Source organism: Anolis carolinensis, chromosome 4 (genome assembly GCF_035594765.1).
Source record: "Anolis carolinensis isolate JA03-04 chromosome 4, rAnoCar3.1.pri, whole genome shotgun sequence".
Taxonomy (NCBI): domain Eukaryota; kingdom Metazoa; phylum Chordata; class Lepidosauria; order Squamata; family Dactyloidae; genus Anolis; species Anolis carolinensis.
In genome coordinates, this window is record NC_085844.1 from 71,397,092 (window position 1) to 71,685,449 (window position 288,358).

General features: G+C 38.9%; 2 protein-coding genes and 2 long non-coding RNA genes across 12 annotated transcripts; 3 read left to right on the top strand and 1 right to left on the bottom strand.

The window, feature by feature from the left end:
- Nucleotides 1-13,068: 13,068 nt before the first annotated feature.
- znf236 (zinc finger protein 236) lies at nt 13,069-71,254 on the top strand. 7 transcript variants are annotated; one of them, XM_062980603.1, is made up of 33 exons: nt 13,070-13,176; nt 19,575-19,710; nt 20,450-20,614; nt 21,388-21,566; nt 25,401-25,525; nt 26,429-26,601; nt 27,807-27,944; nt 28,814-28,885; nt 29,193-29,357; nt 30,324-30,555; nt 31,514-31,786; nt 33,401-33,604; nt 35,358-35,502; nt 37,047-37,307; nt 38,087-38,337; nt 39,041-39,142; nt 43,622-43,773; nt 44,922-45,022; nt 46,166-46,317; nt 46,993-47,205; nt 47,536-47,806; nt 49,185-49,288; nt 49,872-50,237; nt 51,314-51,459; nt 52,914-53,157; nt 54,447-54,626; nt 55,331-55,489; nt 56,886-57,064; nt 59,278-59,409; nt 65,411-65,584; nt 65,903-66,032; nt 67,074-67,250; nt 69,480-71,254. In XM_062980603.1, the coding sequence occupies exons 2-33, from the start codon at nt 19,684-19,686 to the stop codon at nt 69,602-69,604; spliced, it is 5,517 nt and encodes a 1,838-aa protein (XP_062836673.1). In that variant the 5' UTR covers nt 13,070-13,176; nt 19,575-19,683; the 3' UTR covers nt 69,605-71,254. The 7 variants fall into 7 exon arrangements, with proteins under 7 accessions (XP_062836678.1, XP_062836679.1, XP_062836673.1 ...); XM_062980606.1 differs by having other exon boundaries at nt 30,324-30,549; XM_062980604.1 differs by lacking the exon at nt 13,070-13,176 and adding an exon at nt 13,257-13,560.
- A 5,255-nt stretch (nt 71,255-76,509) lies between these two features.
- On the bottom strand, nt 76,510-233,308 carry mbp (myelin basic protein). 3 transcript variants are annotated; one of them, XM_008108754.3, is made up of 10 exons: nt 233,011-233,272; nt 187,216-187,285; nt 165,767-165,860; nt 117,512-117,942; nt 98,629-98,760; nt 95,543-95,653; nt 91,182-91,217; nt 86,386-86,418; nt 83,080-83,187; nt 76,510-78,291 (listed from the first exon to the last, which is right to left on the bottom strand). In XM_008108754.3, exons 2-10 carry the CDS (start codon nt 187,261-187,263, stop codon nt 78,235-78,237), a joined length of 1,050 nt encoding a protein of 349 aa, XP_008106961.1. In that variant the 5' UTR covers nt 187,264-187,285; nt 233,011-233,272; the 3' UTR covers nt 76,510-78,234. The 3 variants fall into 3 exon arrangements, with proteins under 3 accessions (XP_008106961.1, XP_008106962.1, XP_008106963.1); XM_008108755.3 differs by lacking the exon at nt 83,080-83,187 and having other exon boundaries at nt 233,011-233,308; XM_008108756.3 differs by lacking the exon at nt 98,629-98,760 and having other exon boundaries at nt 233,011-233,229.
- On the top strand, nt 96,651-106,006 carry LOC134298950 (uncharacterized). The gene is made up of 3 exons (XR_010006082.1): nt 96,651-96,793; nt 105,441-105,487; nt 105,685-106,006. It is a non-coding gene; the product is annotated as an uncharacterized LOC134298950 (long non-coding RNA).
- On the top strand, nt 151,613-185,933 carry LOC134298949 (uncharacterized). The gene is made up of 5 exons (XR_010006081.1): nt 151,613-151,740; nt 153,592-153,671; nt 156,360-156,481; nt 159,180-169,903; nt 185,092-185,933. It is a non-coding gene; the product is annotated as an uncharacterized LOC134298949 (long non-coding RNA).
- Nucleotides 233,309-288,358: the final 55,050 nt, after the last annotated feature.

The window sequence follows — 288,358 nt, forward strand, 5'->3', positions numbered from 1 at the left end:
ATTATTATTGTTATTACATTTATTATTTTACCCTATTATTATTAAAAGGATACATAAGGGCATTTACATTAAAGCAGATGAGAATAATAATTTAATCAGAGTCGGAAAGTCTTATCTTAGAGTTTTATGTAAATATTCAAAAACATTTAACCTAACCTACAATTAATGTAATTTTATTGGTATCTATTTTTATTTCTGAAATTTACCACTCTCAGCTTATACTGCAATCAATGTTTTCCCAGTTTTCTTGTGGTAAAATTAGGTGCCTCGGCTTATATTTGGGTCGGCTTATATTTGAGTATATACTGTAGTTTCATTTATACATCTTTACAATTACAAATGGCCCTTTGACTACAACCATAAGGCTGATGTGGCCCTTGGTGAAAATTTATTTGACACCCCTGCTCCACACCATGAGATTGTTGCTATTGGGATTGTCCTGCTGATAACTTGCACTTCAAAATTTTTTAGTATACCACTGCTGATGAATTGTAAAAGGCGAATGCTTGAAACAAATCCAACATGGCCATGGCAAAACCTTTTTTTGACTGCCTCCTTTTGCAGCTGACAATCAAAGTCCATGAGACATTCCATACAATCGTGGCTGGAACCTTGTCTTTCCAAGCCTTGCTCTGGAGTACACAGGCTTGCTGCATCTATTTGAATGCTAGTGCTTATACAGAGTTTTCAGCAGAGTTCAGAAAAGTCCCCCCCCCCCCCTTTTGGACTACAGGTCCTAGAATTCCTTAAGTAATACAAGGCATTCTGAATGTTGTTACTGAAAAATATAATTTTCCAAACTCTGATTAAACTTAATCTTTTTCTTCTTCTTTTCCATTACAATGACTTGCTCTCATTGTATTATTCTGTGATCTGATGCACTTCATGCGCATCTTTCCCAATGAAGAGTAGTCTTTGTCAGTTGTCGCTTGGGTGGTGGTAAAGTTTGCTTGTCTTCAGTGGGTCTAGTGAGGCTTCAACACCCTCCTTTACCATTGCCTTCTTCACCTTCATTGTGTTGGACATAATGGGACAAAAGGGGGCTAAGAGTTCAGCCTGGGAAGCATGCTGTCAAGAGGATCCAGGATTTATTTAGCAGTCTCTTTTGAGTGGGTTGTGTTGCATCTGCCAAGTGGTGGCCCGAAGGCTAAACTTAAATGAACTGTGACTAAGAGCTGGTGACATTGCCCAGTCCCTCTATGTGTGTCACCTCTGCACAGGATTTATAGCCAGTCTTTCCCCTAGATCCTCTTATTAATTTCCACATCTTTTCTAGGACTTGTTTGGGGTAATATTATGCACCTTGTTTAAGTGCACTTGAGATGTGGCTCTGGCATCTCATACTGGCATCTACCACTTGGTATCTACCTATGCTCAGACATTCCCTGTTTTGGCACCATATAGCTTTTCCTCAAAGCCAGAGATGAAACACCCCTTTGGTGGGTAACTCCATGTATTTTTGTATTTATGTATGTTTGTGCATGCACAACCTGGCTGTGGGATGATGGGAACTGTAGTTTAAAAAGTAAATTTCCAAAGGACTGGTATGCATACATACATATGAACATAGACATGCATAATAATAATAATAATAATAATAATAATAATAATAATAATAATAATAATAACAATAATAATAATAATAATCACCACCACCACCACCACCATCATCATCATCATCATCTGCATCCTGCTCTCTCTCCCACAATATAAAACTAACAAAATACATAATAGATATATAAACAATTCAAAAATTAAAGAAATGAAGAATAACGCACAAAATACATGAAAGATTATACAGAACATGATAATGTAACATCACCCATAAATAAAATAAAGTACATAATACTTACACAATGCTACCATCACATACAAACATCTGAAGCATGGAATTTATTTTATCAGATTGTTGCCTGCTTTTCTTAATTCACCTTTCAAATAGGCTTGAAAATCTTCCTAGGCACTTTTAGAGATTTATAATTAAAAGTATTTGTAAAATGGTGTTATGATTATGGCAAGCACAATATTATTCAAAGTGTTGGTCTGTGGGCCATTGCCAGATTGCAAATCATCAGCTTAGTGGTCGTTAGAGAGTTTGAAAGGAATAAAACAATGGTAACCAATGGCACAAATATGGATACTAGATTCTGATGGCTTGGGGTGGGGAGAATGCAAGATCATCAACCCATTAGATTGCCTGAAAAACACAGGACCGGTGGACTGAATTTCAAGTAACCTATTCCCAGGCAATAAATGAATAGCTAAAGGGTTATTGAGTGAACACCAGTGTTATGGGAGGGCTGGAAAGGCCTTTGGGTGGTCATAAACTGCAGTTAGTCTGCTCATATAATTCAGTTTAAAACAGAAAACCTGGGATAATATGCTAGAATATAGGGCTTGTCTGGAAGGGCCCTGTGACTTGCCTAAGTGGGTTTTCATAGCTGAGAGGGATTTGAATCCTTACTCTTGCAGACTTTAGCCCAACACTCAAACTGCTTACATTTTTTGGGCTCTATACTTCTATTCAAAACCAGGTTTGTGAAGTCAGGATGAATGGATCAACATAGATTTAAGATTTTGGAGAATAAAATGGTGATATTAACACAGAGAGCAAAACTGTGAAACATTTTAAAATAGAATTACCTATTTCTGTTCATTCCCATACTATCAAAAACTTTAAATACACGAACACAAACTTTTGAAAACATAACTTTAATTAATGCCTAGAAATACCAAAGAAAAACAATGACGGAAAATAAAAACATTGTTGCATTTATTTTCAACTATTATTTCAAACAGCAGGTGTTATTTCATTTTTCTTTTGTTTCCTCCTCATCACAATTGTTCATCAGCTATTAATGTTCTGAAAGTTAAGAATAGGCATAGAAACCGATGATTTATTTGCGTATTTCTATTGAATGTTGACTATTGCGGAAGTTACCAGTTGCTTTTAGCAACATTTTCTGTAAGAAACGTTTCTAGCAGTTGGATGCCACCTCCTGGGAAACAGAAAAAGTGCATGTACTTCAAATCTTGAGCTTTTATTCTATGTGAAACTTCTATGAAGTGTATGACAAGTGCCTGTTATGAACAGTGCAATTTTGAAAAAGCTAACTGGCACAAAATCCTTCTCCTTCCTCAAGTGTTTCACTAATTTCTTTCTTCCGAAAGATCCCATGGTAGTAATGATCTGAGGACCATCAAATCATTGTTTTTCTATCATTCACAATGTAACAGTTTCAGAAGCTCTCTTTAATCATGAAGAGCATAAAGGAAAGTTTCACATAATTAACAATAAGCAGATCTAAGGTTGTTAGATTGGGTGAAAGCTTTTGAAACATTCTGGTCTAGGAGCAGAATGACCAAGCTTATTATGATCATAGAACCATACAGCGGGAAGGGACCACAGGCACCATCTAGGGTGGATCTACACTGCCAAATAAAGTTCTAACTGCATTATTTGACAGCATAGATCCAGTTCTACAATGTAGCAAAAATACTTCCAAAAGATAGCAATCCAACCTCAGTTTAAAGACTTACAAAGAAAGAGAGTCCACCATCTTAAACCTTAAAGAAGATTGGGGATAACTAATCCACACAAAGAGGCTCTGGCAATGAGGCCCTGTGTGTTTGATTAAACAGGTCTTTAAATGTCATACTTCTCTCTGCTATCATAGGGCTTGTTTCCACACAAAATTAGGCAAGTGTAAATGTTTCTTAGTCTCAGTACTAAACCAAGGAATATCATGTTGATACTTCTCTTAACACTGTCAAAAATATGGATATTCATGCACACATCCTAACTTTCTGTTCCATGCATTTCTGAGAGAATATCACTTCAATCTGAAAATCAGTGATAAATTAAATATAATTATATATTATTTTGAAATCCAATTCATGTGATGTTGATGACTGGTGGTGATTGTGTGCTGTCAAGCCATTTCCAGCTTACAGAGACCCCCAAGGTGAACCTATCACTGGGCTTTCTTAGGGCCCTTCCACACAGCCATATAACCCAGAATATCAAGGCAGATAATCCACAAACTCCGCTTTGAACTGGAATATCTGAATCCATACTGCCATATAATCCAGTTCAATTAGATTTTTATACAGCTGTGTGGATAGGGCCTTAGTGTATTTGTTCAAAGAGGGGTTATCTTTGCCCTCTTCTGAGAAAGAGGACTTCATCACATTAGGAAATACTCCATTTCTGAGACTGATTGAAGACGATTTCCAAACCATCACATGCTGTTTACCCCATCCCGTTGGTAATCCATTGGAATCAGTCTGCTAAACACTGCAGAAACTGAATAATTCTAGATGATATTTTAATTGTACTACAAGCAATCCCCAAGTTACGAACAAGATAGCTTCTGTACATTTTTTCTTAAGTTTAATTTGTAAGTCACAACAGATACGCTTTAAAATGTAACTCCAGCCACTCCCAGCCGGCCCCGGCCCCTCCTCGCGCCGTAGCATCCCTATCTTGCCATTGTCCGCACCGGGCTCCATAGGAGGAGGAGGAGGAGCCGCCAAAATTCTGTTCGCCTACACATGAAAATTACCTAGGGCCAGCCCTGCTTGCCCAATGGGTTTTCCAGACTGAAGGGAAATTCAAACTCTGGTTTTCAGATCCTAGGAGCCATTTACACTGACCACGTAATGAAATTTCAAACCACTATTGAATAAAGTTGTTTCGTTGTGCAAATAATTGCACAGGAACTCCTGGAACCAGTTTGAGGCCTTTATAGTGATTGATTACATAAACCACAGAGCACTGATGCGCTTTTGTGTTTGTTGTCTAGCTGCTGCAGTTTGAAGCTAGCTAGCTTCAAACTGCATTAAAGATCAGTGTAGATGGGGTCCTACACTATCTGAACCATACTAGCTCATATTAAGAAAACTGTATGATTATTCACAAATAATATAACTTTGTAAACTATTTATTATTACCAGCTCACACAGAAAAAAATGCCATACAAGAAGCACCTACATGTTGGAGCATACTTTAAAATAATAATAAGATAATGCTTGGCAAAAAAAATAGTAAAGGTAAAGGTTTCCCCTGACGTTAAGTCTAGTCATGTCCGATTCTGGGGGTTGATGCTCATCTCCATTTCTAAGCCAAAGAGCCAGCATTGTCCATAGACACCTTCAAGGTCATGTGGCCGGCATGACTGCATGGAGCGCTGTTAACTTCCCGCCAGAGCGGCACCTATTGATCTACTCACATTTGCATGTTTTTGAACTGCTAGGTTGGCAGAAGCTGGGGCTAACAGCGGGCGCTCACCTCGCTCCCCAGATTCAAACCACCGGACTTTTGGTCTGCAAGTTCAGCAGTGGTTTGACCTGCTGCACCATCAGGGGCCCTATCAAAAAAATAAAATATCTTATTTTATTTTTCTGTTAGGAGTGACTTGAGAAACTGTAAGTCGCTTCTGGTGTGAGAGAACTAGCTGTCTGTGAGGACGTTGCTCAGGGGACGCCTGGATGTTTGATGTTTTATCATCCTGTGCGAGGCTTCTCTCATGTCCCCACATGGGGAATTAGAGCTGACAGAAGGGAGCTCACCCTGCTCCCTGGATTCAAACTGCTGACCTTTTGGTCAGCAGTCTTGCCAGCACAAGGGTTTAACCAATTGCGCCATTGGCAGCTCCGGATATCTTATTTAAAATATGTGAATATTGTCTCTAGTTTATGGGGAGTTATTGCCTTTTACGTGAGCAGACAATAAAAGATTGCTAGTACGGCTTAAGAAACTATTTGCAAATGTGCTCTTTCTCATTACAATCGATTGCTCTTTAAAGACATATGTATAAAAAGTCATGAAGTAGATCACAAAGGAGGAATAATTTTGTTTCTGAGGCAATGAAGGACTTTTAAATCTCTGTATTGGTTGATTGAAAATGAGTGCAAAAAACATTTGTAATCTCATTTATACTGGACAGTTTAAACTCTATGAACACCGTTGCTTTAAAATTATATTTCTGCCGATATATTCCTTCTTAAACCCTAACATTCTAGTCTGAAGTTGTATTTCAGCATCCTTCTTTGAGATTTTTTTTAATCTGGAAGGAGAGAATAAATATTTTAAATACATAATAAAATTAAGTTATGATAAATAACATTGCATACTGTGTACTGAACAACAATTTCTAACCCTATGCAAATAGGATTAAAGGGCAGGACTTTGAGGGATGTTTTAATCTTTGTAAGTATGTTTTGAGAACTGAGTACTATGTGCACTTACAGGAATCAAAGTTTTCCTACAAATAGTCCTGAGCTTTATTATCTGAAATAATTTTTGTAACAAAACCTACAGAAAAGAAAATTGTGAAAAGAAGCCTTCAGGGGAAGAAATGACGGATATAATGAAACAGCTCTTTATTGACATGGAGGAAAGTAAACAGCTAGCAAGAAAAAAACTGTACGTATGAAAATGGGAAGCTCTATTGTTTATTCAGAGGTATGAAAAGAAATAGGTCAGTTAGTTTGTTTCCATGGTGACTATTATTGAAATAAGACAAACTGACATCAAAGCTGATTTATTTTCTATTCACTCCTTCCTCTTAAAATCATTTTCATTTGAGATCTTTACTGGATGCAAACAGAGTCTTTGCATGAGCATTCACAGAAAGGGTTTCTTGTTCCTTATTAATAGGAAGAATGTATGGTCCATTAAAACAGTTCCAAGTTTTGTAAATCAATAATATTCTGAATTTACTCCAAAATAATTAATACAGACTGCACAAAAGAAAGCTTGAAAGCTTTCCTTTATATGCATATAAATATAAGGCCCAATTTTGGTCTGTGGTTTGTTAAATGCACGTTATTTGTTTCGCTAAATAAAAATGAGACTTACACCCTATGCTTTTGGAATTGTTCATTCTAGTTGCTAAATACTAGCTCCTGTGAGGAGGGGGAAACTTAATCTCAGATTAGACTAATGAGCCAAATATTAGCTCACTCGGCACATACAGCGAACACTTTGAAGCCAGGAAATCCCTGAAATAATTGTTTTTCTTTTCTACTGCTTTTACCTAAGAAATCTTAATGCATACCACATCTGATTTTAGACAATCTGCATTTTTATAGACACAGAAACAAAATACTATGACAATGTTTTCAGGGATGTTGGGAATTAAAGGTAAAGGTAAAGATTTCCCCTGACGTTAAGTCCAGTCATGTCTGACTTTGGGGGTTGGTGCTTATCTCCACTTCTAAGCCGAAGAGCCGGCATTGTCCGTAGACACCTCCAAGGCCATGTGGCCGGCATGACTGCATGGAGCGGCGTTACCTTCCCGCTGGAACGGTACCTATTGATCTACTCACAACTCTAGGTTGGCAGGAGCTGGAGCTAACAGTGGCCGCTCCCGCGGTTTGAACCTGGGACCTTTCAGTCTCCAGCTCAGTGCTTTAACGCACTTCGCCACCGGGGCTCCTATATTGGGCATTACGGAAGCCTAATTTTCATTTAATTTTTGAAATGACATAGTGTCTCTACCTCTTCCAGGCTGAATGCATACACAAAATGAAGGCTATTCCTTTGGCATACTATTAAGCAATGCAATATGGTATGCCTGCTGTCCTGAGTCTAAAAGATGAGCCACTTGTTAAACTAGCTGATTTCTATTTTCCACTCTCTGAATAGGTATTTGCCTACTAAAGTTCTTTGTTACAAGTAACCACATGAAAGTAAATGGTAGAGATTAATGGTTTTGAAATATATTTAACTCTTAAAGGGTTTTGTGGATTCACATAGAGTATTTGCTCTCTTAAAAATACATAAATAACACCAGCCGTGTTTTCTTAGAGATCGTTTTCCTTTGCTGAGCTTTGGGCACTTTTTCTATTCATCAGTAGTTCAGCCAGTCTACTTGTGGCTGATGACATCAGCACAGTCCCATTAAGTGAATTACAGCCTTGTCTTCTCTCCAGAGCCATCCCTAATCCTGTGCCCTACGTTTCCTGAGTTAAATAGACTAAAATAGAAAATTACTGGTTGCTGCCTACATCCTTTCAATTCACTGGTGATGTGAGGTTGCTGCATGTATTGTGTTGTGGTTCGACTACTGGATCCTTGCACCTTCCCCTTTTCCAAAGAAGATGGAAGAATCCACCATTTAATTAATGATGAGCAAAAGTACAAGAGAAGTATGATAAACATGTAATTCTACTGACATAAAGAGGCCAACATCTTATCCGTATATCCCGATTCCCAAAGCTTTCCTTGAAGAAGCTCTTAAGATCTCCACTGATACTGAAGGTAGAATAATCAGCATTTCCCACCTCTTTTTGTTATTTACAATCCTTCTGTCAGTAAGCTTTAAAAATAAAAAATAAAACTTGGAATAGAGAATGGAACAGCTTCAAAGGGAAAAGGAATGTGTAGATCTAAAGAAAGGCTAGAAAGGACAACCTGATCTGGGCAGTTCAGTTCCTGGTACAGATTGAGAAGTTAGTTTAAAATGTATCCAGAAAAGGAATGAATAATGACTTACAAAAATAAAGAATTTCAAGAATTTTAGTTTTAAATAAGGAACTCCAAGGCTTCCTTCTCTTTGTAGATTCCAGGTTGGGTGCCTAGTAGAAGGTCTACTGTCAGGAAGGACAAATTTAAACTAATCAGCAACTAGGATCCTAAATTCCACTAAATAAAGATGTTTTTGTTGTGTGCCTTCAAGTTATTTGGCACTCTAACATGAGCCTTTCACAGGGCTTTCTTGGCAAGATTACTTCAGAGGAGATCTGCCATTGCCTTCCTCTGTGGCTGGAAGAATACTACTACTACTACTACTACTAATAATAATAATAATAATAATTGTTATTTTTCTATCCCGCCACCATCTCTCCGAAGGGACTCGGGGCGGCTAACATGGGGCAGAGCCCAACACAGAACAAAGAATAACAAATTAAAACACATATCAATAACTAAAAACAATAGTACAACAATCAAGTAAAACAATTAGTTAAAAACATACCATATCATAAAACATAAGAATGACCAAATAAGTTAAGGCAATAATATCAACATCACCACTATGGATAAAAGGGTTGAGAGCAAAAAAACCCCCATAATTTCGAAGGGCTGTGATGCATCCAAGGTCACTCAATGGACTTTGATGGCTGGGCAAGGATTTGAGCTCTAGTCTCCAAGAGTTCTAGTCCAACACTCCAACCATTAAACAACACTGTTTCTTATTATTTCTTAATTATTGATAAATGAATCTCCCAAATTAGCAGCTCAACATTCAAAAAATATTTTGTGTATGTATAGCCTCTGGACAAAGTGTGAACCACAGATTGTTCGTGGCTCCTGGAACTGCTTTTGTGTTCCACTCCTCGGTAAAATTAGTTTTGCTTTCCTCCAGAATGCCATCAAATGCATTTTGAGGAGCAGAAGGAAAACAATTGTTGCAAAGAAAATAAAAATAAAATAATATTGTCCAAATGCTTTAAAATGTTCACTGAAAGTGTATGGTACATTTCCAATATTGGCCCAAAAGAGGCATGTTTTGAAACTCAATATACAGTTGGCCCTCTGCATCCATGGATTTGACCATCCATTGCATAAAAATATGCCCTCCCCAAAACCAACTTTGATTTTGCCATTTTACATCATTGCATGTAATGAGACTTAGGCAATTTCCACAGCTGAATAAAATCCCACATTTTCTGCTTTGAACTGGAATATATGGCAGTGTGGACTTTGATAACCCAGTTCAAAGCAGATATTGTGGGATTTTCTGCCTTTATAATCTGGGTTATATGACTGTGTGGAAGGGCCCTTAGTGCCTAGCCTATATATTTTGGTATTCATGGTGGTTACTGGAACCAAACTCCAGGGCTCACAGTGTGGTCAAAATACTATCATGCCCCCTAGACGCATTTGAAGGTTCCTCCTCCTCCTCTTCTTGGCACAAGCAGCTATAGACTTCCAAGGTCTCCTAGGGGACTAATGCTGTTCCCCTTTTTGGCTCTGCAGAAAAATTTACCGTATGGGAAACAGCAAATAGACAATGACAAAAGGTGATGGTTGAGGGCAGGAAACAATCCTAAGCAATCCTAATGTCATATTGAAATGTATTTCTCTTCCGAACAGTCATTAATATCATTTCACTGTCATATAAAATAAAAAATTGTGCAATCCAGCTAATACTCTTAATCCTTAATGTGATTGTATGCATCAAATAAAATTAGACAGCAGTGATAAATTTTGGTATAAAAGTCAATGCAGATTGTGGGTATTTAAGATTTCTATTTTCTATGTATACTGCTATGAAATGTTTTTCTGTGTGTGGATGTAGTTACTTTGGTGAAGCATGCTCATGTGACGATCCTGTGGAGGTCCGGAGTGGTGGAAATTTTCTGTTACATGCACTTCCTTGGTCAATCAGTGACTATTATGTTCAGGAGGCACATCTGGTACTGGAAAGCCGAGCAAAAGTACTGCTCAAAGAAGTACTGAATGTCCTTAAAATGTTGGATGTAACTCCTGGTTACACTAATGTAAGACACCTTAGAGATTATGGGGGTTATAACTGTCCTTTTAACAAACACATACTTTAAATGTCTTATACACACTCTCTCACACACACGGCAAAAAAGAAATACCGTAACTCTCCTAGCCACATCCATTATCTTTATAAAGTAAGACAGGGTGCATCTACATCAGGTATCCTCAAACTGCAGCCCTCCACCTGCTTGGTTCTCCAACTCCCAGAATTTCTGACCATTGAACAAGCTGGCATGAGCTTTTGGGAGTTGAAGGTCCAAATAGCTATAGGGCCACAGTTTGAGGATGGCTGATCTACACTGTAGAATTACTGCAGTTTGACACCATTTTAACAGCCATGGCTCAGTACTATGGAATCTCAGGAGTTCTACAATGCCAACTTTGGGCCCTTCGAGACAGGCCCTTTATTCCAGGATCTGACTCCAGGTTTTCTGCTTTAAACTGGATTAAGTGAGTCTGCACTGCCAGATAATCTGGGATAAACAGAAAACCTGGGATCAGATCCTGGGATATAGGGCCTGTCTGGAAGGGCCCTTGGTCCTGATGCCTAACCAAACTACAAATCCCAGGATCCTATAGCACTGGCTCATGGTTGTTAAAGTGATGCCAAACTGCACGAATTGTAGCGTACGCAGTCCGAAGGGAACTCATGAGCTCTCAGGGTCCTTCCACACAGCCATATACCCTAGAATACCAAGGCAGAAAATCCCCCAATATCTGCTTTGAACTGGGCTGAGTTCACATTGTCATATATACCAGTCCAAAGCAAATAGTGTGGGATTTTATTCAGCTGTGTGGAAGGGGCCTATAAGGGTCCTTCCAGACACGCCCTATATCCTAGGATCCGATCCCAGGCAAATATCCATCTTTCCTTCCTGCCAACACAACCAAAGTTTTGTCAAATGCTTTCATGGCTGGAATTACTGGGTTGCTGTGAGTTTTCTGGGTTATATGGCCATGCTCCAGAAGCATTATCTCCTGGTGTTTCTCCCACATCTATGGCAGGCATCCTCAGAGGTGTGAGGTCTGTTGGAAACTAGGCAAGTGGGGTTTATATCCCTGTGGAAAGTCCAGGTTGGGAGAAACAACTCTTGTCTGTTTGAGGGTAGTGTGAATGTTGCAATTGGCCACCTTGCTTAGCATTGAATAGCCTTGTAGCTTCCAAGCTTGGCTGCTTCCTGCCTGGGAAGACCCTTTGTTGGGAGGTATTAACTGCCCCTGTTTGTTTCCTGTCTGGAATGTCATGGTTTGCAAATATATTACAGTAGAGTGTCACTTATCCAAAGCCTATTAAACATAAAAATAAGTTATGATTTTACAAATTAAGCACCAAAACATCATATTATACAACAAATTTGACAGAAAAAGTAGTTCATTACACATTAATGCTATGTAGAAATTACTGTATTTACGAATTTAGCACCAAAATATCACAATGCATTGAAAACATGGACTACAAAAATGCGTTGGATAATCCAGAATGTTCGATAAGCGAGACTCTACTGTATACGGTATGTATGTTAACTAGAAAAACAAATGCATGAAGCCAATTGGCTGAGTTTTCATGGATCCGGGAATCAGTTTGCAACTGTTGCTGTCTTGCTGCTGGAGAACTGGTTTGAACAGGTTTCTGTGTGTGTGTGTGAGAGAGAGAGAGTCTACTGAGTACTGGCTGGAAAGAAGATGGCTCTGTACTCAGAGAGACCCGACTATTTCTGAGGCCTTGTTTACTGCTGATCTTCACGGAAGCAGATTTATAGACTAAGAAAGGACTGCTTATGACGGATTTCAGTAAGCAATCAGAGGGACTATTGTAAATACCATTTTCTGTTGATCTCTTAGACTTAGTAAAAGTCCCTGTGTTATTTGTTCTGCAAAGCCGAGTGGTGCATCATTCTGCAAGGTGACTCTGGGTTCATGAGCACACCTAAAAACTTCTACCTATCATCCACAACCCCCATCATGGAATTCCCGTTTTCTGAGTGTTGTTCAACAAAATCTGGCTATCAGTGTGAAAAACCCCTCTAAAATCAGGAAAGTAAATAAAGAACAGCACTCTGAAAACGGGGGAATTCCAGACATGAAATAATCAGGGCCAGCTAATCACCTCCCAACAAAGGATTTCCCCAGCCAAGCTTTGAAGCTGCAAAGCTATTCAATGCTCATCAAGGTGATTAACTGCAACATTTACACTTGCCTCGAACAGTTCTTTCTCCCACCCTGGACTTTCTACAGTTATATAAACCCCACCTGCCTAGTTTCCAACAGACCTCACAACCTCTGGGGATGCCTGCCATAGATGTGAGAGAAACGTCATGAGATAATGCTTTTGAAACATGGCCATTCAGCCCGGAAAACTCACAGCAACCCAGCAATGAAAGTTACAAGAACATTACGGCCTACTCTCCACGCTGGCGTCAAATGGGAAGCCAGGTTCTCAGGTCCTTCTCGGTGAGTGAGCCTCTTTCCATGCTTTGGCCCCGCCCACAGGCCGGCGGAGAGGCGGAGCCTTCCCTCCCGACGCCTGGTCACGTGGCACCCCCTGGCCCCTCCCCCTTTCCCCGAGTCCGTCCCCGTCTTCCGCCCTCCCAGCCGCGCTTCCGGCGGTAGGTACTGTCCGTCCCCTCTTCCTTCCTCCGCCGCCAACCGCGCTTCCGGCGGTAGGTAAAAAAATCTTTATTTGATGGGAAACGCTGCTGGGGGGAGGGAGGGTTGGCGGGTGGCTGGTGAGGGGAGCGGAGGAAGGTGGCGGTTGTGTGGATGTGTCCTAAAAAGAGATGGAGTAAACAATAACACAACACGGGGGGAGGGAAGGGAGCGCCACAGTCGTCGCGACTTCCTCCTGAGGCGCTGATGTTGAGGAGCCGCTGAGGAGGGTGAGGCGCCTGGCTTCCAAGCCAAGGAGGGGACGCAGCATAATTAAACAGGCCTCCCCTTCCTCGCCAGCAGCCCTGTGCCAATGGCCTGGCTCCAGCCAGGATCCGGCCGGATTGGTTGACAGAGTGGACAGCGAAGCTCCTGAAAGCGCTGGAAACCTGCCCAAGGTGGGAACCCACACCCCACTGACTTCCCATCCCTTTCAGGATATTGTTGGAGTATCCCTTATAGCAGGCATGGGCAAACTTCGGCCCTCCGGGTGTTTGTACTTCAACTCCCACAGTTCCTAACAGCCGGTAGGCTGTTAGGAACTGTGGGAGTTGAAGTACAAACACCCGGAGGGCCGAAGTTTGCCCATGCCTGTCTTCCAGGGGCCAGGAGTGTTTGAGATTTTGGAATATTTCCCTATACACGAGCCATGGGTAAACTTTGGCCCTCCGGCTGTTTTGGACTTCAACTCCCACAGCCTACTGGCTGTTTTTGAGCTGAAATCCTCTGAACAGACAGCAAAACAAGCACCACAGGGGTGCTGACTCTTCTTTATGCTATCAAAAGATATACAGTAGAGTCTCACTTATCCAACATAAATGGGCTGGCAGAATGTTGGATAAGCAAATATGTTGGCTAATAAGGAGGGATTAAGGAAAAGCCTATTAAAACATCAGATTAGGTTATGATTACAAATTAAGCACCAAAACATCATATTATACAACAAATTTGACAGAAAAAGTAGTTCAATACATAGTAATGTTATGCTGTAATTACTGTATTTACAAATTTAGTACCAAAATATCACGATATATTGAAAACATTGACTACAAAATGCGTTGGATAATCCAGAATGTTGGATAAGCGAGTATTGGATAAGTGAGACTCTACTGTAAATCTTCGTGACCGCGTCATCCCCTATGAACCTACGTGATCTCTGAGATCTTCCGGGGAGGCCCTCCTCTCGCTTCTGCCTTCCTCACAGTTATGTTTGGTGGGGACGAGAGAGAGGGCCTTCTTGGCTGTGGCCCCACGGCTCTGGAACTCCCTCCCTAGGGAGATTAGGTTGACGCCCTCCCTACCATCCTTTAAGAAACAATTGAAAACCTGGATGTTTGGGCTGGCCTTTGGAGAGACAGCTATTGGATGTCTCATTATAATTCTATTCTGAATATTATTAGGTTCCTTTAATCGGGGTATTTTAATCTAATGATTTTATCTTATATTGCTGCTATAATTCCCCTCCCCTTTGAAGTTGACTGAATTGCATTGGTGGTTGTTTGATATTATTACTGTTGTATAAACCTTTGTTTTAACTTCTGTTTTGTCATCTTCTTGTGTTTTAAACTGTGCATATTGTTAATGTATTTGCACTGTTACTTTTGTAACATTGTGAGCCGCCCCAAGTCCCCACGGGGAGATGGTGGCGGGGTATAAATAAAGTTTTATTATAATTGTAATTATTATTATATATTATTTACCATATTTGTATCATGTCTTTCTCAACCCCGAAGGGAGCTCAACGCGGCTTTACAAAGACAATAATTCAGTGCCTCATATATACATACATCAATGAATAAACAAAAACATTAAAACCAACCAATTAAAACATAACATTAAAACAAGAATTAAAATGACATAATCTAGATCACATTCCAATACCAGTCCGGATCATCATTAAATTAATTTATAGTCTGTTATTGCACTGCTCCCATTATTGACCAAAAGCCTGATCCCAAAGCCATGTTTTTAGTTTTTTCTGAAGGCCAGGAAGGAGGAGGCCGATCTAATTTCACTGGGGAGGGAGTTCTGTAGACAAGGGGCCACCACTGAGAAAACCCTGTCGCTGTGCCCCACCAGTTGTTCTTGGAGGGGGATAAAACCGATGGCAGGGCCTCCTCTATCATACACACACACACACACACATATACAGTAGAGTCTCGCTTATCCATCCTTTGCTTATCCAATGTTCTGTATTATCCAACGCAGTCTGACTTTTAGTAGTCAGTGTTCTTGTAGTCAATGTTTTAATACATGGCGATGTTTGGGTGTTAAATTCATAAATACAGTAATTGCTACATAATGTTATCATGTATTGAACTGCTTTTTCTGTCGATTTGTTGTAAAACATGATGTTTTGCTGCTTGATTTGTAAAATCACAACATAATTTTATGTTTAATAGGCTTTTCCTTAATCCCTCATTATCCAACATTTTCACTTATCCAACGTTCTGCTGGCCCGTTTATGTTGGATAAGCGAAACTCTACTGTATATATACTTGGCTGGAGCTACACTTAAAAATGTACCTCTTCTGACTTAGATACAAATTCAACTTACAGACAACCTACAGAACCTATCTTGTTTGTAACTTTGGGACTGGCAGTAATATGTTTTCTCTAGAAATCTCTAGGTCCTCCAAAATAACTATCATCTTTATCACACTAGAGCATGGATCCAGTTTAAATCCATTTTCTGCCTCCTGAAGAATTCTGGAGTTTGTAGTTTAGTGAGGCCAAGGACCTGGTTGAGCAGTTGAAAGGCCCTCCCTTTAAAGTACAAACCCACAGAATTCTGCAGGAAGCAGAAACTGGATTTAAAGTGGATCCATGCTCTAGTGTGATGAGGTCTCATGGTCAACTTTGACAGAGGACCTAGACATTTCTTGAGAAATGTTTGCTCAGGTTAAAAAAAAAGAAAAGTTTTTTCATCCTTACTTTTTCCACTTTCTCCAATTATCTTGGAGACAGAACCCAAGCATAAACATGAAATACACTTAATACAGAGCCTTTGGCTTTGTATAAGTTGAGTATTCCTAACATGAAATGGTCGGAACCAGAGATTTTCTGTATTTTGATTTTTACTCCCAGATTTTGCAAGATTTACATATACATAATGAAATAGCTTGGAGATGGGACCCACGTCTAAATACAAAATTCATGTTTCATATACATGGTCTCTAGCTTCATATGGGTTGACTATAACATACAGTGGTGCACAACCTGTGGCCCTTCAGTTGTTTGGGGTTCCAACTCCCAGAAGCCCTATCCAGCTTGTGCAGTGGTCAGGAGTTCTGAAGTCCAAAACACCTGAGGGCCGGAGGTTGTGCACCACTGCCACAGAGGGAATGGTGGGGACCAGAAGTGTTTATGTTTTTGGAATATTTGCACGTACATAATGAAATATCTTGGAGATGAGATTCAAGTCAAAAATTCAAACTTCATTTATGTTTTATATACGCGGCCTCTGGTTTTATACAGATTGACTTTTTTTTTACATAAAATGCTTGGGACCAGAAATGTTTGGTATTTTCCTTCCATGAAATAGTATGACTAGAAATATTCCGTATTTTGATTTTTTTTCCAGGTTTTGGAATATTTGATATACATAATGAGATATCTTTGAGATGGGACGCAAGTCTAAATAAGAAATTCATTTCTGACTGATAGTAGCATTATGCACAATATTTTAAGCAGTTTTGTCCATGAAATAAAGTTTGTGCATATTGAATAGTCAGAATGCAAATGTGTCACTGTCTTGGCCATCCATGTGGACCATTTTGGATTATTTTGGATTTTTAATATTCCAAATAAGGGATGCTCAATCTGTATTTGGATGAGAGATCATTGAGACCTCACCCACTTGGCAGCTCTCATCCCAAACAGGTTATACAGGTTGATTATTCCTTATATGAAATGCTTGGAAGCAGAAGTGTTCCATATTTCATGTTTTCACTCTCAGTCTTAAGCATTTCTGATACGAGATACCTGTAGTTACCTCTGAACATGGGTTTCTAAGAACTCCCCCTTAAAATCAATTATTTTCCCCACTCAGTGTAATTAGCACAGCACAGTTCTCATTGCCCCCCCCCATTCTAACCCTAATGAAATTGCTGGTAAGGTCACATTTTTCAGCTACATGCTTAGTGGTAATTCACCTGTTCTTCTGTTTCCAAGATAGAGGAACAAAGGTGAGAAAGTAAAAGTGAACTTGTACGATTGGATCGGAAGAAACCTGCCTCTAACTCTTTCATTCCACTCTAGAAACTGTTGAATTGAAGCTTCCATCAACAGCATAGCCAGTCGTGATGGATAATAGAAGCTGCAGTCCAGTAAAGGCAAACCTCCTCTGAACAAATATTGCCAAATCTTGTGATACATGTGCCATAGGGTTGCCATAAATCAGACATGACTTGAAGGCACACAACAGCAGCAACTTTATGGGCAGCTAAGAAGGTTTATAGATATCCCACAATGGCAAGGCCTTGTGTTCAAAACTCCATCACTATCACTATCAGCATCTTTGGTAAATATCTTTCTAACTGATGTTGGATTGCATCTGCCATCATTCCTCAAGGTGACTTTTCTTTACAACTACTATTTATTGTCTAAATGAGGGGAAATCGTGTGGTCCTTTTCTTGTTCTTGGACTAAGTGTTCCAGCATTCTTCACTTGAGTATGCTAGACCTACAGTCAGAAAACCTTAGAAGAACCATACAATCCCAACTCTTGAATTTCTATGTAAAGTAGACCCCTTTGCAGTTAATGTAAAATTAGTAACTACATCACATTCATTTTAAAGTAGTTTGGTTAGGACTACTGTAAGATTATGATGTGTTTGGAATTCATAGCTGAGAGTTACTACTTCTCTTGTGAATATTTTAAACTTCTTAAATAATTTGTATCAAATCACAGAATATTGTTAGATGAGTGGTCTAGAATGCAGAAGTGTTCAAGTGAAGTAAGCTGAAGATAATAAATAGTGCACAACTTCAAACATCAACACTAAATCATTTGCCATCTGAAAATCTGGAAAAATGAAAGCTGAAAAACATACATTTTGCAATAAGCCTGGAAGATTGCGAGTTTAGCATCCATTACCCATATTTTCAAAATCCAAAATTGTCTGCACGGATTGCTGAGGATGTGGCATCTTTGCCTTCTGATGGTTCCATGTACACAAACGTTGTTTCATGCCCAGAATGATTAAACCTATTCTGTATAAACTTACCGTAAAGCTATGTGCATAACGTGCGTATGAAATGAATGTTGTGTTTAGAGTTGTATTCTGTCTCTAATATATTTCATTATGTATATGCAAATATTCAAAAATACAAAACATCTGGTCCCAAACATTTTGTGTAAAGAACTTAACCTGTCCTTAGACAGAGTCCTTCTGCAACTGTTTCCTCAACTCACTCCATGACAGGGGGAGCACTAAAGTCGTTATTTCTCAGTGCTCAGAACTGCACCGTCTTGGAATTCTTTTTGTTGGAACACTGCCTGGTTTAGGAAGTAAGTTTTTGAGATTACATTTGGTCATTATCCACCATAAATGTGAATCTCAAAAAAGAGCAGGATGCCAGCCATATGTATTTAGATGGCATGAGAAGCAGCAATTTGCAGCTGTTCCTTTAATATAGAGCAGCCTTTTGTAACCTTTTTTCACTGGAGGAATCATTCTCAAATTTCTCAACTCTCAGGGACCTCTGTATAAAAATTAGTATATCTCTAGTTTTAAAAAAAATCATAATCTTTCATGCAACCTTAAGCAACCTCTCATGGAAACCTAAGTTCAGGAAAGTATGGTTGAGAGCACTTGATAAAGGATATATTTATAATTTTGTTTAGATAAAATCATGTTTTTTATATTTTAAATTTAATCAATATGCCAAATTATTGAGGTTGCATCTACACTCTAGAATGAATTCAGCTTGACACCATTTAAGCTGCCATAGCTCAATCCTCTGGAATCGTGGAAGTTGTAATTTTACAATTTAATTTCTCTGCCAATGAGTTCTGTAGTCTCGGCAAACTACAAATCCCAGGATTCCATTACATCGACACAGTGCTGTCAAACTGCATTAATTTCTACAATGTGGATACACCCTGAGTTGTTTTTGAGAGAACATACTTCTCCAGATGAGCTGCCAAATACAGTGTTCTATATGAATGTAAAAGTGACAAATTAAGCACTCTTAACTTTAGAAATAGGTATTGTATATACCGGTATTAAACAATATAGTTCAATTTTCTATCATGTTAAAACTTTTGGGAGATCTACATCTCTTGAAATCATGCATGTGTAATAGACACATAACAATATGCATATGTATCATCTTGATATTTTGAAATCAACATGTATCATTTGGGACAGATATATTTCAATTAAAAACTTTCATGCTTATTTTGTAGATGGTGCTCTAACACTGAATAGAGAGAACAATAACTCTATCCACCAAGTACTCATAAGTGTAGAATTTGTTTTCTGTTGTCTTTAAAAGGCACACACTTTCAGCGCCACATGAGGGATCATGAGCAAAATGACAAGGTATGTATCTCAATAACTTTGTGACAAAATGATTATAGTCAAAGATTTGCCCAAATCTCTAGTTCATTTCCATGTGTATCAAATTTCAGAATTTGGTAAATTAAATTTTGAGGAGGTTGTAATACACATATTTATCTTTTTTCTCTGGCCTTATGTCTCTATAAAGATAGTGAATAACTCATATTTTGTGTATCTGTATCAATGATTCCATTGGTTACACCATGATTGCGGGGACATGAGAGGATGGTAACACATCCAGGCGTCCCCTGGATAATGTCTCTGTAGACATCCAATTATCTCACACCAGAAATGACTTGCAGTATATTCTCAAGTCGCTTTTGACCTGATTAAAAAAAACTTGCATGATTCACTGCATATATACATGTATTGATGAGATTATGGAACATTACCATGGAAGCTTAAACATTGTTCAGAAAATGTTGTTGACTTAGGAAATATATTCATTGTTCATAGAACAGTATTGTAATCCTACAAATGTTGTATCTTTTTTTTGTAAAATCTGTATTGTAATTAAAAATCTGGAATTATTGGAAGGGAGTAATATTTTCCAAGGAAATGTTCCAGGTTTGCCATTCTGTCTTAAAGCCAAAATGTGTCAATCACAGTTCCAATTCCAGAAATACCCAAGGACAGTGCATTGTCAGAAAGGCTTCATATGACAGAGCAAATCATTCCCTTCTCACTGGAAGTATTAAACCAGTCATCTGTTTTGTTTTAGCCTCATCGATGTGACCAGTGTCCGATGTCATTTAATGTTGAGTTCAACCTCACACTGCATAAATGTACCCACAATGGAGAAGAGCCTACTTGTCCTGTATGCAACAAAAAATTTTCCAGGGTGGCAAGTCTTAAAGCCCATATTATGCTTCATGAAAAGGAAGAGGTAATTGTATTTAATTTTGAATAACCTATAGGACCCATAGGTTTGAGGAGATTGTTTTTCCAGTGTTTTCAGATTTTTTCTTCAGTTCTGTGAAAAGATTGCTTGCATGAAAATGAAAGTTTGATAGTTGGTGTGGGGTGGAGGCTGCTGTTCCTGGTGAAGACACATGTCACTTATTCTCTCTCTCTCTCTCTCTCTCTCTCTCTCTCTCTCTCTCTCTCTCTCTCTCTCCCCCCCCCCCCCCCCCACTGTAAAGCGTGGTAGAATAAATATTTTACTCGTTGACAAGCTAGAATACATGTTATGCATATTTGAAATTTGCATTGGAATAGGAAGTGACCAAACTGTTTTCTCTGGCCTCAAAAGCAGGTGATTCAGAGAAGCATCATCTAACTTTTTAAAACAGGACAAGGCTAATGGGCCCCGTGCATCATGTGGACACTATGGAGTTCATTCGCACCCGAAGCATCTTATTTGGCCTATCTAAATGAACCCTAATTAAGCCAATAATTGTCATTTTGTAGAAAACAAAGCCAGTCATGGCTTAGTGTCATGAAGTAGCCCCAGATTATGAAATGCTAAGTTTACTATGTACAATACAGAGAGCTATTTGGATTCAGAAGGGTTTAAGATATGCCCTTAAGAATGGCTTTGGTATTCTTTTTTTCTATATTTAAAAATGTGTGTATCCATGCCTTTATACATAAAACATTAACTATATTTCTTTATGCAGTGGCAGGAAAGAGTCAAACAACTTTCTGCTCTCTTCACAGAATCTTATCTGTTCAGAATGTGGAGATGAATTTACTTTGCATAGCCAGTTGGTGCTGCATATGGAAGAACATCGTCAGGAGTTGTCCGGAAGCAAAACCCATACCTGTAAAACCTGTAAGAAAGAGGTTGAAACTTCTTCCCAGCTAAGGGAACATATGAAAACGCATTATAAAATAAGGTGAGAATTCCTGTAGATTTAAATATTCACACAAGTGGGTTGAGGGCTCTGAAAAATGCTTGCAATTTTCAGAAACATTTTGGGATAATATTGAACAGGTAATGGCTCGAGAGCAGTACCTGTGAAAAAAAATCTTGGAGTCTTTGTGGACAGCAAGTTAAACATGAGCCAACAATGTCATGTTGTGGTCATGGTACTCCTCTATTCTGCCTTGGTCAGACCACACCTGGAATACTGTGTCCAATTCTGGGCACCGCAGTTGAAGGGAGATGTTGACAAGCTGGAAGGTGTCCTTAGGAGGACAATTAAAATGATCAAGTGTCCCGAGAAAAAGCCCTATGAGGAGTGGCTTAAAGAGCTGGGCATGTTTAGCCTGCAGAATAGGAGGCTGAGAGGAGACATAATGACCATGTATAAATATGTGAGGGGAAGTCATAGGCAGGAGGGAGCAAGGTTGTTTTCTGCTGCCCTGGAGGCTAGGATGCAGAATAATGGCCTCTAATTACAGGAAGGGAGATTCCACCTGAACATTAGGAAGAACTTCCTAACTGTGAGAACTGTTCAGCAGTGGAACTCTCTGCCCCAGAGTGTGGTGGAGGTTCCTTCTTTGGAGGCTTTTAAGCAGAGACTGGATGGCCATCTGTCAGGGGTGCTTTGAATGCGGTTTTCCTGCTTCTTGGCAGGGGTTGGACTGGATGGCCCACAAGGTCTCTTCCAACTCTATGATTCTAGGTATGAGCAAAATCAGATTTCACACTTAAATTGGATAGTGTTATTATGTGACATAGTCTTCTGCCTTGGCAGAGTTCTTGCCAATCATAATAATTAACAGTGAACTCAACAAAGTTTTCAACACAATTTACTTCTGATATGTTATGTACAGCACACCAATTTATGTGACTGAGATTCAGCATAAGTCTCTTCTTTACAAGTAATACCCTTGAAACAGACAATATCGGTATTGAATCCATATACTCAATACCTTGTTTCATGTACTCTATCTTTAACATATTTTTTCTTCCTCTGTGTGTAAGAAAATTGGCTCAGTGTCCGTTTATACTTCCATGAAGTTTTTCTGTGTCAGCATTTCTGTCTCGAGCTGAATCACATCACATGCATTTCAGCAGAAGCTGCATCTTTATTAAAGACATTGTACTGATTCATCATATGAATTTTAATTTTCTTATCTGCTGATCTCTTAATTTGCTTTGCATGTGTTTTGTTTTTTTGATAAAGCACATCTGTAGAAAGTGTCGTTGCAATCCTCCAGTGTGAGAGAAGGGAGAATATTTCTTTTAAGTTGATGTCTACCATCTGGAATTTACAAAGGCATTTGATTAAATTTGTGTACGGTATTTGAAAGTCTGCTTCTTGATTAGTTAGGGATCCTTTCTAATTAATGAGAATTTTGGTTTTTTATTACTCTTACTTCAATCCACATAACTCTGTAGGGGAAGATAAATATGGGAGGGGAAGTCATAGGCAGGAGGGAGCAAGGTTGTTTTCTGCTGCCCTGGAGGCTAGGATGCAGAATAATGGCCTCTAATTACAGGAAGGGAGATTCCACCTGAACATTAGGAAGAACTTCCTAACTGTGAGAACTGTTCAGCAGTGGAACTCTCTGCCCCAGAGTGTGGTGGAGGTTCCTTCTTTGGAGGCTTTTAAGCAGAGACTGGATGGCCATCTGTCAGGGGTGCTTTGAATGCGGTTTTCCTGCTTCTTGGCAGGGGTTGGACTGGATGGCCCACAAGGTCTCTTCCAACTCTATGATTCTAGGTATGAGCAAAATCAGATTTCACACTTAAATTGGATAGTGTTATTATGTGACATAGTCTTCTGCCTTGGCAGAGTTCTTGCCAATCATAATAATTAACAGTGAACTCAACAAAGTTTTCAACACAATTTACTTCTGATATGTTATGTACAGCACACCAATTTATGTGACTGAGATTCAGCATAAGTCTCTTCTTTACAAGTAATACCCTTGAAACAGACAATATCGGTATTGAATCCATATACTCAATACCTTGTTTCATGTACTCTATCTTTAACATATTTTTTCTTCCTCTGTGTGTAAGAAAATTGGCTCAGTGTCCGTTTATACTTCCATGAAGTTTTTCTGTGTCAGCATTTCTGTCTCGAGCTGAATCACATCACATGCATTTCAGCAGAAGCTGCATCTTTATTAAAGACATTGTACTGATTCATCATATGAATTTTAATTTTCTTATCTGCTGATCTCTTAATTTGCTTTGCATGTGTTTTGTTTTTTTGATAAAGCACATCTGTAGAAAGTGTCGTTGCAATCCTCCAGTGTGAGAGAAGGGAGAATATTTCTTTTAAGTTGATGTCTACCATCTGGAATTTACAAAGGCATTTGATTAAATTTGTGTACGGTATTTGAAAGTCTGCTTCTTGATTAGTTAGGGATCCTTTCTAATTAATGAGAATTTTGGTTTTTTATTACTCTTACTTCAATCCACATAACTCTGTAGGGGAAGATAAATATGGGAGGGGAAGTCATAGGCAGGAGGGAGCAAGGTTGTTTTCTGCTGCCCTGGAGGCTAGGATGCAGAACAATGGCCTCTAATTACAGGAAGGGAGATTCCACCTGAACATTAGGAAGAACTTCCTAACTGTGAGAACTGTTCAGCAGTGGAACTCTCTGCCCCAGAGTGTGGTGGAGGTTCCTTCTTTGGAGGCTTTTAAGCAGAGGCTGGATGGCCATCTGTCGGGGGTGCTCTGAATGCGATTTCCTGCTTCTTGACAGGGGGTTGGACTGGATGGCCCATGAGGTCTCTTCCAACTCTACTATTCTACGATTCTATGAATGAATAAATAAAGGAATAAAGGAAGAAAGCTGTTATTCTGTAAACACCTCAGAAGACCATGGACTGCTGTGTTTTTTGACATCAATAGCAGGTCTCCTAATGGCTTGCTATTGGTGTCAGTATTATTGGTGACATGAACTCGTCGTGTTTATTAAGCTCGAGTCCATAGACTTGGGTATATGTCATATATGGAATGCAGTATGTGTTTTCTGATGAACATTCTAATCTTAATTACATCATCTAATATTTTATTCTAATAAACAAGATGAATTCATGTGAAATAAAGAGTTTGTAAAAATTAGGAGGCCTGCTATTGATGCCAAAAGTGTTCACCTTTTTAAAAAACTAAACTACATTGCTAAAATTGGGGTGCACATTAGGTTTGATGGTACATTAGAATCGTGCACATAAATACACCTGCATGAAAAAGAACCCAGAACCCTGGAGGTTGCACAGGGAGCCTCAGGGCTCTGTGGTGCCCAGAGAAGGAGAAGCACCTGCCTGGTGATCAAGTCTTTGCTGCTGTGTTTAGTCATGAATTCTACCTTACAGGTAGCCCTCGGGGTCTCTCCCCCCCCCCCCAGGCTCAGTCCCAATGCAGTTCCCAACTGGCTTCATTCATGAGGCCTCCAAAATCTTCCCCTCAGTTTTGTAGGCCTTGTGAATGAGGCCAGTTGGGAATTATGCGAGGCTGGCGAGTTTGCCAATTGCCTCAATCATGCTTCCCAAATGGCCTCATTTATGCTGCCTGCGTTCCTGATCTGCTATGTCTGCGCTGTTGGGCGCGTAACGTTTGAGGACAAATCCATTTTTTGTAATGTGCACCTTCAAAATTGAAGTGTGCATTACATTTAATGGCTCATTATACTCGAATAAATATGGTTATTTCAATCTGTAGTTCTTGATAAATCCAAAACCTATTTAAGGTGAGATACCTTATATGAGGTGATGACTGAAGACTGAAATTTGTAGTAACATTTCCCTGTTTCATATATATCCACAGGGTATCGAATTCAAGGTCATACAACAGAAATATTGACAGAAGTGGGTTTACATATTCTTGTCCACATTGTGGAAAGACTTTCCAGAAACCTAGTCAATTAACGCGACACGTACGAATACACACAGGTAAAATGAATAAACCAAAAGACAGTTTGCTGATGCTACACCAGTCTGGGAGTTTTACACTGGGTTTTCAGGTTACACTGATCTATTACAATGTCATACAAGGAGCTGATACTTCCATTTTGAATATCCAGATATATTGTTCATGTTGGTTGTGATGCATATTGGCATAGATGTCATACAGTAATATCTAGGACAGAGCTTTCCAAATTGTGTGTTGCGACATGCTAGATGTTGACTGCAGTGTCTAGGTGAGTCATGCGAAGAAACAAAAAGTTTATGTAATATAAGCAATAAATCATATTTAAAAAAATAATAAATGAAGCTTTTCATTAGATATGTTGTATCCTCATACATTTCGTTATTACAATTTATTGTCTGTATCCTTTCTAAGGGGTTAATTTAACTTTGTTTGCCAGTAAAATTGAATTACCATGTTGCTAAATGATGCATGTCTAAAAAGTGTGTCAGTGACATTAAACGTTTGGAAAGTTTTGATCTAGAAAGTGGAAGCATTTTCTCTGTTTGTGTGTTCCAGTGTGTGTGTATGAGCTCAATTGTAATCTCCAAACAGTATTCTATACAGTCTCTTGTTGATACTAAAAATGTGTTGCATTTAGTCTATTTTGTTCATTTAGAAAATAAGTTGCTTAAATGTGACAGCTCTATATAAATTGCTGAATTTTAATGAATCACAAAACACATTTAAACATAAAACATAGCTTCATAGAATAAAATATATCAGTGAAATGCAAAACCTGAATACATGAAGGTAACTTTTCTCAATTTTGCACCCTTTAGCCCCAATTAAATACGTTTTGTAGAGAGAAAAAAGGGGGAATGTTCATTATTTCTGTGTTGGTTGTTACTATAAACAACTTTTCTCTTTGTATTTAACACTTTTAGGTGAAAGGCCATTTAAATGTAGTGAATGTGGAAAAGCATTTAATCAGAAGGGAGCTTTACAAACCCATATGATTAAACACACTGGTGAAAAACCCCATGCCTGTGCCTTTTGCCCTGCAGCCTTTTCACAGAAAGGCAACCTTCAATCACATGTTCAGAGAGTACATTCAGAAGTAAGTAAAGTCTTCATTTCTGGGACAACATATTTTCTGTTAATAAGTGTTTCCACATCTTGTGAATAATTCATATTATGGTATAATGCCAGATGGAATAAAGACTGTTTTCTTGAGGAAATCAATAAATCTTATACAGCAATTTCATAGTTGGAATAAAGGGACTTTTTGTCTGAATTAAGTTTTGGTTAGTTTGTCTTTATCCATTCTATTACTGACTACAGTGGGCAATTTAAAACCAAAACAGCTTCCTTGGATTGAGGTAGTAGAGAGAAATAAGACTTGAGTGTGAGCAGTGCACTGATAATTTCTCATTTCCTCTACAACTGTGGTAGTATGCAATGAGGACGGACCACTGTGGGAAGTCTGAATTTCAAACTATAATCAAGGGTTTGATGAATGGCCTTTGTGGTCCCTTACAACTCTAAGATTTTATAATTCTGTAAGTAGCTTGAAAAATAAGATGAATTATTTCTGATTTGGAAGATGTGGCTCGCCATATTTTCTGAGCTAGTTTGGCATGAGCTGGGGATAAAGCACTCACTACTACTTAAATATAGAAAATTTCATCAAGTCCTAGAATTATAGAGCTGGAATAGACAAAGACCCCTTCTATACTGCTATATGATCCAGGTTATCAAAGCAGGTAATCCACCTTATCTGCTTTGAACTGGATTATATGAGTCTACACTGCCATATAATCCAGTTCAAAGCAGATAATCCAGATTTTACATGGTAGTGTAAAAAGGGGCCCAAAAGGACTGTCCAGTCCAATATATAGTCAAAGAAGTCCCAACAGAAGGTTATGCTGCCCCTATTTAGAAACCTCCAGAGGAGACTCCAGTGCACTCCAAGTCAAAAACATTCTGGTCATATTTGGATTTGTGATGTACCTCTTTTTATATATTATACTATTATGGTCCCCTAGGGGCACCAGCTCAGTATCTCAACATTTTAATATATGTTTTGTTCTTAATAACAACATTTAATTTATTTAGATCCAGTTGTTGAACAAAAAATCCCCTTTGGATTGCGTGAGAGGCTTGTGCATATGGCTGGGAATTTTCAGACCTTTTTGCCTTTGCAATTTTGACTCTTTGGCTAAAAAATAAAATTATGTAATTAAGTTGGTTTTGGATACAATGTTATCGTTTTAGAGTACAAAATATCAAAACTGAACATCTGTTTTTCTCTTGTTCTTAAAGGTGAAGAATGGCCCAACATATAACTGTACAGAGTGCAGTTGCATCTTCAAAAGTTTAGGCAGCTTAAATACTCATATCAGCAAGATGCATATGAGTAGTACACAGAACATAACAAGCTCTGCTACAGAAACATCAACGGTAACATTTGCACTCTTATTTTTTTGCTGGGAGGAAATTGGAATATTGTTGTTTCCTTGTATATTGTTTCTCCCCTTACTTTCCCTGTGAGAGAGATTGAGAATGAGATTGGGATTGATATTGGGACCTATAATCTCTATTTTATCTTGTGGTGTACTGTAGTCCTTTCTGAGTTATGCCGATACTAGGGTGAACCTATCACAGGTTTTCTCTGTAAGATTTATTTAGCTGGGATTTATTTTTGCCTTCCTCCGAGACTGTGATTTTCCCAAAGAGGGTTTACATGGCCAAGAAGGGATTCTAACATTAGTCTCCAGAGTCACAGTCCAAGGCTCAAATCAGCATGCCATGGTGGCTCAATCTATTTTAACTTGGTAGAGTAAAAACTCACTGTGCAATTATTTCCTTTAGTCCTATTGATATTATTGGCTTGATGAGAACATTCTTTTCAGTGCCTCTTTTCCTTTTATTTTGGACATACCTTGCAAAATACATCTTTCTCATCAGATCCTATATTTTTAAAAGATGCTCTGGCACAACCGGTGGCTGGTCTGGAGTGAGTAGGGGATGGATGATCAGAAAAACGTCAGAAGCACATGTCTAAGTGTACACATACAGTCATGGGCATTTTCTTTCTGATTTACTTCTGTCTATCTCTCCCTTTGTGAGCCCGCAAATTTTACCGATTGTAAAATTTTCTTCTAGTGGAGGATAAAAATGCTATTTTGTTATACAATTCTAATAGTCTGTCCTTTTGAAAGAGATAATCTAAAATTATAAGTCTTCTAATATTGATGCTGGTTTATCCTAATATGAGCCTTCTGTAATTATCTCTGCAATATCTTATACTTCTGTGTTTTTCTCCATAGGATAGTGTGGCTCAGCCTCTGACATTATCAACAGTTAATTTGCTGCAGCCTGTTGATAATAAATGGAAGAATGTGAGTATTTTAATTCTTAATTTGCTGCAGTCTGTTATGGACATGGTATGAATACATACAACTTTCCACGTCTTTGTATTGTGATAAGGAGATTTTATTATTTCAGAGATATTTTAGAAAACTTTATGCTGGTTTTGCTAGTTTGAGATCCTATTGGGATACTGTAAATAAATACTGTAAATAAAGGAGTTATTGCTAAAAAAACCCCCCAATTTAATGTAAAAGAAATCAACAATTACATTTCAAATATTTCACTCCTTTACAAGTGATACCTGTACATTCATGGCAATGTTTCTTTTATCTATAGACAGAAAATCCAGTAACCTCAGTTGCAGGACATCAAAGTCAGCAGTCCGTCACTGATGTTATTCAACAGCTTCTTGAATTGTCAGAGCCAGTGGAAAATAATCAGTCCCAGCCTCCTAGTCAGCAACTCAGTATGGCTATGGGCATCAACAGAGATATTTTACAGGTAAAATAACCAATTTTAGACACATTACCTTTGATCATAAAGTGCTCTAAGATTTCAGTGAGGAAAGTCAAACAATACTCTAGGCTTCTCAACATTAATAGATGGGCCAGTTAATTTCTCTGACATATTTCCCAAATTGCTGCTAATTTCAGAGTTTCTTGACTATTTAAGAGCTTAATGTAGCAGCGTGTGGAATACCTGTACTCTTCAGAAGGGAAAAATACTAAATACAAGTTGAGAGCAGATTGCCTTTGACTGCTTTCTGCCTTAACCAAGTTTGTGATTGCCTTTCGGGGTGCTGTTCTTGAGAGACTTACTTGCCAATGTGTGTAAAGGCCCTCTAGGTTTGAACATCCTTGTCAAAAGGGTAATAGCAAGCCTTTATTGTGCTGTACTTCCTGTGTTATTATTTTAAAGTTTAATATGAAGAACTAAGAAAATAGAAATGCATAATAAGTACACAGCCAGCCCTCCACATTAGCTGAGGTTTGGTGGCACAGGATTCCCATGAAAGTGAATGGCAATGAACAAAGAAATCACTTTTTTTACCTGAGAAAACACTTATGTAGGCATTTCTTGATATTCCAGCATATCTCTGTGATCAACTTCCACTTGAAAAATATTCAAATTAATTTTAAATTGCCTTGATTTATAACTGGGCAATATCTTTGTGAGATCCAAATCAAATGCCATAAGAGCATGCAAAGCTTTAATATCCCCCCCCAAAAAAAGTTTATATTTGTGGCATTTTTCTTGGCCCTGATAAAGTCACTGCCCAAATGAGTTTTGTTTTTGTTGTCATTGTTGTTTTCATTCTTATTTAACTAGACTCTTGAAGATTAAATTGATCCAAATAATATTTTCTTGAAAAGTTGGGGTTTTTATACTCTTACCTAATTTTAAACAAGGCTAATTAGAAGCATTCATGAATCTTGCTCTTAGTTTAATTCATTATGTTTGTCTTAGCAAGCCTTGGAAAATAGCGGACTCTCTTCAATCCCCGTTTCAGCAAATGCTGACAGCCGTGAAAGTAAGACTTCTCCAACTCAGGATGAAAATGCAGTTGCTCAGAATCTGTCCAACCATCAGATTGTCTCTGGTAACAAAGAACATGTTAAGGAGCAAGAAAATCCAGATAAAATGGAAAAAAGAGAGAAAAGAATTCTGAAGAAAAAGTCTCAATTTTTACCTGGTAATAGTAAAATTATTCACACTATACAGCAATTGTATACTTACTGTTTTAATTGCTCCTTTTGCTGCTTGTTGCCATTTAGTAATGCAGAAATTGGATGTTCTCTCTATTCACTATGAATCAAGTTACTGGTATTTTGAGAAAAAAGACTGGAATTAGCTTAGGATAACATGTGAAATTTGAAAATATCCAGCTAGCTCCGTGGAATGTAATCAGTCCCGGTAACTATTGAGAAAATAATCCATTTTTTTAAATGATGGATTTAGGAATTGTCGGGGCTTCAGGGAACTTTGAGGGTTTTAAAATAGATTCCCACTGGATTCACTTTCTCCATTCTGATATATGTTAGATGTTCTAAAAGAATGTAATAGAATCATTTGTGAAACTTTCCTTTCTAGAGAAATTCCGTGATTTATAGGAACTAGAGACAAAGCAGCTGTATTCTTGCTCAGTGTAAGAAATGTGTTCTTGCTCAATACCTGTTTGGACAGTGATTAATTGAGTAATCTAGTGTTGTGACTACAACTGACTTTCTTTACACAGGACTGTTCCTGGGGTTATTTGGGGTGCTAATTCAGAAAATTGCACTGGATAGACTGCATCAGCTCTAGTTTCTTAGATAAGGTTATAATTATTTCCTATGGGCAAGCAGATGGTGATTGGTAAATACCATATGTACTGTATCTCAAAAACTAGAGCTGATAAGGAAAAACAGTTGCCATTTTTGGAATCAGCCGGTCAAATATACCCAGAACCAAGTCTAACATTTGAGGCATCAAAATGTGTGTTAGCCAATGTTATGTTTAAATCCATGGTAGGGGGTAACTGAGGTGAAATTGCTAAGTTTTTTTGCTGTTTCTTGTTTCAAATTTTGATTTTTTTTTCATGCTTGAGACTGTTGTACTGATAGAATTTTATGCTTACAGAATATTATTACAGTATATTTTCCAAAATTATATTTCAGGTTCCATACGTGAAGAGAATGGAATACGGTGGCACATTTGTCCATACTGCAATAAAGAATTTAAAAAACCCAGTGATTTGGTCCGACACATTCGTATTCATACACATGAAAAGCCATTTAAATGTCCACAGTGTTTCCGGGCTTTTGCTGTGAAGAGCACTCTCACCGCACACATAAAAACACACACCGGCATTAAGGCTTTCAAGTGTCAGTACTGTATGAAGTGCTTTTCTACCTCAGGAAGTTTAAAAGTGCATATTCGGTTACATACAGGTAGGATTTCACAATTATACTTTCAATATTGCATGCTGATTTAGGAACAAGAAAATGTAAATTAGATTATTGAAATGTGTAATATCTTACTCAGGTTGCAATGTTCAACATACTTCCTGGGGCAGGTAGTGAGCCAAACCAAAGATAGAAGTCAACAAGAAAGGGAAAGAAGGAAAAAACAATTGAAAACATGAATATCAGTAATGTTAGAGGCAAGGTGAAGCAGCATAAAACTGAAAAACTGGAGCTATGTTGAATGGATATTTGAGGTTTCATAAATTTAAACTATGGGCTGTGTGCAGAGGAAAGAGAAAGGGTTTCTCCACCACACATTGGTTTTACCCCCTTTTTTGCTAATGGTTATATACTAAATTACATTTTAAAGAGTTGAGAACACGACTCGTGTTCCCTAGACTTTTGTGCTGCCACTCTTTTCTCCTCTTATTTAGTTGTGAGGATAATTTTGGAAGGCTTTGCTTCTACTGTTGATGCAAATATCAAAATGATTTTAATTTTAGCAAGGGTTTGTTTCAGAGAAGCTAGCTTCTGTATCAATGGTGTACAGTTGACTATTGAATCTAACTATGATTACGATTAATCACAGTTTGAGCTCAATGGCATGGCAAGTTATGATTAATCAAACCTAGAAGTAGATATCTGTGAACTCTTCCATTAAGGAAATTTAGAAAGGTTTGCGCCATGGTGTCAAGCAATGGCTTATTCATATTTTGCTAAATCTCATTAAGTATGATACCCAAATGTAGCCATTGTGCAATTAGGCAGTAGTTAAAAATACAAATGAATATTTTTTTAATATTATAAATGTTCAGACATCACCAGTTCTTAATCTTCAGAGTGGAAATATCTATATATTGATACATTTACATTTTCCTAGAAAGCTTAAATTGTATACAGAACCAGATATTATATGAATTATATGAAACCATGCACAGCTAGATCTGGATATGATAATACATTATCATTATCACCAGTTATCATTGTACATAGCACTTTAAAAATAAAAGAACAACAAAACAGTTAATTGTCCTCGGGTTTGCAATCTAATTATTCCATGGCGTAAAATTAACTGGGATTTGCAGTATGAGAAGAGATTAAGGCCAGTAGGTGCTGCTGCTTCTTTTCTCCTTCCAAGACCAGGACAGTGGCAGTTGGGGTGGAGGGAGGGCCTTTCATTTGCTTCTGGATGGGCATGACATAGCTGTGCTAGCTTCTTCTCTCCCTCTGAAGCCAGGCAATGGCAGTGGAGATGAAGGGGCAGTTCTTTTATTTGCTTCTGGGACTAGGCATGATGGAGCTGTGCTTGGTTCTTTTCCACTGAGACAAGGGCAGTGGCAGTTAGGATGGGTGGAGGACCTTTCATCTGCACCTGAGAATAGGAATGATGAAATACATTGAGGGATAAAAGATAAGAAAAAGGAAATATGTGAATCCGTGTGTGTATGTGATTTTAAATTTGTTTAGAATTTGCTTAGATCTGGAAATTTTCTCAAGTTATGTGTGGAGACCTTCATAGGACAGAATTTCTAAATGATTCCTTTTTGTGTATTTTTTGAATTACGGAGAACTAAATAATAAACATTTTCATATTTTTAGGAATTAGGCCTTTTGCTTGCCCACACTGTGATAAAAAGTTCCGAACTTCAGGTCACAGAAAGACGCACATTGCCTCTCACTTTAAACACACGGAATTAAGAAAAATGAGACATCAGCGTAAACCTGCAAAAATCCGAATAGGGAAGACCAGTGTTCCGGTACCTGATATTCCTTTACAAGAACCTATCCTCATTACTGATTTAGGTAAATCAATACAATGTCGAAAGAAATGGTTGAAAAAAATAATTTTAAATTATATTTTGTGGTATCTTATTAGATGTGTTTGATTAGGTGAGCTTGTTTTTTCATAGTACAATCATTTGACCCATTCTTCCAGTAGCAAGGTACTTTGGATAGATGTAGATGCTAATGCAAAGTCATGACCAATGAATGTCAGTATTAGCACAAACTCAGTATGTGGTCTTGTACACATAATAAAGTTCATGTTAAGTCTGCCAGAATGCAGTGGGCATGCATTTAATTTTGTGATCAGATATGTATTTCTAGGTATACAGGCAATCCTCAAGTTATGAACAAAATAGGTTTTGTAGGTTTGCTCTTAAGCTGAATGTTTCTGTAAGTCGGAAAAGGTACATTTTTAAGTGTAACTCCAGCCAAATATATAGGTAGAGATGTAGATAGCTTTGGATACTGGATAGCATAGGGAAGGGTGTACCCCCCTGTGGTGTTTGTTTTGCTGCTTGTACCCCTGTTTAGAAGATTTCACTTCACTTCTGGTCCTTGAGATAATTGGATTTTGAATAATGTGGCTTGTTATGGAAACAAGGATTGATGATAAAAATTCAACTGGGATACTTTTTTGCTATGATAACTCTTTCAGTGAATTTCCCTTCCTAGAGGTAGATCTCTCACTTCCTGTTGTCTCATCCTCATTTGTAGCTATAATTAATTTGTAAGTTGGATGTTTGTAACTTGGGGAGTGTCTCTATACTGTAAAAAAGATGGTCAATGCTAGGATGTTAGAATTTCATGTAAGTTGATGTATGTGAGGGGGAAAAGATGACACAAGATGATGCTTAGAACATGAACTGTTAACCTTTCAAGAAATTATGATTAACACTTACTGTGCCTAACAGTTATCTGATGTTTTAAGTAAGCACAGTGTTAACCATGATTTCTCTCATCTTTAATATATTAAAATAATAGTTTTTATGGGCACAATGTAACTCATCCACTGTTCCCAAAGTGTTTTTCTGAGATGGACAAAGAAGTAATTTCTGAGTCTAAGAATGAAGTGGTTAAAATGTCACCATTCAGGCACATACTGTGGAGTTAGTGGTCTATCCAAATTTGATTGGCAGTATGGTGAATATAGTGCTAATACAGTAAAATTTCCTTTCCTTCAATTGAGTTAATCTAGATTCTGAAACTTCATTATATGGCAGTGTAGATGGAGCCAAAGATCTCCCAGCCTCCTTGAGCTACTTAATTGTTCATGCTTAGAGTTGGAGCAGCTAAAAAGCTACAAAAGCTTTGCACCATGTTTGATCAGTTGATCATATTGCATAGACCCTTTTCCTCCCCGTTTGTATTCTCTCTCAACAAATCAGAGTTATAATCTGGGGTTTATTTCTCTTGTTCGTTTGGAGGGAGTAAACCAGAAAAGTGAAGCTATCCACTTCAAGACCACATATTTCACCAACTAGAGAGTGAAATTCTTGTTTTCTTTAGCTGCTTCTGCCTCAACCAGAAGCAATCAGATGCTCATTCAAGACAAGTTGGGATTTTCATGTCATGCAATGATACCAGAGTTTGTGTGTATATGTGTGTGTATGTTGAGAATTTTCTGTGCATTAAATAATGGCATGTTTAAGAGAAATTCTTCCTGATGTTTGGAGCAAGAATGTGCTACGCATTGTTACGTTTTTAAGAACTGTTTTAGAACTTTCTGAATTGGTACCTATTGTTCCATCCTTTTCTTTCTTTCTCTCATTAGGTCTTATCCAGCCAATCTCAAGGAATAGCCAGTTCTTCCAAAATTATTTCAGTAACAATTTTGTGAATGAAGCAGACAGGCCATACAAATGCTATTACTGTCATAGAGCTTATAAAAAATCGTGCCATCTTAAGCAACATATCCGGTAAATTCTAGCAAAAAAAGAATTTTTAAAACAATGAATAATTCCTTCTTTGTCTAGTCATATCTTGCTTTAAGTTATCTTGCCGTACTTATTCATTATTTCATTTGCTTTCAAAGTCATACAACTTTCAGTGGAAATGGTTCTTCAAGAAATTCTGTTGTAAGTTTACAACAATGTTCCCTCTGATTCTGAATCATGTTGAAGATTATGCTGAAGTACTGTGTAGCTTATGGCTGTCCAGCAATATAATAAATACAGAGTTGTGGCTCAGGATGATTTAGATTTTAGTCAAAACTTCAGGCTTCATTAAAGCTCTGTTTACTGATACTGGGCCACCACATGCCTTCCCAGGATAAGATATATCCAATTTTTAGAAGCCTCGTGTGTCTCTGATTTATATTTAGAATAATTGTAACACAAATGCCTCTTCCCCAAATTACCATTTGCTATTTTGCACTGAAGTCCCTTTTTGAACCCCATTATCCTCTGCAGAAGTGCAGTTAATTTTAGGAAGCAATAATTTCCAAGGATAGAGAGGAGTATGTCAGGCGAGCCCAAAGAATTCTAAATATGCTGACTGGGCATGCCAGTAGATGGTTTAAAAAGAGGAAGACCATGGGTTGGAGCAGGGGTCCTCAAACTTTTAAAGCAGAGGGCCGGTCCACAACCCTTTAGACTGTTGAGGGGCCGGATTATAATTTGAAAAAAATACGAATAAATTCCTATGCACACTGCATATGTCTTATTTGTAGTGCAAAACAACAACAATAAAAGAACAATGCAATATTTAAAAATGAAATCAATTTTAACCAACATAAACCTATCAGGATTTCAATGGAGAGTGTGGGCCTGCTGCTGGCCAATGAGATAGTCCAGTTAATTAGGATTGTTGTTGTTGTTGTTGTTGTGTGCCTTCAAGTCATGTCAGACTTTGGCCGAGCCGAAGTCTAAAATTAATTAATTAATTATTTACTAAATTTATTTACTACATTTATATCCCACCCTTCTCACCCCGAAGGGGACTCAGAGCAGCTGTATGGACATACAATATATTATATTATTAGCATAGCACAATATTAGCGTTATATAATACTATATTGAACTATACCGCTATACTGTAATATTATATGTACTATATAACATAGAATTGATATTATTGTATGGTATTATTATTAGTATTATATTATATAACATTATAATATTTTTATCAATATTATATGCATATGCAATATATTATATTATTAAAACTGATATAAAATATTATATTATAAAACTGAGGGTGGGGGCCAGGTAAAGGACCTTGGAGGGCCGCATCCGGCCCCCGGGCCTTAGTTTGGGGACCCCTGGGTTGGAGTATCAGGAACAGTGAATATGATTATGCTGTGTTGCTAAAATTTGTTACTGTTCCTACTTGTAAATTTGTATTATTTAGTCAGTTATTAATGGCAATTTTTTTGGACAGTATAGCAGATTCCCTGGCATATATTTACTTTTTCTTCTGTCATCCTTTTATTTCTTTTTGTGTTTGTTTGTTTGCTTTGAAGATCGCATACTGGTGAGAAGCCATTCAAATGTTCCCAATGTGGAAGAGGTTTTGTGTCTGCTGGAGTGCTGAAAGCTCATATTCGAACCCATACTGGATTAAAAGCTTTCAAGTGTCTCATATGCAATGGTGCTTTCACAACTGGTGGGAGTCTGCGGAGGCATATGGGTATCCATAATGACCTTCGACCGTATATGTGTCCATATTGTCAAAAAACATTCAAAACCTCATTAAACTGCAAAAAACACATGAAAACACACAGGTATGTGCCATTTAATATTCCAAATCTTTTCCCCAGGATTCATCACGTAAATGTTTTGTTTATGGCAGGCTTTGATCAAACCACACTCATTTGGGAACTCTAAACAAATCTATCAATGAGTTCAAAGTCAGTCTTTGGATATTAGAGCATTAATGGCAGTGACCTGATAGTGTTTCAACTGTTTAAAAAACTTCTTAAAAAACAAAAAGCATTGGACTTAGAAAAAGTTATGAGAAAAATGCTGAAAAGTTTTTGAAATTTTCCTACTTTTAATTATAAGAACTCTGGTTTTCCATGGCTGAAATGAATCCCTGTCCTCATTTCTGCTGAAAGCTCAGGTAGTTAGGATGTTACAGACTATTCACAAGCATTCAGGTTGATATAAGTCCTTAGATATGCATTCAAAGTTGACTAATTGTTGCAAGGAGGGCAAATTCTTCTGTTGCTTTGCATTGTTGTTTGTTGTGTCATTTCTAGTTATTTTTTGACTTACGGAGACAAAAACAGGAACCTATCATGGTGTTTTCTCAGCAAGACCTGTTCAGATGAGGTCTTCCATTGCCTTTGTCTAAGGCTAAGATAATGTGACTTGCCCAAGGTCACCACTTACGTTTCTGTGGCTGAGTGGGGATTCAGACTACGGTCTGATGAAATCCTAATCCAACACTCAAACCATTATATCCCATATTGCTTGGGTTTTAGATATGCAAAGCTAAAGCAGCTCCTGGGTTCATCTCACGTCTTGACAGTGCAAGAGACATCTCTCCCTCCTCTTTCAGGTATGAGCTTGCACAACAGCTGCAGCAGCATCAGCAGGCTGCTTCAATTGATGATACAACAGTAGATCAACAGAGCATTCATGTTTCCACTCAGATGCAAGTGGAGATTGAAAGTGAAGACCTACAACAAGCTGAAGGAGTTACAACAGACCAAGAAGCTATTTTAGACTTAGACCAGCAACAAGTTGTAGACACAGAAGAATCTGAACTGAGGCCGCAGTTAGCTAATCAACCATTAGGTCAAGATGAAGGTAAATATTCTAACCATAGGTTTTGGGATTTCCCATTGAGTTCCATTGAAATGAGTGAAGTTTAAGATTGTCAAAGCAATTGAGCAGAAGAATTCAGAATTTGTTCTTTGCTTCCCCATTCCACACCCCCGGCTTGTTAGAGTGCAAAATACTAGACTTGGGTGACAGTAGACAGGAAGAATAGGAAGAGCCATTGTTTTTACTTGAGTATAAAAGCAGAAGGAGTTGGAAATATTCAAGGAACCTGATGTGAAAAAGAGACTGTACCTCAGAATGTATTATTAAAAAGGTTTTATTCTACAAATGTACTACTGTTTTAGCCTAGAAATATTTGAATGGCTCTCTTCAAGGGCTGTTAAAATGAGGGAAGACAATACATAAATATTAATAATTATAAGTGAGACATAGACCAAAGAGGTACAAAGGTTATGTGTGTACTCATGCTTGGTATTAACTTCCACATAAAATAAACTCAAGAAGAAATACTATACTGAATGAGATGAAATTGCAAACATGTGAAAGGATGCTATATACTTACATAGCAATTTGAAGCCCTAGAAAGGTATTTTAAAAGTGTTGCATTGCCAATCAGATTTTTAAAATTGTTCTTTAAATCATTTTTCATATTTATTAAATTTTAGTATTTATTGTATTTGATGAACTATTTCATTTGCCTTGTGTGCTCTTGTATTTCTAATTTCAGACAGATTTGTGACATCCCAGCATACACTCCAAGAGAATATAAATCAGTTTGAACAGCAAGCAATAGCACAACAGTCATTTGATCAACAAGTTTTATCGCAAGGTTAGTAAAAATATTAATAAAAATTTATATTGCTGTGACATTGACGTATAGGCGTACACTGGTTGCCATCCTATAGTGTAATGTCATAAGTAGAAAGTATTGAAGTCAATTATATTTCCGTGCCCCAATCTGTAATAACCATGGGCTCAGGATCTATGCTCAAGATTCATTGGGTTTTTTTTCTGGTTGCAAAAGAAACCAGAATTCTTTTGGAACGAGAGTGCGAAGAAGCATAGCAGGCTGCCAGATTACGGGGCATTTGTGAAACCCATCATGCCATTTTCCTCTGTCTCCAGCAGAGATAGAGTCCTTGGAATACAAGTTTGAATCTAGCTTTCTATGCTTAGATTCAGTGTTTTCCACCATTGGTGCAGCTTACTTCCTCCTTAACAACAAAACATACTTTTTTAGAAAACATTTCTTTTTTATCGTAGGGTATTCGTCTCATAGAAATGTAAGTTACTCAATAATGCTAGAAAAAGCATGGTTTAATTCTATATTGTACAAGATATTTGTTCTGCCTGGAATGCCCTCTGCAAATTTCCCATACTTTGAAGTTTGCTTGGAGTTCTTGGAGCCTTTCAAATATTTAGAATTTCAGGTAGGTATAAAAATGCAAACATGGGTTTAAAATATCAGACTCTCTTCCTTTGTCTTCATATTTGCTTCACACATCCGAGGACACATCTTCACTGACTGTTTAATGTATCTTCAAACTGCAGTGGCTAGACAACAAAATGATGTGAAAGAAAGCCCTTAATGTGCATTAGTGCTCTGGTTTGTGTAACCTTTGGGGACTCAAACTGGTTCCAGGATTTCCTATATATTCATCTGCACTTCCTTCAGTAGTGGTTTAAAACTACATTAAATGGTCAGTATAGATGGAGCTGTAGGTTTCTCTCTTTTTTACAGTGAGGGAGGAAAGTGAAAGCTGCCAACATTCCTCATTTAGTCTTTACAGACAAGAATTTTTATGTTCCTGGTTGATTTAATGTGAAAGTTGTATGTGATATCTTATTGGCTCATGTTACCACCTCATTTGCTTTCCAGGAGGGCAGAAATATATAGGAGTGGTTCTCAACCTTTGGATCCCCAGGTATTTTGGCCTACAACGTGCAGAAATCCCAACTGTTAGGATTTCTGGGAGGCCAAAACATCTGGGGTTCCACAGGTTGTGAACCACTGTTTTATAGAAAGCTTCCACTGTAGCAGAGGTGTCGAACTTATGGCCCTCCAGATGTTTCAGACATAAGTTTGACACCACTGCACTATAGGGAGAATGTGACTTACCTCTTAACCAGAATATCCCGAGAGCCATTCTCTTTGATACCCTTCAGCCTTAGAATATTCATTCATTCTTGCATTTGTGTATTTGTTTAAAAAAAAGCCCTGATATCAGAGTGGTCTACAATAAAATCAGTTTGAACAGTTTGAAACGGCTTTAAACAAAATAAATACAACATGCCTTTCCAACTTTTTTTCTGTGGAGGAACCCTTCAAATAATTTTCAGGTCCCAGGAAATCCCTGCATAAAAATGATTATTTTTTAAGCAGAAAACAAATATTTATTCTTTTTGAGTCGCAGTCTCTCAGGGAACTTCTAGCAACCTGTTGTGGTTCCCCATGGTTCCTGATTTAATGATAAAAAACTTACTGAAATCATTGAACACTTAAGTCAGTCCCATTATTTGATATTCGCCCACGTGGGTGTTACAGATGTCAACACTAATGAAATACGATCTTTTTCTTTCTTCAATTTGTTCTCATTTTAAAAACTTGTCCACATATCAAAGTTGGTCAGTGTTATCAAAGATAGATATTAAGGATCAAGAATTCTGTTATTGAACATCAGTTTGTATTAATGATTACTGAAATATAATTGTGGTAGGATGTCATCAACATGAGGTATATTATCGTGACTTTCTTTTTCTCATCTGTATGCATGTGTGTGTGTGTGTGTGTGTACACATCCATATGCATACAAACAAATTCTTAATGTTTTTCCTGTTCCTGTTAATGTATTGGTTTGTGGCCAATTTCTACATTTCCTATTATTTTATTAATACTTTGGACTCTAAATTTTCTGATTTTGCTTAAATGTAAATCATGAAAGCTTTGGGAAGATGCTTGTTTTAGAGCAAAATCTTTGACAGAGCAATTTTTATTTGAATCATCCTTCTCTTTAAGCAATATTAAAATTAAATTAAAAGTAAGGCTTTTTCTTCTTTGGTTTCATCTCTTCACATTTTTCAGTTTTTAGTGTGAGAGATGACGTGATCTAATGCCTTTTCTGATGCATCTGTCTTTTTCTTGCCTTATTGCATGGTTTGTAGGGTAGGAGGAGGAACTGGAATTAAATAAACTTTGGCACTACTGTCAGTATTTCTTTGAGCTGTGCTATATTTTGGCTGAAATTCTAGCTTGCGTTTCATGTTCTATCTTGATTTCATATTCCTATTTTGATTTTGTTATTCACTTCCTATGAGTGAGTGAACAAATCAGAATGTTGGTGTTTATTATTTATTTATTTATATTTGCATGATTGAGGTTAACTGTAGAGTCACATTATTTTAAACCTTGCAGCCATGGTTAATGGATTCTAAACACTATAGTGTAGTCTGTCCTGTTTTATTTGGAAACCTTTAATCTTAGTGTGCTCACTTGCAGCTCCCTGGCTTGTTCCCCTGGTTTTACAAAGGGAGGAGTAGAGAGCCTTAAAATGAAATGCATATGGGTATTTTAAATTCATTAAACCATTACTTATGTAGTTTTCAAGCAGCTTTTGTAATTAGTAAACCCTTCAAATTAACTTGAGCACTCTGGAATTGAAAGGAGTCTTTTCTCTTTATCTCTTTCCGGCCTTTATATGTTGTGGTGCGTAAGCCAAGGGGGCTTCTTTGTTAGTTTGTATAGTTGCAGTGATTATTTAAATATTATACAGAAGTAGGAATATGAATGAGTTGTGGATAATCATTATGTGATAAACTCACATCAGGACAAACATTTTATATGGCCTGCTATTCTTCTGGCTTCGTTGTATAGGCAATTCCCAAGTTATGAACAGTGCTTTTTTTTCTTAGCTAGGGCAAGTGTTTTATCACTGTACGGGCAGTCACCAAGTTACAAACAAGATAGGTTCTGTAGGTTTGTTCTTAAGTTGAATGTGTATGTAAAGTACATCTTAAAAGTGTAACTCCATCCAAATGTATATATTTCTAAGCTTTGGATACTATAGGGAAGGGATAACACACCTGTGGTGTTTTATTTTATTTTGTTTTTTGCTGTGTGTGCCCCTGTTCAGAAGATATCACCCCATTTTCTGTCTCTGAGAGAATTTGATTTTGAAAAAATCAGCTTGTTGTGGAAACAAGAATGGAGCTAAAACCTCAGCTGAGACACCTTTTCCCCATGATAATTCTTTCAGGAGTGAATTGTCCTTTCTAGGGGCAGATTTCTCACCCTTCGTGCTGTCTCACCCCCATTCCTAACTATGAGTCATTTGTAAGTTGGATGTTTGCAACTCAGGCATTGCATGTATATGCCTGTGATACCAATGTAAAGAAAGGGGTTGGGTCAACTTCTTAGACGCATGCATGGATTAAATAAATTTAGAATTTGAATGGCTTCAAAACTTCAAATGTGTTCTGTGGAGAACATTCTTAAAATGGCAGATCAAGGGTAAGTGATTTAACTCTGGATATTTAATAAATACCTGGAATTTTTATGGTTTTGTAGCTTTCTTCCAGATGAAGAGGAAAGAGTAACTTCCCTAAGTTACTGATACATTTTTAATTATTATGTATTGTTGAACCTTATATATTACTAGATTGCTATAGCAACATACAAGATTAGGTTTTATAAATTCCAGAAAACTGTTGTTCTACTCTCATGGTAGAAGTGTCAAGACCCCTCCAACCCTGCATTTCAAGGAGGAGGGGAATTTTAGAGTGTACCAGAGCTGCAAAGGATTGCACAGCTTGTGCCAGTCTAGATCTGTCAAAGATATGGGGGACATTTTTTAGATCCCTGCTGGTTAAGCAAAGGTGATACAGTAGAGTCTCACTTATCCAACATAAATGGGTCAGCAGACTGTTGGATAAGCAAAAATGTTGGATAATAAGGAGGGATTAGGGAAAAGCTTATTAACCATCAAATTACATTATGGTTTTACAAATAAAGCAGCAAAACATCATGTTTTACAATTGACAGAAAAAGCAGTTCAATAGATGGTAATGTTATGTAGTAATTACTGTATTTACGAATTTAGCACCAAAACATTGCAACGTATTGAAAATATTGACTACAAAAACATTGACTACTAAAAGGCAGACTGCGTTGGATAATACAGAACGTTGGATAAGTGAAGGTTGGATACTACTGGACTCTTAAGTGAACTTCTTTAATTTTGCAGAAAATATATTGCAAGTCAGAAATCTCAGGATAAAAATATATAAAGGCTTCTGATTTTTCTTGTGACAGGTTTTACAGTTAATGATGGCTACAGTCAGACAAATCAATTTCCCGCAGTACAGCAGCTCCAGGATTCTAGCACACTTGAATCCCAAGCTCTGTCAACAAGTTACCATCAGCCAAATCTTCTTCAGGTTCCTGCACCGGATGCCATTAATGTAGTAAGTATTCACTTAAAAGTTTTAATTCACTGTTTCTTCTTAAATCTAATTTATTTTGCTTTGTGAAAGCCACACTTCTTTTTTTGTTTTGTTACTATCTTCTTCTTTTTTTGCAACTTCCTCCCTGGTGGTTAGTCTGTCTTATTGAATACTTTCTATGTTGCCTTTATGCAAAGCTTCCCAGCACTTAAAACCAAAACAAAATAGCATGATAAATTACAAAAATCAGAAATATCAGCATTTGACTCCACTACACTAAATACACTGAAGTAACAACATTGAGGCCGGACAGAAGATGTTTCTTAGGTTGCCTCCCATCTTATCTCAGATCAGAAGATGTGGGTGAGGAAACTGCAAGAGTCTCTCTAAATATGACCTGAGTACATGGGCCCATTAGTGAAATATGCACTGTTTCTTTAGACATTGGGATCCTAGGCTGTATATGTCTTTATGGGTTAGCAGTAATACTTTGAATTGTACTTGGAAAGTAATCAATGGCATCATCTACACAGCCATTATAATGCAGATTGGACTGTATTATGTGATCAGTAAAGATGCATATAATCCAGTTTTACTGCATTGATCTGGATTATATGACTGTACACTGATCATATAATGCAGTTCAATCTGCATTATAATGGCAGCGTAGATGACTTTCCAAGCACACTTCAAAATATTACTGCTATTGTAACCCATAAAGGCATATACAGCCAGCAGTAAGAAAGGTTGTCCTGAACAGTCTAACAGCTGTATTTTTGGACCAATTGCGGTTTCCAAACTGCTTTGAGAAGAACAACATACACAATTCATTTCAGTAGACCATCCTACATTTTTCCAGAACCTTGATGTGAGCAAGCTATTTTGGTCCGAGAAAGATCTATACTAATGATACAGAATTAGTATTTAGACAAAAAATGGTGGCTGAGCAGCAACGTTAAAAGACAAATGTCTCTCATTATTCTGACACATCTAATCAGTTAAATGGGCCCCATTTACTACCTGTGAACAGAGCCATGAAAAGAACCATTAAAAAAACTATTAGGTTTTGTTTCTATGCAGTCCAATTTGTTCTGTCTTTTCATAGATATTTAGATAATCCAGTCTTTAATGTTGACCTCATAAATATAAGACTATTGGTTGATTCCTAGACTACCCGCCTAATTCACGATCAGTCCAATGAACTTGAGTTGCATACTGAACGCTCCCAGTTTCTGGAAGACAATGAAGATCAAAGCAAGCGTTCCTACAGGTCTGTTGAGCTTCAGCTTATCCATTTTTATCCATAGGAAAAGGTCATTGCCTTGAGTATCTCATTATTTGCAACAAAAGTAGGGTTGATTTGCTTTAGAATTAGAAGAAAGGCAAGCTGACCAGGATTTTTGTTTTGATCTAATTATTATGCCTGGAAGCGGTAATTCTAGCAAGCATTCCTAAGGCCAAAATTAGATTTTACCTCCTTTTTCTAAAAGTGAGATGAGTATGACTACAGAACAAGATATATATTGACTAGGTGTAGAAATCACTATTCTTTGCTAAGCTTTATTCCTTACTCAGTTGACCTGTTTTGATTTCTAACTTTTTGGTTTTTCTGGATTTTTGCCATTCAAAGACATATAGATCTGCTACTTTTAGCAGTAGATGTAAAAGTAATTGAGTGAAGTAGACAAGAATAGTCTGTTTTGAATGGGCACGTGGCTCATAAAAGCACTGGAAGACAGAATGTAGGAAGCTGTTTTTATTTATAATATTGCACATGCATCATACAGCATGAAGGATTTTCCAGTTGAATAATGATAATAATGAAACTTTATTTCTAGACCGCCCTCTCTCCCCAGAGAGACTCAGGGCAGTTAACATACATATAAACGGCAAACATTCAATGCCACAATTTCTTCATTAATATCAAAAATATAAAATGATAATAACATACACATTATAATAAAAATTCCAAATTAGAAAAAACAATAAATTTAAACATGACAGTCAGTAAAAACATTATTGCAAGGACCAAGCGTATACCTGGACCAATTTAAGTGACCAAGTTGCTGAAAATGTTCAGTCCTTGTTCTAGTTTCATTTAGACCATAGCTGCTATGGGGTGGCAGTTATGTTAGTTGAATGTGAGACATGACTTGTAAAGTCTATATTAGACTTAAATATAAAAAAATTATAATATATATTAGGATATATTAGATATTTTTATATAAGCATATGACTATAATGTCAATCCATTTGTAAAATATATATTTGTCACTGGGAAACCTTTAAGACAAAATGCAATATAGGGATACCAGATTTTACTACCACTATGTCAAAAGCAGTAACAAACCTTTTTTGTTAAGTAATCATAAAATCTCTCCTGTTTTATTCAAAATTATTTTTCTTTCAATAGGTGTGAGTATTGTAATAAAGGTTTCAAGAAATCCAGCCACTTGAAGCAGCATGTACGATCGCACACTGGGGAGAAGCCTTATAAATGTCAATTGTGTGGCCGAGGATTCGTGTCTTCTGGAGTTCTTAAATCTCATGAGAAGACACATACAGGTGATAAAACATTGGTAATACTTGTTTTTTTCTGAAAAATCATTTCAGCCTTATAATAGTTCTGTATCCTAGACATTCTTACTTGAATGTAATAGTGCTTTGGTTACTTTGCTGGATAATACTGTATAGTTCCTAGTATCTGTTTTGAACAATACTCAACCTAAAGCTTTTGAGGACTCTGAAGCAAATATCAGAAAAAGGGAATCTCTGGCCTTGGGGCCTAATTTGGCTCATGTAGGGTTAGAATCCAACTTAGCTGACATGCCCCCCTTCTGAATCTACCAATGCTGTTTTTCTTCCCCTTTTAAATGAGTAAATAAACTGTGGGTCCCCACCCCAAGAGGAGTTCCCTTAGCTCAGTATTGGGATCACAAAAAATTGGCATCTGTAAAAGGTTTCTGAACACCATCCATTTACACAAATATGTTAGCAACAACAGGCAGTGTTGCAGAAAATGCTTCAGCTGTACTCCACAAAAAAGGAAAATAAGTATGTTTAGCAAGCCTTACAAATGCTGATTTATTCTCAGTAAATGTTTGCTCTTTATACCTATTTGTGTACATGGGTCACTTTAAAAGTTCTCAGGGGAAGGGAGGGTTGCATGTTGAAAACATTTAAGAAGCCCTGATCTATACCACTAAAAACCTGTATTTTTAATTCACTTTTTTACTGCAGGGGTTAAAGCATTTAGTTGTAGCATTTGCAACACATATTTCACTACGAATGGAAGTCTTACTAGACACATGGCAACACATATGAGTGTCAAACCATACAAGTGCCCATTTTGTGATGAAAGTTTCAGAACGACAGTTCACTGCAAGAAGCATATGAAAAAGCATCAAACTATGTCTTCATCAGCAACATCAGCTGGAGAATCGGCAGGAGGAGGTGAGCAATGCTTGCTGGATAGACTCTAATAATAAATTTTCTTAGATGGTTATTTGTCATCGTAATAAGCTTATTATGTCTTCAACATTAGCTATGCTGCCAATATGGGAAGTAGATATAAACTATGTTGTGTCTGTAGATGGATGGAACATGTGGAGTGTCTTTGAAAACCTAAATATTTCTCATTTCAACACTGAAATATTTGTGTGCTTTTAAAAACATTTTAAAATAGTGACTTTAAAAAATCAATATTGAGGATGTTTGTTTGCTGTGCTCAACAGGCTTCTAGTAGTACTCCATGAAATAAAATTTATTTTTTTAAATATGCAGAAGAAGAAGAAGAAAACTCTGAAAGGTCTGCTTCTAGAAAATCTAGGCCTGGTGTCATCACTTTCACAGAGGAAGAAACAGCTGAACTTGCAAAAATCAGACCTCAAGAAAGTGCAACTGTCTCTGAAAAGGTTCTTGTCCAGTCTGCTGCAGAAAAAGACCGAATTAGTGAAATCAAAGACAAACAAGCAGAAATGGAAGCTGAGCCAAAGTATGCCAATTGCTGTACTTATTGCCCAAAAAGCTTTAAGAAGCCTAGTGACTTAGTAAGGTAAGATGTTCTATCCAAAGCTGAAGAATCCATGTGAATAATGTTACTTTTACAGCTCAGTTTTGGTCATAGTGGACAGAGTCCGAAGAACCATGTAGTTGTATGCTTGTAGCTTATTGCTTCAATATCCTTTAGCCAAAATGATTGGGGCCAGAAGTGTTTTGTATTTTGGATGTTTTGGGTTTTGGAATACTTGAGATTAATGAAACATAAATTGGTGTTTCATGTATACCTCAAGTCTAAACACCAAATTAATGTACGTGTCATATAAATAGCTTGAAGATAATTTTATACACAGTATTTTAATAATTTTGTGCAGAAACTAAGTTTGTGAATGTTGAACTATCAGAAAGCAAAGGTATCACTATCTCAAATTTGGAGTATTTAAGATTTTGAAATTCTGTATAAGAGATACTTAACCTGTGATCCATTGGGTGCTAGTAAATGAACATTGGACCTTCTTTTAAAAGTCAAGAGAACTTTTGAAAGGTAAGGAGGTATCTCTTCAAATTTAAAATATCCAGAATTTCTTAGTACCTAAGAGTCTTGTAGAAAGCTCTTCTCAGTGGAAATTGATGGTTTGCTTCTACAGAAGGCCTCAAATTCATCAAGTATGAGCACAGTCAGCTGAGATTTTAGTGTTAGTAATCTCTCTCTCTCTCTCTGTCACAATTACACCCACATCCCTAGTGATTATGAAGCTTGTAACATTTCCAAAACTTTAGTTTGACATTAATTTGTTATGTTGTGGATTGGATCTTCCTATTTTTTTAGTGTCAGTTGCAGGAAGCAGAGATCATAGGTATAATATTTATTTATTTATTTTATTTACAACATTTATACCCGAGAATTTTGCAGTGTCTGAAAATGAATGAGTTGTTTCTGATTATAAGCATCTTCTATTTTATATCTCTTTGCTATGTTAAAGTAATATAATAGCTGTAATTCTTTGCATTGCATCTGTTTGTTGCATTGCTGGGAGACCAGAGGTCCCCTTTATGCCTCCCAGATTTGCTGTGGATGGATGGAGGACCCCCCAGAGCAGAACTGGGAGTTGAAAAAAGGAAGAGAAGTCTAGTTTAATGAATTGGAGGTAATTGATGCAAAGTTTGATGCTGTTTTGCAAGAGGTTTATTTATAAAACATAACATACCTTACCTTGAAAGTCTGCCTGGAAAACTGAAAACATTTTCACAATTGTTGCTTTTTGTTGTTGGTATGTGTGTATATTTTTGTTTCCACAGAAATGTACACTTCGCTTTTTTACAATATTCTAAAACTTTGCTATTTAAAAAGTTTGTAAGACACTCTAATTGGTATGTTTGGTTTCTTTAAATTCATAAAACCTATAGTAATTGAAGAACAATTTTTTGGCTAGGCACGTGCGTATCCACACAGGAGAAAAACCTTTCAAATGTGATGAATGTGGAAAGAGTTTTACTGTAAAATCTACTCTGGATTGTCATGTAAAAACACATACAGGTATGTAAAATTGTCTGCACTCCCATCTTTGTTACAAAAGGAATACAAGACAGAAAAATAAAGCATGAAATGGTACAGTACTTTTAAATTTCCGTCTAATCATTTGACAAGGTTGTTTAAGATTTAATGATTTAATACAACAGTTTACTTTCTGTTCCCTTTTGTAACAATAGTGGGATATAAATTAAATAGCTTTTTAATCTTTCAAGTTGTGATGTGAAATTTCTCTGCTTAAAATCATTGAATGTGATACCTTTTCCCCTTTGGTTTGTCTGATGGGTGTTTCTTTAAACAGAGTAACTAAAATATGCTTAGGATAATCATCTCACTTTATTATGGTCTCATTATGAAATAACAATTTGTAATGGATTTTTAAAAATATATTTTATTTGTCCTCTGGTGACCTCTATTGTAAGAGGGTGGGGAAAAAGCACAGGAGGCATATGCCAATTTACTCCTTATATAAGAAGGTGGTCTCTTCCAAGCAAGCTTTTAATCGAGTGCTGTAAGTATTGGGAATCATCTAGTGATTATTAACTGAAAAAAGATAACCCAGTGTCATTCTGCTTTGTTTAACCTCCAGGCCAGAAACTCTTCAGTTGCCACGTATGCAGCAATTCATTTTCTACAAAAGGTAGCCTGAAAGTACATATGCGTTTACATACTGGAGCAAAACCCTTTAAATGTCCTCACTGTGACTTAAGGTTTCGAACTTCTGGACGCAGGAAGACACATATACAATGCCATTTTAAACCAGAGGCCAAGAAGGTCAGGAAGTCTGTGTCTCGTACACCAACTGAGGGACTACAGCCAGTAAATCTTCTGAATTCATCCTCAGCTGATCCTAATGTTTTCATCATGAATAACTCTGTTCTGACAGGCCAGTTCGATCAAAATTTGCTTCAACAAGGTCTTGTTGGTCAGGCTATTCTTCCTGCTTCTATGTCAGGTAAAAATATTGCTTTTTATTTCAGGTTCAGTATACAGAAAAATATATCATCTGAGGAAGACATGTCATGTGCATCAAAAAAGAGATCATATGTCAAATTGTTTCTTGCAGCTGCTTCTTATGGGAATAGTTTCTTTTAATGGGAGGAAAGGGACAGAGTTCAGCTGAAAATGGCATAGGAGAAGAATATTTTCTTTTAAAAATTCTTCTAGATTCCTGAAATATGGAATACAAGATTTGGGTGACATCAAATCTGTTTGAGACTTTCTAAGAAAGGACTGTGTTAAGTAATTTATGGTGTCTTTTGAATATTAATTCTCCTATTACCCAGTTGCAATTTCTAGGCCACATTTTAAGATCATAGTCAGTCCCATTACTTGTGTTTTGATATGAGAATTGCACTGAATTATAATATGTTCCGTCTTGCTTCTGTGATTATTAGCATTTTGTCAGACTGTCAAAAAGATAACCAACAAGTTTAGAATAATTAATAATTTCAAATCACAAATTACATGATAAGATTAGAAATAAATTGAAGGAATAAATACAAATAAATCAATCGCAAGATTATTGAAAACTGTAAATTCCAACAGAGCTTTTCAATAATAAGATCCTAATACAGACTTTTATGACTTACTCATTTGCAAACGTGAAATCAACTTAAGTGCAGATTTTTAATAAAGGCACGAGGTTAGACTTGGAAAATTATAAAGTATTTCATCTATATCACACACTGATCTAGAAGCATTATTTCATCTATGGTACTATTGTTTTATTACTATCTGTCTATACACAATGTAATCATATTTTGCATATTCACTTAAAAGTAAGCCCCAGTGTTCACTGGAATAAATTCCCAGGCGGGTTTGGATTGCAGCATCAATGTGAGTTTGTTAACAGTTTAACCAAGGGTCAGTACAATAATGTTTACCGATTTGATGAATAAAATATATAACATTGTCTATATGGTTATAGGATTGTTTTTGTTTAGTCAAAAAACCTAGATATTGTTAGCATATCTCCTTGAAAATACAATAAGAAAAATAAGTTTACAATACAATTTTTCTCTTGAATAGCTGGAGGCGATTTAACTGTATCCTTAACAGACGGTAGTTTGGCAACTCTTGAAGGAATACAGTTACAGCTTGCTGCCAATTTGGTTGGACCAAATGTTCAAATTTCTGGAATAGATCCTACCACCATTAACAACATTACGTTACAGGTCAGTTTATCCTCTGTTATTTTTCATAAACTATTCATAAAGTACCTCTTAACAGAAAACTGTCCCCATTTCTAGAGCACCTGTGTCTTCATTTTACAATCTGTCACTTAATGAGTAAACAATACCTGTATGAATTTTTTCCTGTTGTTCCCAGCAAGTACTGAGTAGTAGTAATGTGAAAATTCTCAAAGTCTAAATATTAGATTTTTGGTGTGTTTGTGTGCACTGTACTTATTCATAATAGTTAGAATCAAACCTTGTTGTAGGTACCAAAGGATTTGCCTTTACACTAGATAAAACAGCATGCCGTTATTGTTTAGTTTTAATTTTGTTTTCAGTTTTGGGAAAACTCCCCCCTTTTTAAATTTATTATCAATTAGCTTGGGGACCCGGCGGTGCCCGGGTCTTTTGAGAAACCTATGTGGCAAGTTTGGTCCAGATCCGAAGTCGGCTGGGTTCAGTGCTGTCTGTATAAGGGTGAACTACAACTCCCAGAGGCCAAGGATAATCACCCCGAAACCCTGTCTGTATGCTTAGTTAGGCATGATGAGGCAGTGTGCCAAGTTTGGTCCAGATCCGTAGTCGGCTGGGTTCAGTGCTGTCTGTATAAGGGTGAACTACAACTCCCAGAGCCAAAGGACAATTACCCCGAAACCCTGCCTGTATGTTCAGTTGGGCATGATGAGGCAGTGTACCAAGTTTGGTCCAGATCTGATATAGATTTGAAAGAAGACTAGAGGGGTCTTTGTATAACCTCTTTATAATCTTATCGTTCCCATTGCAGCATATATTTTCAGTATGTGCACACTATGGTGACAGGTCAGGAGTAACACAACATTCATTTACCATCTTTCACATATCAAGAGTAGTTTCCATAGGAGATGGAACTTCAACTAATAGGTCTTATTATTGCTCTTGCTAAAACAAAACTGAGAGCCAGCAGCTCTCCAGCTGAAGCAGCTATGCAGAGGAGTGTCCAGCACAGTGTAGTGGTTTGAGGGTTAAATTAGGACTCTGGGGCACTAAGAATTAAATGCCCACTTGCCGTGGAAACATGCTGGGCTCCTTTGGGCAAGTCACATTCTTTTAGAGGAAGGCAAAGACAAACCCTGTATGAACAAATCTTGGCAGTCAAATCCTGTTATAGGTTCGTGCTAGAGCTGTGATGTCAGGAGTAACTTGAAGGCATACGGTGACAAAAATTGGTGAATTAAGTGATTCATTTGATACTTAGCCAATACCATAAACATAAAGACAGTGCAGCATTTTAATAATACATGAAAAATATCCAGCTTTTGCTGCATCTAGTAGATTATTGTTGATGATAGACTTGCATGGACTTTGGTTGTTGTTCCATACAAACTAGTCTGCTTGAAATATTTGTTTATGATAAATATGTGTTGCAGCATGTGAATTGTATCATAAACATGTGTTTTATGGTTCTTTCTTTTCAGATCGATCCCAGTCTTTTACAGCAAACATTACAACAGAGTAATGTACTTACGCAGCAGCTAACTGGGGATCCCAGTTTGGCCTCTCAGAATGCCTCCCTCCAGACAGTAGATAGTTCTGTGCCTGCAAATGTGGTCATACAACCTTTGTCAAGCTTATCCTTACAGCCTACTGTTACCTCTTCAGCTAATATGACAATAGGATCCATGTCTGAACAGGAATCTGTATTGACAACTAGTGCTGCTGGTAGGTAAAATAAAGAAATGTTCCCTTGCAGTTGAATAGAGTTTCATGAACTCAACAGTATGAAAAGAAATGATTGCTACTTAAGTTAAATTATAATTTTAATAATTATTATAATGATGCACTTATACCGATTTGCATATACTACAAATATCTATTTGCAAAGATGTAACATAAATTTAGACTAGATATGCTCATTAGCCAAGGAACCCTTTTTATCTTTTAAATACTGCAATATTAGTTTAAATTATTTAAATGCCAACATAGCATTTTTGAAAAAAAAGGAGGATTAGCACACTGGAATGGCTAACTTCATTAGCCATTTGGAGGAAAATGCGTCAAATTCCTGGTGGCCACAAACATCACATATACACACATCCCCATCATCAGACAAATGACAGTCTCTCCCATATGGATTTAATATATTGGTGCTTAATCCTCAAAAATCTTCTGCAGTTTTACTGAGAGAAAATATAATACGCATCTGTTTTAAGATATCACTCCTTTTCCAGGATTATGACCTTTGTTTTACAAACAAATTTTATTTGGCAGACAATATCCATTGGTTTAAAACAAAACAAAAATCAACTAAAGAATATCAAGACTCAGTAGATGTCAGATCTCTTTTGCTTTTGATGGGGGGAAAAACAGATCAAAGTCTAACTATGACCCATCTCTGAGATTAAGATTGTCAGGGAAGGCCCTGCTCTTGGTCTCACCACCCTCGCAAGTGTGACTAGTAGGGACGAGACACAGGGCCTTCTCAGTGGTGGCCCCTCGTCTGTAGAACTCCCTTCTCAATGAAATCAGAACAGCCCCCTCCAGGATGTCTTTCAGGAAAAAACTTAACATGGTTATGGGACCAAGCATTCAAGCAGTAACTGTAAGCAGTGCAATAATGAGTATTATTTAAAGTGATTGACTAATGGACTGACCCTGGACTATGATTTTGAATTTGCGTGATTTTAATTGATGGTCTAATAATTTATGTTTTAATATTGGGTTTTTAATTCTAATCGTTATTTTTGAATTGTATGTTGGCATCAAATTGCTGCCTGTTGTAAGGCCGCCCTGAATCCCCTCTGGGGTGAGAAGGGTGGGGTATTAGTATGGGAAATAAATAAAATAATTTTTATATGAGAACTCAATAGTCTGGATTAAAGCCCTGGACAGAATGATTCCTTGCTTACAGAAAACACTCTACATTGTTCATGTTGCTACATGTGACTCTTACAACCTATTCTTTAGTTTCTGTCATGTATCAAAATTGTATTGACATTTTTTTATTTCAGGGTCACAGGATCTTTCACAAGTGATGACTTCACAGGGTATGGTATCAACCTCAAGTGGTCAACATGAGATTACATTGACAATCAATAATTCAAGCCTGAGTCAGGTTTTAGCTCATGCCTCTAGTTCGACAACTACAAATTCATCAGGAACACCCCAAGAAATTACTCTTACCATATCTGGCAAGTATATTGTTTTTTACTTACTGTGAAGCTTCTCACTTTTATCCGCATCTGTCTCAGAAATATGAAAGACTTCTCTTTCTCCTAGATGCAGCTTTTGCAGAAATTGACATCTGCAAGAAGAAACCTATTAAGCTTTGAATATAAAATCTTGGCTTGAAAATTGTCTAGATAAGATTTTTGTACCCCTGTTTCTCCCATTATTTTTAGCACATTGTCTGGCAATGATTCCCATTTCACATTAAAAACGTATAGCACTGACTAAATTATTTAAACTAGTGCTCTTAAACTGTGGTCCTCAGACACCAGGAGGCCGTGATGTCCTCATAGAGGATCTGCCAAAACGTGGAGAAATTTCTTGGAGGAAAGGATGCAAGCAGGGAAATCTGTTTGGTAGACAAGAGATATTGGTGGGAACTGTCTTGCAGTCATTACACTCTCACAGCTTTGCTGAACAACTATACATTAATATGTGATGCCCTTTAAAACTTTAAATGAGGTGCATAGTGAAGCAACAGTTAAGAACCATAGATTTAAACTTCTGTGTCATATTAGACAAAAATTGCCTATATTCCCACTGAAGACCGTTTCCTTCATTTTATTTTTTCATAGTAGTACAGCTATTTTATGCTCATGAAAGCATAAGAAGAATGCATAAATACATACAGATTAGCAGCTGCTTATCAATTCCATTTTCGTTGTAGGGCAAGACCTTATTCAGCATAATTCTTCTGGAGGTAATGAACTAAATGGGAACTTGCGATTGACAGCACCAACGATCAGTACTCGGTCAACAGGTACTACACTAACTATAAGTAACGATCACCTGCTCTCTCAAAGCCCAACACTGAACAGTGCTTCAGGTAGGTAACTGGACTCAAGTAAATAATATATTCATGTCTTATATCAATCCTACTCTGCCATTTCAATGTATTCTGTTATTTTTATTTAATTTTTCCATTAAAAATACATTAGTGTGTTTTCCCAGAATATCTTCTCATATTATTTCAAGGATACCATGTACTATCTATATATATATAAAGGAGTAATGGTGTCCATTCCTCCCCCTAAACAACAAAAGTACAAGCCCCAGAACCTAGAAATTTGGCAACACAACCCACCATCCTTGCCCCTAGGTTCCGACAACAAAAAGAAAAGAAAAATAAAGTCCTAATTAGAGGGAGAGAAATAATTGTTTTTATCCAATTGCTGCCAGTTAGAAGGCTAAGCTCCGCCCACTTGGTCTCCTAGCAACCTACTCAGCCCAGTGTTAATAAAAGAATAAAAAAATAAAATAAATACAAATAATACAATAAAAAATAATAAAAAACACTAAAAAAAATTAATACAATAAAATACTATAATAACAAAATAACTAAAAATAATGCAACAAAATAATAAAATATAATAAATAAAAAAGATAAGTTACAATAACATTAATTAAAAATACAAATAACGTCAAATAAAAATTCCACAACAATTTTTAACCAGTACCACCACCACTTTGCCACAGCAACGCGTGGCCGGGCACAGCTAGTATGTTATATAGTATTTCAGAAGAAGGAACAAGCAAAACCTCCTTTGAGTCTTCCTTGCTTAAGAAAGCCTATAAAATTCATAGAGTTGCCATAAGTCAATAGCTGACTTAAAGGCTTGCATGCATGTGCATACACACACACACGTGTTAAAATGGTATCACAGGCTCTGATCAAATTACATTAACAAATTACATTACATTATTAGTAATGGTTAAATATGCTAGAGAAATGAGCATGATAAATAGGTTGCATAGAGGTTTTTCAGGTTAAATATTGAACATCCCTGATCTGGAAATATGTAATATTCCAGAATCTGAAATTGCCCACATGGGTCACTGAGACAGTGACACCTTTGCTTTCTAATGATTCAGTATACACCAACTTGGTTTCATGCACAAAATTATTCAAAATGTTTATAAAATAAATGAATTTGTTAGACTTGGGCCCAATCTCCATGATATATGCAAATACATATATGCAAATTCAAGTATTCTCAAATTCCTAAAAAAAATCTGAAATCCAAAACACTTTTGGTCCAATGCATTTCAAGTAAGAGACACTCAATTTGTGTTGAGTATTATAAAGACACTGCTAAAATTAACAAGATGGAAACGTGTGTGTGCAAGTTATCCATAGGGTACAAAACACTTTAATAAATTTAGAAATCTACTGCTAGATATGATACTAAATTAAGACTTTGATGATGCTTTACTTTTTCCAGAGCTTAATACTTCAAGTGGGAACCTTCCTTCAACACCACCCCTGTCACAGCCCACTCAGAATTTAGTAATGTCATCACCAGGAGTAAGAGGAGATGGTAGTGTCACATTGACTTTGGCTGAAACTCAGAGCATGTTATCTGCTGGTCTTGATGCAGTAACACTTAACATCACATCACAGGTTTGTATTATTTGCTGGAAAAATATTATGTTCTGTTAATTATATTGCAAAACGTGAGAACTTGAGTGTGAATATGCCTTTGATTAGTAATTATTTTTGCCATGAAAGATAAGTATGTCTGTGTCTTGTAAAAGTCTTGTATTGAAACTGCTTGCCTTGTGATGTTTCATTGCATATCTTAACACTGGCATTTAATGAGTGATATTATAAGACTAACCTTATTGGAGGGCTTCAAACTGTGTCTGAGCAGATCTTTCCCACTGTTCAGTTGCTCAGTTCTGAAATAAGTTTTTTCTCGTATCTGATCTCAGAGTTATATCCCTTCTTGGCAGAAAATTAACACAGGCCATCATGTTACTATTATCCCTAATGTCATAACTCCCTCTATCTCTGTTAAGTGTGCTTGACTTAAATCAATGTATGTCACAAGTAATATAAAGGGCTAAATAAAATAACTCTGGGTCTATAGAGATTGTTCTTGGATAAAAATGACTTCAACCTGCACATATTTACTAAGAAGTCCAACTGAGTTCAATAGGATTTCTATTTGAGTAAGATATGCATAGTGATGAACATGGGCACTGATTCTCAAGTTCAACATTACCATGTTCAGAAACCAGCTTGGATGAAGTATTGTATTGGGAATCTTAAGTCCCTTGTAGATTCTTTCATCTTCATATTTCTCACAGTACAAATCATGGTGAAAATATTGCTCTAGTCTATTTAAGAAGTCCTAATTTGGGCCAAAACAGTGATTTCGACTCGCAACGTCTTCGTATTATTGTTAATGCTATAATCATCAGGCAGTCTTTCTCACTGCCTCTTGCAAGAATAATTCATGCCAATTCCTCATCTGGTCCACTCTCACTAATAATATCTTGACCATTTTGAGTACACCATAGAGTTCAACACATTACCACCCTTTATGCCATCCTTCTGCTGAAAATTGCACCAAATTGCTATGCTGTTGTAAAAGAAAGTGTTTCCTTCATCGTATGGATAATACTTCTGGCATTTCACAGTCTCAGTGTGGGATGGTGGATTTAGTCTTATTTTAGATCCCATGATACAAGTCCAAGAAGATCAGAATGATTCCCTGGGACTGTACTTCATCAAGGGGGGACTCACTCATGGTGACAGATCTCAATGGCATCTACTTCCATCTTGCCATTTGACTAAATCTCCATTTTGCGAGAGTCTGAGCAACTTAGAAGCCTTGGGCAGGGCAATTTCACTTTTAGATCTGTATAGAGATCATGTGTATCTTAATCTTCCATTACCATCTTGAAAACACAGCGAAAGCGATGTTTTGTTCTGCTGTGCAGTTCTTTTCTCTGTTCTGAGTTGATAAAAACTCTGTCTCCAGTAAGTTAGTTCACTGGTTACCTGTGTGTGAGAATCTAGAAATCAAAAATAAGAATTGCTTTCTTACCTGTAGCTATGATGCTTTGAAAAATATGATTGCATTTACATTTTTTAAATGTGTGTGAGACCCAGAATGTTTGAATAATTGCATTTTTTAGACAAAGTGTTTTGTAAAGTAGAAGCAAGCTGTTTGAAATTATACTAGGATAGGATTTTTTTTTTGGTCTTCACGTGCATTTCAATTGTTTCTACAACTTTTTAGTTGTAGATAATTGACTGATTTCAGTAATATGGATTCTTTATTATTTTAGAAATGGAGTAGAGGCTGGGGAAGATCAATTATTGAGACTGCTAATGTCAAAATCCCCTTAGCCTAATTCATTCCACTGGAACTACTCTTGAGTAAGTGGTTTGAGTTTTGCAACTTAAGCTTTGAATTCTCCCACTCTGAGGGACCAGAAAAAGCAAGAAATATTTTCAAAAATACCAGAAAATTAGGATTTGAGTGAAGAATGGATTGGGTGGTGTAAAAATTGTTGGTTTTGTATCAATGTGGCTAATTTAATTAATAAGCAACATCGTAACTTAATTCTAATGATACGTTGGTGCTGAAATTCCAGCTTACGCCATTCACTATCATTAAAATAAATTTAATTAAGCTCTTTCTTGGCAATTTTTCAATTTAATTCATTTTAATTGATTATGCTTATTTAGTTTTTATCACTTGCCTGGACCCAAGTTGTATCATATATCATGTATCATAAATCATGTTCAGGTTTATATTCCTTGACTGAATATGGCAGTGAAATTCTACTCAAAATGATTTATTTAAAAATATCTTTTGGCAGGGCCAGCAATTCCCTGCTTTACTCACAGAGTCTAGTCTTTCTGGACAGAACAGTTCCAGCTCACAGCAAGTTATACTAGTGAGTCATACTCCGCATTCAATAACTGGAAATCAGGATGAATTAGCATATCAGGTAAATTGCTTTTATAAACCTACCTTGCATTAAGGCACAACACATGCTCAATGTGTATCCTGTAATTGGTAAGAGGGAGTCATTAATATATCCTCATTACCTTTATCCTTTCAGAAGAAATTTGAGACAGTGCTGTTAAAGAAAAGAAACATTTTCTTTTCAACATTATAATCATTATTCTTTTGTGTATATTAATGAGATTGACAAACTAAATGTATACATATCTATTCAAATATAAGTTTGGTTGAATTCAGTGGGACTCCGCATGCTGATAAATATATGCACGTTGTAGGCTTAGGCTGCAGTCATTTTTTAAATCTAAGAACAATTAGCATAGAACTCTACTAGAGCTTACTTTTGAGTAGACTTAGGATAGATGAGCAATAATAGTGATAAAATCATAAGTGTTTTTTTTCCAGAATTCATTAAATATATTCTTGTTGAATCTGAGGTTATCTGATTGGTGTTGATGATCTATCCACAAATGTGTGGGCCAACGGTGCTTATATATACAATATGGAGTGAGACAGAAGAATTCAGTTTCTTAACAGCTTCCTTTGTTTCCATCAATTATTCTGTTGCACCTCTTCACATCATAGAGATTTTATTTGTTGTTATGTTTATTGTGCTGTTGCTTATATAAAGTCTGACCTTATTAGTCTCCATAACTTCTTACCCCTATGATAGACTACATATTAGCAAACATGTAGCCATTTCTAGTATCTTTATTTTGTTATTTTCATGAAAACATTCTTGTCTATTCCCCCTACTCATTCTTTACTCGTAGTTTGCCTGATTTGGTTTGTAACCAACTCCATCTGACCACATACATTGTTCTTCCTGAATTCCATATGCTTCTTTAAACTTCTGTCAGTTAAGCCTGCTTTTCCGTTTCACTTCCCTTGAAGAACATCCCCTTTTCATCTTTGCTTGGCACTCCCTTTTCCCTGCATCCACAATGACAAATCAATCATTGTTACACAAATAGTCTTACCTGATGATTTTTTAATTTTTGTTTTGGTGGTTAATGTCTCTTTCAATCTGGATTTACTTCAGTCAGGCAACAGCTAATATGTAGCATTTCTTCTTTGCTATAGAATAGTGTAATAAATTTATATATAAATAATATAATTCATTATGGTTGAATATGTCAATGACTTTGGGAATACGGCTGTAGCAAAAAACTGTTACTGAGTTTAAGGGTTTAAGCCTGGAGCTTTGAGCTACAGTGCTTGAATTGCCTCTGGTCTTTGCTCACAGAGTGGGAGTACTCAGAAAGATGGATTGATGGAGACATAAGTCTTAGGAAAATTATCAGGTAAGAACATTTCTGTATTCAAAGGCTTGCTAACATCTGGAAAGCATTTGTCTTTTTAACCTTCATCTATCTACCTAGTTTCACATTTTGTCATTTGGACAGAGTATGTGAGGGTGATTCTTGGAGAGTGGCAGGAGAGTATTCTGTTCTCCTATGTGGACCAGAAATCAGGCCCAAATGTAGATTAATCTAGAAGGTGGAATATCCAAGTTTCCAGATGGTTTATGCCTTGAGAGCAGGTAGGAAGACTGATGCTGGCCTGTGGTTTTTTACAAGCAGCCTATAATTTTGCAATACAGCTTGAGCATCCCTTGTCTGGTATTTCAAAACATTACAAAATTCAAAATTGTCCACATTGAGGGTTAAGACAATAACACCTTTTTACATGTACACATACATTGTTTCAAATATTGTGTATAAAAATACCTTCATAGCATATGTATAAGATGTATATGAAACATAAATGAATGTTGTATTTATATTTTGGTCCCATCTCCAAGATATCTAAAATAAATATGTAACACTTCTGGTCCCAAGCATTTTGGATGAGGGATGATCACCTGTATAAATACAGTTATGTTGGAGCTGTAGAGTCTTTTCTGTCATTTGCTCAGTGAGTGTTTTTGTCAGTTGGTACTTATAATAGCTCTTGTTCCTGTCAAGAGCTACAGCTCTCCAAGGATATGGTATTATTTGCCAGAAAATAGCAGCTTAGCAATTATGGTAATTTTGTCAAGAATGCTGTCTAATTTCTAAGAGGCTACTTTCAGTTATAAATACAAATGTGAAGCTTGTTTCCAAAAGATACCAAGTCAATCTCAACAAATTTATAGGAATTGGAAAAAATGTAGTGAGGATATGCATCCTTTTGCTATAAAATGCAATTTTCTAAACCCCGTATTGAAGTGATTGGTTACATTCTGATTGTTTTTATCTGTACGCAATATTGTACTTTTAACCAACAATGTCTTGTCACCTTTAACTCATTTTTCATTTTTTTTTTTTTGGATTTGGTACCTTTGAGAAACAAAGTCCACAAATAATCTTGAATGTTTATTCTTGTGCACATAGACTTTTCTTTAATCTGCCCTGCATGTCAATAAGCTTCAATTTCTGTTTTTATCTGAAGACATAGGTTGCTGAATTTGGATACATGAAAACTACTAGTTTGCTATTAACCAGAAACAGATACTTCTTATCTCCTTGTCGCATTTTTGGAATAAAGTAGATGGGAGTGTTAAAACTCAAAGCAGGCCATTTTTATACATGCATGATGAGTTGGCAGTTATCTCTGACTACATTCAGAAATAAATGTGATTCCTAGTAATCCTTTCATCATCATTAGAAGATAGTTTGGTAGGATTAAAGATGGAAATCAAGGCTGTGAGGAAGGCAACTCCTAAGCATTGATCTAGGTTTAATTTCATTCTTCAAAATCATAGTTAATCCTCTTATTCATTACACAACGAGACAAAAAGCAGTAATTGGCTGAAATTAACACAAATTTGTGTCACTTTTCTTGTATTCTCTCAAAGCTACATTCAAGGCAGTTTGTAATACAGATTAAGTCTCTCTTGTTGGGAAATCTAGAATCCTTTCCCTTCTCTTTCCAGCTACTTTGCTAAAAGGTCAGCAAGTTTGCTGACAGTCAGGGAAGTATCTGAGATATTTGCTTTTTTCAGAGGTTTGTGTAAGCAGAGTCCTTCCTCCCTTCCCCTTATCTCTTTTCCCCATCAGTGCTCCTTGAAGAAAACTCAGTGGGCGGAGGTGTGACTAGACCCCCTTTTCTTCTGTTCTTCATTCACTATGTATATGCAAATATGGGTATTCCATTTATAAAAAAAATTCCATATTCCTAAAAGCTTTTGATTTCACACAGTTCAGTTCAGATATGCTCAACTTGTATGCATAAATAATATGCTCTATCTATATATTTACTGTATGCATACAGACAAGGAGGTGCAATGCTGTATTTTTCCTCTGACTGAAATAATGGAATGAGTAAAAGATACGAATAGTAGAATGCAAAACTGTAAACAGTGAAACCATTGACTTGTCAAACTATGGATCATGAAGAATGATATTTATACTAATATCATGTATGGGCAGGCAATAGAAAATGGTAGATAACATGTTAGTCTTCTCTGTCTTTCTGGATTAATACATGGATTATGGCTTCCTGTTTGGAGACTAGCGAGAAATTGTTTCTCCCTTCCCTTGCTTATAAAGATAACACACAATGATGAACATGATCCCATTGGTTCCCTGTTGATCCAGAACACAAATACTTGTGGATTTTATTACCTTTACTAGAAGCTATACTGGTATCCTAGCCTTTAGTGTATTTTCCGCACTGAACCAGTCATCCATAAATGCTAGAAATAATTAATCTAACTAAAATATGTCTGCTGGCTTCACTATGTTGTGAAAACCTTAGCATCAGACCACATGAAAGTGTTGGTATAACCCCACAAGATACCTTACATAGCTGGTTTAGTAATGGTGGTCATTGAGGTAGGTAGTTTTTTGATATTCATTATTCCCAAGTGTTGACTAGGCTTCCATTTGAAATTTCATTGTGATTCAAAGCCCCAGTGGTTTTTTGCTTGATTACTTTGTGGAAGCATGAAACTCTTAGTGGCCATAATTTCAAATAAGTTGGTTGATACTCAAGTTCGTGGCACTAGATAGGTTGCAAGTTGTACATTTTTCAGTAGGGTTGTGGTGATTGCAGAATTTAACCTATTTTCCAGTGGAATCTAAAAGCAGTAGAATTCTTCCCAGAATTTACTGTGCTGTGAGATCAAATCTTTGACTGTTTTAGATAACCTTTTGTCTGCTTAAATACGAGGGTTGAATGAAAAGTAATGCCTCCACCTCCGTAACTCCTCAACAGATGGCAGGTACTGGTTTGTTCAGTAGACTCTCCTCTACAGTTCCTTTTGGCAGGAAGCCTTAGCATTGAACAGTTGTGTTGTTGAAGTGCAAAGTATGGAACCCTGTGCAGACAGTTGGTCAATGCGACTTAAGCAACATGCAGTCACTGAATTCTTGACAGCAGAAGGTGTCACCCAAAGGAGATTCATCAGAGAATGCAAGCTGTTTATGGTGATTGTGTTGATGTGAGTACTGTGTGTCGTTGGGTGAGTAAGTTTAAAGATGTTGAGGTGGGAATTTCTGACTTGCGTGACAAACAAAGAGTTGAACGTCCTGTGACAGCAACCACCGAGTTTCACAAGCAAAAGGGTGACAGATTGATTCAGGACAATCATCGTATCACTCAGAGAGAAATTTCAATCATAATTGACATTTCACAAGAACGTGTGGGTCACATTATTGCTTTGCTTGGCTATCGGAAGATCTGTGCATGATGGGTACTGTGAGACGCTGGTTGCGGAAACAGTGTTGACTTCTTCCGTGACGGCTTCAGAAAACTTGTTCATTGTGGGCAGAAATGTATCCAATTGTCTGGTGATTATGTGGGAAATGAATAGTGGTAGTTAAAGAGCACATTCTAAAGATTATTTCTGCGTTCGATTTATTAAAATATTCCCATCCAAACCAAAGTAACAAAGGTGAGGCATTACTTTTCATTCAACCCTTGTATGAAAAAGGCCACTAGGAAAGAGGGTGGGTCAATTTATCACCTTCCAAGATGAATCTTGGCAAAAATTGTGAATATTAATCATTCATGATGGTTACAATTTTATATACTACAAACAAGCAGGGCCAAGTCCTCCCACATTTTAGCACATTTTGTAGTCAGGTGGCTTCTTGTGGAGTAGTGTGTAAACATTGACTTCAGCCAAAATATGCAGAGTAGCACTACAATTATTTGTACCATCATCAGAACTACTAATCTTAGCAAGACCCACCTTCCTAAGGCAGTTACTTAATAGGGTCCCAATTCACAAGCGGACATTGTAGTGTTCTCAAAAGGCATGCTGCTGATACAGTACATCCTGAAGAACTGAATGCATTCCTGCCATTGACAAAAGAAGAAGGAAGGGTCTTACTTATTTTTCCTTACAGCCAGTGTCTAAACAGTATCCTGATCTTTGCTTACTGTTAACACTGACACAGTCATACATGATTATTGTGGGACCCAAGAAAACCTACTTTGTGTGTGTTTTGCTTTTTCTTTCTTATTATTTGTTAGTTGCTCCAGTTTCTTCTATTTTTCATAGTTCTTAAACTGGCATATCTCTCTGGGGAGGGAGAGGAACATTTCCTGAGATGACTGACCAAACTGTCCCTGTCTTGTTGGTCCATGTGGGAGGGATATTCTCAAAAGCAGAATAACTTCCTGCCACTCACTGGCACAAAAATTCACAGTTAAATTTCTTAGCTTTGATTTAAAATATAATATGCTTCCTTACTCTCTTACCACTTTTTAAATAAGATGAAGTGGTTTTTAAATTAAAGATAGAAACAAATGTTTAAAAAGATTAAACTGCCTCATAATGACAGGTATTAAAAAGATTAAAGTGTCTTAAAATAAATCCCTTATATTATTGAAGAGCCTGACTAAATGTTGCATGGCATACTTCAGTACCCATGTTCAGTAATTATACATTTTCCCAAGCATGATTACTTCATACTAAATGGATTAACAGTTTCAAGAGTTTTAGGTATTTTTATTTCTCACCATGATCTGTTTGTATATTTTTATATTTGTTGCAGGTGAGTGAAGTTTCTCCAAAAAAAGAGGCTCCCATGCATCAGTGTTTTGAATGTAGCCAAACATTTTCTTCAGCTGCAATGCTACTGCAACATAGCAAAGAGGTCCATGGAAAGGAAAGAATCCATGTTTGTCATATTTGTAATAAAGCATTCAAGCGAGCAACACACCTTAAGGTATGCGATATAGTTAACATACTATTATAATGAAAAATTGTGTGAGCGCTTTGGAAAGAAAATTATTATTCATCTTAATTGTGAAGCTGTGCTTCATCCAAGTAGATATTCTTTCTATGAATTTGCTAGTTCATCTAGCTAAATTCTGTGGTAATCCTAGAATTGTCTGGGGAAGCTAGCAAATTCCAAGAGAAACCATATTTCTTGGTCATGAAAAAGTGAAATCATTGTATAGGTTCTGCAGTTATTGGGGCGGGGGTCTACTTGTACTGGGATTCTGCATCACTGTTCAAACTTCCTGTTCCATTGTTTTATTAGGAGCATATGCTGACGCATCAGGCTGGACCATCAGTAAGTTCCCAAAAGCCAAGAGTATTTAAATGTGATACTTGTGAAAAAGCCTTTGCTAAGCCAAGCCAACTGGAAAGACATAGCCGTATTCACACAGGTAACAAATTAGCAATACAATTGACTAGCTGTGATTCAGGTTATAAAGTAAATCATAAATGGTAAATGGGAGATAATGCTTTCTTGCGTGAATAAGATTGTTTAAGTTTTAAGGCCCTGTAGATGGATCTTAACACCATTTTTTCTCTCTTGCTATGATTGAAGCAAGATCATCCCTCTGGACAGCTAAACCAGGATATCCCAATTGGCCCCCCCATAAGGGTCTGCCTCCAGGGGCAAACCAAGAATGGGCAGCTTGGAAGTCCCTGAACAGACTCAGAAGTGGAGTCAAAAGACAGATCAAAAGACAATCTGGCAAAATGGCACTACCTGAAAGAATCCTCCACCTTGTATGACTGTGGAGCAGAACAGACAACTCCGCATCTGTATGCTTGTCTGCAATGTCCTGCCTCATGTACAGAGGAATAATTGTTTGAGGCTACAGACAATGCGGTCCCTGTTGCCCGTTTTTGGTCAAAAGATATTTAGCCACTTGTGCTCCTTCTATATTTATCAGTTTTATAGTAATTTATGCAATGCTTTTGATATGAAATAAAATAAAAATAAAACACAAAACCTGGCTTTTTGCAGAAAATGCTACAATTGGGAATTTATTCTGTACAAACTTCACAAGTGGCTGATTGACATAGAAGACAGCATTTTCTGTCTTTATTTTCTGCAGAAATAAAATCAGCATTGTTTGCATCCAGGTATTATTTGCTATGAAGAATGTTGTTTCTGAGAAAATAGCCATGTGCAAATTTTCTGCAGAAATGCAGTTGGCTTTAGAAAATTGTATGGTTTTTAAACTTTCATAAAAATTGTATGATTTTCATAAACTGAAATTACTTCAGGAAGCAACAGTGAAGAATTTCATCCCTGCTTCTGTTTCCTCAAACAGTGGTCCAACAAAGCTATGCCTTTCAGTCTGTGCTACATCAGATCCGCAAAGGGGTCTGTGACCCAGAAAAAGGTTAATCTCAATTGTAACAGTGTTAATCCGCTTAACAAAACCTTCACAGTTTTTGTTTGTGTGCTACAGGTGAACGACCATTCCAATGCACACTGTGTGAAAAAGCTTTTAACCAGAAGAGTGCACTGCAAGTTCATATGAAAAAACATACAGGAGAAAGACCATACAAATGTGATTATTGTGCAATGGGATTCACACAGAAAAGCAATATGAAGCTTCATATGAGGCGAGCCCACAGCTATTCTGGTATGTAATGTTAGCCATGTGAATGTTATTTATTTACCCTTTGTTATTTTAAACTAGTATTTAGAACACTTTGGAGTTTAATCCAGCACTCTTGCCCCGAATTGTATTTGCTTTTCTACTTCTTTGATTTCAGCCAATCTCTCAGTATCTAGGGCAGAGTTTGGTGCCTATGGCTGTCCAGATATTATTAAACTGCAATTCCAGCTTGGCTACTGACAAAGAGTAATGGGATTATTTATGGATTTAATAATAACTTCTTCTGCTCATCATATTCTACAAACATAGTTTGTGGGCTGTCAGTTAATGTGTTTTTAAGAGGAAAACAGATATTACAGTCATACTTCTGAGGCTGGGCACAACAAATATACATTATATGTTTTTCCATTTTTTGACTGAGGGGGGCAGATGCGAGAAACACGTATTAAAAAACTAAGGAAATAATAGGCAGACATATATCTTTTTTCTGGACATTCCCTCTTTTTCAGAGCTAAAATTTCTGTTGTATTTCTATTGTATTATTAAATATCACTAAGTAATCAAATTGTTATACAGTGAAAGGTAGCAATATTTCTAATATCAGTTGTCATAGTCTATATATGAGGAATATTTAAAATGACTTGTCGTAGAGACTGGTAGTTTTAACTACATATTAGTCAGTCAGTAAATGTGTCCTCATTTGTGTTTCAACATTTAGTAACCTTAGGCAAAAATGCAGTGAGGCAGATATGCATTATTTCTAATCCCAGATATATTATATCACTGATTCAAAGCATATATTTTTGATATTTAAGCAGGGAAATACTATATACAGGGAAATTAGGGATACCATAATTTGGGATACCATAACATTTGACATTTATGGACTTTTATTACTATTATCATCTTTATATCCTGCCTCTCTCCCCATGGCAAGATGGATTCTGATGAAGAATGAAGAGGCTATTTTCTAGAATCCATTCTGTCAATTAACACAAACATTTTTGCCATTTTCAAAATATAAATCGGCTTAAAAGCCTTCCTATAGCATTAATCGCTCATGAGAGAGCATTGTCTGTGATGACATTTTCTTCTACAGCTATCTCTAATTGTAATGCTGCCCTTCTAGTAGAAAACTAATTTATATTTTTTTTAGCCACATGTAGAAACCAGAGCTTGCAAATGGTATTTTTTCCTGATCACAACTTCTACAATCCACTAGCCAGCATTGATAGTGATTATCTCAAAGTGAAAAGGAATAGCAAAAAAGACATATATTTTTTAATCTTTTATTGGGGAGGGGAGGTGGGGTGAAGAGTATAGTTAGACATGTGATCTTCACACCAAACATTTATTTATATCTTTTCATTATAAATAATTTCATAAATATACTGCTTTATAGCAGGGAGCCCTTGGTGGCTCAGCAGATTAAACCACTGAACAGCTGAACTTGCTGATTGAAAGGTTGGCAGTTCGAATCCGGGGAGCAGGATGAGCTCCCGCTGTTAGCCCCAGCTTCTGCCAACCTAGCAGTTTGTAAACATGCAAATGTGAGTAGATCAATAGGTACCGCTCCAGCGGGAAGGTAAAGGCACTCCATGCAGTCATGTTGGCCACATGATCTTGGAGGTGTCTACGGACAACGCTGACTCTTCGGCTTAGAAATGGAGATGAGCACCAACCCCCAGAGTTGGACACGACTAGACTTAATGTCAAGGGGAAAGCTTATAAGAAAAATAAAAAAGAGTTGTATATGGGAATAAAACCTAATGCACCATCGTTATACTAAAACCAATATACTAAAACTCCAGGAAACAACACTATCCTGCACTAGTTGGACTTCAGAAATATCCAGAAAATGTATATTCTCTTGAACATTGGCTTTTGCCTTTGGAAGGAATGAAAACAACAGAACGGAGCTTCTTTCCACTACTTCCAATAGCAGAACCCAATGGCTAGCATCAAAAGGCATTTTCCTCTGCTGATGCCAAAAGCTCTAAATCTACCTCTTTCTCATATACAACCCCTTCGCTATACATCTTTATATTGGGCTTGGGGAAGATGGAGCACCAGCGATTGCCCTTGGCAAGCTCCTCCCCAGCCCAGAAACAGTCACCTTTGGAAGCGGATCCTGTGAATTATGAAATCTGTTGATATCAAACTCACAAATTTTGCAGCATGACGGCATTTCTGTACTTGCAACAGATTCTGTGCTCTATCTCTTAGCATTATTTCTCTTTCTGATTATGCTAGGCACAGTACAAGAATCCACCAGTCATGAAGGACAGGAAGGTGAAGACATTAATCGCGCACTGAAGTTGGAAGAAGTTGTCCAAGAATCTTCAAATGAATGGCAGAGCATAACCAATATTTTTTGATGATTACTAATGTGAAAGCTTGAAATGCTTTCAGGACTAGATTTTTTTTTCTACAAATAGTCATCTGTGCATTTTTACAATTAAAACATAACATTGAAAATAATAAGACAATATAGCTTTTTAAATATTACAGAAACACTGAAACAAATCTTTTTGTAAGCTTGTACAGTACTGTAGAAACACCAGATAACCTTTACTATATTGTATGATCAGTGATCTCAGGTACATTGAAGTTGTTCATGTTTTGGATCCAGCATAAGTGTATTCACTTAAAAAATACAACCCAAACACACCCAGCCATTCATATCAGTGAAGTGTGATTAGAAAGTAGTCCACATGGAAGTTCTGCCAATCATGGGGGATATCTTAGCTGTTTGAAATATCTCAACATTCAGTTGATGAAGTGCAGAATTAATGTTGTAAGGCACACAGTAGCCAGCATCTAAAATTGTTACTACATTCATAGAAGCTACTTCCACAAGTGGAATCAGAGAAAGAATAGTTCTCCTGTGCTCTTTTGGCCTACACCCAATGCCTTATAAATCTGCTCTGATTTGTGCATTGGGGAGGCCCTGTAGTCGCATAATACAGCTGCTGTTGCAAGCATCACCTTGGATTTAGACTGGTTTTTGGCATTGGTGTTGCTGACATGTCAAACAGATGGAAACATATTCATTATGTTGAGAGACTGTTACTTGTTATAATTGCTCACTTCATGTTCAGCTTCAAATTCAGCAATAATTATTCTAGCAAAAAATGGCTAACAGCAGCAGATGTCCCTTTAACTGAACAGCAGATACATATATCTGTGTAGGTCTTATAGTTAAGACACTTCAACCAGATATCTATAAGAAGCATAAGCCATATAGAAAAGTTGGTAGGACTTTCAAAACTTTGTGTTTGATTGACCAAATGGACCAGGCTGCACCACAAATTGTGTCAGCTCCTGTAGGTTGGTCTCTCTTGCAGAAAGCCCCAAATTAGTAAAATCTCATGTTTGATTGTCATTTAGCCCAAGAGCTTTTACATTTTAAAAAAAACTACCTAGGCTTTTTAGGATTATTCTGAAAAGTCCTTTTTCCTCAGAAGTTATATTCATATCAGAAAGGAAACCTGCACTGGAATAAAGCATATGTTCTGTTTTAGACATTCCAAAGACAGAAGAATCTTGCTTAATTTTACTTTGATTTTTAAAAAATATTTATATGTTATATATATGTGTGTATGTATATATACAAATATTTAAGCCTCTGTGTGGCTGATGAGTATATTTTGTAAATAATAATCTGGGTTACAGGAAGCGTTCCAAAAGTTTTCAACTTTAGATGAACGCTTCAAAATCAGTATTGATTCATTTTATTGTAATGTAGACATGTTACAACTTTCTGAAAATAATTGCTTTTTATTTTCCCTCATTACCCAAAAAAAGCTATATGTACATATAATTTATATTTTGTGTATTATAAAACTAGTAATTTCTATTTCCTGAAGGGGGAAAATCACTGCTTTTGATAGGACATCTCATAATTGTTTTGTTAACTATGGACATATGTATATAAGTAATATAGCTGATGACTTGAAAATGACACTTTTGTTATGTGGAAATATTTAAGTCAGACATATGTTAAATAATATTAATTTTTTTCCAAACTTGGTTTTGTGTCGGATATATTTTTCATTTTCCAAGTGTTAATTGAATTAATAGATGGAGAGAAAAACATCTGTCCTTGTACCCAACCTTGCCTCATTGTTTGCCTTTTACAACAGACTGTAAAGTAAGGTTTCTCAGTTGGATCTGAGTGTAGTTTTCAGTTGTGGTATGTAGTTCAGAATATTTTTAAATTCCTTTTTGCCAAACAGTATCCTGTTGGGTTTTCAACAAAACAATATGGATCTTAGTTTTGAAGCTGAGTAATGTAGAATACATTATTTGCCATAAACTTTACTTACTCAACTAAGGCTTAGAACTTCAGCAGTCTAAAATTATTTCTACTTGCAAAGGCACAGCATGTTGAATTCATGCATTTGCAGTTTTTATTTGATATGCAATGTTTTGGAATTTTTTCCAACTCATGTTGTTCTCCGTAATTTCTCTGCTCAACATGAGCTCTTGAGAACTGAATACCCCACCCCCAAACACACACACTGCAAGCATGAGATGTAAAAATATGTTTTCTGTTGTAGAGAAGTATGTACAAAATTGTCTTTCTGCTTTTATCTGTCTGAATAAGAGGGGATCTACGTCTATAGTTCTTACTTTGCAATTGCAATTTAAGTTATTCCTCTGTCCCCTTAAAGACCTGACACAAATCATCTCTCTCCACTGTTTCTCTTGCAGTTTTTTTTCAAAGTAGCCATTTCCTTTTCTAACCTTACTCATTTTTTTTATTGGATCCTCTGCCTCTTTTCTAAGACCTTTTTGTTTAAAAGAAAAAAATAGGGTTTTTTTTCTTACATTTTCTTATATTTATTCCTGCATTGGGCAGCAGCCCTACTCTCCTTCTCAAGTTATACTTATTGAAGCTCCTACTAATGCTGAAGAAATAATGGCTGCCAAAAGCAAAGGCATCCCAACATAGGGACAGCAGCTACTGATCTAGCAACATGTGGAGGTGCACTGCTGTAGTCTTGCTTTTGAATGAAGTGAGGTGATGATTACTTAGCAATCCTCCACAGTACAGTTGTGATAGATATACAAGCCACCAGATGACAGTAGAAGGCAGTTAAAGTGCTTCAAAAACTCACCTGTCTCAGCAGAAAACCTCAGATATACATTCTTCCTGTTTTAAGAGTAGAATGTACAGGGACCCAACCCCCAGAGTAAAGGGGCAGTTCAAAGCCTGAATGATATTACAGAATAGCTACACAAACGGGAAGATAGAGCTGTTGTTGTTGTTGTTATTACAAGTTATTTACTTTATACCCCACCTTTCTCTCAAGGCGGCTAACAATACCACACTCTGTTCATGGTTTTAAAAAGCGTAATGCAAAAAAACAGTGTGAGATAAGGTTAAAAACATATAAAATACACTTAAAATAACCTTTAAAACTCACCCGCCCCCCAAATCTCATTTATACTTCCCCGGCTGGCAGAGGAAGGTCTTGACCTGCATGTTTTCATTTATCTCAAGGGAAATAAAGAGGCCTAATATCTACTCAGACCAACATTTCATCCTTAGCATCTGCTTCCCTGATCCACATTTATTTATGAAGAAGCTAATTCCATATATATATATATATATATATATATATATATATATATATATATATATATGAATGAAATAAAAGCTGATGTGGTGAGTAGCAATTTTTCTCATCAGCATCTATCTGCTTTCTCTTTCTGGGTAAAGGAAGGTGTAGTGCAGTGGTTCTCAACCTGTGCGTCCCCAGATGTTTCGACCTTCAACTCCCAAAACTCCCTCCATACCACCAAATATTACAGGTCATATTTCTTGAGACAGTAGCTATTTGCTTGCATGGCACCCTATTCTGACATTAACAGAGGTGCCTGCATGACCAGGAGTTTGCATGGAGCTGTGTGGCTGGAAGGGTTGGCAGCGGCTTCTATACAGAGATTATCCATTATTCCTTGTGTGGATGAGCACAGTGAAAGGGTGATGTCACCGGTGCCCAGACTGGACAGTGAATCAGACTAAATCAGATCCGATGTAGCTTTCCAGACTGTTCAAAGCAGTGGTTCTCAACCTGTGGGTTCCCAGATGTTTTGGATTTCAACTCCCAGAAATCCTAACAGCTGGTAAACTGGCTGGGATTTCTGGGAGTTGTAGGCCAAAACACCTGGGGATCCACAGGTTGAGAACCATTGGTTCAAAGACATGGATTACTCCTTAGTTTCCAGCAAACTCCAAAGTATCTGCCAAATTTCCCCAAAATTTTCCTTCTCTACTATATCCTCATGTATATTGAAGTCCCTCGCCCCTTTACATTATCCCAACAACCCAAGTCATGATGAAGACCTAGGCAGATGGTTCATCAAGAAGGACTAAGAAGCTTCCCAACCTACTGACTCCTGCCTCCCCAAATCCTTGTCATTTGATTTCAGATTTTGGTAGAAAGAGAAAGCTCATTTTAAATACTAGTAATAGACAACTTTGACAGGTCTGTGCACCAGTTTTATTTCTTTCAACCCTGTCAGCAGCTATTTTAACAAAATCAAGAGACTAAAAGTGTTCTATTTTAATGCTCCTTCCATCAAAAGCCCTCACCTTGTTTTAATAAAACAAGGGAAGCAGAAGATATATGTTTTGCTTTGATGATGGATGTTGGCTTTCCTGAGCTGGGAGCATGATTCATTTAGTTACTCATTGTTGGGGATAGGAGGGGGGTTGCAAAACATGCAGCCTATTACCCACCTATGCTGAATCCCAGAGTGGTAAGTGCTGATCCCTCAAAGCTATTGTTTTGTTATTTTAGTTTTGCCTGCAAACCAGGCAACTAAAATTGACCTTCAAAGTGACATTTTTCCCAACCCTGCAAAAAACCAACTTGAAACCAAAAATGAAAAAAGGAATGACAATCTGCCAAAATGATGACGAAGAGTAATGGTCATCACTTTATTAATGTCTGCCACAGTAAAACAATGTGTAGCACTCTGGAGGAAAGCCTCCTACCTCACTCACAGTTCCCCACACTCCTGTAGTCACTCTAAATATTGTGGAGAAGAACTTAAAAAGTAAGTAACACCTTTTTTTTTTTGCTTCATGTTGTGCCTTGGATTATGGATGACTTATTTGTTGTTAAATTTAGTAGTTAGCACAATCCTAAGATGGCTCAATCAAATTGTGTTTGATTGACCTCCTCCTGCAAATGGTAACATGTGCCTTAGAAACATTTTCCTCAAATGGGACCTGCTAGTTGTTCTGTTTTAACATGTGTTTTTTCTTTCTTTCTTTCTTACAGCCTGTGTTACTGCCACTGGCTTGGCTTGAGCCCAGTTCTAAGCTCAGTGTTGAACAACAAACATGAAGTATAAGAATCAGCATATACTGAAGGGGGTGAAGGAGGAAATAGGATTTTGCTGTGTTCTACAAAGCTGTGTGCCTGATGCACAACTTAGAATCTGGGAAGCATGTGATAGATTGGTTGTTAATGTTCTTTTTAAAAATCCTCTTTAATGGGAAATAAGTTTTTATTACAGAATATTTTACTTGTTGGCATGACAGATCCGGTGCCATGGATCCTTTCAAGGGGTTGCTGAGTTGAAAACAGAAAAGCTCCCCCTCCCCAACATACACTTAATAGTCTCATTTTAACCCATTATCTATCTTTTAACCCATATCTTTCTGTATTGGTTAAATCCAAAATTAGTTCTACGTGAAACAAACCCAATGAAATTGATGAGACTTTGATTGTGACTAACATGCCTAATTCATTTCATTTTAACACAACTGTACCCTACTGGCCACCCCTGTTAAATTGCCATGAGCATTGCTCCAGTACCTGCCTACAGGGTTGCTGCACAAAAGAGGTGTTGCATACTTTGTTCTGTGATGGCTCTGAATAAAACATGTAGGTATGAACAGAAATTAGGAAGAATATGGGTATCACATCAGATAGCTTGAGATGCACTGGTGTACAAAATAATATTGTGGAAATGTTTTCATAAAGGATAAAGAAATTTCATAAGTAGCCAGTCTATAGTAGAATTGGCACCATTGTATTGGTTTTCAGTTGTCACTGTGTGACTAAAATGTGTAAAGAGGACAAACCAATAGTAGTAATCCGAACTGGTCAATATATTTCATAGCATTCGAAGTAACTGATAGCAAAAGAGAGCAACGGGATAGGAAAATGTTAAACATCTCACATCATATTGTTGAATCTGCTTTAGTGAAATTCTAACATAACAGAGGGGCCTATCTTTGCAATCTGTAGTCGAGACTTCTTTGAGTATGTAATAGAACATTTGTGGCCAACGTGAGTGTTGAGATGACGAGAGCTTAAATTATGAGAGTTTAGAGCAACTACTGAAGACAGAAATCACGTTAAATCCATCAGAAGTTGAGGGGGTGATAGGGGGAAAACTTGTACTTCATGTCTACTTTTCACACTGACATGAACTCTTGTCTCCAGACTGCAGGTGGGAGTTTAGATCATCAAATGCGTCTTTGTGAAAGCATGAACAAAAGCCACCCACTAGCACGTCAGGTGACAACACAATCCTTCTCTGTCACATAGGGGATTCTTTGTGAACAGAGCCGGAGAAGAAGAATTGTATGTTCTTTCTCTTGTTCTCATTGCTATGAGTTATTGCTGTTTTGATGCTATTGAGTCCTTGAGTTTTTAGAAAATAAACTCCTTTACCAGTTCCAAGACAGCCTTGAGCAAATGATCCAGAGGGTTAGTCCCTGGAAAGAAGATATGAGTGACTTGTACTGATACATGATCTATGCTTCTGATGGCTTGGAATAACCAAACATACGGAATGATGCTTACAATTCAATATAGAGCATATTTACAAACCCTGCATTTTGAACAATTCTGTAAATTTACACAATGTAAAAGATGGTAGTTTGACTCTCTCCAGGAATGGCAAAATTTTCTGTGGCAAGCAAAGATAGGAGCGAAAAAATTCTTCACATTTTCATTTCCTAGTTTCTTGCTATGAATAACCAAAACATTCTGAAATGTTCATTGTCTAATTTATATATAACTAGTTGTGCCTGGCCACGCGTTGCTGTGGTTAGGACTTTATTTTTCTTTTCTTTTTCTTGTATGAACGTAGAGGCGTGGATGAGAGGTTGTGCTGTCAATTTTCGAGGTTGTGGGGTGTTTAGTTTAGTTGTTTTGTCCGGTGCCGTGATTCCATTACTCTTTTATATATATAGATGGAATGTTTGATAAAATAAATCCTTTGTATGAACCCTTTAAAAAAATTCTGCACATTTCATTAAAAGTTGAGTATTTTATTTCAATATTGATTTTTTATGAGTTGTTTTCATACACTTTTAAGAACAATACACTTAAATGAAACTCACTATTATGTTGTGGAATACACAACTGGGTGAGGCTACACATAGAAAAATACACATAGCCAATGACATTTGGAAAGAAGTTGTAATAGGTGTGTGCTTCAAAGTTTTGATATTCTGTTTTGTTTAGTTCCTGGGTTTTTCTACCCTCTCATCTTTCATTGCTGCATATTAAATATGTTGCTCGAAAACTATGGCAGATTAAAGTGATCTATCAGTAACAACAACCACATCCACTACATGTCAGTTGGCATTAACACAGATAACTCCATATATCTAATAGCCCGGCTAAAGGCAGGTGCCAACTTAGTCTTAACTCTACCATCTACAACATGTAAATAAGCTGAAATAAAACATTGCATGAGTAAAGAAAGGTCATTTAGAGACAGAATAGGTTGAATATTATAAAACAGTGCAATTCAGAAGAGCATTCTTCATCATGTAGATGGGTAAATCCATTTCCACATGTGTATACCTTAACGTATGTGCGAACCATTAAAATCTACTTCTAGTTCATTAGTTTTAATGTATGTTATCTGCAGTGCAACAGCACCGTTGGCTCTGATGCATTGCATGGTCATCTCTGCTGTGCTAACACAACACATCTAGAAATGTTAACTTCATATGTGCAGTTACTATCTGAAACCTCCTCACCAAAGGGCTTTCTATCATTTAGAAATTAGACTATATTTATTTAAGCTGCAAAAAAATTTCCTTACTTTGCAGCAAGTGCCTGTATGGAGCTGCAGGGACACCCATGGTTCACCTGGCCAGGTCGAGGTTCTCCTTCTTTGGGATTATCCCTCAATTTGTGTTGAGTCTAATTCAAGTTTGATATCCTGTTTTCTCTCTCCCAGCCACTCTTAATTCCTAATCGGATGGGCGTGACGAGCAATTAGTTATGCACAGGAACCTCCCTTAAGTGCACATGACTCTTTATTACCATTGCTCGGTCTCATTGAAACTGTAACAGCTGCCTTCTCCCATGTCTCAACATACCTTGTACTCACAATTTAATGTACCTTTCCACGACTGCCTACTCCAGTTAAGAAAAATAAATAAAAAATTGTGAGAGAAAGGGGGTATGAAAGAAAAATAAAAACTAAATGATAGCAAACCAAAACCAAAACAAAACCATTGGATAAACAGTCCTTGCAACTTCTGCACATGTTTTTATTGTTATTACAGTTTACAGCAGAGATCTCAAAGTTCATTAATGGAAACACTAATTTAGACCACTGTATGTCTTTCATGTTGTTATTTAAAGTTTAGTGAAAAAGAAATATGAAAGGGACTTAATATTGGATGAGCTTGAAAATTAAGGCCCTATATTCTTTGGAAACACCTTGAACAAGAGTGAATAATATGGGGAATTCTGTTACTTTCCTTAAAGTAAGGCTGACAGCAAGTAAAAGCACTGTTGCAAGTTGAGGGTGGGTTGTTTGTTTGTTTGTTTGTTTGCTTTTGTTCATCTTTTGCCAATACAATTTTGTGGACTTCAACTGCATGCACAACTCATCTGACTTTAACAAATAGATTGTGTTTCTATCTAGGGAATTCTGCAATTGGTTATTAGATCTTTAAGGCAGCCTATGTTATGAAGCAGAGAACGTAGCCCTTCAGTGACCCCTTAGAGCTTCAACGCCTAGCAACGGGAGAACCAGACCGGGATCCAGGTCGGGAACCAGAGCTTCCCTTTGGAAAGAAAAAGAAAAGAACATGGTTACAATGGACATTTTTGTTAAAGATACAATACTTGTGCGCAATAATAAACACTATTATTCCATTGATTCAGGTTATCGTACATGACTGCTGCCCAGTCTTCAATTGTGCTTTGCATCTCAATTATAAAATAAATGTAAAAAATATATATAAAATAATAATAGCAATAAACCATGATAACTCAGATGGGCCTTTTGCTGGGATCTGAAACAAACCCCATTTAAAGCGATTGAAGGATGCATATTAACAATATATACTGGCCTGTGTTCCAGATTTCTTTCATATGTGTTCTACACTGTATATATTTTTCCTTGTAAAAACGTTGTGGTATATATATATATATATATAAAATTTGCAAGCCCACTGAGTTTATTTTACTGAAATGTCAAGTACGTAGGACTTGCTAGTGTGTTCTACTGCAAATCTTTTATTCGATGAACTAGAGTCCAGTCACTGAAGCATTAATTATTTCTAATTGATTCTTTTCACAGTTGCTAGAGAAGCCAGACAAATGGAGATCATTAAAAATAAAACCAAAACCCCAAAAAAGAATAAGTGTGTTAGCTTGTTTATATATGATTAGCACCAGTGTCCAGCTACAACATCCACCATTTTGGGTTCAGCAAAAGGTGCATGTTTTATTCTTTAATTAGCGAGACTAATCTAAATTCTGCATTTTCCTAGTTTATACTGTGCCTCCAGTCACAAAAGGTAGCCAGGAAAAAACAGCTTGCCAATCCCACACTTGAAAATTTCCACTGCACTGAAGAAACCTCATTTCATTCTAGCTGCCTTTGGCAGGGATTGTAGGGAACGGACAAGGACAAGATCAAGGCACAAGTAGATGTGACATTGCAATAGTTCTACTGTAACTGATGGAAACTGTTGCAGGTAAAATTTGGAAGACCGCTCCCTTTTTTATTATTTTTTAATGGCTCTTGTCTAGAATATAGTTCTCTTTATAGATAAGAATTTCCTCCACTCTTCTATAGCAATTCCATAAACAGAAGGCAAGAGACCATACTGTTGCAGGTGGTTTAAGATGGGACTCAGATTAGAGCAGCACACATTTTCAGGGTTTTCTAGGTGTCAGGTTGATGGATTTAAAGATCACCAGACACGGGTTTTTCCCCTTCAGATTATCCCAGTAGAGCACATCCCCTGGATCCTCAGGTCTTCACATGAATATGCAGAACAGCATATGAATTTTGCAGAATAATAGTGAACCTTATTGAAATGAAGGACCTCTGGCCCAAGTGTACCATAAGGTCACAATGGAGGACCCAGAAAATGTCTAGAGAGGCCATGTTTTGTCAGATGTGCTTAAATGAAACTATAAATATAGGGGTTGTCCTGTATCTGTCTTTTAGAACTTCTCACTGTTTCTTTTTTTTTTTTTTTTGCATCTTCATGATGCAGGGCTAGCTGGCATTGCCCCCCCCCCCCCCCCCGATATGCAATGAGAAGTTGAACACTGTGAAAGCCATCCCCTGCACAACTATTAGCCTCCTCCCAGTACACCCAAATCAAGGAAAAGCTTCATGAGAACTACCACTACTCTTAATATTCCTCCAGCAATAGCAAGAATATCCCTGTGGGCAGGTAAACCTGGAAATCCCAACTGGATGCCCCCCCCCCCCCCCCCACAGGAGTCTTCCTTCAGGGGCAAACCAAGAATGGGCAACTTGGAAATCCCTGAACAGACTTGGAAGTGGAGTGAGCAGATCAAAAGACAACCTGGCAAAATGGCACTACCTGAAAGAATCCTCCACCTTGTGTGACTGTGGACAGAACAGACAACTCTGCGTCTGTATGCTTGTCCACAATGTCCTGCCTCATGTACAGAGGAAGAATTGCTCAAAGCTACAGACAATGTGGTTGCTGTTGCACATTTTTGGTCTAAAATTATTTAGCCACTTGTGACCCCTCTATCAGTTTTATACTTATTTATGCAATGTTTTTGACATGAAATAAAATAAATATAAAGGTACAGATCTGTACTTCATGATTTACAGTAGAGTCTCACTTATCCAACACTCGCTTATCCAACGTTCTGGATTATCCAACACATTTTTGTAGTCACTGTTTTCAATATATCATGATATTTTGGTGCTAAATTCGTAAATACAGTAATTTCTACATAGCATTACTGTGTATTGAACTACTTTTTCTGTCAAATTTGTGGTATAACATGATGTTTTGGTGCTTAATTTGTAAAAGCATAACCTAATTTGATGTTTAATAGGCTTTTCCTTAATTCCTCCTCATTATCCAACATATTCGCTTATCCAATGTTCTGCCAGCCCGTTTATGTTGGATAAGTGAGACTCTACTGTAGTTCTTTAATTGTTTTGTCCCTTTCCAATTTCTGTTGTGTGATGATATTTTGATGATACAGTTGGCAAGCATTGCATTATCTCCTTTCAATGTTTGCAATCTCATCTGCCACTAAGCCACAGCATGGCTTAGTTTCATCTATCTGAGTAGGCAGAGGATTGTAATTATATTTAATGGACTATTAATTATGTCTTATGAACCATTGATTTTCTACATTATTGTAAACATTAAGATTCATGACTACATTAAGATTCATGACTTGTCGTAGGAATTTTTCTTTAATTAGCTGTTGTTGAAGGAGACAGACTTTTTAAAGAAAATGCTGGGTAATAGCGAAGTAATGGGCAGCAGTGATATAAAGTTATTATCTATTCATTATAGAAAATAAACGTGTCTGTTTGCAAATGTTTATCAAGGATATTGGGAACAATGGGTGAAAGCACAATAATGTCTGTCAGGAGGGAATGATGGACTAATATGATGTCATTCTAATGACTTATAAATTTAATGGTCAGCTCTAATAGCATAGAAATTAAAATTGTGGTTAATGTAATAGCTATTTTCCCAGAAATACCAAAGTTGCATGAAAACAAACTTTTGGGAAAAAAATGCTTAAGTATGGATATTGATGAGAGCAAGCAATTCAAAAACAAAACAATGGATAATAATCATTAGGAACAAGGTGGAACAGTTATACATACTTTAAAGTAGCCCTGTTTATGTCACATTATAATTCAAAATATAAAATTAGTGTAAACCATAATTAATCCTGCTCCCCATGTATCAGGCAATTATTTACAAAATAGCCCATTAAAATACATCTAGATGCTTGACAAAGCAAGGTAGTTTTATTGACAAAACGTATTATTGTAGCTTGTTATTCTAATTTCTGGCTGGCCTTAAGTTCATGCATACTTAATGACTTGTGTTTGGAATTAGCTAAACAACAAAACTTAGATTTTGTAAAATTTTGACTTAGGGGTAACCTTGTTTCTACTGAGAATTAGAAAACTTCCCCCTATCACTTTCCAATTTACAAAATTAAGTTGTAATTTTTTTTAAAAAAATGAAATGGTAGTGGTCATATTAATTTCTGAACTGTGAAAAACCTTTCATTGCAACATCACATTTTGAAGAATCACACTGGCTTCATGACTTGGCTCAAGATGTGAGCTGCCAGGTTCAAACAATATACTGTATTTGCCCTGGAGAATGGGATATTATGATGTCCATGCCCATGAGCATGCCCATAGAAACAAGCCATCTTCTCCCCAATTCATCTACAACTTGCCATTCAAAATTGATGAGCCTTAAATTTGAAATCAGCAAAGGATAAATGATCACATTTTGTATATCTAGATCGTTGATTGTATTCTTTCTCTCATTTACAGTACTGCTGTGTATGAAGTTTAAACAAGGACTATAATTTCCTTTGAATTAAACCAGTTTATATTTTCATGGCAATTGCACAAATTTCTCAGAAGACATAACAATGGCTGGAAATAGTATTTTGGTATGCAATTTCCTACACGGCTTAAAATAAGGTGACAGCTCTATCATTGTAAATATGCAGGAAATCAAATCAAATCAAATATAACTTTGGTCTATGGTTGTTGTTTTATAACAAATACACCTGTATTTAATCATTGCTTGGGAGTGATTTCATCTACACCTCCCATATGACTGGAGTCTTCAAGGTAGCAATTGCGTTATAGCTAGCTAACTATTTTATAAACCTGAGGACTAAATTTGCAGATGAAAAGAAACATTTATTCAAATCAGTTATCATATATTGGAGTCTGCTTATTCATGTGTCACATTGCTCACTTCCCAGCGGGATTTTTTAAAAATAAAATCAACTTCTTCAGATTGCTCTCTTGTGAGATGCCATCATCAGGATTGTAGATAATGGATTGTAGGCATTGGTTATAATATTGGTTATAAACCTTTTCTTAGTGTAGATTTTTTATTATTATTATTATAGTGTCACTTGACTGGTGTGAGAAAATTGGACATCTACAGAGACGTTGCCCAGGGGACGCCTGGATTTGTTACCATCCTGCTGGGAGGCTTCTCTCATGTGCCCACAAGCTAGAGCTGACAGACGGGAGCTCATCCCATCTCACGGATTCAAACCGACAACCTTCAGGTCGGCAACCTAATCTTCAGGTCAGCAGTCCAGCCGGCACAAGGTTTTAACCCATTGCGCCACTGTGGCTCTACTAGTATAGATAGTGCAAGGTAAATAGGTAGATACACTAGACAGATAATGTCATATGCCCAACTGTTCTACAGACTTGCTAGTACCCTTTGAACAAATTAAGTCCCTTTTTTTGAGATGATTGTTTGGGGTTCTTTCTAGTTTCCCTCTCTTTCCCTCATAGTTTGTTATTGTAATAATTTTTAATTTTCTCCCCACATTACCAGTTTAAAGATTTTAGACAATGTTCCCTGGGCATCATATCCCTTCTGTCCCTTTTGACGTTCAAAGAATTTGCCGCTCCCATAGCCAGGCTTGTGAGTTTCACCACCCTGAAAAAGAGAAATTGCAAATACCTCTAGTGTGTCATTTGAATGCATTACTTTAGAATATGAAAATTGGGGCAAATTTTTCTTAAACAAGCACATAAAACAATGGGGCTGTGATAATATACCAACTTATTTAGAAGCAAGATCCACTGCAACCAGTATGGCTACATATGAGACTTTCTTCCAAAGAAACAATGGCAAAATTAAATGATCATCATTGTTAGCAGTATGATATTTAATAGGAAAGATGAAAATGTGAAAACAAGATCACTGAGAATAAACATGTACTTACATAGCAGCATAATCCCCTTGTTGGAAAGCATTGTTAAAAATGAGGAAAGGTCGATGAAAGTTATTGCATAACTGTATGAAAGAAACTGATAGACTTAGCAGAACTTGGCTGAGCAACTGTGAAAAGGCACTTTAATTTAAGAAAAGAACTGGTAAATAAAATGTGCAACACCCATGGATGCTGATGAAAACTTATTCAACACATTGCACTACAAGCAAAATGGCCCTTTTAAAAAATTAAACCACTGCAGTCTATCTTGTACACAACATTAATTTTGAAGGGTAAAAGATCATTGTGGAATCCATACCTGCCCAGTTTGCTCGGGTTGCTACCTAATATATGGTGGAAATGACTTGGAACTGAACTGAGAACCATTCAAGCGTTTAACTGAAACAATAAAGTGATTGGCAATGATCTTTTATGGCCTAGCAAAATGTCTTGCTGATGATGGACACTGCCATTGTGCTCTTGCTGTAAATTTAATCTAACATCACTCTATGAGCTTTCATTTTGTTTATGACTTCCATGCACCTCTTTTAAATCCATTATACCCAAGCGATATTTCTTAAAGTACCAACAGTTAGACTTGTACTTCACCAGAGTGACAAACACAGATGCCTTAAGCAGAGGGGAAACTGTTGAAAATATGATTAAGGTCCTGTTCCACTATTATTCTACATTTGTGGACTTTGCTTCCAAAGGGTTACCAAATTCCAAAACAAAATAAAAAAATGTGTTATAGGGGTCAGCTCATTGTGACTTTTTGTTGTTTATTTGTTCAAAACTTTCAAAATATATCAAATCACTATGATACAGTGCTTAGAAAATTGCATTTTATAGCAAAAGAATGTACATCCTCAGCACATTTTTTCTGAGTCTAGTAAAATTTGTTCAAGTGGTTATGGTACTTTTTGGAAAAAAGCTCCACAATTGTGAATTTTGATGAAAGTAACTTTACCTGCAGACATTTAAATAACCACACTGGTTCAATATTAACAAACAAAAAAAACACACACACACCACATCCTACCTTACAATTGCTATCAATACCTAATATTCGAGTGTCGTATGGTTTCTGGGCTATATGGCTGTGTTCTAGCAACATTTTCTTCTGATGTTTTGCCTGCATCTGTGGCTGGCATCTTCAGAGAATTACAGCTACAGAGGCAGGCGAAACGTCAGGAGAAAATGCTGTTAGAACATAGCCATACAGTCTGGAAACCACACAACACTCCAATGATTCCAGCCGTAAAAGCCTTCAACACTACAATACCTAATATTTACCCAAACATGATGATTATACTTTGATAAGGTAAGCTTCAATATTCTTTTCCAGAATAGTTTTAAAAGCTAGGATTGGTCCCCCCCCCCCCCTAGCCATGTCTTGTCCTGTCAACTATTATTTGGAGTGACACTGGGTCATCTTGACATGCACTTAGTCCAAAAGATGCTTTTTTAACTCCTTTGTTTATTGACAGACCTTTCCTCATCAGATAATCAAGGCCATCTAGTTTCTGGTTGTGAGGTTTTTATATCATCATCTGTTAACATTAATTAGTACAAGGGATACAAAGAATATGGGCATTTGCATCCTTGATTTAAAAGGGAGAGGAAGAAAAGGAAATCTTTTCACTTTGGAACTTGGTTGGGGAGCTTTTGTTTGCACCAAAAGTATGTAGCTTTCCTGCACAAAAACCATTTTTTTCATACAGGAGACAGGGTATTTTATGGAAAACCATCTACAAAATGTTGGGTTGGGTTTTTTCTTTGCATGACAGTGTCTTTTGGACAGTCAATTCCCTGGCCCCTAAATTATGGGGGTTTTTTTGGTGTGTGTGCAGGAAAACCATGTAGATTTCTGCAAAATAAATAAATAAAATTAAATAAAGCCCTCCCCCATCCATGAAGTCCTGAGAACAATCAACTGTATTCTAATGGATCAGGAAGTAAACTGGTAAAATTGTTAGTTTTTGCATAGAGATGCAATAAATTAAGATGTACATCTCTAACTGGTATCAGTTAAGGGTAGAAATAGGAGCTGAGCTGATAGTTGGGGGCAGTTATCTGGGAAATATTTTAGCAATGGTTCTCAATCTGTGGATCCCCACCAGGTGTTTTGGCTTACAACTCCCAGAAATCCCAGCCAGTTTACCAGCTGTTAGGATTTCTGGGAGTTGAAAGCCAAAACATCTGGGGACCCACAGGTTGAGAACCACTGATTTCAGTTCTTTTTCATTGGAGAAAGTTTAGATCTTCATAGTGACAATATTTCTTTTTTACATTTACACTCTTCAATGTTCTGTTGCATTATGGCATTCTAATAGTTAATGCAATTTAATAGCTTTCGGCATAGTGGTTTCGTTTATATAATTCAGCTTACCATGAAGAATAATAAAAAAAGTCTTCTTTTTCTTCATTTCAATACATGGCCATGCTAATAGCTAAACGGTCACATTACACTACAATAAAATGCAAAATGTATATACCGTATCCAATAGTTTATATTTTGGCTCTGTGCAGGTGGCCTTGCATGTAATGTATTATTTTGAGCAACTCACCCTTTAAAAAATGTCATCACCATTTCACAAAACACAGAAATCAGTAGAACCTCTAAGTAGCCTTAAAGGAAAGAGGTGTCATGAAGTAAAGTTGTTTGGGGCTCAAGTTAACAGGTTTTAAATTACTCTGGAAGTCCGGTGAACTTTTGAATTAAAGCAAGCAATGAAACCATGGATGTAAAGAAATTGCTTTAGAGCTGGGAATGAATTAGAAAAAAATAAGCAAAGAAGCAGTAGTCATAAACACAAATGGCAGGACTAGGCTAAAAAGGCAAAACACCTGGGAAATAAATGCTGTTTGGGTCAGGGAATGGTAATATGGTTGCAAGTGAAAGCATTTTCATCACTTACCCAGCTAAATCTGCTGAAGGGCGATCCTCTCCCCTGTGCATATAAGAAACAGAAACAGTGACATGGTGACCACCGTGGGACCAAAGAGCACTGAAAGTGTACAGGAGAAGAATCCTCAGCAGAAGAGGGTTCCTTTGTTGACTAGGATCCAAGTTTCAAAAATAAAAAGAGAGACAGGTACTACCATTTTGAGGTGGTATAATGTTACAATGGGCTCTTGACAATCACTAGGATTTGGTTCCAGAAGCCCACATTGGTACCAAAATCCATGGATGCTCAAGTCCCCTTATGTACAATGTGGCGTATATAAAATAGCAAAACCAATGTTTGCTTTGGAGATTTAAAAAAAATGTCAAGTTGTGAATGGTTGAATTTGTAGATGCAGAATCTATCGATATGAAGAGCCAACTGTACTTCAAAATGCAGTGCAGTGGTTACAAGGATTTGGAAAATTCATATTCCAGTTCCTAAATCATGCAACTCATTGGGTGATTTTGGCCCAGTTACTTTCTTTCAACTTTATCTACTTTTAGACCAAAGGAGGAGAGGAGACATCTATGAGCTCGATGGAGGAAAGGAAGAATGTAAATGTGATTTCATTTCTTTGTGTCTTAAAGGCATTTCCAACCTACGGAGTCCCTATCTATCACAGATTTTTCTTGGCAAGATTTATTCTGAGTGAGTTTATTATTGCTTTCCTCTGAGGCTGAGAGAGAGGGACATACCCAAGCTCATCCAGCGTGTTTCCCTGGTCAAACAGGGGATTGGAAACCTGGTCTCCAATACTTAAAGCACGACATCACACTGGCTCTATTAACTATTTAAATATAACTAATAAATTGTAAACGAATTTTGGATGTTAATCTTAAAACACATCTTCTTATGAGAAGTTGCTTAAAAATGACTAGGAAACTAAATCCTCAGAGAATTATAGCTTGTAGTACTTAGGGTAAAAATACATGTTCAGTCATTATCAGTTTTATGCAATTTGATTTGGATATTAAGATGTGTATCTGTAAAAAAAGGAAAATAAATGCAAACAATTCTATGTTGTAAGTTTTATAAATTGCATGATTTTTATCAATGAAACAAATTCATTATATCTGCTACAGTGTCTAATCATTTAGGAAAGAACTGTGCCTGAGAACTAGTTCAAAAACAGTTTTCCCATCAACATTTTAGAGCACCTGATTCAGACTTTGTATCTCTTTGTATTCTATAGTTTCCCATAACATGTAATGTAGGCAATAAATACAATGAGAAGAACTGACTGGCATGTTTGGAGCTCTGGTTCTCTAGATCAGCAGTGTTTGTTAATGTAAGGCACAACCGGCGAAAGCTAATACAAATGAATTCTTTGGTTTTCAAGAAAAACCATTTGCCTTATATCACAAAATGTGTTTTTTTTCCATGTCAGGAGTGACTCAAGTTGCTTCTGGTGTGATAGAAGTGGCCGTCTGCAAGGACGTTGCCCAGGGAACACCCGGATGTTTTGATGTTTTTATCATCCTTGTGGGAGGCTTCTCTCATGTCCCCACATAGGAAGGTGGAGCTGACAGACAAGAGCTCACCTCACTCCTCAGATTTGAACTGCTGACCTTTCGGTCAGCAGTTCTGCCAGTACAAAAGTTTAACCCATTGCACCACTGGGGGCTCCACAAAATGTGGTGATAAAGAGGGCTACCAGACTGAAGTTGAGTCCTGATGAGACAAAAATCTATGGGTCAGTGGGTCCAAGGTCTGGGAATCGTGTTGCTTACCTCTTCAGGGTGGTGTTACACTTTCTTTAAAGAAACAGCTACATCACTGGAAGGTGCTACTAGATTTAGATCTCCATCTGTCACTGGGTGACCTCAGTCCATTAAATACTTTAATTGATGTGTCAACACCATCTATTGTCCTATCCCCTTGCAACTGTGATTCATGCACTGATGACATTATAGACTATCATAATGCATGTTTTTGTTGGGCTGACCTTGATGCCTGATTTGGAATCTATAGTTAGTGCAGAAGGCAGCAACTGGAATAATAAAAACTTTATAATGTAGTAATAATACTTTATTTATTCCCCCTATCTCGCCAAAGGAAATGCTCAGTAGATCACTGTGCTGTCTTCCTATTAGGCACCAAGCCATTTCTGTGGTTATCTTGTTGATCTGTGAATCCCTTAGGGCCAAGGTATTAGATATATAGCTTCTTCCATACATGTGGCCAGTTGACTCTCACTGTTCCATAACAGGAATGCTGTTGCCTAACTTTACAAATCAAATGTTTCAGTAGTGCCACTTACCATTTGGAATATTCTCCCCTACTGACTTTCAAGGGGAGGAAACAGTGTCGGGTTGTAAAATGCCACTTAGAATCACATTTATTTTCACATGCCTTTCCTGCCCAGCAATGACAATTTCCCTTGCTCCATTTGTATGACGTATAACCATGCAACATGTGGGTCTAATATAAATTTAGGTTCTCAGAGTTGGAGAAAGAAGCTTCTAGGATAGAGAAATGAGCTATACCACAAGGTACAGAGCTTTGACTGTTTGAAGGAGGAGGTGGAGTGTGAAGAAGCAATGCAGGCAGCAACCTGCTGAGATGAACAGCTGTCCCTGGAAGCCGAGGAAAGACTAAAAAGCAGTAGAAGAAAAAGTAGAACAAGTCTTCCTAATCTGAGGGTGTATGGAGCTGTTTAGAAATTGGGAAAGTAGTTTTTAACTTCTGGTAGCAGGCAATTATGGCCTCTTATAAATGACCCTTACAATGTGTCCTATTTTTGAAAATAATCCCCAATATGAAAGAATTGTCAGATGACAACATTATGTTTGGGGATGCCTTCTTTTTGAAGAGCTGTCCTATCTGAGTTTGGTTTAAAGATAAGAGCAGGAAGACAGTATAGCTGGGACCTTGACGTTGCCAGTCAATAACACTAAGGGTGTAGACTAAGGAGGCATGCGGGTTACTCTCTCACACTTAACTTGATCAAGATGTTCTGCATGCCTCTTTTTTATAGTAATCCTATCTATCTATCTATCTATCTATCTATCTATCTATCTATCTATCTATCTATCTATACATATACATACACACACACACACACACACTGTATATACTCAAGTATAAGTCGAGTTCTTCAGCCCTTTTTAGGGTTGAAAAAACCCCCCTCAGCTTATATTCAAGTGAGGGTCCTGGCTGGCTTACATTTGGGCCGGCTTATACTTGAGTATTTAGGTAATCAGAGTTGGACTGTCTTAACTTATTAAAGTTTTATTATTATCTTAAATTCCAGTTTTATGTAAATACAGTAGAGTCTCACTTATCCAAGCTAAACGGAACGGCAGAAGCTTGGATAAGCGAATATGTTGGATAATAAGGAGGGATTAAGGAAAAGCCTATTAAACATCAAATTAGGTTATGATTTTACAAATTAAGTACCAAAACATCATGTTATACAACAAATTTGACAGAAAAAGTAGTTCAATATGCAGTAATGTTATGTTGTAATTACTGTATTTACGACTTTAGCACCAAAATATCACGATATATTGAAAACATTGACTACAAAAATGGCTTGGATTATCCAGAGGCTTGGATAAGCGAGGCTTGGATAAGTGAGACTCTACTGTATTCAAAAACATTTAACCTACTGGCACCTCAATTAATGTGATTTTATTGGTATCTATTTTTATTTTTGAAAATTACCAATAGGTGCTGCATTTCCCACCCTCATTTATAAGTTTTCCCAGTTTTTTTGTGGTAAAATTAAGTGCCTCGGCTTATATTCAGGTTGGCTTATACTTGAGCATATACAATATATAGATATCTTTTTAAAAAGAAATATTGTGCATTTTTTATTCTTGGGGTAATATATCTGTGGCTACTCTCATAATGTTCAGGAGGCTAGACAGAGCCAGTCCAACAATGAGGCGAATTAAGCGGTTGCTTGGGGTGCAAAACATACGGGGGCGCAGTTGAGACTGCTTTTCCTGTTGATTTCTTGTAAAACATGATGTTTTGGTGCTTAATTTGTAAAATCTTAATGTAATTTGATGTTTAATAGGCTTTTCCTTAATCCCTCCTTATTATCCAACATTTTTGCTTATCCAATGCTTTTTTTTTTTAGTGATTGGTTTGGGGGGGGGGGGATGCCAAAATTCTGTTCATCTACACTTGAAAAATACCTAGGGCCGGCTCTGAGGCTAGATGATGAGAAACATCAAAGCTTTGCCCTCCTTTTAGTTTAAAGCCAGAGGAAATCTCACTAAGAAAATGAAGAACCACTCAGCCAGAAGAGAAAGGCCTTAATGCTTATCAACATGCAGCTGCTTTGAAACAGTGGTATGCATAAAAAAGGTGTTGTGTAAGTAACATTTGCAATATTATGGGAAAAGGAAGTACAGTAGAGTCTCACTTATCCAACACTCGCTTATCCAACGTTCTGGATTATCCAACGCATTTTTGTAGTCAATGTTTTCAATACATCGTGATATTTTGGTGCTAAATTCGCAAATACAGTAATTACTACTTAGCATTACTGCATATTGAACTACTTTTTCTGTTAAATTTGTTGTATAACACCATGTTTTGGTGCTTAATTTGTAAAATCATAACCTAATTTGATGTTTAATAGGCTTTTCCCTAATCCCTCCTTATTATCCAACATATTCGCTTATCCAACGTTCTGCTGGCCCGTTTATGTTGGATAAGTGAGACTCTACTGTAATTCCAAGTAAGGAGGCCATTGCTCAGTACACTTGGGACCTCTAACATGAATCCATGACAAATGTCCACATGAGACTTACCTTTGCCTGCATGGGGGGAGTTGACCTGGGTGACACCTAAAGAGGAAATTAGGTATTAGACTATATCTTCAGAATGTATTATTCTAAACAACATTGCATTCCAGAGAGCCTGTTCCTTTTTTGAGGATATTCTATTTTCTAGTGCCTCCAGTCCCACTCAATTCTAGCAGTTAAGCAATATTCTGTCTCCACTGAACATGTTCAGTCCTTATTGAGGATGCTTGGTTCTCCCCTACCACAAGGTGTTTTCTCCTCTTCTATTTTCTACTGTAAATTTTAAGGTTCTTCCACTTTTCTAGTTCTTGGTAAGTGATGATCTTTTGACTACATAAATGACAAGTGGCCAGAGAACTGCATTAGTATTTTAAAAAACTAAATGGCGTGATAATGGCCATTTCAGGTGCTTTCTGTGGGCAGAAGGAGGGGTCTGCACTTTCCATTTTAGGCAGCCAAATGTTTTTAGTTGGGCCTGTCTGAGACAAAATGCTGAAGATGATTCTAGCTACTCTGTGCCATTTCACCTCCCTCAGGTCTATCTTTTACTGTCTTCTACCCTGTACAATCAGCATTATAGCAAATGAATCTGATCAGCCTTTATGTAGGTATTACTACCCTTTAAAATCCCACAATTATCACTGAATGTATAGCCAGATCCTATACATATGAGTTGAACTGAGTTTATTCTTAAGTAATAATCTTACCGATGTGCTGCAAGATTCTACAGAATTCAATGTTTACAGAGAAAACAAACTTCTAGGGTCTCTCTCCTGTGTGTGGATAATACTATTTTGCTACATATGTGATTATACATGCTGGATGCTAGAAATTAAGTGAATGTGATAATGTCCCAAAAATTGTAAAGGTGTTTTTTTTTACTGAACCTTATTTGTTTCAGATTTCATTAAGAATTTCTCTTTGCTCTTTATTATTCGAAAATATCCCGAAAGATATTCCAGCACATTTCTTGAGGAAAAGATCTCATTTGATATCTAGTGTGATCTTCAAATCCTGTTAAGATTCCTCAGAATGAAAATGATTATAATGAAGAGGATCAACTGTATGATTCTCATTATTCATAGAGCCTTTTTGATATGCAAACTCAGACTGCTGTATATTCTAGTTCCCAGAAGAATGTTGCTAAGTGGATTTCTCTCATTTTAATCTAGATCTTATGGGTAAATTTATTACAGAACCTAGCCCAATTTATTAGTTCCTCAGGAAAGGATGCTGGGAGAACTATGTTAGCACCCTTACATCATATTCTCTTCCCTTTGATGGTGTGTAGCAAAACAAAGCATATGAGCTATTTTCTATCCACTTGGTTTTGGTTTCCTTTGCAAGCGCAGGTAGCAACCAATTAAGTAGAGCAAGAAGTAAAAATAGGAAGACAAAATATAGGCGCTTGCTGCTTTCAGCAGTTATCATGTATCTCTAGTAATGCCTCTTAAAAGTAGCCTAAGACAGGCCATTGTAAGCTTACAATGTACTGTCTTAGGCTACTTTTAAAATGTTCTTTATTGGTTGGATTTTCCGCTCTTCCACTTTTCAGATACTTAAAAGGTGGCAGGGGAATGATCTATTATGAATAGCAAAATTTTCAGACAGCTCCCTGCTTATGTAGCTCTTTACTCTGGCTTATGGGATGAGCCTAAGGGATTTACAAAGCAGTTCACAAACTAGAAACAGTTTATCAGACGTGTAAAACATTCAGGAGGAAATCTTTTAATAGGACTGTCAAAAATTGAAGGCAGCTTGACAAACAAGGGAGTCTCAGCATTTATGAGTGTCTGGTAAATTTACATTTTTAACAGCTCAGTCTTTTATACACCGTTTATATCTTTTGACTATGTAATCTTTGTGGACAAAAAGGACTCTCAACTTTTCACACCATGTGAGCCACAACTTACCGTTATCCTATATCAATTCTCAGGGAGATTCATATAAATGTTCATGTCAGTAATGTTTACTGTAGAGCTGATGTGAAAAGAGATTTCGCCAGAATACATTATCTCAAAGTTTATATTTCTTTTCTTTGGTAATGTTTTATGGAATTGAGGCAAGTATTTCCCCTTGCAAAAATTTCTTGTCTAGGCAGTTGATTGGTGTCATATTCTATTTTCTTTTCAATTTCAGAAATAGGGGGCTTGGGTTGTTGCATTTTTTGCCTGTAATGCCAGAATAACTTGGCTAGATTGGGATATCATGAAATTGGAGTCCTGTCTCCCTACATAATTAGAGCATTTTAGGTCCACTTTAATTACCATGGCATTGTAGTTTGGTGAGGCACCAGAAATTCTCTCTGGCTGAGAATTCACAATTCTTCTTCCTAAATTGAAATTCTTCACATGCTTCTGTTAGTATTAAAGCTGGCCAATTTTTTAAAAATTGAGACTTTCTTCCGCTCCTGAAAAATCAATTCTCAAGTGCACAATCATAACTAGCTTCTATTTTTCCCTCCCAGTTTTGCTTGTTTGGGAAATTGCTTCAAAACATAATCTTTGAAAGTAAAGGCTATTTTATAATCCTAATATGGGAAAACAAGAGCACAATATTAAATTCAAATCAAACAAAGGTAACAGATTGGTTTCTTTAAAGGTAGGCTGGAAATAGATGGTGCTGTAAATCAAACAAGTTTTTAAAGTCCCGTAATTGAAACTGCATGATTTATTGACCAGCCTTAAAGACAGGAGTTCAGTACAACTTTCTTCCAAGCTGCCTTAATAATAATATTGGTTCTAGTCTAGTGCCAATATATCCTCCAACATGTCACAGATTAAAATCAAGACACATCTGAACAAACAAGATCAGAATATGCTCAAGATGGACAAAGTTATTAATGAGGAAGAACACAAAAGTTTTCGTGGGGCTGCCCTTGGCCAACTAATGGCAGTTTCAGACAGCGGTAAAATCTGCTTCAACCTGAGTTTAAAAAACCTGGGTTGGGGCGAACTTTAGTCTGCACACAACCCCAAAAGCCCACACTTTCTGTGAGTGCTGTCTACATGTTTTCCCGGTACCTACCGAGAGAACAGGGAGACAGCCCCCACCTCTCCCAAAATCCCTTAAAAACAGCAGAAAACAGTAAAAATAACTTATCAGCCTCCATTAGGCCGCACAGCACAGTCCCTGGAATGTACCATTATGCGTGAAAACCTGGGGGGGGGGGAATCGCTCCTGCCTCCCCCTTGGTTTTTCTCGCATAATGGTACATCCCAGGGACTGTGCTATAAGGCCTAATGAAGGCTGGTAAGTTATTTTGATTGTTTCCCCCCATTTTTAAGGGGTTTGATGGGGAAATCTCGTACCTTCTGGGTGCAAGGAGCCTATAAGGTGAGGTATGGGTGTCTGGACAGGCCGCAGGGAAGTCCCAGGACTCCCCGTGGGCCTGTCCACACAGGCCATAACCCATTAGACTTGGGCCTTTCAGAAAGTTGTGTGTCTAATGGGCTATCAAATTAATTTGCTACAAACCAGGGTTTTCCTGGTTTGTGGCGAATTAATTCGTGTTTCCCTAGAATGTCATCTGGATGGTCCCTTTTTAATTGCGGGCACTCCCGCAATAAAGAGGCTGTCTGGATGCACCCTAAGAAGAGCAAAATCCCTTTCCTTCTCCACTCTCTCTGCTCAGTACAAATTTGTAGTTTCAACTCAGCTAGCAGCAATCAAAGTAAACTGAAGACAAAGGGGAAAAGGAATAGACAAACTGGCATTTTAAATGTACAGTAGAGTCTCACTTATCCAACATTCTGGATTATCCAACGCAGTAAATACAGTAATTACTACATAGCATTAATGTGTAATGAACTACTTTTTCTGTCAAATTTGTTGTATAACATGACGTTTTGGTGCTTAATTTGTAAAATCATAACCTATTTTGATGTTTAATAGGCATTTTCTTAATCCCTCCTTATTATCCAACATATTCGCTTATCCAACATTCTACCGGCCCATTTATGTTGGATAAGTGAGACTCTACTGTACCTGGAAAAAAAGGGTGGAGAGAGGATTACATTTTCCTAGCCAAATTGGGACAGTTGGTGCTGTGTCACTCTAATATGCATATAAGATCCACTCTCATAAGTCTTGGAGGGGAAGGATCCAGATATTCCCTTAAGATACTAGAAATAACCCTTCCATTAATGGGAATTCAATCGATTCTGGAAAATATATTTTTTACATTTGTATAGGAAACTGTGGATTTTTCAAAAGGAAATAGTATACACAATATTAGTTTATCTTATCAGTATTCTATTCTGCTATATAACTGACCTTTGGGTGCCATCAAGTAATTATTGTACTTTTTTAAAAAGGAGTGGATTTTCTTTACAGCCCAAAATGACTAAAATGGCAGGCAAACTTACAATGCTCTTGAAGAAGTGGACTACTGGGTTGTCATCCACATAATGTCCACGCTGAGACCTTTGGTGAGGCAGGGAACTTACGTGGCTAGCTCTGGCAGCATGGTGATAGTCCTGAAACACAGGATAGGTTATGCTTGTAGATCAATATGCAACCTGAAAGAAAAAATAAAACATGCTCTCCCTTGGAAAGCCAATATGCATCAATCACATCATTCTTAAATAAAGAGGAGATGAAAGGAAATGGAAAGAGATATTGGATACAGAAGAGCATAGAAACCTAATAGATCAGACCGAAGGGCTCATCCAGTCCAGCATAGTCTCCCAGATGCAGGGCACAAAGGCAATAGTTTTCTACCTGGTATTCAGAGATACACTGCTCTTGAATATGGATATTCCATTTTCAGCAGTTGTTGCTAAGGGCCCGTAACAGGCCTATGTATGGCATGCAATATTCTGCGTTCTGTTTTTGCTACAGATGTAATTCCTTGGCAGTGAAATATTTTATGGTTAATATGTTTGATGAAACATTACATTTGCAAAGATCAGTGTTTTCCTTATGAATTAGCATCTATCCTCTCACCACTTCTCCTTGAACCCCCTAGTCTTCTTGCACAGCACCTTCAAAACACGGGCATGGGCATTCAGTTCTTAATTGTTGATCATAAAATATGAAGCTGAGTCAGACCCCTGGTCAGTCCAGTCTGTGCTCTGACTGACCATGGCCTTTTGAAATCTTGCAACCAAAGATCCTTCTTGGGTATAGGTGCTGGGAACCCAGTTCTATCTGCAAATCATGTAGCATTGTTGTTGACCTATGGCCCAGAAATCTTAGTATGCATTTATCTTTTGGCAAATAAAAAAGAAATGTTGAACGGAGGTCTTTGATTTTGACAGTCCCCAGTTGGTCAATAATTTAAATATTTAGGATATGGAACTATTTGCATGAGATTAGGCTGCTCTTTTCTTTGCAACTGGGGGTGGATACAGAAAGCCATTTAGCATAGGATGGCTTCTTTGTAACCTCACCACATTTTACAGCCATATGAAGAACAGCTCACTTGTGTTCAACTGTGGATGCAGAAAATCCTTTTTTTTTTTTGAAGACTAAAAATTGGACCATATGCTATCAAGAGGAGGTTCCAGTTCTACCATACCTCCCTGAACACACCAATCTTGTCTGATTTTGGAAACTAAGCAGCGCCTGGTTAGTATTTGGATGGAAGACCACCAGGAAATACCAGGGATCTCCAGGTATGGCAAGGAAAGACTTCTGCCAAAATGCTGGAGAGCCGCTGCCAGTCAGAGTTGACAATACTGGGCTAGATGGACCAATGGTCTGACTCAGTATCAGGCAGCTTTCAATGTTCCTATTTTTGTTAACAAATTGCCAGCTTGTGGTAAATGATAATCTGTATCCACCAAGAGTCTTGGGAGGGATGTTGGAATAAGAGATGAAATAAAGCAAAAAGCAAACAAAACATTGGACCAAGTTGTACTACAAATCTAGATGCTTTCAAGTTACATAGAAAAAAATCTTTAGGCATTAATGCTTTAAAGTATGTAATTTTAAAAAATGAAATGAATTATGAAGTTATGTGCTATGGCTGACGTTAACTGAGTGAGGTGGAATGTTTTTTATCCCAAATGTGTCTAAATAAAAATTGGCCTACTGGGTTACAAATATTTCCAGACAGGCTTAGCTAATTCCCCCGCACAACCAGTTAGCAGAAAGGTCAACAAGACACATAGAATATGTTCAGATAGGAAAGAATGACATAATGGCCTCCAGTGTCAAAGGACCTTTAAACTTAAGAGAAAAGTAGGTGAACCAAAAGAGATTGGCCTTATGAGCAGAAATATGTTACGGCCTTGAACTGGCATAACGGTTGTTACATAAGCAGTTTTGTTTTCTCAGAGGTTGTGAAAGGGTGATATTCTATTTTGGGTTGCACAAACCCGAGCAAGTGGCTGCTCTGTCTAGGAGCTACTCTAAACGTGGCCCTTAATCGTGGATGGGGAATTGGGTCAACTGGACAAGTGAAGAGTTGTATTGCTTATGATGTAGTTGATTGCACAGAGGTTTTATTGGAGAACTGCAGTTTACCTATATTGACATAATGTTATGCTGTGCAACTTGTGAACAGACTCTTGGCCCCGATTAACAGGAGATAATTTGTTCAAAAATACGATTAAAGAGCAGGGGCACTTTGTTGTTCACGAAGTGCTTCTATGATTCACTCCAGTCTGTTTCACCCCTCCTTCCTGGTTTGTCATTTCCATTTTAAATGCCAGTCAGCATTACATGGTTGTTGAACATGCTCAGTCTTATTGGGCCATTTCCTATCTATCTATCTATCTATCTATCTATCTATCTATCTATCTATCTATCTATCTATCTATCTATCTATCTATTTATCTATCATCAATCATCTATCTATCCATCCATCCATCTATCTATCTTTGGATTTCAGCAAAATCAGTATTTGAGTCTGCTGGTAACTCCCATATATATGTATGTGAAGAGGTTCTATTTTTTTGACCAAAGCGATGGCGCTCATGCTTGAATTTTGGACATGGGTGGGTGAAATACTGTAATATGGAATAGTCCTGTTGACTGTTTCAGCCAGCCAGTCATGCCCCTTTCCCCTCTTCCAACCATCAGTCATTTTTCATGGCTTCTTGTTTTGCTCTGTCCCCATTGGGCTGTTCTTGCTTGCCCCACATCCCAACTAAGGTTCTCCATAAAGGATTTTTAATTTTCTCCAGCTTCAGGGTACATTACAAGCCTGTGGATATCTCCCTCTTCTATATGGATAATACAGTTCCATCTACAATAGGAGCCATGACTTAAAGGACAGAGGTTACTATTAGTAGATATGTATGATGATGAATCAGTTCAAATCATATTTGATCCATTACATGGTGGATGAACGATATAGTATGAGGCTCTTGTAATGTAAGGCCCCCTTTCTAAAGGTGACCAAGAGCACAATGCAGAAAAAGTTAAATGTGTTAAAGTGTGTTGAAAATTCTTAGCTCACATGTTGTAATGTTTATATTTGTAACTAATTTTGCCCTCTATATACCTGAGACTTAGCTACTTTTCCATTCCACCTGAAGAAGTTTAACTTGCAAGCTGTGTAACTTGAAAGCTCCCAGCGTCCTAGACCAAGGGAAGTCTTGTGACTGCTCTCATGCCTTTCAAAGGTACTGTGAGACTAGGTAAAATAAGGTTTAATGAGCACTATATTTAATATATGGAATTCAATCTCATGCTCTTGCTGTTAGCAGCAAATCAGACATTTACTTAACATTTTGCTCCCAAATAGTCTAAAACAAAAGTTGAGCACAATGTCTGAATTTCTCATGTTTTCTTCCAGCTGCTTGTCAGTCAATATACGGAATGTATCAAAAAGATGGACCCAATTTGAAATCACTATCTCTGTGTAACCATAAACAGCTCATGAATGAAACTGATACAACTTGAAAGGGTGGAACATAGAGTTTCAAATATTACCACTGGATGCCTTTCCCATTACACAAACAGTCCCTAGCCTCAGTCATTTGCAGGATTGAGACCCAGCAACATAAGGCCTAATGAGATATTCTCAATTTGCAGTTATTTTGAAAGATTTGTTTCTGACTCAAAATGGTTACTAAAACTTGATAGCTCATTAAACCACTTGTGATTTTTTGTGTAACTGTAACATGTTGCCATCATGAAATATACTGCTTTGAAATTGTGTCCATCATTTTGAAACCCTCTGTAGTAACTGCAACTGGGGACAGTAATATTTAAATAAAACCGGTGCATCTCAGGCTATTTCATGTTGGGGACTGATGCCGCGCCCCCCAATGTGTCATGATACCATATTTAGCTCATCAGCAATTACTTATTTTTTCTTTCTTTTCTGGAAACCTGTCATGGACAAGCAGCCAATTTTCCATGGATTGGCACTGGTCCACCTTGAATAGCACTGCATACAGAGACTATTTGCCAAGAAGTTGGATATGCCATAATATAATTGTGTATTTTGGCCATTTTTGTAGAGACTTTGCTTTATCTATTCATTTATCAACCTTTAAATGTTTTCATTCCTTGCCACATTCTTCATAATTTGTAAGAGAGATGTAGCTGGGAGAGAATGAACCAATACAATTAAAAATAAAGCCTATTGCAAAGTGATACCCTTTGACTCACACAAAGTTTCAGAATTGCATGAACATAAAAATCTGTCTCCACAACATCTCTACCAATATTTAATATAGATAATTTCCTATTGAATATTTGATTATACATGAATTATACACATTATCTGTATGAAAATTCCAATCTCATTTGAGGCCTGTATTCTAGTTAGTGGAGGACCTGAACCATGTGAGCTACTCCAGGAATGCCTGCTATCCTGTTCCCATTGCCACTTGGTTTGAAGGCAGAGAACTTAATGGACTTGGTGGATGTCATTGCTGTCTGAGATCATTTTTCCTCGACTATAGGAATAACAATTGTTTTGATCATTGTCACAACTTGGAGAGAGCTTCAGTTTTCCTCCAAAAGTGCTTTACCATCAGATTCAGATATCAAAATAAACCATGTTGGTAAGGTGATGTGTGGCTGTGTAAGAAAAACATCATGTTCAACCTGAAGATCAGTTTGGTGGCTATTCAAAACCAGGATAATCAGAGAAGGGGGTGTTAAAACATTTACAGACCCACAGATCACTGAAATAGGCCCTTTAGGCACATCATTATTGTTAGAGGTGACTAAGGAAAGAAAAGGCATTGTCATATGCACATATGCATGAGACTTGCCAGGGAAAATATACAGTCCGGGATGGAGCAAATAACTGCAATCTTTACTAAATCCTGGCAGTTGGAGAGGCCTAGAGAGGCTAGCTTACTGACACAGACACCTACCTATTGCTGGATAATGAGTTCCCATATCAATTTCTAGATAAAGTCGATCCATTATTCCAATTTATTCCAAACTTCTAGGATTCCTTCTGCACCTCAAGGTCCACTTAAAGTGTTATTTTCCCATCTTTTTCACATCAAGAATCATTTCTAAAACCATCATCCTAATTCCCATTGAACCTGTCCAGACATTTTTGCTTATTTTCAAGATCCATCTAGTCCAGTGGTTCTCAACCTGTGGGTCCCCAGGTGTTTTGGACTACAACTCTCAGAAATCCCAGCCAGTGTACCAGCTGTTGTGTTTCTGGGGGTTGAAGGCCAAAACATCTGGGGACCCACAGGTTGAGAAACACTGATTTAGTCTTTAAAATAAAAGACAACAGAGACCTTGGTGAGATTATAGCAGGAGTGGGCAATTGAGAGAAGGAGGAATCAGCCCCTATGAGACCCTGGTAGACCTCACCTGCTGCATGTCCTAAGACCATGAATTTTCACATTTATATTGCTTTAAAGAACCCACCCTCTATTTGACATATTTTTGACATATATTTAAGTCTTCCTATTTGCATCAAGATGAGTAGACACTTTTTTCAAACAAAAGGTTTTTATCCAGTTGGTTGATCCAGTGAGAACATGCATGTTTACTAGTAGGCCAACCTTGGAGGCTGTATGGAGCATGTGGTCCATAGTATCCTCATCCCTGGATAACAGCATCTCATGGAAAAGAGTTGTCTTGGGCCATGTAACTTGTGGACCCGTGTTTTAAAGCCAAGTTTCAGATTTAATGTGGTAGTTATGCTTATTTTTATTTTTAAAATCCTAATGAAAGTAGTATGCTTGCATCTATTTTTACTTGTGTCCCGCCATCCGCAAATCTCCATGAAAACAACTTCTGCCATAATTCAGTGGAAATGGGGCATCCCTAGCTCTGGTAACTAAGCAACAGGAATTACCAAGGCAACCAGGCTGGCTCAGGTGGATGAAAGCTGGTAGGTAAGAGGAAATGAGTGGTGAGATGAATCCAAATTCAAGAGCTATTGTAAAATGTTATTCATTAAGCTAAATGGAGAGATCCCTAGAGCGAGGAAAAAAATAGGTGCAACAGACCTTTGCTGTTTTTCTTTTTTGTACTTTCTTTCTACCCATGTTGTAGAACTAGAGTCCTACAGCTCTCTCTCTTGCTTTCTCTCTTTGAGAACTGGTAAGTAAGCTCAGGATTTAAAAAAGATTGTTCGTATTTTGTTGGATTGATTTAGGCATTTTTAGAAAAATAACCTTTAGCTGTTTTCCAGGGAGGACACATGTCTGAACAGAGAAGCAAGCATGCCAAAAATGATTTGCTTTTGAAACACAACAGTCCTGTGATTTGGTTCTGCAACATGGCTTGAAATTTCCCACCTTAATTTATATCGACACTTACCAACAAGGCATAGCCTTTCATTTGTGCAGAAGACCTGAGATTGTGCTTGTACAGAAGGGAGAATCTGCTTAAACAAATAGCCAACCATATAACATCCATCTACCAAAATCTTCACTTCTACATGACCCAAGCTTTTGTACTGACTTTCCCCAAGACTACATTTTTCTAAAATAACACCATTAGCTAATTAATGCTCTAATTAAATATATACAATTTTGTTCTATTTTATCATGCCAAAGGCATATCTAGGCTAATATTCTGTTCTCACAGTGGCTAGTCTCATTGGCCTTGGCAACCCACCAAATAGCATCTTCCATTTTGTGTTCCTCATCAGTTCATAGAGGTGCACTACCTCCAATACCAAGGTGCCATAAAACCATTCTACTTAGAGAAGCCATCTATTGCTCCATCCTCATAAATGTATCCAACCCGTCTTTGTTCGCACCATCCACAATCATTCAAGGCCATCAGTAATCTGTCTACCTCACTACTTGGCCCCCACCTCCAGACTGCTTATGAATAAGTTAAAACACACTGGATTTAGTAAAGTTCTTTGAAGGACCCCAATAGCCACACTGTGAGAATTGACAATTTCTTTCTCATTTGTTTTCTGTTCTTTAGCCAGTTTTCAATTCATAAGACATCTCCTCTAATTCCATGACAGCTAAGGTAGCTGGGAGTTATGGGATCCTTTGGTAAACGCCAATCCTTTGGAAGGCCAAGTAGATAACTAATACTGGATCACTCCTGTTTATTAACATTTTCAAAAAAAGTCTAAAAGGTTAGTGAGACAAGACTTACCTTTGCAGAAGCCATGTTGACACTTTTCCACCAGGGTTTTGACTTCCTATATAGTTGACAATTTTATCCTTTATAACACTTTCCACCAATTTACCTGTAAGGTCGGTCCAGCTGAGAGAGAATAGCCCAAAGTCATCCAATGAGCTTCACAGCTCAGTGGAGACTGGAACTGGCATATTTATTTATTTAAAACATTTATATTCCACCCTTCTCACCCAAAGGGGACTCAGGGTGGAGCACAACATATATACGGCAAACATTCAGTGCCAGAGCATAAATAAACCATAACTACATAAGTACTAAAATCGGTTATCTCCACTTTTAAAATCAGTTGTATAAAAACCATCTCAGATTAGCCATACCGAATCTGGTCAGTAGGGTGAAGTTACCTAATGTTGCCTTACTGCACTGTCCCAAAGGATTAATCCCAAAGTCAAGTTTTTACCATTTTTCTGAAGAACAGGAGGGAGGAGTTGAGCTAATCTCACCAGAGAGGGAGTTCTATAGCTGAGAAGCAATCACTGAGAAAGCCTTTTCTCTCGTCCCCACCAATCGTGCCTCTGACGGTGGCGGGATCACCTCCCTGGAAGATCTTAATCTCCGCGATGGTTCATAGAGGGAGATGCGTTCTGACAGGTAGATTGGGCCGGGGCCATTTAGGGCTTTATAGGCCAAAGCCAGCACTTTGAATTGTGCTTGGTAGCTAGCTAGTAACCAGTGGAGCTGGTGCAACATGGGAGTTGTGTGCTTCCTGTATGCTGCCCCAGTTATATCACCAGGCTAGTACTTTAACCACCACAGCTATTAAAATGAAAGGTGTTTGTGGAATGGAAAATGAACACTATCCCAATAACAGAGGACAGGATTGCCATTAGTATTTTCTATTTGTGTAGAATAACAACTAATATAAAGGAACATGTGGATTAGAAAACTCTACATGATTTCAACCTAGTGATCTCCAGAGGTTTTGGATAAAAAACTCTGCAATAACCTTGACCTTTGGGGCTGATGGGAAATAAAATCCAGATCATATGAAGAACACAATTTAGTAAGAGCTTTGAACTTTCCCCTTTCCATCACTTTGATTTTCATGTTTAAATTTCACTGTAGTCCTTTTGGGAAAGAGGTTTTTGTATAATTCATCAGTTAAGGACTGAGAACTGGTACATAGTAGGATTTTATAGTAGCTTTCCCAAAATCATCAATACACCTGTATTAAATTCAACAGTGTAAGCTTTTTGAGTCTTCAAGTAATTATGTTGTTGCTCTGTCTCTGTGCTTCTACATACAAAAGATGGCTTTGTTTAATCCACCTGTGGAGGATGCCAGAAATCATTTTCTTCTACCATTAAGGGGGTGTGTAATTAAGTATTTATATAATGATGCTCTGCTATACAGTGATATTGTTGTTTATTCGTTCAGTCGCTTCCAGCTCTTCGTGACCTCATGGACCAGCCCACGCCAGAACTCCCTGTTGGTGGTCGCCACCCCCAGCTCCTTCAAGGTCAAGCCAGTCAATTCAAGTGATATAGTACAGTGATATAGTGATCCGCATATGTGGAAACCTGAAATAGCAGCATGTCCATCATCCAAAATATATACCCGGAACTCTTTCACATGATAATAATACACTCGTACTATTATGATTCCAATGTAACTGTCTTGGCAACATTATATAGAATCTTGGGATTCTCACTTTAGGGATGGTTATTTAAAATTCTCAAGCAGTGAACTATAGTGCTTAAACTGCAAATTCCAGGATTGCATAGGATACAGCCAGGGAAGTTAAGGTGGAATCATAGTGTCACCTTATCTCATTAAATGGCTAAGGACTAAGAGCTTTCCGAAAGCAAAATTCTTCTAAGCCACTTTTTTATACTGTCCTCTAGGAACCAGTTATAATGAAATTGACTTCTGAAATTAAGATGGTCTCTATTTCTCCTCTCTCATTTCAGCAGTCAATATAGTATATATAGATACTGAACAGTACTCCTTTGTAAGTACTGCTTTTAAAACTATTGCATCCCAAGTGCACAGTTACAGACTGTAAGAGGTTAGGATTCCCATACTTGGAAGTATACGTTTTACAGTGGATCAGAACATAATTGGTGATTATGTAAAGAATCTCAATTACTACTTTTCAATGAAATAACAAGAGTTAGTCTGACCTCCAGAACAGTTGCCATAGTCTTTCTATTTCAGGTTCTGCTAGGGTACTTGAAATGCTTTTATTAGTAGGATAATGGATTTTATTTTTGCAGATATAAACCAACACTGATTACCATGGCACATATTTGCAAATAGGATGCACCAGAAGTGCAGGATGGCCTTAATCTTTCTTTTAAAATTATATATTGACTTCTCCTTAGAAATTTGAATGAAGGCTCTGGTCTGCCACTCCAGCCACTATCCTAGGGCTGAGGAACAGTTGGACTTCCAAATGATCTTTAATGTTAAATGCCCCGAGTCCCTTTTGGAAGAGAGGGTGGGGTATAAATAAATTTATTATTATTATTATTATTATTATTATTATTATTATTATTATTATTATTATTTCAATCAGCCCTAATCAGAATAACTAATGGCAATGGATGCTGGGAGCTACTGTTCAACATCTGATGAATGATGTTTCCTATCCTTGAACTCTACCATCCTGTTGTCTAATCTGGGGATACTATCCCCTCAAATAGATTAGTCTCCCTTTACTTTTAACTTTTTTGTCCTTACTGATGTTCTGTTCTTTAATTCTTCTGTTATCTCCAGTGTTCAGAATTAGCAGCAAGAGCAAGCAAACAAAGAAACAGCTAAAAGTAAGAGAATTAACAGCACAACAACAAAACCATCAGGAGATGGCAAAGTTTTACAAAGCCATTAGTAATTTTTAATTGTTGTTTAAAGCATATTGAGTTTTCACATCATTGCTATATTAAAACAATATTCATGAAAACCATTTTCTAACACTGACCATATGAAATAAATTCTTAATTGTTACTTTATTCTCGAACAGTGAACATGAGCATGGGAAACATGAAGGAAAGATGACTAACCTGAGGCTGTTGTACTTTGGACATAATGATGTGACTCACTGGAAAAGATGATAATGTTTGGTATTGTGGAAGGCGGTAACAGAAGAAAACTGCACTAGATGTGGATTGCTTCAACCATGTCTCTGGATTTTCAAGATCTCAGCAGGGCAGATGTTGACCTGAGGGTCTCTCATTTATAAGGTTGCCACAAATCAAAGTTGGTTGGATGGCAAATAACAACATTTCTGCAGGATGTCTCACTATTTTGGATTACATTAAACCTGTGCACTTGTATGTGCATGATACTGCTGCACTTATTTATTACATAAGCATATATCATTGTGGTTTTATGCACATTGTTTACTCAAAACTGGATTGTACAATAAATTTTTAGTAACATGCATATCAGACAGCATCCACATATACTAATTTCACTATTGTGCATGGTTTGAGAATTTCTAGTCTATAAGTATTGTTGCCTGGTTTTCTCGGGTTGGTGGTTATTTTTGCTTTTTGGCATTTGTCTCTCAGGTTTTCTTTTTTCCAGTCCCCAGCTATAGCCATGTTTTGGATGCAGTTATCCTAAACCACATGTGACAATCTATAAGGAAACTGCATATCTGTGGCGGGTATATTTAATTTCAATGTTTGTAGGATCTCACTTCACTGTTAACTGGTTGGGAATGTTGTCCTGCCCATCTGCTAAGGTTATATGCCCTGATCAAAAGTCTCTCTGTTAGTCTGAATTCTTTCTATTCTGAAATTCATTATCATATAATGTCTGGTTTTTACTACCGCTTCTTGGTTGAGTGAAGATGTTCATAGGATACATGCAGAGTGTTTCTATGTATGGGTTACTGACCTAAATACATTCTTCTGTCTTTAGTAATTGCTCCTTTTAAAAATAGTTATCCTGCCATAAACCTAGAGCTCTCAGGGTGAACTCTCAGATAGTAAAACTATATCAAATAATGAAAAAAACCCCCCAATATGAGACAGTTTTAAATCTAGCAATCTAGATAAATCAACAATCCAGTAGGTCAGATCATGGTCACTGGGTCCCAACATTTGAATGAAGAACCACGTTTAATTTGGCACCAAAATAAAATCAGCTTTGGTACTAACCAAGTCTCTGAGGAGAAACATTGTACAACTGGGGGGAAAAGTATCTGAGATTATGTCAGCATTATTCTAACTCATCTTTTGTTCTTATAGGCAGATGTAATCCCAGGTTACAGATTAAAATACCCCAATTTTAAACTTCGCATATTTTGATATTGTCAGAGCATATGTCTTTTTACTCGTGGTATGAACAGACATTGGAAGACTACTGAACAATCAGATTTAATATTTCTAGTGACTTTTATTGTGAACTTGAAGATGTACCTAAAGGTGCGCTGAATAAAATGAATTATACCAAAGTCAAAAAATTTCAAATAAAACTAACCATCAAGTAGCTATTTCATAATTATTGATTCCGTCATGTCGTTTAGTAAAGAGTTTCATGTGTGCATTAGCACACCACACAATGAGCAAGTTGCAGTGGTTTACTTTATCAAAACCACAGGAAAGTGACAGCCAAATTACAGCAACAATCTATTAGTAATGCCAGCTTTTGTTACACAATAAACAAGTCACTACTTCAATACTGACATGACTTATTGGATAGTCATAGGTGATATAGTAACTATACCAGGTCCAGGACTTTCATTTTCTATTCCACATGAATAACATTCAAAATGTTATGATAAAATAATCTTCCCTACCATCCCCCTCTGTATATGCAGTTGATAATGTAGGTTATATAACAACAAGCCTCTCTTTCCTGCACTTATGCTCTCCTATTCCTGTTATTTGTTTTCTTGCATTGCTGGTTATGGATAAGTATTGTGTTTTAAGGATTATTTCTTTAGCACAGCATTCATGCTTCAGATGGGAGAACACCTGTGAGCCCTTTGAAAAAACACACACAGCTCAAATCTCACTTATCAGATATTTGTTAAGGAAGAAGTGGGAGACCTAATCAAGCTGTGACTTTTTTGAAGCAGAGAGAAAAGGCAATTCATTATTCAGCTAAGATTATGTTAAGTGTTTGCATCAATCATAAGCATTAGTTTGGACCTTGAAGTGACTGTTCAGAAAACAGACTGATTTGGAGGGTTTCTAGTTCATTTTCTCATCTGAATCTTCATGCCTCCCATGGATAATTCATGGAAGTCAACAACAAGCCCAGGCATATGAAATTAATCTAATCTAGCATTCTTATTTTCACATTGACATCATGTTGCTTTCTAAAGGCGGACATAAAGGCAATCCCATTGCAACAACTTGCATTGAAGGGCATGATGTCTCTTGAGTCTGGAGTTTCTATAAAACCATCATGACTAGTACCATAAACTGATCTCCTTTCAGTGCCATCTAGGCCTGGATCTACATTGCTATATAATCCTGTTCAATGCAGTTAATCTGTATTCACAAACTGGATTATATAGCAGTGTAGATGGGGCCCAATATAGCCATAAGCAAGACCTCTTTTGGCACTGACATCAATAAACCTGTATAAAGAACTACTTTTTTCAACAAAAAAGGTCAAAGATCTCTAATTGGTTACCACTAACAATGAGAAGGTTGTGCTGTATTATGAACAGTAAAGTTTCATTCTATTCATCTTGTAGGTACATTGAATTAATGTTAACCTTGCAATCTTTTTGAAATAAAAACTTTAATTAAATATCAAGAAATAACTTTCAGGTAAATTGTAGGGACAATTCAGTGCCACACATTTTCACAACTAATAGCAGTAGTATCTTTAACTGTGGTACCTTCTGGACTAAAATTTCGTGTAAAAATAGTCTTTTTGAAGCACTGCAATAAGGGTTTGGTTCATTTTTTGAGAGCGAGATTACGATAAATTTAACTTTCATTCCATTTTGGGGCAAGTGAAACACTTTCAGTTCCATGTTTTTATTAGATGGGTATGTAGCTATATAAAATTAAAGGTAATGAGAGCTCACATAGAACAAGACCAAATCCAGTTAAAGACACCTTAAAATTTAGTAACTTGATCTGCTCTTTTTGAGCCATCAAATACCTAGATTCAATTGCTAGTCACAATTGCTAGATCTATTCAAATCAATGGGATTTATGTAAGCAGCAGCTTACCATTTAGTACCTGATTCAATTGGAATTGGCAAATAGAATTAGGTCTGAGTTTAAACAAATGTATGCACTCTTGCGTTGAATTTTTCTCCCCTCAAGCTACAGGATATTTCCATGCCAATATGGTAGTTCAAAAGAAATAATTGTCAAAGATACATCTTTTTCCCAGAAAGCTGATTAATTCTTGTGCCGCAGCTAAAATAAATCTTTTAAATCTGGGGATTAATTTTCATGTGTATCATATTTTGAGGAATTATCAAGCCAGTTAGCACTTCACTTAGTGGGAAGATTAAGTGTGTTCTTAAGTCTCCCATTGATATCAACGTTTCAGCTGGATTACAAAAAATATAGAGCAATGGTGGGGAACATATTTTATCATCACATTCCTTGTGGAGTCCAAGGTTCATGCTGGACTGGCCCACCCTGAAAATGCACACTTTTACTTTTGCTCTCCCGCCAGTGATATAACAAGACAACACAACTGTGTGGATTAACTATGGGTAACTTTTATTATATGTTACCAATCACTGTGTGATCTGCCAATCACCTTAAGGGCATGAATGTGAACATGAACTTGAACTTAAACTTGAATTTGGTGTATAATAAAATTAGACAGTGGCCATCAGAGACCAACTCATCCTCAAACAATGGTGTGACACCACGGTCCCCGGATGCAACCCAATGTCATTACCAAGGGACTTTTCAGGGAAATGGGTGGAGAATTCAGCCCATAACTCTCCTTGTTCAAGGCCACTCCTGTTCATCCTCACCTCAATTCGTTTAATAACAGATGAGGGTTCATTTCCCCCCTGCCATAGATTAGAAACAAGCATCTGCTTAGTCCCTATCTCTCACCAAAGTCCTCAAAACAGCCTGAATACCTGTTTGGAGATCACACAGAAATTGGTTGTTATCGTGTCTGACAAATGAATGCCATCTGCTCGGTAGAAATCGTGTCTGGTTTGAGTGATTTCGGGGTGCTTAATGAAATATCAGAGACCATTGCTGAAAGCTTTAAAGCATTGAGTGATTGACCCATCTTCGAGCTCCATCTATTTGTTTGACAGTATCATCGCCAGGCCATGTGTGGTAGGGAATGATTGCAGAACAAATCAGAATTGTCTGAGGTCATGCCTCTCTTTCATAGTTCCACTTATTTCAGTTAGTCTTACATACGTTAAATATAGTTAGGAGCAGGAGTAGTTTTCAATGACATAATACAGTCTGAGGAAAACCTTCTCAGTAGCAATCCCAATACAACAGAAAACCATATTTTATCAGGCATATAGGTTTGAATGTTTCTGTGGCTGTTTCAAATCTTTTAATAATCTTTCTTTTAATAATATATTCTGAAAACCAGCAATCCACTTCTCCATTAATACTCTTCTCATATTCAAATTGGGCTTATATACCTTTCTCTTGAATATGGTCATCATGCTTTATTAGATGTTCATAACGATTTTACCTTTATTAGATGTTCATAACTATTTTACAACTTGGTTTCTTCCCATTTGCCATCCCTCCATAGTTCACACTGCACACACCCTTGATAAAGAATTCAATTGTGTCCATATCAGCAAAGTATTATATTTAGGTTAAGATGTTAAATAAGTAGTACGCAATGTGCAGTGAGAAAGCCATTTAATAAATGCGTTATTAAATGTTCAAGCATTGACAAAGGTAAGACACTAAAACAAAATCATTGTAATTTTACAGACTCCAGAATTCTAGTACCATCAATTATATATTTTACAGCAATGTAATTTATACATCAGTTGTACAGAAACAGTAGGTAAGATTATCCTAGTCACAATAAAAACTCGAAGAAGAAAAAGATCACGGTACATAAATTTCTTTCGGACTCACTATATACAGACTGAAAGACTATTTTAAGTGTGAAAATTAGCAGTGATCTTCTCAAATGTTTTGCATGCAAAACATGTCATATTTACCAGTGCAGCCTGCTTTTGGATAATTTCATCTCAGTGTATCAAACTAAGATACATATGAGCCTGTGGTGAACACTTTGTGATTAAACCAAGATGTCTCTAATTTCCCATTTCATCCAAACAAGAAAACGATGGCTGAAAGCTTCAGAAGAAACCAACATCTTGAAGCAAATCCAAAGCATGGTATGAAGTTGATAATAATCATAGCTGTACAAGTACTTTCTGGTTTATTCATTTTTCAAAGAAAGAAGAGAAGGGGCAAAGAAAGATTTTTCTTGTTATTCTTCTGCTGAATAGGAAGATATGCTCTTTTAAATGTCACCTGCATTATTCAGAAATGTTTCGTTCCTACTGAGAGCAATTCAGAACACTTACAGAGAAAAAGCATTGCTGTCTGAACCACGGAACTACTGCTTGATTTTTGTTATTGAAAAGGTACTTTAGAATGTGAAGTTTATGGCTAGAATTCTGCTAGTGTGTGATGTTTTCCAAGATTGCACACTGCAATGGTGAGAAAACGATGACCTAACTTGCCAGCTCTGTGCAATTTATGATTCTGGCATAATACGTCCTCCTTCATGACTGCTGGACCCATTGCTGGCTTCCTTCTCCTGACACCATAATGCTGCCATAGTGCACCAAGAGGACTGTCCATTGGTTTCCTCTATTACAGTGGTCCTCATCCTTCCTAATGCCGCGACCCCTTAATACAATTCCTCATGTTGTGGTGACCCCCAACCATAAAATTATTTTCATTGCTACTTCATAGCTGTAATTTTGCTACAGTTATGATTCGTAATGTAAATATCTGGTATGCAGGATGTATTTTCATTTCCTGGACCAAATTTGGCACAAATACCCAATACGCCCAAATTTGAATACTGGTGGAGTTGGGGGGGGGGGTGGTTTTGTCATTTGGGAGTTGTAGTTGCTAGGATTTTTAGCAATCAAAGAGCATTCTGAATTCCACCAATGATGGAATTGAACCAAACTTGCAAGAGAAGGGCTTTTGGTGGGAGGATTGGCTGTCTGTTTCCAAAAAGGAAGAGAGGGACAGGTGGAGAGATCTTTAGCCTTCTCTGCCAAAGGGATTCCTAAGGCCATCAGAAATATGTGTTTTCTGATTGTCTTTGGTGACCCCTCTGAAACTCCCCTAGTGACCACCCCAGGAGTCCCAACCCCCAGGTTGAGAAACGCTGCTCTATTAGCTATGTCAATTAGCCTTTTCCATATGTCTTGCTTTGTATGTGTTTGTTCTCTTCATCCCATCCATTAATGCTCAGGTAGAGCATGTAGAAGCAGCATTATTTCTGGTGAAAGACATTGAAAGTTTGAAAAAAAGGCCTAGTAATTTTATAGTAATGTGTGGCTCGCGAGTTGCAATATTAAAGCTGAAATGGGTTCACCTGTTCAAAGCCTGGCATTTAATTGAAGTCTATTTTTATAGAGCTCAGCAGATCCTACATGATTCCAGTGACAAATACAAAACGTACCTTCCATTCCTTCCAGGGGAAAAGTGCTAAAGAAAATTATTTTTAAAAGCTCTCACTTGAGCACGACTTCTCCACCTCAGTACTTGTAGTTCTTTGCTCTTTGTAATTCTCCTACTCCCATTTTTCTACTCCCCATATTAAAACACATCAATCAGGTGAGCTACAAAGTAATCACAAAGTTGAAAATTGATTTATCAAGTGTAGAAATTCAAAAGCTAATCTAAGTGTTGGATTCTATAGCACACATTCTCTTTGAACGTTTTTTAATACTACACCAGGTACATTTATGCAGAAGTAATCCCCTCTTTCTTCCATGTACCTTACATTAAGGAAAAGATCCATACGCTATAGACCTATACACAATTACCTGAAGGTAAGACCAATTTAACAGTTTTATTTACAAGTGGATACAGAACTGCTATTACTTTCTGTGTGGGAACAGAGATTGCATATGAAGCAACAGGCAAAATGGACAAATGATTTGGACGGAAAAACAAATGTGTGCTGTCTTATCTTGCAGCACACAGAGGAAGAAAAATTGAGAATAATGTGGAACTATAGGAATCAGCTTTTGCTGAGGGCAAAACAATAGGGAGTAAAGTTCTGAGATCTCAGGAATGCCATGCAGTTACACCTTGCTTGGGTTGTCAAATAGGCATGCCTTTTTTTGGTCCATCACAGGCTCCCAACTGTCTTGAGATGTCTCCAAATACATTTGACTAACCCTACGTGAAATGTATTTCTAAGAAATGAGTCCAGATTGTATTCATTAATAATATGTAATTTGAAAGGCTGTACCAACAGCTGCATCAACACATTGGACCAAACAATAAACAACAAACAGGTTTTGTAGAAGTATCACAGTGATATTTTACCTATCGTGGTAGAAACATTTAGGACCATCATGTAAACTGGGCCAAGGGTTAAATATATAACTTTTTAAAATGGTTGGTATGGAAACACCAGAAGATAATGATCTGAACGTATACAAATAGCACCCCACTAATAAGCAAAAATATTCTTAGTTGTTTGATGCACACAGAACAAAGCAACTAGGTATTGATATAATTGTGGGATTTAATTTAATAAGGAAAATACTTGTTGAACTCCAGTGTGTCTACAGCATGTTATGGGGTATTAGTGCAGGCCTAATTGTAAATACTCAGTCAAAAAGATTTTAAAAATATTATGGGCTGAATTTAGCTAAGTGGAGTTGACCCAATGAATCAACTGGATACATAAAAACATGGATTTAAATCACATTAGTTCAATGGGATGACTTCAGCTGAGAGTAACAACTGGACCGAGCTGTGTTTTGCACTACATCAGATACGTGGATTTGCTATCCTTATAATCATGCTTATGAATTTGATTTACATGAGTTTGAAAATATACACATTTATAGGAATTGAAAACCATGTATGCTTTCAAGCTTCAACATTTAAAATTATTTAATATTATATAGTCATCTGAATGAGAGAACAGGTTCACTTGCTTGTTGCTAATATGGATGGCCAATGTTCCCTCTTGCTGAAGAGCATCCTTTGTGAAGTGCACATTTTAGCCAAAAGAGATCTTGTAGAGGTACGCAATCAAATGAAACTGTGAAAACTATACAATACCAGAGGGCTGTTGACCAAATATGGGAAAACAGGTGATGACAGTATGCTCATATATTCATATTTGGACATTTAATTTATCTTCATGTATCATAAATACTAGGGCAACAGGGAACCTGCTACTGAAAGAACGAGGAGGAGGAGGAGGTGGCAGGAACAAAATAAGTATTCTTCTCATTTCCCTTCCTCCTCTTTTCGTAAGACAAAGGACAATGTTACTCATACATGTGTCTTTCATCCATGGATGTTAGTAAGAAAGGAATATGCCTCCACAATGAATTCATAAAGCTCAATGTCAGCACATTCTCTGGACAAAGGAGTATTTGTATCTTCTGCATTCCGACACTTACTGGTGTGGGCAGATCAGATATAAGAACAAAGGCTGCAATACTTGGGGGAAAAGATTGGGATGTGACCCTGCCCATCATCCTAGCCCCAGTTACATAAATGCTAGAGCTCTGAGAAACCTTAGCAACGGACACTATCATTGTTAACTAGCCTAAGGTTCTGCCATGTTACATGATCAAACAAGCCCCTTTCAGAATGAAGTTTGGAGAAGTTACTTATTTGAAGAACAGCTCCCAAAATCCCTCTGCTAGCATGCTAGCTGTGGGAATTAAAATGGTTTAAAAAACCAAACTAAACAAAGGGAAGACCGTTAGAAGCATGCTTTGCTTGATTGTGATACTGATTTTCAGAAATATTACTCTTTGGTGCATGTACACCGTAAAATTAATGCAATTTAATACCACTATTTGTGATGGCTCAGTGCTACGGAAACACGAGAGTCTTTGCTGCCAATGAGTATAGGCACCTCTCCCAACTATAAATCCCAGTATTCCACTGCACTGAGCCACAGCAACTTAAGAGTTACCAAACTCCATTAATTCTATACTGTAGATTGGACCCTTTGAGTGAATAAGGCATTATGTTTTCCACAGGTTTTATTTTTCATTTTTAAACTTAATTTTCTGTATGCTTTCAAAGCACATCAATGTTCATTTGTTTTACTGTTAAACACAATTACCATTTTGTCCTTAAACACAGCAAGAAAATGTTCTATCTATATTTCCAAGTACTTCAACATATTCATAATTAACAACAATCTTTTTCTGATACTCACAATGTTCAAGATGATAACTGTATGCTAATATCGTTCTGTTTTCTGAAAAACACGCATGCACGCTTAGCATTACGAAATGTTCATGGCACTTATTGAATTAATTTCCAGCATTGAATGTCTCCTGGGATTGATTCCTAGGATATGTTTTTCTTTCAGTACCAGTATTTTTATTTCTAAGAACCATAATGGTGTAGTAATTCACTGTCAGTTTTTACTCACTGTGTCTAAACTATCTACGAGTCAGCATTTCCAAGCAGAGGTTTTGTTTTATGCCAGCACTTGGAATTGTTTATTATCTTTTATTTTTATTCTTTAGGCACTGGGTTGTCGGTTATAGATTTAAATGTACCAATAAACACAGTAAAGATCAACAGTACAATAAATCAGCATCACAAAACAATATTACCTATGAAAATATGTATCTGTACACATATCCACCTCAAAAGGTAAACAGATTTCACAATAATTGCTAAATACAAACATCCAGTCTGGAAACACAATCATCAAAAGTTTGAAATGAAGGTTTCAGAATCATTGTGTGTTCTAAATATTGCTTGACAGCTTACTGTAGGTGCAGATTTTTTTCCTCTATTCATATCTTTTTCTTCCATGTCTATTCTATGTGAAATAGCTGTCTTTGTGTTGTTGGCCATGCGTGTTAGTTTTGTGACTTTATAATTTTTCAGACTAACATGAAGCAAGAGTTGAGCTGGTCAAATAATATGGACAATTTTAAAATACAACCAATTTTAGAGTCCCCCCAGAAATTGATTCTACAAAGAGAATTTTAGAACTGTATCCAATCTTTTCCATACACTTAGGCTCCATCTACAATGCCATATAATCCAGTTTCTGAATCCAAATTATCTGTTTTGAACTGGATTATATGGCAGTGTAGACTCATATAATCCAAATCATATAATCTGGATTCAGAAACTGGATTATATGGCAGTGTAAACCCAGATTTAACTCGGTTTTTTTCAGAGGTTTCATTTTCTTCTCAACTGCTAAGTGGTAAGACTGGAGAGTACAGCAAATCTACACTACATTCACAAAGTGAGTATTGAACTATTGACTCTCAGCTCCTTAACTATTACTATGGTCAACCAAGAATTACTGTTTAAGTTTAACTGTGCAGTGAGCTTCTCATTCTCTGACCATAGGAGTAAACATACAAAAAGCTGCACTGGAATGTCTTGAAGGTTTATTTATTACAAAAGCAGAAAAAAATGCATTTTACCTACAATTATTTGTGAACGGAGTTCTTGATCATGCAGAAAGACATAATCCAGACTGGGCAAACAAAATCAAGTGCTAATGCACTGTCCCTAACAGGGAAGAAATGCTATGAAGTCCATCACCACTTATTTCAATGGTTTTTCTTGTGAAAATATAGTAAATTACTGTGTTAGCTACATAACTAGCTGTCATTCTCCATGTTTCAGTCAAGTGTCTTTCCTAGAGCTACTAGAGTATGCAAAGCATATGATTTCCAACAGAGCCATAGCACTTTCCTACAAATACCCCAGCCACGGCTATGGCAATGTTTGCAAAACTTCAACAGTATTTGCCAGATGCAAAAGGTACATATAAAAATATAAAATGTAACAGCCAGTAGCCAAATGGTTTCAAAACACTAGTGATGTAAGAGAAGCTTTACACAATCTTGTGTGTACATATATGCATTACTTTGTGATTGACATACCACAAAAATGCTAAAAGTTAGTTTTGTAGCTTACAAAACAAAATACTTGTCAATTCAAAAGACAATGCAATGAATTTCAAACAGATGTGATCCAACCATGTCACAGCTTCCACCTCCCTCTGTTTTGTTTCTCTTATTGGAAATGGAAACAAAAATATCAGGACTGACCAGCCACCCCCACCCCAATTTTACCATACTTCATGTTAGTTTCACATCACAGCCTGGCATTACAGAATGTCAACAAGAATCAAAACAGATATAAAACTAAAAGACATTCAACTAAATCCAGTGTCTGTAAAGCTATCACAGAGCAGATGTAAACAATTGTCTTTCTAAGATTCTCCCCACTTCAGATTTTCAGAAACATTGTAAGGGAAACATTCATCATGAGAAAGGAAATATTTCCTCACCATATACACAGTATTTCTTACAACTAATCAACAACAAACCTCCCCAGTAGAGCCGTATACCACAGTCACAACCATATTTTACTTAAGAAAGTAATCCCATTGTCCAGATGAAAGAAAATGAAGAACAGTAACACATTCTTATTACTGGGTAGAGTTGTCATAATATTGTCTAGTAAGCTATTATTTTTAAATGTCTTAGTAACCAAATCTTAAAAGCAAACATCATCCTGATGGCTAAGTCAACTCTTGCTCTTTGGAGGTTATACAGTTCTCTTGATTTTCTCCCACCCTGCCTTTTACAATTCTTGACTGTATCGAAGCTATTCTGTTCTCTTTTCCTCTGAGCTCACCTTGCCCCTCCTGGGAACATGTTTGTCACCTCCAAAGAATCTGCCCAGTGAGTCAAGTAGACCCGGTTCCCTGTATCTTCTTGGGGAGCCATGTCTAGCATGGTCTATGATACTTGCACTTGCAAGTTTGGATCCATGCCGAAAAGACGAGCGTTTCTGTGAAGCCATCAAATCCGAATTCTCAGAAGCAGCTGCTGCACTGTCTTCCGGGATGGTCTGCAGCTCATCTGATTCAGAAGGCCGGTCTTTGAAGGTGTTGTCTTCTCTCCCTGGGGCATCTCGGGAAAAGAGGCGGACCAAATGGGGGCGGCCAGTTGTGTCAGCTGGGTTGGCCTCCTTCCAGGCATTCTTTGGGTCTGCTGTGTCCTTGGAGTCTGTCACCGCTGTGCTCTTAGTGGAGGTCCCATTGTTCTGGTTCACATCTGCCTCTCCTGCAAACAACAAGGATGAGATATGAATACAGGCCTGTGAAAAACAGAGTGCTAGAACAATGCTGCTTTCTTCTCCTTGCCTTGAGCTGGGAGCTTCACACTAAGTCCATAGTTTATGTGCTGTCGAAGCAGAACTGCCTTCCACCAGTTCCAATATAGCCATACAAATTTTTACCAGAATTAAATATATCTTGAAAGAAGTGTAGTCAGGTTACTACAGGTGTGTGATTTTACTAAATGGAATTGGATGAAGTTGATGAGATAATAATAAGATAAAACACCCTTTAGTAGGAGTCTATTATAACAAATTGCTACTGATTTGTAATCTAAAATTGAGACAGATCTGCTTTACATACAAATGTGTCCTCTATATAGCTTTATTCATGTTCCAAACATGACAAGTTAGCAAAATCTTTTGTGCACTCCTGATTCTAATTTACTTGTTCTGTTGATTTGGATGTGATTAGGAGAATAACTACATGGTCAGAGGGCATTTCAATGAGGCTCCAATTTGTTTAAGTGATTTTTAAAAGTTCAATTATTTTGGATGTTCTGCTTTAAAACAACACAGAACTCTCAAAAAGACTTTTCTTGCTAAGCTATCATTCACTACTTCTGACCAGGATTCTCAACACAATCGATTTGTATATTGTATTTCTTGATATATATGAAATGCGTGTTTCGTTTCCTGATCCTATGTGCCTAACAATTCGCACAAATAATTCAGCTTTATGATGCCTTCTTAATTCATGAAGGTACAAAGCATAAGCAAGACATTGCTCTCAGCCAATCTCACACTTCAAGATAAAATACCTACTGTAGATAGGTTTATGGTGTGCAGAGCCTAAGGTGGGAATTTCTTTTATAAGTGGACTTTTTCTCACATGACCAAATATTCTTTTCCTCCCAACATCTGCTCTGGATGGTTTGTAAAATTTCCAAAACACATTTAGAGGGCACATGATGACTGCAAGAGAGAATGGTTCCCTCCCCAAGCCATTTCATCATCAGGATGAGTTAACTGTACTTTCCCCTCAGTTTAATGTGAATAACTATATATGGTTGCATACATGTATAATAAGTTTATGCAATTTCTCATTTATGTTATCTGTCAGAAAAATATATCATGGGAGACAAAGAAGAATCATCTCCAATCCAGCCTAGAATTGTCAGCTCTGACTGGCAGAATCTTTCCAGGGGGTTAGGGATGAGAAAGTCTCCCTAACACTTGACACTTTTAATTTGGGGTCTTAAAAGTTTAACATTGTCTCATTTCTATACAAAGCATATGTTATACCCTGGCCATGGGATCAAAGAAAGTATTGTGCACACATTAGCTGTACAAAGTTCAAACTTATAAGAGAAAACAAGTATGTATTTTAACTTTTGAAATTAATAGAAAAAGATCAACATTATAATGATTCTATTTTGTGAAATTCACCTCGGAATGATGCCATCTGCAATTAAATCACTGAGCTTTGCATTTGATCATGGAACACGGATTTGAGAGGTAAACCATATTTGCTGTCCTTAAAAATAATCTTAATATATCTACACAGAGCTACATTCCTTGATGCTTTAGTTGTTAAATGAATTTCCAGCTGTCATCATCCAACCAGCCTCTACCCTCAATGGAGAACTGAATCACATTGTCAGGTATCAAAATCAACATGCAAAATTTAAGTCAATTAAGCAAATGACTCTCTTTTGTATGTTCTGATGTGTCCAGTCACCAACACCTGTTCTGTGCTTACATTCACATCACCATCTGAAGACTTGTTTATACTGGCCCCAATCCCCATATCCACCATGTATGGGTGACTAGCTATCTCCACAATGGTTCACTCAATCTTGTGAAGAACACAAGATCAGACAAATATTATAGAAAACTCTGAATGATCAAATTTATAGCATTGCAGAGAGTGAGACACTTAAAATCTTTCTCTGGATGTGTTATGTGATTTCAGGTTTGCAAAAACCGTGGGTTCGGGGGCTCGGTTTGCCAACTCCAAAGACTGAAAAAGACATGGATGGGTTGAAGGCAAAAGGAACAGAGGCATTTATTCACCTTGGCCAAAGCAAATATCAGCAAAGTCTGCACTCCAAAGACTGTCATACAAGCAATTGCAAACATATAGATTTATTGTGTTGTTGAAGGCTTTTATGGCCGGAATCACTGAGTTGTTGTGAGTTTTCCGGGCTGTATGGCCATATTCCAGAAGCATTCTCTCTCGACGTTTCACCCACATCTATGGTAGGCAACCTCAGAGGTTCTGAGGTCTGTTGGAAACTAGGCAAGTGAGGTTTATATATCTGTGGAATGTCTAGGGTGGGAAAAAGAACTCTTGTCTGCCTGAGGCTAGTGTTAGACAGGTGATGTTAGGAAAATTTCATTGGGGACAGTTTTTATTTGGGAGAGCAATGCTTTTTTTGCAGCCCCTCCCCCGCAAAAATCCTGGAATTAACATAAATGTGTTTGGCATTGTTCCTAGGGAACAAGGTGGGTATAATCTAAATTAAAATCTAAAAAATTATCTTTGCATAATAATAATAATAATAATAATAATAATAACAACAACAACAACAACAACAACAACAACAGCATTTCTCATTTTCTACACAGATACATGTATAGTTCTGCATGGTGAGCCCCCTGCAGCCTTATCATGTCATATTGTCTAAAATGGATTCTAGTAAGAGCCTGTAAAATTGGTCATTGAAATGGTTGAGTTTTACTTCATTTTAATTTTTGTTGAGGCATTTTATAGCACAAAGTCCATTTGTTCTAGCAGACTGCTGCCAGCTATAGCCAATCTGATAGCCCTGAAAGCATAACAGCAGAATTATGACGATAATCACCTTCTCCTTTTGACTTACTCAATTTAGTGAACATGCTGTTCTATTTAACTATCATGGTTATTTTTTTTGTTAGGTGACACCAAATTAACTTCGACATATGTCAACTCTATAAACGAAAGACCTCCAGGTATCCCTACAATCAACAGTCTTGCTCAGGCCTTGCAGACTGTTTTGGATTCTGCTATTCCTGTAACCCTGTTTTGGACTCTGTCATATCCTGAAACCTGGAATCTGAATTTCCAGGTTTCAACTTTCTGAATTTCAACTTCCTGGCTTTGACTATTGGCTTAGATTTGAGCTTGACCCCTGAACATCTGGCTTGACTTTTGAACTCTGACTGCAGTTAGTAGTCTTGAATTCTGGAATGTTATTCTAAGTGTACGTAAGTAAGTAAACTTTTATTACGGTCAATGACCAGCTCATACCAAGTGAACTCTTGGTATCTGACTAATTGGGTTGCAACTTTGGTTATTTTTTATCATTGCTCCTAAACCGGCTAAGTAATACTTGTTTTATCCACATTAACTGGACTCTTGATCTTGATTTGTGTTACTCCAGATATGGTCATCTTGTCTTGATAAACCTCACCCCCTTGTTACCGGGAAAGCCCACGAACACGACACACTGCTCTGTGAGACCTGCAGCCAATTTTCTATTGGGAAAGGAACTTTACCATCCCATATTCTGTAGCTGCATTTTTTCAATTATTTTTGTTAAGAGTAATCTTGCAATTTCTGGGAGATGGAATAGGGAAGAAAGGGACAGCTGGTCTATACCACTTCTTATACCACTCCCCCCTCCCGCATGGCAGCTATCAGAAGGCTTCAGAATTCAAAGCCAATGTTTATTGACACAATTTATGTTATTTTTCTTGACTTCAGCAAAAAATTTTTTGCTGACTGGCTGATAAACTGTAAGATGTCAAGTATTAATAACTTGAAATCCTGCGAAATTTTTGTTAGCCTTGAAACTGCCACTAGCTCAGATATTATTGCCTGCATAGGATTTTGTGAACAACTAACACACTATATGGGATTTTATTCCTTAACACTGGCTAGATTCTATGCCATAATACACATTCATGGGGGAGGGGGAAAAAGAACAATAAATATATTGTATTTAATTAAATGCATTAACAAAACACCAGAGCATCTGCATGCTAATATTTTGACAACAGTTGCTCTTTGTGTCAGTGAATGCATTTATTTGTGGGCAACAATGGAAGGCATTTGTGCCACAAAAGTAGCTTCTCCCAATACTGGCTAGAACATCTTATGCCTTTCTTTAGCCATGAAAATGTGCATTGAGAGTTTTTATTCTCAATGCCACTGTTTTAAAGGTATGGAAGAACAGATACATTTTGAGTTTGGATCTGCTTTTGGAAGTAAATGTGAAAATAAAATGCAGAACCCTTGCTCAAGTGAAATTCCAACACTGGTCCACCACATTAGAAATCTTGAGAAACACTGGATTAGGGTGCTACAGCTATATTTAAACTGGGCCCTTATGTTACACACAGCCTCAAATTGACAGTGTGCTTTTAAGCATTGCTTTTTATTTTTCAAAAAGGAAAATTAGTCATGACTGCTTTCTAAAATTCAACATAAGGAAAAATCAAACTGCAACTTAACTAGCACACATGACATTTAATTTTCAAATATAAGACCCACTAGTGTTTTTCAACAATGAGCATAAATGCTATGGCTTTTGTGAATACATAGTCTGCTCTGTGGCCATATATCAATTCTGGAAATGGACAGTTAATGTCATAGAGAAAAGGGGCATGGACATTATTTTGGAGCATCCATATGCTAAGATTGTGAATTAAATTTAGGTTGAAACATTATATAAGTGAATGTTAATTCAGGGTCTGTTTAAAAAAGGCACCATATTTATTCAAAACTAATACTCACTTTTTTGGGCTAAATCACACGGCCAAAACTGTGGTGTATATTAGATTTTATTGCATGTTAGAATCCTGTGTGTAAACCTATCAAAACTGAAGTGCGTGTTATAATCGATGGTGCATTATACTCAAGTAAATATGAATAACTAATAATGATGTCGTTATGAGAGTAATTATTTTCATTTCCAATTGAGTACAAATCTGATAGCTGCTATAAAGTCTACATATAAATATAAAGCCAGTAGGCTTGACATGTTGATGCTTCTTTATGTACCAAGCCAACCTATATGTGAAAATTTCCATGTGACGTAAGTAATTGTGCTAAATTTCTACTGCAAGATGAACTGCATTCTGCATTTGTTACTGTTATCTTCATTTCAAACTATCTGATACAACACTGGCGAAAAATAAGATTCCAATAGAGCCAAACTTCAATGTGAATAAGCATTCAGGAAAATAGCAAGTTAGGAAACTCAAATACAATCTGACAAGTCTGGGTTGCAGATCTCAAGGAAAACTTTCAATTTTCTGTAAGTTTTCACACAGTGTGGCAGAAGATATCGCCAGTGGTTTGCAGAGACAAGGCAGAACAATGGCTCTCAAGTGGAATTCTTCAGTGTAGGCCTGGTTTGCAGCACATCCTCCTTATTTTCTAATGGCTTCTGGCATGGATAGAGATTACTTGGGGTCACAGGGGAGAAGGAGCAGAAAACAAAGGCCTGTGGTTGTTGCTAGTGGGATTTGCTATGGCAGAAATTTGGAATGTATGAAAAGCATGTGGCAACCATCCATACTATCCCACAGAGAACTAAAAAAAAAAAATCCTCCAAGCCTTTTGAACAAGTGAATTCTATCAAGACACCCACCTCTTTGAAACAGAAACAATCCTTTGTGTGTTTAGAACATATCGTTTTGAGTTCACATATATAGTTGTTTTTACAACAGCAGGCATCGACAGTGCCATAATGAAGTACATTTGGGGGAGGATGTTTTCTGTAGATGTTTCTCTCTTTTGATATCTCAGAAAACTGAAGGAACCAAAAACTTTCACTGGAAAGTCAAAGAAGACTTCTTTTGACAATAGATTTTAGCTACCCCGTTGGCACCAGATTTTATCTGATCTTGGAAGCTGAGCAGGGCCAGTTATGCTTAGTATTTGTATGGGAGACCACCAGTGAACAACAAGTACTGTAGAAAAGTAACTGGTAAACCACTTTTGAGTATTCCTTGCTTAAGAAAACCCTATGAAATTCATGGGGCCATCATAAGTCAACAGAAAACTTGAAAGCACATGCACATATAGACACCGTAAAAAACTGTATGGAAGGTAAGTAAATGCAAGTGATGTCCTGTTCTTAATTCAACTTATTCAAGTTTTGTAATGGATGTTGTAATTATCCTTTTACCTTTCAGGTATTCTAAACTCTTTATAGGATGACATGCAACTGAGCCCAAAATTGATCTTCTTCTTTTATTTTCTCCTTTTGTCACACAATCACATCAAACAATGAATCCATAAATATCTTGTGTAACATACTTCCAGGCACATAAAAGAGCATCAGAACTCCTGTGCTTAGGATATAGCCCATAAGACTAGAACAAATTATTAAGGAGCCTATAGGCTTGTCTACAGTGGCCCCAAATTTTGCATTGGGCCAGAAGGTGAATCTGGATGTACAAACAATGTCTAGGACCTTCTGGTCCATAATGTAGCGTAAAACAGATTACATTACATAAAATCGGGGAATGCTTTGGTGTTTCAGTGACACTCCATAGCATCCCCATACTTTAGGGTGAGTGTGGACAGCTGGACTGGCTCTAATCCAAACTGGTCTGCTCTTTGCATGGCCTGGTGCTGCCACCCCTTTTCTCTATGCTTGGCAACCTATGTTGCTCTCCCGTCACATGGCAGATGGCCACAAACCTCTCCTGTTATTGTAGTTATTGTGAAATTGAAAATCCATTTCTGTTATCAAAGCAATTTCATGTCAAGCTGCCTGTTTTTCTTTCTTATAAATAGGATCAAAATACTCAATAACATTTTTGCCATTAGGGTATTATTTTCATTTTCAGACTATTTTGCACACTTGAATATGTGAGGAACTAACAAGTGGCACTTTCTTCTAACTTAAATGAAAAGTGAAGATGAAAGAGAGATGTAACATTTTGGCGCTCCACGACTGGTCTGGAAATATGTTCAGTTTTGGATGCTGTTGTATTATGTCAAACTACAGTTTCTTATGTCTTCTAGAGTCAGAAGCCATAGTTTATATGCTCTAAGTCAGGGGTCCCCAAACTAAGGCCCGGGGGCCAGATGCGGCCCTCCGAGGTCATTTACCTGGCCCCCGCCCTCAGTTTTATAATATAATATATTATATATACATATAATATTGATAATAATATTATAATGTAATACAATAATACCACTAATAATACCATATAATAATATTAATGATATATTCTATATTACATATAATATTACTAATAATATTACAGTATAGTGGTATCTCCTGGCAACCTAGCAGTTCGAAAACATGCAAATGTGAGTAGATCAATAGGTACCACTCCGGCGGGAAGGTAACAGCGCTCCATGCAGTCATGCCGGCCACATGACCTTGGAGGTGTCTATGGACAACGCCAGCTCTTCGGCTTAGAAATGGAGATGAGCACCAACCCCAGAGTCAGACATGACTGGACTCAACGTCAGGGGAAACCTTTACCTTTACTATAGTGGTATAGTTCAATATAGTAATATATAATGCTAATATTGTGCTATGCTAATAATATAATATATTGTATGTACATATAATTTGTAAGCCACTCTGAGTCCCCTTTGGGGTGAGAAGGGTGTGATACAAATGTAATAAATAAATGCAGTAAATAATAAATAAATAAATAAATTTTAGACTTAGGCTCACCCAAAGTCTGAAATGACTTGAAGGCACACAACAACAACAACAACAACAACAACCCTAATTAACTTGACTATCTCATTGGCCAGAAGTAGGACCACACTTCCCATTGAAAACCTGATAAATGTATGTTGGTTAAAAAAAATTATTTTTAAATATTATATTGTTCTTTCATTGTTGTTGTTTTTGCACTACAAATAAGACATGTGCAGTGTGCATCGGAATTTGTTTGTATTTTTTTTTCCAAATGATAATTCGGCCCCTCAACAGTCTGAAGGAATGTGGACCGGCCCTCGGCTTAAAAAGTTTGAGGACCCCTGCTCTAAGTAAACCAGTGTATGAAATCAAGATATTATACAACACAGAAAAGGTTTATAACTCGATGTGCAAGGAGAAGAGGAAAATAGGTAAATAAAATGTCATCATTGTGAAAAGTAAAATTAGTATTCAAGCAAGATGCTTAGATGTAAGTAAGCACACAGAAAAATACAATCTTTCAGTTTAATACATATTCCTGGAAGCTAATGGGATGTCTCACTGGTGGCAATAAAATAGGATTAGTGCATGATTAAAAAAATAAAACCCTAAACATCAGGGCTACATTTCATAAACAATTAATACTCAAGATCCCTATAGAACTGATAGTGTAGGGAATTCTTAGGGATCATAAATGTTTCCCAATCCTGAGTCACTGGGCAGAGTAACAGCAAAAACAAGGGTCTATTCTCCTGTTGATCAAAATACAGCTGATTGATGTTTTCATACAATTCCAACAAGTGCAAAGGGGAATTATGACTGGGAAGAACCTGCTTCTGGTTGTTACACTGGGGATTGCTGAATATTGTGGAATGAGAACATTAGTCAGCTGCATCCTGATTAATAGTGTCCATTGCCCCATAAGTCTGCATTGGAGAGTTGGACAGGCTAGAAACATTTGGCAACATACTAAGGTAATTTAACTAAGCCCTTTTCATATCAGGAGCAACTTGAGAAACTGCAAGTCCCTTCTGGTGTGAGAGAATTGGCCGTCTGCAAGGACGTTGCCCAGGGGACGCCCGGATGTTTGATGTTTTTACCATCCTTCTGGGAGTCTTCTCTCATGTCCCACTAAGCTAAGTAGCTGAATAAGAATACTGGCCAACATAAATTAGATTATGCTATTTCTGGGAGTCCCTAAAATAAAAAAGAAACATTTTCAGACATCATGGGTTAGATGGGAGGATCTGCTCTTGGCCATACTGGGTGGAACATTTAGAGAGCTGTAGTCTAAAAAGTATGTTTCATGAGCTTTCCCTACAGTTGTGAGCCACTGGTGAGGAAGCTACAGGTGGCAAAAGCCTGGAAATGTAACTTTCATTAGTGTTCTTCTTCAGAAGCCCACGTGGTACAGTTCCTTAGGAAATATTTTTGTAATTGAAAGGTTCACAGAAAATTGTCCTGCTTGAAAAGGACAAGCAAGCATCTCTTCTGCAATAAGGAAAATGGGAAGGGGGGGCTGTTTGTAATGAGCAAATCTGCACACATATTGTGGAACATTTCCTTAACTGTGACTTCAAGCCTGAGTAAATTAGTTTGTAGCAAGGAAAACACTGGCAGAGAGTTGAAATCTCCTCTGGCAGGCCCTTCAGGACTCCTATTATGCCTTCTTATGTGTCCCTAAATACCCTCTTGGCAGAACCACAAGAAGCGGAGAACTATAAATGTCCAATCTCTTTGGGGTCCTATTGACTATTGTGTAGGGGAAAGGGCAAGATAATTTGCACTGTGCCTTGGACAGCTTTTCAAAACCTCTTTGTTGGCAAACTCCATAATCAAGCAGGTCCACACGGCTTGGGAGCACAGTTTTCTCAAAAACTAAATGTGTATAGAGAGAATTTCACAGCAGTGACCACTCCTTCCTACAACATACAATTATCCCAGTAATGGGCATTCACATATTCCAAATTAGAGTCCATTTGAAAGCATTGCTCACCCCAGAAAGGGAGTGTATGAATTATATGAAATAACACCACCAGTCCATCTAATTCTCTACAGTCAACACTGGCCGACAATTCCCCTCTCCCCACACACAAGAAAACCCTATACAGATCAACCTAGGGCACATAACAACAATAAGACATTTCCATAATATCTGGTTTTATGAATGACAGGAATCTTGAAAAAACATCTTAGGCATGGGGAGTTTGGGGTGGATGGAGTTGGAAGCATTTAGCGATTCATTAGCGATTGCTGTTTATTTTAAAACTAAACAGACATTTTAGAACCAGTTTCTTTGAGAAATTTTTGTGTTCAAATGACAAAGCCTTTCTTTCCTTTCCCTTTTTCTTTTCAAAGATATAGGTGGAGTAGTGCTGCAGCACTAATGTGTTAGTTTCTCAAGTCACCCCTGACACAGAAAAAATGTATTATATGATTGCATAAGAAAAAGGAAATAAAAGATAACTAATGTATTGTGAATTTAAGGTTTGGTTAGACTTGTCCAATGTAGTCCCTGTAGGACTGGTGTAGAAAAAAGGGGGAAAAAGAGAGGATAGTTAAGATGACTGTGAATATATCAGTAGGTACTCAATAACAATTGCAATTAATACTGAAACTGTGTTGTTGTGACAGAAATAAAGAATGTGGCATATCAGAGTATGATTGAGCAATGAATAAAATTGCTCAAGGATAGGCTGCAAAGCAACATGTTTAGGTCCAGAACCAGCTGGTCAGCAGATGCCTAGCACCAATCTTGCTCACACTAGAGGAAGATGAAGATATATTTATTCTTTCTCTGCAGCCTTCTGAAAAGTTCCTTTGATAGATGGATGGGGGGCTGATGGAGCAGTAGTATCAGCAAAGCAGGGAGGGAGAGAGGGAGGGAGAGTATGCCTTGTATGCCATTGGTGGCATCCATGTCAGTTCAAGACAACTTACCCTGGGTTTTAGTCTAACTTTAAAGGCGCTACCCAAGGACCTGAAGCCTGACTCAAAATAGATTCAAAGCCTTGGACAGCTTCTTTAAACTTTGATTAAAATCCAGAATAGATTCACCTCTGCACTGATACCAAAATCATCAATTGCCACAACTATTGGAAATGTAAAGATCCCCACCCTTGTCTTTCCAAGCACATTTATTTTGCTCCTAATTAATGTAAATATATTACTGAATAAAATACAGTATTCAATTTAATAATAATAATAAACTTTTATTTCTGCCCTACCACCATCTCCCAAAAGGGACTCAGGGCGGCTTACAAAGCACTCGTAATGTAACAATACATATGGTGCAATAAATACAGATACATCAATATAAAAAGGAAAACATAATTTACATAATCAATACATAAAACAATACCACAATAAAATCAATCAACCCTAAAATTAACATTGATAAAACATATCAGTAATTATAGACATAAATCTAATAACAACCAATGCAGAGACTATAACAATACATTGTAAGTATTCCTATTTTACCAGATTGAATAACGTCACTTCTTTCATTGAAAGCTAAAATTTATTTACACTTGCAAATAAGAGAGAACTGTGCTCAAGGAGTCGAAAGTTCCATCCAAAACTAAGGCTCAAAAGCAGGGGTTGGAAATTCTGTTATTCTGACATATTTCTCGCAGGTCAGAACTCTCAGAAGTGCACTAAATGGCAAAATGGCACATCATGCCATTTCTTGTTGCCATTTTGAAGAGAAAATGGAGTAAAACCTGGTTGTGGTTGTTCTCCCCTCCCCTCACCCATTTGGGGCTCTTGGATGAAACACTGGAAAATGTTTTCCCTGAAAACCACACCACTTTTTAAAAGGCTCGTGCATCTGTGGGAAAATGGTGGAGGTCTTTGGTGACTGCAAAAGTAAAGTCCATGTTCTACTCCAGACTAAAGTCATCCGTATTTTCTTTGAGAATAATATGCCACAATTTTAGAGCTACCTCCGCATCTTCTTTTTCCAAACCTGTTGATATGTATAGTGTTTTTGATTTAATTTTTTCCACTCCAACTCTCCCTGGGCCCCATGCAGGGAGAAAGGTGGGACATAAATAAGATAAATATGCTAGTTAGCTAACTTGCATGAAAATTCACCTTGATTTTCCAACAGAATTTCACATCTTGCTAGAAACACTCTCGGTTCCAACCTGATTAACTACAGTAGGAAGTAACTGGCAATATAAATTTCCAGAGCTTGTCATGGTGCCAATATTTGCATACATTAATTTTGTCTTGTTTGTTCGACTTTAACTGAATCAGTGTGTTTCCATGAATTTATATAAGTTCATTTTCATCTTGTTTGCTTTACTTTAATTAACTTTATATACAAATTCACATGGGATGCATAGTTGAAATTGTATACATTTTTTTAAAAAAAAGAAACACATTACCCCCTAGGTTATACTGGATCAGAACTGCTTTCCCCCCTAACTCGTTGATTTTCAATTCCTCCTCCTCTCTCAATATGCTCATTCTATCAGAAGCTCTTTAAAGACCCAGTGTATCTCAAATATATACTTTATTTTTTCTTCAAAATTGGAAATTATAACATTGTTCATCCCGACCCCCCTCCCCACAAACACTGCAAGGACATTTGTGAAGATTTCGCCCCAAAAGGTACCAAATCCGTCTAAACAAATTTTACAGGAATCGAAAAAAATATGCTGATGATATGCATCCTTTTCTATAAAATGCCGTTTTCCAAGCCTTGTATATTTTGATAGTTTTGATCTCCGCATAATATCTTGCTCCTAGCTAACAATGTACTGCCCCATAATCCGTTCTTCATTTTTTTGGGGGGGGGGGGGATTTGGTACCTTTTAAAAACAAACTCCACATTTTGAAACAATTTGTTGGATCCAAATTTAGCCATGCTTAGTGAAGACACAATAAAGTCAAAAGGAGATAATAGTCTTGGGAAATATAAATCCCTGCAATTTCAACGGGTCTGTTCCGACCATTATTAAGCTTGGATGTGAATTAATGTTTAAATTACAAATCAAGCATGCATAATATTGTAAAACTAGAAAAGATAATAAACAGTGATTTTAATGTGGTACCATGTTAGACACACATAAACAAGACTATGGTTTTTGGTGATTGGAGAGGTCAGAAGCACTTGAAATATTATCCATTTTTTAACCAAACCCACAGGGAATGCCTAGAAAGCACCTGGCTATGTCATTATTGCCAGACAGAAGGTCCTTGAAAATGATATTGATGCTGTGTATCTGATTACAGGCACAACGTGAAATGCTTCTCAAGAGCCAACACTATATAGTCATGTCATAATATGGGGAGGGAGTATGAAAAAGGTAGATTTTCAGCATGGGGAGACAAGAAATGTGCTATAATTCTGCTTGGAGGAATGCTACACTTCCTTGATGGTGGGTCTCAGTTCATATCTATAATTTCAGGTAGAATCATTTAAGCATTACATTATTTCAGCTTGTCTATACTCCCTTGTAGCCTGCCATTTCCAATAATACTGTTCAGTCTGAAATACCTAAAAAATATGTTCTTCTTTCCCCCCTCTGCCCCAACAAAACCCATTCTTTGTACTGGAGACTTCAGTGTGACTCAATGCTCGATGAAGAACAATGGTGGCTAATGGTATAGAACAGCAACAGTGATCGATGGGGCTGCACACAATATCGGCTTTTCAGCCTGAGCATTCTGGAGTAAAAAACTGCCTGCACAGTACCAAGCTTTGTACCAGTTAGTGGGAGTTACTGCTATTTAAACCCTCCCCCACCCCTTTTAGAAAAAAAATGCAGCGAGCTTTTCAAATATGTATAATATTCTTCAGTATAGCATTGTACAAACGAAGCAAACAGAAAGAAAGATGTGGGCTTTCCTAGAACAAAACTACAGGAGGGAAAATAAAGAAACAGCTCCCAATGTTCCATAGTTTGAAAAATGCTTCTTGAACTCTAATGAGTTTTTCTTCCACTTATAGATATTTCAGATGGCTAAATAAATCAACATTCTGCATAATTTAGATATGTTAAAATACTTAAAAGTTCCTCTCAGGCAGAAGTGGGATAAATTACGTTTTGTATTACAGCTTCACTTTGACAGATGAGAGATGTAGTTCCCCTGATGTTAAGTCCAGTCATGTCTGACTCTGGGGGTTGGTGCTCATCTCCATTTCTAAGCCGAAGAGCCAGCGTTGTCCGTAGACACCTCCAAGGTCATGTGGCTGGTATGGAACTGCATGGAACGCCGTTACCTTCCCGCCGCAGCGGTACCTATTGAGCTACTCACATTGGCATGTTTTTGAACTGCTAGGTTGGCAACAGCGGGCGCTCACTCCGCTCCTGGGATTTGAACCTGGGACCTTTCGGTCTGCAAGTTCAGCAGCTAAGTGCTTTAACACACTTTGCCACCTATCTGAGCATAGAATCATAGAATCATAGAATCATAGAATAGTAGAGTTGGAAGAGACCACATGGGCCATCTAGTCCAACCCCCTGCTAAGAAGCAGGAAATTGCATTCAAAGCACCCCCGACAGATGGCCATCCAGCCTCTGCTTAAAAGCCTCCAAGGAAGGAGCCTCCACCACGGCCCCGGGGAGAGAGTTCCACTGTCGAACAGCTCTCACAGTGAGGAAGTTCTTCCTGATGTTCAGGTGGAATCTCCTTTCCTGTAGTTTGAAGCCATTGTTCCGTGTCCTAGTCTGCAGGGCAGCAGAAAACAAGCTTGCTCCCTCCTCCCTATGACTTCCCTTCATGTATTTGTACATGGCTATCATGTCTCCTCTCAGCCTTCTCTTCTGCAGGCTAAACATGCCCAGCTCTTTAAGCCGCTCCTCATAGGGCTTGTTCTCCAGACCCTTAATCATTTTAGTCGCCCTCCTCTGGACGCTTTCCAGCTTGTCAACATCTCCTTTCAACTGTGGTGCCCAAAATTGGACACAGTATTCCAGGTGTGGTCTGACCAAGGCAGAATAGAGGGGGAGCATAACTTCCCTGGATCTAGACGCTATTCCCCTATTGATGCAGGCCAGAATCCCATTGGCTTTTTTAGCAGCCGCATCACATTGTTGGCTCATGTTTAACTTGTTGTCCACGAGGACTCCAAGGTCTTTTTCGCACACACTGCTGTCAAGCCAGGCGTCCCCCATTCTGTATCTTTGATTTCCATTTTTTCTGCCGAAGTGAAGTATCTTGCATTTGTCCCTGTTGAACTTCATTTTGTTAGTTTTGGCCCATCTCTCTAGTCTGTCAAGATCGTTTTGAATTCTGCTCCTGTCTTCTGGAGTGTTAGCTATCCCTCCCAGTTTTGTGTCGTCTGCAAACTTGATGATCGTGCCTTCTAACCCTTCGTCTAAGTCGCCTAACACATGGTCTTGTGTTAATTGTTAATTAAGTTATAGCTCAGCTTGGCTGGAGTCCTCTTTCTGAGGTAGCACTGGTATAGCATGCTAGTTTTGTAGTGATGATTGATAGTTCGTATGTTAGTGCAGCAGTGAATCCTTTCCAGGTTTCATTTAGCTTTCAAAAGCTATCCAAAGTGTTGGTCCCATTTGGGAATATTGCTTGGCACTTTGGACAGTTCTTTAAAGCCTGGTAAAACCCGGATTCACTGTATCAGTGACATGCAATCCACCAGAAACCACTGTTGTTTTAAACATTATGCAGGGAAATATCCCGTACCTTTCTTCATAACCCTTTCCTCAGCAGCACAAAGACAGCCAGACAAATTGTCTAGAGTGGCATCCATGGTGGAAAAGTAAAATCTTTGCATCTCATGCCTGGATTCTGACTCCACAATTGTTTTTTAAGTTTGAAAAAGTAATCCGTGGAGTGCACTTATTTCACATTTCATCTAATTTGGTCTTTCATGGGATGATTTTTCAGTCTTTATTGTAGTGTTTCCCCATTACATTTGCATATATTACATGGCTTTTTTATGCAGTTTCGTCTTTAAGGACTCAATGCATAAAGTTACCAAATATCATTTTTATGAAAATGAGTATAATGCATAAGATGCATAAGATGTATACTATTCCCCATGCAAAATAGCTTGGAGTATGAATGGTCTACTATTCTCTAGAAGACATTGCTATATAAAGCCATTGCTTAAGAGGAAATCCAAGATAGTCGTAAATGTGAGTGCACTATCTTTTTCTGTAATTTATAAGGTTTGTCACTATTGCAAAACAGTATGACGGATTTTGTAGTGGAATGAACAGTAACCAATTGCTATTTATAGCCCTGGAAAGATTAGTACTGCAAGTTTTATGGAGAAAATCCCAGTACCATGCATTACAGATGAGACAGACTGGAAATACTTTGTTATCTCTACATCTATGTTCAATGACTGAATGACCAGAGCTATATATAAAGTTTAAAATTTCTACCCAACTCAGACTGATGTTGTTTGAAAGTAGGGCACCTTAGGCTTGGGAGAGATTATTCCTTCTCCCACAGATAAACTTTGGCATTGGGCTTCTCAGTTATTGCACAATTGTTTTTCTATGTTTAAAAGGTTGAAATTCCAAATTGGAAAAGAGTAAAGCAGACAGCAATCTCTCAAAGCAGACAAGAGCACAAGGCATAGAGGCGCAAGGCATGGATGCACAAGGCATGGAGGCTGCTCCCTTGAAGCCCTAAAATCCTGCAATCTGGCACCAGTGCTCCCTCTGGCACTAGCTCTTAATTCAAAATGCTGCTCGTATGACAAAACCAAACCTGGGCCAAGTGACAGCTCTTAACTCAAAGTTGGGATGCTCTTAGGTCAAGGTTCCACTGTATTTTAAAGGGTGTCTTAGGAGAATACTCTACTCAATGGTGGCAGCAAATATTTTTTCCCAGACTACAAAATTTTCCACTTGGGAAAAAGGTATTTAGGATTGTTCAATAAAATATCATTGGTTTTCTACATGATTTGCTTCTCTAATACCATTTTGTTGTACGAGCTCCTGCTGTGTAAATTCTGTATAGCTTTCTTGGAAGTTTTATTTCATTATTAAATGTTATTTTTAAAAATATAAACCACTTTGGATTACATTTGTAAGAGATGGGTATTTATCCATAAAGTTCCTTCAAAATATCTGACAATATTTTACACATGACAATATTCTACACATGCCGGCCACATGACCTTGGAGGCATCAAGGAACAACACCAGCTCTTTGGCTTAAATGGAGTTGAGCACTAATCCCCAGAGTCAGACTCGAACTAGACTTAATGGCAAACCTTTACCTTTACTTATTCTACACTGGCAACTTAAGCAAGTAAAGTATCTAGGCCTGACCTCCACAGTCCCCCTTAAAAGCTAGTAGCTAATTAGCAAATTTCTACTCAGCCCTGGAAACCCACTGGGTGATCTTTGGCAAGTCACATTAGTTCAGCCTTTGAGCAAGGCAATAATAAATCTATGAATACATCTTGATTAAAAAAAATACTCTTTGACATGGCTGTCATAAGTCAGCGGCAACTTAAAGGCACATGACACTGATATGTTACCTACATGCAGGTAGAGCAATTATTTCGCCAAAAGAATAGTCTTCAAATTCAAGGAAGTATTTTAGTGAGTGAGTGAGTTATGAATCTAATATTTTGGTTCTTCAAAAAACACTAACTGTGGAAGTACTGCAATAACCTTTACTAATATAATCAGATAAAATCTTTTTAAAAAAAATTGCAGTATATAATTTATTTCAAAAATAAGATACTTTAGGGGGTTATAGAGTCTGCATCTGTAGCATAAAAAAGTCATGTTAACCTCTACTTCTGTTTGTTATAGTGTATGAGATTTATTTTATAGAGTGTTAACCTCTACTTGTATTTGTTATAGTGTATAAGATTTATTTAACAATATGTAGCACATAAGATGCATTCACTAAGGCAAAATTGTTTAGTTTTAAAGAAAGACATATTACAAGGCAATAACAGCTCCATGCCATTCTGTTAAAAATGCTTTTCTTAAAAAAAAAAAAAAGATCAGTAGTTAACATTGCAGCAAAGCAGATAGCTCCCTGTAGAGCAGCTACTCAAATATTATTCCTATTTTGATGCTGGTTGTCCTTTTTAGAATGGTGAGTACTGCAGATGAGTACTGCAGAATATAGTATAAGGTAAAGGTAAAGGTTTTCCCCTGACATTAAGCCTATTGTGTCCGACTCTCGGGATTGGTGCTCATCTCCATTTCTAAGCTGAAGAACCGGCTTTGTCTGTAGACATCTCCATGCTGTGGCCAGCATGACTACATGGAGCGCCATTAACTTCCAGAGTGGTACTGATTGATCTACTTACATTTTTATGTTTTTGAACTGCTAGCTTGGCAGAAGCTGGGGCTAACAGCGGGAGCTCACCCCGCTCCCCGGATTTGAACCACCATCCTTTCGGTCAGTAAGTTCAGAAGCTCAGCAGTTTAACCCGCTGCATCACTGAGGGCTCCAGAATATAGTATGGATTATGTAAATCATTCTAAATGGGCATCAGGGTTTAGAATGGAGATAGAGGACAAAGTGGGGATAAGGGAGAGGTTCAAAAATTATAATTAAATTCCATAAATTTCAATATGAATGTATTAATTTACAGTTTCAGACCGAAAAAAACATTAATATTTGAAATTTGCTCTTCAATGAATATTGTGATACAATTCTTCAATCAGATAATGCGTATAAAATGCATAATTATGGGAATATGTATACAAAGATGTGTTTGCTAAAAAAAGGTTACAATTCTTCCTTATACGAAATTGCTTACCAAGATGGAAATATTAAAGTAAACTGTATATATTAAAACAGGGGTGCATACACTCTGGAGCTGTATTTTACAACATTTAGGTATTCCATAGTTCTGCATGGCAATTCCCTGTTGCAAGTGCTGTTTAGTGGATGATAAATAATTATTTTATCACTTTTGCTCTTTTAAAACCAGATTAAGACTGTTTTGACATGGGAGATGCCTTGAAAAAATCTAGAGGGGTCTAATTTTTCTCCCAAGTCTTTTTTAGCCTAGAATCTCACTTTTAATGATATTAGGAGAAATTTACTGAAATTGGAAAAAATATTCATGCTTTGGGAAAAGAAATCAATTTAATAAAAGTAAAATAAAAAAAATATTGAATCAAAAACAATCTAAAGAGATTAGGGATGCAATCACATTAGCATTATAGAACAGAGGCTTTCATCTCCCAGTCACCTAGTTTGCTCTAGCAGAATTCTGGGAAATGTAGTTTAGGGTGGGGTATTTGGAATTCTCAGATAGAGAGGTCCTCGGTTTCTCTAAACTACATTTTCCAGAATTCTGCAGGAGCCAACCAGGCAATTGCAAAGTAGGAATCTCCACTTTATAATGCTTGATTTTATTTCTTCATTCTGAAGAAATAAAATGGGAGAAAATGAGGGTTTATACAAAACTAAACAGTACTTAATGAGAAAATGTACCATATTTGCTTCCCTGAGTTTGGGGAAATTACTTTTTGGACCACAACTCCTTGTGTGTCCATGGTGGTTGAGGAAAGAGTGGAGCTATATCTAAATCTGTGGTTGCCAACCTTTGGTGCTCCAGGTGTTTTGGACTTCAGCTCCCATTATTCCTAACAGCTGGTAAACTGGCTGGAATTTATGGGAGTCCAAAACAACAGGACAGCCAAAGGTTGGGAACAATTGGTCTAAAGCAGTAACTTTTGTGAGCTCTAATTCTTCTCCAAAGTCTGTTAGTGCTATGAGCAATCCAACAACCTTGCAAGGTCCAGGTAATGCATTTCACAGAACCAGCATAAACACCACCATTGATCTCAAACTAATTTTATACTATATAACCACTTCAAATGGCCTTATTCTATTAGCCCATATGACCCACACATTTTTACTGTAGTGGACATAGTTGTATTCAATGATGCAAGCATAATTCTGCCCCAGCCTTGCTATCATATATCCTGTAGAGATCTTTGCATTCAGCCTGAGATGCTGTACATGTAAAGCACATGCTTGATTGTTGGCTTGTTTGGGCAGAAAAGGTATAATATGTGCAATTTAACAGTTCTAATGTTTTAGAAATCTTTTCATAGGGGAAGTAAAAAAGTAGAATGGCTTTTTCTTTTATATGTTTTTTAATTATGCATATAAACTTGTTTGACTTTCATTGTTAATTCAGGTTAAGTAAATAGAGAAGGAGACAGGCTATTATAGTACACTTTGATTTATATTATAAATAAAATGAAATGGAGGAAAGGGTTTGGTTTGCATTTATTCACAGTTGGCAAAGTACTGAATCCACTGCAATGAATATACATTTTATTTTAGTCCTTTTACTCATTTGGAGAGAAAATAGTTATATACTAAAAATGTGAAACAGTTTAGGATCTTGGAAACAGAAGGCTTGTAATTTATTTATTTCGTATCAAAAACATTGCATAACAAATACATTTTAAAAATTATTTTTAAAAAGGAAATCACAAGCAACTAAATAGTTTTAGACCAAAAGTGGGCAACAGCAACCGCATTGTCCATAGCTTTAAGCAACTCCTCCTCTGTACATGAGGCAGGACATTGTGGGCAAGCAGTTGTTTGTTCAGCTCCACAGTCACACAAGGTGGAGGATTCCTCCAAGTAGTGCCACCTTGCCAGGTTGTCTTTTGATCTGCCCACTCCGCTTCTGAGTCTGTTCAGGGACTTCCAAGTTGCCCATTCTTGGTTTGCCCCTGGAGGAAATTCATCCTGCCCAGTTTGATTTAGTTTAACATTGCTAACTCAACCTGGAACTAAGATGATAACAACACAAATAGCCTGAGAATTTTTAAAAGAAAAAATGAACAAGCTGATCCCAGATTGCTACTGAGATAATAGCTTGAATATAGAATCACAACATTTATGGAAAATAGAAAGATAAAAAGTCAGACAAGATACAGAGAGTAACTATGAGCACTATACATGTGTTTAACCCAGTAGTTCACAACCTGTGGGCCTCAGCCCAGCAGTGGATCATGAGAAAGAAAATCTGGTCCACAAACCTCCTTCCTCTTTATTTATGTATTTCATTTTATTAATTTTATTTCTACTTTCCACAGAGCTCACCCATGTATTGGGTAGACCACATCAGCTCTAGATTATTAAATATGGTTTTCTGTGGGTGTGCAGAGGGCGACTACTGGATGGCATATGTTCTGTAACAGAAACTAGAGCTGATGTCATCTACCCAGTGCAATTTTCTGAATCAGCATCCCAAATAAGCAAACTGAATCTAAAGTTGACCAAATCATAGAATCATCGAATTATAGACTTGGAAGAGACCTCGTGGGCCATCCAGTCCAACCCCCTGCCAAGAAGCAGGAAAATCACATTCAAGCACCTCCAACAGATGGCCATCCAGCCTCTGTTTAAAAGCCTCCAAAGAAGGAGCCTCCACCACAGTCTGGGGCAGAGAGTTCCACTGCCTAACAGCACTCACAGTTAGGAAGTTCTTCCAAATGCTCAGGTAGAATCTCCTTTCCTGAAGTTTGAAGCCACTGTTCCGTGTCCTAGTCTCCAGGGCAGCAGAAAACAAGCTCGCTTCCTCCTCCCTATGACTTCCCCTCACAAAAACTGATTCATAACCCTTTTGGTACTAATGTTGGGGAATGGTCCCTGGTCAACATGGTTCCTGGTCAAAGTGGTCCCCTGTCAAGTGGTCCCTATTCAAGTGGTCCCTGGTCAAAAAACGGTTGGGAACCACTGGTTTAATCCAATCACAGACAGAGCAGGAATAGAATCCTTCTCTTTAGAGTGTAGAGTTTCTACAAAGAGAAGTATACACAATCAAAATCTCCTGCCATATCTCACCAAGCTATTGTACTTTTAAGCACATTTTCCCCATCTCACTGTGAGCCACCTAAGAAGTGAGAAATTTGCTAAAAGCTCTAAAGAGCGGTGAAGTCAATCAGGGAGGGGACCAGCTCATGTCTTCCCACTTCTTTGAATGTGAATAGGGTGAAGAGTTGCTTGCCTTGATGCCAAGCACGTCTCACTGTTCTGTGGGCAGGGGGAGGGTGTAATGAACTATTGTAGCCATGACCCATATTTAAACTTTACTCAGAGCAGGAATTCACAATGACATTTTCTATAACTTTCTATAACTACAACATTCCCCCCTATATTAAACCTATTTCCATGCTTACCAACCCCATTTTTGAATTTCCAATTCTGTTTGTCTATGAAAACAAAACAGGCTGCACCTAGTTGCTACAGTACTTCCAATTCTAGTAGACCCACTAAATCAATTGCTAAATGGCAAATCAAAATTGAAATTAACCTCACCTTTTTAATTATTTTAATCTAGCTGTGGCTAGTTATTGATTAAGAGAATAATCTCAAATCAGGAAATACCCAGATTTTTTAAAAAAAACTCTTCTTTTTCTATTTGTTTTACTGACTTAATTAGCAAGTAGAGTAGAAAGAATGTTTGAAAATATTTAGCAAATGGCTGACAAAACATATTTCTCAAGTCTCGAGGAATGTGAACAAGGAGAATCCTGGCTTGAAGATAATTTCAATGTGTTTTTTTGGTGATTTTTTTGGGGGGGGTGGTGGTTGGGAGGGGATTTGCATAGAAAACAGAATTTACTGCACCAATACAGGATTTTATGCACACACAATAAATGTGTAAATTTTGTACATAAAGACTATCTCTGAATAGTCCTGAAAAATCTTCAGTTTTTGAAAACGTTCTTGCAGAAGAAAGAAAGTATGCTAAAACTATTCAGTTTCCTTTGGAAACAAAATTAGTGAAGAAATGCATCCCTAGTACCAAGGAAATGGCATGTACAAATTTTGTTTGGGAACTTTTGGTTGATATAGCCACCTGAAATGCCAGTTGCCACAGGCTTTGATTAATAATATGCTTGATAAGAGCACTAATTTCCAAGCACAATCATGGTTACGGCTTCACAATCATAATGTTACAAGATATAATGTTGATTCACCACAAAATCCTTTAAAATAGGGTTGTTGTGTGTTTTCCGGGCCATATGGCCATGTTCCAGAAGTATTCTTTCCTGACGTTTCGCCTAGTTTTCAACAGACCTCTGAGGATGCCTGCCCTAGATGTGGGCGAAACGTCAGGAGAGAATACTTCTGGAACAATGCCATACTGCCCGGAAAACACACAACAACCCTGTGATCCTGGCCATGAAAGCCTTTGACAACATATCCTTTAAAATAGTATGTACTACTCTTCATATAAAAATTAATGTTAAGAAAATCGCTAGTTGATTTTTAAAAGCCCTAAGCATTTTATATACAAACATATTTCACTGATTAGCATGCACTCTAACAGATGCCTTCACTTATCTTTGTTACATTTGCTGCATCAAATGCAGACATTAGTCTGCATAATACATTTATTAATCTCTATACTGGTACCAATCTCTTCATTGTGAAGTTGGGATTACCTTAGTCCAAAGAAGTTCAGATTGTAATATATTTGTCTTTAAGGTGATAAAAGTTTCTTTCATAAGATTAACAAGACCACTTGTCTAAATAACTTAGAATTGCATGGTTATACCATTTTTTCTGAAACTCAGCTCTAGCAAACTTACATTAATTCATGTCTACATAGGTAAGCATGTGATTGTACAGTATGGTTCTCCCACACTGGCACTATGCATTGTATTTACTACAGCTGCCCCATTCTGGCATACATTTTAGCAGTCCACTAGCAATGGTACAGAAACCTGCCATTTTCTAAGATTTATAGAAATGTAAAATGGAAGGTGTTAATGCTATCACGGCAGGTTCACACATGAATTTCCATAGCATTGTGACTGACATGTGTGACTGATCAATTACAGGTTACTGGCAGATCTTGAATATCATGTCAGATGCACTGATTTTCAGTGAACTCAATGCACATTTTAAGCTGCAAATCATCAAATGATGAGGAATCAATCAAGCAATGTTCAGATAGGTGTGAAACAGCCTTTAGTGAAGACCTGACAATTGATTTTTCCTTAAGAATACAGATCAGCTGCTCTTTTCCAAGAACGACTGGGCTCACTCGTACAGAGAAAGCCATGTGATATTCACCTGGCATTAACACAGGGCAGTAAGACTGGGTCAAAGAGTTATGACATGATGAAAAACTATAATTTCTAGTCCTTAGTATGTGAGAGAGTTGATGCAATGAATGATGGATGATATATGGACCCTTAGTTGATCCCATACTGTCCTTGTAAACTCACTTTTCTAGTGATCCTGAACTGCTCACAAGTCAGGAGCCTATAATGTCTAACAACTCAAAGGACAGATCATTCCACAAATGTTTTGACATCTCATCAGTCCTGAAAGGAAATATCCAAGACCCCTTAGTGCAAATGTTAACAGGTGGCTTCAGCAATTTATTGCACTTGTGTGCCACCTGCGAAGGTGGCGGTCATCTGATATACACCTCCATTCAAAGGCCATTTTTTCCCCAGAGCAGCCTGTTTCTTCTGTGCCTCTTCAGTGCCAATGAAAAAGAGACTTGTGAAATCATTTGTGTCATTCTGAAAGGTGATGGCTCACACTCTGTGTAATTTGTTTTTGTTTTAAAGTTCCCTACGGGCTAGACATGAAAGATTACTGCAGCATATGCTAGCCTCTGGCTTGAGATGTATGCCTGGCATTCCAGTGTAACAAAATCAACAGGGCATTCTGCTCCAGAAGTGAAGAGGACACAATGACCTGGGTGAGAATTGCCAGGAGCGAATGGAAAAGAGAAAACAGTTTCTTCTTCACACCAATTACCGAGAAAGCGGCTTTCCTGACAATTCCAGTGGTGCTCTGGTGGAAGAGTGAGGCTAAGAGAGGGTAAAACCTGTACTCTAGGTGCTACTAGGAACCCTGAGAAAGCAGGAAAAAGTGGATGGTACACCTACACAATGAGATGTAGTCAACTCAAAAATAGCAATCTCAATAGGGAAATATTGGGGATTGCAGAGGGGCCAAAGAGGTTTTATTTTCTTCTAACCCTTTGCAATCCTTATGATACTGAGATTTGTTCTTCTCTACTGTGATTGAGCATAGATATGTATTTCCTGTAACATGGGAGACAAACATTTAGCACATGAGAAGTGGTTCATTTGGAAGTGGATGCAATTTCAATCCTAAATGTTGTAAATGTGTAAGAGGGAAAATGATAAAGTTAGGAAATACTAATTTCCTCTTATCCTTTGGGACTTAAACTCTTCTTTGCTAAATTAGCAAATGTACCCATCTCAGCCCATAATGGAGCTGCTGTTATTATGTTCTCAGTTATTTCTCTGAATTTCCAGTTTCATTCAGGGTGGACAAGGCATTGCACAAAACTGTGCTATTGCCAAAAACATATTAAGAGGATTGTGCAGCCATCTGTAAGAAGGATTAAAAAAGACTAGTTTGGTTCTTTTTTGCAGAAATAATCTGGAAGTTTGATTAACATCTCATAGTGATTCCAATTTATTGTTTACAATGAAGCAGATTTGATTCAAATATGAGCATGCTACAGTGGGCCAGATATGCTTGAATTGCAGAGCATAAGATAATATATATAAGTTACTGAATTCCAATAGTGTTGTGTACAGGTGGGGATGTGCTTTTCCGAAGAAAGAAGAAATGTAGAAAATATGGTATGATTCTTTTTAAGGCCATAGGGAGATGAACGTGCTTTCTCTACCTTTTTTTGTCTCCTAAAAAATGAAATGCCAATTTATTAGGGAAGTGTTATGCACTGTCTGGTTTAAGAGCATAGGTAAGGTAAAGGTTTCCCCTGACGTTAAGTCCAGTCGAGTCCGACTCTGGGGGTTGGTGCTCATCTCCATTTCTAAGCCAAAGAGCCGGTGTTGTCCGTCGACACCTCCTAGGTTATGTGGCCGGCATGACTGCATGGAACGCCATTACCTTCCCGCCGGAGCGGTACCTATTGATCTACTCACATTGGCATATTTTCGAACTGCTAGGTTGGCAGAAGCTGGAGCTAACAGCGGGCGCTCACTCCTCTCCCCGGATTTGAACCTGGGACTTTTCGGTCTGCAAGTTCAGCAGCTCAGCGCTTTAACACACTGAACCACCAGAGGCTCCTAAAGAGCATAAGAGCTGCTTTATTCTGAATCATACCCGTAATCCATCTGGCTCAAAGTCATTGAGTCCTGACTGGAAGTCTTTATAATATCAGGTAGGATTCCATTCCAGCCTTCCTGGAGACCCCTTATATTCCTGGATGGTCAGGTCCAACACTCCTTAGCCTTCCAAATAAGAGACAATTAGGTATGCTTAGATCATCTGGATGTCTTCTAGTGACCATTCTGTCATATTATTGGGTGCTTTATTGCTGGGCTTCCTTTATTCAATAAAGACCAGTAATATAAGACTGAAAAGGGTGACAAGCAAAATTCTTTAAATTCATTAAGACCATACAATTCTTTAAGAGATGCTTCTAAGAAGACAAATCACTTGCTCCTAGATGAATGGAAGTAGAAAACAAGGTGACCTTATGAGTGATCATCACATCTCACCCTTCAGGCAGAAAATCAATTTTGTAACTTTACAGCAATTTGAAAAAAAAATCAGAGCAATCTGCTCTTTTTAAAAAGTGCTTATGAAAAGAGGACAAGTACAAAGAAAGTCCTCTGCAACTTGTCTGAATAAAACAAGATTCTCCGTTTAAATATAGGATATTTCAAAATGATGGACCCTAATTCAAAGCAGTATGTTTTACCATGGCAACATGTTAAAATTACACAAAAAGTTATGAACGGTTTGATGAGTTATAAAGTTATCAAGTTTTGCCAATGCCAAAACGTTATTGAAACACACACTGCACTGCAATTACAGATTCAGTCTTGCTGAACCGCAGAACACAAAATGCCTTATGTTGTCGGGTCACCATCTTGCAAATGCCTGATTCTTCCCCGGCCCTATGATATGTTGTTGCATTATCCCTGGCCCAGCCCTTTTATATTTGGCCATGTTCATCTTGTAATCCTGGCCATAGATTTGTTGAACCTTTTACTGATGGAGCTACAATGAGATGGTTTTTTTAAAAAAATATTTTATTTTTACTTTTAGTGTGTTTTAAAAAGGTAGTTATGTTGTTGTTAAACGTATGTTATTACGTTTATTGTCTGTATGGTTTCTTACCAGCAATTGAATGTTTGCCTTACATGTTGGAGACCACCCTGAGTCCCTTTGGGGAGATAGGGAAGTATACAAATAAAGATGATGATGATGATGATGATGAGGAGGAGGAGGAGGAGGAGGAGGAGGAGGAGGAGGAGGAGGAGTAGTCTAGGGGCTGTCTAGGAGCTGGGAGAGGTATCTGGTGGTAAACATTTGATGAACAATATCACATTAGAGTTCTAAAGTACAGGTCTGTGTTTCCGTATTGCCTGGTTTGCTCTTGCAGAATTCTGGGAAATGTAGCCTTTGGAATTCTCAGCCACGAAGGTCCTGGGCTTCCCTAAACTATGACATTTCCCAGAATTCTGCAGGAGCAAACCGGATGATAGGGAAACGCAGACTTGAGCATTAGAACTCTAACGTGATATTGTCCTATGCCCCATTCTTTCAAGTGGTGGGAGTTTCTTTCATGGGCAATTCATGGTTGCAGAGATGTAGAGATTTCACATCAGGTCCACTTTTTTAAAACATCCTGTACATTAAAACTGAAACCCTGTTTGGTAAATATAGTTTGAGCCATCTTGGCTATGAAGCAAACAGTGTTGATATATATGGATTTAAATGAAGCTATTTTGAAAGCTATTTTGAAGGGCCCCGGTGGTGGCGCAGTGTGTTAAAGCGCTGAGCTGCTGAACTTGCAGACCGAAAGGTCCCAGGTTCAAATCCCGGGAGTGGAATGAGCGCCCGCTATTAGCCCCAGCTCCTGCCAACCTAGCAGTTCAAAAACATGCAAATGTGAGTAGATAAATAGGTACCGCTCTGTCGGGAAGGTAACGGCGCTCCATGCAGTCACGCCGGCCACATGACCTTGGAGGTGTCTACGGACAACGCCGGCTCTTCGGCTTAGAAATGGAGATGAGCACCAACCCCCAGAGTTGGTCACAACTGGAGTTAACGTCAGGGGAAAACCTTTACCTTTACCTATTTTGAAATTAGAAAAGCATAAAGCTAATCCTTCTTCATAATGTTCTGTTCAGAATATTTGTATTTGTACACAGCATGTCATGCTATTCACATTCGCATATTTTCCCCATCCTTTGATATTCCAAGGTACTGTATATAGTAGTTGTTCAATCTAGATATCATGACTCATAACCACTAAGGAGGTCATCTTCTACAAATGTGTCTAAGGGTCTTTTTAAAAATGAAGTGATCAGGATAGTTTATACATCTTGCAATAGGTGCAGCATGGTCAGGCGTCCCAGATTTTAGATAAAATGTCCTGAATCCTGTTATATCCTGGGCTGGAACGTCAATTGTCCTGCATTTCCGCCGATCACATGTGCCGATCTGAGCACGCGCTTCCTTCTGGCAGGAAGTGAGTCCAGTCCTGGCCAGCCTCTCCTCCTTCCCCTGTCTCTAGTGGTTTTGGTGGCATCATACCTTTTGGACACCCAGGTGAAGCAGGGCTCCATTCTGGGCAGCAGGGGTCCTTTTGGATCCCCCCTCTCCCCCTTCTCTGGAGGCTGGATGCGGAAGCTGCCTAGATGGATGTATCTATGGCAATGTCTTCACTGGGAGGGAGATGGGGGAGGGAAAGGGCATGGGATCCTCCCTGTCCAGAGTATCTCTTATTTTCACCTTCAACACCTGGCAACCCTACATCGGTAGTCTTCAAAGATGTATCAGAGGGCTTAATAAAGTTCTATGGATATGCAATAGAAAGCTTGAATAGCGTATACCAAGTTAATCAACAAGAAGGAGGAATCAGAGGTGTCTAAATTCAGATGTCACCCCAGCTCCTTATCTATTAAACTGGTAATTCATGTAGTACAGTTTTAGTCATCAACAGGGTGTCAATCAATATTTTCTTCGTTATGAGTACTTGTATTTAATAACTTGAAATTTCCCATTTTACTTTTTTTAACCTGTAGACTATGCTGCTTCTTGTGAAGCCATAGTAGCTTTTGTAGAAAGGGTAAACAGTATCTTCTGCTAAATTAAGAATATATACTGTCAAATGTGATATAGGAGATTTGTGCCTTCCTTCCATTGCCAATAACTTTAAATAATAATTTTACACTCTCTGAATAAAGTTGAACACCTCCTTGGATATACTATAGGCTGATATATTGTGTGGGGGATCTATTTTGGACCCTTCACATAATGTGATTTCAGTGTAATATCTGGAATTTCTCCTCCCTACACCCCTGCCCCCTGGCTAGTATGCTGCTGAAAGATGAAAATACCGTACAATATTTAGTCAATATCCTGCTCCTGCCTTTGCTACTCTGAGGAGTAGCTTAATTTAATAATGAAAACTAAATAAGAGCTTGCATCTAGTTACATTTTAAGTTGCTCTCAGCAAATGACTTTTCAATCTTTGATGTACATATATATCTTTTAAAACACTTTAGAAAAAAAATAGTTGAGGCACACAGTACAAGCAGTTCCCAAATTACAAACATCCGACTTACAAACTAGTCAATAGTTAAGAACAGATGTGAGACAACAAGAAGTGAGGGAAATCTACCACTAGGAAGGAAAATTCACTCCTGAAAGAGTTTTCATCATGAAGAAGAGGTATCTCCACTGAAGCTTTATCACCAATCCTTGTTTCCACAACAAGCCACATTTTTCAAAATCCAATACTCACAGGAACAGAATGTTAGGTGAAATCTTCTGAACGGGACACAGGCAGCAAAACAATACCACAGGGGTGTTAACCCTTCCCTATGCTATTCAAAGCTAAAAACATTGGATGGAGTTACACTTTGAAAATGTACCTGTTCTGACTAGCATACAAATTTAACTTAAGAACTTAACAAACCTACAGAACCTATCTTGTTTGTAACTTGGAGACTGCCATACAGTGATAAAACACTTGCCCTAGCTAAGAAAAAAAGCAGAGAGAAACTACTCAACATGTCAATACCAGAAAGCTGAACCAGTTTGGGAGGGGACTAATTTTTAATCATGGCTACAACAGAAGATCTTTGATAAGAGTCTCTGGTGAGCCGTGCATTTAGAAAAGCCCTGATAAAACAAGCATTTCATTGGAGCTATAAAAGGGATGAGAAGAGCATAGGGAAGGCACTAGAGAGCAAGCCTCCAGTGAATGCGAGTGAAATAAAGGAAAGCATTATCAAGGATCCGCTGCGATACTTGCAAGGAGCTGCCGTCTTGTCACCACCAGGATGTTTCCACACAAGTACCAGTGTACGAAGCCTGGAAATAGTAGTCCTTTTCACTTCTTTCCCCCCACTTGTAAGTTAACACCCCACTCGTTCATACCCGTGATGCTAATTTCTGCCACGTATATCATACATACAACTTCTCTTACGGTATATGCTCTCAGCGCTGAATGGGCCCCAATGTTCTTTTAAATTATTTCAGGTTTCCTCAAGTGGGTTTGATTTTGAAATATGTTTTCAGTTGTCTGGAACAAGGAATATAAATTAAAAATTAATACCGTAAAAGTGCCAAATGTCACCTGCCGAGACTGATGAATTGCACACGGCCTAAAGCAAAGAGGTCCCCCCCCCACTATTCCCGAAATAATACAATTTAAATGTTCCCTTCAAACCCTGTATTTATCAGCACATTTTCAGTCCTAACATACAGAATATTCCCTGTAAGAAGCTCAGGGTTTATATGTAAATCCTTGACTTTCTCCTTATTGTGGCACTAAACCAAATCAATCTGGCATGACTTGGTACTGTTAAATTTAGAGAAACATATACTTCATTGCTCTGCATGGCTTTTATTGGTTTTAGTCCCAATTGCTTGTGTATAAGACTGCACTCTTACACCCAACTAATTTTGGCAGTATGTTTTTCCCTGTTAAATTTCCGTTTTTTTTCTCCAGCAGGTTGCAAACATGAAATCAATTCCTGGCAGACAACAGAAAGTACTGGTAGAATGAATAAGGATAAACAGGAGAGAAATCTGTGTTTATGATTTATTGCACTGGTGGGCAACTGTGGCAATTCCTGGAGCCAATTTTCTTTTGTCTGGGGCCTGTTGGGAGCCTCACAGATGGCAAAACAGCAAACAAAAACAAGACGCGAATTAGCTGGACTTCTGGCTTTGGAAAATAGGCTTTTTTCATTGGATCTTTTTCTTTATGTAGAAAGGGATCTTCTGCAACTCATTAAAAAGATGAATGCTGGTTCTTTGGAGGCTTCCAGGAGAAGTTGTGGTGAACTGATGTGATCTTATGGCATTATGGCCCCCTGGATATCTCTCCTTACCCCTGTGATGGGAATCTGCAGAGGGCCTAGGTTTGCCCCATGGCCTTCCCACTAGCCTGAAAATAGCCTGGAAATGACTTACAGTTTCATTTTTTGCAGTAGATTTTTGTGTTTTCTGGGATTGTTTTTTTCCCCCCTGTTTGGGGACTTTGTTTTTTGTTTTTTTTTAATTAGGTGGAAGATACAGAAGCTCAGGGTGACTGTTGGTTTTATGTCCATTCCTCCTGCAACTTGGGTTTCTCAGGAGCACTCCTGGTGCCAAACCAGTTTCTGAGATAGGATCCAACTGCTAGATTTTTCTGAACAAGGTGTAGTTCAAACAATCAAAACTTGTTATTACAATCCAAAGAACCACATAGCAACAAGCTGTTGCTGTTGTCAAATCGTTATGTGCAGATTAGAATAATAAAATCATAAAGTTGGAAGAGACAACAAAGACCATCCAGTCCAACCCCCTGCTATGCAAGAAGACACACTTAAAGTAGTTCTGACCGACTGACATCCAATCTCTGCTTAAAAACCTCCAGAGAAGGAGACCTCACTGTGCTCTTAGGCATCATATTCCACTGCCAAACAGCTCTTACCATTAGGATGTTCTTCCTAATTGATGGGAAGCTTCCCACCGGAGTGAAAAATCATCTGTCGGACAGATGGCAAGCTATTTAACCTCAGCAGACTGAAAGCCAAAACCAGGGTCACCACAACATCTGTTATAGAACTCCAATATGCCGATGACAACATAGTCTGTGCTCATTCAGAAGAAGACCTACAAGCCACTCTAAACACCTTCGCAGAAGCATACGAGAAGCCCGGCCTCTCATTGAACATCGAGAAAACCAAAGTGCTCTTCCAACAGGCACCAGCTAATCCCTCTGCAATGCCAGGAATACAGCTTAATGGTGTAACATTAGAAAATGTTGACCATTTCCGCTACCTTGGCAGCCATCTCTCCACAAAAGTCAACATTGACACTGAAATACAACACCGCCTGAGCTCTGTGAGCGCAGCATTTTTCAGAATGAAACAGAGAGTGTTTGATGACTGGGACATCCGTAGAGATACCAAGGTGCTTGTTTATAAAGCCATTGTCCTCCCAACTCTGCTCTACGCCAGCGAAACGTGGACGGTCTACAGACATCACACCAAACTCCTGGAGCATTTCCATCAGTGCTGCCTCAGAAATATCCTGCAAATCTCTTGGGAAGACAGGCGGACAAATGTCAGTGTGCTTGAGGAAGCAAAGACCACCAGCATTGAAGCGATGCTCTTATGCCATCAACTCAGCTGGACTGGCCACGCTGTCCGAATGCCCATCACCGTCTCCTAAAGCAGTTGCTCTACTACGAACTCAAGAACGGGAAATGTAATGTTGGTGGGCAGGAAGAGATTTAAAGATGGGCTTAAAGCCAACCTTAAAAACTGTGGCATAGACAGAGAACTGGAAGCCCTGGCCCTTGAGCGCTCTAATTGGAGGTCAGCTGTGACCAGCAGTGCTGCGGAGTTCGAAAAGGCACAAATGGAGGGCTTAAGGGAGAAACGTGCCAAGAGGAAGGAGCGTCAAGCCAACCCTGACCGGGACCACCTTTCACCTGGAAACTGATGTCCTCACTGTGGGAGAACATGCAGATCAAGAATAGGTCTCTTCAGCCATCTACGGACACACCCCCAGAACCCCACGACTGGAAGACCATCGTCCTCAGCCTATGAGGGATCGCCTAAGTCTTCAAAAGTCTTCCTAATGTCTAGGAGGAATCTCTAGAGCAGCAGAAAACAAGCTTCCCCCTTACAGCTTTGCACTTATCTCATTCCCTGTCCGATTGTTTGCAGCTTGGTCACCACCGTTGGTTGAGGAGTGCTGTTTTATCTGAGTTTTAAGTTGTTGTTTAATATGCCTATCTGTTTATTCAACTGTATTTTAAATTATATTTTATTTTATGTTCTGTTCTGGCACTTTGTGCTGTGTGTAAGTTAACCCTAGTCCCTTTGGGGAGATGGTGGTGGGATACAAGAATAAAGTTGTTGTTGTTGTTGTTGTTGTTATTATTATTATTATTATTATTAATGTGATATCTTTTCAATATTTAAACATGGCTATCATATCCTCTTTCAGCTTTCTTTTCTCCAAGCTAAACATACTCAGCTCTCTAAGACACTTTTCATAGGGCTTGGCTTTCAAACCTTTAATCATTTTGTTCACCCTTCTGATGTCCAAAACCACAAAAAATGTGGTCATGGTGTAAATCCAACTTACACCATTGTAATTCACAGGGTTTCAATCAATATTTTCTTTATTATGAATACTTGCATGTAATAATTTGATAAGTTGCCTGCAGACAATACATAACAGTTTATATGAATCTGTATGAGATCTGTGCCTTTTACACTTTTGTAATAACAATAATGAAACTGACATTTATTAAGAGGCACTCATAAGAGCTATAAATGAAATGGGGCCTATTACCTAAGTAACTCTGCAAAGGACACTTTCCAAAGTGCTCTTTGAATTACGCACAATGCTAACTATGAATTTGGTCAATGTCAGTAATGGCACCCCTAAGCTTCACACCTTAGAATAAATAAAACAGAGGAGGATTGTGCTGTGATAATGATACCAATCTCTCGCTGCTCTCTTACCAGAATGAGCTTTGTGTCTGTTTGTCACCATTTGGCATTAATGCTCTGGCTTGTTCTCAAGGAACAATTATGTGTACATCTGAGATGAGAAGCTGCCCAGCAAGTAGATCACTGTGAACTGCTGTAACCTCACAGCCTTCATCCACTGCATGGCAGCTCCCTGGAGCCCACCAATAAGATTTAATCAGGTGAGCTGCTGTATACTCGCTTACTCTCATTTATGCTCATTTTTCTCACCTTGTTGATCATTGCTTCAGAAAGGCAGTAAATGTTTCACTGTCACAAAGAACTTCAAAACTTATTGTAATTTGGCTGAATTGTGTCTATCAGTGGCATGTTTATTATCAGCTGCTAGTTTGCTAGTTGTTGCTTTATTATTATTATTATTATTATTATTATTATTATTATTATTATTATTACTACTACTACTACTACTACTACTATTGTTAGATGACTACAACAATGAATCATTTAAAAAAAATATCTGTCTTGTTAAGCCATTGCTGGTATACTGAAGCTTACTGTGGAATTTCACCAGAATATCACCTCCCTGTTAACCATTCAGCACAATTTTTCTGCATTTTTTTCTGCATTTATCTTCAGAGCTTCCATAGGCATGATACATATGCTTCATTTGTGATATAATTTATAAATAACATTGGGACTTTATTCTGATGTTCATTTCTTCTGAATTCAATCAGTACAACGAAACTTGCCTAAAAATCTTCCTTCATTTTACTTATATTTCTAACTTTCCTTTCCTACCACCCAAATATTAATAAGTTAGAATTATAGAATCATAGACTTGAAGAGATCAGAAGGGACATCCAATCCAGCTCCCTTCCATATGGAAAAACCCTCCCAACAGATGGTCACCCAGCCTCTGTAGAAAAACCTCCAGAAAAGGGACTCTGCCACACTTCAAGACAGTGTTGAACAGTATTTACCCTCAGGAAGTTTCCCCCAACATTTTGGTGGCATCTCTTTTCCCATAGTTTGAATCAATTGCCCCATGTCCTAGTTTCTGGAGCAGCAGAAGACAAGCTTGATGCCCATTAAACATAGCTGTCATGCTACCTCTTAATCTCTTAAATTATGTTCATGTTCAGAAACCATAGTAATCCACCTGTTCTGAATTAATGAACTCTGATGGACATGAGCAGCATATTAATACACTGAGGTCAAATTGCTCCTGTTTCCACTACTATGTCTTAATTTCAGTAAAAGAAAAAAAATCGGAACCATATGGCTTCCTGTCTTTGCTTATTATGAAACATAAGAGCATAGCTGGAGAACACCAGAAGCTATACGTAATGGTAAATCCAAGCTTTGCCAATCTAATCACATGAAAAACAAAGCCAAGTTGGAGGAATATGCAAATGTAGAAGTGAACTATTTTCTAAGATTACATCTTTTCTCGATATCAGTGTTTCTCAACCTGGGGTTCCCAGATATTTTTGGCCTACAACTCCCAAAAATCCCAGCTTACCAGCTATTAGGATTTCTTGGAGCGGTAGGCCAAAAACATCTGGGGACTCCAGGTTGAGAAGCACTGCTCTATAGGAAGTGGAGCAGTCCATGAAGTATTCTCACCTCTGTCTAGGGAAGGGAAACTTCAACACATTCAATATTTGTTGCATTACACAAATAGGTGATGTACAAATCTTGAAATCAGAACATAAGGGGTAGGCGATTTCTCCATGTATTTTATACATTTGAAGTCTTCTCAATGTTGAAAATTTCTTCAATAAAATAAGTTATTGTCAAACATTTTAACAAACCCACAAAGTCTCAGGAGGCTGGTTTACTTTCAGACCTTTAACAAGAAATTGAACAGCAGATACCAACAAGTTGATTTCCCATGTTAACATGGATTTCCATGATAACATGGAAAAATCACTGTTGTCGACTCCCACTGTATACAGAAAATGCTAATGTTAAAAACAATGAACCAAGAACTGTTACTGCTTAAATACCAGTATTTACTAGTCCCTCTGCCCATAAATGCTTACATAAAATATATGTTTGGTATTTGTTAGTATTGAAGAAGTAATGAAAAGGAAGATTGATTCCCGGGATAATAAAGCTACCCATTTATGAACAAGTGACTAGCCTTTAGGTAAGTCTTCAAATTTTATCTCACATTTGATTTGATTTTTTCTCCTTTTGCCACTTGTCAACTTTAGAAAATCACTGACCTACAAACTGTCACTACAGAAAGTTGGTGTCATAAGACATGGATTATGTCTTAACTTGGAGGAGCTTATTCAGTCTTTGTTGCTGATAATGGGTATGACTGGAACAAATGTATTTTGCTCCTAGTAGCCAATAAAGATATGTCAAAGTACTAAATAAAAAAATCTACTCATGCGTAATGGAAAAAAATTCTTTTCCCAATACAATTTTCTTTTCCTTTGCACCATCTTGTTTCAGACATAAATCTTTGGAGAAAAATGTCATTTCCCTCTTATTCTGTTTAATGTACAATGTAGGAAGTCACATTTTCCAGTAACCTTTAATGTGGCATATAGACTCAAGAGTTTTCCACACTATTTGTGAATTTATAGTTTAGGGTGTTCATATACTAGTGTTGTTTACTCCCTGAAGCAAAACAAAACTAAATTTATATTGTTGCATCAAGAACATGACAAGAAGACAGAAATATCAGCATAACCAGACAGGTGTTGCCAGAGTACAGGCTAAGGCTGGAAGCTATGCAATGTCAGAAAGGAACAATCTCAGTAGTCTAAACTACGCTGATTATTAAGTATTTAGAACCAACATTCTATCACCATGTATATCAGCATTCTATCATGATGATGATGATGATGATATTGATGTTGATGAATATTTATATAGCATCTTCAGTGTAAACAGTTCATTACAAGGAAAAGAACAATCAAACAATTCTTTACTCTCAGGCTTACAATCTAATTAAGACATAACACAAAAGGAAAGGGGAATAGCAGTGTAAGATAATAAGCCTTTTATAGTGCAATCTTATACATGTCAAGTTCCATGGGTTAAGAGCCAATGAATTAAATGATACTTACTCTTGGGTAAGAATGCTTAGGATAGCAAACTACTTCAAGATGTATTTTGTTTTCCTTCTACACTGCCATATAATCCAGAATATCAAGGTAGATAATCCACATTATCTGCCTTGAATTGGATTTTCTTAGTCTACATTACCATATAATCCAGTTCAAAGTGGATTATCTGGATTTTATATAGCTGTGTGGAAGCTTCCTTGTATACAGCTGTGTGGAAGCAGGAGGGGAGATGTGATCCACTCTGGGACCCCATCTACACCATCATATAAAATCTAGATTATCTTCTTTGAAATATATTATATGGCAGTGTAGACTCAATTAATCCAGTTCAAAGCAGATAATGTGGATTATCTGCTTTGACAATCTGGAATATATGGCAGTGTAGAAGGGGCCTGAGAGTGGATTTTATGATTTCTTGGTTAAAAAACAAGATTTGTGTGTGTCAGATTTTGGATCACAGCAGGACAAAATCCGCTACCTTTTGTGCTCTAATGACACTCTCTAATATTAGAGTAGTTCCCTTTCATTTTGATTTGGATCCACTATAGAAAAGCAAGTTCAGTGAAGCTCCTTCATGTTAATAGAATCCTTGATGCCATGATCGACACAACATGCAGAAATGGTTCTCTTCCTATTTCATCCCTTTGCTTTTATTTATTTATCTACTTTTTTTATCCCACTTTTCTCTTCATGGGGACTCAGGGCAACTAAAAATAACCACTTGCCTTTAATGATAATGACAACAGCAAAAGCAAAGTGGCCTCAAGAGTCAACATTGTAGGAAAATGTTCATAGCTAACTTGTCAGCATGTTGCCATATTCACATTCTGAAACCATAACTAGGACCTTTTCTTGGTATGATGCAGGTAAAGGTTTCCCCTGACATTAAGTCTAGTCATGTCCGACTCTGGGGGTTGGTGCTCATCTCAATTTCTAAGCCAAAGAGCCAGCATTGTCCATTGACACCTCCAAGGTCATGTGGCCAGCATGACTGTATGGAGCACCATTACCTTCCCGCTGGAGCGGTACCTATTGATCTACTCATATTTGCATGTTTTCAAACTGCTACGTTTCTAACTGATTTCTAACAGATTTCTAACTGGAGCCGGATATAGGGAGCACACAATGCCCCTATTAAAGTAGCTCCACTGGCTGCCGATAAGCTGCCAGGCCCAATTCAAGGTGCAGGTTTTGACCTATAAAGCCCTATACGGCTCGGGCCCTATCTATCTCCATGATCGCATCTCCTCCTATGAGCCAGTGCGGACCTTGAGATCATCTGGGGAGGCTCTTCTCTTGTTCCCACCACTGTCTCAAGTGTGGCTGCTGGGGACGAGGGAACGAGCCTTCTCAGCAGTGGCCCCCCAGTTCTGGAATGCACTGCCAAAAGAGATCAGGCAATCCCCTACATTAGCCAATTTCCGTAAGGAACTGAAGACCTGGCGGTGTCGGCAAGTTTTTGAGTAATTACATTGGAATACCGCCGATCTCTGGACCTGAATATATTGCACAAGATTTATCTAGCTTACAATGATACATTTTAATATATTGGGTTTATGGTTCCCGTCCCCTTGATCAAGTTGTGTGTTATTTATTGCCATATAATTGTATTGTTTTACCTTGCTTAATAATGTGTTATTATGTTGTTATGTAATGTATGTGTGGTTTTTATGATTGGAAACCGCCCTGAGTCCCACCTGGGAGATAGGGCGGTATATAAATAAAGTTTTTATTATTATTATTATTATTGGCAGAAGCTGGGGCTAATCGCGGGAGCTTACCCCGCTCCTCTGATTCAAACCGCCAACCTTTTGGTCAGCAAGTTCAGCATCTCAGCGGTTTAATCTGCTGCACCACCAGGGGGCCTATGATGCAGGTAATGATACTGAAATTATAAATAGTCTGCATGAAAAAAAATCAGCATTGATAGCTCTTATGTCTCTTCTCTTCAGGATCTAGGTTGCTTCTAAAAACAAATACACAAAGCACTATTTGTTGTTAGATGCCTTTACTTAAAATTTCAACCTATCACATGGTTTTCTTGGCAATAGGTGTCTCTCAGAACCATAGTCTCTCAGAATTCTAGTCACACATTCAATTAATACTCCACTTGGACTCTAAAATGAAGCCACATACTAGCAAATTTAAGGTAGGTGTAACTTAGGTCATATACAGTTGCAATCACATGAACTCACACAGGAATAAAATATGCTGACAATCTAGCTTCAGTATTCGCACCAGTGGTTTGGACTGAAAATGTGTAAGGGTATTATGCTACTGAACTTTTTTAACAGTGGCATAAGGCTGTATCCAATATCCCCTTGCATAAATACAGGGTGATTCAAAAGATGGACCCAATTTGAAATGGCTATACAGTATTCCTTCAATACTTCATGGTTCACTTTGTAGTGTCCCTACTTTGCGGATTTTCACTTATTGCGCGTGGTCTTGGAGCATAACCCCTGCAATAGGTGAGGGAACACTGTATATTTACAACCACAAAACGCCCATGAATAAAACTCTTGCCACTTGAAAAGGCAGGGCACAGAGTTTCAAAGGATTGCTGCTAGATGGCTTTCCCAGCTCACAAATAGCCCCTAGCCATATTTATTTGCAAGGCTGTGACTCCACAACATAAAACCTAATGAGATATTTGCCATTTGCAGAGGCATTTTTAATATTTGTTTCTGGCTCAAAATGCTTAGTAAAACTTGATATCTCATTAAATTGTTCATAACTCTTTGTGTAACTGTAACATGTTGCTATCATGAGATATACTGCTTTGAAACTGGGTCCATTATTTTGAAATATCCTGTTCCCCATTTTTCTGCTGTAACAGATAGACTTAAAGATCAGGCTGGCACAGGCATTCTCAAAATCTAGCCCTCCAGCTGTTTGGGCCTCCAACTCCCAGAATTTCTGACCATTGAACAAGCTGGCAAGGGCTTCTGGGAGTTGGCGGGCTGGAATTTGAGGATACTTAGCCTAGTGGGTGCAGGTGTCTTTCGTCATAACCTGGAACTGCCTTCAAAATGATAATACAGTACAGACATACTGGTAGAGTTACATAGACAAGGTGGAAGACGCAAGCCAATCTGATGTAAACAGAAAAACTTTTCAGCAGATAATATTTTTTTTTACTGCCGTTATCTTACAAAAATGCTTGTGATATATGCAAAGTACAATTGCTTCGGTTTAGCTATTTTAGTTTCTTCAGGAAACCCAAATTTGATTTGCTCTAGGATGTATTTGATTTTCTGGCAGACCTTGTTATCTGTTAAATTGTCTTCTATCAACACATTTTAAGTAGGTTGATTCTCTTTCTATCATCTTTCTTCAATGACGAGCTTTCACAATCATATGCAAAAATTAGTGAAACTATGGCATAGATAGTTCTGACTTTGGTATCCCATGAAATAAATTTACAGTGTAGGTTCTTGTCTAATTCCCTTTCAAAACTCAGTCTTCCTTGTGGTTTCATTCTTTCAAAATAATTTGAGATAAACTTCCACTTCATTTTCAAAAATGTTTGATTTCATCTTTAAATAGGTCTCTCTGGAATGTGTTTTATCCCTTCATATCTTTTATAAACAGGGCAGGTGCAATTTTAAAAGCATATGAACAAGGGTAAAAACACTGCAAATATATATAAGGCAAGATTCACCCTGAGTCTAATACAACAGGAAGTTGTCTTATCCTGGCTACCTCGGAGAGAAACTTGGGGAAAATTGTCACCTAATAAAAACTTTACTAGGAATTGGGAAGATCTACTGGGTAGGTTGCTCAGTAGTGGGTTGTAAAAACTGCAAGACAATAAGATGTGATACATCCACTCAACATCCTGGTTATTACTTGGGCAAAATCTTGCATTGTATGGGTGTTCTCTTGCTGGTCATATAGAATTTCTACTCTTGGTTTGAATTTCCCTTTGATTTTTCAGATCTCACATTCTGCCTTTTTGTTATCATCTTTCGTTTCTCTACATTTAATTTTATAGAAATTCTCCATGTCTCTGTGTGCAATTAGGTGAATAGTTCAGGTTTGCAATCCCATTTCTATCTCTTTTTATTATTGCTTCTCACCTGGCCCTAATTGTTTGAAGAAGTTAATGTGTCATCCAATGAGTGTGTTTTTGCATTTTCCCCTGCCAATGTCCCTGGCCTTGGTCCAGAATTATGGCTTTCATTTAATTAGGCTTAATAGTGCAAATATACTTGTACTCAGTGTTTAAATTCTACAGGGATATTCTTCCGGATGTATTTCGGCATGATGATTGATGTTTTAACTTTACTCTAATTTTTGATATTGACAATTCATGGTTTTTGTCACAATTTGCTTCTTCTATTGACAAACAGAATGCATTTTTTTAAATCTTCTGCTTCTAATTACGTACTCTGTTTAATTTTGATATTGGCCATCAAGTGACTTGCACATATTCAGACATCTCATTTGTTGCCTAAAGAATATGTTTGCAGTGTACAAACCATTGCCCCTGATCCAAGGGCAAATTCTCAAACAATGTTTGTTTCTGTTCTGTTATCAACTTTTGTGATTATCAATGTGTCCTGTTTCAGTGTGGGATCAATTTCTGCTTGGACTCCAGAAGAATCTTTCAATTACCGTATATACTTGAAGATAAGCCAAGTTTTTCTGCCCTTTTTTGAGCTGAAAAAGCCTCCCTCGGCTTATAATGGGATCAAGGTCAAGCCGAGCAGCGGAGCCTGGAGGCCATTGCTTGCAATATATGATATATTTCTCTCCTCCCTTATCAGTGTGTTTTATTTTCCAAAGCCTCCCTCTCTCTTAACCAAGGGAATGTTTTGAACAGAGACAGAAGCACTTGCAAGTCAGGAAGAAGAATATATTAATATATTAACCCATTAATCTTATAAAAGGATTTCCCCCTGAAATATTTGTAAATCTCTGCTACAGAGATATAGGCATTTCCCCCTGCAAACCCTTGCAATCCCTATGCACCTAAATATTTTTATCTATCTATCTATCTATATTAATTTTATACATGAATTCCCCCCTCATATGTTTGCAAGTCTTTGCAAATCCTATATGCACATAGATATCAAGAGATATCCATGTACTGTATCTGTATATCTGTATCTATATGTATACATAATTTTTATATATAAATTTTCACCTCACATGTTTGCAAGTCTTTGCAAATCCTATACACATATAATTATCTATATATATAGAGAGAGGTTTAAATAGATATACTTTATATGAATATAGATATATAGGGCTTGCAAATATTGCAGGGGAAATGCACACACACACACACACAGAGATGTCTGGATAGATATAAACATAAATATATAGGGCTTGCAAATATTGCAGGAGGGAAATGTACATATAGAGATAGAGGATTTGCAAATGTTTCAGGGGGAAATACATATGTGAAATTAGTATATATAAATATAGATCTATATCCAGCTCTGCAATGTTTATATAGACATTGAATGTTTGCCTGTTACAATGTTGGAGGCTGGCCTGAGTCCCCATGGGGAGATAGGGCAGCATACAAATGAAGTTGTTGTTGTTGTTGTTATTATTATTATTATTAAGTTAATACCATATTGTTTTTGTTGACCCTACTTTTCCACTTACAGAGCTAGTTTACTGTTTTTCATTGAAATGTGGTAAATATTCAAAAACATTTAATCTACTGATGCCTCAATTATGGTAATTTTATTGGTATCTATTTTTATTTTGAAATTTACCAATAGCTGCTGCATTTCCCACCCTCCGCTTATACTCAAGTCAATAAGTTTTCCCAGTTTTCTGTGGTAAAATTAGGTGCCTCGGCTTATATTCGGATCAGCTTATACTTGAGTATATACGATACTTCCTCCTCTTCTCAAATGGAGCACAAACCTTTCCTTGAAGTCTTATTGACATTATCCACTCAGATTTTGCATTAAAGCTTCCTACTGCTTTGGCTATATCTTGCCTCACTATTAATGCCAATTCCATTTCATCTTAGATTATCATTTTCTGGCTTTAAAAAACCTGTAACTATACGACTAAACATATCCAATTCCTGTTCACTTAGCCTTGCTTACACTAAGCAATGCAATGTTTGTACGTGTCTTTTTTTCCTATGCCTGATTTAATTTCCCCATATTCTACATTTCTGTAATACCATATTTGCTCAAGTCTAAGGTGCACCTCTTTTGGCTAAATTATTTATCTAAAATCTGCATGCTTCTTAGACTCAATGGCACATTAGATTTGTTTATGCACCGTTTTACTATTTCTCCAGCTAATGGGGCTTGGTGGTTGCGGCATTCCCAAACCACCAAACCTCTGGGATCCTGGTGCCCCAAGCCACCCTCAAGATACACAAGGGGACTCCACTTCTGCTGCCCACCCACCCACATGGAGCCCCTTTGCCTGCCACCAACCTGAGTTCAGACTCACACAATCTAAAAGCACCATCTCTTTGGAGAGTTTGGAAGGCTCTGCTCCAAGAAGGATGCAGCCTTCATCCCCTTCTTCCTCTCCTTCCCCTTCTTCTCCTCCTTCCTATGATGTGAAGGTAAGAGGAAAGAAAGAGGAGGTGGAGGCTGTTTCCCTCCCTTGAGCTCAGGCAAGGCAGTGTTGTTTCCCTGGGATCTCCAGCACCTCCAAGATGACCCTCTCCCCTGCCCATGCTGCTAAGCTTGCCATCCTTTCATTGAGCTCTTTGTTGGTAATTGCTGGTAATGACCTCAAGAAAGACGGACCAATAATGAGCTCAACAGGAGGATGGCAGGCCCAGTGGTTCCTGCCTTCTAAGCAAAAGCCTGTCTGACCTGAGAGACCTAACAGCAGCACAACCTCCTCTCTCAAGGAGATGCACCGTGGAAAGATAATGCCATAATGGGGGATTAAAGTATATTAAACATTAATTTTAAGATAAATAAGCATAATGTAGTCAGCAGTGTTTTTCAATTTTAAAAATAATAATTTTAAAGCAAGATGTGTGGAGGCGTAAATTGATTTAGCTAAGAAATCATTCTGTGATAGCTTACAGAATTTCACATCTAGAAGCCTTCATAGGATACATTCTCTCATTTTTGTTTCTCTTCCCCCCTCCTCTAAACCCTTTTCAAATTACTGGGATTCTAGGGAGGAGGCCCTGGGGACTGCAAAATAACCTCAATGTTGTATGTAAGGCCCATCAGTCACAATTCCTACCCCTGGTGTACACTATTCTCATTGCTGAGTAAGGGATTATTTGCTATGAGGTTTCACATAACTAAAAGGCTACACACACAAGAAAAAGTTCCCAAGTAGAGAGTACCTGCATGTATGTGTTAAACCATGTGGGAGCACAGTGACTTATAAATCACATTTGACAATTGTACATTGTAGTCCCCTCAGGGAGATAGGGCGACCTACAAATAAAGTATTATTATTACATTATTATTTATGCACTAAGAAGCTGTGAGACACCTCTAGCTTCTGTAAATATGTAGCAGATTAGCACTGCACACAAATACACAAAATCCTACCTATGTAGCTTCTTACCAGACACTTCTATCTTATGTGAACCTTTGTAGACTTTAACTTACTTGTGAGTAAATTCAAATAACCACAGTAGTAGAGAACATGTTTCTGATTCACTGTGCACAAGCTTAGGGTGTAGGTCCTGTTACAGAAAATTCAGATCTATATCTCCCCCTTCTGTCCAGCAATATTATTCTTAGGAAAGTTGCCCATTGCTACACCCATAGATTTTAATTAAACCACTACTGAAAATAAATGTATCAAATTTCATGAAACCTTACATTAGGGCATCCATCTAAATCCCATATAGCAAAATATCTAACTACTTTCTATGTGTGAAATAATAATATTTATTTATATACCGCTCCATCTCCTCGAGAGGACTCAGGGCGGTTTCCAGCATATACAAAACAGTCAGTTGTCAAAACAACATACAACGTCATGAATAAACAAACATAATAAAACATAATAAAAACAATATCATAAAACTTCCCGAAAGCCTTTTAGAATATGAAAGATATATGAGAAGAGTAACAGCTAAATAATAATAAGCCTCAAACTGAAAGATTTTGTGAGATCTAAATAAAAAGTTTTAATCTTATAATTTTAAAACAAATTCAGCTTCAAACTAAAAGTTATACAGCATAGTTGTTACAGCCAAAACCTGCATGTTCTCCTTTCTTCTCACCTGGTAATACTTGTGGTGCAACATGACAATGCTACAATTTTATCTGAAACCAGTTCGTTTTCACTGGCCTTCATGAGCAAGAATGGAAAAACTTGTTTAGCAATGACTTAACAGTATGCATTTTGTAAGAGGCATACTGGGGGAAATGAAAATGGTAGCTAATAAACAAAAGATTTTAGCTAGATAGGGGTGGGAAAACCCCAGTCCCTCTCCAGACCTTTTCACCTTCAGATCCTCTCTGCCCTATTCAACATGACCACTAGTAAAGAACTTTGGAAGCTGCCATTCAAAACATCAATGAGTCAAGGCTCTCCCACACTCACACCTTAGACATGTATTTTGTACTTATATTGTATCCTAGGAGGGAAAAAATAACTCCAAGTTGGTGGACATAGAATTTCTAATGAGATCATATTATCACGACTAAATGTAGTATTTAATGGTACATGGTAAGGAAAGGAAAGGAAAAGAAAAAAAAGAAAAATGGACATTTGTAGAAAATAATGCTTTTATGGCAGAAACTGCTAATTTTGTTCATAATTGAAACTGCCCCTAAATCAGATAGGTAAGGATATGTATACCCTGTTTTCCCAAAAATAAGACATCCCCTGAAAATAAGACCTAGTAGAGGCTTTGCTGAATTGCTACATATAAGGCCTCCCCCAAAAGTAAGACCTAGCAAAGTTTTTGTTTGGAAGCATGCCCGCTGAACAGAACACCAGAGCATGCAGGATTGGTAAATGTACGTGCCATAGAGTGTTGTACATGGAAATAATGGTAGTAACAAGAAATTCTTGATAGGATTCACAGTTTGTCTGGTTATGCTGGTTTGTGATGACAACTACTGTACAGTATATAATAAATGTTCAAATTTTTTTGTTCAACAATAAATGTGAATTCTTCTTCATGGAAAAATAAGACATCCCCTGAAAATAAGACCTAGCGCATCTTTGGGAGCAAAATATATATATTTTAATCTGTTTTATTTTTGGGGAAACACGGTATGTGTAATTTTTAAAAGTGCATAGGTTGCAGAGGAAGCAGGTTGCTAGATGCTCTCTCTGCTCTGACGATGGGCTGCCAGGATGAGGTAGATAAATAATTCATGATTTTCCCTCTGTCTGCAATACCTCATCTCAAGAATGTTTAATCCCAGATGGTCACAATCCAGTAGCAAAGCTTATCTGAAGGAACAAGTACTTATGTGCTGGTACAACTGTACCAGAACCTTCTACTTTACTTTATTGCTGCAAATGTTTGCATTCATAGGACAGGCCACCTGTCAATCACCATTAAGTTTGGTTCCGCCCCTTGTTCAGGGCTCTGGGAGGGAAGGAGCCATTTTTAAGTTAGTCTCACTTAGGAAGCTCAGCTACAGGACGTAGACCAGCTCGTCCCGTAAAAAGCTTCATATACCAGACTACCGGGGGATAAAGAACACCAGGGTTAAAGAATACCAGGGATAAAGACCATCCGGGGATACAGAAAGAACAACAGCACAGAAACATCTGCAAGCCATTGGCTGGTAGGTCCACTCAATAACCAGACGCACTTGGAGTTGGCAGTGGGTGCCAGACTAGCTAGGCCCAGATAAGAGATAGCCTGGGAGGGGTTATAAGAGGGTTTTCACAGTTATTCAAAGCCAATCGCCTGTCCTGTGGGACAAGACTCCTTGAAGATTTATTATTTGTTTGTCAATAAAGACTTTGTTATTTCTTTAAAGACTTCAAGGCCATCTTTTCAGGGAAATTCCTCAACGACCCTTCTTTAGGCACCCTGGCTTCCCGCTGGGCGTAAAGCGTACGTCCTATATAATAGACAATCAGTCATAGGCCCAGCGTGTGACAGAACAACTTAAGACATGGAGCTGGAATTTGTGATCTCCTAGAATAGTAGTTCCCAATCTTTGGTCCTCCAGTTTTGGATTCCCAGAAATCCCATCCATCTTACCAGCTGTTAGAGGAATTGTGGCAGCTGAAGTCCAAAACATCTGGAGGACCAAAGTTTGGAACCACTGTTCTACAAGTTTCTGTACTGCAATTCAAAGCAGTATCTATAGGCAGCACAAATAGTGAGGAATTGTGTGAGTTCTACTTGCGTAATATCAGTTGAGCCCAATTGCCCATTCCAGGAAGGTAGGTTACAGATTAGAAAGGTAAAGAATATTCAGTTCATTAAAAATGGTAAAGGAAATATGTAGCTCAAGTTGTAGAAACCCTAACAAGATGAATCCTGAACTGACAAGGATCTTCACGGTTTATTACTTTTTCTGTGCAAACCTTGCATGTTATGTGTGTTAGTCTTTAGAACCGGCATTGTCTACACAGGAAATAGCATTTTCTGTGCAGAAAGTATTGTCTACTGCACAAAAATACTGCTTTCTGTGCAAATATACCATATGTATGTATGCACACCAATTGTGCAAAGAACAAGTCCCCAGCAACAGTATTTTCTGCACACACAATATTTCTTCACAGGAATATTATTTCATGCACAGAAAATGCTTTTTTCTGCATTAAAATACATGATATGTCTTTTGCAAAGTAGAAATCCCACACTAAATAGTCTTGAAAGACTATACATTTTTGACGACTTTGTTAAAGCAAGAAGATAACTGCTTAGAATACTCACCGCTTCCTTCAAGTATATAATTAGTGAAGAATTGTAAACCTGCTACAGATGAGGGAAGCCTTTTGGTTAAAAAAAATCTGATCCATCTTTATTTTCCATGCAATTAGAATACTCCATGTCTAAATACACAAAACCACAGCCATTGCGTCTAATTTCCCCATTCAGTTAAATGAAGCATTGTTTAAAACATGGGAGCTTAGAATTGGAAGCTTTGTGATTTAGGCATCTTCTACAAAGCAATTATAATTAAGCCTTCAAGAAGTATGCGAGTGTGTGTCTAATTCTTAAGAGTTGGAGAGCATGAAGAATGAAATCTCTAATCCTTGGGACACATACCAAAAACTTCATTGTCTTCTGAGGGTTCGTGAGTTAGCTGGGCTTCTTTGGAGCTTGCTTTATTTTCATCTTCTTCCCCTTTTGTGTCAGGATTCTGCAAAGATACAACACACGACTTAGTTCACAAGGCATCCAAAAAAAGTTTTATCAACCACAAACATAATGCTTTAGGCAGCCTTTAATTTATATGAAAAAGCTGCTTTGAAGTCGGATCTATAATTCCAGGCACGTGAGCTGGAAAAAAAATGCTCACACTCCAAAAATGGATCTATATTACTTCAAAGACATAAGAGAAAAGCTGAATATCCTTTTGTGCAGTAGAAGTGTTGAATCCTGGCTTACGTGTTTTCTTTGGGTTATTGAAAGAGATGGACTGAACTGCACGGCATTTCCTCTGCAATGTTATGACAGGCAGAGAGGAAAATATGTTGAAATTGGTTGATCACACATCTTGAAGCCTAAACTCCTGGGTGCTGAAATTCTTGAAATACAGATGCACAAAGCTTTTTCTTCTAGGTTATGGATGCTGTTATTTACTGCATTCCATACACGTCCTGGAATAGCTCCAACACTGCATGACAGCTAAGCATCCAACTTTACTGAGCATCCAACAAAGAACAAGAGTGTACCTTGTGAACCCTGCTGCCTATAGGATATTTCATGTGCTTCTTATACATCATGTCATATTTAATAAACATTCCCCCATACTTTAAGCACAGTGTTTGTCTTAAATCCATGAAACCGATATACAATCCAAACAAAGCTGTTGCACTTCATTATCCATGTCAAGCTGTCCCTCCATTGAAACCAAGGACGTGGACCTTTGGCATATCCAGAAGCCAATGTTTTGCTGTGGGGACTAAATGTGGAGCTTGTTCCAAAAGGTACCAAAACCATCTGAATAAAATTTACAGGAATAAAAAAAACAAAACCATGCTGCGGATATGCATTCATTGGCTACAAAACACAATTCTCTAAAACCTGTAACAGGACCGGGCTATGGCACAGCTGGTTAGTAGCCAGCTGCAATAAATTACTACTGACTGATAAGTCATGAGTTCGAGCCAGCCCAAGTTGGAGTAAACTCCTGACCATTAATAGTCTAGCTTGCTGTTGACCCATGCAGCGCAAAAGATAGTTGCATCTGTTGAGTAGGAAAATTAGGTACCGCTTTATGAAGGGAGGCTAATTTAACTAATTTATGACACATTTGGGATATGAAGGGTGGAATATAAATACTGTAAATAAATAAATAAAGTGATTTGATACATTTCTATAGTTTTGATCTGTACACAATATTCTGCTCCTAGCCAACAATGTGCTGCCACCTATAACTCATGTTTCATTTTTTAATGTGGTGTTTTTTAGAAACTACACAAATGGCTTGCCAAAAATGGCAAAATAAATGAACAACAGTACCAAAATGAAAATTTACTTCTGGTTTTGAAAAAGACGTATATTTTTCTCACCTCAATTAAAGTGAGCAAACCCTTGTGCATATACTCTATATCTGTCTATCTAGATGCAGCATGTGGGCCAGTGGCTGTGTTTTCAGCTATGGGCAAGGAATTGAAAGCCTCTCTCTGATCCAGCTAATTTTCTTTCCCAGTGTCCCAAGATGCCCTTCACACCGTTGTCCACATTTTGATGAAAAGTGCCGAGAAAGTACATGCCCCTCATTACAATCTTTTAATGACACAGAGACATCCTTGACATGTTGATGTTGAATTTTAATGACAGTCTGTAAATCTCATAGTTATGGCTTCTTAATTCCTACTAAAGTTCAAATGTTACGGATTTTAATACAAAATAAAACTGTGAATCTCACCACATATAGTTATGCGCCTTTTTATAATTAGATGATAATTATTGGTACTTTGTGCAATTAAGCTGTTTAGGTTGACATGCAGTGCTATTATTTGCATGTCTGGTCTGACCAAGCTAAATACTATTTAAATATGTAAATATACCCTTTGTCTCTTAAACCAGGAGGTGCTGCATTCCATGTTGGGGGAAGAGCTCCTGCCTTCTATTACTCTTCCAGATTAAATTTGTGCAATGCCAATTCTGCATTTCAAATAAAATTTAAATATTGAAGTGGCATTTTAAATCATGGGCTTTCAACCGTATTTTTTATTATTTACACGGTTTTAAATCTGGTAGATTACTTTTATTGTGCACCACTCTAAGACTGGTGGATAAAAGTGTAGCAAATAAACAAATGCATAAATGCATTGCATAGTTTTTAGGATGGGCATGAGCTCAAGGGTCACGATTATTTTGAAGTGAGGGTGAATTTGGAGGTGGGGGAATTAGTTAAAATACTAAGAAACATGTTAGTTACAGTAGAGTCTCACTTATCCAACATAAACGGGCCAGTAGAACATTGGATAAGCAAAAATTTGGGACCCAGTTCTAAACATGAATTTCACTGATGTTTCATAGACACCTAATACACATAACCTGAAGGTAATTTTATAGTAGTTTTAACAATTTTTTGAGTGAAACAAACTTTGTGTTCACTGAACCATTAGGAAGCAGAGGTGCCACTATTTCAGCCAGCCAGGTTTTGGAATATTTCACATTCTAGAATCGCAGATAAGGACTGTTCAACCTGTAGTAGAAATACATATTCTTTTTCAAAAGAATCCACACTCTGGCTGCAAATGTATTTAAATCTTCTTACAGGTAATTCTCATGAAGTAAGAGGGCTCATCCACACAAGCCACAAAATCTGCACTGGCCTTGTGCACAATAAGTACATATGAAAATATGTGCTTGCATGCTAACGGACTAATACAGAAAATGTGACAAAAGAACTTACCCTAGGGCGGTTCCAGACAACAGTTTAAACTGGGAATTATAGTGTTTTAAAAATGCGGAAGTTCCTGGCTTCTAGTCTACACACGCCACAGAAAGCGCGTGCTTTCTGGGACGGGTGTCCAGATGCCATGCTGTGCTTTCAGCAGGGTAAATGGATACAAAATAAAACCCCTTAAAAAGTCTTTAAAAAAGCAAAATAACTTTTCCTTCTCTGGCCCTCTTCTGGGTCATACCAATTATGCGCCTGGAGGGGGAGGGGCAGGAGTGATCCCCCCCCCCTTTTCGAGGCGCAACATTGGTATGATCCAGGAGAGGGCCAAAGAAAGGGGCATGGTGGCCAGATGAATTATTTTGCTTTTAAAAAGGCCTTTTATGGGGTTTTGGGAGGGGGTGGAGGCTATCTTGGGTTTCTTGGCCTCCAAGAGATCAAAAATCCCAAAACAGCTGTGTGGATTGGGACCGGAAGTAGTGCAACGCATTTCCTGGGTCCAATCCACCCAGCCTCTGTAACTGGAAAGACACAGTTCTTTTGAAAGCTCCTGTCTTTCCAGCTGACAATCTTGAAACAAAGGAGAGTTTTCCTCCTTTGTGCCAAATGAACTCACTTTTCTGTGGGACATCATCTGGACAACCCCCTTAAAGAAGCGGGAACTCTTGCTTCTAAGGGGCTGTCTGATGTGCCCCTAGTTTCATGAAACATGGACATAACATATTTAGTCTTATTTCAATCCTCCTCAAAAAAGAACAGACTTTCTAATGTGTTATATGTGTTTGTTATAATAAACTGCTGTTCAGGAGATGCAGAAGAGTGTATTGTCTATCTCATTAATTTGTTTTGAAAACTAAATGACAAATCTGGTTCAAAATTTTCTGGATGTTAATGCTTAGTAGCAGCCTTACTCATAATCACATGCTAAGGTTCTTCCACATAAAACAAGAATGAAATGTTTTGTTCCCAAAATGAATCAAAGCACCCTTAAGCTATTTCGGTCTCAGTGGTGTTTTGTGTTTCTTAAGCCATGGAAGTATCTTACAAGAATGTCTTTAGTGCTTCTCAGATGTTGTAGTGCTCTCTTGTGTCTAGTTCAATAGCTGCAGTTTTCAGGATTAAGATATCTGTGAAATGTAATTATTTGTCATCAGAGAGAGGAAAAATAATTGCTTTTGAATGTAAATCACTGATCGTAGGATAACTAAACTGCTGTATTTTCTTCTAAATAGCTTTTTAGAACTGAATACTGTTTCTGGGGCCATTTGGAAATCTATGTTTCCCGGACACAAATCTACAGGAGCAATAACAACTTCATTAATATGGTGGGTAATTGTGGCATACAATTGCCCAATATAAAAGTACTATGTCATGGCAGCACACGTGCCTCCAATCTCAGAGAATGTGGTGAGCAGACTGTAATATGATATATACATTAGACAAAGCAAGAGAAGCAAATTTGGTTTTATTGCTTGGTTTTATTTATTAAAATATTTGAAACATTTTTAGTCTGACAGCAAGTTTATATCCAGTGATCTGCTTTATTTAAAAAAGCCAGAAAAAACAGTCTTTATAAAATAATGTGGCAGGAGCCAAAAAAGCATGAAAATTCGTGTGTATTCATGTAAATGTATGTTTTGACCTGACACCAAATAGTTAATATTGTCAGTGCCTATAGCACATCTGTGGAAAGGTCATTTTCAAGTAGAGTGCCAGCACAGAAGATGCTATCTCTTCTTCCACATACTTCATGAATATACCCTAACAAGACATCACTATAAAACCCACGACAAATCTTGGCCTTGACAATCTGTCTGAAAAAAATCCATCTTTAAACCAAATATCCAGGCAATCTTCCTGTATCACTGCAGAATGAACACTGAAAGCTTTCTAAAGTGGCAGATATATGTTCTTGTAAAAACGGAATAATGAGCCTTAATGGTAGTACAATGGCAGCTGGGGCAGCGAGTCTACTCCAAGCTTTAAAACAGACTTTAAAGGAGCCCTCTAAGGTGCTGAACTCTAATTCTAAATGGGGTCAGCATATTGGAGAGCTCATTGAAAGCAAGCCAGAAGCTGGAATGGTTTTTCTCAGATCACATTGCAGATCAGTGGTTCTCAACCTGTGGGTCCCCAGGTGTTTTGGCCTACAACTCCCAGAAATCCCAGCCAGTTTAGCAGCTGTTAGGATTACTGGGAGTTGAAGGTCAAAACATCTGGGGTCCCACAGGTTGAGAACCACTGTTGTAGACTGAACTTTGGCCTTGCATGGGTTATGGAGGCTAGGGGATTCTGGGAGCTATAATCTAAAAAGTAACCTTTCCAAGCTCTGGTAATTAATGAATTGTTTCCCTGTGCTTTTCATAAAAACATTTTATATACACATGGTGGTCTTTAGCAATCTTTCAAACCTTCTGAGCTTCACACATTGAACACTTCCAGGCTGCTTCCTAAAATCTCCATCTACATTATGATCAGGGAGGCTTCCCACACAATTCATAAAGCTATTTGTTATGTTTTCTGATCTATAGCAGTAAAAGCATCGACATTGTTTGGAAAGCTGTTTGTCCTATCAGCTCATCTCTACCCATAAAACTACCTGCCATCTGAGCTCATTTTATACCTGTACAGGATGACTAGTTATTCAGTTTAAAATGCAATAGTGTTTGCTGGCTGAAGGATTCTGGGAACGGTAATCTTAAAAGTAATGTTTCCAAACTCTGGTAATTACATGGCTTACATATTTCTATCTTGTGTTATTGCACAAAACCAAGCAAATTCAACAATTCCTCTAACACAAGCCACCTGCGTTCTATTTGATGACTAAGTCATGCAGCCTCACATTTCTTTATTGCAACTTTGGGATTTCAAGGCTCACAAATCAAAGCCGATAAATCTATTCAGTCTGGAGCCATGAAGATGAAGGTTTAAAAGTTACAGCTGTATCTCAAAGAAGATACAATAAAAGAGGGGACAATTACTTGGGCCTCTGTTGTGCTTCCTATTCAGTATGTAACTGTTTCCATATGCATCTTATAAGTGTATAATAGCAGTTTGATTCAATATGATATAGTTTATTCTATTCATTTTATTTTTTTTAGTAATACTTTAATATGTTTTGGAATAACATTCCTGCATAAAAGTATTGTACATGTTGAAAACTTTTTTTGGAGCTGGAATTACAACAGACTTGATATTATTATAGCTAGAAAGCAGGGAGAAAAGAAATCAAATGTGCATGTGTTATAAATACATTCACTAAATAAAGGTTATTTCCCCAAATGCAAGATTGCTTTACTTCAGCATTAGCTTCTGAACCCTAACCAATCACAGTCCAAAAGCCATAAGCCTGTTTATTCCAGAAACATGAATGTTTGACTTCTGCAAGACGTAAACAACTGCCCTGAGCTTTCAGTAGATTGAAATTTTCTGGGACAAAGCAATAAAATATGAAATCCTTCATCCCAGATTTCTGTAAAGCTGTTGGAAATGAAAAAAAAAAACATTATCTGACATGAAAATTGGAAATGATCATGGTTTTGCAGTAAGGTCTTTGTATTCTGATTGTTGTTGTTGTATGATTTATGGTGACTCCATCATAGGGTTTACTTGGCAAAGATTCTTCAAAAATAATTGCCTTAGTCTTAAAGTGAAAGAGAGTGACTTGCTCATGGATTTATGTAGCCAAGGATTTGAAACCTATTCTGTTGAATGATGATTCCACTTTAATTGCCATGATTTCATTCAACGAAGTCATGGGATTTGTTGTTCAGGGAATGATACTTAGAATTTTCAGACAGGGGTTTAGAGTGTATCCCCAAACTAGAAATCCCAAGATTTCATAAAATGCAGCTTTATTGTGTGAAATGAAAAGTCCATATACTAGGACAGGAGGACTTTTCCGAATCTCATTTCATTGCAAAAGCTATGAATGAGCAGAATGTGGCCTGCAAGATACATGTAGTTGTTTGCCTTCATTCTTCTGATCTATACCCCATCAATCCTGCAAAGCACCATAACCCCTCCATCCATACACACACACACACACACACACACACACACACACACACACACTTATTTGAAGGCTATTTTACAATTATACAAAATGTTTTCTAATTATAATTATAATTATTATTTCTTACCCACCTCTTCTTGTGGCTTCAGGGTTATGATACAATTAAAAACATGAACACTGCAGAAATTCAACAAATATACACATTTCTATAGAAAATCCAAATTAAAACTGGTCTGATTGCAGTGGTACTTATAATTAATTGATCACAGTCAGTTACGAGTTTCTTTTTCCTTGCGGTCCCACCAGATACGCAGCCTGCTTACAACTCTATCAGTTATTGCACTTTCTCACTGTTCCTTATCCTTTATGGTTTTAGTGCTTACTGAGATTGCTCCTCCACCCTTATTTTTGATCCCCCTTATACCTCCTAGGAGCCCTATTCAGGTTTTAATTCTGTTGATGTGTTTTATTGTTTTATGTAGTTATAATGTTTTTAATTGACTGTTCTGTGTTTTAACTTGTGTTGTTGGGCTTGTCCCCATGTGAACTGCCCCAAGTCCCTTCGGGAAGATGGAGGTGGGATACAAAAATAAAGTGGTGGTGGTTGTTGTTGTTCTTGTTGTTATTATTATTATTATTATTATTATTAAACTGCATTTCTATAAAATCAAATTTTCAAGTATATGAAAACAACCAAACAACCAAAAAAAACCTCCCACATCCCTACACCCCACTGATACAAACACCCTCAAATCCTGTATCACCCTTAGGTATCTATTTTTCTTCTATCATTCCGCATCAAAATAGTGACAGGAAATGACAAGGCTTCATGCTTAATTAATTGTGGACATAATTGTGGACAATGTTATTTACTTGTCAGCTCCATAGTCAAGGTAGATTAGGAGATGACCAAGCTAAGAAAAATATTATTTTGGATTTCTGAGCCAAAATGGCAAGTGGGAATCAATGGGCGTGCTGGTTATAGTATTGTAGCCCAAAGAGAAGCTTTTCCAAGCCCTGTTCATTTTGCACTTAATGCTGCAATGCTTATAACTGGTACAGTAGAGTCTCACTTATCCGACTTCCGCTTATCCGACACTCCGTATTATCCGACGCCATCTAGTGGCCAATTGGAAACATTGCATCCTTCACTCAATCCAAGGTGAGAGCTGTGGCTCTTTCCCTTTCGAAAAAACTGGAAGGAGGAAAGCGCATCTCCGAAGGGAAGGGAGGGAAGGGGGGTGAATCATCCCATGGGGGGCCATTTATATGCGAGGGAGGGAGGGAGGAGGGGAAAAAAAGGAAACGCATGGCTCTTCCTCCCTCTTTCTCTTGGTGCAGGCAGAGCCTCGTGTCTCCAAACCGGCCTTGTTTCCAAATCAATGGCTCGTGATTGGAAGGAAAGAATGGGGAGGGAGAGAAGCCAAAGCAGCTGGCTGCCTTCTGTAATCTCCTTTCCTGGGTGGGTGGGCGGAGGACCCCCCTTTCCTCCTGCACACACACACACATTTTGCTCCAGATCCCCCCTCTCTCTCTCCTTCCTTTTTCTCCCCCACGCACTCTTCTTCCTCCTCCTCCCTCTTCTCCCTCTTTTACCCCTGTCAGCCTTGCAGCAACTTGCACTTCTGTCTTCCTCCTCCTCCTCCTCTTTTAACCCAAGCAAGAATCATTAGAGGCATAGCACCCTAGAAACACAAGAGACCCCCTCCTCCCTTCAGAGGCTCTCCAGCCCAGCCCCGTTCTGCCAGGCTGGAAGGCACAAGCCAAGCCCTCCTCCCAACACAGAGCCACCCAGCTCCAGGTGAGATTCTGGAGACAGTTGACCAATATCAAATATTTAGCAAATTTTTGTTTCCCAGTGTTGCCATTGCTCTGCTCAATATGGGATTCTAGAGATGATTAATCTACAGTATATTAGTGTGTTCCCAGCTTCCAGGGGTTTTGTATTTCAAACAGGATGTTTTGGTGCTTAATTTGTAAAACCATAATGTAATTTGACATTCAATAGGCTTTTCCTTAATGCCTCCTTATTATCCAACATATTCGCTTATCCAACGTTCTGCCGGCCCGTTTATGTTGGATAAGTGAGACTCTACTGTAGTATGAAATCTGAGGAACTTTCGGTCAGCTGAGGAAATGTTTTCTCCTTCCCACAGCTGGCCTTCTTCTTACTGAAGTTGCTCAGGCCCACACTACTTACACATGCAGATGCTTTATGTCAGTGTTTCTCAAACTCTCCTCTTCCAGGTATTTTGGAATTCAGCTCCCAGAAATCCCAGCCAGCTTACCAGCTGTTAGGAATTGTGGGAGTTGAAGCCCAAAACATCTGGAGGAGCAGAGTTGGAGAAACACTGCTTTATGTCATTTATTGGACATTATGACTGGCAACGGCCTTGGGCAAAGCATTGGAGGATATGAATAGGTTTCTGCTGTCCTCTCAGATTTTCCAGACAGGTGCATGCTAGACCAATGTGAGAAATGCTGTCACATTGTTTTTCCAGCATAAATACATATGGAATAACATCTAGCTGACAGCAATGTGTAATGAACCTTATGCTTATGATTCTGCAAAAACAGTAAATTAAAATAAATCTTGAGAGGGGAGAAAAAAATGTTTACAATTATAACACACTTTTCAAGAGCTCTCATAGTCGTCATGAGAGCAAATCAGCAGTACATGAAGTGGAACACTTCAATGATTTTTATACTACTAAAGAACATATCTACACAAAGATTAGGAGTGTAGCTTGGGGAAGGGCATAATTAGGGAATTGCTTCCCCAAATAAGAATTCTTCTCCTCACAACTACAGCTCCCACAATATCATAGCATTGAGTCATGGCATTTAAAATGGTGCCAAACTGTATTAATTCTACAATGCAGATGCATCCTCATTCACGATTTTTTACTATTTGTGAAAAGTGTTCCACAATTTCTGTCAGGCTTTATGAAATGGTAATGGCAATAGACCTTAATGGTGCAGCGGATTAAACCGCTGAGCTGCTGAACTTGCTGATCGAAAGGTCGGCAGTTCAAATCTGGGGAGCAGGGTGAGCTCCTGCTATTAGTCTCAGCTTCTGCCAAGCTAGTAGTTCGAAAACATGCAAATGTAAGTAGATCAATAGGTACCACTCTGGTGGGAAGGTAACGACGCTCCATGCAGTCATGCCATCCACATGACCTTGGAGGTGTCTACGGACAACACAGGCTCTTCGGCTTAGAAATGGAGATGAGCACCAACCCCCAGAGTTGGACACAACTAGACTTAATGTCAGGGGACCTTTACCTTTAACGGCACTGGCAAATATCTTTAATCAGTGTGAAATACTAACAGCAAAAGAAAGCAAAAGAAGCGCAATTGCCTCAGCAACATATAATGGGTGCTTTTTAATATACTTCCTAGAAGGGATTCATTTAACATATTTGATATCCCTATTTATTTATTTACAGTATTTATATTCCACCCTTCTCACCCTGAAAGGGACTCAGGGCAGATCACATTGCACACATATAAGGCAAACATTAAATTCCATAACATAGAACAGAGACAAATGCAGGCACGGGCTGGCCTCGAACTCATGACCTCTTGGTCAGAGTGATTTGTTGCAGCTGGCTGCTAACCAGCCTGCGCCACAGCCTGGCCTTACTGCCCGCTGCCCAACATTTGCTCCACTGCAACTGGTGTAGGTGGACTCTGGTGCTAAACTGACATCTTAATGGCTCTTAGGTAATAGTTCCTGCAATTTCCATGCTAGCACTATGCTAGCCTGCCAAGTTATCCAATTCGAGAATTTGAGAGTTTGGCAGGAAAGCAGATGATAACATGAAAAAGTTGGGAAGCATGAGGTCTTAAATGTAACCAGACTGGGATTTCTAGCACTCCTAGTCAGCATACACGATTGTGAAAGACTTTGGGAGTTGCATTCTAACAATATCTGGAGGACTGTGTGTTAATTATTCATATAAATTTGAAAACCATTAATAAGAAATGAGTTAATCAAAAGCCAGCACAATGTGACTAGCAAAATATCACATCCGTTGCAACAGTTCATTAACAGAAATTGCAAAGTTTGCATAACATTAAGATGACCTCAGAGAGTACAGTAGGAAGAACAGTCCATATCACATGGCCTCTCTAATGACAGTTTCAGATAAATGTCTATGAATTCAAGTCAAGACATTGATATAACAAGGAAATGACTCACCCAAATAGCATATCAAGGAGTGCCTTCCACTCCCAGGTGACAGCTGATTCATCTGTGGAAACAGACATTCCTGTTCTCTGTAAACAATCCACATGCTTGCACCAAGCTGAGGCATATATTTGTATCATATTCTTTTGTCTGGCTGTGCTATATGTCTAGCAAGGAATGAAACTGTTCTCATGCCACAATGATCAGGGAGCAATCTGGACAATGTCTCAGAAATTAAAAGGAAGATTTAATGACACCTTATGATTAAAGGATAGTGGCACTCATTTCAATTGTGGTTGGGTATTCCAGACAAGATTAGTTTTTTATAGTTCTATCCACTCTTTCCCTGAGCCCTCAGTGGCGTAGCAGGTTAAACTTGATAACTAAAATGTCAGCAGTTCGAATGCGGGGAGCAGGTGAGCTCCCACTGTTAGCCCCAGCTTCTGCCAACCAAGCATTTTGAAAACATGCAATTTTTTATCTCCCTGCTCCAGAAGGAAGGTAATGGAGCTCCATGCAGTCATGCCGGTCACATGACCTTGGAGGTGTCTACGGACAACACCAGCTCTTCGGCTTAGAAATGGAGATAAGCAGCAACCCACAGAGTCGGACACAACTAGACTTAATGTCAAGGGAAAACTTTTACCTAACTTATCACTCTTTCCCACACAAATCTATTGGAAAGACCAATGATCTCTTCTTCACACAATTCTTCTGTCATCTGGGGACAGATCCTTGAAATGTATCCTATTCCAGATTCTTATTGTTATGCCGTTTCTCATTTTCTGTGATAACACTCAACAACAAAGTTGAGGTGACAACAACAATCTTGTCTATTAATACGAGAAACAGTAATAAAAAGGTACAGCTAATTTTCAAGAATGCAAGAAAAGACATTTTTAAAACTGTTTTTTTTTTCTTTCAGATGAACTTTATGGTATAAAAAAGCAACAGAGCAAAGTTTATATTTATACTTTTTTCATAGGGGGGGCTATCTCTCAGTCCCACCAACATCATATAAGTGGGGATATTTTTTTAATAAAAAAAAGTTTTGTGTTCTTAGAAATTCTGATGAGAAGAATTCTGACCTGACAATCTTTGCAATTCAGGACTTAATCTGGGTAAAAATTGCATGTGATTGTTTTGCTCATAGAATCCTTTTTTTTTTTTTGGTGCAGGAAACAGCATTTTCCATGAAGAAAGGGTCTATCTACAGAAATAAATACATTGTATTATTTTCTGCACAGAAAGAACCGTTTCTTGTCCAGAAAATGTCATAATTAGGGACTTTTTCTATATTAGATAGTCATACTGTTGGTCTGGAGACAAAATAGCATTTCCTATGAAGGAAAGAGCTTAGCAATAGAAAATCAGAAAATGCTGATTTATGAGTAGAAAAGACTCTTTCTAGCGCAAAACAGTCACATGAGATTTTTGCACGGAAAAAATCCCAAACTGTGAATAGGCTTCAAAAGCCAAGGATTTGGAAAATTGCTATAATTATTCATTTCTTCTGTTGTAAAAAAATAATGACTGGTTACATTAATTGAAGGCATGTCAGGGAGAAGAGGGAGCATGCTTTCTATATACTGTTCCAGAGTCTAGCAATTATTCTTTCAAAGGCAGTTTGAAAAAGTGCCGTATTATGCTTCATTTTTTAGGATCCTTCACTTGCAGATTCTGAGCATGCTCTTAAAATATTTCCTCAGATATCATTAATCAAGTCTCGTTCATTAGGCCTGTCGGGTAACAACTTGGCAAAGAAAATACCTAAAAGTGTGAGAAATCTATTTAATATCCAGCCTTTCATTTATCATGTAATCTAAACTGAGAATGAATTTCTAACATGCTCTTTCGTTAGATTTGAACACACTTTAAACCAGGGATGAGTGACCATATAGGAATTATTTGAACTGCCCCAAACAAAAAATGAAGTCCATTCTTGGTTTACAAAAAAATTATCCATTAATTATTTGGAGGGAAATAAATTATATGAAAAGCAAGACTCAATTTTTAGGAAAAGTATGGTCCAGAGGTCTCTTCAAAATAAGGGTGAGGTGCATTTTACCTCATGACCACACTCTGCCCCTTACTTAATTGGCCTCCAGATAAGAACACATAATTTCATGCTTGTTTCTTTATGAACTGAACATGAGGGTAATTTACAATCAAGTAACAATAGTGGGCCCATGGTATCAGCTGGGGTTTGGATACCAAAATCTACGGATGGTCAAGTCCCATTATATACAATGGTATAGTAAAATGGTATCCCTTATATAAAATGGAAAAATCAAAGTTTGTCTTTTGGGGAACAAATTGAATATTTTAAACCTAAGGATAGTTGAATCCATGGATTCAGAATCCATCAAAACAGAGGGCCAATTGTAGTTAGAAAACTAAATAAAGAAGCTATTTCATTTGGATGGCAATGGAGGTGAATCTTGTAATTCCGATATCTATAACACATTTTAAAGAAAGATCTCGACAAAAGGAAAACAATCATGAGATCTTTTTTCTGATGTAATATCTTAGCACATGCAAGGATATTTTAATTTTAGTGATACACTTCAGTGGAAGAAAGAACTGGGGTGGTGTAATGGTTTTATTGTTGAATTAGGACCAGGATGTGAATCCTGTCTCAGTCATGAACCCACTGAGTATCCTTGAAGAAGTTACATTTTCTCTCAACCTCCTCTGGATAAAGCTGTTCAAGGAAACCTAATGACATGTCCACCCTAGGGCTGTCTTACGTAAAACATGACTTGAAGGAACACAACACAATACTTGAGATGCAGCTCTACACTTGCTTTGAAAAACAACTCCCTCATCTCTCAATTAGTACATTACCTAGAGTGCCAGCCAAAGTGCCAAAGAGCTTTCTGTGTGGAAGATCAATATACTCAACACAATAAACTAAGAAGTAGCTCTGTGATAAAAAGATACCATAGTGCCTTCCATAAATTTAATTTCCTTTCGTTTAAAAGCTTTGCGTTGTTGTTTTTGAAGTGGAGAACATACTGGGTTCAGCTCTCAGATAAAGTCAAATATTTGTCTTATACATCTTGATCACAAAACTAAGAAAGATGTGCAGCTTAAATGTTCATGTTTTAGAGAGTTATCTGGGACACAAAACTTCAGCTTCATTTAATCTCTGCTCCTTTGAAGTCCTTCAGAACTATTGTAAAACATGCAAGAAGCCATATAAATTATTTAGATGCCAGGTTTTATGGCTCAATCTGGAACAAAGCAAGTACAAATAAACCACTGCACTCAATTTTTTATGCAGCTTGTACTACAGTTTTCTAGCAACTATTCATGTGCACATGCACATGTCCACACAAAGTATAGTAAATAAGGAATTCCTGCATCCATCCTTTTGAAAATACAAGCAAGTGTTGAAAATTACTTCTGCACATAGATGCTATGCAACAGGGTATGGTAGTTATTACCCGTTGTAAACCTGATTCTAAAGAAACCAAACCATCTTAAAAATTCTAAAACTTTGCTATATAAGCTTCCCCAGATAAAATGGAAGCAGAGACAGTTAAAGCACTGCTTATATTTCTATATGTGTATTTTTTTCATGAGATGAAAGGATGTTTTCTACTTGTTGGTACCCACCCACACAGGCAGCTTAAGTGTAACAAGAATACTGTGTTCAGTGTTTTCATGCAAAAAAAATAAATAAATTACATGAACAACCAGTTGCACATTGTGTGCAAGTATGTCCTAACACAGTGCCAAATTTACACCCATGTTAAGAAAAATAATGGTTAGGCCTTGAGATTATTAATGGCCTCAAAAACAGTATCCACAACAGAAAAAAAAACACTTAAGAGTTTTGACATAATGTATGTTTACTGATTTATGCCATCAGCCCCCTCATGCTTAATAATATTTCGGTTTGAGCATTCCTAAATTAGTATCCCATAACCAGAAGATTTAAAAATGGGTACAAATTGTGTTGAAAAATGGACTGAGTTGCATAAACTCAATATCTAGGTAGTTGAAGCTGGGGTAGAACTGAATTTCCTGTATGGGGATGTTTAACAGTTAAAAAAAAACCCCACAGAGTATACACTCAGTCCTGTGGTTAGGTAAGCTGCTTTAGGCAGTACTGGAGTAAACTACCTACCTATAGGTTTCCCAGACCACTTATTTTTGGCTCATATTGTGCATGTAAAAAATTAAGCTCAGTAAACCTGTTTGATGTGTGAGCTAATGTGAGCTAATGGTGGCTGAAGCATACTTCTATCCCAACATGTTAAGTGGGTTTTAAAATATTGAAGAGTCCTTATCAAAATGAAAAATATTCAGTGTTTAGCTGACAAACAGAAGTGGTGCTGACAACTCAATGAACTATTTTCTTTGTGCCCACTGAGGCACTCTCAGATAATTAGACTGAACTACTGGCTTTGACCAAGGTCAATTGGCACAGTTACTATAGTAGTTTATTTCAGTGATCAGTAGGAGCACTCTTAAAAAGCAAATCTTGATAAAAGTAAAATCCCTTCATGTAACTTTAAGATAATAATTTCATCAAGAAGTAGACATACTTCATTTAAGTTCTTCTGGACCCAAATGGTTTCATATTATGGAAGTACAAATGTATATGGATATTACCAACAAGCTTCACCAACATCGCCTCTAGGAAGCACCCAAGTGTGTTTTATCTAGGTTTCTCTCTCCTGTCATCTGTGCCGCTTTCCTACATCTTCATTTTTTTGTTCTCACACCACACATGGATCATCCAGTTCTCAAGTTAGCCATTGAACTGGAATTGGAATTTTGTAAAGTATCTGATACCCATAACTCAATGGCACTCATTGGCTTTCTGCTGGCCATTTCCACTGCTGTTTTCTTTTTTCCAGCTTGTTCATTCCATTTAATTACCTACAATGACTTCAGGGTCAGGGAGATGGAAGTTCTTATCTGTTCATTTCATAGCAGAATGTCGCTATCAATGTTTACCAGATTTGATTTTTACTCTCTGTTAACACTTTTAGACTGATAGGAAAATTTGTGAACATAGTTTTTCCTTAAGAGATATGTGACAGTTCTATTCAAAGTGATGCTCAAAGCCCCTCTATATATGGTAGGTTCTCTAGAGTTGTAGGTATTCCCAAGAAAGGCTGTAATCTTCCTTTGATATATGACACACCATTATAAACAACAACTTTAAAGCAACAGTATTTGTGTCTAGTAGAGGTGTGCATTTTTGCTAGTCCTCGTAATTTGGATCAAATTCATTAAATTCACACTTACGAGGCGATATCCAATATGTGAGTGTGGCCCACGCCAAAAAATTAAGAATTGAAACTTTCCCCATACTTTTTTTATTTTAGTTTGGCAAATCTTGGAAGGCCCTCAAAGTCAGTTTCATATTCAGTGCAAGGAAGCAAAGCTGAAAGCAAAGCCAAAGGCTGCCTTAGTGTCTTTGCAAATTAATGGAGTCTCGGCATTAGGAGCAGAGAAAAGAGGGAGCAGTGTTTTCTGGAAACAGCACAGAACTCTGGGAAATGTAGTTTGGGAAGTGAGGAGCCCTATGCCAGAAAATTCAAAAGGCCCTGCCCTACATTTCCCAGAATGCAGTGCACTGCTCAGCATCAGACAGATTTGCCCATCCGTAGCCAACCAGCATTCCAATAAATTATGATTTTTGTTGGACAGTGTTATCTTAAATTACTGTTTTATGTAAATATTTAAAAATGTGATTTTATTTACCGCTCTCAGCTTATACTTGAGTCAATGTTTTCTCAGTTTTTTGTGGTAAAATTAGGTGCCTTGGCTTATATTCGGGTCGGCTTATACTCGAGTATATACGGTATATATAAATATACAAGCTGCCTGTCATGTAGAAGAACAAGCTGGAAAACTCTCCTTGTAGTTTTACCTTTCCACATCCATTAACCAGATGACGGGGGGGGGGGGGGGGGGAGTTCTAATCTGGGGAGTCTTCCTCTTGGCTCATTTCATAGCAGGATGTCACCATTAATATTTACCAGCTTAAATTTTCCTTGGACTATATGTCCAGCCAAGACAGCAAGGCAGTTCTTGCTGTAGTAGCAATTAAGGAACAGGCAAACCACCTCTGAGTACTCTTTACCTTTTTTGTAAATTTAAAGTAGTTTTTAGTACAGTAGAGTCTCACTTATCCAACATAAACAGGCCGGCAGAACGTTGGATAAGTGAATATGTTGGATAATAAGGAGGGATTAAGGAAAAGCCTATTAAACATCAAATTAGGTTATGATTTTACAAATGAAGCACCAAAACATCATGTTATACAACAAATTTGACAGAAAAAGTAGTTCAATATGCAGTAATGCTATGTAGTAATTACTGTATTTATGAATTTAGCACCAAAATATCACGATGTTTTGAAATCATTGACTAGAAAAATGCGTTGGATAATCCAGAACGTTGGATAAGTGAGACTCTACTGTATTGTAAACCCAAGTAGAATGATCCAATTCTCAAGAACAATCCCGCAAGGTTAACTAGAACAGATAATGATATTCTACTTAAAATTTCTCTCAATTTAATATGTCCTATTCTTTTAACCTTAACAGTTCCACATTTATCTCCCGCTTGTGTCCTTTAGGTTTTTCCCCCTCCCTTCCCCTCACCCCACCCTCTGGGCACAGTTGCATCCTCAATTCAAGTGTTATTTTAATTGAGTACTCTCTATCTAAGAATAGCTTATAAAATTCATAGGGTTATCATATGTCAACCGGAGACTTGAAGGCATACACACATAGATACACATATACAGAATTTAAGGAGAGCCGGAATGCAGTAGTTTGAATGCTGGACTAGGAATCCAGGAAACCAAGGGTGTGTGTGTGTCTCTAAACCTAATGGATGACCTTGGACAAATCAGTCAGAGAAGAAAGCTATGGCAAATCTCTGCTGAATAAACCTTGCTAGAAAAATGCTATGACAGAGTTGCCATTGGTCAGAGCCAGCTTGATGGTCCATAGGAACAATAAGCAAGCGAATAGATCATTCTCAATCTATGTTTTTGATCTGGCATGATACTGTTGTTATTCTGTATATTTTTTTCTCTCATACTAATTCTTAAGAAACACAGCACTGAACCAGAAAGAGAAGAACTCTAATGCAGACACATCCTTATACTGGGCTCATTTTATTCAGCTCAAAAGGTTTGTCAAATCATATGGCAAGCAAATTTAAGGAAAAAGTATCCTTATAGAGGAAAGGAAATCAAGTTATCATCAAATTCTGGTATCCCTGCAAGGCAATTTATGCACATAGATTGTGTGAGGCATGCTGTTCATCACAAAAGAATCACAATCTGTGATGGGCCTGCCATTAAGCACAGTAGTATAGTCACTTCAGATTCCAGGTCGCAGCAAGAAGGTAGAGACCTATGTGCCATACATAGTTCATCAAGCTAGTTTGCTGCTTTTTTGCTAGTTACTTTTTTCTGCGAACTTCTTTCTGCTGCACAAATTGATATTACACAGGTGGTGGCCGTAAGTACCGTAACTGTAACTGTGGTCAAGAATTTTAGACCTTGGGTTCAACCCAGACAGGATGAGGAAGAACTAAGAAGAATATGGCCAGCAAGGAATCACATGCGAGGAGTCCAGTAAGCATCAATTTCTGCAAGATGCATAATATCAAGTGGCCTAAGGGGACATCGCAGAACCACTGAAACAGGATTTCAAATTAAGTCCCATCTGGCTTCTTCTCAATAGCAGCCATTAGCTCATCACACACTGGGACTAAAGCTTATTCCTGAAAGGCAGCTTTAGAAGTTAGTTCTGTTGAGTTGGGTACTGTGGCTTTTTGAAAAGTAGAAAACGCCACCGGTACTATTTCCTCTGCCAAAGATCTGATGTTCTCCAAAGGCACTGGAGGCTTCTTGAAAGATGGTACACCTCACAGAAAGAACTAGACATGGCCAGTTTGAAGTCCAAAATATGTGGGTATGAAAGACTGGATTACAAGTTCCTGCATGGAGAGTGAAGAATTGCAGAAACAAGCTAGTTTATTGCTTTTGAATGCAATGGATGTTGCTGACCTATCGCTGTGTGGGACAAGTCAAACTTTGACCAGGAAATAGGAAGATTTGCCATCTTGTTCTTTCTCTCAAGCAACTTAATATATTGGGTTGTCCGTCAGTACAATACTGAAAGATGAATGCAGGAAAACATTTTCCCCTCCTATCTTTTCCACTAACCCAGTGTTGTAGCCTTAAACCACAATAGCACTGTTACTTCCTGTTTTGTAATAACATCTCTTTCAATCTTCTCTTATTTTTTTTTCTTTTGGTACAGTTACAAAACTGGCAGAGAGGAAGCTATCAAATGTACAACTGCTGTGAGAAAAACACTTTGTCTGCCTCCATCTTTCACAGAGTTGCCTGCATAACATATACAGGCATCAGAATGAGTACAAACAGGACGTTTTTCACATTTTATATAAAAAACTAAGGCTGCCTACATATAGCTTTATACCATCAGATTACATCTATGAGTAATAACATGATGCATATTAATGCACCTGTAACTTTCTATTGTGTTTTTTTGTTATTTTTAAAATGTTATATATTTTCTTTGTGATATTGTGATTTATGTGTGTTCAGAAAGCATGGTAGAAATTGGACTTATAAACAAATATGAGATTTCTGTATGAAAACCAATGCCTGGAGCAGGGATGGTCAACATTTGTTTTTTTGGTTTATTTTAGGGAAAAGGTAGGTTTTATACAGTCTGTTTACTTCTTTCTCAGACATGGTTGCTCAATGCAGCATCTATTGCTAATTGCTGTGCCCTGTGTGTGATGTCAGTGCCTGAAAGAATCAAAGGTAATAAGGACAAAAAACACACCCACACTGTAGAATCTATGCAGTTTGGACCATATTAACTGCCATGGCTCAATGTTATGGGATCATGGGAGTTACAGCTTTATAAGGTAGTTAGCCTTCTCTGCCAAAGAGTACTGAATAAAGTGGTGCCAAGCTGCAATGATTCTACAGTGTAGATGCACCCAGAGATAGCTACTGCAGATCTTTTTGAATCTCATTAGAAAATCCCTGTTTGTGAAATGCTAAGAGAAGAGATAACCTGGGTTGCTGTGAGTTTTCCAGGCTGTATGGCCATGTTCCAGAAGCATTCTCTCCTGATGTTTCGCCTTCATCTATGGCAGGCATCTTCAGAGGTTGTGTGGTCTGCTGGAAACTAGGCAAGTTTCCAACAGGCCTCACAACTTCTGAGGATGCCTGCCATAGGTTTGGGTGAAGCGTCAAGAGAGAATGCTTCTGGAACATGGCCATACAGCCTGGAAAACTCACAGCAACCCAGTGATTCCGGCCATGAAAGCTTTCGACAACACATTGAAAAGATAAGTTGTTTAGCTTATCAAGTATAAGCAGAGAAAAATATCCTGTATAAAAAATGTACCCTGAAACCAAAAGGATGATTCAGAGGAATGTAAATTGCCTTGAATAAAGCAGATTAGAAGGATTCATACATTTCTGAATCAAGGCCCTGTATCTCCTCAATGGATTGAATCCAGACTAAGTTAGTCATACCCTAAGTCTCAACGTAATCAACAGAACATGTTGGCAGGTTGGAACCAACCTAGCATGTCCAATGCTCATCTGTGAGCATTTGTTCCCTTTTCAGTCAAGGATTATTTGGTTCTGAACACTGAGTTCTTAAAAACATCACATGTGAGTGAAGAGGCTGTGTTCTGCAATAGATGGGAAATATCTGGAAAAACCAGACAGACAACTATTCACCTTTGAAGGAGAAAACAATTAAAGAAGTAAAATACTCAAAATTGAATCCTGCCTCAAGCCCTTTTTTTGCCGGTCTGAATAAAATCAGTTCTATGGTCGGCATCATCCAATTACCATAAAAAAACCCTCTAGCATTTCTCTCTGAAATGTTCAGGTAAAAAAAGTTCATCTAAATATCTCTGCTTGACAAACTTTGATGTGGGGTGGGGTGGCTGGGGGGTCGTCCACATTTTCTGAAAAATATTTTTGTGGTTTGATTTAATTGGAAAGAAAATAAAAAGAAATCAAAATGAGCAGCTTTGATAGTGGAAATTATAGTCATCAAATGGACTATGTATGGGATAGTTGCTTATACATAAACAATGAAAAGGAAATATAATACTGACTTTCCTTTGCCCACCATGTGGGTTTTGGAAATGGAAGTTGATCTGGTGGTTCATTTTACTCCAATCAGGTGGCATGTCAAATAAAATATTACGAATTGTGCACTGCTTACTCCTGATTCCATTAATACCCCTAAACGCATGAAATGGAGACCTTTGAAATGCGCTGAATCAAAGGGACAAAACTGGTCAACCATGAACTTCAATAGCAACCAAACTCTCAGCAACCTGTTGTTCTTTAAGACCAATTTTAAGCAAAGTGGTTTCCTCCTTACCTTTAATTTCTCAGTACTATGATCTCGTTTTCCAGCCTGGTTCCCCATGGCAATTCAATTTCTTCCGGAACTACAGAAATACAAAACAAATGATAGTTTCAGAAAAGTCACAACGATTCCAAAGTCAAGCAGTTAGCCACCATCTTCCAAATTCTACTCTATATGGAATGGCCTGCGAAAGGATATTTACTTCGCAGAAGAATACATTCTCCACTGGTTTATCTCTGACACCTCCCAACTGAACAGAAAAATCCTCTTGCTTGGAACCCTGGAAAGTTGTCCCTGGTCAGTTCAGACAATATTGAACTACATGGTCCAATCATCTCACTTGGTATAAAGCAGCTACTACGTTTTCATGTAAAACTGTATTATGAACGGTGACCAATCCAAATGGTAGCATTTAAGTTTCATTTAAGTTAGAGACATATTTAATTCGCACTTATTTGCAAGAATGTAATGCCCTACATTTTCAAAGGCAGCTCCTTAGCAAAACACAGAATAGTAGTAGGCAAGATCTGGACACATGGGGGACCCCATTAATAATGTGGGTTTCTTTCCCAGACATTTTTTTAAAACCAAAACTAACTGGAAATTCATAACCAGTTTTGAAAAACACAGCAGTCAAACCCCCACTCTGGATGCATCTATCCTGTAGAATTAATGCAGTTTGATGCCACTTCTGCCATGGCTCAATGCTATGGAATCACGGGAGATGGGGTTTTATAAGGGTTTAAGCTTTCTTTACCAAAAAGTATTGGTGGCTTACCAAACTACAACTCTTGGGATTCCACAGCTTTGAGTCATGGCAGTTAAAATGTCTAAGTGCAGGAACTTTACAATGGAGATGTATCCCTTCACATGAAAGCAAGAGCCTGTGCCTTTTTCCAGAGAGAATCATGAAGGATTTCCATTAGTAACAGGTTTTCATATTTGACTGGCAGTGGTGGAACTGAATGACTGAGAGACTCCTTGATATACTCAAAGTCAAGGTGCCTAAGACTGATCAAGATATTTTAGGGAGACAATTTCATAGCCTTGATAGTAAAAAAATATTAATAATTTTACATCAAAGAACAAGCAATTTTCAGTTTTTGGGTTTTATGCCCTCCCATTAGCTGCTTAGTATATGGTCATTTAAAATGGTTCATCTTTAAGTTCAATATGTTGTATCATCCTTTTAAAAAAGCTCTACTGTAGTTCCAAATTTGTATATGCTCTGACAAAACCAAACAGCAGCAAGAATGTCAAAATCCTGCCAATCTGGCAGCAGCTTGAAGTCACATGGATTTATTGTGGGAAGTGAAACATATGGTGAGCAATTAACACTCCATATTTTTAAGAGCCAAAAATTATTATTACAGAATAGCATCAAAAGATACTACTGAATATTATGGCTTACAAATCTCAAGCATATGAGGCACATAGGTATATTCTAATTATACTATACTAATATTATAATATATTGTATATACATAAAATATTGATAATAATATTATGATGTAATACAATGTAATAATAATACACTATTATAATTGTATATTTGTATTACTAATAATATTGCAATATAGTCATATAGTACAATATAATAATATATATTGTACTATAGTGCTTATATTGTGCTATACTAATAATATAATTTATTGTATGTATATATAACTTGTAAGCTGCCCTGAGTTCCCTTTGGGGTGAGAAGAGCGGGATATAAATGTCACTAATAAATAAATAAATAGGTTTCAGCTATTACTGATAGAATAATTTTGCCAAGAGGGGAAAAAACTGACACGCCCTTTCCAAATAAAGAAAACTGGTGCGCCTTTGTGACAAAAACACAACCACCATGTGTACTATCTGATATTTTGGCAGTTTTCAACCTTGAAATGAGAGGGGAAGGGAAGTTGGAATAATGATTGTTTCCGTCACTTTAAAAAAAGATTTCTCGAAATTTAAGTTGTAGAAAGATAAGGAATGCACAGGCAGTTGTCTATTTGAGAATAGGCTGAGCATCTCTTATCTGGAATTCCAAAACCCCAAATACTCTGGAATTCAAAACTGTCCACATGGGTGGCTGAGATGGTGCTCGCTTTGCTTTCTGATAGTTCAGTTTACAGAAACGTCGTATCAAGAACAACATTATTAAAAAATACTGCACATAAAATTACTTTCTGGACTATGTGTGTAAGATGTATATGAAACATAAATGCATCATGTGTTTAGACTTGGATCTTGTCTCCAAGATATCTCATTATGTACGTATATGCTTTAAACGCTGATATATAGTCTCTTGATGAATGCATGTTGAGTATCCCTTACCCAAAATGCTTGGGACCAGAAGTCGTTTGTAAGTCAAATGTTTTTAATTTGGGGACTGTCTGCATTCGGTTTACCATTTCGCTGTTCCAATGGCTTTGTAAAAATTCCTACAGCTGAAGGCCACCCATTAGTCAACATCTATGATTTTTCCCCAAGTACTATGCTAAGAATCACAAAATAATGTTTAAATTGCAGTAATGGCCAGGTGGATGATCCTCTGAGGCAGCATTGGTACTTTTTCCTTCATGTGAAATAACCCTTAATGTATCCATTTGTCATATCAAAACCCACAATTTTAGCCTCCAAACCAGCCGATACATGAGGTCAACTTATACAAGCGTATACACAGTATGCTGCATGTGCAGGACTTGGCCAGGACAAATAGAAGGAAATAGCCTAATTATGATCATATGTTTACTCAGGACTAAGTTCTTTGGACTATGATGAAACAGACTACTAAGTCAATATTATAAGGAAAGCAGTCTTAGGCAACAAGATCAATTTGAGTAAATGGTTTACACTTCATATTCCTAAGCATTCTGTTAAAATCAGCCATACTGTTTTAATTTTTCTAATGTTGTAAGGATGACAACAAACTAGAAGCAAAACAGATAAGCTCCATAAGCTCTCTTGGGCTTCAGGAAAAACTTAAAAACATGGTTATGTGCGCAAGCGTTTAATGAATGAGCACTATGACTCGACACGGTCCGAATTAAAGTTTCTGTGCAAGATTTCTGGATGAATGGATCTAAGCATTTTATATGTTTTTAAGTTTTGTATACTGTTTTTATTAAGTAATGTTCAACTGTTTCAAATGTGTTATGTTTGATTTTATTTCATTTTGTTATTGGCATTGAATTTTGCCAGTTTTTGTAAGCCGCCTTGAGTCCCCTCAGGTGAAAAAGGCAGGGTAGAAATGCTGTAAATAAATAAATAAATAAGTTATATCATATTCATCTGAAAACATTGGTTACTAATTGAAAAGAAACTGAACAGCATAATTTTGATACGTTAATGAGAAGGTCTGTTTTTTTTTTCCTGAGAAGGAAATTTAAATCTCCCCTATCTAGAAGTTGAATATCCCTTATCCAAAATGCTTGGAACCAGAACTGTTTTGGATTTCAGATTGATTGACTGATTTTGAAATACCTGTTTTTATATATATACATATATAATGAAATTCTGGACAAGGGATGTTTAAACTGTATTAACTGAAATTTATTCATAAGCCGTTCAGTGTATACCAAAAAATGCAATGTGTGAATTTGAGATCTATATATATAGAGCAAGGATTCAAGCAAGCAAAGATGGGAGGGTCCTTTGGAAAAATGTTTTGCAGCTATGCTGGTGGGAACATATTGCACAGAAGGTTCCTGAAGGTTCCCAGCTATGCTTGCATTGGCTTACTTAAATGACATATCCCACAAAAGCAAACAGGAGAATTACTTATAATTAATTTTTAATAATAAATGCCATCACACCGCAAGTTAACTGAGAGCATTAGTGAGTTCTCTGAATTCCATTCATCCTCAGACTATGACTGCTGAATACTAGTGTGGCCAATTAATATAATTTACCCACTAATAAATGACAAACCACTTCTGGAAGTTAGCAGACAAGAAAGAATAAAGATCAATCAAGAGCAGTTAACTCCCACTCTTTATAGGATACAGGAGTGCTATTAAAACATCAATACTTTCAAAACAACTGGCAGCACATGAAAAATCATGCCATTTTTACTGACATTTACCTACTTCCAGTAATTTTTTTAAAAGGTTATGCTCTCCACAGTGAATTAAAAATGCTGACTCTCTGAAATACAAGGGAATCCCAAGAGAAAACAGCTGTCACAAGTGAAAGTGTTTTTGAAAGTAACTGAGATGAAACAAAGGGCAGAATATGATGTCTTTTTTAAATGCTGAAGAAAACCAGACAGATCAAAACAGTCACTGGCAGATAGTGGCTTCCATGTCAGAGGAGCGATGGATCTGCTATAAATTTTACCTCAAACTTTAAAGAAACTCTTCAAGTTGCTCAACTCTATCCCCACACTCCTTTAAAGTTTGGACTAAAAATCAGAAAGCATGGAAACTACCAGCAGACTCTGTGAAGAGAATGCAAAAAGGAAACAGAGGCCTCATCTACACAATCCAAATAACCCAGGGTGGGGGTGAATGGACCATGGCATCCATAGGACGTATGGAGTCAACTGACTTACAAGAAGCACTGTTTGACTATCAAGTAAAAAGTGGGTGCTAGAAATAACATTGTACGAAAGCAGACTGGCACAACCTGGGGATCACAACCTGACACAGTGAAGACACCTGCCCTTGTGCTTTGCTACTCTGCTGCTAAATATGCATGCCCTGTGTGGAATATATCTCACCATGTTAAAACAGTGGATGTGACTCTTAATGAGAAATGCCGCATTATCACAGGATGTCTACACCCCACACCGCTGGAGAAATTATACTGTTTAGCCGGCATTGCAACACCTGACATCTGCCGGGAAGTAGCAGCCAGCAATGAAAGGACCAAGGCATTGACAACTCTGGCCCACCTCCTGTTCGGATATCAGCCAGCATGCCAATGCCTTAAATCAATAAATAATTTTCTAAGATCTACAGAGATTCTTGCAGGAACACCTCAGCAAGCGAGAGTCCAAAAGTGGCAGGCTAAAACCCAGAATCTCAATCAGTGGCTGACACCTGATGAGAGACTCCTTCCTGGGCACACAGGAAGTGTGTGGAAAGTGCTAAACAAACTGTGCTCTGAGACCATGAGATGCAGAGCCAATCTGAAGAAATGGGGCTACAAAGTAGAGTCCACGGCATGTGAGTGTGGAGAAGAGCAAACCACAAACCACATATTACAAAACAGTCTGAGCCCTGCCACACGTACTCCACAATACCAACACCAGAGGCACTCCAAGTGGCCAGCTACTGATCAAAAGACATTTAGTATAATGCCAAGTTTTTTTAACTTTGTGTTTACAAATACATTACAACTTGTACCCTTGGTTCGCTTCTGACACGATAAATAAATAAATAAATAACCACTTTGCAGCCATTTAATGCAGTCTTACCCCACATTAGCCAAAGTTGGGAGATGTCACAAAGCTTCCCCAAAGCTCCTGAGCTTTCTTGCATTTTGGGGCAGTGTAAACAGGTGGACTGTTTTCTGTTCAGAACTGGCCATCACTGTTTATACAGCTATCCTGCTTTCCCTGGGCTTTGTGTCCTGGGAACAAGGGATGGCAGTTAGCTTCATTGTCTTGTTGCCATTGTTGCAGCGACCACAGAGTCCCAAAGTATTCCTGATTATCACTTTTTCCCTTTGCCAATACTTGCCAAAGTACCAGTATGACTCAGAGGGGAAGGAGGAGGGTGATCGCTCTCTCTCTCCCCCAACTTGACTTGTGTTGGCACTTTGGCAAACATTGGCAAAAGTGACAAGCAATGACCAAGAGAACTGTGAAGCACTATAACACTATGATGGCACCAAGATAGCAATGGTATGGATGGCTACCCAGCAGTGCCAAGCCAAATTAATACCCACTGAATGATGTGAACTTCCTCCCACTGCCACAGCAATGCAAAGCAAGCCAGTACAGACACCCTCCAAGTACCACAAAAGCATAGAATCTGGCAACGTGGTCCCCTCAGTGTTAATCCAGAGCACTCCAACCTGGATTAGCCTTGGGCCATATGGTCTTTGTTGATTCGCTCTAGATTTGTTTTCCAATATGGCAAAGTCACCTGTTTCCATCAATTTTTTGTTTCACTGACACGAGTTTTGTGGTGGTGATGATGCTTAGAGTTTCATTTTGTGAACCAGGAAAACCCTAGTTCAAATCTTGGCTCAAAGAGTTCACTTTCAGCAAGCTCTTCTACCTATCTCAGTCCCCACATTGACAATGGGAAATACAGTCATCCTTCCACATTTATGGAGCAGGCATTCATGGATTGCTATAATTGCTACAGCCTCTGCTGCCCTACACATGAGCCAAAAAAAAAAAAATCTCTTTAGGTATTTGTCGGTTCTTTAGCAGCATTCTAGGATCAACTTTCATCAGCAGTTAGTCATGGAATCATATTCAGCTCCAACTGTCTCAGCTACAAATTGGGAAATGTGACAAGTTTCCAACAAGGAATGTAAAAACATCAAAACATCCGGGTGTCCCCTGGGTAACACCCTTGCAGACTGCCAATTCTCTCACAACAGAAGTGACTTGCAGTTTCTCAAGTCTCTCCTGACATGAAAAATGCTATACATTCCTAGAGTATTGTTCACTCAAGCTAAAAAGGATAGTGGGCTCTAGGAATGCATGTTTTTCCTCTTTTGCAGGGGTTGTGTGTCCCGAATGCCTGGGAGTGTGGAGGGCTGACTGTAATTCACCGAACTTCCTTAAAACTGCTATTTCTAATGAGCAGTGAGAATATGTCTGTAAGCTACTTTAGGCTTGAAATGCAATATATAAATGCTAAGGAGAATGTATCTCAAGATATCTGGATTAATCTTACCCATTCATTAAAACAACCTTAGCTCTCCCTATTCACACATATTTTCAGATAAAAATATGTGCATAAAGGAAAGCCAAGATTGTTTCAGATAGAAATATGTGCTAAAAATGAATAGCAAAAGAGAACAATTCAGAATATATTCATGTTTTCATCCAAGAAACCACAGCTGGGTATGAGACAGTCAATCAGAACACCGACTCTTTCCAAAATCATCTTGAAATGAATAGGGCCATTCGTTATTTCAATGCTAATATGCAAGTCAGCTACAAGTCTATTTATTGCTAAGACAACGCATAAGCCTTTTTGATTTCACACCAATTCCCCCTTTATTCTTTTTTATCTGCACAGTATATTGTTGGAGGCTTAAATAAATTCTAAAACCAGAAAAGGGAATTTTTTTTTCAATAATACTGTTTTTATTAAACTGCAATTCCATTATTTTATTATTGAGTGGGGAAACAATTTCCAGGAGTCATTCCAATGAGATCGAATGCCAGATATATAGGCCTCCTCCACACTGCCATATAATCCAGATTATCAAAGCAGATAATCCACATTATCAACTTTGAACTGGATTATATGAGTCTATACTGCCATGTAATCCAGTTCAAAACAGCTAATCTGGATTTTTTATGGCAGTGCAGAAGGGACCTAAAAGTTAGATTTCTCATTTCCCATTGAGTTATAAGCAGACAACCAAACATGAAACAGAGATGCACAGAAACATGCATAGGGTGCAGAACAAACATAGCCTAAAGGCAAGAGCTATAGAAGTTGTGTTGCCGAAGGCTTTCATGGCCGGGATCACAGGGTTGTTGTATGTTTTCCGGGCTGTATGGCCATGTTCTAGAAGTATTCTCTCCTGGCGTTTCGCCCACATCTATGGCAGGCATCTTCAGAGGTTGTGAGGTATGGAAAAACTAATCAAGGGATGTTTATATATATCTGTGGGAAGTCCAGGGTGAGGGAAGAACTCTTGTCAGTTGGAGGCCAGTGTGAATGTTCCAGTTAATCACCCTAATTTGCATTGAATGGCTACATCTACTAGCTACTTCCTGCCTGGGGGCATTCTTTGTTAACTGCCCCTAGTTCCCATGTCTCAGAGTGTTGTTTCTTATTTACTGTTCTGATTTTTGAGATTTTTAATACTGGTAGCCAGATTTTGTTCATTTTCATGGTTTCCTCCTTTCTGTTGAAGTTGTCCACATGTTTGTGAATTTTAATGGCTTCTCTGTGTAGTCTGACATGATAGTTGTTGGAGTGGTCAAGCATTTCTGTGTTCTCAAACAATATACTGTGTCCAGGTTGGTTCATCAGGTGCTCTGCTATGGCTGATTTCTCTGGTTGAGTGAGTCTGCAGTGCCTTTCATGTTCTTTGACTTGTGTTTGGGTGCTACGTTTGGTGGTCCCTACCTGATGAACCAACCTGGACACAACCTGGAAATGTTTCTTTGTGAGCACTTCTAAAAACAGTAGAAGAGCACATTTTTTAAAAATTCACATAACTGTAGTTTTGTGTTATGTCCAAGATACACTATTGTATTGTTAACCAAATATAGTTCTTTGTAAGGACTTTTCTAATTCATTATTTAATAACTGTTGATCAAACCAGGCCATCAATAACAACAACAACAACAACAACAACTCCTCGTGGCTAGAGGTGGGTCACAGCACAGAGAAAAACACAAACAATGCAAAAATTCTATAAACATCCTTATTAAAGTGTAGTTCTATAAAATAAATATTGGAGCCCCCCAGTGCCACAATGGGCTAAACTATTGTGCCGGCAGGACTGCTGACTGTCAGGTTAGTGGTTTGAATCTGGAGAGAGCAGGGTGAGCTCCTTCTGTCAGCTCCAGTCCCCCATGTGGGGACATGAAAGAAGCCTCCCACAAGGATAGTAAAAACATCAAACATCCGGGTATCCCCTGGGCAATGCCCTTGTAGTCGGCCAATTCTCTCAGACCAGAAACAACTTGCAGTTTCTCAAGTCACTCCTGGCACACACAAAAATGCATATTAAATACACAGGACAGAGATTAAAACACGTGTCCCGACAGCTCATTTAGCTTTTGGAGCTCTTCTGGGAGGTCTTTCCAAAGTTGTGAGGCAGCCAATAAAAAGGTCATCTGGGTGATAGTCACCAGTCGGGTTCTGGTAGACTGGAATGGCCTCCTCCCAAAGACCTCTGTGGGCACTGCAGATTGTGCAGAAGAAGGCAATCCTGTAGGTAACGTGGACCCAAACCATGTAGGGTTTTAAAGGTCAAAACCAACACCTTGTACTTTGTCTGGAAATTAACTGGCAGCCAGTGGAGTGACTTCAGGACAGGTCACAGGTGTAATATGTTCACTCCTGGATGTTCCTGGAAATAATCTGGCTGCCATATTTTGAACCAGTTGGAGTTTCTGAACTTCGTACTGAGGTATCCCAATGTAAAGTACAATGCAGAAGTCCAACCTTGAGGTTACCAGTGTGAGCACTAACATTTTTAGGTCTTCCAAAGCTAGAAAGGGCCAAACTCCTTACAAATCTAAGTAATTAGGTTGTTCTTAAATTGTCCTGAACCTCAACTCTTCTCTGTTTACCCCCAACATTACTACTTTTTCTATAAGTGAAATAACTTCATTCCACTGTTTCTTCTTTACATCATAAACAATTGTTTCAGGAATTCAGGATTAAAAAAGAAACACAGTAAAAACTTGTTTCTACATCAGTGAAGCTCCACTATAAAGCAATAATCTCTGAATTTACAAATTCAAGATATATAACAGGACTGGACTGAGGGTAAAGTTAATTTTTGAATGATGTTATCTTTTGTTCTTCAGTACTCATTCCTACTTGTTTTTCCTCTCTGCTTACAGTGGAAGAATGTGTGTTGCTAAAGGCAGGAATAAATCGAAGAGATAAGGGAAATATTTCTAGGTTGCCCCCTGGATTTTTCGAAACAGGCTTAAACTCCCTGTTTACTTCTTGGATCTAATCCCATTACGTAAGAATCGGATATCAAGTTTTACTTGTAAAAAAAGTATCATATAAATTAGCAATAGCTGTTTTTGTACTTTTCAGGACATTAGGCATAATCCACTGCAAGGACAGTATGAAAGCTCAATAATTTCAAGATTCATCCCTTATAATTTCACCATATCTAGTAACTTGAAGCTGAAGGCCTGACCTCATTACATGAAAATGCTTGATATATACAATGACATGAGCTGGTTCTAATGTCCCATCTGTGATGTTAAGAGACAGAGTGCCCAAACCGGTTTGCGTCTGTGTATGTTGGGCACTTGGGGGTGGAGAGTGGGGGGTGGCAAGCGGCAGGGGGCAAGCAATGGACGGGTGATAGGTGAGCAAGTGGGAAAGTGAGCAGGGTGGGGTAGGTGACAACTTGTGTACTAGGAGAGAAGGAGCTGCATGCCCCTTCTGGCACACATGCCATAGGTTTGCCACCACTGCCACCACTATGGATACATGGGTTGTCTTGCATTACTGCATGGGTATGTAGTAATAAGCTAGTTAAGGAACATCAACTAGCTTTCAACTAAATTGCTAATCAAACAAATACAATCAGATTGATATTTGTTCAGATTTAGCAGATATTGTAGTCTTTGCTTCAACTAGCACTTTCCAAACCACAAATATTTCATATGATTGCATAATGTGCTCTATTAGAAATATGTTGCTCCTATTTTCAGATGGTTGGAAATATCTAGCTGCAGAAATATCAAAACTGAGAAAGCTATATCTGCAGAATGACCATTCCTTTCTTTTCCACATAGTAATTGGAAAGTCACTGTTTTTCAGACTAAGACACTACTACATGGTGAAATTGTTACCTTTAGACTGTGGGGAGAAGTCAAAGAAAAATATTTGGCAGACAGTGTTGACAGAGTACTAGACTTCAGCTATGGAAGTTTGGTTTTAAATCCCCATTCAGCCACAAGTAAATGAAACAGTATTTAAGAAAGCCACCATCTTCTTTTGCTCCACCTTGAAGAAAACAATTACAAGGACAGATGGACTAGTGTGGAGTATGACTAGGAACAGTGACTACAATCTGGGAGCAATAGAGCCAAAGCCCATTGCCTCAGACCTATTTGTCAGGATTCCACAGGTTAAGGCAGAGGTCCCCAAACTTTTTAAACAGGGGGCCAGTTCACAATCCTTTGGACTGTTGGAGGGCCAGACTATAGTTGGCCACCGAGCAATAATTAATAATAATGATAATAATTAATAATAGTAACAGCAATAATAATAAAAAGAGGGTTGGAAGAGACCCTTTGGGCCATTGAGTCCAATCCCCTTTTGCCTTTGTGCACCAAAAACACAAGCAAAGCACCCCTGACAGATGGCCACCCAGCCTCAATGTTAATAATAATAATAATAATAATAATAATAATAATAATAATAATAATAATAATAATAATAATAATAGGGGTTGTAAGAGAAAAAGAGACCCCTTGGGTCATTTAGCCCAACCCCCTTATGCCCTTGTGCCATGGGGGCCGGATAAGGCCCTAACCCCCGGGCCTTAGTTTGGGGACCCCTGGGTTAAGGGTTCCTCAAGAAAACCTGAACTAATGAGTTTAACATTTTGACAATTTCATAATGAGACAAGTACAGTACAATCTCTGTATCCACTTTGGGTACGTTCCTGGACTTAAGTGAAATAAGGACCTTTGGCCCAAGAATACTACAGAATTGCACTGGAAGACCTAGGGCCCTTCCACGCAGCCATATAACCCAGAATATCAAGGCAGATAAACCACAATATCTGCTTTGAACTGGATTATCTGAGTCCACACTGCCATATAATCCAGTTCAAAGCAGATAATGTGGGATTTTATACAGCTGTGTGAAATGGGCCCTAGAAAATACCTACAGAGGACATATTTTGTCAGATGTGGATAAACCAAACCAGCCTCACAGATATGGGGAACTACATAGTGGTCTAAAGTTTTAAATGTAAAAAGGTAAAAAATATCCAGAATCAAAAAAGACAACCAACTCTGTGATGCTACTATGGGGATTCTACTTACAGTAATCCATTTCTCCTGTATAACTGAGAAGAGAAATTGCCTTTCTTTATGGACATATTATTTTTCACAACCTCCCTAGACTGCCAATTATTATTGAATAATAATAATCATCATCATCATCACCATCATCTTTTATTTGTATCCCGCCATCATCTCACCGAAGGGACTCAGGACGGCTTCGAAGTGCCATATAAAAACAACAGTACATAAGTATATAAACAGCAACACAAATTCAAAAATAACACACATTACACACATAAAATCCATCTGATAAAATTATAAAATCCCTAAAACGCAGTAGAACCTGCGAACAAAACTGGCTATCTGTAGTAACAAATCAAAAGTGCGGAGTGACGCAATTGGTGGATCCTCAAGTCTGACCATAGATTAAAAAACCATATTTGAAAACTAGCCTGAAAGGCTTGGAGAGTGGGGACTAACCTAATCTCTCTGAGGAGGGTTTTCCAGAGCTGAGGGGCCACCACTGAGAAGGTCCTCTCACTCGTCCCCACCAACTGAGACAGATTGCCTCAGAAATCTGAAAGGTTGTTGTATGTTTTCCGGGCTGTATGGCCATGTTCCAGAAGTATTCTCTCCTGACATTGGCGAAACGTCAGGAGAGAATACTTCTGGAACATGGCCATACAGCCCGGAAAACATACAACAACCCTGTGATCCCGGCCATGAAAGCCTTCGACAACACAAATCTGCAAGGCTTGCTATAAATTTCAACCTAAGCAAAAAGCAAGAATCCCAAAGCATTTAAACACACAAGTCTAAAAAAAATGAACATAACTCATTTTAGTGAAAGCAGGCAATGCATACAAAATGGCATATTGTATATAGGAAAACACTGTATACAAGTTTGCACAGGAAAAATGTAAAAACAAAAACCAAACCACAAATGAATTTCTGTATGAAAGCAGAAGTCTTGCAACACAATACAGAAATGGTAACAGAGTTAGAACATGGTCAGGGAAACTCAGAACCCACTGAATTATAGATTGTAATACTCCAGAGATGTATGTTCTTGAGTGGAGTAGTGCATTTGCATACAAAATCATGCTGTCATTATGATAACTTAATCCTTCGTTTCCCAGACAATACCCACTTTGCAGTTAACTCTGTTTATTCACTGTTCATTTATCACTAAACAAATATTTTCTTGGTTATTTATTCATGTATGAGTTGGTAGGCACTGAAAATGTTTTTCTATTTGTTTTCACATTGTGCTCTTGTGCAATAATTTATCACATTTGTTATGGAATAATAATTGTACTATTTTTTTTAATTGATTTTTATAAAAATGTCAAGACTAGCAGAAATCATACCAATTCCTGTTTGCTGTATAGAGTGAGAACATTAATTGCTTGGTATCTATGCAAAACCACACCTCCTTGATGCATTTCCTTTTTTGCAGTGTGATTCAGATAAGCCATTTAGTTCCATCCGGTTTATGCCAAAAACATGTGGAATTGAACTTTTTGTTTTGACTGAAGCCTTTCAAATGGGTTTTCGCTGAATCCCTTAAAATGTAAAATGTAGCTTTCTGTCAAATTTTAATGTAGCCCTACCAACCCATAACACATGAAATGAAGCTGAAAACATTTATTTCACACATTTGTGGCATTTTAGCTCATGCCATCAAACAGAGGCCTGGGTGTTGAAATGACTAGATAATAAAACAAACTTTGGATTGAAATCATTTTACATTTTGGCTCACAGAAATGCCACCAATACCATTGACTTCATAAATCCAGTATATTTCAGATATACTGGACTTAAAGGTTATCTGACAGACTTGTGTGTAAGAGAGGAATTTGACTATTTACAGCCAATCCCTAAGAACAGCTCTTTTAGTGGAATGGATCATTTTGATTTCTGTCAGGTTTATTGTGTCTGAGGATGTTTTGAAAGATACGCTGATGGATTTCACTCAATCCGTAGGAGTTGAGAATTGGAGAAATGGCTCATAGACTGACTGCTACTTCCTCAAAACAGCTTAGTAATGCAGTTAGGCACACAAATGTTTGCAGAGAAGCAAAAGAAGTGGAACATAATTTGGAAAGCGTATACAATTTAAACCTGTTCCCTCTTTCAAGTATAGTACCAGCTAGGATCCATGATCTGTTTGGAAGGTTCAGTGCTGAAATACTTAGCATAAAGTTTTAAACCTACCAAATATTGGTTAGTACCTGTACAATATTCTGGTATTGGTAAAGCTATTGGGTCAGCATAGTGTAGTGATTTGAATGTTGGACTCTTGCTCTAGAAACCAAGCTCTGAATCCCACTCAGCCATGGAAACCCACTGGGGGATCTTGTGTAAATCGCATTCACTCAGTCTTAGAAGAAGCCAAAGGCAAATATCTGAGCAAATCTTGCCAATAAAATCTCATGATATGTTCGCCTTGGAGTCATCACAAGTTGAAAATGACTTGAAAGCACACAACAAGAAGAAAAGTACACTACCCTGGGGTACTGATATAGCTAAAGACCAAGCATCAAAATCATGTGACTTCTAGTTGTTTGACTAGAAGTACCAGCAGTCTTAGCTAGCAACATTAATGGTGATAATGGCCAGAAGCTGCAACCCAACAACACCTGGAGGGTCACTATTGTCCATTTCCTGTCAAAAGCTGACAGTTTTATTGAGATGCTTTATTTGTATAGCATGTTTCTGAAGTTCAGTCCCCCTTTTTTTTGCTAATAATATGCCAAAATACTGCATTAGGTAATGCAAGTCTCATTTAGCTACATCTCCATAGATATGGATCTCATCGAACAGCTGATAGGCTTTGTTTTCATGTGCTTAGGAAATGGAACCTCATGGGAGTCCCACAGAAGCCCTCACATGATTTAAGGGCACTTCTGGTGGAACTCCGTGGGCTCTGTTTGCTAAGTGCATGGAGAGGGAGCCTTACAGCTATCTTCAGAAGTTGGGTGTTGTAAAACATGCTCTAAAACCAACTGTTAGTTCCAACAGATTAGATTACAAATGCAATAAATACTGCAGAATCAAAGCAGTTTGAGACCGCTTTAACTGCCATCCCGAGGAATCCTTGATCTGTGCTTTGTTGAGGCACCAGAGCTCTCTGACAGAAAAGAATAAATATGTCACAAAACTACACATCCCAGAATTCCAATAGCATTGGACCAAGGCAGCTGATAGGGTGTCAAACTGTTATAATTCTGCAGCCAATTGCTGAATAGGAAATCAACACTTGTGAAAACTATAAATTTAGGTGCTTTAATGAGTCTGCTTTAGTAAGAATAAGAGATTGAGTTTAGTCAAGAGATATCATCTAAAAAGCTTTCTAAACATTTGGATAAACATCTATATCTGGAACTGGACTATTACTCCAAATTGACCGTGAGGAAAAGGATAATACATTACATAAAATAGGATTTTAAAAAGATACTGAAAATAAAATTAGGAATGAAAATTTTAAAACACAGGAAAGCCATCTTATGCCCATGTTTATTTTCTCAAATGGTTCCTGGAAATGATAAATGTTTTACTCCAAGCAGCAGACAATTTGTTCATCAATGAACTAAATAAATTAAGCCGTAATCATGTTAGGGGCAGGGGAAAATTCATTATTATGATCATAATGCCAGAAACATGAACATAACATCTAATGCTCCTGTATCTTGGGACACTAGATCGTCTCCAGCTGAAATGGACGTCATGCCCATTTCCATGATACATACACTAAGCACAGTGTGTGACCTTATGCAATCTGTAACTAGAATAATGAAGAGCAGCTACGGGAAGATTATGCGATCTTATTTTTTTCAAGCACAACATGTCATGTCTGACATTAAGCCAGAGCTCTGGAGGATCATGCTTCATATGCCAGCTGGCACAGCTAGTCTGCATTGTTCTCCATCTGGATCTAGCAATTTTCTCCCTCTCCTCCTGACAATTTTCTCTACCTTATGTAATTTACAGAGGCTGGTTCAGTATTCATCAGTATCCTCTAGCTTATTTCTGGGACTGTGAGTGATATTTATGACTCTATACTCACAGATTTGTTTATCTCTTAGATAAAAGTAATGTTAATATGATTCTTTTTTGTTAATTAAAGCCAGGCAAACAGCAAACAAGAAGTGGATTTTTTAAAATGTTTTTCCAGTGATGATTTATCAGAACCTGGGAAATAGACTATAACTTCCAGAATCTTTCAGTCACCGTGGCTGAGGGATTCTAGCAGCTGTAACAAAAAAATGAACTGTTTCAAGCTCTGCAGAACGAGCGCTTAACCTAACTTGAGGAGTTGCTTTGGAAATAAATAGAAATGAACTGATCTCTTCTACAAAAGAAGATTCACAATTTTTCCTTATAGTTGTCTCGGGTCCCAAGGTCACATTCTCCTAATAACAAACACAAGTGCAATTCTACCTTAGGCTTGCACATATATATTTTTGTTGTTGTGGAGGCTGGTATTCCCATTCTCCCTCTGCAAAGATGAACCCACACTAACAGATGAACACACATTCCATTGAGAAGTGTCTTGATATGTTCCCATAACCAGACACTGACCAATGATATCACCCACAGAGATTTCCACAGGACCTAAGTGGATCTTGACAGAAGAACACCTCAGGGTGCTTCCAGATTTCAGGTAAATGCGTGCTGAAGCGGGTTTAAAATACCCACTTCAGTGCACATTTAAGTCCCCACCCCTATCAGTAAAACAGGCTTTCCCTATGGGGTAGCTACCCAGGCACCCCAAAACCCCCCAAAACGATTGCGATGGCGCCCAGGCACCCCAGAAACCCTCAAAAGTACCCTAAAATGTAAAAATGTACCAGGCCCCCATTAAGGTGATCCTAGAGTCTTCTTGGTGCGTAGAAATGATGCTCCAGGAGATGGGGTGGGTCAAAGAGGAAAATCACTCCCCCCCCATCTTAAAGACTATAAACTCTGTGTACTTTACAGAAGTTGATGTACATTATGAAGACCGTGAGCATTGGCTCACTGGTTACAGTTTTTTTCTAACTTGAGTAGACACGTTCTTAGATTAGCTAGTTCAATCAGCCTATAGGATGCTGATAATTATGTTCCAAAGGTATAGCGAAAGGAGGCTGTAGAGGAAATATCTACATGTGGCTCAAGTAAATGAGACAAAGCACACATTTTTTGATAATTAACAGGGCAAAAAAAACCAAAAAAAAACATTGATTCAAGTTAACTGATCTTGGACAGTTCGCTTTCAAAGCATAAGTTGCTTGTGTTCCTGTATATCCTGTGTCAGAGTATAACATCAAACACTGTCCTGTCTTAACTAGACAAATCTCACAGCAGCATGTGAAACTGTCACTTCTGGGTGCACAAACACAAAAATATTAACAGAATGTTGCACTTGCTTCTTCAAGGAGATCTCAATGGAGTGGAACTCTGACCTACACTTCAAAAATGTTCTTATCCCTTATCTCATGGTAAAGGTAGAGCAAGACATTGGAGAAGCTGATTCTCAAGGGACTTGGGTTGCTAGTTCTTGGATTTAACAGGGATGCTATTTCTTTCATCCGCATGCCCAGTTGGGGATCTGTCTTCAGGAATCAGAGACATCTTACTGTGCTTTCTTCTGGGTTGGTAGCTCTCACTATGATCAAAATAAGTTTACTTGGATCAAATGAGTGAGGGATTTATGCCCAGGTAAATGTGCTTCTTAAACTGTGGGTCTGGACCCAAAATGTGGTCCACTTAGCTCGATGTTGGGGGCCCCCAAAATTGTCAACAATAAAAGAGTTTTGAACACTACCTATGAATTTACACAAATGTCTTAGCACGAATATGAGGTGGACTCTGCAGAAAATTCTTCTGCTCTGGGCCCTTCCAGACAGGGCCGAAAATGTGTGCCCTGTCAGGCCTTTACCAGAGGCATCCAAATGATGCCTTCGGTAAAAGAGAATTAATTCAGAACACAGCAGGAAAATCCTGCTTTATCCCAAATTAATTTGATACCCCACTAGACCCAGGCCTTTCTGAAAGGCCTGGGTGTAAGGAGGTATGGGTCCTGTGGGGTCAGACTTCCGGGTAGTCGTGGAACTCTCCGGGAGTCAGACCCCATTGCCATTTCACTTCTTTGGGCTTCCAAAAGCCTGGAGGAATGAGATGGTGCCTACTCCCTCCCCCAAAACATTTCCCTCATCCCTCCTTCTTTTCTCCTCAGACACCATTTCGGCAAGGCAGGAGTAAGTTTTAGGGTCTAAATTTAGGGATTAGGGGTGGCTGGCTGGTATCCTGATTACAATCACAGTATTGTCTGGTCATCCAGGAGGGAAAATCTGGGGGTTTGGGGTGGGCTGTGGGGACTACAATGTGGACGGAAACTGATTACTTTAACTTGTTTTTGCCCACATTTTCCTGCTGTCTGGAACTGCTCTGTATTTCATGAAAAGTAAAATTGGTATGGCAAGCACTAATTTATTATCAGTAAATCTTTAATTTTTATAATTATAATCTCGGGGCAAAAAGATTTCTCAGATGGAAAGGGGTCACGAGCAGAAAAAGTTTAAGAAGCCCTAGTCTAGGCAATTTATGAGTAACATGAAACCAGGTTTCACCATTTTTCTATTTTTATATTCAATAAATATTAAAAGAAGGTGTGTTTTTTTCAGCAACAGGAAATAAATGTAATTCTTTTTTGTTGGTTCTCCGGGATGTATTTGAAGTAGGCAGAACATAATTATCAGGTTGGCGTGCAGCCAAGTCATCATATTAACACCTTTCTGATAATACAAGTGTCATACTTATGTCTACACTATGCTGAATTTAAATTCTGTTTTTAAACTTTAAAGACTAATGCTGTTCAATAGCCTTTTCATCCATGGTATTTTGAACACTTAGCTTTAAACAAGATAGTTCTAGTCAGGCATTACCCTTTCACATTATTAACAAATTTATCTACTGCATTAAAAGCAGAAGACAAACTGGAAAGAGTTCCAACTTGAACAGTGAAAAAAGACCAGATAATGTCTCTGTGACTTCAGTATCTTATGTACATATACTTAAATAGTGGTAATGTCCATGCATACACAGATTAGTATTCTGAAACTCATGCAACAGTCACAAACAATTCACTATATAGGGTTTTATCCAAGAGTGCAAAAATCTATTTCTCTGAGTTACAGCTTTCTGGGAGTCATAGACGAAAAAAAATTAAATTAAAAGTTTTAGGTGTTATACTGCTCACAACAGATAGCCTAAAGGAGAGAAAATCATGAAATATTCAGATCAGTATTCTTACCCTTGGGTTTATTGAATGATAAATTACATTTACTATATTCGTGGGTTTTCAGAGCCCAACCTGTAATGAAAATGCCTAAATCAAACATTAATTCACCCGTATGCAGAAAAAGTTCAGGCACAGCAATCTTTCAAGCAGCATTTACTCTCATAGATTTATTTTACTCATGAGGCCCCCAGGTGAAGTTTTAAAATCCAAACATCATCCAGACTGCCTTTACTTACACAATTTACTATATGGTATTTTCTTTAGACTCAAACACATGAACAAGTTGTACACGTTAAACTGTCATGGGAACAAAAGTGCAGATATTTCTAACAGTGTTTATAGAAGTATGTAGAAGAAAATCATTTGTAGAAGTCATATGACTACAGCAGGGGTAGGTAAAGTGCACATTCTACATATATTTGGACTGCGGTTCCCAGTATCCTTAGCCAACATTACAATTGCTGGGAGTTACATCCCAGCAGCATCCTGAAGGCCAACAGAAAATATGTATGTGAGCTGGTCAGAAATACCTTTCTTTTTGACTGGCCTGAATGCTTTACACATAAATTGCTTAAACTCACAAAATACTGCTCTGTGCAAAACAGCCTAGCTCTGCAAATACGATGTGCATAGTTGTACAAATCACCTCAGAAATTATATTAACACAGAATGAGAAGAACAAACTGTTGTGGATATGCAGTACCAATAGTATATATCTGTATTGCCTCCTTATCTTCCAAAAGGCATGATATAATGTTCACTGAGGAACCTAAACTGCCAACAGTCTCACATCTCTACTAATCCTACTGCTGTTTCATGTCATTCTTATTCAATATGGTTTGCCTTTTTCAATGAGACTGTCAAAACAGAGAGATGAAAGGGGGGAATTCTGATCAAAATATTCATGATGAATATCAGAAGAGAAAATCATTTCATCTGCTTTTTCAAGCCATAGTCACAACTGGTACTGGTTCTGCAGCACACTATCTCAAGAAAAACTGGGAATTAAATACTAGCATTTTGCATGTTTATGTGTGCTTGTTGTGTCTCATGGGAATTGATAAGAATATAAAACAGTTTCTGGAATCAATCTATGCTGTTTTATATCAAAATCTTTTTGAAACTCAAGGGGAATTTGAAATAAATATTCTTAGACTAAGGACCTCATTGAATTAAAGTCCAAATTGCAGACGATAGTGAGGGGATTCACCATGCAGTGTGGCAAACCTGGTGGGCAGCGTGGGAACCCATCGCCTCACACCTCGCATTGCCCCCTTACTCATCCCATGGGTGGAAGCATCACCACCCAGCCCCCCCCCCCCCCATGGTTGCCCAATTTTTTCTTATAAAACAGCATCTCCTATGATGTCCTATGATGCTTGGAAGATGCTGGAAGGACAGAGCCCTGCCAGAAGTAGCTGTACATCATCTGATGCCATCCGGCATGCTCTGTCTTCCAGCATCCTCCAAGCGTCTTAGGATGATAACAATCTGTAATGTGATGAGGTCCTAAAATACCTAAAGCTGGCACCTTATTATATGTTTTTAAGCAATTGAAAAGTTCCTACAAGCAGCAATGGAATGTATAAACACTGGCTGACAACTACTAGCCAAAGCAGAATGTAAGACCAAAAGGATGTCTATCACTGGAACATCTACCCTATCTTGATGTCCACCACTTCACAATCCTCTTTCTTATAAAAGGAAATTTTGCTACATGGTTAAGGTTTTGTAAGGTATTTCCAATCTTATTTGGAAAAAGGAATATCAGGAGAAGGAGCAAGAAAAAGGGGGAGCATTAGTAGTCACAATACTTTTTGTTGTTCTTTATAATGGCACTACAAACTTCCTTGGTAATCTTCTGTTCTCTGTCCCTTTGGTTGAAACTGAGGTCATCTAACTCAGCATTGTATTTGTCATACTAGTGATTCTGCAAAGGAAATAGAACTGAGCAGAAACACACTCACCATCTCTGCATCTGGTAGTCAGAAATATACGGCTTCTAAACATAAAAGAAGCCATTTAACCATTAGGGATTAATAACCATTGATATACTTCAAAGAAGGAGCATCTAAGAGCTGAGCAATACATCTGGTGATGAATTTTATGGTAATTATACACATTATGAAAGAAGTGCTTCCTTTATCTTGAAGTAATGACAAGTAGTTTAATTGATTTTAGTATTGTACTGGAGAAAATAGTTCACTAGTCATAAATTTCAATGTGTGATCTTTTATGAACCTCTGCAACCTCAATAGAAATTTATTCCAGAAACTACTTTTTTTGTTCTAAAAAATTCAGAATCCTTCAGATAGGGCAGTGGTTCTCAACCTGTGGGTCCCCAGATGCTTTGGCCTTCAACTTTACAGAAATCCTAACAGCTGGTAAACAGGCTGGGATTTCTGGAAGTTGTAGGCCAAAACACCTGGGGACCCACAGGTTGAGAACCACTGAGATAGGGTGCTCACTGACCATGATGCCTGGAAGATTCTGGGAACTGTAGTTCAAAAGGCAGTATCTCCAAACTGTTGTAGTTTCTCTCCTAAATACAAAATTTGCTGATAGTTGATTAATAATCGAATAATCTGATTTTCTTCTTTTAGATACTTTCTCTATGTTTTTGGCTACCACTTGAAGGCATTACCATGACTTATAATTCAACTGCATTAATTGCATTCTATGGCAATGGAGCTCCAGCCTTTGGGTTTGTTTACCCAACAAACTAAATGGTGTGAGATTCAAGACAAAAGGAAATGATTTTTCAGAATCAAGCTATGGACCTCTTCACATGGGGAATTTTTGCCCCGTTTTGCCACTTTTATGCATGGCTTGGATGTGGCCTGCTGTGTACAATCACACCTTGCATGACAGGCCTGCTTACATTCTTCCTAAACTGGGGTGGAAGCATCAAAATGCACTTCCTCCACCACAATGGGGAGAAAGTGATGTTTTGGTAGCTCTGATGGAACTACCCACACTTTCCTCCCCTTTTTGCCATGTGATGGCAGAAAAGGCATTGCCACGCATTGCCACCCTTTCTGTCATTTGATGGGGAGAAAGGGTGCCAACACGCCTGTCCCCTCCCCAACACGTGATAAGGGGAGGGGGAGGGCAAGTGGTGTGCCTTCCCTTTAGCAACACAATGTGTGAAGAGGTGGTGCAAAGAGGTGGTAAGCCACTTGATTCAGCATATTAATGGAAGACAAAACTCCCTAATAGCTGCTAATCAAGATAGTGAAATGTTAACTCCAATAAGTTCTATCAGAGTTAATTCAAGGAACCAACTTCCTAATTATAGGGCAAACAGAATTGAATGCGGCATTATGTCTTGGTTGTGGTCCTCCATAGAAATCTGATTGCTCATTGAAGGAACTAAATGCAGGATCAGACAGAACTTTGATCCAATTCAGCATGACACTCCTTAAATATTTATGACTGTTTGTTTGTAGTTTTGTAGGTGAAAAGCAGAATATTAAAAGAAAGTACACATTAATGAGTGCATTAAACGTCTTTGTAAAAAACCAAGCAACAGATTTTAAAATATCTTTTCTCTTAGAATTCATCTTAAGGTTGGTGCAGACATCTGAATACTTCCGGCCTATTACACATGAAGGTTTTTCCTTCTAGATAGAATATAAGGCTCTTTATAAAACTAAGCAGTCTGCTGTTTTGCATCAAGGTAATTTCATTGTCAAAGTGACCAGATATTTTAATTTGCATTAATAGAAGACACATGCTAAAACTTATAAGCAGACATATGTTACCCTTAAATTTAACTGAAGATGGAATAGATTCACTTATATCTTTTCTTCTGCCCACGCTCAAGAGCAAGATTCTGATTAAGCAGATGGGCTCATGGTACCAGATTATGAAAAACCTCAGTGAAGGAAGCTAAAGCTGAATTTCCATTAAAATAACTGTTTTATTCTGTGTGGCTATCATGTCTCCATCCTAATGAAATGGAATTTGTACTTTAGTGAAAGGTTTTGGAGTTCAGTGTCAAAGTGCTCTAGTGCATGGCACTGAACAATTTCCAAAATGCCCCATGAAAAAGGATTGAAAATTGAATCAGTGTGCTTTAGGAGCTTTAGTTCAAAGCAGTACACCCAGGCTACATACACATTGCAGAGTGATATAGCAACTTGACACCACATTAACTGTCACAGATAAGCACTATGGGATTCTGGGATTTGCAGTGGATTAAACCACTGAGCTGCTGAACTTGCTGACCAAAAGGTCAGTAGTTCGAATCTGTAGAGCAGGGTGAGCTCCCTCTGTTAGCCCCAGTTTCTGCCAACCTAGCAGTTCAAAAACATGCAAATGTGAGGAGATCAATAGGTAATGGTCTGGTGGGAAGGTAACAGTGCTCCATGCAGTCATGCCAGCCACATGACCTTGGAGATGTCTACAGACAACGCTGGTTCTTCAGGTTAGAAATGGAGATGAGCACCAACTCCCAGAGTTGGGCACAACTAGACTTACTGTAATGTCAAGGGAAAACCTTTACATTTTAAAAAGTGTTCTCTAACAGTTGTCTAACTGCTATAATTCTGATGTGTGTATAGTGTCTTAGGGAACTTATCCCTCCCCCATCCTGTTTTAAAACAATTAGAATCCATTCAGGCAATGGAAAGTGATCCATCCCATGATGCAGGGTGAACTCCTGTCTGTGCCTGTCACGCTCCGTAATGTAAACGTCTAAAACAGTCTCAAAAAAAAAAAAAAAAAGCTCTCAGGAGCCTAGGATCCATGATATTCAATTTCTAAAGTACCAAAAATACGTGGGATAGGAGCTGTCAGAATCGGCTGCATTGAATTGAATAGAATTATGTGGGCAAATGGACTGTCCTGTGGGCAGTTTCCTAACCAGCAGTGAGTCCCCAGTACTCTGCCATAATCTGGCCGCTTGATCCTTTTCAATATTTTTAAAAAATTAAAACTAAGAAATATTGCAACTTTGTTAGATTGTTATTTTTCTTTGCCTTTAATGTTAGAGTTCAGTCTTTCATGATGTCGAAGTTAGACACATTTTTTAAAAAGGGGGAGAAGGTGGAGAATCCACTTGCTTTTGGGATAAGAATGAAATGTAGAGTAACAGATAAACCAACAAATTCAGACATGTGATAAGTTATGGATACAGAACATAGTGACGCTACAGGACTAAATGCCGTGCTTAGATGATGCTACTTCCCACACACACATGGGATGAGGTCCTTAGAATTCCCTAAGTGAGAATTGTAAATACTTCATTAAACCACATATGCCAGGATTACTTTAAGAAGGAGCTATGGCAGTTAATAGTATCAAACCAATATCACTGTGTAGTGCAGATACCCCTTTAGAGAATTTCTATTAAACAATGCTTTCATAGAAACACAGAAACAGACAACCCAGAATGTGTTCTTGAGCATAAATTATAAAAATATGAATGGCAGGTTTTGATTCATATACTAGAAGTGGAAGTGCTGTTCATATGAGGTTCCTAAAATTTCTCCTGCTAGACTTAGGCCCCTTCCACACAGCTGTATAAAATCCCACATTATCTGCCTAGATATTCTGGGTTATATGGCTGTGTGGAAGGGTCCTTAAAAACTCAAGAAGCAGAGCCACAAAATGGTGCAAGCACGTGGCATTTATTTCTTAATCTCAGCAAGTGCAGAAGGCCAAACTCTAATTATATGGCCCCTCAATATCAAGTTGAACCACTGAATAGAGTAAAATAATTTTTATATGGCCTGTTATTATGGCCTGACCAATTTGAACCACTGAATAGAGTGGCATCACTGGGAAGCAAATTTTTAACTGAGTACTTACTATTGTATTTTTTACCACTGGGAAAAATAGCATGGGGTTTGTCAAAATAACCAGGCTGGCCTTGAGTACTATGTACTTTGAACTAAGCCCACTATTTGCTGCTCTGTCTTGGGAAACAGAATATATTACTCCACACTAAGTAGGTTTAAAAGGTGCAAGACAAAAGTTAAAATGCAATTAAAAAGTAATTCAACAGTACAGTAAAAAAAAAAGACAGTATATATACTAAAATGGCATTTGAAACTCATATTTATTCCCTTGGCCTGGGTTCCTAAAAGATAGTTATGAGTTTCTTGGTAAATGGTTGAATAGTAACCATTGTACAAGATAACAAGAGATAGTGTTCAGTTTATTAACAACCTCCAGCAAGGAGCAACTTCAAATGCAAATCATGTTCTCTTTAATAATAATAATAATAATAATAATAATAATAATAATAATAATAATAATAATAATAATAATAATACAGTAGAGTCTCACTTATCCAACATAAACGGGCCAGCAGACCGTTGGATAAGCTAATGTGTTGGATAATAAGGAGAGATTAAGAAAATGCCTATTAAACATCAAAATAGGTTATGATTTTACAAATTAAGCACCAAAACATTATGTTATACAACAAATTTGACAGAAAAAAGTATTTCATTACACATTAATGCTATGTAGTAATTACTGTATTTACGAATTTAGCACCAAAATATCACAATGCATTGAAAACATTGACTACAAAAATGCGTTGGATAATCCAGAACGTTGGATAAGTGAGACACTACTGTAATAATAATAATAATAATAATAATAATAATAATAATAATAATAATAATAATAATAATAATAATAATAATGCTGTTCAATGAGAACTCAAAAGATTGGCATCTTACCAACAAAATGTAAGACAGGAACTGATTCCAAATCTGTTTAGATTTATGAGACTCCTTATCATTAGTTATGTTTGTTAGAGTTTGCTGAAGTCTTGGCATGTCTCTAGGCCAAAGCAAATTTGGTTCGCCTGGTCGTGAGCATGGGAAGGGGCACATGCAGAATTATCCATTTATGACGCAAGAGAAAGATAAAAATGATGATGAAAAAGAAAGATGATTCAGTTTATGGCTAGCGTGCTCAAACAAAAGCAAGGAGCTGAAGAGCAATTTTTGCCACACAAAGCAGATCTATTTTTTAACACGAGAAACTGCCTTGTTGGTTTATCCAGCCCAATATTCTCTTTTCTAATTCACTGCACATCTCCAGGGTTTCAAGGATTATTGTTTTGTCTAATTGGAAATCTCTAGTATTATCTGGTAGACTTAGCTTCTGAAATGTATGTAGGTATGTATGAATTTCAGAAGCTAAGTGGAGTTGGATCTATTTAATAATGGCAAAATACTGTCATATTCAAAATGTAATACAGTAGAGTCTCACTTATCCAAGCTAAACCGGCCGGCAGAAGCTTGGATAAGTGAATATCTTGGATAATAAGGAGGGATTAAGGAAAAGCCTATTAAACATCATATTAGGTTATGATTTTACAAATTAAGCACCAAAACATCATGTTTTTCAACAAATTTGACAGAAAAAGTAGTTCAATACGCAGTAATGTTATGTTGTAATTACTGTATTTACGAATTTAGCACCAAAATATATTGAAAACATTGACTACAAAAATGGCTTGGATAATCCAGAAGCTTGGATAAGCGAGGCTTGGATAAGTGAGACTCTACTGTAATGGCAAAATATAATAATATCTGATACACACATGTTCAGATATGATGGTATTTTGATGCAGGAGCAAATGTTAAGCAATGGACCCCTGATATCCACTGGGTTTTGGCCATAGATACCAAAATTTCTTGATTTTAAAAAATATTTCAAGACATGGATGGATAAGCCCTAGATATGAAGGGCAGACAGTGATCTTTTTAGTTCTTTCTATGGGCACTTCCATAGTAAGCCCCTGGTGGTGCAGCGAATTAAACCGCTGAGCTGCTGAACTTGTTGATTGAAAGGTTATGGTCCAAATCTGGGAAGCAGGGTGAGCTTCCGCTGTTAGGCCCGGCTTCTGCCAATCTGAGTTGATCAATAGGTACCCCCCAGAGTCAGACATGACTAAACTTAATGCCAGGGGAAAACCTATGGGCACTTCCAGACAGCATGAAAATCCAGGTTTTAAATGGGGGTTAAAAAAATCTGGGACCTGAATGCAGGACCTCACACAGACCTGTCAGCCCGAGATTGGGTTCCCCACCATCCCCACAGGCTTTCCCTGTATTGGAACAAGATGGAGGGTGGACGGGGGAGAGTTGGTGGAAGGTTGTTTTTAAATCACTCTGTTTTGTGCTATAAATATAAGCAGATTTGCATGTGTGCATATAATGTCTACCACATAACGGAGTGAAGTTAAAAAAAAAAAAAACTTCTGCTGGATTTCTCTTTTCTTCCAGTTGTTTATTCAAGCTCTGTTTAATATTACAAAGTTTAAAATAAAGAGTTTTAATTACTCTCAGTTTGTGCTTCCTTTAAAGCAGCTGTGCGTCCATTTCACAGCCCAATCAGCTGATCAGCTATTTCAGGCTTTTAAAAAGTGGTTGTGCACTGGAACAGACTCCACAGGGGGGAGGGAAAGAAATCACATGTTTTTCGCAAGTGCAGGGATATACAGTGATGTGAATATGTGCATTTTTCAGCTGGAATTGGGATAAAAGGGGACCTTTTTTACTCGTGTTTTTCATCTGTTGCAGAAAATCAGTGCAGATTTACCACTAGCGTCATGTAGCCACCGTCCCTTTTAACTCGATAACTTATGCATTTTACATGCTGTGTAGAATGGCCCCCAAGTTACTCACTTGCCCATTCTACTATGTTAAAAATGCCTATATTTTTCTCAATAAGAAGAAGAGAGAAAAGAGAATTTTTTTCATTTTACTTCTGGTGTGAGAGAATTGGTCGTCTGCAAGGACGTTGCTAAGGGGATGCCTTGATTTTTTATATGTTTTTACCATCCTTGTGGGATGCTTCTCTCATGTCCCAGCATGGAGCTGGAGCTGATAGAAAGAGCTCATTCACGCTCTCCCCGGTTGGATTTGAACTGGCAACCTCACTGCACGACCGGGGGCTCCAAAGAGAATGAGGAGGAAGAAGAACAGCAGCAAAATATTTATTTTAGAGATAATTACCAAAAACCCTGCTTTGTTTTCTTTGAAAGATAGCAGAGTCCTACATGTTTCATGAGGTACTTTTTCAATGCATCAGTTTCTTGAAAATTGAAGAAAACCTGCTTCCATACAACACTTTTAAAATCTAAAGATTTCTATTTCAATATTTCCAAGCAGAATATATATATACCTAGTTCTCATTTGAGTTATGCCAGACCATCTTTTTAATTTCTCTCTTATTAACATGTCTTGTTCCTTCCAAGATAATCCAAAGTGCCTATGGATTATGGTCCCAGTAGTCCAGCATACAAAAGAATACAGATCTAGTTTCATAAAAGACTGTCTTTCTTATACAATGACCCAGTTATTAAAAGCATTCAAAAAAGAGGGTGTCGGCATGAGACATCCAAAGAAAGTAGTATTCATAATCTCTTTTATGATAACATGATCGCTCAAATGTATTGGCAACTATCCCAGATATTTCAGGGAAATAAAAGCCAGAATACCTCTAAAGTCACATGAGGCAGACATTTAATTTTGCATTGCTCCTTTTTTCTCCATCAACAAGGAACACACCCAATACAAGCCAGCAAACAGTCATGTTGAGAAAACTTTCCCTCAGGCAAATATATTGCAAGCTGTTACATATCCATAGACCTCTATTCAAATAGCCAAGTGTTTTACTCCCACAAATATGAGAGTATAAGATATGATCTAATCTTAAAAAGCAAACACTGGAGAAGGGGTGTGTGTCTTTTTGCTTGTATATAGGAAAAAATGCATGGAAGGACACAACAAGACACATCAGAGACTATTTTTTCTTATTTTGCATTCCCTTCACTATGCAGCAACTCCTAAGTACAGTTATTATACAAATGTGCACCATGTGGAAAGCACAGCATTCATTAAGCTGCCAAATTAAACAAAGGAGCAGAAGTGGCAATAACAATCAAAATGTCAATTAATCTTGGCATGTGGAGGGACACAAATATGCTATCTATCACTTTGAAAGAAGCAGAAAGTGAAGCATAATTGAAAAATAGCTAGCGTGGTACAGTGGTTTGAGTGCTAGACTTTGACTGGATTATACTAGGGTTCAAATCTCCCCCCCTCCCCCAGTAAAAAAAAAACCCCCACTAGGGCTCCTTCTATACTGCCATAAAATCCAGATTATCAAAGCAGATAATCCATATTATCTGCTTTGAACTGGAATATATGAGTCTACTCTGCCAACAACAAGGAACCGATGTGCTGTGATTTCAGGGTAGTTACTTACCGTGTTTCCCTGAAAATAAGACTTATATTAATTTTTGCTCCCAAAGATGCGCTAGGTCTTATTTTCAGGGGATGTCTTATTTTTTCATGAAGAAGAATTCACATTTATTGTTGAACAAAAACATGAACATTTATTATATACTGTACAGTAGTTGTCATCACAAACCAGCATAACCAGACAAACTGTGAATCCTATCAAGAATTTCTTGTTACTACCAATATTTCCATGTACAACACTCTATGGTACGTACATTTACCGATCCTGGATGCTCTGGTGTTCTGTTTGGCGGGCATGCTTTCAAACAAAAACTTTGCTAGGTCTTACTTTTAGGGGAGGCCTTATATTTAGCAATTCAGCAAAACCTCTACTAGGTCTTATTTTCTGGGGATGTCATATTTTAGGGGAAACAGGGTATCAGTTTACTGTGTTTCATAGCTCCATAAAGTTTTTCAAGGACACTCTCCCAGGAACTTCTTCTCTCATATTATGTCAGGATTCCTAAGGAAACTCACCCAAAAAGGTATTTTCCAGCATACAATGCATATAATGATATTGCATTTCATGTGTGACCATTACTCATACTTGCATTTGGGTGTGAGTTCCAGGCTGAGAGATTATGAAAAGGTATAGAAGTGTAGAAAACTAAATCAACTCCTGACAATGATGTATGATGAATTTTGTCAAGTTTGTGGGAGAAAACTGCTGTAGGATAAAGGAGCCCATCTTATGGATATCAAGTTCTCACCCATTTGCTAATTATTTGAGAATACCTTTCTCTATTTTTTTGCTTTAAAGCATCCTGAAAACTTGTTTCTTCTTTGCGTCTTGTCTCAGTCAAGTCCTTCTCAATATTGCAAATCTGCACATACACATAACTCGTGTACACAATAACCTCTTCTCATACTTTATTCTCCTATTCCCTCTCTCTTTCTGCTTTTCCGGTATGTTTCCTTCCCTTCCTCACATACTTATTAAAATATCCATCCTTGCCTCGCACACCCAAAATCTAAATTTAGATAGCTTCTTGAGTCAGAAGTCTGTTTTCTTGTTATTCAGTCAAGAATAGCAGCTTATCATCGTCTTCACCAATAAAGAACTTAGCAGGTCCAGTACTGATCAGATTATCAAGGAATGGGGTCATGACAGAATGGGGCATTGGTGCGTGTGTGTGTGTACATACATATGTGTATATATGGCTCCTTAGGTACAAAAAAGAATATTAGATTGCAAAACGAAAAGGAAAAACATGTTGTTGGTTCCAAACAGCAAAAATGGCCTGTCTAATCTATACACTTTGAACAGCTGCAGATATCTGTTGTCTTCTGTATATTGTGGGAAAGTGCCTAGTAAAGGTAAAGGTTTTCCCTGACCTTAAGTCCAGTCATGTCTGACTCTGGGGGTTGGTGCTCATCTCCATTTCTAAGCCAAAGAGCCGGCGTTGTTCGTAGACACCTCCAAGGTCATGTGGCCGGCATGACTGCATGGAGCGCTGTTACCTTCCCACCGGAGCAGTACCTATTGATCTACTCACATTTGCATGTTTTCGAACTGCTAGGTTGGCAGAAGCTGGGGCTAACAGCGGGCACTCACTCCGCTACCCGGATTCGAACCTGCGATCTTTCAGTCTGCAAGTTCAACAGCTCAGTGCTTTAACACACTGAGCCACCGGGGGCTGCTTCTGGGGAAAGTGCCTAGCGATCTAGAAATACAGAGGCTGTAGATTAACAACATGTGTAACACCCCGGTTAAGCACCAGTTCAGTGCAATTTAGGGTCTATGTAAAGGGGTACATTAAAAAAATGGGTACAAGGGAGTTAGCTTATTTGGTCCTCTAACAGTTCATATCATCTTTGAAGAGAGCTTATGATTAGGAAAACAGAATCATTCCTTGCTTGGTGCTAAGAGAAAGAAGAACACAGGTCCTGAACCGGTGTCTGGCCGCTGTGTCGGACTGGATGAGGGCCAATAAATTGAAATTGAATCCAGACAAGACGGAGGTCCTCCTGGTTAGTCGCAAGGCTGAACAGGGAATAGGGTTACAGCCTGTGTTGGACGGGGTCGCACCCCCCCCTAAAGACGCAGGTTCGCAGTCTGGGGGTGATCCTGGACTCATCGCTGAGCCTGGAGCCTCAGGTTTCAGCGGTGGCCGGGAGAGCCTTCGCACAACTCCGCCTCGTGCGCCAGCTGCGCCCATTCCTTGGAAGGTCTGACTTGGCCACGGTGGTCCACGCTCTGGTCACATCCCGGCTGGATTACTGCAATGCACTCTACATGGGGCTGCCTTTGAAGACGGCCCGGAAGCTCCAGCTGGTGCAGTGGGCGGCAGCCAGGTTAATAACGGGAGCGGCTTACAGGGAGCGTACAACCCCCCTGCTAAGCCAGCTCCACTGGCTGCCGATATGCTACCGAGCCCAATTCAAAGTGCTGGTTTTGACCTACAAAGCCCTAAACGGTTCTGGTCCTACCTATCTATCCGAACGTATCTCCTCCTATGAGCCCGTTAGAACCTTAAGATCTTCCGGGGAGGCCCTGCTCTCGATCCCACCTGCCTCGCAGGCGCGGCTGGTGGGGACGAGGGACAGGGCCTTCTCGGTGGTGGTTCCTCGGCTGTGGAACTCCCTCCCCAGCGATATCCGGCAAACCCCATCCCTCCTGGGATTTAGAAGAAAACTAAAAACTTGGCTCTGAGCCCAGGCATTCAGAGAATAAGCTCATTGGCTGTTGTAATCGGGTCGCAAATCTGTAATTGTAGCAGTAGTGAATGACTGAGGATGGTGCAATATCGCTGCTTTGCAGCATTTTAATTTTTGTATACTTTTTATCATGTTTTTATCATGTTTTTATCATGTTTTAATTGTTTTGTTTTTATAGTATATTTGTTGCTGGCCCTTGTGGCAGAATGTAAGCCGCTCTGAGTCCCCTCGGGGAGAAGGGCGGGGTATAAATGCATGTAATAAATAAATAAATAAATATTGTCATCCCCCACTCTCATTTCCCACTTTATTTAGCTCTGGTCTAAATAAAGTGATCCATTTCAGGGCAAGTGTTTATTCATCTTGCGATTTTCATTTCTTCTGCAATGCAAGAAGCAACAGAAAACAACGATGTGCCCATGAAGCAGACTGTGACTGTTGTATTTTGCTTGTTATCCCACAAAGCCCCAAAGCTCAAACTGAACCAAACAAAAGGCCAATACATATTTGGCCAACAAACTCAACAGCTCCATTAGCTAACTCAGCTACTGACCTGAATACCAGAAAAAATGCAATAGATGCCAAATTAAGGAAGGGGCTGAAAGATGAAATGTTGGACCTCTATGATACAAACATGAGCAGAAAAATAATTAAAAATCCTTACAATGTTTATGTTTGTAGACCAGATGTGTTGTATTTAGACATTATGAATTAGGCTATAATCCTACATCCACTTCTCTGGCAGTGTCTCCTATTGAACTCTATGGGATTATGTCTAATTCTGTTTGGATTTCATGGTTAACTGTGTGCTATTTTATTAAGCACGATTTAGCCATTAGACGTGTCTCCTCCTATCTGCCTTGTACAAAGCAAAATCTTGCTGAAGGTCTGTATTAAGAACTTTTCTATCTGATAGACATGTTTCATTACCAGCATTTCTATGAATCTAACAGTCAAAGTCAACAAATGAAAACAACATACCATTGTACATGAAATCATTTGAACTATTTGATCTAAGAAGTGCTCTCTAGAAAAATGATTTAAAGGAAATTCCTACCACTATAATTTGGAAGCAGGATCATTGAATTTTGTTTCCTGAAGAACTCTTACAGGCAAAATAGAATCTAATACCCTTCTGAACCATAGAATATCTAATTTAAAGTAGGGTGAAAATAATCATTGTTGAAATAGCAATATTAATTCTTTAGGAATAACATTTTAATGAGCTCCATTTTTCAATGAGCTTCCTTGCCCAAATAAATATCATGCCAACAGGGAATTGGTCTTATTGACAACTTGAGAAAACACAACACAAGCTGCCAACTCTCTGGGAGCAATTGCAGCAAAGCCCTTCTGGCCACTTTCTCCAACCTAAGGCTAAGTGGGAAAAACAGACTATAATTCTTATACTCCAACAAGCAGCTTCTGTCAACAGAAAATGACATAGATCTGAAAGCCACTAAGTATGTGAATTAACACCATGGCCTTATTTCTATTGCCTTTTAGCAAACAGCTGGCTCCAGGTGGTGGTAGAAGAAATGGAAAGTGCAAGGTTGAGAGTATCTTTTGCCTTAGGGGTACTACCCTGTTTCCCCTAAAATAAGACATCCCCAGAAAATAAGACCTAGCAGAGGTTTTGCTGAATTGCTAAATATAAGGCCTCCCCCAAAAGTAAGACCTAGCAAAGTTTTTGTTTGGAAGCATGCATGCCGAACAGAACACCAGAGCATGCAGGATTGGTAAATGTACGTACCAGAGTGTTGTACATGGAAATAATGGTAGTAACAAGAAATTCTTGATGGGATTCAGTTTGTCTGGTTATGCTGGTTTGTGATGACAACTACTGTACAGTATATAATAAATGTTCATTTTTTTGTTCAACAATAAATGTGAATTCTCCTTCATGGAAAAATAAGACATCCCCTGAAAATAAGACCTAGAGCATCTTTGGGAGCAAAAATTAATATAAGACACTGTCTTATTTTCGGGGAAGCACGGTAGTTACAATTACTCAGCACCATCTATTTTAAATAGAAAGAAAACCCTTATTGGTGCCAAGAAGAACTTTCATTCCTATCCAAAAAAGCATACAAAAATCAATGATAGTATGGATTTACGGTAAAAGATTTATTTTTGCTTCCTATGTTCCCTGTTTGAAATGGCCCCTTTTATATTGGCTATTCATTTCTAAACACACACACACTCCATGAATGATAGCACATCTAGTTTGGCTCTGAAAGGTAGGAATGAATAAATAAATACTCAGGGACCAACTGAAAGCAAGGCTGTATTTTTAGCAACGTAGTATTAGATGTTGTAATCCAGTGGTTCTCAAACTATGGGTCCCTGATGTTTTGGCCTTAAACACCCAGAAATCCTAACAGCTGTTAAAATGGCTGAGATTTCTGGGAGTTGTAGGCCAAAATATCTGGAGACTCACAGGTTGAGAACCACTGTTGTTAGCTGTATTCAGAGGAAATTTGTGGAAACCCTATGAGAGGGTCACTAAAATCAGAGTAAGCTTGGAAGACAGCAACAACAGAATACAGAAAATGGGATATCACCCCAGTAGCTCAGGGCAACATATCAATTCCAGAACCCTTTGTTTAATATGATTTTTATTTAATATCTGAATTGTTTGCCCTAACCTCCAGCCAACATGTTGCTCGAAGCTGAAAATTCTATATTGTAGACATTGAGAATATTCCCCACCACTGCTGCTGCCCTGTGGAGGAAAGAATAGCTGAAGGGAAGACTCACATGTTGGGGCACAGTCTGCCTGCACTGAGCTGAAAACAGCTGTCTCTCCAGGTGCCAAATCCAGTAGGAAGCCTGGCTGTGCAGTCACGCACCTCTCTCTGCTAAGATAGGAGTCTATCTCCTGTCTCTGCAGAAAAAAGGCACTGAAGCCTGGCTCTGTTTTGCTCCCCAGATAAAGGGACAACCCCCTTTCTCTGTGTAGAGATTGAAACCCACCTACAGTTATCTTCCCCAAGAAAGGAGTCAATCTTCTTTCTCAGTAGACAGAAAGACAGCTGGGCTTTGGCCTCCTCTTTCAATCAAGACTCAATTCTCGGCATGCAGAAGCACAACTGAACTTTGATCATTTCTTTCACCAAAAAAAGGATACAAACTCCTTCTTTGGCAGAGAAAGACATATGACTTTGCACTGCTGGGCTTCCCATTAGATTTGGCATTCTGGAAAGGAGGCTGCTTTCAGGAGTCATCACTGGCAGCTTGGTTCCCTGCTGGCCTCACCACTATCCACAGAGGAGATTTTCGCAAAGAACTAAAACCATGTAACATGAATTTGTGTGATATGCTGGCATACTGCAATTCTATTTCTCCTGTCTGTCTTGGGAAGCTAGTTCAGCTATTAGAGCTTTGAAACCCACAGCAAAAGACATGGTGCTTTCATTCTGTATGGCAGATCTACAGCAGCATATTACAGTCCTCACGGCAATGCCTGGAGAAACAATATCTCCTTCACGTGTGCTCATCTTCTCCACTGTAATTTTGGCAAGCCATTGCCATCTAACACATTTTAATGATGCTGCCAGCAGGCATCATTAGAGGTGTATTATGGTGGAGTTACTCATTAATGTTAACTCAAAATGTATGTACATCATTGGAACGCTGTTTTAAAGAGGAGATCCACGTAGTAAACACAATCTCTAGCCCAGCAAAAAGGTATCAATACAGACAAGCTTCAGTGCTAATTTTCTCTTAATGACTTCTCTATCACTCATTCAAGCATTGTTCAAGTACTTGAAAGATGACAATTAAGATGTCGTAGTACTCATGACTCCTAAGAGCTGTGACGGGGCATTCATTCATCACTAGTCATCATTATTCACTGCCTTGAAGCTACTTTAGAATTCAAGCTGAAGTGGTCACTTGTGTGTATGTGTGCAGTCATTCATGCAGCAATGCCAGTCAATATATCATACAAGCGACAAGTTTGCTCTGTTAGTTCATCATCTTCTGTGAGTCACAATACTTCTCCAAGACTTGTTGCATATTATATTATGCAGGTGGCCAATAATACTTTAATGTTGCATGGATTATTTTTATTTTATATTGCCTTTTCCCAGGGCACATCTATGTGGTAACTGAATGCCAAAGTGTGTATGTGTAGTGGTGGTGGGAGAAATCAGCTCCATGGTGTTTACATGACAAACAGATTCCCTGAGACTCCATAACAAACCTGGCCTTTTGGGCCCACATAAACAGTTGGATTAATTCAAAGATGAAATGGCTACAACTATTCATACAGTCATCTTATATTCCCCAGGATCAGGTGGCCCATGGATGCAGGATGGGTCTTATTGTTCTTGTGTTTGCATTGCAACAGTGACCAGCAGACATAAAATGGCTGGTGGCCGTCACTCATCACCTGGAGTGACGGGGGCCAGGGTGCAAGGGCGATCGGAGAAGGGCAATAAGGAAAGGGGGAAGCAATTTCTCCACTACCACCCCCATCCACTCCTCTGTGTCACTCTGGCACCTCGGTAAATGTCACCCCAGGTGATGAGTGATGGCCACCAGCCATTCTGCACCTGGTGGTTACCACTACGATGAGAGCAGGAGGGAGAAGGTAAGGGTGGCCATCCAACAGCACTGAACTCAGTTCAGCACTGTTGGATACTCTGGATCGGCCCTGGGATGCTCTCTCTGTGGAGAACCACTTATAGTTAGGAATTCAAGCAGTTAAAAATACACAGCTTAAAAAACCACACACAAAAATTAAAAAATGTAATTAGGTTATCACAGAATTAAAACCTGTTTAAAAAAACATTAAAAATTAAGAATACACTATGAAATGCCACATATTATAAGAAGTACATTCTCCCTAGGCAACTGCTCCTGCCAAAACCATATATTCACCTGCTTGCAGAAAGATAGTAAGGAGGGTGTAAATCCAAGCCCTCTAAAATGGTATTCCAGAACCTCAGAACAATCTGTTCTGCATTCGCACCAGATGTATCTGTGAGGGTTGTTGTTGTTATGTGCCTTCAAGTATTTTCTGACTTCTGGCAACACTAAGGAGACCATGATGCTAAAAAAGGGACTCTAAGCCTCATCTGCCTGGCAGCAGAGTCCTAGCTCAAAACACTAACCTTTGAGTCAGGCTTCCTAAATGAATAAAATGTACCACTTCTCCCGTTGCCATTCTTTATACAGAAGCCTTTTCTATTCTAGCTATGAGCAGAAAAGTAGATGTGTAGCAGGGCCATAAGAGGTCAACTGGAACTGCTTAAAAGGGTGTTAGCCTTGAGGCTGTTTCAAATGCACCCCCAGCAGCATGGAGGCTGCTTCAAACTCAATGCTCACAGCATCTGCTTCTTGGAGCAAGTGAAACACACAGTGTAATTTGCCCACAGTCACAAACTGTGGAGAAAAAAAAAGCTTTCCATCACCACACTAGCAAATCTGTACTGCTTAACAACACTGACTGGTAGTAGGAAGTTGCTGATGATATCCAGGGATGCTGGCATGAGGCTTTGTCCATCTCATGGGTAGGGAGGATGGTGGAGAATTAACTTGGGTTTTATAACACAACCACAGAGCCATGCTTGACTCCAAATTGCAGATTAAACATTTGGCTTCAGGACAGTTGTTGCTGTGTGTTCTCAAGTCATTTCTGATTACATCATCATGTTTCTAGAAGCAAAAGTGGATACTTTAAATTAGTGGTTCTCAACCTATGGGTCCCCAGATGTTTTGGCCTTCAACTCCCAGAACTCCCAGCCAGTTAACCAGCTGTTAGGATCTCTGGGAGGTGAAGGCCAAAACATCTGAGGACCCACAGGGTGAGAACCACTGCTTTAAATCTTATAAGGTTACCTTATAACCTTGTGATCTTTCAGAGAGACAGACAGATAATCCATTTTAATGGTTACACGATTACAATGATCTACAAGGTCCTAGGTTCAAATCCTGGGAGCGGAATGAGCGCCCACTGTTAGCCCCAGCTCCTGCCAACCTAGCAGTTTGAAAACATGCAAATGTGAGTAGATCAATAGATGCCGCTCCGGCGGGAAGGTAACGGCACTCCATGCAGTCATGCCAGCCACATGACCCGGAGATGTCTTTGGACAATGCTAGCTCTTCGGCTTAGAAATGGAGATGAGCACCAACCCCCAGAGTCAGTCATGACTGGACTTAACGTCAGGGGAAACCTTTACCTTTTTTACAACAGTGCTATTCAAAGTGGTAACCCCTGGACTGGTCCACGAGACATTGGTTTCTGGTGTGTATAGAGTTTCTAGGAAAGAAAGAATTGTACCCCACAGGCACAAATATCATATGGGCATAAAATACTGGTCTTGGCACACTTGGGAGAAAAACAATGCCAATTCCACACATTGATAACATGAGAAATGCTGATCCACAGCTTGTTATAACTTCTGTAATAACGTTTATTTATTTATTTGCTGTAGTATCTACATGACCATGTGGCAGGGAAGTGGATGTTACAAGAGGTGTAGTCTTATTATTCCAAAATCTGTGTAAGCAGGCAAAGAATATGTGGTTATTTCAGTGACATATGCTCTACCATAATTATGATGTGATTACTCCACAAACTTTGCTCTCATTCTGTGGTTTTGAAAAGCAATTAAACTATCTGATTTTGAGCAGAGTATTGGGTGAAACCACATATATTTATAATCACGATTTATTAGACTAGCAGTAATGAATTTCAGAAGTCACCTTAAGCCTGCCTTAAAATCTGCCTACTTAAAAAGAAGTCTCACTGAGTTCAATGAACACTTACTCCCTTGTAAATAGCTATAAAATGGTGGCCTAAATTGCTCACACTCTGGTAAGAATATTTTAATCATATTGGAGCAAAATGTCAAGCAATATTTTACACTTTGATTTTTATCACTGTCATGAATTGACCTTTCAGTTTTAGAAGTGCAATGTGCCAAGCAAGTACTGTAGGCTTCCAGCTATAAGATTATTAGTGTTTAAAAAACATAGTAAAATCGCTGGAAAGGTATCATGTTTTCCAAGCTGCCTTTTATTTTGTAAACATTTTGCAAAACAGCATGGCAACAGCAAGTCAAATATGAAACACTCTGCCATAACTACTTCCTTCTTTAAATGATTTATATCTTGCCAGAAAGCTTATAAATAGAAACTCAACAACAGTCAGACATTTCAAAAGAAATAATTGGTTAAACGGCTCAAATATTCTCAGTGAAATAGCACTATAGCCTGCCTAGGGATCTAAAATCACAGCTGTGTTCATTTTTAATGCAGCTAACATGCTCAGGAGGTAGAAAATGCATGTGTGTCGAAGCATGATGATTTACTTAATTCTACCTCATTCTGTTCCATATAAATTATACGCAAACATCTAAAACGTACTGGATCCCACCCTATGTTCTGGATATATGGGTCCATGCTACTCTGTGCAGAAAGCAATTTCCTAAATGAGCTGGCTTGACTATATATTGCAATTGTCAGGAAGTAGCTCGGCAAAGGCCATGCCAAGCAATTAAACAATCCATGTGGTTCTGTGCTACTCCGTGCAGAGAATAATTTCATAAATGAGTTGGCCTGACTGCTATGCCCTTCAGCAAGGATGACAAACCAGCCTTGGCAACAATCATGGCATTTGTTCCCAAGTGCAAATGATTTGTGAAGAAAGGTAGCCTATAACGTTCAATTGAAACACAAGCAAGATGCTTCATTGTAGCTCAAGTGTCCAAAGTGTTTCCTCTATCTCTTAAAGGAACCTTTGCCCTTTCCTCACATACTATCCTACATACTCATGTACAAGTTTAGAGATTGGGTCACGAAATCAATCCAAAATGAATGTGGGTTAACATGGGTCAATATGAGTATTGTACCTTAATTCTTATATGCATCCCCTTCTTTGAGTGAAGTGATGGAAGGGAAGGGTTTAGCCAGGTGGTTCTCAACCTGTGGGTCCCCAGATGTTTTGGACTTCAACTCCCAGAAATCCTAACAGCTGGTAAACTGGCTGGAATTTCTGGTAGTTGTAGGCCTAAACATCTGGAGAACCACTGAGCCTATTCCACGAGAAGCTAAAAGAAGCACCAATTTCTCTACTCTCTCTAACACCATGCTGCTTCTGGCCTGGGCAGGAAAATGGTGGCACCATCTCTCCATGGAATGATCTCAGCATATCCATAGGTCACATCAAAATCCATAATTTTTGCCCCAAAGTCTGTTCTCTACTTATACATAAGTATATATATAAGTATATGTATATGTATATACTTATACATAAGTATATGTAGAGAACAGACTTTGGGGCAAAAATTATGGATTTTGATGTGACCTATGGATATGCTGAGATCATTCCATGGAGAGATGGCACCACCGTTTTCCTGCCCAGGCCAGAAGCAGCATGGTGTTCGAGAGAGTAGAGAAGTTGGTGCTTCTTTTAGCTTCTCGTGGAACAGCGAGCGGCATGAGCAGCCGCTGTTAGCTCCAGCTCCTGCCAACCTAGCAGTTCGAAAACATGCCAATGTGAGTAGATCAATAGGTACCACTCCGGCGGGAAGTTAACGGCACTCCATGCAGTCATGCCGGCCACATGACCTTGGAGGTGTCTACGGACAACGCCGGCTCTTTGGCTTAGAAATGGAAATGAGCACCAACCCTCAAAGCCAGACATGACTGGACTTAACGTCAGGGGAAAACCTTTACCTTTACCTTACATAAGTATATACTATACTACACAGGAGATGATGAAAAGTACAGTCCCACAACTTCAGTATGGCCACCACATTGTCCATTCCTTGTTCAGGGGATCCAGCTATGAAACCATACAATTACCACTAATTTTTTCAGATATTTTGGTTGAATTTTTTCACAAACACAACAGATATAATTCAACAACTCTCGTGACTTAGCTTGGCTGAGGTGAAGAGTATAGTAAAAGTAAAGGTCTCCCCTGATGTTAAGTTTAGTCGTGTCCGACTCTGAGGGTTGGCGCTCATCTCCATTGTCAAGTCGAAGAGCCGGCATTGTCCGTAGACACCTCCAAGGTCATGTGGCTGGCATGACTGCATAGAGCGCGGTTACTTTCCTGCTGGAGCAGTACCTATTAATCTACTCACATTTGCATGTTTTCAAACTGCTAGGTTGGCAGAAGCTGGGGCTAACAGCGGGCGCTCAGCACGCTCCCTGGATTCGAACCGCCGACCTTTCAGTCAGCAAGTTCAGCAGCTCAGTGGTTTAACCCACTGCGCCGCCGGAGGCCCTTTGGTGAAGAGTATATGCTCTTAATTTCCACAGAATACTTTTAGAGCTAACCCTCTTTGTTAGGGATTTCTTTGGTTAGTTCCAACTAGAGTAGATCCATTTAATCAACCGTGCAATGGTGAATCAATCCAATTGATTCAATGAGTTTGTTCTAGTTAAGGCTAATATTACAATTTTGGCCTGTGTTTCCTATTTTTCAGGTGAAATGTATCAACCTCTAGCTGTTATGTGTGTCTCAAATATGGAGGGCTTCTAGCTGCTTCCATATTTGACCCTAAGGTGAACCTATCATGGGTCATCTGGGACAGAGAGAGCATGGTTCTCAAAGGCAGTGCACTTCTGCATAGAATATAAACCTTTTTCTCAAAATTAGGGCATTTATTCAAAGTCAAAGTCACCCAATGGATTTCCATGAACCCTAGTGTAGTAGTCCATGGATCAAACCATTACATCCCATTAGAAACCTATCTGCATTGAGCAAATAATGCTGGATGAAAGCAGCAGGGGTTGAAGTGAAGTGAATGTGCAGCTGATCACACACAAAGCACAGAAATTGGGTCAAGAACTGGGAAGAGTTTATATAGACCAGAGAGTTCAATTCCGATCTGTTCCAGGGTCTGCAGTATCTACAATTTCATAGCCATGGAGGTTTTATGCTCCCCTCCCCCAAAAAAGCTCCCTACCTTAATACACATAAAGTATGTAGAGCACTGGAATTCCTAATTGGTGTCACCTTGCATCCTGCAATCTTGTTCATCCCAGTTTAAGACACGTCAGCTGAATGCCTTACTTTTTAAAATGCTTCAATCCACGTAGAGTGGTCAATGTAGATGTACCGTTGTTCTAAAAAAAGCTCCATGCATGACTTGGCCATGTAAACAGCACCAGATTGGAATCTGGGCGCCTGTCCATCAATCTTCCCTCTCCTTCACTGCCACTGAAGTATCTAGAACATATTCCCAGAGGAGGCAATGCAACACAGACCTCTCAGGGAGGCCTCCAGGAAAGCCCTCCACCCTGATTCTCAGGTGTGAGTGGAAGTGCATGACAACCCTTTGCCATGGGTAGGTGGGCACAATCAGCACCCACAATGGCCATCTATGTGGGGTCCTCTGAATGTGTGTTTCAGTGTGGTGAGGGTTGGGCTGGATGGCCCTAGTGATCTCTTCCAACTCTAAGGGCCCCTTCAGATGATCAGTGCAGATAATCTACATCATCTGTTTTGAACTGGATTATATGAGTCTACATTGCCATACAATCCAGTTCAAAACAGATGGTGCAGATTTTATATGGCAATGTAGAAAGGGCCCAAGGCTTTGAACTAGATTATATGACAATGTAGACTCATACAATCCGGTTCATAGCAGATAATCTGCTTTGATAATCTGGATTATATGGCAGTGCAAATCCATTTTAAAATGTGATTATTCTGTGTGCTCTAGTCCAGTAGTTTTCAGCCTTTTCTTCACTAGGGACTCCCCTTTAAATACCTTTTGGAGCCACCGGTAACCAAGACTGAACTTGGGATTTAATGTACAAATCACAGAATCATAAAATTATAGAATTGGAAGAGACCTCATGGGCGAGGGAGTTCCAAAGCCGAGGGGCTACCACTGAGAAGGCCCTGTCTCTCATCCCCACCAATCATGCTTGTAAAGAAGGTGGGACTGAGAGCAGGGCCTCCCCAGATGATCCTAAACTACGAGATGGTTCATAGATATGATCGGATAGTATTGGCTATCCCTCTCAATTTGGTGTCGTCTACAATGATCCTGCCTTCTAACCCATCATCTAAGGGCCCTTCCAGGCAGCCATATAACCCAGAATATCTGCTTTGAACTGGGTTGTCGGAGTCCACGCTGCCATATATTCCAGTTCAAAGCAGATAATGTGGGATTTTATTCAGCTGTATGGAAGGGTCCCAGGTCATTAATAAAGGTAATTATTTCCATGTTCTCATGGAAGGTCCTTCAAATTTAGAGAGAAGGGGAGACACCTTAAGCTTGTGAATGCTTACACTCCTATTATAACATCTGGATTATAATGATGTCACTGCAATAAATAATAATAACAATAACAACAACTTTATTTTTGTATCCCACCTCCATCTCCCCAGGGGGACACGGGGCGGCTCACATGGGGTCAACATGGGTTAAAACACAATCGGCAAAATTAAAAACATTATATCCTCATAAAACAACATCAACAGCAGTTTAGAACCTGAGTAATAAAAATTACTGGAAATTCAGAGGGTAAGAATTTGCGCATAGAATTCTGGGTAGGGCTTATTTGATGGTTTCAGGCAGTCATAAATATGGTGGAGGAGCCATATCAATAAAAACACTAAAGCCTATAGGACAAGGGACTGTGATAAAGTGCAGTAGCGGATAAAGGTAAAGGTTTCCCCCTGACATTACGTCCAGTCGTGTCCGACTCTGGGGGTTGGTGCTCATCTCCATTTCTAAGCCGAAGAGCCAGCGTTGTCCATAGACACCTCCAAGGTCAGGTGGCCGGCATGACTGCATGGAGCACTGTTACCTTCCCGCAGGAACGGTACCAATTGATCTACTCACATTTGCATGTTTGCGAACTGCAAGGTTGGCAGAATCTGGGGCTAACAGCGGGCGCTCACTCCGCTCCTCGGATTTGAACCTGTGACCTTTCAGTCTGCAAGTTCAGCAGCTCAGCACTTTAACACGCTGTGCCACCCGGGGGTATCACCAGTAGCTGATAGTGAAGTATAACTGGGCTGAGTATCTTGCGAGAGATTATTTACTCAAAGGCACACCGGATCCACATTTTGAAGTCTTTATGGAAGGTGGACAGGGTGGGTGCCAATCTAATCTCCCTGGGGAGGGAGTTCCAGAGCCGAAGGGCCACCACCGAGAAGGCCCTCTCCCTCGTCCCCACTTTGAATGCGATTTCCTGCTTCTTGGCAGGGGGTTGGACTGGATGGCCCATGAGGTCTCTTCCAATTCTATGATCCTATGAGGCCCCTACCCTCCTTATTTTTCAGAAGAGCCTGAAAACTTGGCTCTTCCAGCAGGCTTTTGGTGACTGATTTCCTTAGTTTGGGATTGCCCTGTCTGTCCATTCTATTTTTATAGCATTTTTACTCCTTAGCTGTACATAGTCTTTAGATGTATGCCTCCTCCAGCACCTTAATGGGATAATAGTCCCTGGTACCTACCTCTTTCCTAATCTGTACCATACAAAACTATTTGAACTTTTCTGGCCCCTTTTAGGAGCCAACCCAGGATTTTATCAAAGTGTGCTTATTGTTTATTGGTACAGTAGAGTCTCACTTATCCAACACTTGCTTATCCAACGTTCTGGATTATCCAATGCATTTTTGTAGTCAATGTTTTCAATACATCGTGATATTTTGGTGCTAAATTCGTAAATACAGTAATTACTACATGGCATTACTGTGTATTGAACTACATTTTCTGTCAAATTTGTTGTATAACATGATGTTTTGGTGCTTAATTTGTAAAATCATAACCTAATTTAATGTTTAATAGGCTTTTCCTTAATCTCTCATTATCCAACATATTCGCTTATCCAACGTTCTGCCGGCCTGTTTACGTTGGATAAGCGAGACTCTACTGTATATGTGATTTTATTTGTTTATGATTTGTTTTTATTGTTAAGTTTTATATTGCTTGTTGCCTGGGCTTGGCCCCATGTAAGCCGCCTGAGTCCCCATGGGGAGATGGGGCGGGGTATAAAAATAAAATTATTATTATTATTATTATTATTATTATTCTATTATTCTAACCGCTCTTGAGACAGAGGTGGAAGGGAGAGGAAGGCCTGGTCAGCAGATCTTAGAAAAATCTGAACATTTCTTCAATCCTTTGCACCCCAGGTTGAGCACCACTGCTAGTGTAGCCCATTCCAAGATCCACCCATTATTGGAGCCTCTGGTGGCCTAGGGGATAAAAGCCTTGCGACTTGAAGGTTGGGTTGCTGACCTGAAGGCTGCCAGGTTCGAATCCCACCCAGGAAGAGCGCGGATGAGCTCCCTCTATCAGCTCCAGCTCTATGTGGGGACATGAGAGAAGCCTCCCACAAGGATGGTAAAAACATCAAAACATCCAGGCATCCCCTGGGCAATGTCCTTGCAGACGGCCAATTCTCTCACTCCAGAAGCAACTCAGGTTGCTCCTGACACCAAAAAAAAAAATCCATCCAAGGTGGAGGAAAACCACCATCAATAGCAGAGGTGGGGACACCCAGAGATTCTTGTTCACATTGTTTATTCTCCTGGCCAATGTATAAACAAACAAACAATGAAGACACCAGTGAGTCCAAAATGTTCTCTTCTCCTCTACCTGAGCCCCAATCAGCCATTCGTCTCCTCTCTTTGATGAGGTTCTCAAGCTTCCTCTCCCTTCTCCTTCCCTGTAAAGGCCACCAGACTCAATATTGCTTCCCCACATAGACAAAGCTTTGGAGAAGATCAAGAAGAAGCCAGACCACGCATCACTCACCCAAGGTGTCCTTCGCCTCTTCCTCTATGGGAGGGGAGATCAGAGGCATCCACAGGCAAAGACACGGGTGGAGACCCAGGCGAGGAAGACGAGGTGCCAATGACAGGCAGAGGCGGAAAGCGCTGCCTCCTGCGGCTCCCCTTTCCCCGCCTTCTCCCTCCACACGGGGGTCGTTTTGGAAGGGGATCGAGTGCGCCTGGGATCCTACAAGCCTCCTGATCCCTTTCCTGCCAGATCGGGAGGGCGGCGAGGAAAGGAAAGCGGGTTCCGCCGACGCCTCGCCCCTCCCGATGCACCTTCGCCCGGGCGCCGCCCGCTCGAGAGGAACCAGGAAGGACGGCGCGAATGGAAACCCGAGGAGGAGGAGGAGGGAGAGAAAAGGGGGAGGGAGGGAGGAAGGGAACACAGCCCTCCCCTGCCCTCCCCTCATCGAGGGACTTCCCCGTCTTTTCCTTGCCGAGCTCTCCGGCATTCCTCAACCTGCCAGGTGGAAGTGGAGTCTCTTTTCCTGCCTGCTGGTTTTGCCTTCCCGCCTCTCAAGAGCCGAAGCCTCGCTGTCAGTTTGGCCCAGAGGGGAGGGCGTTTATGCAGCATGCTCCAAGGTGCTCCAGATGTTGCCGGGTTCGATCCCCAGATCCCGCAAACTGACCGAGGCTTCCACACAGTCCTGTATTCCAGAATATCACGACAGAAAATCCCACAATATCTGCTTTGAACTCAGATAATGTGGTGTTTTCTGCCTGGGTGTTCTGTGTGGAAGGGCCCTAGGAGTCGAAGTCCAGAACCAAAGCACGAGGTTAGAGGACAGGTACACGCACTTACCTCCCTTTTCGCTCAAGGGTCCCGGATGGAGCCGGCGTGGCCTAGTGGTTCAAGCGTTGGACTTAGGACTCTGCTGGAGCAGGGTTCGAGCCCAGTTTGGGTGAGTCACAGACAGGAAGCTCTGCCAATCATATAGGGGTCACTTTAGGGTCGCTCTAGTCAGAAACAAAGAGCCTTATTTTATTGTGTGGTCGAAGGCTGGAGTCACTGGGTTGCTGTGCGTTTTCCGGCCTGTATAGGCCATGCTCCAGAAGCATTCTCTCCTGACGTTTCGCCCACATCTACGGCAGGCATCCTCAAAAGTACCTCACAACCTTCGAGGATGCCTGCCATAGATGTGGGTGAAACGTCAGGAGAGAATGCTTCTAGAACACGACCATGCAGCCCGGAAAATCCACAACAACCCACTTATTTTATTACAGTAGATTCTCACTTATCCAACATAAACGGGCCAGCAGAACGTTGGATAAGCAAAAATGTTGGATAATAAGGCGGGATTAAGGAAAAGCCTATTGCACGTCAAATTACGTTATGATTTTACAAATTAAGCCCCAAAACATCATGTTTTACAACAAATCGACAGAAAAAACAGTTGAATACACGGTAATGTTATGTAGTAATTACTGTATTTATGAATTTAGCACCAAAACATTGCAATGTATTGAAAACATTGACTACAAAACATTGACTACTAAAAGGCACATTGTGTTGGATAATACAGAATGCTGGATGAGCAAAGGTTGGATCAGCAAGGCTCTACTGTATTATTGTGTTCTGGAAGGCTTTCATGGCCAGAATGCTGAAAGTTTGATTGCATGCTGCAAGTCGCTTCTGGTGTGAGAGAATCAGCCAGCTATGAAGACGCTGCCCAGTTGTGTCACGATCCTGTGGGGAGGCTTATCTCATGTCTCCCCAGTAACATCTCTGGCCCATCCGCTGTTTGGATATCAGCCAGCATGCCAATGCCTTAAATCAGTGGTTCTCAACCTGTGGGTCCCCAGATGTTTTGGCCTTCAACTCCCAGAAATCCCAACAGCTGGTAAACTGGCTGGGATTTCTGGGAGTAGTAGGTGAAAACACCTGGGGACCCACAGGTTGAGAACCAATGCTTTAAATCAAGAAATATTTTTCTCAGATCTACAGAGATACCCGCAGGAGCTTCCTAATTCCTAATTCAACATAGTTTGTGGTAGCCACCAAAACAAAATTTCTGGAGTATAATAACTACTTTCGAAGTGAGTACTGCATAGTTAAACAGGAAATAACACTTTCAAACAGGAACAGATTTTTTCCCCAAATTTTGTTACATAGTGTAATTTCTACAGAGCCCTGTTGTCTCATGTGTGCTAGCTTACTTAGTATGTACATTGGAACGAGTGTAAGTTTGAAATAATAACAATCATAATAATTTTATTTCTTACCCACCTCTTCTCACACCTCAAGCACCATTAAAATCCATAGATGACACAAGACCATTAAAACACACGCATACATTCGAAGTCTTGGCACAAAGGTAACAACACATTAAAATCATGCATGCTAGTGAAATGTCAATTTAAAATTCATAGTTTAAATTTGCTCCCAGCATCCACATTTTGTTTGTTGCAGAATGTCTGCTGAACAGTCATGAACAATTCTTCAGAGTCCCCTTGCCTATAAGAAGATGACACATATGCTCAGCAGCTATCTCCGTTCAGTACATCTGGCATGCCAAGAGTCATTTCCTCCTTTGCTTCCTTCCTGTTACTTGCAGAATTGCCTACTGTTGTTTGTACGTCTTGAAAAAAAAATCCCATCTGCACCCTGTTGTTTCTTTGAAAGTTAATGTCTTGATCTAAGGGATTGAAAGCCTTCAAAGAAATGTTTGCTTTTACTATCATCTTTCAGAAACTGAATGGTAGAGATAGTGGTGAAACAGCAGCAAAGACCATTAGCTTCTGTCTGAAAAATACTTACTAGCAAAGACTGGATGGGTTGTTGTATGTCTTTCAGGCTGTGTGGCCATGTTCCAGAAGTATTCTCTCCTGACGTTTCACCCACATCTATAGTAGGCATCCTCAGAGGTTGTGAGGCATGGATAAACTAGGCAAGGAAGGTAAATATATATCTGTGGAGAGTCCAGGGTGTGACAAGAATCCTTTGTCAGCTGGAAGCCAGTGTTAATGTTGCAATTAATCACCCTAATTAGCATTGGAAAGGCTTGTCTCTTGCCTGGGGGGCATCCTTTGTTTAGAGTCATTAGCCGCCCTTGGGGCTCCTCTGCCCTCAGAGGGTTGCTTCCCATCTACTGTTCTGATTTTTGAGTTTTTTAATACTCAACTAGAGAAATCAGCCACAGCAGAGCACTTGATGAACCAACCTGGACACAGTATATTATTTGAGAATACAGAAATGCTTGACCACTCCAACAACTATCATGTCAGACTACACAAAGAAGCCATTGAAATCCACAAGCATGTGGGCAACTTTAACAGAAAGGAAGAAACCATGAAAATGAACAAAATCTGGCTACCAGTATTTGCCATGGGCAAACGTTGGCCCTCCAGATGTTTTGGACTTCAACTCCCACAATTCCTAACAGCCTATGTATTGTGGGAGTTGGAGTCCAAAACACTTGGAGGGCTAACTTTGCCCATGCTTGCCTTAAAAACATATCTTGTTACTTGTTTAATGTGATTTTAACTAGTTTGTTTTAACAATTTATAGAACAGTTTTATTCCCTTTTAATATTTGTATTTTGTAGGTTATAAACTGTATATTTTTTCAAGGTTTTTGAGCTGCTTTGGGTCTCAATCAAGAGAGAAAAGTATGGTTTAAATAAAATGAAATAAAAATTGTTATTGTTAATAATGATAATAACAAGAGAATGGCAATGGAAAACTATCTTTTAACAACTCCTTGTCTAAGAAAATCCTAGGAAATTCAAGGGGCCACCTGCATTCAACAGACAACTTGAATGGCTATACTTACTTTTATAACGACTAGAGCCCCGGTAGCACAGCGGATTATGCCGCTGAGCTGCTGAACTTGCTGACTGAAAGGTCAATGGCTCGAATCCATGGAGCGGGGTGAGCTCCCGCTGCTAGCCCCAGCTTCTGCCAAGCTAGCAGTTCGAAAACATGCAAATGTGAGTAGATCAATAGGTACTGCTCTAGTGGGAAGGTAATGGCACTCCATGCAGTCATGCCGGCCACATGACATTGGAGGTGTCTACAGACACCTTCTTCAGCTTAAAAATGGAGAGGAGCACCAACCCCAGAGTTGGACACAACTAGACTTTACCTTTACCTAGGTCTCTCTCCACCCTCATACATTCATTCCCTTCAACAACAACAAAAGTGTATTGTAGTAGTGGCTTTAAAAAATATATCAATTTCCCCATGATCCTGAGCCCAGTTTTCAATATCCAATGAAATATTTTAATGCATGGCAGTAAATCCCCTTCTGAGACAATCTGATCTGTCTTATATCTCTTATAGTGTGAGGCAGTAGAAAAGAATTCTGCTCGGCTATGCATGTGGTAAACCTTTAAATATTTTGAGATCTTTGTATCAACACTTAACATTCTTCCCTTTAAAAAATAGTTTGAGTCAACACACAGCAAAGCTTCAGGTAGTGAATTCCATATGTTAATTAGATATATGATGAAAGGTATTTGATCTGATTTGGCCTGAATCCATTGCCAATATACTTAACTAGTTAACCCTATATTCAAGTATTATAAGGTTTATCTAGTATTTGGACAAAGTAAGAATGCAGGATGTAAAAAGAATGGCCTGTTTTCCTTTGAGATTAACAACTATAGTGTGTCGACTGTAAAGAGATTAAAGATATGACGAAATCAGTGTTTAAGATCACAGTCTTCCTTTTACGCTCCTTGTTATTATTTCCAGAAAATAGGATAGTGCCCCCAAAATGAGACCTCTGTTGATCAAATAAGGCTCTAAGATTTGGATGATAAAAGCAACTCATACTTCAGAAAAACTTCCTTGCCTCCTGTAACCGTTTGTATACCAAGAATTGGAAATATAAGAGAGAGATGCAAGCTTAATTCCTGACCTTGAAGTCTTCGCAAAATATGACCTACTTCGCCAATCTCCCAACCAAATAAACTGGGAAGCAGTGTTACTGGTTAGTACACACAAAAACAAATTACTATTAAAGCACTCAAATTATATCTATGATATCATTAAAAGACCTGCAAAATTATGGCCCTTACTTAGGAGAAATCTCAATTTTTATTACAGTACATCCTAAATATCTTAAATGCACCAGATCCTTCATGATCCTTGAAGCTAAGCAGAGTTGGCTTTCATTTGTATGTGGAATTTTTTTTCATGTCAGGAACGACTTGAGAACCTGCAAGTCACTTCTAGTGTGAGAGAATTGGCTGTCTGCAAGGACGTTGTCCAGGGGATGCCCGGATGTTTGATGTTTTGCCATCCTGTGGGAGGCTTCTTTCATGTCCCTGCATGAGAAGCTGGAGCTGACAGACGGGAGCTCAACCCACTCCCCGAATTCGAACCTCCAACCTTTTGGTCAGCAGTCCGGCTGGCTTAAGTGTTTAACCCATTGTACTACCGGAGGCTCTTGTATGTGGATGGGAGACCACCAGTGAATACTAGATGTGTTACGTTATATTTCAGAGGAAGGAACTGGTAAAACTAAGTATTCCAACCTTATGAAATTCCCAGCTTTGCCATTAGTCAATAAGTGATTTGAAAGTACACACACATAAACAAAGACAGGTAAATGACTGTACTATTATTGTGGCAAGGATGTGGGGGGAAATGCCTGGAATTGACTTTGTTTCTCCAAATTCCACTTTTTCTTGTTCCAAACATTGTTTTCATTGATTTGTAAGACTTTGTTCTCACCACAGAAGTTGTAAACATATAAATTTCCAAGGCAAGGTGCCTTTCACAACGAGTCTAGGAAGGTGCAAAGTTGCGAGAATCTCAATCCTAATGAAATTCCAGACACAAGACAAAGTGCTGGTGGTGACCTTAAAAACCCTATGCAAGTAGGATCTCTACTGCCAGAAAGATGTAGCAACAATTTTAATCTAACCTCATCCTTACTTGTGTGTGTGTGACTTCGAGACATCTGCTAACATATGGCAACTTCATGAATTTCGTAGAGTTTTCTTAGGCAAGGAATACTCAGCCTTTTTAATATACTGCCTTAGTATTTTACAGGAAAATGTTGGTAAATGTAAACAAGTGCAAACGTATATGACTGAGCCAAAAGCTGATGTTAAATGTCAGGGAGGCCAGTTCCTCTCTGAAAAGCTTCCCGACCAAGCAAACAGCTTGTGTGCATGTGGATACATGTGAGGTTTATTTATAGAAAAGAAAAGACAAGGGTTACGACATACTCTGTGCAACATCCCATTCTGCATTCATTTTGAACTATCCATTTCTGCTTTTTAAAAACAATATTAGGCAAATGGCAATCCCAACATGTCAAATTTCATGCAATGATATCTTTAAATTTCTTTCAGTGCCTATCTGTTTATAAGGGCATTGTGCCATTCACAAGATGAGCAAAAGACACTGGCTCTTCAGATGTTTTGGACACAGTAGTCTAGTGATTCTCAACCTCTGGGTCCCCAGATATTGAGTCCTCAGATGCCTTCAACTCCCAGAAATCCCAACAGCTGGTAAAGTAGCTGGGATTTCTGGGAGTTGTAGGCCAAAACACCTGGGGACTCACAGGTTGATAACCACTACAGTAGTCCCATCCAGGATAGCAAACAGCAAGGTGTGATGGGAGTTGCAGTTCAAACACTTGACCACATTTCTGCATCCACTTATTGATGGCTTGATTGGTTGAAAAATATGTGGCCATTCTATTTCATTCTGCTGTCATTGCACATTAGTGTTTACGACTGGTGTTAGTTTAAATCAGGGGTCCCCAAACTTTTTAAAAAGGGGGCCAGTTAACTGTCCCTCAGACCGTTGGAGGGCCAGACAATAGTTTTTTTAAAAACTATGAACAAATTCCTATGCACACTGCACATATCTTATTTTGAAGTAAAAAGGAGAACAAATATAGCCTCAATGTTGATGATGATGATGATGATCATAGTTATCATCATCATCATCTAGTAGGTTATATGCTACTAGTACCACTGCTGCTACTACTACTACTACTACTAATAATAATAATAATAGGTAATGATAATTTTATTTCTTCCTCCTCTCCTCATGGCTTGAGGTGCCATTTTATATCATAAAAATAATAAAAAGTTGGAGGAGATAATAAAAATAATAAAGAGAGTTGGCCATTGAGTCCAGATCCCTTCTGCCTTGGTGCACCAAAAGCACAAGCAAAGCACCTCTTAATAATTAATTATTAAATAAACAAATAATAATTAAAATATTGTGGAAAAAAAGCACAAGCAAAGCATTGGAAGGCGCGCACTGGATGAGAGAGGAGGCAGGAAAGGTGCACGCGTGGCGAGTGAGAAGGCAGGATAGGCGCTCCTTTCCCTCCTCCCTCGCCCCGGGTGCACTTTCCCCAGCGGCGGTGGGAAAGGTGCATGCAGGGCGAGGGAGAAAGGAAAGGTATGTGCCTTTCCCTCCTTTTCCTTTGTGCCACACATGTCTTCTTCAGCAGAGGAGGAGGGAGCTGCCACCACAGGGGCCAGATAAATGGTTTTGGGGGGCACATATGGCCTGCGGGCCATAGTTTGGGGACCCCTGGTTTAAACAAAAAAAATACCCAAAATAATAGTATGATGCATTTCTCTACCATTAATGGTGTTGTTATCTTTGGCAACGCCAATGAGAGAGAAGGAAACCAGGATACAGCTTCTCACCTATTCGTCACCACTGATACAAATAATCAAATTTAATACAAAACTGGAACTTTACAGTACATCCCTAAACATATCTTTTCAGAAGTGGCCTTTTCATGTAAAGGTGAATAGGGCAACAGCAGCAAATAGCTGTAGTTCCCAAAACCTTTAATTTTAATTCAAGATAAATATCTGTGTAACTTGTGATATCTGTAATGCTCAGCGGGTACTGCTGAGTACAAAGATACCGAAAAACTTGAAATAGAGAACAGATTTGCTTTGAGATGAGATGAGCCAAAGTCTCCATAGGAAGCCAGTACCTAGTCATCAAGTTCTTTAAATGAGATGTCATTTATGTAAAAGCTAGGTTGGAATGGTATGTGTTTTGCTTCAATGCTCAGGGAAAACAGTGTAAGATAAACAAAAACAAAATAAAAGAATCTGAAGTCATTATATTTGGGATTATACTTTTAAATCCTTCTTCCCTGGGAGAGCAACAGCACATTTGAAATTGCTACTTCTCAAATCGAAGTCTCATCATGTTCCTTTTTTCAGATATGAGCATCAAAACAAAATTTAAAAAACTGTATTTAATTTCCCAAGATACACTGTGATTGGTTCTGATCATGGAATTCTACTTGTCCAAAAAGGAGATTTTGATTAAATATGAAGAACTTCCTAACAGTAAGAGCTAGTGGATAAGGTGGATGCATTGCTCATGAGGGTGTTGAGTCCTTTTATCTAGATTTAAAAGCAGTTTGAATGGCCACATCTCAGGGATGCTTTAGTTGTTGATTTCCTGCATCATTAGAGATTGGATTAGATGTTCCTTTGATTTCTTTCAAAACTACAATTCTGTGATCTTTCCAAATGTGAAAGATATAGCATAGCTGGTTTCAAGTGAAAACCCGAAGGCTGAAAAAGATGGAAGCAAGATGAAAAAGAAGAGTACAAACTACCTCCCATTTAGCAGCGTGAGTCATCTGTAATTAATTGACTGCAGTGTGCATTGGGGTCATTATTTTCTGACATTTTGAAAGCAAAATCACTTTGGAGTGCAACTAGAAGATAGATAGCTAGGTTAATTATAATGCCCCAAACTCGGAAAAATGAGAAATCAAGTGCCTTACTTTCAGAGGCCAATACATTCACAGCACAGCAAGTTGCATTGTTGTGCTGAAACTTGACTTTTTTGATGTTTGATTTGTTAAGAGCTGTAACATTCTCCCCTTGGCAAATCCTGGTGGGTTTTTTTTCATATTTTCTCTATATAAACCTCTCTGTGGCTGTGTTCAAATACAGTTCTAAATTATGGTTTTAACCAGACCTGGCTAAAACCATCATTGCCCAAGCACCATCAGAAGCAATAATGGCATTGAGCAATAATGGCATTCTTATGGCTGTTTTCCACAGCCATAGAATGAAGCTGTATATGCTACACCAGTGTTTCTCAACCTGAGGTCAGGACCTCTGGGGGGGGGGGTCATGAGGGGGGTGTCAGAGGGGTCACCAAAGACCAGTATTTTCTGTTGGCCATGGGGGTTCTGTGTGGGAAGTTTGGCCAATTCTATTGTTGGTGGGATCCAAGGGACTCTTTGATTGTAGGTGAACTATAAATCCCAGCAACTACAACTCCCAGATGTCAAGGTCTATTTTCCCCAAACCCCACCAGTGTTCACATTTTGACACATTGAGTATTTGTGTCAAATTTGGTCCACTTCCATCATTGTTTGAGTCAACAGTGCTCTCTGGATGTGGGTGAACTACCAACTCCAAACTCAAGGCCAATGCCCACCAAACCCTTCCAGTATTTTCTGTTGGTCATGGGAATTCTGCCAAATTTGGTTCAGTTCCTTCGTTGATAGAGTTGAGAATGCTCTTTGATTGTAGGTGAACTATAAATGCCAGCAACTACAACTCCCAAATGACAAAATCATCCCCCTCCCCAACCCCATCAGCATTCAAATTTGGGCATATTGGGTATTTGTGTGAAATTTAGTCTAGTGAGTGAAAATACATCCTGCATATCTGATATTTAGATTATGATTCATAACAGTAGCAAATTTACAGTTATGAAGTAGCAATGAAAATAATTTTATGGTTGGGGGTCACCACAACGTGAGGGACTGTATTAAGGAGTCGCAGCATTAGGAAGATTGGGAACAACTGTGCTACACAATCTTGTCACCAGCTGCATCTACACTTCTGCATTAATATAATTTGACCACTTTAATTGCCATGGCTCAATGGTAGGGAGTCCTGGGAGTTGTAACTTAACAAGGTCGTTGGCCTTCTCTGCCAAAGGACCCATCCAGACAGACCCATATCCCAGGACCTGTCTGGGTTTTTACTGCAGCCATCCAAATGATGCCTCCAATAAAAAACAAATTAATTTGGAATAAACCAAGTTATTCTGAATTAATATGATACCCCATTAGATCTGGGCCTTCCTGAGAAGTCTGGGTCTCATGGGTTATTGGGCGTGTGGGGACTCACGAGTAGTCCTGAGACTACCCAGGGGTGAGTCTCCATTGTCATACCAAACCTCTTGAGGTCCAGGGTGGCACCCACCTTTCCCCTACCCAGTCCTCCATGTATCCCTAAAAATTAAGTAGATCATATCTAGCCACCATAATTTTCCTCCACACACCCTCCCTTCTCCTGGCACATAATTTCCTTCCACCAGGAAGGCGTGAGGAGGAAAGTTATGACAGCCAGGTGCATTTTACTTAATTTTTAAGAGTAAATTTGGGGGGCTTTCGGGTGGCTGCATGCCATCTCGATTTTAATCAGGATGGCATGTAGGCACCCCCGCCCAAGAAAGCCCAGGGTTTTTTTTTTTGGGGGGGGGGGAGTGGGGATGCAAATCCATGCCAAAGTGTTCATTTTTTTTCAGACTCTAGTCTGCCTCCCTCCCCAATAGGCAGAAGGATCATGAACTGGCCCCCGGCTTTAAAAGTTTGGACACCCCTGCCTTAGACAAAAGAGAAGATTGTAAAATATCTCTGGAAGATGATTAAACTATTATTTGAATTGTATTTCAATATTAGCAATTGAGGTTGCAGCCTATTGAATTGGTGAGATGATGGGTGTATTTACATTAGGTATGGGCAAACTATGTGTCTCGCCCTCCTTCCGGCATAAGGATTGTGCGAGTGGCACCATCCTTATGCCAGAAGGGCAGCTCTCAGACCTCAGCAACTCACCCAACATAAGATTGGCCTATTGACTTTCATATGTCCCAGACAGATTGATAAAAAGGCAAAGGAGCCATGACAACTAAATAATGATAGTATTAATTTATGTTCATCTGTTTTTATCTCAGTTTTTCAAGAAACATATGCAGAGAACTTCTGAATTAAGAAATAGTAGTTTCATTTCTTTTTTTGAAAAGATCACTACAAGTTGACTACACTCCAGATTACAAAAAGGCAATTAACCAACCTCTTGGAAGTAATTACTCCAAAAACAGTAGTTCTATTTATAAAATGTATAAACATTAGAGTGGAAGTTTATAACTGAAGCATTTAATGATTCAACAAAAAAATGCAGCTGGGTCATTTCACTCTGCCCTTTCCCTTTTCTGCAATGAGCTTGTGTTTGAGTTCAATTAATAATAGACATGCATCTGTTATTTCTTAAAATCAAAACATTGATCCCCTATGGGTTTTTCAAAACAACCCTACTGCTTTATGTGCCCTTTCCTATCTGGCTATGGGTGCATCTTCACTGACACATTTAATGTGAAGTCGGACAGGGAGAGGGAGTGCACCAGTGGGTGCTTTCCAAATAGGAATCCCAAAGTTGCAATTCTGAAGAATCTCTTGAGTATCCTGTAGCTTCTGTTAACACAGTTTGAGACCACATTATGTCCATGGGCTGTGCAACTACTACTACAGCCCGGGGCTGTGGCGCAGACAGGAGAGCAATGAGTCACTGACCAGGAGGTCACAAGTTCGAGGCCCACTCGAAGCTATGTTTGTTTGTCTTTGTCTTGTGTTAAAAAGGCATTGAATGTTTGCCTAATATGTGTAATGTGATCCGCCCTGAGTCCCCTTCGGGGTGAGAAGGGCGGAATATAAATGATGTAAATAAATAAATAAATAAATACAGGATACTCAAGAGATTCTTCAGAATTGCAACTTTGGGATTCCTATTTTGATAGCACCCACTGCTTGTTGGTTACACTGACACTCTACTTTTCTCAATTCCCCCATTTCCCTTTCCCTTCTCTTGCGTTATCTCACCATTCTGGATATCATCACTCCAGGCTCCAAGCAGTGTACAGTGTCATTTTTGTGCCCAGTGGGCACTGCAAATGGCAAATTGATAGGGAAAAGTTAAGAATCATGGCCAAGTAGTGCCAAACTAGTTCTGATGCTGCTCTGCCATCCAGTTGCCAGTCTGGTTCGGGCCTCACTAGCTCCCAAACTCAAGTAGGTGCATGGAGTGTAGCCTCTGGTGATGCCGTTTCTGGTCTGTCAAGATACTCATTTTTTAATGTAACATCAGCAATGTAATCAAAGTAAGTTTGTAGTTTCTGCTGGTGAAATAAGTCATAATTGCTTGGTGCCCAAGAGTGATTAAATACACAGAATGGTTAATGTGGGAGATACACATTTAAGGAATATATAAAACGTCATATAAGATATAAGGTAATGTGACTTTTGGAATAATGTATATCAAGATAAGACTTGTATGGCAAAAGTTTGTTAATTGAATGTATGTATCAATAAATAGAAAAAAACCTAAATATATATTTTGGAAATTAATTGTTGCTGTTCTGTCGCGTGCTTATGGTGAATCTATGGCAAACCTATCACATGGTTTTCTTGGCAAAAGTTGCTCAGAGTGGCTGAGCGGGGATTCAAACCTTGTTCTCCAAAGTTATTGTACAACAGTCAAAGCACTGTCCCATGCTTGGTCTCTCAAATGCATGAAGATATAAATTTGTTTCAGTCATGGTTCCTTGTCAATGTAAAGTATGTGACTTTAACATACAGTGACCTTATGAATTTTACAGTATTTTCTCAGACATGGAATACTCAGCTATGGTTTACCATGGGTTTCCTTTAAATATATACATCCATGGAGATGCTGTGGCCTTCCCAAGGACATACCCAGGAAGAAGCATTGAATTTTAGAGCTGGTGAGGAGACAATAGATACATCAGATTTTTACAAGATAATAAAACAGGTTGAGCTGAACAGAGAAGATACTTGCTAAACATATGGCTGGCTGCCAAAACTGGTAACAGCATAGTGATGCTGTTTAAAGCAATTGAGAAGAGCAATTTATCAGAAGCAATGCATCAGAAATAGTTAATGTAGAGAACTTCTGTGCATGTACCTACAAAGTAGCTGGGTTTATATTTCATGTAATTTCACAGGAATCAATAATGTATAAGCTGTTAACATGGAAAATGTCTTGCACAAGCAATTGCAAATCAGCTTATCGACCTCATCAGACGGGCTAAAATCACCAGCATACACTGGCTCCTCTTCATTTGCCCCACAGAGCCTGCCGGCTCCTATCCCACAACATAGAGCTACTTCTGGCAGGGCTCTATGGTGCAGATGGATAGGAACCGGTGTATGCCACCATGGCAGCAACACGGGAGGCTTCCCATGTTGCATTAACAACAGTAGGGGGAAACTTGATGGCAGATGCTTCCGCCTGTGGGATGGGATTTAGGGTAAGTCATGCGATACAGGGCACGAGGCAATGGGTACACCACCTGATTCACCACGATCTGTGGGGTTCCAATGGCCAATGTGATAAGGTTGTAAGTCTTGTATGCTGAATATTGACTGTCCATGCTCAAAACCATTATTCTCAGCCAGAAAACGCGTAGCAAACTCTTCTTTACTCACATTACATTTGGACATCATGAATTGGATAGATCTATATCCAAAACCTAATACTTCATGAAAATGCCCTTGTAACAAACAACAAGGGGCATGAAAAATGACATTTTCTTTTGAGCACATATACAACAGATGCCAAGGAGACTGGAAGTATTGCTTAGATTTGGGGTTTGGATGAAAGTGAAAAAGAATGATGCATAAGTCAGTTGCAACAAGCTTGGGATACAGCAAGTGAGTAGCCTGCTGGATTGTGTGGGAAGTACCACTTGCTTTAGATGGGATGGAGCTTCTTCCGAGGGAACTGCTTGGAGGTATTCTTTTGAATCATGCAGTGATCCTTGGAAGTTAGGTGGAAGCAATAGCCAGTCCATCTTTACTCATCTTTGTCAAGCATACCTCCTGCAATCATTCTTGCGGAAGAAAGATCTGATCACATTGATGTGTGCCTTAATCACTGCAAAACTACATTACTGCAATATGCTATACATAGGTAAAGGTAAAGGTTTCCCCTGATGTTAGGTCCAGTCATGACCGACTCGGGGTTGATGCTCATCTCCATTTCTAAGCTGAAGAGCCGGCATTGTCCATAGACATCTCCAGGTCATGTGGCCGGCATGACTGCATGGAGCGCCGTTACCTTCCCGCCTGAGTGGTACCTATTGATCTACTCACATTTGCATGTTTTCCAACTGCTAGGTTGGCAGGAGCTAACAGCGGGCGCTCATTCCGCTCCCGGGATTTGAACCTGGGACCTTTTGGTCTGCAAGTTCAGCAGCTCAGCGCTTTAACACACTGTGTCACCAGGGGTCCCTTATGTTATACATGGGGCCACCCAAATAGAGCCTCCCAAATATTTTATGTTGATGATATGAGTTTTAGACATGCATCATTTTGTGGCACAGTAATTCATTTTAGTAGTAAATCAGAGGTTAAAACAAACCCTAATAAGAGATCCAGGCACATACATAACTAAACGTATAGGGGCACAATGCATCTCATAAAAACTTTCATTTATATTTTTTAAAATATATGATTTTTTGCTTATTCCGCATAGGCTCAGAGGTTTCTTGTTAAGTTTGTATGACAAGATATTCATGCTGCAGCTGATACACTAACCTGTCACGATGTACCATTCAGAAAGTTCTGCTCTAAAGTTCAAAAACAACACAATTTGGGTCACAATTGCACTGTCAGCTGTATTATCTTGGTATTAGAGTGATATCATTGTTGTATTGTCTCTTTGGTGGGGGGCATCATTCAAACAGCTGGTTTTGATCTGCCAAAACATAAATGGTTTAGGTCATTTACAACATCCCAAAAACTGTCTTCTATTATGTAAATCTGCCTTTAAAATACCAATCGGGACAGCTTCTCACCTTCAGCCTACAGTAGGATTGATATAGCTGGTGGGAGCTGGGAGCCCAACAACATTGACCCTGATTTAGGCCATGACAGTGGAAGATGTTGCCGTCAATATTTGGGCAGGTTAGTCCATTTCTGATGTTAATTAGAACTTTGAGATCTGTTTGAATTTCTGCATCTATTCTATGGGGTCTGAATCAGCATTCTAGATAGGTTCTGTAAAATTCAAGTTTAAACCCAGAATACATTCACCACTGTTTGGCTTCCACTCATCCACTGCAAACTTCATTTGGGAATATTCTGTAGGACAGGTAGATCTGTTTAGTGTATACAGTGCATATTAAGTAAATGCCGGTGTGGGAGCTGTAAAAATTCAAACCAGATAGTAATATTTTTCTATGCCAGCAAGACAAAGTTGGCAATGTTTCAGTTTTCCCTCTGTAGATTTTGAGGACTGTAGCCTTGCTCTGAACCTGGATTCAAATTAAGTTCTGTTACCCCGTCAATCAACACAAATAGGCTGCTGAGGTTTATTAAATTATTCAAGGGTACCTTAATAATTCAAGAGCAAATATTGACAATCAGGGTTGTTCATTTGCCTGGCTTGTATCGTCTTCTTGGCATAGATTCCAAACAAGAAGTGAAAGAAGCAAGCCGCAGGTAAGAAAAAAAAACACAAGGCTTTGGTTATTGAATATGGAAGGAAGTATGAAGCAACACGGACTGTGCACAATTGTTTGGATGCAGACTAAGTTGATTTAAGATCCACTGAAACAAAAAATACTGAAGGTGGCAAAAGTTCTAAGTAATTATCATTTAGGTCGCCTTGATTTATACCCATCTTAAGTATCCACCAGATCGAGGCACAGGAAGTTTGTTCAGTTTCCAATCAGAGTCTGCTCGCCTTCCACCAACAAGTGAGTGTCCTGCAATGCTCAGATCAGAAACCAAACAGAACTCTTTTGCTCAATTGGGCTCTTAAGCTCATAACAACAATACTGAGTAATGTTATGTATCATTGAATATCTAATGGAATACAGTTTCAAGTTCCCATCTGAAGCACATTAAAGAATGTATCTGCCTGTGATTCATGCAGTTTACAGGAGTAAATGATGCCCCCTGGTGACTCTGTTTGATGCAGTATTTTTTCTAATTCTCCTGCATTATGTGTGCGTGCCTTCACATCCCCTGTGGATTTATAATGACCTTGCATTAAAAGGTAAAGGTTTTCCCCTGACGTTAAGTCCAGTCATGTCTGACTCTGGGAGTTGGTGCTCATCTCCATTTCTAAGCCGAAGAGCTGGCGTTGTCCGTAGACACCTCCAAGGTGAGTTGCATTAGTACTAACTTAATACTTTTTTAGTACTTGCATTAGTACTAACTTAATACATTTTTAAATGTCTGAGAACCCCGCAAGGAATCTGATATCAATATTTTCGATTGTTTGTCTTATCCAATAACATTGTATGATTGCGCAGTACAGTCATCTCATCATATTTGCTGGAGTTAGGGGCAGAGTTCCCACAATAAAGAAAATACATGAATTAAAAATGGCCTTTTAAAAACTTGAAAACTTCTCTAGAAATCTCTAGTTCTCCAACATGGCTCTATGGTCAACCTCCCGCAGAAGATGACCGTAGAATTGCAATGGAAAAACTACAGATTCTCAGAGAAAACATTTTAATTAAATCCATGAATAATCAACTCAACAAAAGTAAAACTCACAGATGTGGAGGGCCAACTGTATTGATATGTGTAGAACTTGCATATAGACTTTATGTGTAGTGATAGACCTAATACTTCACTTATATGAGATAATATATCCTCCAATGAGCTCCAAATAGTATATATGGTTCTCTTTCTCCCCACTCTGTTCTAATAGCAACCCTAGAACACAGGTCAGATGACGGGCTCTTCCAGACAGTACCATAATTCACATTTTAAAAGTGGGTTTAAAAATCCCGGGACCTGGCAGTAGGTCCACACACAGACCTGTCAGTCCTAGAATTGGGTCCCCTGCCGTCCTCACATTCTTCTTTTGAAGCGGGTCAAGATGGTGGCTGGATGGGGGACATCCAGCAGAAGTTTCTGATTTTTTTTAACATTCATTTTATTGCACACATGTGACTATCTTCATATAAATATAAGCATATGCACATATGAGGTCCAGTGCATAATAGAGGGATTTTTTTTAAAAAAACTTCCATCGGATCTTTCTTCCCCCATAAAGCAGGGTAAAAATAAATATAATAATAATAAGATTATAAAGTGTTAAAGAAAAAGTTCCAGAACATTCTAGTTCCTTTCAATTTGTGCTTCTCTTGAACCACCGTGTGTCCATGTGACAGCCCAATCAGCTGATCAGCTATTTTGGCCTTTAAAAAAGAGCACATGCACTGGAGCAGTCTACACGGGGGGGGGGGGGGGGGGGAGGGAAGGAAAGCATGTTTTAAGTAGGGACATACAATCATGCAAATATGCACATTTTTTCACCCAGAATCGGGTTATAAGCACACCTTTTTAACACGTATTTTTAACCTGTTAACCCGATCCCTTCCACACTTCCGCTAAACATTGTTTAGCTGCCAGTCCTTTTAACCCGGTTACTTCCAGGTTTTACAGCATGTGTAGAAGGGCCCTAAGAAAGAGCTCAGTGGGGTCTTGAACCTGAGTTGCTCAAAAACTGATCTAGCACTATAAACTCTATAAGATATCTAGTCTTTAAATATTTGTAATATGTGTGTGAGCAAGGGAAAGCAGGTGGAGAAAAAACAAAGGGGGCATATGAAGGCTATATACTGAGATGTCTGGAAGCAGCGTATGTTTTAATACTAGTGAGGAGAAAGCTAACCACAGGTCTTATTTGAATCACACATATATTCATCTATCACTTAAGTGGTTATTTTAAACAAAATATAAAGAGATGGGGAATTTTAATCACTTAACTCTGATCTAATTTGAACCAGAGGGCTTTATCACATTATCCTGTTTTTCTGCTATAGTTGTGTTATCAAAATGTTCCACTGAAAAGAGATGCAATATTGAAGGTGCTCAACAAGGCATGTATGTATATACTGTAGAGTCTCACTTATCCAAGACTCTCTTATCCAAGGTTCTGGATTATCCAATGCATTTTTGTAGTCAATGTTTTCACTATATCGTGATATTTTGGTGCTAAATTCGTAAATACAGTAATTACAACATAACATTACTGCATATTGAACTACTTTTTCTTTCAAATTAGTTGTATAACATGATGTTTTGGTGCTTAATTTGTAAAACCATAACCTAATTTGATGTTTAATAGGCTTTTCCTTAATTCCTCCTTATTATCCAAGATATTTGCTTATCCAAGGTTCTGCTGGCCCGTTTAGCTTGGATAAGTGAGACTCTACTGTACATACCATGCTGAGCACCTTCAATATTACATCTCTCTTCAGTAGTGCAATTATGCCATTAACCATTAAGTGATTCTGCAATTGCACTTCCATAAGTACATAGAACCTCACCATGCTATATGAATCAAATAAAAGGAAACAACCACTTTAGAAATAGTGAAGGGGAAAAGGGAGAGAAGGATACTCCGATCTCCTGACAATACTTTATTGCTGGCTGGCTGTCAAAGGAAAGACACCAATTGTACAAATGTACGTGACCAGAATGTTGCAAGATTTGGAGCTATTGATGGATTTTAGTTCTTGATAGCTAGGAATGGAAGAATTATGGGGAGGTATGCAAACTGGAAGTGAGATGCATACGGTGTTATGTAATAGGCACTATCCGCAAAGATGGACCAGCTGTAATGCCGGCTTGCTTACCTCATGTGATAGCACTCCATAGAGTGCCATCCAAGGTGGCAGAAGTAATAAGGCTAGCCTGGTGCCATCACATGGCTCAGAATTTCAAACTTAACTCAAATGTTTCAAATGGTCTTGGCCTCTTCTTCTCCCTGTTGTCAGAAGATTTGATTTGGATATTCAGGTCTTGTACAGGCATACTTCTAGGAAGATTTGTCAAGATTTTCCGTTGCCTATTTCAAATTCCTCTCTTGAAGTTGCTAGAGTTCACTTCAAAATTGCTCTTACAAGAAAAGCTTAACCTTTTAGCCACAAATATTGATCCGATAGAAAATTAATTTCCGGTATGTTTGAAGCTTCAAGCAGTAGAGCTAGTGTTCTTCTTGCTGTCATAAACTGGTCTGTCTTTTTCATCCTTGTCTTTTGATTTTGGCAAAACAATAGCAGTAGGATCAATAATGGGAAATAAATTTTTATCAATGCTCTAAAGATAATAAAATTTCAAAGTTATAAAGCATGGTGTAACAGTCTAAATAAACTGATTGATCTCTATTGGCTATTTCTGGAGTTTGGAAAATTATCTAATTGAGAGATTCTGTGGGTTGTAGTCCAAAAGGTAACTTTTCCAATCTATAGACATATATTTGCGAAATGCTAATTTAGGTTCTAGCCACACTTCCAAATAACCCAGTTTGAATTGCATTTGCAATGGTCAGTGTAGACTCATATAATGCAGATTGAACTGCATTGAATTGGGTTATATGAGTCTGCACTGCAATATAATCCAGTTCAATGCAGTTAATCTGCATTCTGAAACACTGGAGTGTATGGATATGGCAGTGTAGGTTGGGTTTTGGGACAACCTCAACTGGGGTCTTAAGTAGATGTAACAGGGCAAACTCCTTATTTCTTCATATTTCCGTCTCATCTACATAAATAAGGAAGAGTGCACATTTGACGTATGGTTGATTTATTCCCCAAACACAAGTTTAAAATGTTTAAACATTTATGAAGTGAACTTCTGTTCTTAGAATTTTCTCAAGATTTTCTCTTGTCTTACATTTCAAGTGTTTGGGCCCCAGTTGGATGGACTACATGTGTTTGATGGTCCAAAATGGCTGATGGCAAGTTTTTATTTTCTAGAGGATCTTTGCAAAGGAGAGCACAGCTTTACGGAAATAATTCCCACCTCTCAGGGTGCATTTACAGGGTAGAAATAAAGCAGTTTAATACCACTTTAACTGCAGTGGCACAATGCCATGGAATCCTGGGAGTTGTAGCTTTGCAAGCTCTTTAACTATCTTGGCTAATTTACCTACCTCACCAAATGACATTTCCTATGATTGCAAATTATTGAGCCATGGCAGTAAAGTGGTGCTAATCTACATTAATTCTATAATGTACATCAGGCATGGGCAAACTTGGGCTGTCCGAGTGTTTCGGATTTCAACTCCCACAATTCCTAACAGCCTACTGGCTGTTAGGAATTGTTGGAGTTGAAGTCCAAAACACCCAAACAGCTCAAGTTTGCCCATGCCTGATGTAGGTGCACCTACAGATCCATATAAATGTCATAACAGGTCTCAATGTCTCAGGATGGATCTACACCGCTACAAAATGCAGTTTCAGAATACAGGTTATACTGCATTGAACTGGATTACATAAGTCTACACTGACATAAAACCCACTTCAATGTGGTTAATTTATATTCTGAAACTGCACCATATGGCGGTGTAGATAGTGTACATCTCTGTAGTATGCAATTTGAACCTCAAATCAAATCTGCAGAGATCAATTAGCATTAAATCTAATAGACATTTTATCTCAGTGGTTCTCAGTCTTTGGTCATCCAAATGTTTTGAAATTAAGCTTCCTGGAACTGTTATCATTTCTCATAAAAGGCTTCTGGGATTTGAAATGTAAAACACATGGAGCGTCAAATATTGAGAGACCTCACTTGGAACAAAACAAAATGTACTGTAGATTTCATTTCTGAAAGTTTAGATCCAAATGCTGTTGAAGCAAATCAACATTGCTACCTGGGATAGGTATATGTAGCCCATCAGGCATTGCTGGAATACAACTTCCTTCATCCTTCACTAACACAGCCAATGGAATGCCTGGAAGGTCTGAAATTCTCTATCTCTGCATACTATTTTCCTCCTTAATAAATCAATTTCTGATTACTGATATTGTTGTTATTATTGCCATTCCATGATTTATATTTCATTCAGCTTTATATTTGAATATTCTAGAAATGTTTGAGAAATAACAGGAAACTGAAGAGTTGTTTTTCTGTGTCTTCGCTGATTGTTTCTACTGCTTAATGACCCGAAACACTGAAAAGAGAAAGTGTTTTGCAATTCTGTGCCAGAAAGTGGATTAGCAGTTAGTAGCCATGAAAACAAGTTGTCCCGAACTTTGTACATTCAACTAATATAGAAATTAGAATGCATGGCAAACACTCATTTGCGATTGTACAGAAGATAGCAATACTACTCCTAGATTTAAAAAATCACAAGTAATTCCCTCATCTTTTTTTTTCAAGATCCCCCATTGCGCATAGATAATGCATCTTATAAACAGAGCACATTTTGAGCTGGCTCAGATGCGCTTGTGCCAACACAGAATATTTCCTGGAGTTTCTTCACTATACACTGCTTTTATAGCAATATAGACAAGTAATCTTAGAGTGTAAAATAGTGACATCTACCTTCATAGCCTGGAGCCCCTGGTGGCATAGTGAGTTAAACCGCTAAACTGCTGAATTTGCTGACCGAAAGGTCGGTAGTTCGAATCCGGGCAGCGGAGTGAGCTCCTGCTGTCAGCCCCAGCTTCTGCCAACCTAGCAGTTCAAAAACATGTAAATGCAAGTAGATCAATAGGTACCACTCTGGCGGGAAGATAACAGCGCTCCATGCAGTCATGCCGGCCACATGACCTTGGAGGTGTCTACAGACAACGCTGGCTCTTCGGCTTAGAAATGGAAATGAGCACCAACCCTCAGAGTCGGACACAACTAGACTTAATGTCAGGGGAAAATATTTACCTTAACCTTATCTTCATACCCATGATGCAAATGGGAAAATGTCATGGGATGAGGAGAGAAAAGTAAACACAAATTCCCGTTTCAGTGATCAAGAGCCACAGCAAAAGCTCTTCCACAGTACACAATTGAAGCATCATGATTCCATTGTTATCTGCCATGGCTACACCCTATGGAATCCTGGCATTTGTAGTTCAGTGAGTTATTAGAGCTCTCTGGTGAAGACTTTTAGTATTTTCCCCCTAAAATGCAGCTCTTATGATTCCAACTGAACCTCCCTCTTAACAAATCTTACCAAGAAAACCCATGATGGGGTCGCCTTCACATTTCCATTAGTGGAAACAACTTCAAGGGAACAATAACAACAATGGAAGACTTTCAAATAACATGTAGCTCTTAAACATAAGAGGGAATGTCCATTAAGGGTGAAGAGGACTGATTGTCAGTTCCAGCCAAGTCAAAGAATAGGCTTTTTTTCCTCAAGGTGCGATGACTCATAATGAATATTTTGGGAGAGGAGAAGCCAAATGGGACTTTGTTCTAATTGTGCCAGGTCCTGAAAAATACATGTTAGCCCCAACAACAAACTCATTAATGAATGAAATAATCTCTATATATAAAAGAGTGATGGCATCACGGCGACTCACAAAACAACAAAAGTACAGGCCCCGCAACCTCGAAATTTGACAACACAACCCATCATCCATGCCTCCAGGTTGATACAACAAAAAGAAAAGAAAAACAAAGTCCTAATTAGAGGGAGAGCAATAATTTTTTTTAACCAATTGCTGCCAGCTTAGAGGGCTAATCTCTGCCCACTTCGTCTCCTAGCAACCAACTCCTAGCAAGCCAAGGGACAGCCAGGGTTCAGTTAGGGGACAGGCAGATTTAGGCTATCTAATTTGCACTGGATTGTATTGCAGTGTAGACTCAAGGCCCTTCCACACAGCTATATAACCCATTTATAATCTTATATTATCTGCTTTGCACTGGATTATCTTGACTCCTGTTCCGTCCCCCAGGACGATGGTTTGCCTTACCTATTGGTCGTTTGTTTGTTTTCCCTCCTTTGCATTTTGTTTCAGCCTCTGGCTGCAAAGGCCTAGGAAAAGTGGCTTGGAGTCTGCAAGAGCTGGCTGCAGTTTTCTTTGCAATGATTGGTCAAAGAGTACAACATCTTAGGACCGCCCTTTTTACCAGGGTCTAGTCTCCATTTTAGAGTTTCATTCTGGCTATAGTCTTCCAACGTGCTGGAGCTGTGCAAGGCTAACTGGGACAAATCATCCTCAAAACCAGGCCAATCTAAGCCTATCCAAATTAGATAAGTATTGAATTATACTGATCTGGAATAGGAATTCTAGTTAGAGGAGCAGGGTTATTCCATCGCTTCTAGAACTAATCTTTGCTGTAAAGATAGGGAAGGAAAGAGTTTCTCCTTCTAATATAGACAGCGTGATTAGGGTATAGTGGTTTTATAATCACCTTTGCCTTCTGGAACCAGGGATAATTCTGCAACTAAAACCTATGGAAATTTGTTTCATTTTCTGCAACTTTAAGATCTGTGCCAGGTTTACAACCTTGTATGAATAAACATCCTTTTTTGAAGTTATCCAGACTCAGTCGTTCAATATTTTAGGACAGCTTATAGGGATTTGCAGTTCGCCCGGATAAAGGACGGCACGTTTCAGTTTTATAGTTTTTTATTGTCTGGCGGACGGCAAAACTCCACACTGCCATATAATCCACTTCAGTGTGCATTTTATACAACTGTGAAGAAGGGTCCTCATATAATCCAGTTCTAAGCAGATAATATAAGATTATCAATAAACAGTAGACTCTCACTTATCCAACATAAACAGGCCGGCAGGATAAGCGAATATGTTGGATAATAAGAAGGGATTAAGGAAAAGCCTATTAAACATCAAATTAGGTAATCGTTATACAAATTAAGCACCAAAAAATCATATTATACAACAAATTTAACAGAAAAAGTAGTTCCATGCGCAGTAATGCTATGTAGTAATTACAGTAGAGTCTCACTTATCCAGCACTCGCTTATCCAACGTTCCGGATTATCCAATACATTTTTGTAGTCAATGTTTTCAATATATCGTGATATTTTGGTGCTAAATTCATAAATACAGTAATTACTACATAGCATTACTGTGTATTTGTTGTCTAACATGATATTTTGGTGCTTCATTTGTAAAATCATAACCTAATTTGATGTTTAATAGGCTTTTCCTTAATGCCTCCTTATTATCCAACATATTCGCTTATCCAATATTCTGCCAGCACTTTTATGTTGGATAAGTGAGACTCTACTGTACTGTATTTACAAATTTACCACTAAAATATCACAATGAATTTAAACACTGACTACAAAAACATTGATTATGAAATGGCAGACTGCGTTGGATAATCCAGAACATTGTATAAGTGAATGTTGGATAAGTGAGATTCTACTTTAATATGAAATAATTACTGGGATAGAGTAATGCAGAACAATATAATCTCTAAAACCAGGGCAGTAAATAAACAGGGGAATTCCACACAGGAAACAATCAGGGCCAGCTAACACCTCCCAACAAAGTATTCCCATCATCAAAGTCTGGCAAATCCTCTGTTTTCTCAGGGACACAGACAGTAGAAGCACATAAAATATCACAAACAACACCACTCTGAAAACAAGGGAATTCCAAACAGGAAAGAATCAGGGCCAGCTAACACCTCCCAACAAAAAATTCACTCAGGGAGGAAACAGCTAGGCTTTAAAGCTGCAAGGCCATTACATCCTAATCATTTTTCCTAATTGCAGCATTCATACTTGCCTCCAACAGAAAAAAAAACCAATCAAAAATATTGTATATTCACAACCTTTAGGAAATAATATCCCCTGATGGCGCAGTGTGTTAAAGCGCTGAGCTGCTGAACTTCTGGACGAGGTTTGAATTGGGGGAGCGGAGAGAGCCCCCACTGTTAGCCCCAGCTTCTGCCAACCCAGAAGTTCAAAAACATACAAATGTAAGTGCATCAATAGGTACTGCTCCAGCGGGAAGGTAATGCCGCTCCATGCAGTCATCCCACATGACCTTGGAGGAGTCTACGGACAACGCCGGCTCTTCGGCTTAGAAATGGAGATGAGCACCAACCCCCAGAGTCAGACATGACTGCACTTAATGTCAGGGGAAAACCTTTACCCTTTACCTTAACTACCACCAATTCCTCAATACTTTATTTCCCAAACCACCATACTTCGCCACAGCAACGCGTGGCCGGGCACAGCTAGTAACACATAAATGTGGACTTCCAAGTTGCCATTGATCCAATGGGCCTGGGACTAAAAACTGGATTTGGGATCTGTGCAGCAAGCAATGGCAAAGAATTATCTAAGCAGCTAAATATACTGCTTCCTCACAGTGGTTCAAGGTATTATAGACATGGCTTGGATATGCAGCTACTCAGCTACCCTTAGCATCCCCCATGATATTTACACCAATGTGACCAACTGTGGCAGGTCTGAGGGCCAGTGTTTGCCCCCAGAGCCCTTTGGGTGCTGAACAGACTGCCAAAAATGCCAGAAAGGTTGGGGAAAGTGGATGTGACTAAATTTCTTTTTCATTTTAACATTAAACAGTGCATCTCCAAAAGTATGTGTCCACTTTTCTCTTGGTTTTGCTTTTCAAATATGCTCAGTAAGGCCTTCTGGAAACAGACCAAGCTACATATGACTGCAGCAAGATTGGAGTAGAATCTGATTATTTCTGAGTACAGTTTTATTGTATTGTTTAGTGCAGAAGTATTGCTGCAATATTAAAATTCTGTTTTTCCGCTCTCATTTGCCATGCTTCCAATCTTCAAGCTTAGACAGAGGATGAAAAGGAATCATGGTATAAAAGACTTTGTAAAAATGAACTTCTTTGTCAAAGGAATGCCTATATATTAAAAAAAGAGTTCCTTGTCAAATACACCTAATGATGTAAGCTGGAATCTAAGAAAACATGTACCAAATAAAAGAATTATTAGCCTTTCAGAAAGGGGTAGGAGTCACCTGGCACCACCAGAAGTTGTCTGGCTGCAGTTGCCATAAGCATCTGCCAACAGAGCTGATGACCGTGGCGCCAGCTTTCAAATTGATTTGAACCCGCAGCGGAGAGTTCCGCAGATCCATCACCAAAGGAACGGAGCGGGACCGCAGCAGACTATTATTAAAAGATTTTTTTTTTCTTCACTTCCCCTTCCCTGAACTATGTAACAAATCCCCCCAATAAAAGTAGCATTCATTTTTAACAGTAACACTCTCATCTGGTTATTTTGTGTCTTTCCCTGACTCCTTCTTTTGCACGCAACCCCCCCCCCCCCTCTCTCTCTCTCTAACCCGTCCGATCTTTAAACCCTGGCGGAGGCTTCCCCGCCATAGGTTAATACGGCGGATGATACAAATTGGCTCATATCTTTATCAAAATTACCCCTAGCACGCTCCTCTTTTAGTCCTAACCCTTCCTAAGGCTCCTGACCCAAGGACCACCAGCGGAACCAAAATCGGTCCAGTTCTCGGCACCTCATCAGCTGACTGTCAAACGGAACCGACTGCTCTTTTCAAGCCAGACTGCTCTTTTCCAGCCTTATCCCGGACTTTCCTCTCCCCGCGACCCGCGGGATGGTTTTAAGAGATCACTGGTCCCTTTCTGTGAACTGTGGATGGGGGATCGCTCTCCCGCTGGGGAGACATAGTTCTCCAAGGACCTTCACCCTCTCTACAGCTGCCAGGAGGATGCCTGGACGGGCGCCCTCCACGTTTCATTCACACCTTCATAATTTTATGAATGAGAAGAACACTCTTCCCCAGACCTATCCCTGAACTTATGAAATCTTATACTTCCAAAGACTGCAACCCACATGTACCTCTTCCCCATGCTATTCCTATGAATTCCTTCCACCACAGATGAACTCTTTTCCTAATGTATCCGTGAATTTTCATATTCTATGTACCTGGACACCCTCATGAAACACTGTTGTATGAATTTCTAATCGTTGGGCTAACTTCATGAATTGTAAAATCATGCTGCTAAAACTCCACTTTTATGAATTTCCATATTGGGTTCCCCAGATGTTATGAACTTCGTTCTTATCAAATATTTTCAATTGTTTATATCCTTCATGATTCCCCTTTATGCAATGTAACTCCCTTTTATGGATTCTCCCTTATTTCCATGAAATCTATCTGTCTGCCTATATGTATTTGTACTCTTTGGGATCCCCGGAAAATATGTATTTTTCCCAGCAGGGTTTATATTCCAACTTTATTTTATTTTTCATTTTATTTCATATAATTGTCAAGTCATGAAATCAAATAGGAAATATTTTGAACTCAACCTGAACCCTAGAACCTGTCCCATTTTCTATGACCCAGGCTTCCCTTCCCAAAAACAAAAGGATAATCTGCCACCGCTTAACCCAATCAAATTCAGATTGCATGGACAATATAGGGCTTGAGTCGCCGAATTCGGAGTATTGACCTAAAGGTGATTCGCCCCAAGGCAAACATTGTCATATCTCATCCAAAGGAAAAACCAGGACACCTCAGGAAGGCGCCCTGCAGAGCCTGTAAATATGGCTCATTACCACCCATCCTTTACTTCCACCTCTGACATCCCAAGGCATATCTAAAATCTGTATACGTGACAGAAACCCGGACACCCATGATTGCTGCCATTAATCCCTTTAGAAATCGGTCTAGCAGGAATTAATCCGATATTTCCTGCCCTGTCACTTCATTGTTTCAGTAACTCCCGCCTTCTCCTTCCTGATTGGCTCGAGTGGGGACAAAAAGCAGCTCCCTATTGGGCCAACAGAGCAAGGAGGGAAACAAAAGCCCGCCTCGTTCAACCTTCTAGCCTATCAGCGATCAGATGGGCGGGGGAGCGGGGCGGGAAATTCAAAGGGCTGTCAGACTGAAATTTTGTATAAATATGGCTTTATTTTGATTATATGGTACCCTAGTAGACTGAATGATCACTACTAGAGTCCTTTTCAGCTGAATCGCTCAATAAAGACTCCTTGGCAGATTTTCCTTCAACTTTGGCGGACCTTCTTCATTTCGGCTTCAGGTTGTATTGCGGCTCATATTTTCCTATTGGCTCCGCCAAAGTCCGTTCTCTCAGGACCGGATCGGCTCTCTCCTTAAGGGCCCGATCCCCTAAAGCGCGGTCGACAACAGAGCCAATGGTTGAGAATGATAACATTGTATTGCAACAGCATCTCTGTGGGGATTCTGACATTTGCTGTAATGTCTGTCCTCCTTTGAATTATCTGTATTTTTCCATTTAGGTAATCATCCCAGTTTATTGTCCCATCAATGAAATTAGCTCATCCAACCAATCTGTTTTATTTAGCTAAACTTCTATCCAAAAGGACATGATTTGCTTTTTCACCTGCATCCATAGAAATGTCTAGGAAACTTCAGGCAAAGTTTCTGTATGATATTCCAGCATCATTAATTTTCAGAAATCAATAGTCTGTTGGCTGCTGGAAAGAAAACTAATTTATACATTTTCAAGAATTCTAATCAACAGTCAATCACATTTTTACCTAGTGGAACAAAACTGGGAAAGAGAAAAGCATTCATTCCTGGCCAAAAAAAAAAAAGGGGGGGGGGCTACTTTTCAGGTAGAAAAAGAACTTGAAATGAAGATAGATTATTATTTCTATTTTTATTACTGTATGACTTATCACTAATTGATTATGAGTCATTGCTTTTGGAGTCTTTTAATCACATTATTTAATTACATAACTTAATATATTTAATAAATTGTTTTACAGATCTCTGTGTGTATTTTTGCCAGGACTAGGATTTATCTCAGGACATATTCTCATCCAGTTTAGATGTTTTATAACAGGGATGAGCATCCTGTAGCCTTCTAGAGCTTGCTGTATTATAAATCCTGGCAACCTTAGCCGGAATAGCCAAAGGTAAAGCATGCCAGGAATTTTAGTCCAGGAACCTCTCGAGAGCTGCATGATTTCTTACAAAACTAGACTCAATTGTATTCAATGACACTCATAGAAGTTATGACTAACAGTTCTCATCCATGTCAATGACTTTATTCTGGTTGGAACTAACAATGGGTTTAGCCCCCAATTCATGCACTGATATATGGTGAGCCCTTGGTACCTCTGGGATCTTATTCCAGGACTACTTCTTAGATACTAAAATCCATGGATGATGTCTGATTATATACAATGGTGTAGGAAAAAGTTGCCACTTATATAAAATGGCAAAATCAAGCTTTGCTTTTTTTGCTTTTTTATTACATATTTCAAATTATGGGTTATTGAATCCATGACTATTGGGGAAGTCAACTGTAAATTCAACTGATAGTTCAGACACAAGGTGGGCTATTAAAAAATGTTCTGTGGCAGTGAAGAAAACCCCTCATACCTGAATAGACAGATTCATCTCAGGCACAGTTGAAGCTAGGATCTTATAGAGATCTGCCTACTACTTTTCGTGGTATTTTGTTCCTATAGCTCTGTAGTTATGTCTTTGTTATTGGGGAAAGACATTATTACAGTATGACCCCTGTATTCATAGGGCATACATTCCAAAAAGCCCCACTGATATCTGAAATAGTGAATAATAAACCATAGGCCCCTTTTACACTGCCATATAAAATCTAGATTATCTGCTTTGAACTGGATTGTAGTTGAATGTAGATCCAGTTCAAAGCAGATAATGTGGAATATCTGCATTGATAAACTGGATTATATGGCAGTGTAGAAGGGGCCTTACGGTTTGACTATATTTTGGCTGGAAGCATACCATAGAATTGCACTGGAGAACCTAGAGAAGCTTATAAATACTTCTGTGGGGAGATTATTTTTGGAGTGTAAGTGAGACAATAGATATTAAATCCGTGGTTGAGGGGGCCATACCATATGTGTTTTTAGGTGGTTGTAATTGGATACTTCCGAACTGTATTTAATGGCAAATCATAGGATAATAGAGTTGGAAGAGACCACATGGGCCATCTAGTCCAACCACCTGCCATGCAGAAAAAGGACAAAGTACTCTTGACAGATGGCCACCCAGCCTCTATTTAAAAGCTTCCAAGGAAGGCGCTTCCACCATACACCGAGGCAGAGAGTTCCACTGCTGAATAGCTCTTACAGTCAGGAAGTTCTTCCTAATGTTCAGGTGGAATCTCCTTTCCTTTAATTTGAACTCATTGTTCTAGTCCTAATTTCCAGGGCAAATAAGTATTGTGAAAGGCCCTAATCCTAGTGTTGGTACTGTCTCCTTTCTGTTAATGCGAGAGAGAGAGAGAGAGAGAGAGAGAGAGAGTTGTCGAAAGGAGAAGCTTGTAGCGTGCATTGTGACTTAGAGACACCAGTATTCTCACTTCCTCTGTGTAGATAATTTCATTCCTTCAAAGCCATTCAGATTTCTGTAATGTCTGTATCAAAATTATCATGCCCTTCTTTGAAATTACTCTTTGCCAGAGTTTATTCTTCTGCTTTACTAAAGCATTTTTCAGTCGTCTTTCTCCACGGGATGAAACAAGCGACATGTCTGCTTGCAACTCAGATTGTAAAAAGAATGTGTAAAGATTCTGTGCAGAGAGAAAATGGACAGATCTCTCTTTTATGAATCCATAGGCGATGCTTGAATTACTGCAGGAAGATTATGAAGTAGAGAAAAAGCATTGGGACAATAATCATAAAGCTGAAGTGGGACACATAAACCTTCACACCTCAGTGTAGCGGAAGCCAGACTTCCCCTCTTCTCGGCTTGTCGTGTGTCTGAGCGGACGCAGTGGAAGTAGGAGACAGACAACTGGAGTTTTTTTTTCAAAGAAAGCAGTTTACTAAAGTTCCTGCAGCTGCAGAGGTTCATCCCACGCACAACTAGATGCTGAAAAGGGAGAACCCCGCAGACAGGGTCAAGTGTCTATTTATACAATTCAGTGGGTTCAGTTTACGACCGCCCACATATCAAACTATTGGTGCATATTTGTGGTGCAGTATTACATTTCATTACTTTCGTTTCTCTCAAAACACATGATTTCGGGGAAATCATGTGATAACCCATCGGCTGTGTTCCTGGCCTGCTCGTACCTCCTTATATGGCCATTTCCTCCTACCCCTTCATTCCTGCCTTATTCCCCCATTTTTTTTTTTTTGCGAAGCGTGTATACAAAAGCTGAAGCAAACCAAATGAGCAGACTTATGGGTCCCTCCAATCCCTTCTAGCTTGCAGCCAAGCTATCTTTTCAGTGGAAAATGAGCGCAGAATAGCATTTGTACATAGTTTCATCACCAGAGTTTCATCACCAACACATGAGGATTAAAAATATTAATCAGGTTTTAGAAAGGACATAGTCCACAGTAGAATTCTGATCTAGCCCAGTCATTTGGCTTCTTCCGATGATGGATTTGTTGCTATGGCCAGAGGTGGCCATTCACATACATGTCCAACTTTCAGGTCTTTTCAGTCTTTGGCATAAAGTCAAACTGGGGTTGTGTTTCCTCTTCCTTGATCAAAGGAATAATGTTCAGTTAATTTGAAGAAAGTCTCTTTGTCCAATCAAGTCTCTAGTCTCTAAGAATTGTCTCTGTATAAAGAAAAGTCTGTAAAGAAAATCTCCATCTCTCACAGGGCTTTAGCTGTCATACCCAGTATACCCAGCGTGTGGCGTGGGGTAGACTTAAACTCCTGCGGGTTTTGGATTCCAAAACAGGCCTTCCAGTAATAATGCCTTATGGATCTCCAATTTAGGAACAGGAGTCCAAAAAGCTGAAAAAGAAAGCAGGAAGACAGTGAGAGAGAAGGGGGGAGGGGGAACGGATTACCCATCTGTCGATCATCCTGTTCGGCATCACTTTTGTCTCAGCCAATCTTGTTGAAATCCCTTGTCTCTCCACGGGTGGGGCAGGTAGGCCACTATTCAGCTCCCAAACGACCCCTCCATGGCCTCTTGAGAAATGATTCCTCCATGGGCCTTCTTTCGCGATCTGCAGTAATCCTTTTTACTCTGGTCCTGCTGCAATGGTTAACTTATTTTATTCTTTGTCACATTGCCTCCGTGCTATATCCTCCTTTTGGCTTAAAAAGCAAGGTTGTTAGATGGCATATGAAAAAGTCCCTCATTGTCTCTCAAATCCGGCAAAAATCCGAATTATTTGCAATGTCCCATTACAAAAGGTCCTATCCAGGAGAGTTGGGTCAAAATAGAAAATTGTATGTTGTTGAGTTGGTCAGCCCTTACAGCCTCCAGCCTGATGCCACACTCCATCACAGCCTTAACACTCAGCAACACCTATAGGCCCTCCCAGGCCTCTCAATAAACATGTCTCATAGACTTCTGGGTTTATCCCATACAGGAGTTCAGGACCTGTAGCAAAAAATAATGAGAGGGAAAAGAAGGGGAGGGAAATACTCATCCTTCCAGGCTGTATGGCTCTTGAAGCACTCTCTCTAGTCGTTTCGCTCACATCCACGGCAGGCCTCCTCAGAGGTTGTGCCTTCGACAACACACTCATCTGTCTTGAAATCCAACAAAATCTTTCTTCTCCACATCTTTTTCTTTTCTTTTCCGCAAACGATTTAACAATCGTCTATCCACTTGCTGCAATGCAATCTTCCACTCCAGTCCTGCTGCAGTGTTAAACTTACTCAATTCCCCTTTTACACCGACTCGTTGAACAGATCAAAATTTGTTAGTAACACACGTTGAAAAGCCTCCTGCCGCTTCTCAAATCTGGCAAAATCCAGGCTGGGGGCGATGGAAAAATGCCCCTATTTGCATGATCTAATGTCCCGTTTACAAAAGTCCTAGTCCTCCCTTTCCGTAACCTTTAGAAAGAGTTGGGCCAAAATCACAAAGTCCAGAATCCAAATCTCACAAAATTATTATGAAGCAACATGAGACGTAGCCAATTATATCATGTCTTTGGTTCTCAAAAGGATAACTTTTTATCACTTGGGCACTAGCTCCCTTTTTGAATAAAATGTCAATCAAAAATTTAAAAATCAATGTCAGTTCTTAATCCTTCTGTGTCAGGAATATGGGGTCAATTTTTTTCAAAAATAAATATTTTTTTTTTTTGCACTGCCAACTTGTGACAGTTTTCCATACAAAGTCTTTACAACCAATAACTCCTCTCCTTGTCCTCTCCCTTCAGCATCCATCTCCTTTCCAAAACATTCATTCACATTCCTTCTCCTTCTTCTTGACTCACCAAGATCACCTGTATTCCAAAGTGCTGCAAAAAAGAACCTCCAACATTTCCCTATAACCTGTAAGGGGTTTAAACAGTCTGTAGAACAGAAAAAAGGGGGAGTAGCCCACAGAGGCTTGAGTTTTCAAAAGTACACTTGTTCAGGCTCATTTTTTTTTTCCTTGAGATTCAATTTCTGGGCAGATGTCCAGCTCTTATCTGTTGTATCACCATGTTCTCTAAAAACACTGAAGCATTGTTCTTTCAAAACAAGGATTTTTTTTTTCAAGCCTAAGACCATTTTTTCCCCAAAAAAAAATATCTACAGCTTCCGAATTGCTTCTGAACAAATCTACTAACATTGTTTATAACTCTTTATGCATTTTGAATTCAACACATACATCTCATTCACACAAGGTCCACAGGAATTCTGATTAGTGGTTAGTTGTTTAGATAAAGTCACACACTCTCTCTCAGCTCATGAAACATTCTCACCCAGTTGTCCCAAAACAAGTCCAAAGCAAGGATTTAAGATCCAGGTGAAAGACAGAACCCCAATATATATATATATATATATATATATATACACATTTACATCATCATTTTCTTTCTTTTTTTTCATATTAAATTCACATTACATTTTTAAAACTTCACTAGTTCACAGCGGCTTTCATTGACCTTGGCTGTCCACTGGAATTCCATTATCTTTCTCTGGGCATTTCGCCTGAGTTTAACAAGAATGACAGGGAAGAAACATTCTAACAAACTTATCGTTTTTACCTTGGACTGTCTGCCAAGAGTTTCCCACTATCTTTTTGGCATGAGGCCCAGGTGCAAAGGAAAACTTTTTAAGAAAACAGCCTTTGTTCCTCAGAAATAACAAGGAAAACTCATTTGAAAGACAGTTTCTGAGCCTCAACACCACTTTAACAGCCTCCCTCCCTTTTTCTCGCCTCTCTGCAGCTTGTCAGCAAAAGCAAACTAACACAGACAGACCCTCTTCGAATCAGATTTTTTCAACCGTAATAAAACATTTCTAGATATTTGTGCTCAACATTTTTTGTGTAAATCTATAGACTCATTTTTCATTTTCACTTCAATATTACCACGAAACATGCAGAACTTGAAACTCATTATTCCCCACACATGACAAAGAAATCAAACAGGTTTTTTTTTTTTTTCCTTTCCCCGGGAGTTGCGACTCCTCATGAGCCCTGCACGACTTGGTCTTGGGGCACCCTCACAAGTCTTGTTCTCTGGGGAATTCCTTCTACGGCTCTACTTGCAACTGAGCCCAAATTGTCTAACATACACTGTAATGGGGTGGTGGATTTGAACCCACTGCCTCCCATCCTGCCTAATAGAGGGGACTGCCTTGGACTGGGCACCTGGACACTCAACGGTGTGTGTCAGGAATCACAAGACAGAACCCCTTTATACCTCCCTGGGAACCTTTGTGTGTCCCTCCCGGCGCCGGTGTTCCCTTAGTGTCTCATTTAACCACTATACTTGCCAGATTGCTGTAGACGTCGGACCAACCTTCGCCCCTGGACTTTTCCCTGGATCCTTTTCCTCCTGGCTGGTTTCTTTGGAACCTCGCTGTCGTTGCGGCTCCCACCGTCGGCCGGCGTTGGCATCAGAGGCAAGCACCGCAGCCGGTCTTACAATATTCAGGGGCCCCTTCTCGTCTCACGGTAGTTGCCTCTGGCCCCCACCGCCGAGTTGGGACCGTCCCGCCAACGGGATCCGTCTCCGATCTCCTGGCCCGTCTTATTGTGGAATCACGTCGGGGTCACCAGAAAATGTAGCGGAAGCCAGACTTCCCCTCTTCTCGGCTTGTCGTGTGTCTGAGCGGACGCAGTGGAAGTAGGAGACAGACAACTGGAGTTTTTTTTCAAAGAAAGCAGTTTACTAAAGTTCCTGCAGCTGCAGAGGTTCATCCCACGCACAACTAGATGCTGAAAAGGGAGAACCCCACAGACAGGGTCAAGTGTCTATTTATACAATTCAGTGGGTTCAGTTTACGACCGCCCACATATCAAACCATTGGTGCATATTTGTGGTGCAGTATTACATTTCATTACTTTCGTTTCTCTCAAAACACATGATTTCGGGGAAATCATGTGATAACCCATCGGCTGTGTTCCTGGCCTGCTCGTACCTCCTTATATGGCCATTTCCTCCTACCCCTTCATTCCTGCCTTATCAGCACCAATGTAACTACCAATGAGAGAAAGAAAAAGAAAACTTTGGTAAAGTTAAACATTCAACATTAAAAGATAATCATTATTTGTAACAGGCTGAGTGGTTTGGCATTTAAAGCACATTATCTGCGGGTCAGTGTCTGAGAAATGAATGTAAATGAACAGTCACTGGACAACATTAAGATTTCAAAGATGCTGTCATACTATTTCTGAAGCATAAAGTTCATTCCGAGCCCTTCCTGCAATCATACAGGACGAGAAAATGAACAGTACCTGGGGACTGCGCTTATATAGACGGCAGGCATGTTATGACATTCATAAATCACTCATCCAAAGATGGGGAAAGAAGGAAATTGTAACATGAGGCTGTTTTGTTTTTAAAGAGATAATCAAAACCTTTCCTTTCCTCTTTCCTTTCCTCTTTCCTTTTCCTTTTCCCCTTTCCTTTCCCATTTCCTCTTCCCTTTCCCCTTTCCTTTCCTTTTTCCTCTTTCCTCTTTCCTTTTTCCTCTTTCCTTTTTCCTCTTTCCTTTCCTCTTTCCTCTTTCCTTTCCTCTTTCCTTTTCCCTTTCCTTTCCTCTTTCCTTTCTTCTTTCCTTTTTCCTCTTTTCTTTTTCCTCTTCCCTCTTTCCTTTCCTCTTTCTTTTTTCCTCTTTTCTTTTTCCTCTTTCCTCTTTCCTTTCATCTTTCCTTTTTCCTCTTTTCTTTTTCCTCTTTCCTCTTTCCTTTTCCTCTTTCCTTTCCCCTTTCCTCTTTCCTCTTTCCCTTCCTCTTTCCTCTTTCCTTGTTCCTTTCCTTTTTCCTCTTTCCATTCCTCTTTCCTTTCCTCTTTCCTTTTTCCTTTCCTCTTTCATTTCCTTTCCTTTTTTCCTTTCCTTTCCTTCCTTTTTTTCTTTCCTTTCCTTTTTCCTTTCCTTTTTGCCACTCCCAAGATCCCCTGCTACTGCAAGGTCAACAACTACTACTATTCACATCATTAAAAGAACATTAAAAAACTTCCTGTAATTTCCTTTAGTGGAGAAAGGGAAAAATATTTTGCCTTATGGTCTCAGTTCCTGCTGAATTTGGGGCCCCAATGGAGGCAGTGACATTGCAGATCTCAATACATTATTTAATGTATTTTATTATGATGATGCATTTAAACTGTGCTGTACCCCACTTTGACCCATAAGGAGAGGCAGGTAATAAATAAAAAGTTATTGTTGTTATTATCATTATCATCATCAACATCACTTTAAACTTGCCTTTCAAACAGAGTGCTTTAATTCCTTGGTCTGGTATCCTATAAACGTTTGACTGGGAACCCTTCCACACAGCTGAATAAAATCCCACATTTTCTGCTTTAAACTGTAATATATGGCAGTGTGGACTCAGATAACCCAGTTCAAAGCAGATATTGTGGGATTTTCTGCTTTGATATTCTAGGTTATACGGCTTTGTGGAAGGGTCCTAAAACTCCCACCATGATGCCCACCATGGCATCACTATTTTTCAAACTGCAGAATGATCCCCTATCGTAAACATTGTTGTTTCTTCATCAGTGGGTTGGAGAATCTAGTCTGGGTTTTCTTCTGAACTTTAAAGGAGTTACCTAAGGTATTTGACTAATTTTTATAGAAGGTTTCAATACCTTATATAAAGCAGAATGGATTCATAGCCCTGCTGATATTAAATTTGCCAGCTATTACTGAGAGGAGAACAATAGGATATGGTTTAAACTTTCAAGGGTAAGATCTTGAGCGAAATAAACCTTTCCGTCTACCACTGTTAAATCCAAGCCAACCTAGAAGTGAAATTAGTCCAAAGTTTCTTCTTGTATGATGGATTTTCCTTCACAAAATAGCTGGTATAGGGCCCTTCCACTTACTTACTTACTTAGTTGATCCCTCATAGCTCGGGGAGGATTGTCTTCCATCTCTGGTGTCATGGGGGTGGGTTCTTAGGTGGCTGAAGAGACCTATTCTTAATCTGCATGTTCTCCCGCAGTGAGGACATCGGTTTCCCTTAAGCCCTCCATTTGTGCCTCTTCGAACTCCACAGCACTGCTGGTCACAGCTGACCTCCAATTAGAGCGCTCAAGGGCCAGGGCTTCCCAGTTCTCAGTGTCTATGCCACAGTTTTTAAGGTTGGCTTTAAGCCCATCTTTAAATGTCTTTTCCTGCCCACCAACATTACGTTTCCCATTCTTGAGTTCAGAGTAGAGTAGCTGCTTTGGGAGAGGGTGATCGGGCATTCGGACAACGTGGCCAGTCCAGAGGAGTTGATGGCGTAGGAGCATCATTTCAATGCTGGTGGTCTTCGCTTCCTCAAGCACGTTGTCATCGGCATATTGGAGTTCTAGAGGCAATAATTCCACCCCTGCTTGACACCTGATTCCACTTTGGGAGCCGTTGCTGTCCAAGACTGTTGCCATCATGTCATCATGGAGGAGCCGCAGGATGTTCACAAATTTGTCAGGGCACCCGATTTTTTGGAGGATGGTCCAGAGAGCGCTGCGATTCACTGTGTCGAATGCCATAGGCAACGATAAAGGTTTTCCCCGACGTTAAGTCTAGCTGTGTCCGACTCTGGGGGTTGGTGCTCATCTCAATTTCTAAGAGGAGGAGCTGGCATTGTCCATAGACATCTCCAAGGCCATGTGGCCAGCATGACTGCATGAAGCACCGTTACCTTCCCGCTGGAGCAGTACCTATTGATCTACTCACATTTGCATGTTTTCGAACTGCTAGGTTGGCAGAAGCTGGGGCTAACAGTGGGAGCTCACTCTGCTCCCTGGATTAGAACTGCTGACCTTTCAGCCAGCAAGTTCAGCAGCTCAGCAGTTTAACCCGCTGCGCCACTGCTGGTTCCACACAGCCATATAACCCAGAATATCAAGGCAGATAATCCACAATATCTGCTTTGAAATGGGTTATCTGAGTCCACACTGCCATATATTCCAGTTCAGTGTGGGTTTTATACAGCTGTGTGGAAGGGGCCATAGAGTGTCCCAAAACAGACTGAGAATATGACCTGGAAGAAGGGGTCTTCTATAACACTTGCTGAAATGCACATAGTTGCCACAATCCCAAGCTACAGTTCCTTTTGTCATGAATATCAGATATGATGTGTGTATGTGATAATCATTGAGACTACATGAGATCACAAGGTCATAGACTGTCCTCCATATGACATGTTATATTCCAACCCCATTCCCTACTGCTGTTACAGAAAAATGAAAAGCTAAAGATTAGATTTCAGTTGGCTGAAGATCTGTCATTGTAAACAGTGGGTTCAAAATGCAGGAAGAACACTTGGAGAAAATTCAATTAAAGAATGTAAAAATAAGCACCCTGAGTATTCGTAATAGCAGCAATTGGGTATATAACTGTTATTGCAAATTGTTTTTGGGCTTCGTTTGCCTGCTGTAATTGAATTGTCTCAAGGTAATTTCATGGCCATTTGACCCCACTATTTGACGTACTTCTTCCCTTTTATTTTTCTCTTGTTACCTGCTGTTATGTGCTACGGTCAGCTTAGACTTATGACAATTCAATGAACAAGAGACCCACAAGAGCTCTGGCTATTTACAGCCTCTGTTAGGTCTTGTAATCTCGGGACTGTAGCTTCTTAAATTGATTCAATCCATCTGTAATACAGCCTCCTCCTTTTCCTACTACCTTCACCTTTTCTTGTCCACCCACCAGTGTTTTGACTCTGGGCCTTAGATGGCTGCTAGGTTCCATTTTCATGCACTGCAGAAATGAAGCCACACAGTGGCCATCAACTGATGTAAGGGCACTTCCGATGAGATTCCATAGGGCTTTGTTTCTTCAGTGTATGGAAACAAAGCCTAGTAGCCATGTTCAGAAGTTGGGTGCTACGTAACTCCAGGCAGCAGAAAGCGGGGGGAAAGCGAGATAAGTATGTGGGAAGGCTGGCCATCCCAAAAGATGGGGAAAGATGGAATGACATAAAACTGTTCCCTCTGCTTCTCCCTACCTAGAATCATAGAATCATAGAGTCATAGAATAGTAGAGTTGGAAGAGACCTCATGGGCCATCCAGTCCAACCCCCTGCCAAGAAGCAGGAAATCGCATTCAAAGCACCCCCGACAGATGGCCATCCAGCCTCTGCTTAAAAGCCTCCAAAGAAGGAGCCTCCACCACAGTCCGGGGCAGAGAGTTCCACTGCCGAACAGCTCTCAGAGTCAGGAAGTTCTTCCTGATGTTCAGGTGGAATCTCCTTTCCTGTAGTTTGAAGCCATTGTTCCGTGTCCTAAACAATGGCTTCAAACTACCTATTTTTATGTGACCCAATTCCAGAATCAGGTGTCAAGCAGGGATGTGTTCTTGCCCCTGCCTTATTTTCCATCTTCATCGCTATGACATTCACCTTGTTGATGGGAAGCTTCCAACCGGAGTGGAAATCATCTATTGGACAGATGGCAAGCTATTTAACCTCAGCAGACTGAAAGCCAAAACCAAGGTCACCACATCATCTGTTATAGAACTCCAATATGCCGATGACAACGTAGTCTGTGCGCATTCAGAAGAAGACCTACAAGCCACTCTCAACACCTTCGCAGAAGCATACGAGAAGCTCGACCTCTCATTGAACATCGAGAAAACCAAAGTGCTCTTCCAACAGGCACCAGCTAACCTCTCTGCAATGCCAGGAATACAGCTTAATGGTGTCACATTAGAAAACATTGACCATTTCCGCTACCTTGGCAGCCACCTCTCCACAAAAGTCAACATTGACACTGAAATACAACACTGCCTGAGCTCTGCGAGTGCAGCATTTTTCAGAATGAAGCAGAGAGTGTTTGATGACCGGGACATCCATAGAGATGTCCTCACTGCGGTAGAACATGCAGATCAAGAATAGGTCTCCTCAGCCATCTAAGAACCCACCCTCAAGACCCCACAACTGGAAGACCATCATCCTCGAACTACGAGGGATCGCCTAAGTAAGTAATGTGACCCATTGGCAGTTAACACAGCAGTGTGTCGTGACACACGGTTTCGAAAGCTTCGTCTTAAAAGATGGCTGGAAAATCCAAGGCCTTCCTGGGCTCCGATTATGATCAGTTCCAACCAACCTTGCTAAAGGTTAGTTGTGGTTTCTCAATATATGAAAGTGTTACTTGCCTGCCCCATTCAAGAATCCTACTGCACACAGTAGTTTAACTCTAATTTTAATCCTACATAGTCAAAATCCATTGAAATGAATGCAACTTGTTAGTCATGGCTAGCTCAGGTCACATTCATTTCCATGGATCTATGGAAGGTACAACTAAAATTGGATTGAACCCCTTGTTCATACTGACTGTTTTTGTCAAGTCCAACAAGGAACACTTATATCATTTTTCCTGCTTCTGTTCTAGAAATGTATTTAAAGCACAAAGTATTGCAAACAGGGAAGAAGCACATGACACAGAAAGAAGCACCTGGTACCTGTCAGTGGTGGATCTTTTCAGACTTTCCCTGTGCTCAGAAGAAAGATACAGCTAGACAATAAACCCCGTGTTTTACAAATGCAACATAAAAAGAAAAGAGGGAAAAAGCTTTTTACTGACAAAGATGTTACTGAAAATGCCAGTTTCTATTCCAAAGAACTTTGTATCCTTTAATCAAATCAAGTCACTTTGTCAGCTAACATTACACCCATTTTAGTCAGTGAGCTTCTTTCAATCAAGATATTATTTTCGTTCTCATCTATTTTGAGAAATTATTTGCTTCTAGTTATGTTTTGGTGACAAGGTACAGAAACACACACATGCTGTGACTTTCTATAACCTACTGCATTTTATTATTTTATTTCCTGAACATTGCATTCAGAAATTCAGTGAAAACAATCACTACCATCATCAGAATTCATATTTGTACCCTTAAAGCCCAACAACAGGTTAAAGACTAAAGAAAAGACCAATTTTGATGGAAAGGGCATTTGCACATTATGCAATTACAGCAGTATGATTCCACTTTAACCATCTTGTGTCATCCTATGGGATTTATAGTTTAGAGCTTTAGAAATCTCAACCAAACAGCTCTTAGGGCCTTACCAAACTACAAAGTCCAGGATCACATAGATTGTAACTGTCACAACAGAAAAGGAAGCGCAGTGGATAGAATGAAGGGGCTCATTGTGTCAATCAGTACTATTACATCAGTACTATTACATTCTGCAGAGTTGATACACTCCAAGAGCACAGAGTACAACTCCATTAAAGCCTTAGAGTGGCAGGCATCCCATCAATAGTTGAATGGCAACTCAACCTGTAGATAAACCAAACTGATTCAATGGCTCTGTTCTAGTGATATCTAGTGACACATTCAGACTAATACACATTGACCATTTCCTCAGCAAATTAGAGGAAAAGCTAATGTGTTTGTTCCATTTTCCACTAGTTCCACCACCTCCTCCAGACCTCTCTTCAGTCTGTGGGACTTTTTGATCTGGATCATTGGTTATCCATTTATTTCCCCACATCCTGAGGGTGTGGAAGTCTTAAGGTAGAGGGAAAGAAAATCAAAAGATGTGGAAGCATGTTAGACTCAGGAGAAAATGTCTACCCATGGCTCACAATTCCAAGTTTTCTGTTAGTCTATAGAACTCACAGGGCTGAATACTGGTAGCTGCAACTAGAACACACCCATTGGACCAATCACTGAATAATGAGTCAACACAAATAAATAAATATAAATATAATATTAATATTATTATTAATAATAATATATAAACTTTATTTATACCCCGCCCCCTTTCCCCGAAAGGACTCGGGGCGGCAACAAATACCACTGATAGAACTGATTACTTTCTTAGACCTTTAAAATTTTCATTCATCAGAGACATCAATATAATACAAATGAAGCTTAGATCTCGACTGCAATTTGAGTTTGGATTAAAATAGGTGAATGTGATGTTAATAAGGTCAAATCACAGCTGGGTTACAACCTTCTTGTGAATTCAGCCTTGGAGATCTTCTAGGGTTGCCAGAAGTCAAGGTTGACTTGATGGTAAACAACAAGAATCACAACAATGCACCAAAATTATTCCAAGTTAATTGAATATTAAGAGCAGCATTCATATTCCTAGCCATGAAGAACAGGTACATGCAGCACCCTACACTGATAGACAGCTGAAACTAAACAAAATAATTTTGTAACTAATTAAGATGTGTTAATTAATGAGCTACATCTAAAAGACCCAAGAGCATTTCCACCTACACAATGAAATGCTTATTATGTCTTGACTGGGAGCATAGCTTTTCTTGCCTTACCATCATTATCCATTAAGTTGATGAATCCCTTGAGGAAGAAAACAATGGACAAGTAGAATAAAGATTAGAAGTACAGAAAGTTCGGCGATCACCTTAGTCTTTTGTGCATTTTTTTCTTGCTGGAGCCCCTGCTAACCTTACATGTCAACATTCACAGCCTACCATGAATTTGTTTGCGCTATAATCTATTGGACTTTTCTAGAAGTATGGATTCACAGGTAAAAAAGAGAGCCAAGATGATAACAAATATTTGGTGACATGAGGAAAGGGGTCTCCATTGAGTTTCAATAGAAGAGGAGTAGCAAAATCACACACGGTAAGGTAACTGTCAGGGATAGGAGAGGTGTATTGGTCTCCATGAGACCTTGATAGGATTCTCTACTATTGTTTTCGGATTGCTGGATTATGGAAATAACAGTCCAAGTGGTGATGGAAATCCCAATTGCTAGATTTCTTTTCCCACCATTCCTTGGACCCATATTTGACATTTTAGTTCCATGATTTTGCTTTCCCTTTACTTGAAAAGAAAAAGTACAGGGAAAAGATCCACAATATCACATATCATGCTTGCCATGCTCAGGGTCCTTCTATGCTGCCATATAATCCAGAATATCAAGGCAGATAAATCACATTATCTGCTTGAACTGGATTATTTGAGTCAATACTGCCATATAATCCACTTCAAAGCAGATAATCTGGATTTTATACAGTTGCGTAAAAGCGGCCTCAATATCTAGGCAGCCTCATGATAACTTCTTTATGTTAATGGCTGGGAGCTGATTTGGGTTAAAGTTTGTGACATTTAGGCCCTAAAATATAAATAATGAGCTCAGGAAATATTAATTCTAAAGCAGAAAGCTTGGTGTAATATAGAATGTACTAAGATCATAAAGACAGGCTCATTCTATGCAGAATGCCAACTAAACTATAAACAAGGTAGAATAATATAAACAGTTTGACTTGTCTGATAAGAAAAACACAGAAGGTGCCACAGTAGAAGACAACGGCTGATGCAATCCGATGGAAGGTTAAGTGTACCTAAAATGCTACATTTCTTCCAAGAATTCAATTTGAGGAGAAAGGGGTGTTTATGTAAAAGACCTGTAGGCATTTCCTATCTCATTGACCAGATATGTCATTTGATTAGTAAGTGGAGAAAAGGTATAGGTGAGGTGACCGAAGTCCATCTTTAACCTACTGATAAACAAAAGCCTAGACTCTGTGTGTCAAACATGAGGTTAGCAAACACTCAGAGTCCAAACCACAGAATCCAGCCAAGAGGCAGCAGAGAATAACACCAGGGAAGTCTATGGTCCATTCAAGTTTTCCAAAGCTGATTCCAACAGAGTCAAACATTAATCCAAAATCCAAATGCAAGAGTCCAAGAAATAGTCCACAATCCAGAGATCACCAACAGTCAAGATTGCGCTAAAGTTGCTGCCAGAAACAAGGTGCCACCCTTGAGCACCACGTATGCCAGCTTTTCAGGTGTTGCCTAAGCCTATTGATAGCTCATTTCTCTGCTAACTCAGAGGATCTGCAAAGTTAAGGCTTCCCCCTTCATGAAATAGCACAACTCAAAAGGGCCATGTGAACAAGTCTTTAGTCTAAAAGGCTAATAGAGTTTGTTCATTATCCTACAGAAATAGCCAGAAATCCTAATACAGTAGAGTCTCACTTATTCAAGCCTCGCTTATCCAAGTTTCTGGATTATCCAAGCCATTTTTGTAGTCAATGTTTTCAATATATCATGATATTTTGGTGCTAAATTCGTAAATACAGTAATTACAACATAACATCACCGTGGATTGAACTGCTTTTTCTGTCAAATTTGTTGTAAAACATGATGCTTGGGTACTTAATTTGTAAAATCATAACCTAATTTGATGTTTAATAGGCTTTTTCTTAATCCCTCCTTATTATCCAAGATATTCGCTTATCCAAGCTTCTGCTGGCCTGTTTAGCTTGGATAAGTGAGACTCTACTGTACTTGCTTTTACTTCTGTCTAGATTTTACCACGGTCACAAGTTGGACATTTCGGTGGTGATAAAATAATCTCCAACAGATAAAATTACAGAAATGTACAATAATTCCTTTCCAAAGTGGAGACTTTATTGATCTGAAAGTGTGTCCATGTGAACACTTCACATATTGTATATACTCAAGTATAAGCCGTGGTACCTAATTTTACCACAAAAAACTGGGAAAATGTATTGATTCGAGTATAAGGTGAGGGTGGGAAATGCAGTAGCTACTGGTACATTTCAAAAATAAAAATAAAAGTACAAATAAAATTACATTAATTGAGGCATCAGGAGGTTAAATGTTTTTGAATATTTACATAAAACTGTAATAATAATAATTAGACTTTAATAAGATAAAACTGTCCAACTGTGATTACCTATATACTGGAGTACAAGCCAACCTGAATATAAGCCTGCCCCCCCTCCACTCGAGTATAAGCCAAGGGTGGCCTTTTCAGCCCTAAAAAGAGCTGAAAAACTAACCTTGTACTCAAGTATATATAGTACTTTTATTTCTGCTAACAACCTGCTCTACTAACAATGTTTTTTTCTGTATGAATAACAAAAGTAGCAATATAGTGTTTCTATTCTGCTCTTTTACTCATATACATATTCAGAACAGTTAAATAGCATATGTGTTGCCGAAGGCTTTCATAGCCGGGATCACAGGGTTGTTGTATGTCTTTCGGGCTGTGTGGCCATGTTCCAGAAGTATTCCCTCCTGACGTTTCGCCCACATCTATGGCAGGCATCCTCAGAGGTTGTGAGGTATGGATAAATCCTTACTTAGTTTATCCATACCTCACAACCTCTGAGGATGCCTGCCATAGATGTGGGCGAAACGTCAGGAGAGAATACTTCTGGAACATGGCCACACAGCCCGAAAGACATACAACAACCATGTTAATAGCATAGATCAAAATCTAGTAAATAAAAAATTGGCTGCACATAAGAAAAACATTTTTCAGGATGACAACACATTTCACATATGCCATTGATTCCCCCCCCCCCCCCCAGTTGTTTAGACAGACCAGCTTTCAATGACCCAGACAGCTTTAAGAGCAACTCCCATCTGTCATCATGCAGTGAAAACCCTACTTATCTCTGTATATTAAACCATCATCAAAAGCATGAACTGGTTTGGCTGAAAAAAGAGTCAACTCTGGCATAACAAAAAATACACATGCCAGAGAGCTTAAAAAGTTAAACAACTGCATATTTTAACCAAAGTGTATATACACAGCCTTTTACAAAATGCAGTCAACAGAAATCAAGATTAAACTATTTTTTCTTCGTTTTATATATTTACTGACTGAAATTATTCACAACTGTGAAAAATCATACAAATAACATTTCCATCCATTTAGGTAGCTATAAATACATGGCATCCGTAAACTGAAATTGTGTTTACTTATTTCTGCTCCTCAATTACCTCCTGTTTCTGTCCTGTATTAGCTACGGTTTGTGATCAAGGTAGTCTTTGCTTTCAAATAAATTGGGAAACAGATAACATTTTACTGAACCTCAGTAGTTCAAGAAAGAATCATCAGATGGAATGAAACAATGGAGTGGATCAGTCCCAGCCTACAATTTGCATCACAATCATAGTAGGTCTCTATTGATCATCATCACTGTCTAGTTAATGAGGACCCAAGTAAATGCAAACTGCTTCCTTGTTGCACAGCAGGCAACAGCTTTTTCGCTTTTCACGTTTGCTAGCAACCATGACAACACATAGAAAAAAAGAGAAAGGAAGGTCAGGTACATTGATCTCAATGAAATGTAGTATTTTCATGACCTGTTTTCACTGCCAGCCTTCACAATGCTGAACCCTATAATATCTGACTGGAAAAAATGGGCCAGGATCACTAGGGGCCCTTCCACACAGGCCCAAATCCCAAGATGAACTGGGATTTTATATTGCAGTTCCTCTCAGGATCGAGGCTCCAAAACCAGTTTTGCTGGGAAGGGCTACATGCCTGGAGAGGGGAGGAGGGCATCTAGCTAGACCCTTGCCCCCTCTTTTCCCACTAAATGTACCGGAGGGGGCTGGCACATCACAAACATTTTAGAAGGGCCTGAAGGTGCAGAAATTGGGGGCTGGGAGAGGAGGGTGAGGTGTCATCCTGCTCTTTTGGGCTCTTAGAGCCCGAAGAAGCAGGATTGCAATGGGGCTTGACCCAGTTCATTCCAGATTAATACGGACTAACCTGAAGGGTCATTTGGACATTAACCTAAAACCCATCATGGGTTTTGGTCTTGTGTAGAAAGGCCCTTGGTGTTTTGTTGCTTTAAAAAGCAATTCTATACAGAAATAAGGTATGGATTCTCCTCACCTGTGTCTTGTATGAATTATATTTTTCATTGACCATATCTACAGTGGTATTATAATACAGATTGAACTGGATTATATGGCAGTGTAGACTCATATAATCCAGTTCAATCTGCATTATATGTGGCCCCTTCCACACAGCTGAATAAAATCCCACATTTTCTGCTTTGAACTGGAATATATGACAGTGTGGACTCAGATAACCCAGTTCATAGCAGATATTGTGGGATTTTCTGCCTTGATATCATGGAAGGGCCTTGAGACTACACAGTTCCATCTGCATTATAATGGGAGAGTAGATGGGGGCCATGTCAATTCTCCATCTACAATTCCACCATTTTCAATTTCAATCCATCAATGGATGAACCTGTCCCACCTCCAAGTCACTAGATCTCTACAGTTTTGGCCTGTATATAGTGCTGGGGAGGTAACCTAGCAGAGTGGGGCTTTTATAGGCTAAATTTTAACTGCCATATAATGCAGTTTGAAACTGCATTATATGGCTAGTGTAGCCCTACATAATGCAGTTCGGTATGATTAAACTGCCTTATATGGGCAAGGGCGGTTCACCCGTTAGGCCAACTAGGCTGCTGCTGAAGGCGCCATGCTCTGGGGGGCACAGTTGAGGCGCCTCTTGAGGCGCCTCCAAGTTGAACAGCTTCTTGTCTTTTTTCTTTTTTCTCCTCCCCGCTGGGAGGGGGCACGCCCTCCCACGTGCGTGCATGCATACATGCATGCACGCACGTGCACCCCCGCCTCCTCCTGCCAGACTCACTGCCAGAGGCAGGCAAGGAGGGAGGCACGCCCTGAGGGACAAGAGAGACCTTCACCGGCGCTGACAATGGCAAGGTAGGGACGCTGCCAGCGCGAGGAGGAGGAGGAGGAGGAGGAGGAGGAGGAGGGGGGGGTGCGGCCGGCTGGGAGTGGGCAGTGGCAGGCCCCTATGCCCTTGCACCGCAGCGTCCCTACCTTGCCATTGTCCACGCCGGTGAAGGTCTCTCTTCTTGTCCCTCGGGGTGCGCCTCCGGCAGCAAGTCTGGGAGGAGGAGGCGGGGGTGCACGTGGATGCATGCACACATGCAGGAGGGCGTGCCCACTCCCAGCTGTCCCCGCCCCTCCTCCACCTCCTTCTCCTTCTCCTCCTCCTCCTCTGGATCTCGATGTGGACAATGGCAAGGTAGGGACGCAGTGGCGCATGGAGGAGGAGGAGGGGGCGGAGTCAGCTGGGAGTGGGCAGAGCCAGGCCCCTAGGCCATACGGTGGCCCAGCAGGCATCCCTACCTTGCCATTGTCTGCACCGGGCTCCATAGGAGGAGGAGGAGGAGGAGGAGGAGGAGGAGGAGGAAGGGGGTGGGGCCGGCTGGGGTGGGGCCACCAAAATTCTGTTCGCCTACACATGAAAATTACCTAGGGCCGGCCCTGCATATGGGTCTACAATGACCACTGATGCCATGTATTTATAGCTACCTAAATGGATTCAAATGTTAATTGTATGTTTCAAGCTGCCTTATATGTCAGTGTAGATTCAGTCATAGAAGAGTCAGGCAAGTCCACATTATATACATGTCGTTAAGAAGGTTATTCAAAAGTGAGGAGAGATTTGTTAGCAAGGTCTCAAATTACTCAGTCTAGCTCTAGAGAAGTGGTTCTCAACTTATGGGTCCTCAGATGTTTTGGCCTTCAACTCCCAGAAATCCTAGCAGCCGGTAAACTGGCTGGGATTTCTGGGAGTTGTAGGCCAAACAACCTGGGGACCCACGGGTTGAGAACCATTGCCCAAGAAAGATTGTTCTATGCTAACCCCGGGAGATCTTTTTGAATGCCAGATTAGGGAAAAGATGGGATATAAATATATAACAACTAGCTGTGCCCGGCCACGCATTGCTGTGGTGAAGTATGGTGGTATGGGAAATAAAGTATTGAGGAATTGGTGGTAGTTAAGGTAAAGGGTAAAGGGTAAAGGTTTTTCCCTGACATTAATTCCAGTCGTGACTGACTCTGGGGGTTAGTGCTCATCTCCATTTCTAAGCTAAAGAGCTGCCGTTGTTCATGTGGCATGACTGCATGGAGCGCCGTTACCTTCCCGCCAGAGCAGTTGTCACGACCCAGGCTGCAGAGCACCAATAACCAAACACAGAGGCCAGAATCTATCTAATATCTTTATTAAGGAAATATATAAAGTTAATAAAAGCAAGTGTAGGAAATAGTTCAGAAGTAGACCTTTCAGGAAAGGTCAAAGTTAGTCCAAAGAAACAATGTCCAATATGAAATATTAAGGTCCAAAGTTGTAATCCAATAACCGAAACACCCACTTTGCCAAGCAAAGTGAGGGGAGATGACAAGGTTCTTAATCCAAGGAACTTGATGTGATGCTAGGAAGTAATCTTGATTCTTGGAACACAAGGCTTGATACAAGGCAACAAGGAACGAGGAACAAGGACAAGATCCGTGGTAAATACTTGGCAAGGTCCGGGAAGCAAGGCAAGGTTGGAAACGTGAACGAAGGCTTGGAAACAGGAACGAGGCTTGGAAACAGGAACGAAGGCTTGGAAACGGGAGTAGCGCTGTCCACACACAATCTACTCCAGTTGCTGACGAATTGACTCCGCAAGATTCCTTCGGGGCAAGGAACCTAAATAGGGTCTCGTTTTCCCACCAAAGAACACTTCTCTGGGGAATCAGAACCGAAAGTCAATCTCTGTGTCCAGATGCATGACTCCCTAGAATTTCTCATGGAAGCAGTCTTAATCAGCTGAATGCCTGGCTGCGATTCTCAGGCTTCTGCGATTAGCCTGCTGAACTCCTTTTTGTTGTTGATAATAACTACGGCGAGAAAATGGGGGAGATTCTGACTCAGGGCTTGTTTGGCAGATTTCTGGAAGGCAAACCTCTTGCAGGTGCAAGGGCTCCAATTCAGGCTGGGAAAGTTCCAATTCTGGCTGAAATGGTGGAAAACCCAAGTTTTCCTCTTCATCTGTCACAACAGCGTTAGGAACGGGACTACATGGCCCATGAGTCATCACACTATCCCCCTCCTCAAGCCCCCTCCCAAAATGGGACTCTCTCCCCGAGGTGCGAGGCCGCGGCTTGGTGGGATAGGTCTGATGGAAGCGGCGGGTTAAATCGGGGGCATGGACTGTGGAAGCGTCTTCCCAAGAGCGTTCCTCGGGACCAAAACCCACCCAGTCAATGAGATATTGTAGGCGGCGGCGGTGAAAGCGAGAATCCAAAATGTCCTGAACCTCGAACTCCTCCTCTCCGTCCACCAAAACAGGGGCGGGGGCCGGCCGGTCTACATCAGGGCGCACACCATCCGCCGGAAGGAGCAGAGAGCGATGAAACACTGGATGAATGCGCATAGAGCGCGGGAGTTGAAGTTTGAAAGTCACGGGGTTAAGTTGCGCCACCACTGGATAGGGGCCAATGAAACGGGCATCTAACTTCCGGCAAGGGCGATGGGAGGGCAAAAAACGAGTGGACAGAAGAACCCGGTCTCCTACCTTGATTTCGGGGCCCAGCTGGCGATGATTGTCAGCGTGGCGTTTATAGTCCTCCTTGGCTTGGTCTAGTTGCTGGAGCAAAAGTTGTTGCACCGCTGTGAGTTCCTGCAGCCAGTCCTCTGCTGCGGGAACTTCTGAGGTTTAATTGACAGAAGGAAAGAAACGTGGATGGAAGCCGTAGTTTGCAAAGAACGGGGTTTCTTTAGTTGAAGCCTGGACACCATTGTTATAGGCAAACTCTGACAGCGGTAACAGGGAAGCCCAATTGTCCTGCTGGTAGTTCACATAACAGCGAAGGTATTGTTCCAAAGTGGCATTGGTGCGCTCAGTTTGCCCATCCGTTTGGGGATGGTGAGCCGAAGATAAGCGGGAGTCTATGCCCAATAGTTTTTGTAGTGCTTTCCAGAAACGAGAGGTGAATTGGGACCCACGGTCTGTGACCAAACTCTTGGGCAACCCATGCAATCTGAAAACATGTTGAAGGAATAAATCTGCAGTCTCTTTGGCCGTGGGAAGGCCATCGCAGGGAATGAAATGGGCTAACTTGGTAAAAAGGTCCACCACCCTAGGATCGTGGTGAATCCACAGGAAGGTGGTAGATCAGTGATAAAATCCGCAGAGATTATTTCCCATGGGCGAGATGGGGTAGGAAGGGGATGCAGAAGCCCTGAGGGCTTTTCCCTTCTTGTCTTGGAGCGCTGGCATACTGGGCAGGTACTGACATATTTTTCCACATCCTTGCGGATCTTGGGCCACCAGAAATCTCTTAGGATTAAATGCATGGTTTTAAATAGTCCGAAATGCCCTGCTGGCTTGCAGTCATGACACAGACGAAGTGCCTTTTCCCTGCCCGGTCCTGGAGGAATGTAGACATGATTTCTATAGCAAAGTAACCCATCCTTAAGCGAAAAGGGGAAATGTAGTCCTTGGCGAAGTTGGTCCTGAGCCCAGGCATCTGCTTGTTGACTGGCCCTGATTTCCTGAGCACAAAGGGGCCCTGGAGTAGAGGGAGTTGATTCAATTGGAGTGGATTTGGTGTTTCCCACTGTGAGCGTGGCAAAGTTCTTGGGCTGCAGCAGTTGGGACTCAAAGGTCTCCTTGCGCCCTGCAGCATATTCCGGTTTTCGTGACAGAGCATCTGCTTGCTTGGTCTGGGCTGGGGTTACATAATGGATTTGGAAGTTAAAACGTTCAAAGAATAAAGCCCAGCGTTGCTGCCTCTGATTTAGCTTGCGGGCAGTTCTTAGATGCTCTAGATTCCGATGATCAGTATGGACCTCAATGGGAAATTTGGCCCCTTCTAACCAATGTCTCCAAGTTTCAAAGGCTGCCTTTATGGCCAAAAGTTCCTTTTCCCAAATAGTGTAATTTCTCTCTGGAGCGGTCAGTTGACGGGAGTAGAAGGCACAAGGGTGAAGATGGTCTCCCACTGGTTGTAGGAGTACAGCCCCAATTGCCACATCGGAGGCGTCCGCCTGCACGACAAAAGGGGTTTCAGGATCTGGGTGCTGAAGGATTGGCTGGGACGTGAATAATTTCTTTAGTTGCTGGAATCCTTTCTCTGCTTGTTCCGTCCAGCGGAAAGGCTGTTTCCCACGGATGCAGCTGGTGATTGGATCAGACCAGCGGGCAAAGTCTGGAATGAACTTGCGGTAGTAGTTGGCGAACCCCAAGAAACGTTGCACCTCTTTCTTGTTGGTTGGCGCCCGCCATTCCAATACTGCTGAAACCTTCGCCGGGTCCATGGTGAGCCCTAGTGGCGAGACACGGTATCCCAGGAAATCTACCTCTTGTAGGTCAAAAGCGCATTTTTCCAGCTTGGCATAAAGTCCATGGTCCCGCAATCGTTGTAACAACATTCTGACGTGGTTCTCATGTTCTGCTTGTGATCTAGAAAACACCAAAAAATCGTCCAAGTAGATAATCAGGAACCGGTCTAGATAATCCTGAAAGATGTCATTGACAAAATGCTGGAACGTTGCGGGAGCTCCACATAAACCGAAATTCATGACCCGGGACTCGAATAAACCGAATTTAGTCTGGAAGGCGGTCTTCCACTCGTCCCCTTCCCTGATGCGAATTAGATTGTAAGCTCCTCGAAGATCCAGTTTGGTATAAACCTTGGCCCCTCGAAGCCGGTCTAAGAGGTCCGAGATCAAAGGCAGGGGATATCGGTTTCGTTTAGTGATATTGTTCAGTGCCCTATAGTCCACCACCAAGCGCAGGTCCCCTGACTTCTTTTTCACAAACATCACTGGGGAAGCGGCTGGGGATTGAGAGGGTCTGATAAACCCCTTGCGGAGGTTTGTTTCTAAGAACTCCCTGAGAGCTTCTTGCTCTGGTTCAGTCAGGGAGTAGAGGTGCCCTCGCGGGATCGGGGCCCCCTCCACCAAATCAATGGCACAGTCATAAGGTCTATGCGGGGGTAGTCTCTCGGCTTCTTTTTCATTGAATACATCCCAAAAGTCTGAGTATTTCTTGGGCAAGGTGATGATGGGCTCGGCGTCTGTGGTATGGCAGACCTTGGCTACAAGACAATGGTTTTGGCAATATTTTGAAGCAAACTGCAGTTCTCTGTTGGACCAGGAGATGTTTGGGTCGTGGAGGGTCAGCCATGGAATTTCCAAAATCACAGGGAAATGGGGAACCTCGGTAACAAAGAAGGAAATCTCTTCCATGTGTTCCCTTATCCATATTCTGGTGGGTTCTGACCATTGACTTACTGGACCTGTCTTGAGGGGGCGGCCATCGATGGCCTGCACCACACGGGCGTTCTTGAAATCGTGATATTGTAATCCCAGAGAGTTGGCATACTCTCTATCAATGAAATTGTTAGTGGCTCCTAGTCTATCATGGCATGGATCATGACGGGTCCTTTTTTCGCTGACCACAGGGTGACCACTAGGAGAAATAGGACCCCGGTTGGCGGCTCTTGAGTGGGGTTTTTGACCGGGTTGGCGAGCCTCTCTACGCCCGGTCGCTGGCTTCCCCCGCCGGTTCTGCGCCAGCCGCCTCAGACGTCTTCGCCTCCGTGGAGGACGCCGCCGCCAGACGGGTGGCGGGCTTCCCTTTGGCTGGACACTCTCTTGCAAAGTGGCCCCCGTTTCCGCAGTACCAGCAGAGATTTAGGCGTTGGCGGCGGGCCTTCTCGGCAACATCTAACCTGGGACGCACATTGCCCAGCTGCATCGGCACCTCCTCGCTCCCTCTGGGGTATGGGGCTGGTGGCGGGGGCCTCCACACTGGATGCGGCTGGATGCCGGTGGGAGCGGGAGGTTTCGCTCCAGCCCTACCGCTCTGGCCTCGGATCCATTGCTTTCTATTGGCAAGCATGACTTCAGCTCGTAAACATTGATCAATGAGTCCTTCAAGAGAGTGGGGGGGGGATCCACCTTGGAGATTTCCTCCAGCATCTCGATGTTGAGACCCTCCCGAAACTGTCCTCTGAGGGCTATGTCGTTCCAGCCGGTGTTATGGGCCAGCACTCGGAACTCGGCTATGTACTGGGACAAAGGTCTGTCCCCTTGGGAGAGGCGCCGGAGTTTGTGGCCGGCCGCCTCCAAATTGTCCTCGATCCCCCAAGTCGCCTTAATGTGATCCAAGAAGTGTTGCGCTGATCTCAGATGTGGGGAGACTTGGTCGAACAGTGCCGTCGCCCAGTTGGCCGCTGGCCCGTCTAGGAGACTGTAAATCCACGCCACCTTGATGTCTTCTTGGGGAAACTTGGCATTACGGGCCTCTATATAAGCCTGGCATTGGCGACGGAAAACATGAACCTTAGAAGCTTCTCCAGAAAACTTGGTCGGCAACGCCAAGGCCGGGAGACGGACCCCGCACTCCTTCAGGCCCCTTATTTCTCCCTCCTGCGCATTGAGCTTATCACGGATTCGGTCCACTTCATCCTTGTCGATGGTGTAGCTGAGCGGCTGGCCACCCGGTCCAGCTCCGGTAGACATTCTGGCCTAGGTTAATTGGTGCTTAGGGTGGCGGAGTCAAACTGTCACGACCCAGGCTGCAGAGCACCAATAACCAAACACAGAGGCCAGAATCTATCTAATATCTTTATTAAGGAAATATATAAAGTTAATAAAAGCAAGTGTAGGAAATAGTTCAGAAGTAGACCTTTCAGGAAAGGTCAAAGTTAGTCCAAAGAAACAATGTCCAATATGAAATATTAAGGTCCAAAGTTGTAATCCAATAACCGAAACACCCACTTTGCCAAGCAAAGTGAGGGGAGATGACAAGGTTCTTAATCCAAGGAACTTGATGTGATGCTAGGAAGTAATCTTGATTCTTGGAACACAAGGCTTGATACAAGGCAACAAGGAACGAGGAACAAGGACAAGATCCGTGGTAAATACTTGGCAAGGTCCGGGAAGCAAGGCAAGGTTGGAAACGTGAACGAAGGCTTGGAAACAGGAACGAGGCTTGGAAACAGGAACGAAGGCTTGGAAACGGGAGTAGCGCTGTCCACACACAATCTACTCCAGTTGCTGACGAATTGACTCCGCAAGATTCCTTCGGGGCAAGGAACCTAAATAGGGTCTCGTTTTCCCACCAAAGAACACTTCTCTGGGGAATCAGAACCGAAAGTCAATCTCTGTGTCCAGATGCATGACTCCCTAGAATTTCTCATGGAAGCAGTCTTAATCAGCTGAATGCCTGGCTGCGATTCTCAGGCTTCTGCGATTAGCCTGCTGAACTCCTTTTTGTTGTTGATAATAACTACGGCGAGAAAATGGGGGAGATTCTGACTCAGGGCTTGTTTGGCAGATTTCTGGAAGGCAAACCTCTTGCAGGTGCAAGGGCTCCAATTCAGGCTGGGAAAGTTCCAATTCTGGCTGAAATGGTGGAAAACCCAAGTTTTCCTCTTCATCTGTCACAACAGCGTTAGGAACGGGACTACATGGCCCATGAGTCATCACAGCAGTACCTATTCATCTACTCTCATTTGTATGTTTTTGAACTTCTGGGTTGGCAGAAGCTGGGGCTAACAGTGGGGGATCTCTCCGCTCTCCCAATTCAAACCTGAGACCTTTCGGTCCAGAAGTTCAGCAGCTCAGCGCTTTACCAGCAAAAATAGATATCTGCCCTCCTGATTTTGGGT

Coding starts and splice junctions, on each gene's coding strand:
- znf236 (XM_062980603.1), top strand. CDS start 19,684: ATGAGGGATCATGAGCAAAATGACAAG. Junction 25,526..26,428: donor ACACGTACGAATACACACAG/GTAAAATGAATA, acceptor TAACACTTTTAG/GTGAAAGGCCATTTAAATGT. Junction 26,602..27,806: donor TTCAGAGAGTACATTCAGAA/GTAAGTAAAGTC, acceptor TTGTTCTTAAAG/GTGAAGAATGGCCCAACATA.
- mbp (XM_008108754.3), bottom strand. CDS start 187,263: ATGGGGAACCAGGCTGGAAAACGAGATCATAGTACTGAGAAATTAAAG. Junction 117,943..165,766: donor AGAAGACAATGAAGTTTTTG/GTATGTGTCCCA, acceptor TGTTGTTTGCAG/GAGAGGCAGATGTGAACCAG. Junction 98,761..117,511: donor ATGTTCCCAGGAGGGGCAAG/GTGAGCTCAGAG, acceptor TATTTTACCTAG/TCTCACAGTACCTTTGAAAG.